General features: G+C 39.7%; 2 protein-coding genes, 1 non-coding gene and 1 pseudogene across 12 annotated transcripts; 2 read left to right on the forward strand and 2 right to left on the reverse strand.

The window, feature by feature from the left end:
- Positions 1-66023: 66023 nt before the first annotated feature.
- Positions 66024-218869, reverse strand: HUWE1 (HECT, UBA and WWE domain containing E3 ubiquitin protein ligase 1). Of its 10 annotated transcripts, XM_061137921.1 has the most exons (86): positions 218792-218862; positions 218495-218595; positions 212168-212304; positions 181572-181639; positions 175089-175187; positions 174083-174289; positions 172562-172714; positions 155571-155633; positions 153708-153785; positions 152648-152695; positions 152499-152567; positions 151974-152073; positions 150915-151015; positions 150590-150740; positions 150324-150451; positions 149644-149784; positions 149336-149441; positions 147318-147443; positions 146699-146800; positions 146165-146245; positions 141637-141743; positions 140941-141118; positions 140015-140106; positions 138999-139210; positions 132582-132639; positions 131408-131584; positions 127750-127995; positions 126535-126668; positions 125455-125549; positions 122936-123127; positions 120014-120230; positions 119484-119606; positions 118448-118685; positions 117834-118064; positions 116476-116598; positions 115938-116033; positions 115087-115356; positions 113926-114078; positions 112133-112260; positions 111827-111908; positions 110963-111139; positions 110091-110250; positions 109439-109797; positions 106844-107039; positions 105482-105649; positions 103834-103979; positions 103363-103429; positions 101206-101420; positions 97823-98034; positions 97186-97368; positions 94586-94758; positions 94084-94232; positions 93254-93329; positions 92326-92424; positions 91622-91755; positions 91267-91435; positions 89740-89968; positions 88681-88859; positions 88327-88416; positions 88008-88162; positions 86879-86924; positions 85097-85384; positions 83683-83938; positions 83355-83485; positions 82637-82851; positions 82272-82560; positions 82029-82131; positions 80647-81193; positions 79380-79980; positions 78360-78484; positions 78064-78220; positions 76724-76856; positions 76254-76456; positions 75533-75660; positions 74281-74377; positions 72410-72565; positions 71774-72019; positions 71390-71507; positions 70436-70576; positions 70034-70111; positions 69167-69454; positions 68944-69049; positions 68201-68318; positions 67722-67903; positions 67251-67441; positions 66024-66651 (listed from the first exon to the last, which is right to left on the reverse strand). In XM_061137921.1, the coding sequence occupies exons 4-86, from the start codon at positions 181614-181616 to the stop codon at positions 66549-66551; spliced, it is 13332 nt and encodes a 4443-aa protein (XP_060993904.1). In that variant the 5' UTR covers positions 181617-181639; positions 212168-212304; positions 218495-218595; positions 218792-218862; the 3' UTR covers positions 66024-66548. The 10 variants fall into 10 exon arrangements, with proteins under 10 accessions (XP_060993904.1, XP_060993906.1, XP_060993908.1 ...); XM_061137923.1 differs by lacking the exon at positions 218495-218595 and having other exon boundaries at positions 218792-218869; XM_061137925.1 differs by lacking the exons at positions 218495-218595; positions 218792-218862 and adding an exon at positions 216144-216306 and having other exon boundaries at positions 83683-83923.
- On the reverse strand, positions 137587-137679 carry LOC133053365 (U2 spliceosomal RNA; annotated as a pseudogene).
- Positions 218870-239154: 20285 nt separating the features above from the next.
- Positions 239155-239769, forward strand: LOC133052786 (high mobility group protein B3-like). Its single transcript, XM_061137635.1, has one exon. The coding sequence runs from the start codon at positions 239155-239157 to the stop codon at positions 239767-239769; it is 615 nt and encodes a 204-aa protein (XP_060993618.1).
- A 38750-nt stretch (positions 239770-278519) lies between these two features.
- LOC133053179 (U6 spliceosomal RNA) lies at positions 278520-278626 on the forward strand. Its single transcript, XR_009692114.1, has one exon. It is a non-coding gene; the product is annotated as a U6 spliceosomal RNA (small nuclear RNA).
- Positions 278627-288358: the final 9732 nt, after the last annotated feature.

Consider the following 288358-nt stretch of genomic DNA (forward strand, 5'->3'; position numbering starts at 1 on the left):
TGACTGAGTAATATTACATTGTATACATTTACTACATCTTTGTCCATTCATCTGTCGATGGACATTTAGGTTGCTTTCATGTCTTGGCTATTGTAAATAGTGCTGCTATTTCTCTGAATATATGTCTGGGAGTGGAACTACTGGATCATATAACAACTCTTTTTAGTTTTTTGACTGAAAGCAGATTTATTCAGGGAGATACATACTCTATTGACAGAGTAGGCCATTTGAGAAGGTGAGAAACCTTTTTAGTTTTTTAAGAAAACTCCGTACTATTTTCCATAGTGGCTGCACAAATTTACATTCCTACCAACAGTGTAGGAGAGTTCCCTTTTCTCCACACCCTTTCCAGAATTTGTTATTTGTAGACTTTTTAATGGTGGCCATTCTGACTGGTGTCATAAAATGGCTTCTCTTACGTCAAAAAGCTGTATCTGGTTCTTTTCTTCTGGGGACGCCCCCTACCCTATTGGCTTACAATTAGGCCAGCTGTGTCTGTTAGCTGGCAATTATTAAAGTTAGGATTATTCTATCCTCTCATAGTTACTGGGAAGGAAACGGAGACCCTATCCTTCCTTGATGATTATATTTCAAAGGACTGGCTCTCAGGACCTTGAGAAAGATGTTTCTGAGTCCTAGGAGATATATATATGTGTGTGTGTGTGTGTGTGTGTGTGTGTGTGTGTGTGTATGTATATATATGGGCTTCAGTGGTAAAGAACCTGCCTGCCAATGCAGGAGACATAAGAGACTCAGGTTCGATCCCTGGGTCAGGAAGATTCCCCTGGAGGCGGGCATGGCAACACACTCCAGTATTCTTGTCTGGAGAATCCCATGGACAGAGGAACTTGGCAGGCTATAGTCCATAGGGTCCCAAAGAGTACATCTCAAAGAGACAGAGGAATTCACAATTGTAAGCCCTTTTTAGTAAATGCTGTAAGAAAGAGAGATCAGCGGCCTGTCATCAGGTGTTGGCTAGAACAAATGGTAGCTTGTTTTGACAACCCTGAGCTTTTTCAGACAGGAACTTGAAAGGAGGCTCTGTCATCCAGGCACCTAGCCTTAGGCTGTTAGAAGTCAGGCTAAAATTTGGGCAAGTCCCTTAGTACAGGGTTTGGGTGGGAGGGGTGGTGATGTTTGAATGGACTGTTCCCTGCGGAGAGATTTCACAGTTCTCTAGGGAGGTGGAATCAACAATAAACTTGTAAATAAGACTTTCAGAGGGTAGTGAGGGTACTGAAGGCCTGGGAGACTTGGAGAAAGGATTGGCTGTATTGGTGAACTGAAAACCCTGATCTGCAAAGGTTTGGGAAGTAAAGAAAAGTGGGAGGGGCAAGGCAGGGAGAGCAAGTGAAAAGCCCTGAGGCAGGACCAGGCTCCTCTCAGCCAGGGCCAGAGTAAAGGCCAGTGTCTTGGGAATGCAGATAACATGCAGTGAAAGCAGTGCATGAAAGCAGGGGAGGGTGGGACAATTGAAGTCTGAGATCTTGGGGATAGTCAAGGGCCAAATCACAAGTACTTATTTTATGTGTCAGCAGTACTGCCCTATAAAGTCATGCAAGTTTTCCCTGTACAGAGGACATCTTGTGCTGAGGGGGTGAGGATGGAGGATCATTTTTTTTAACTGTCTCATTTTATTTATTTTAAAATTTTATTGAAGTGTAGTTGATTTACAATATTGTATTTAGTTCCTGCTGTACAGCAAAGTGACTCAGTTATATATATATATATATATATATATATATATATATAGTCTTTTCATACTCTTCCATTATGGTTTATCATAGTATATTAAATATCATTCTATATAGTAGGACCTTGTTTTTTATCCATCCTATGTATAATAGTTTGCATCTGCCAATCCCAAACTCCCATTCCTTCCTTCCCCTACCCACCTTCCCCTTGGCAACCACAAATCTGCTTTCTATATCTGTGAATCTGTTTTTGTTTCATAAATATATTGATTTATATCATATTTTAGATTCCACATATAAATGATATCATATAGTATTTGTCTTTCTCTTTCTGACTTACTTTGCTTCGTATGATAATCTCTAGGTCCATCCATGTTGCTGCAAATGGCATGATTTCATTCTTTTTTATGGCTGAGTAATATTCCAGTGTGTGTGTGTGTGTGTGTGTGTGTGTGTACTGTATTCCATTGTGGCTGCACCAGTTTACATTCCTACCAACAGTGTAAGAGGGCTGCCTTCTCACTACACCCTCTCCAGCATTTGTTATTTGTAGACATTTTAATAATGGCCATTCTAGCTGGCATGAGATGGTACCTCATTGTAGTTTTGATTTGCATTTCTCTAATAATTAGTGATATTGAACATCTTTTCATGTGCCTAAAAAGCAGAGACATTACCGACAAAGGTCCATATAGTCAAAGCTATGGTTTTTCCAGTAGTCATGTATGCATGTGAGAGTTGGACTGTAAAGAAAGCTGAGCAACCGAAAAATTGATGCTTTTGAATTGAGTGTTGGAGAAGACTCTTGAGAGCCCCTTGGACAGCAAGGAGATCAAATCAGTCAATCCTAAAGGAAATTAGTCCTGAATATTCATTGGAATGACTGATGCTGAAGCTGAAGCTCCAATACTTTGGCCACCTGACGTGAAGAACTGACTCATTGAAAAAGATCCTGATGGTGGGAAAAATTGAAGGCAGGAGAAGGGGACGATAGAGGATGAGATGGTTGGTTCAATGGACATGAATTTGAGCAGGCCCCAGGAGTTGGTGATAGTGAAACCTGGTGTGCTGCAGTCCATGGAGTCGCAAAGAGTCGGACACAACTGAGTGGCTTAACTGAACTGAATTGGCCATATGTGTGTCTTCTTTGGAGAAATGTCTATTTAGGTCTTCTGCCCATTTTTCGACTGGGTTATTTGTTTTTGTGTGTGTGTTATTGAATTGTAGGGGCTCTTTGTGTATTTTGGAAATTAAGCCCTTGTCAGTCGCATCATTTGCAAATATTTTCTCCAAGTTCGTAGAATGTCTTTTTGTTTTGTTTATGACTTTCTTTGCTGTGCAAAAGCTTATAAGTTTGATTAGGTCTCATTTGTTTGTTTTTGCTTTTATTTCTATTGCCTTGGGAGACTGACCTAAGGAAACCTTGGTATAATTTATGTCAGAGACTGTTTTGCCTATATTCTCTTCTAGGAGTTTTGTGGTGTCTTGTCTTATATTTAAGTCTTTAAGCCATTTTGAGTTTATTTTTGTGTATAATGTAAGGGTGTATTCCAGCTTCATTGATTTACATGCCCAACTTCCCAACACCACTTGCTGAAGAGATGGTCTTCTCAGGATGAGGGATCTTAAAGTCAACTGTTTCTATGTTCACCTAGCTGTGCTGTGGATCTTTGTGCAAGGCTGTGCCAGCCAGGAGAGAGGGGAGCTTTTTCTTTGCTTTTTGCCTTGCAGAATGTGGGATCTTAATTCCCCCACCAGAGATTGAACCCTAGCCCCCTGCACTGGAAGCATGGAGTCTTAACCATCAGAGACCACCAGGGAAGTTCCAGGGCCTTTTTCTAAAATCCACAGGCTAGCCACACTGAACCCAAAGGAGCTGCCTCTGCCCAGGAGGGCGCCCGTGTCTGAATCGAATGAAAGTGCTACACAGGCGAACTGTAGCTTGTTTGCCAGGCCTGTATTTTCCAAGTAGCCAATCAGTTCTGAGGTTGTTGAAAAAGCTGAGCAACTGTCTTGAAAAGCATTATAGGGACTTTCTTGGTGGTCCAGTGGCACTCCCATTGCAAGGGGCCTGGATTCCATCCCTGGTCAGGGAACTAGATCCCACATGCCACAACTAAGAGCTCACATGCCACAACTATAGATCCTGCATTAAAAAAATAACGAGGATCTATGTGCTACAACTAAGACCTGGCACAGTCAAATAAATAAATACATAATTAAACAAAAAGAGCACCATGAACTGTGACTTTGTTACCTTATTACAGAGCCCCTAGTGGTTGCACAGTGGAATTGTTCAACCCCTCTACAAGAAACTGCAGCGGCAACTGAACAAGGGAGAGGATGTTAGTTGGGTACCCACTGACACCTGAGAATGACTTCATCCAAGTGAAGGAACCCCTATTCCCTCTCCCCCTTCAGGCTCTTCCTGGGTCTCTCCCATTCCTTTTGTTTTCTTCAAGGGAACACACTGAGCATTCATTACTTGGTGGAGTACATGCAGAAATGTCCTCAACAACATATCCAAAATCAGGTAGAGGAAACAGACAAGTTAAAAAAAAAATTGTTATTGATTTATACATCTGTATCTTACAAAAAGGATTTGAAGCAGCTGTCAATTCCAAGATATATCATTTCCTGACACTATACCAGGGCGGACAATAAAATTAAGCTAGGACAAGATGATGATAAAAATCCCTTTGATTTATTTTGCTTTAAAAGTGTTTGTATCTTGGAACTTCCCTGGTGGTCCAGTGGTTAAGAATCTCTCTTGCAGTGCAGGGAACACAGATTCTATCCCTTGGTTCGAGAACCAAGATCACACATGGTGTGGGACAACTAAGCCCATGTGCCACAAGTACTGAGCCTGCACTCTACAGCCTAAGAGCTGCTACTACTGAAGCCCATGTACCTAGAGCCTGTACTCTGCAACAAGAGAAGCTATTGCAATGAGAAGCCCACAACTAGAGAAAGCCCCCGCTCTCTGTAACTAGAGAAAGCCCATGCACAGCAACAAAGAGCCCATGCACTGCAAGGAGGACTTAGTGCAGCCAAAAAAAGTCTGTCTTTCTCTTGTATAGTTATTTTATCATCTTCTTTTCAAGTGTACAGAAAAGTAGAGAATAATATAAAACACCACTAGTTTTATCAAACCTTTACATTTTGTCATAGTGCTGACAAAATGCTTCACATTTTGTCAAACCTTCAAATTTGGCTTTTAATTTATTTTATTATTTTGGCCACACTGTGCAGCTTGTGCGATCTGTTTCTCGACCAGGAGTTGAATCCAGACCATGGCAGTGAAAGCACGAATCCTAAACCCTGAACCACCAGGAATCTCCCCAGGTTGTGTGTGTGTGTGTGTGTGTGTGTGTGTGTGTGTGTGTGTGTGTGTGTATTTGGCTCCACTGGGTCTTCATTGCGGTGCTCCGGCTCTTCATTGTGGTAGGAGGGCTTTCCCTAGTTGTGGTACGTGGGCTTAGTTACCTTGTGGCATGTGGGATCTTAGTTCCCTGACTAGGGATTGAACCCATGCCCCCCTGCAGTGAAAACACAGAGTCCTAACCACTGGATTGCCAGGGAATTCCTGATATGGTCTTGTATTGCATGAGTGGTATTAACACTGTATGGCCCTTATGCTGGTTGTGCAGCTCTAGATACTCCCTCGGAGAAGGCAGTAGTACCCTACTCCAGTACTCTTGCCTGGAAAATACCATGGATGGAGGAGCCTGGTAGACTGTAGTCCATAGGGTCACTAAGAGTCGGACATGACTGAGCGACTTCACTTTCACTTTTCACTTTCATGCATTGGAGAAGGAAATGGCAACCCACTCCAGTGTTCTTGCCTGGAGAATCCCAGGGACAGGGGAGCCTGGTGGGCTGCCGTCTATGGGGTCGCACAGAGTCAGACACGACTGAAGTGACTTAGCAGCAGCAGCAGATACTACCTACATCTCCACAGTGCTCTCCAGCACCCAAAGAACTTTAGGGTCTGTTATTTCCTGTGTTCCTCACACAAGCCTCTTAAGAAGGCAGAACAAGTAGCATGATCTCCCATTCAACTCAAGGGGAAACAAACATCCAGAATGAAGGGCTAAGACCACAAAGGGGCAGAGACCCAGGCTCAATGCAGGCTTTCCCAGCTCAGTGCTGTTTCCACTACTCAGTTTCCATTCAGGTCATATCAAGGCAATAAATGTGAATGACTGGAGAACAAGCCAGTGGGAGTGAGAGAAGAGGAGCATGGAGACAGGGTATGAAGAAAGGGTAGAGTCGGGAGGAAAAAATAAGAGCAGAGCCAGTGGCAGGATTTGTATGGTTTCAAATCTACCAGTGACTGTCAAGCTTGACAGCTGTTTGGGATCACCTGGGTAACTTCAAGAAGCACTGATGCCTGAGGCCCACCCCCAGAGATTCTAAAGTAACTGACCTGCCGGGGCTCCTGAGCAGCAGGATGTTGAAAAGCTCCCCAGCTGATTTTTGAATATATAGCCTAGGTGAGGACCATTGACTAAGCAGAGCTATTTGTTAGGCAGTGAATTGGTTGAGGGGGCGGTACTCAAAGGCTGGCTTGTTAACCTTAATAAGATCTTAGACCTCAAAGCCTGGCTTGTAAATAAGGTATTGAGATCTTAGCCCTAGATCTAAGGGCTATGGACAAAAGTGGGCTAAAATGAAAGGTGATAATCCAGTTTCCTCAGTGCTGTTCATACTAACCTTAAACTATTTTGTTCAGTTATCAGGGCTTTAACTTGAAGGGGAGACTAGCAATTTTCAGAATGAATACCAGTAAACCCCAACAGAGCAATAGAATTTGTCATACATTCTCTAAGTACTTCCTTTGTGCAGGTTCTGTGCTATAGGGAAGTTAGATGGAAAAAATCACAATCCTTGCCCTCCAGAAGCTCAGACTAACTGGCAACCCAGACAAATAGGCCGGAGCCTGCCGGCAAACGAACTGGTCGAGAACGCAATTACCAGAGTACCTAGGAAAAATAAGACTCAGAAAGATGGGGTTGAGAGGGATGGAGTCCGCTTGCGTCTGACTCCGCCAACTTTATTGAAGAATACCACGCCTATATATACGCTAACAGGAGTTACTAAGAATAGATCGAGGGTTTGCATACGTGCAGAGCTACAGATGTTTTAAATTCCCACACTCAAGATCAGTAAAGCATTAATTACCCTAGCGCCCAACATGATTAAGATCAATAGAACATTAGATAGAAAACAGGCTTCATCAATAGAACATTATCTAGATAGAAAACAGGTTTCGAGCATGATGAGTTTATCAGCACCAGAAAAACAGGCAAAAGGTCACTGGGGTGTTTTTTCCCTGAAGGAGACAAATGCCAGTCTATACTTTAACAAGAAGGGGTGGCAGGACAAAGAGAGACCCTTTGTTCTCTCTTAGGGCCGTAAGGGGCCTGTACATTCAGGCCAGCTCCCTGCACAAATATATGACAACACCATGTGCTAAGTGTTAGAAATAAGTCCAGAGTGCGAGGGAATAGAGGGCAGAGAATACCTAACTCTACCTCAGGAGGACTAGCAGAGGGGCTCAGAGTAGGCGTCATAGGAGTGCTATATGAGCTGGGCCTTGAAGGATGAGTAGTAGTTGGTTAAGGGTATGGTTGAGGCTGGGGGTTTGGAAGAGCATGTGCAGTGGCTCAGGCATAAGTGTGGCTGCAGAAGAACAAGTAGTTTGGAATGATACAAGGACAGGGACTAAATATGTGGTGGAGAAGAACTTTACCCTGTAGGCAGCAGGGAATCATCAAAGAGAGGAGTGTGTGAAAAACAGCAAGGTCCTTATGGAGGACAGGGCATCTAAACTAGGTCTTGGAAGATGAGTAGAAATTCAACAAGCATGGATGTGGGATGGAGAAGGCTTCCCAAATCAGAGTGGGAGTGGGAGGGGAAATAATGTGGGCAAAAGTGCAGAGGCAGGAGTGAGCCTGACATGTGTCAGGTGCATTGAGGGAATCAATAATCTGGTAGGCATGATCAAAATCATCTGGGGTGCTGTTTAAAAATGTCAGTGCCTGGGCTGCACTAACCCACTTCCCTAGAGACTCTGATTTATATGGTCTCAGGAGTGGGGTCAGGCCTCAATATTAAAAAAAAAAATTAGGTGATTAGATCTCCAAGGTGATCCTAATTTATAGCTGGGCTTGAAAGCCACAGCTGTAAGGAAGTTGTTGAGGACCTGGACGAGAAGGTAGGCTAGAGCCAGGTAAATTATGATGATAATTGAGCTAAGATTTATTGAATGTTAACTATGTGCCAGACACTCCATTAATCCATTTAATCCTCATAACCCTATGAGGATAGGTACTGTTATCTTGTGTTGAGGTGAAGAAACAGTAATTTGACCAAAGTCTTATACCAAAGTGTCAGGAAATCTGGGTTCAAAGCATTTCCTAGAAGAACTGTATTCCAGGTCAAAGAACTTGGGTTTTCTTCAGTAACCATCTTTGTTAGTTTACTGTGTATCTGTCCAGAATATTTTTATACATGTACAAGCAATTATGACTAGATATCACCCCCCTTTCTTATACAAAATGTAGCATACTAACTAGATACACTGTTTTGCATCTTGCTTTATTAACGATATATCCTGGAAATCTTTACAAGTCAATACATAGAGAACTTCCTCATTTTTTTTATACTTCCTGAGCTTTCGTTTGTGTGTATGTATCATAGTGTATTTATTCTTGGGTTGTCTTCAGTTTCTAATTATGAAAATACTGTAATGAATAATCATATATGCATTGTTTTGCACATTCCCAGAAATGTAATTACTGGGTCAAGAGGTATATGTGCATTTGTAATTTCATGAATACTGCCAAATTGTTCTCCATAGGTCTTATATTATTTTGCATTCCTACCCGCAGTACATGACAGTATGTAGGTGCATTTTTTTCATGAAGTTTTACTAATCATTTCAAAGGTCAGTAGAATTGAAAATTTTCTAGCAGGACTGATCAAGAGGGAAAAAAGTGAATATTCAAATTACTAACACCAGGAATAAAAATTAGGACATCACTACATATTCTACAGATATCTGAAGGATAATAAGTAAATATAATAAACAAGTTGAACAATTTGATATCTTAGATAAAATGGGCAAGTTCTCTGAAAATAAAATGACTAAGAATGACATTAGAAGAAATAGATACTCTTAATTGTTCCGTAACTGTTAAAGAAATTGGATTCAACAACATTCCCCTACAAAAAACTCCAGGCCCAGATGACTTCACCAGTGAATGCTATCTAACCTCTAAGGAGGAAATATCAGTTCCACATGCTTATTTACAGAAAATAGAGAGTGAGTGGATATTTATCTCATTTAATTCAGCTTACCGTGATCAAAACTTGACTGTCTATATCTTCTCGTGTTCATTTGGAGAGCTTTGTTTCTCAAGGAATTTGCATATTTTCATCTAAATTGGGAAATTTATTTGCATAAAAGTGTTCATAGCTCTGTTTTTTGTTCTTTAAATTTTTTAATTGGTGGAAAATTGCTTTACAATGTTGTGTTGGATTCTGCTATACAACACCACAAATCAGTCATAATTATATACAAATCCCTTCCCTCTTGATCCTCCTCCCCTCCCCCAATCCCACCCCTCTAAGTCATCACAGAGTGCCAGGACAGGCTCCCTGTGTTACATAGCAACTTCCTACTCACTGTTTTACACATGACAGTGCATATATGTCAATGCTACTTTCTCAATTTGTCCCACCCTCACCTTCCCCCACTGTGTCCACTAGTTCGTTCTCTACTAGGTTCATTAGTACCATTTTTCTATATATCAGTGCCATTTTCCACATATATCATTAATATACAATACTTTTATTTCTCTTTCTGACTTACTTCACTCTGTATAAGAGACTCTAGGTTCATCCACTTCACTAGAACTGACATAAATTCATTCTTTTTTTATGGCTGAGTTATATTTTGCTGTATATATATACCACCTTTCTTTATCCATTCATCTGTTGATGGACATCTAGGTTGCTTCCATGTCCTGGCTATTGTAAATATTGCTGCAATGAACATTGGGGTACATGTGTCTTTTAGAATTGTGGTTTTCTCAGGGTGTGTGCCCAGTAGTGGGATTGCTGGGTCATATGGTAGATTTATTCCTGGTTTTTTAAGGAATCTCCATACTGTTTTCCATAATGGTATCGGTTTACATTCCCACCAACAGTGCAGGAGGGCATTGTTGTTCAGTCCTCAGTCATGTCTGACTGTTGTGACCCCACGGACTGTAGCATGCTAGGCTTCCCTGTCCTTCACAATCTCCCAGAGCTTGTTAAACTCATGTCTATTGAGTCAGTGATGCCATCCAACCATCTCATCTTCTGTCACCCCCTTCTTCTCCCGTCCTCAGTCTTTCCCAGCACCAAAGTCTTTTTCAGTGAGTCAGCTCTTCGCATCAGGTGGCCAAAATACTGGATTTTCAGCTTCAGTGTCAGTCCTGCCAGTGAATATTCAGGGTTGATTTCCTTTAGAATTGACTGGTTTGTTCTCTTTGCAGTCCAAGGGACTCTCAAGAGTCTTCTCCAGCACCACAGTTCAAAAGCATCAATTCTTTGGCACTCAACTTTCTTTATGGTCCAACTCTCACATCCATACATGACTACTGGCAAAACCATAGCTTTGACTGTACAGACCTTTGTTAGCAAAGTGATGTCTTTGCTTTTGAATATGCTGTATAGGTTTGTCATAGTTTTTCTTCCAAGGAGCAAGCATCTTTTAATTTCATGGCTGCAGTCACCGTCCCCATTGATTTTGGAGCCCAAGAAAATAAAGTCTATCACCATTTCCATTTTTCCCCCATCTATTTGCCATGAAGTGATGGGACCAGATGCCATGATCTTAGTTTGCTGAATGCTGAGTTTTAAGCCAACTTTTTCACTCTCCTCTTTCACTTTCATCAAGAGGCTCTTTAGTTCCTCTTCACTTTCTGCCATAAGGGTGGTGTCATCTGAATATCTGAGGTTATTGATATTTCTCCTGGCAATCTTGATTCCCACGTGTGCTTCATCCAGCCCAGTATTTCTCATGATGTATTCTGCATAGAAATTAAATAAGCAGGTTGATAATATACAGCTTTGATGTACTCCTTTCCCAATTTGGACCTTTCTGTTGTTCAACAACCAGTCTGTTGTTCCATGTCCAGTTCTAATTGTTGCTTCCTGACCTGCATACAGGTTTCTCAGGAGGCAAATAAGGTGGTCTGGTATTCCCATCTCTTTAAGAATTTTCTGCAGTTTGTTGTAATCTGTATAATCACATAGTCAAAGGCTTTAGCATAGTCAGTGAAGTAGAAGTAGATGTTTTTCTGGAATTCCCTTGCTTTTTCTATAAGCCAACAGATGTTGGCAGTTCCCCTGTTTTAATACTTGCAATGTCTATAAGACCTGTAGTGATATCCTTGTTTAAAAAAATTTATTTGGGACTTCCTTGGTGGTTCAGTGGTTAAGACTTTGCCTTCCAATGCAGGGGGTGTGGGTTCAATCCATGGTTGGAGAGCTAAGATCCTATGTGCTTTGCAGCCAAAAGACCAAATCATAAAAAGCAGAAACAATATTGAAATACATCAATAAAGACTTTAAAAATGGTTCATATAAAAAAAATATATATCTTAGGACTTCCCTGGTGGTCCAGTGGTTAAGAATCTGCCTTCCAATGTAGGGAACATGGGTTTGATCCGTGGTCCATTAAGATTTCACATGCCAAGGAGCAACTAAGCCCATGCACCACAACCACTGAGCCCATGTGCCAGAACTACTGAAGCTCATGCACCTAGAGCCTGTGCTCCACAAGAGAAGCCACCATGATAAGAAGCCCACGCACTGCAATGAAGAGTAGCTTCCACTCGCCACAACTAGAGAAAGTTTGAGGGCAGCAACGAAGACCCAGCATAGCCAAAATTAAAAATATATGAATAAATAAATAAATAAAAATTTAAAAAAATCCAAAGCAATAGCAAAAAGGAAAAAAAAGGAAGTACAGAAAGCAATACATAGGAAACAAATATATAAAAAATATTTATTAATAACCAAGAGTTGGTTGTTAGAAAACTTATTTAAAAATTGATAAACACCTAGAAAAACTAATCAAGAATGAAGAGAGAATATACTAATAACAAATATCAGGAATAAAAAGGACATCACTACACGGGACTGCCCTGGCAGTCCAACAGTTAAGATTACATGCTTCTAGTGCAGGGGCATGAGTTTGATCCCTAGGTAGGGAACTGAGATCCTACATACCTTGTGGTATGGCCAAAAATAATAATAATAGATAGACAATTTAAGATTTAATTTTTTAAATGTTTTTAAAATTTTTTATTTATTTATTTTTGGCTGCACTGGGTCTTCATTGCTGTGTGTGGACTTTCTCTAGCTGTGGCAAGCAGGGGCTATTGACCAGGGATCAAACCCATGTCCCCGGCATTGGCAGGCTGATTCTTATTCGTTGCGCCACCAGGGAAGTCCTGCCTTGGGTTTTATTTATTCCTCATTTTCTAGTTCCTTAAGATGAAATCTGAGGTTATTTAACTTCAAGCTTTTTTTTTTCCCTACATATGCACCCAGGCTTATAAAAGTACAGCTTTGGCTGTGTCTCCTGGTTTTATGTAGGTCTTCCCTGGTGGCCTGGAGGTTAAAGTCTTTGCCTGCAATGTGGGAGACCTGGGTTTGATCCCTGGGTCAGGAAGATCCTCTGGAGAAGGAAATGGCAACCCACTCCAGTATTCTTGCCTGGAGAATCCCATGGACGGAGGAGCCTGGTGGGAGTCCATGGGGTCATGGGGAGTCCATGGGGTCGCAAAGGGTAGGACAGGACTGAGCGACTTCACTTTCACTTTTCATTTTCATGCTCATTATCATTCAGTTTTCTAATTTCTAACTTGATTTCTACATTGACCCATCTGTTATTTAGTGATGTACTACTTAATTTCCCAGAAGTTCTAGATGTTTGTCATCATATTGTTAGTTATGATATCATGTATTTCTTTTTTTATATGTATTTCATTTAAAAAATAATTTTATTTATTTATTTTTGGACGTGGTGGGTTTTTGTTGCTGTGCTGGCTTTTCTCTAGTTGCAGTGAGCAGGGGCTACCCTCTACTTGTGGTGCACAGGCTTCTCATTGTGGTGGCTTCTCTTGCTGAGCACAGGCTCTAGGGTGTATGGGCTCAGTAGTTGCTGCTCCCGGGCTCTAGAGCACAGGCTCAATTGATCCGTGGCATGTGGGATCTTCCTGGATCAGGAATCGAACCCATGTCTCCTGCATTGGCAGGCAGATTCTTTACCACTGAGTCACCAGGGAAGTCCCTATTTGTTTCTTTATTTGGCTGGGCCATGTCTTCATTGTGGCATGTGGGGTCTTTTAGTTGTGGCTTGTGAACTCTTTTTTTAAAATTGTTAACATGCACAAAGTTTATTTTGTATACATTTCTTATTTCCTCTGGCCTTGTCTTAAGGTTCCATGGCATGCGAACTCTTAATTGTGGCAGGTGGGATCTTTAGTTGCTGCATGTGAGATCTAGTTCCCTGACCAGGGGTCAAACCTGGGCCCTCTGGATTGGGAGCACAGAGTCATAACCACTGGACCACTAGGGAAGTCCTGATGCCACATATTTCTACTATTATGGGAGGATATGCTCTGAGATATTTCAGCACTTTGAAATTTATTAAGCTTACTCTAAAACTCTGGATGTGGTTAATTTTGATAAATGTTCTATATGAATTTCAAAAAGTTTATTCTGCTGTTATTGGCTGTAATGTCCTGTATATGTCAGTTATTAATAATTGTTCAGATCTTTTATATCCTTCCAGACTCATGTGGTAGAACTGGAGATGTTTGGGTCTAAGTTCTTATTTTTTATATTAAAGTATATTTGATGCACAATATTATTTATATAAGTTTCAGATGTACAACATAGTTATTCAAAAATTTTAAAGATTTATTCCATTTATAGTTATAATAAAAAATTGTCTATTTTCTCTGTGCTGTACAATGTGTCCTTGTAGCTTATTTATTTTATACATAGCAGTTTGTACCTCTTAATCCCCTACCCCTCTCTTGTTGCCCCCTCTCTCTCCCCACTGGTAACCACTAGTTTGTTCTCTATATCTGTGAACCTGTTTCTTTTTTGCTATAATCACTAGTTGTTTTATTTTTTAGATTCCACATATAAATGATCTCATACAGTATTTGTCTTTCTCTGTCTGATTTTATTTCACTTAGTATAATACCCTCCAAGTCCATTCTTGTTGTTGCAAATGGCAGAATTTCATTCTTTCTTATGATCAGGTAGTATATATATGCATCACATCTTTATCCATTCATCTTTGATGGACACTTAGATTGCTTCCATATCTTGGCTATTGTAAATAATGCCGCCATGAGCATTGGGGTGCATGTATCTTTTCTAATTAGTGTTTTCTTTTTCTTTTTCAGTTAAATACTCAGGAGTGGAGTTGCTGGGTCATGTGATAGTTTTTTTTTTTTTGGGCTGTGCTGGGTCTTCGTTGCTGCACTCGAGCTTTCTCTAGCTGTGGCGAATAGGGGCTGCTCTCTAAGTTTCAGAGCGAGGGCTTCTTACTGTGGTGGTTTCTCGTGTTACGTAGATTAGGAATCTGGAATTCAGTAGTTGCAGCTCATGAGTTCTAGAGTGCGGTCTCAATAGTTGTGGCACAGGGGCTTAGTTGCTCCACAGCATGTGGAATCTTCCTGGACCAGGGCTCAAACAGGTGTCCCCTGCATTGCAAGGTGAATTTGTAACCATTGGACCACCAGGGAAGCCTATTTTTGTTTTTTTGAGACACCTCCATACTGTTTTCCCTAGTGGCTGCACCAGTTTATATTCCCAAGAACAGTATACAAGGTTTCCTTTTTCTCTACATCCTAAGCAAAATTTGTTATTTATAGACTTTTTCAGTGATAGCCATTCTGACAGGTGAGGTGAAATCTTATTGTGATTTTGATTTGCATTTCTCTGATTAACGATGTTGAGAATCTTTTCGTGTTTTGGAATACACTCTTACTTCCAGAGTACCTGATACTATTGATTTCAGAGTCATTTGGGGATTCCACTTTTAATATCATGCTGATTTTTATCCTCCCAACTGCTAGTATATAATTTTGATTTCTCTGTTCTGCTATTACCACTCATCCACATGCCTCCTACACCAAAATACATTCCAGAATTTTCTTCTCCAATTCCTGTCCTCATGGGTTGATGTCTTTTATTTTGGAGGCACAATTTGAAGAATTACTTAAATTTGGAATAGGTGATATGCATTTACTTAAAAAATGAAGATTAACAGATGTGCAGTGAAAAGCTTCCTGCCATCACTGTCCATCTACTCAGTATCCACCCTCCTCCACATTGTTGTTGTTCAGTCACTAAGTTGTGTCTGACTCTTTGCAACCCCATGGACTGCTAACATTATTCTTTTTTTTTTTTTTTTTTTTTGGTCACGAGGCTTATGGAATCTTAATTCTTTCACCAGGAATTGAACCCTGGGCCATCAGCAATGAGAGTTTGAGTTCTAACCACTGGACTGCCAGAGAATCCCCTAAAATTATTCTTTATTAATAATATTCTAGTGTTTTCATTCTCTTCCCCCAATTCAACTCTTGGTATCTCATAGAGATTTTTAAAAACTTATTAATAGAACTTGTCATCCATACACAAAAATAAAGAATAATTCTGAAAGGAGGAACAGTTTGAGTCTTATGAACTGTCAAAACAACCACACTGGAAATACTGGGAACAGAATCCAATGTGAGCAGGAAGAACATAGAGTTAAAGGAAAAAGAAGGTCCAGATAAAAGTGAGAGTAGGATAGAAACCCCAAGATCTCAGAGACCAAGTTCCCACAGTTTTGAGCACTTTACAAAAACAGAAGAGGGAGCTATAAAGCCATGAAGTTAAAAAAGCAATCCTGAACCATGCTTCCTTTCTAAACATTCAAGAAAATTGATTTTATATAAAAGAAGGAAAGTCAAATCTCATATAACATTATTACAAGAAAAAAGAGGATAAGGAGCAGAATAACATTCCTATGGATAATAAGAAAATGTCAGAAAGACAAAAAAAAACACAATGAAACTTCTATCCTAGTATTTCCAAATGAACTAAGAGATTAATAAATGATATAAGATATGAAAGAGCAGCTTAATATGTTGTTGGATTCTGTTTGCTAGAATTTTGTTAAGGATTTTTGCATCTATGTTCATCAGTGACATTGGCCTGTAGTTTTCTTTTTTTGTGGCATCTTTGTCTGGTTTTGGAATTAGGGTGATGGTGGCCTCATAGAATGAGTTTGGAAGTTTACCTTCTTCTGCAATTTTCTGGAAGAGTTTGAGTAAGATAGGTGTTAGCTCTTCTCTAAATTTTTGGTAGAATTCAGCTGTGAAGCCATCTGGTCTTGGGCTTTTGTTTCCTGGAAGATTTCTGATTACAGTTTCGATTTCCTTGCTTGTGATGGGTCTGTTAAGATCTTCTGTTTCTTTCTGGTTCAGTTTTGGAAAGTTATACTTTTCTAAGAATTTGTCCATTTCATCCAAGTTGTCCATTTTATTGGCATAGAGCTGCTGGTAGTAGTCTCTTATGATCCTTTGTATTTCAGTGTTGTCTGTTGTGATCTCTCCATTTTCATTTCTAATTTTGTTAATTTGGTTCTTCTCCCTTTGTTTCTTAATGAGTCTTGCTAATGGTTTGTCAATTTTGTTTATTTTTTCAAATCCAAAAGTCTACAAGCAATAAATGCTGGAGAGGGTGTGGAGAAAGGTGAATCCTCTTACACTGTTGGTGGGAATGCAAACTAGTACAGCCGCTATGGAGAACAGGGTGGAGATTTCTTAAAAAACTGGAATTAAAACTGCCATATGACCCAGCAATCCCACTTCTGGGCATACACACTGAGGAAACCAGATCTGAAAGAGACACGTGCACCCCAGTGTTCATTGCAGCACTGTTTATAATATCCAGGACATGGAAGCAGCCTAGATGCCCATCAGCAGACAAATGGATAAGGAAGCTGTGTACATATACACCAGTGAATATTATTCAGCCATTACAAAGAATTCATTTGAATCAGTTCTAATGAGATGGATGAAACTGGAGCCCATTATACAGAGTGAAGTAAGCCAGAAAGATAAAGATCAATACAGTATACTCACGCATATATATGGAATTTAGAAAGATGGTAACGATAACCCTATATGTAAAACAGAAAAAGAGACACAGATGTACAGAACAGACTTTGGGACTCTGTGGTAGAAGGCGAGGATGGGATGTTTTGAGAGAACAGCATCAAAACATGTATATTATCTAGGGTGAAACAGATCACCAGCCCAGGTGGGATGCATGAGACAAGTGCTCGGGCCTGGTGCACTGGGAAGACCCAGAGGAATCGGGTGGAGAGGGAGGTGGGAGGGGGGATCGGGATGGGGCATACATGTAAATCCATGGCTGATTCATGTCAATGTATGACAAAAACCACTACAATATTGTAAAGTAATTAGCCTCCAACTAATAAAAATAAATGAAAAAAAAAGAAAGAGCAGCTTAAATCAGAATGAGAAAAATCCAAAAATGAAGTAATAGAATTAAAGAATTAGAAATGACTAAAACTCATTTCAGAAATCAAGAGTGAGCATAGAAGGACTGAGCAAAGAAGGAGCATAATAAACACAACAGATAATGGCTTAAGAAAAAGGGATGAAAAGGAGGAAAGCTTTTAAGATAAAAAATAAATGAAAAGAGGGGCTTCCCTAGTGGCTCAGTGGTAAGGTATCTACCTAGACAGGAGACACAGGTTCAATCCCTGATCCTGAAAGATCCCACACGCTGTGAAGCAACTAACCCGGTGCATCACAGCTATTGAGCCTGTACTCTAGAGCCCAGGAGCCACAACTACTGAGCCCACGTGCTGTTACTACTGAAGCCCTCATGCCCTAGAGCCTGTACTCTGCAACAAAAGAAGCCACCCAATGAGAAGCCTGCACACTGCAACTAGAGAGTAGGACCCGCTCTCTCCAACTAGAGAAAGCCCACACAGCAGTGAAGACCCAGCACAGCCAAAAATAAATAAATAAAATAGTTTAAGAGAGAGAGAGAGAGAGAGAAAACGTTCTTAAAAAGAAATGAAAAGACTTCTGGTTTCAACTTGGACACGTAAGGAACTGAAGAAAAGTAACTCCTATCCTTACAACAAGAAAGAAGTTGGACAGAGAGCAAATTAACAATAGCATGAACTCATCAGAGAACTGAGATCACAGGACAGATGGTCATCCTGAAATCTGGGGAAAAAAAACTAGTGCCTGCAGGGAGCGCTGGACCAGAGCATTTGCTCACCTGGGGCAGAAGCCACCGGATGCTATATGAGCTGAGAGGAACATTGACTAGAAATTTTGACAGATTGCTGGAGGCTGAGTGCAGGCTAGAGAGAGAGAGAGCGAAGCTTCTGGGGGCTGCAGGGCAGGTTTTTACTCCAGGAACCCCACCAAGCTCTCACAGTAAGGATACGGGTGAATCTGGAGAAAGTTCCCTCTCTGGCCCCGTGGCGGGAGGGGGGAGACAGCAGCCACAACACCAGACTACCTACACTGTCACCTTTTCTGCAGGGGGCAGAGTAATGCTGCTAGGCTGGCTGAGGGACAGTGTCCCAGGTGTGAGATATCTTAGTTCTTTGGGGATCTGTATCCTAGGGTGCAGAGTCCATGAACTATTTGGGACTCTGCTTCCCAGTATGTGAAGACTTTGAGTACTTTGGTCTATGTTTCCAGGGTGTGCACAGGCTCAGTCACTGAGTCATGTCTAACTCTGCGACCCCATGGACTGTAGCCCACCAGGCTCCTCTGTCCATGGAGATTCTCCAGGCCAGAATACTAGAGTGGGTTGCCATTCCCTTCTCCAGGGGACCTTCCTGACCCAGAGATAGAACCCAGGTCTCCTGCATTGCAGGTAGATTCTTTACCACTGAGCCACCAGGGGAGCCCATTTGGGGGTTTCTGACCCACAGTCTGAGGTTCTAAGATGTTTGGGAGTCTGTGTCACATGGATGTGAGGTCACTGAGATAACTGTGTTTCTTTGTCTCAGGCTGTGACTTCCTTTGGCTGTTTGGGGGTCCATATGTCAGAATGTGTGGTCTCTAAGCTGTATCTCGGGCTGTGAGGCTTCTGAATCCTTTGGGGTTCTACTTCTCAACATGTACCTCTCACACTTCTGAGCATGTGCAAGTCTGTGAGCTGATTTGTATTTGACCATGGCATGAGTTCTCTGAAATCTTTGTGGGTTCATTACCATGGTTGTGAGGTGTTTGATATTTTGAGGGTTGGCATCCCTGACTATTAACATCTCTGAATTTTTGAGGTTTTCTCCTTAAATTTGAGGCCACATTGCTGTTCCAAGGTATGTTTAGCCATGTGCCAGGTATCTGAGGTGATTTAGCAGTTGTCTGAAATGTGAGATCAATAAGCTTTCTTAAAAAAGATTTTTTTTTTAATGTAACACTTTTCTTTCCTTTTTTTTTGGCTGTGCTGGGTCTTGGTTGCGGCACTCGGGATCTTTAGCTGCAGCATGTGGGATGTAGCTCCCTGACCAGTGATTGGACCCAGGCCCCCTGCACTGGGAGCACGGAGTGTTAGCTACTGGACAACCATGGAAATCCCATCAGTAAACTTTTTAATGTCTCTTTGCAGTATGTTAAATGTGCAAGTAATTTAGGGAATCTTGTCTTCCAAGTTGTGTAATCTCAAAGGCTGATGGGGACATTTTATCATATGGTGATACTAGGTGCTTAGGGGTTCTGTGTCCCAGGGTGTGAGGTGTCTGAGCTGCTTGAGAGTCTTTGTTTATGTCATGATATCTTTATAGTTTAGTATGTTGAGTCTCCATCCATGGTGTGGGGTATCTGAGTTACTTGGGTCTTTGTTCCACAGAATGAAATCTCTTAGCTCTTCTGGGTCCCATGGTGTGAGGTCTCTGGGCTTTTGGGAGACCTATGTCTGAAGTATGAGGTTTCTAAGCTGTCTTGTGTCCTATTTTCTATTTTTTTTCTTGGCCATGCTGTGTGGCACATGAGATCTTAGTTCCATGACAAAGGATCAAACCCATACCCCTGTGGTAGAAGTATGCGATCTTAACCCCTCTTCCACCAGGTGTCCTGTTTTCTAGGTTGTGAATTCTTTTAAGCTGATTTGCCCACTTTCTACCTGAGTTTGAGGCCTCTGAGCCCTTTGTGGTTTTGCTGTCCAGGGTGTGGGGACTGTCAACCTCTGTGAGACTTTTCCCTGATGGTGAGGTTTTGATATTTTGTGGGTCTGTATCCCTGAGTATGGAGGCTTTGGCATTTTAAGGTTTGCATTGCTGGTTCCTGTTTAGATGTATGTTTCAGGGCTCTGAGCTGAGGTAATTTAGTTTCCGTGTCCATAATGTGAGGTTACTCAGCTGTCTGGGTTTCTGTTCAAGATAATAGCAACCAAGCAATTTGTGGGTAGATATCCTTGGATGTGTAGCATCTACAGTTGTTTGGGGGATTTTTTTTGTAGAATGAGCTGTCTCTCCTCTGGGATCTGTTTGTAGGATGTGCTGTCTCTGAACTCTTTCTATGGCTGTGTGTCTGGGTGTTAAGTTCTCTATGATGCTTTTGTGGATATGGACCATGTATTGAGGATCTTTGAGCTGATTTAAGTTTTCTGTCTTAGGATCTGATGTTTGCATTCTTTCAGGGTTTCTGTGTCCCAAGGTATAAGGTTATAAATCTTTTTGGGATTCTGTGTCCATGGTATGAGATGTGTAGCCTTCTGGGGGTCTGTGCCTGCCACATGTGGCCTATGAGCTTTTGGAGGATTTGTGATTAAAGATGTATAGTTTCTAAGGTGTTTGGGATCTGGTGTGGAATACCTCTGAGTTCTTTGAGGGTTTGTGTCTGATGTGTGAGGTGTCAGACATAATTGGGGTCTCTGAGGTTTGAGCAGGTCTGTGTCAGGGTTGGAGGTCTCAGAACTTTTGGCGGGTATGTGTCTAATGTATGAGGTATCTAAGTTGTTTGCTGGTCTGTTCCGGAGGATGAGGTCTGTGTTATTGGTGGGCTGTGCCTCAGGTTGTAAAATTTCTATACTCTTGGAGGGTCTTTATCCCAGGGTGTGAGGTACCTGGGGGATTGCAGGGTTATGAATTTGGGGGTTCTGTCCATGTGGGAGATAGCTGAGATTTTCATGGATCTTTGGCAGGATTTGAAGTCATAATGATTTGGGGGGGGATGTTTTCATGGTGACTTGTCTCTGATATGCCTTTGTGTCTATATTCATGGGTGCAAAGTCTTTAAGATGTTTCAGTGTCTGTTTTTAGGGTATGATGATTGCTGACAGAAGTCTGTATAGTCAAAGCTATGGTTTTTCCAGTAGTCATGTATGGATATGAGAGTTGGACCATAAAGAAAGCAGAGCACCAAAGAATTGATGCTTTTGAACTGTGATGTTGGAAAAGACTCTTGAGAGTCCCATTGGACTGCAAAGAGGTCAAACCAGTCAATCCTAAATGATATCAGTCCTGAATATTCATTGAAAGGACTGATGCTGAAGATCCAATGCTTTGGCCACATGATGCGAAGAGCCGACTCATTAGAAAAGACCCAGCTGCTGGGAAAGATTGAAGACAGGAGGGGAAGGGGACAACAGAGGATGAGATGGTTGAATGGCTTCACTGACTCAATGGACATGAATTTGAGCCAGATCTGGGTGATGTTCTGAAGGACAGGGAAACCTGGCATGCTGCAGTCCATGGGGTCACAAAGTCGGACACAACTGAATGATTGAACAACAACAACAAACGATTGGTTGGGGTACTAGAGAGAATGAGCTGAAGCAATGGGAAGAAATTCTCTGAGAGTGGGGTACATGAACTTAATATTGTACATATTCCACTTTGGGTGATGATGTTAAGGTTATTTCTGTGGGAGTGAGTGAGGAACTGGGTAGATCACTGGAGGAGTGGAGGTCAAGGAAGGGAGGGCAGGTCTCTGTGCAGAGGTGGAAGGGGTCATTTAAACAGAAATCAAATCAGCAAGGTTCAAAGGAGGGTTGGTATTGGAGACAGGGATAGCAATCTAGGAACTAAAGTTCTAGAGAAATGAAAGTTGGTAGATGACTTCAACCAAATTGGGACTCTTATAACATGAGCATTAAAACTGAAGGGTTTTAAGGGGGAGCTATGATATCATGTATCTGAAACTTTTGAAAATAGACAGAGGGCCTGAGGAACTATGGATGGAGGTTCGTGACATTGTACAGGAGGCGGTAACCAAGGCCATACCAAAGAAAAAGAAATGAAAAAAGGCAAAATGGCTCTCTGAGGAGGCCTTACAAATAGCTGAGAAAAGAAAAGAAGTGAAAGGCAAAGGAGAAAAGGAAAGATATACCCATCTGAATGCAGAGTTCCAAAGAATAGCAAGGAGAGATAAGAAAGCCTTCCTCAGTGATCAATGCAAAGAAATAGAGGAAAACAATTGAATGAGAAAGATAGAGATCTCCTTAAGAAAATTACAGATTCATGCAAAGATGGGCACAATAAAGGACAGAAATGGTATGCACCTAACGGAAGCAGAAGATATTAAGAAGAGGTGGCAAGAATACACAGAAGAACTATACAAAAAAAAATCTTAATGACCCAGATAACCACGATGGTGTGATCACTCACCTAGAGCCAGACATCCTGGAGTGTGAAGTCAAGTGGGCCTTAGGAAGCATCACTATGAACAAAGCTAGTGGAGGTGATGGAATTCCAGCTGAGCTATTTCAAGTCCTAAAAGATAATGCTGTGAAGGTGCTGCAGTCAATATACCAGCAAATTTGGAAAACTCAGCAGTGGCCCCGGGACTGGAAAAAGTCAGTTTTCATTCCAATCCCAAAGAAAGGCAATGCCAAAGAATGTTCAAACTACCACATAATTGCACTCATCTCACAGACTAGCAAAGTAATGCTCAAAACTCTCCAGGCCAGGCTTCAACAGTACGTGAACCGTGAACTTCAAGGTGTTCAAGCTGGATTTAGAAAAGGTAGAGGAACCAGAGATCAAATTGCCAACATCCATTGGATCATAGAAAAAGCAAGAGAATTCCAGAGAAACATCTACTTCTGCTTCATTGACTACGCCAAAATCTTTGACTGTGTGAATCACAACAAACTGTGGAAAATTCTTAAAGAGATGGGAATACCAGACTACCTTGCCTTCTCCCGAGAAATGTGTATGCAGGTCAAGAAGCAACAGTTAGAAATGGAGTGGGACAACAGACTGGTTCCAAACTGAGAAAGGAGTACGTCAAGGCTGCATATTGACACCCTGCTTATTTAACTTACATGCAGAGTACAGCATGCAAAATGCCAGGCTGGATGAAGCACAAGATGGAATCAAGATTGCTGGGAGAAATATAAAAAAACATAGATATGCAGATTATACCACCATTATGGCAGAAAGCTAAGAGGAACTAAAGAGCCTCTTGATGAAAGTGAAAGAGGAGAGTGAAAAAGATGGCTTAAAACTGAGCATTCAGAAAACAAAGATCATGGCATCTGGTCCCATCACTTCATGGCAAATAGATTGGGAAACAGTGGAAACAGTGAGAGACTATTTTTTTTGGCCTCCAAAATCACTGCAGATGAAATTAAAAGATGTTTGGCTCTTAGAAGGAAAGCTATGACAAACCTAGACAGCATATTAAAAAGCAGAGACATTACTTGGCCGACAAAGGTCCATCTAGTCAAAGCTGTGTTTTTTTTTTCCAGTAGTCATGTATGGATGTGAGAGTTGGACCATAAAAGAAGCTGAATGCTGAAGAATTGATGCTTTTGAGATGTGGTTTTGGAGAAGACTCTTGAGAGCCCCTTGGACTGCAAGATCAAACCAGTCAATCCTAAAGGAAATCAATCCTGAATATTCATTGGAAGGACTGAGGCTGAAGCTGAAGCTCCAATACTTTGGCCACCTTATGCAAAGAACTGACTCATTGGAAAAGACCCTGATGCTGGGAAAGGTTGAAGGTGGGAGGATAAGGGGATGTCAGAGGATGAGATGATTGGATGGCATCACTGACTCGATGGACATGAATTTGAGCAGATTCTGGGAGTTGGTGATGGACAGGGAAGCCTGTCATGCTGCAGTCTAGGGGGTTGCAAAGAGTCAGACACAATTGACCGACTGAACTGAACTGATAGACTTTAAGGAATTATTCAATAATGTTTTTAACCTGAGGGACTTTAGGATAAGGGAGGGAGAATTGTTTGAAAGTAATCTCTGTGTAACAAGAATTTTAAAAATAGTTCATATTGAACAAGGAATGATGGACTCTCATCACTTGCATACCCCTAAATGAAATAGTGGACCCAGGCAGTGGCTATCTAGGGCCACAAAGTCACGAGACCCAGATGTACATGCTTTCTGATGGAAGATCTCACAGCACCACGTAGGAAGGATTCTTGCCCCCAAACTGAATGTGTAGCAGGTCAACTTATGGATCCAACTACCAGTTTATAGATATCCAGGCATCAGAGGAACATGTCAAACAGGACCGTGGGAAGCAATCAGCCTAATAATCCAGGCTTCCTTCAGGTCTCTGATTGAATGTCACTTCCTCAGTGAGGTCTGCCCTGACCATCTCATACAAAATAGCAAGACCTCCTTGTCTCAGTCACCCAACACTCCCTCTCCCATTGCTCTGATTTGCACTCAGTATCATCATCTGAGTTTCTTATTTTTATTCAGTTCAGTTCAGTTGCTCACTCGTGTCCGACTCTTTGCGACCCCATAGACTGCAGCGTGCCAGGCTTCCCTATCCATCACCAGCTCCCAGAGCTTGCTCAAACTCATGTCCATCGAGTCGGCGATGCCATCCAACCATCTCATCCTCTGTCGTCCCCTTCTCCTGCCTTCAGTCTTTCCCAGCATCAGGGTCTTTGCCAATGAGTCAGTTCTTCACATCAGGTGGCCAAACTCTTCACATGAGTTTCAGCTTTAGCATCAGTCCTTCCAATGAATATTCAGGACTGATTTCCTTTAGGATGGACAGGTTTGATCTCCTTGCAGTCCAAGGGACTCTTAAGAGTCTTCTCCAACACCACAGTTCAAAAGTATCAATTCTTTGGGGCTCAGCTTTCTTTATGGTCCAACTCTCACATCCATACATGACTACTGGAAAAACCATAGCTTTGACTACATGGACCTTTGTTGACATAGTAAGGTTTCTGCTTTTGAATATGCTGTCTAGGTTTGTCATAGCTTTTCTTTCAAAGAGCAAGGGTCTTTTAATTTCATGGCTGCAGTCACCATCTGCAGTGATTTTGGAGCCCAAGAAAATAGTCTCTCACTGTTTCCATTGTTTCCCCGTCCATTTTCCATGAAGTGATGGGACTGGATCTTTGTTTTTTGAATGTTCAGTTTTAAGCCATCTTTTTCACTCTCCTCTTTTACTTTCATCACGAGACTCTTTAGTTTCTCTTCACTTTTTGCCATAAGGGTGGTATCATCTGCATATCTGTGGTTTTTCATATTTCTCCCAGCAATCTTGATTCCACCTTGTGCTTCATCCAGCCCATCATTTCACATCATGTACTCTGCATATAAGTTAAATAAGCAGGGTGACAATATACAGGCTTGACATATTCCTTTCTCAGTTTGGAACCAGTCCGTTGTTCCATGTCCTGACTGTTGCTTCTTGACCTGCATACAGATTTCTCAGGAGCAGGTAAGGTGGTCTCGTATCCCCATCTCTTTAAGAATTTTCCAGTTTGTTGTAATCCACACAGTCAAAGGCTTTGGCATAGTCAATGAAACAGAAGTAGATGTTTTCTGGAATTCTCTTGCTTTTTCTTATTTTTTAAAAAATTAATTATTTTAATTGGATGCTAATTTCTTTACAATATTGTAGTGGTTTTTGCCATACATTGACATGAATCAGTCATGGATATACATGTGTGCTCCATCCTGAACCCTCCTCCAACCTCCCTCCCTATCCCATCCCTCAGGGTTGTCCCAGTGCACCAGCTTTGAGTGCCCTGTTTCATGCATTGAACTTGGACTGGAGATCTATTTCACATATGGTAATATACATGTTTCAACGCTGTTCTCTCAAATCATTCCACCCTTGCCTTCTCCCACAGAGTCCAACAGTCTGTTCTTTACATCTGTGTCTCTTTTGTTGTCTCACATATAGGGTCGTTGTTACCATCTTTCTAAATTCCATATATATGCATTAGTATATTGTATTGGTGTTTTTCTCTCTGACTTACTTCACTTTGTATAATAGGCTCAAGTTTCATCCACCTCATTAGAACTGATTCAAATGTGTTCTTTTCAATGGCTGATTAATATTCCATTGTGTATATATACTACAGCTTTCTTATCCATTCATCTGCCAGTGGACATCTAGGTTGCTTCCACATCCTAGCTATTGTAAACTGCGCTGTGATGAACATTGGGGTACATGTGTCTCTTTCAATTCTGGTTTTCTTGGTGTGCATGCCCAGCAGTGGGATTGCTGGGTCGTATGGCAGTTTTTTAAGGAATCTCCACCCTGTTCTCCATAGTGGCTGTACTAGTTTGCATTCCCACCAACAGTGTAAGAGGGTACCCTTTTCTCCACACCCTCTCCAGCGTTTATTGTTTGTAGACTTTTTTTTTTTCATTTATTTTTATTAGTTGGAGGCTAATTACTTCACAGCATTGCAGTGGGTTTTGTCATACATTGACATGAATCAGCCATGGAGTTACATGTATTCCCCATCCAGATCCCCCCTCCCACCTCCCTCTCTACCCAATTCCTCTGGGTCTTCCCAGTGCACCAGGCCCGAGCACTTGTCTCCTGCATCCCACCTGGGCTGGTGATCTGTTTCACTATAGATAATATACATGCTGTTCTCTCGAAACATCCCACCCTCGCCTTCTCCCACAGAGTCCAAAAGTCTGTTCTGTACATCTGTGTCTCTTTTTCTGTTTTGCATATAGGGTTATCATTACCATCTTTGTAAATTCCATATATATGTGTTAGTATGCTGTAATGTTCTTTATCTTTCTGGCTTACTTCACTCTGTATAATGGGCTCCAGTTTCATCGATCTCATTAGAACTGATTCAAATGAATTCTTTGTAATGGCTGAATAATATTCCATGGTGTATATGTACCACAGCTTCCTTACCCATTCATCTGCTGATGGGCATCTAGGTTGCTTCCATGTCCTGGCTATTATAAACAGTGCTGTGATGAACATTGGGGTGCACGTGTCTCTTTCAGATCTGGTTTCCCTGGTGTGTATGCCCAGCAGTGGGATTGCTGGGTCATATGGCAGTTCTATTTCCAGTTTTTAAAGAAATCTCCACCCTGTTCTCCATAGTGGCTGTACTAGTTTGCATTCCCACCAACAATATAAGAGGGTTCCCTTTTCTCCACACCCTCTCCAGCATTTATTGCTTGTAGACTTTTGGATAGCAGCCATCCTGACTGGCGTGTAATGGTACCTCATTGTGGTTTTGATTTGCATTTCTCTGATAATGAATGATGTTGAGCATCCTTTCGTGTGTTTGTTAGCCATCTGTATGTCTTCTTTGGAGAAATGTCTGTTTAGTTCTTTGGCCCATTTTTTGATTGGGCCATTTATTTTTCTGTAATTGAGTGCATGAGCTGCTTGTATATTTTTGAGATTAATTCTTTGTCAGTTGCTTCATTTACTATTATTTTCTCCCATTCTGAAGGCTGTCTTTTCACTTTGCTTATAGTTTCCTTCATTGTGCAAAAGCTTTTAAGTTTAATTAGGTCCCATTTGTTTATTTTTGCTTTTATTTCCATTACTCTGTGAGGTGGGTCATAGAGGATCCTGCTGTGATTTATTTCAGAGAGTGTTTTGCCTATGTTTTCCTCTAGGCAGTTTTATAGTTTCTGGTCTTATATTTAGATCTTTAATCCATTTTGAGTTTATTTTTGTGTATGGTGTTAGAAAGTGTTCCAGTTTCATTCTTTTACAGGTGGTTGAACAGTTTTCCCAGCACCACTTGTTAAAGAGGTTGTCTTTTCTCCATTGTATATTCTTGCCTCCTTTGTCAAAGATAAGGTGTCCATAGGTGTGTGGATTTATCTCTGGGCTTTCTGTTTTGTTCCATTGATCTATATTTTTGTCTTTGTGGCAGTACCATACTGTCTTGATGACTGTAGCTTTGTAGTATAGACTGAAGTCAGGCAGGTTGATTCCTCCAGTTCCATTCTTCTTTCTCAGGATTGCTTTGGCTATTCGAGATTTTTTTTATTTCCATAAAAATTGTGAAATTATTTGTTCTAGTTCTCTGAAAAAATACCGTTGGTAGCTTGATAGGGATTGCATTGAATCTATAGATTGCTTTGGGTATTATACTCATTTTCACTATATTGATTTTTCTGATCCATAAACACGATGTATTTCTCCATCTATTTGTGTCTTCTTTGATTTCTTTCATGAGTGTTTATAGATTTCTGGCCCAAGATGTGATCTATTCTGGAGAATGTTCCATGTGCACTTGTGGAATTCTCTTACTTTTTCTATGATCCAATGGATGTTGGCAATTTGATCTGGTTCCTCTGCCTTTTCTAAATCCAGATTGAACATCTGGGAGTTCACAGTTCATGTACTGTTGAAGCCTAGCTTGGAGAAATTTGAGCATTACTTTGCTAGTGTGTGAGATGAGTGCAATTGTGTGGTGGTTTGAACATTCTTTGATATTGCCTTTCTTTGGGATTGGAATGAAAACTGACTTTTTCCAGTCCCGGGGCCACTGCTGAGTTTTCCAAATTTGCTGGTATATTGACTGCAGCACTTTCACAGCATCATCTTTTAGGACTTGAAATAGCTCAGCTTGAATTCCATCAGTTTCACTAACTTTGTTTGTAGTGATGCTTCTTAAGGCCCACTTGACTTCACACTCCAGGATGTCTGGCTCTAGGTGAGTGATCACACCATCATGGTTATCTGGGTCATGAAGATCTTTTTTGTATAGTTCTTCTGTGTATTTTTGCCACCTCATCTTAATATCTTTTGTTTCTGTTAGGTCCATAACCGTTTCTGCCCTTTATTGTGCCCATCTTTGCATGAAATGTTTCCTTGGTATCTCCAATTTTCTTGAAGAGATCTCTAGTCTTTCCCATTCAGTTGTTTTCCTCTATTTCTTTGCATTGATCACTGAGGAAGGCTTTCTTATCTCTCCTTGCTATTCTTTGGAACTCTGCATTCAGATGGGTATATCTTTCCTTTTCTCCTTTGCCTTTCACTTCTTTTCTTTTCTCAGCTATTTGTAAGCCCTCCTCAAAGAATCATTTTGCCATTTTGCATTTCTTTTTCTTGGGGATGGTCTTGATCACTGCCTCCTGTACAGTGGCATGAACCTCTGTCCATAGTTTTTCAGGCAGTCTGTTTATCAGATCTAATCCCTTGAATCTATTTGTCACTTCCAGTTTATAATTGTAAGGGATTTGATTTAGGTCATACCTGAATGGTCTAGTGGTTTTCCCTACATTCTTCAATTTAAGCCTGAATTTTATAATAAGGAGTTCATGATCTGCGCCACAGTTAACACCTGGTTTTTTTTTTCCCGTGACTCTGTAGACTTTCTCCATCTTTGGCTGCAAAGAATGTAATCAGTCTGATTTCAGTATTGACCATCTGGAGATGTCCACGTGTAGTCTTCTCTTATGTTATTGGAAGAGGGTGTTTGCTATGACCAGTGCATTCTCTTGGCAAAACTCTACGAGCCTTTTCCCTTCTTTATTTTGTACTCCAAGGCTAAACATGCCTGTTACTCCAGGTATCTCTTGCTTCCTACTTTTGCATTCCAGTCCCCTATGATGAAAAGGACATCTCTTTTTGGTGTTAGTTCTAGAAGGTCTTGTAGGTCATCATAGAACTGTTCAGCTTCTTCGGTGTTAGTGGTTGGGGCATGTACTTGGATTACTGTGATACTGAATGGTTTGCCTTGGAAACGAACAGAGATCATTCTGTCATTTTTGAGATTGCACCCAGGTACTGCATTTCAGACTCTTTTGTTGACTGTGAGGGTCACTCCATTTTTTCTAAGGGATTCTTGCCTACAGTAGTAGATACAACGGTTCCTGGAATTAAATTTGCCCATTCCAATCCATTTTAGTTCACTGATTGCTAAAATGTTATGTTCCCTCTTGCCATCTCCTGTTTGACCATTTCTTATTTACTTTGATTCATGGACCCAACATTTCAGGTTCCTACACAGTATTGTTCTTTACAGCATCAGACTTTACTTCCAGCACTAGTCACATCCACAGCTGGGCATTGTTTTCACTTTGGTTCTGTCTGCTCATTCTTTTTGGAGTTATTTTTCCACTCTTCTCCAGTGACATACTTGGTACCTACTGACGTATCTTTCAGTGTCATGTCTTTTTGCATTTTCATTCTGTTCATGGGGTTCTCAAGGCAAGAATACGGTAGTGTTTTGCCACTCCCTTCTCCTTGGACCACGTTTTGTCAGAACTCTCCACCATGACCTATCCACCTTGGGTCACCCTACATGGCATGGCTCATAGTTCATTGAGTTAGACAAGGCTGTGGTATATGTGATCAGTTTTTATTCACATAGCATAATGTTTTCAAAATTCATCAACACTGTAATATATATCATATAGCATGACTTCATAACTTTTTATGACAGAATAATAGTCTGTAGTAGGTATATACTGCATTTTGTTTATCCATTCATCTGCTGATGATTATATGGGCTATTTCCATATTTTGACTACTGTGAATAATAATGTTGTTAACACACATGCATATGTATTTGTTGAGTATCAGTTTTCAGTTCTTTTGGGTGTTTACCTAGGAGTGGAATTGCTGAATTAGGTGGTAATTCTTGTTTTTTGAGGTGGGAGGGGCTGTGCTATGTGGCATGTGGGATCTTAGTTCCCCAGTGAGGGGTCAAACCTGTGTTCTCTGCCTTGGGAGCATGGAATCTTAATCACTGGCCTTCCAGGGAAGTCCCTGGATCAGATGATAATTCTATGTTTAGCATTTTATTTGTTTAGGTTTTTGAGGAACTGCCAAACTGTTTCCACTGTGCTGAACCATTTTATAGTTCTGCTAGCTGTGTATGTGAAAGTCTCTCAGTTGTGTCCAACCTCGTTGCGACCACATGGAGTCAATTGCAATCCCATACAGTTCATGGACTTCTCTGGGCCAGAATACTGGAGTGGGTAGCCATTCCCTTCTCCAGGGGATCTTCCCAACCCGGGTTTGAACCCAGGCCTCCCATGTTACAGGCGGATTCTTTACCAACTGAGCCACCAGGGAAGCCTAGCAGTGTATGAGGGTTCCAGTTTCTCCACATCCTCACCAACACTTACTTTCTGTTGTTTGTTTGTTAAATATAGCATTTAATTATAGCATAATTCCCATTGGGAATGGTACTTCATTGTGGGTTTGATTTGCATTTTCCTAATTATGAATGATGTTGAGCATCATTTCATGTGCTTTCTAGCCATTTGAATATCTTCTTCAGAGAAATGTCTGTTCAAGTCTTTTACCCATTTTAAAAATCATATTTTTTTGTTTTTGTTGAGTTGTAAGACTTTTTAAAAATATATTCTGGATGCTAGACCCTTATCAGACACATGATTTGCAATCACTTTCTCCTATTCCAAAGGTTGTCTTTTTGCTTTCCTGATAATGTTCTTTGGTGCATAAAATTTTTTGTTATCAACGAAGTCCAATTCATCTATTTTTTCTTTTGTTGTGTGTGCTTTTGGTGTCATACCTAAGAATCCATTTTCTGTTTTTAAAAGTTTATTTTATTGAAGTATAGTTAATTTACAGTGTGATAACTTCTGCTGTATAACAAAATGATTCAGATATACATATACATATATTTGTTTGTTTGTTTTTTGTTTTGGCCACACAACATGGCCATACATTGCAGTATCTTCCTCAACCAGGGACTGAACCTGAGCCATGGCAGCAAAAGTCATGTCTGATGGTTTACAACCTCATGAACTGTAGCCCATGAGACTCCTCTGTCCATGGGATTTTCCCAGCAAGAATACTGTAAGTGGGTTGCCATTTCCCCCTCCAGGGGATCTTCCTGACCCAGGGATCGAACCCATGTTGCCTGCACTGCAGGCAGATTCTTTACTGTCAAGCCACCAGGGAAGCCCTAGGCCACTAGGGAGCTCTCTATGCATTCTTTTCATATTCTTTTCCATTATAATTTATCACAGGATATTGGATAGTAGGATCTTGTTTTTTATCCATTCTCTATATAACAGTTTGTATATAGAGTTTGTTGCTAATCCCAAACTTCCAACCCATCCCTCCCCCATCCCCTCTCCCCAAAACCCCTCTCCCCCTTGGCAACCACAAGTCTGTTCTCTGTGAGTCTGTTTCTGTTTCGTGTATATGTTGATTAGTATCATATTTTAGATTCCACATAAGTGATATCATATGGTACTTGTCTTTCTCTTTATGACTTGCTTCACTTACTGTGGTAATCTCTAGGTCCATCCAGGTTGCAAATGGCATTATATCATTCTTTTTTGTGCCCAAGTAGTATTCCACTGTATATATGGACTTCATTTTCTAAGAATCCATTTTTTAAAAATTTAAATTAATTTCTTTAGGTTGTGCTGGGTTTTTGTTGCTGCACTGACTTTTCTCTAGTTGCAGCAAGTAGGAGCTACTCTCTATAGCAGTGTACGGGCTTCTCATTTTGGTGGTTTCTCTTGTAGCAGAGCATGGACCCTAGGGCACGTGGACTCAATAGTTGTGGTTCGAGGGCTTCAGAGTGCAGGCTCAATAGTTGTGGAGCATGGGCTTAGTTGGGCTTCCTTGGTGGCTCAGATGGGAAAGAATCTGCCCACAGCGCAGGAGACCAGGGTTTGATCCCTGGGTCGGGAAGATCCCCTGGAGGAGGAAATGACTACCCACTCCAGTGTTCTTGCCTGGGAAATCCCATGGACAGAGTAGCCTGACGAGTTACAGTCCATGGGGCCACAAAGAGTCAGACACAACTGAGTGACTAACACACACACGTGCACACGCCACACACGCGCACACACACACACGTGTGTGCATGCGCACACACACACACATTGGCTTAGTTGCTCCATGACATGTGGGATCTTCTCAGACCAGGGATTGAACCTGTGCCTCCTGCATTGGCAGGCAGTTTCTTTACTACTGAGCCACCAGGGAAGCCCTAAGAATCCATTTTTAAATCTAAGGTCATGAAGATTTACTAGAGCCTCTTGGGGTGGGGCTCATCTCATGGCTCTTGGTATGTTGATATCTACTCCTCGTGGTCACTTTCTAACCCAACTCTACCCCCTATCCTGGGTCTCAGTGGAAGAGGCTACTTTGCCACCCAGGATCCTCCCCTTGATGATCAATTGCTAATGACCAAGGTAACCCATGCCTAGGGATTCCCCCCTCAAGATTTTGCTTCATTATCATTCATACTGCTGCCTCTGGCTTTAGAACAACTGCAGTGAATTGACCTAGACTTGATTGAAGGTGCTTTTCTGATACCACCCAGAACTAGTGTGTGTTTGCTAAGTTGCTGCTAAATGCAAATTATTTCCAAATTATCAAGAATTCAACACGTTGATTTTTCAGCAAATTAGCCTTCATCAGTTGAGTTTTAGGAGATTTGATGGTTTGGTGAGTTGGCCAGCTAGTCTATTGGTTTGTGTGTGTGTGTATAAAGACATTTCTTTTGTAAGGAACTGGGTCATGCCATTATGGATGCTGGGCTTCTGAGAACTCTGAAAGCCTCTGAGTTTCTGCCACTTTCAGGGCCCAGGGGTGGTGGGAGAGGCAGAGGAACCCTCCCTGGAGGGACTGGGCCTGACTGGGCAGGCAGAGGCTCCTCTTAGCTCAGCAGCGCCTCCCTGCTGCTGATCAGTGCAGGCACTCTTAGGACCACAACCCTATCCAGCTCCTGGGTGTAAGGTCCCTAGGAGCCAAGGGTGGTTGCAGGGAGTATGCCCAGTGTGGGAACTGTTGAGTGTAGGGCTAGCTCAACACCCCTGACCTGACAGGTACTGTGACTTCACCTTTGACCCAGTCCGCCCTGCCCTCCTTCAGGGCCGTGAGCAGTGAGGCTAACAGCCAAGGGTGGGGGAATCTGACATCTCACACTGAGAGACCTTTTAATTCAACCAATCAATTCCTTACTGAGCATCTGCACTATCCTAGGTGCTGGGGACATTGTGGTGAACAGAACAGATAGAAACCCCTGCTCCCCAGGATGCTGTCATTCTGGCAGGGACAGCAAACAGTGAACAAAGGAATCAGTACATGATGTCAGAGGGATTAATGCCCTAAAGAAAGTAAAGCAGGGAGGTGAAGTAGAGAGGCCTGAGGTAGTGATCACTTACCAGTGGTGATCAGAGAAGGCCTCTCTGAGGTGAAACATGAACTGAAACCAGAACAGTGATCTGAAGGAGCTCGCTATGCATTGGTCTGGGGGATGGGTGTTCGAGGCAGAGGACAGCAGAAAGGTCCTGAGTTGGGAATAAGCTTGGCTAGTGACAAGGATGCAATAAGGGCAGAGATACTTCTGGCTTGGGTTTTTCCAGGTACACACTCCATCTTGGCTCAATGTGGTAACACAGGGGAGAAGGAGGAAGGGGACAGGAGGGAGGAGAGAGGCTCTCTTGGAGTGGGGCTGGTGAAGGTGGTAGTGGGAAGATAAGCACAGGAGGTAGGTGTGGATATCTGGCATTTGGGTGACTCCGCTGGGAGTGGGGCCAGCATAGAGTTTATCCTTGAGGACTCAGTAAGTCAGGATTAGAATGGGGAGGGTGGAGGGGGATAGGAAGTATGGGGCACTTCTGGACTGTTTGGAGGGCCCCAGGGAGCCACCTTACCTCCCTCCCTCCTTCATTCATTCTCTCCCTTCCTGGGGGAAGCTCTACATCTGGGGAGAGCCCTGGATACAGGTGGCAGGTTCTTCCCAACCAGTGGATCACCTAACTCTTGCAGTTCATTGCCTGAGCTGTAAGATGGTGGGCTTGACCTGTAGGATTGAAGATTCTAGATCAGAGTCATCTTGCTGTCTCTCTCTTTTAGTCAGAGGTACAGACACAGCCCCCTAAGTGACCCAGAGACACCCATGTACAGTGACCATGGATTATTCACACAGCCACAGCACGCAAACCCAGACATAGGCACACAGACTCTGACATACGCAATAGCAAACTATGCAATAGCAAACAGAGACACCCAGTATTGTGACCATCAGTCACTCACAAAGGAACATAAATCCCGTAGATACCCGCATGCCATGTGGAGACACACAGCTCATGAGCACAGGTATGAGCAGAGCCTATGTAGGCTAACACACAACAATGCCTAACCAGAGCTATACAGACACAACCACACAGGTACATACACAAGAAAAGGTGCTGAGAAGCAAAGGGGCATGCAGACTGGGGTCACACACACCTAGAAGCAGCCATAGAAATTCTCCTGAAACACACTGTCAGACATAGGCACATGGAAGGAAATATGTTTGTCACATCTGGTGATGGTGATATCCAGTATGGTCTTTTTGGGATGTGGCAATCATTAGTGATCACTGCCTGGATCTATATTTTCCTTAGGAGGTAGGCTGTAGTGAAAAAAATAAGAAGTAAAAAAGGCACAATCAAACATAATTATGGACCATAGCTTTTAAGCTGGGTAAGGAGGGAAGTGAGGACATGAGAGAAGTCTGAAACAGTGAAAATGTAGTAGGGTCAGTAAATTCTGGGTCCTAATAGGGTTGAAGGATGTGATGGTTAATTTTATGTGTCAACTTGACTGGGCTGTGGGGTGCTTCCTATTCCTATGACCATGTGCTCTGCTGGCCTAGAGGCCTTAGTTCTAAAAGGAGGAATGCTTCCATCAGGAGATGCAACAATAATTCCACTGAAATGAAAGTTAAGACCTACTGCCCTACTGCTTTGATCTTTTTGTGCCTCTGAATCAATGGTAAAGAAGGGAGTTACTAGGGTGACTGATTCTGACTACCAAGGAGAAATTGGACCACTACTCCACAATGGAAGTGAGGAAAACATCTGGAATACAGGTGATCTCTTAGTAATACGAGTAATATAGGTAATCATCTGATGATTAAGGACAAAATGGAAAAATTACAACAACCCAATTCAGGCAGGGCTATTAATGGCCCAGATCCTTCAAGAATAAAGGTAAAAACCACAACCAGCTGATGTTCTTGCTGAAAGCAAAGGGAATATGGAAGGGGTTGTGGAGGAAGGTGGTTATGAATACCAACTACAAGCACGTGACCAGTTATAGAAACGATTGTAATTGTGAATACTTCCTCCTTATTTTGTACCATACTGAATTTTTGTGCCCCTCAGAATTCATATGTTGCAACCCTAATCCCCAATGTGTTGGACTTTGGTGGGTTTTTTTTAAACTTTTATTTTCTTTATTAAAAAAATTTTATTTTAGGCGAGAGCCATGGGTCAGGCGGCCAAGGTGACTGGGTCCGGGGAGGGGTTGAATGCGATGCCAGCGGGGAGGGTAAGAGAGCGGCCTTGCGAACATAGTCTGGAGTTCCGCGAAGGATGTGGCCTTTACACCTGAGAAGCCTGTAACCAACCCTGGAGGGCAGTCTATGGTTTGTGCAGGTGCGGAGGAGGAAGGGCGGTACAGGTGGTCCTGCTTCATTTACCAAATACAGACGGTTTATCCGTGATGCACGCCGGTGAATTGGGTACTGCCCCCATTCCATTCCAGACCTTCTTATAGAAAATGTGCCATATAGTGATGCACCAACTCAGAAGCAATGACTTTTACTAAAAAAATAAAACTATAAGTCTTTGTCAAAAAATTTTTTTTATTTTATATTGGAGTATATAGCTGATTAACAATGTTGCATTAGTTGTTGGAAGAAGACGTGGTGGTCAAAGAGGGAGAACCTTGAAATTGAGGTTGTAGAGAGGTTGCAGTTAATGTTATTGATACAGGTTAGGGTATAATGATGGGAGTGGGTGGCTAAAGGAGGATGAGCACAATATTAATGGAGAAGAAATGCTCATGGAATGGAGAGACTAGAGGTTTGGAATGTGTATTTTGTGTTTTTTAAAAATTTAAATACTTATTTATCTATTTTGGCTGCACTGGGTCTTAGTTGCAGCACATGGGCTCTTTGTTGAGGCATGTGGGCTCTCTACTTGTGGCATGTGGGCTCCAGAGCCCACAGGCTCAGTAGTTGGGGTGTGTGAGCTTAGTTTCTCCATGGCATGTGAAGTCTTGCCATGGATTGAACCCACATCCTCCACATTGCAAAGCAGATTGTTAACCACTGGACCCCCAGAGAAGTGCCTGGAATGTGTATTTTGAATCCACTGTCATGCAGATTTTGAAATCACCAAGGTTCTAAACAAGAGAGGAATTGGAGAGGGTGACAGTGAGCCAGGGAAAATAATCCTCAAAACCTAAAGAGGAATGATGAGGGGTGTGGCAGATGACTGTAACAAAGATGCAGAGAAGTCCATGTAGACTGATCCTTGTGCCTCAAAGGAGCTGGAGGGCTTCCTGAGTAGGGAGAGAGCATGATCTGGGGGCTGCACATGAAGTGCAAGGACATCTATGCCTCCTATATCACTGGTCTGAGAGCTGTGGGAGTAAATTCACTTCTCAAGAGCGCTTCATTACTGTCCAGGAAGATTCGTGTTTCCACTGGAGCAAGAAGGCAAATTCAACCTTCAGGGAAGAGGCTGAGGGTGGAGGGATTCTGCTGATGACTTAAGTGTGAGTTCTAGAAGGCAACTTCTCACAAGATGGGTCAGAAAAGAGAGTTTGGGGACTTCTGTCTCCAGCCATGATATACTCCATCCAGGGACTAGAATTACCTTCTTGCCTTAACTAAAAAACCAGATAAAATACATGGAACAATGGTTTATAGATATTAGACAACAGGAAACGTGAGAACATGTTTCCTCAGAGAAAGCAAACAAATGAATGAACCATATAATTACCTGGAGAGAATTTCCATGTTCAGTGCAAGGATGTGTGTGCGGGGGTTGGGGGGGCAGGGGGAGGACTCAAAAATAGCCAGGTGGTCTCCCTGAATTTAGAAGACACAGTTAAGAGTTTGTGGCAGTCACAGCAGCTAGAGTTCTCAGAACAGGCAGAGTGCTATGGAGGAAAGAGCTGCGCACAGAGAAAAAGCTGTGGAGATCTACAGAAGGTTCCCTTCAAGTCTTCAACCAAGTACCAATCAGCGTACATATATGTGATGAAACTGCCTGAGGCCAGAGAAAGGCCACTGAAAAGGATCAGGAGGAGCAATTATCAGAGACAGGAATAGTTCATCTCCAGACCAGCTTAAGGGAAGAACCTCCTAGTATGTGAGGCATTGAATAGAGAACTCAGGAAGGTATTGCCTCGGTACTAAAGTGGTAGTGGTGGTTTAGTTGATAAGTGGTGTCCAACTCTTGTGACCCCATGGACTATAGCCTGCCAGGCTCCTCTGTCCATGGGATTCTCCAGGCAAGAATACTGAAGTGGGTTGCCATTTCCTTCGCCAAGGAATCTTCCCAACACAGGAATCAAACCTGGGTCTCCTGCATTGCAGGCAGATTCTTTACCGACTGAGCTACGAGGGAAGTAGCTATCAATCAAATTAGCCCTGGACTAAAGGCTATTCAGGTCCTGCCTAAAAAAAACTTAAAAGCAAGCCTTAAAAGGATCAAACTGATTAACCGTATCCTAGAACAAAGCCCAATCCCGCCCCCCAATTTTTTAAGTACGAAAGAAAAAAAGCACTCACATTTTACTCATAAAATTTACAATGTCTGGCATCCAATAAAGCAGAGAAGCAGGAAAGTACAACCCATAATAAAGGGGAACAGAATCCATAGAAAATGACCCAGGTGATAGAACCAATAGACAAAGAACATTAAAACAGCTATTACAATCATAATCCATACGTTCAAGAAGGTAGAGGAGAGCATAAGCAGGGCTGAAATAGAGCACCCAAGGAAGACCCTACCCCACCCCCTGCTCCCCTCAAACTCAGAGCTGAGATCCAGTCCCTATTGGAGAGAATATGGTTGTGGTTCTCTGAGTGGTGGGACTTGCTAGAAATCTGCTTTCTGGAACTTGGCAGAAATCTACCCTCTAGGGTGCCCAAGAAGGCTGTTCATGGGGAAAGTGTGTCATTCCAGGCACTCTGCTACAAAGCTACCTGAGGGAGGGTGCGGGGTGGGAGGCGGTGCGGGGAGTTGCTGGCCACTGGGCACTGCTGGTTGTCAAGTGTGTTTGTTGCAAGAACTAGAGATGCTGTGTGAGTGCTTCACAAGCAGAAGCAAACTGCTACAAGACTGGCTGATGGGGGATTCCAGGGAGGATCAGCTGGCCTCTGTGCTGGTGGCCACCACGCACGGCAGGAGCCAGGCACTGGAGGGTGTGTGGGTGCTTCATGCCCCTAGTGCTGGAGAAAGGTGTGTATGCTGCAGGACCCTGCGGAGTGGACACCCCAGAGCCAGTAAGCAGAAACCATTTTTTTCCTTGTAGTGTCTCTCTAGCTCTACTGGCCAAAATTCAGGGCTGGCTGGCAAAGGAAAAAAATATTTAAATGGACCAGATCCATTTGTGCAGAGCAGGCAAGTATAGAGAGTGGATTTGAAGCCAAGAGGAAAGAAATAGTACGTGGCACAGTCCACACCTTTGACTACTCAGCTTCTGTGTGCACCCTTTTGAATCCTTGAATTCTTGCACAGCAAAACAGGAGCCTGGTGGGCTGCCATCTATGGGGTCGCACAGAGTCGGACACAACTGAAGCGACTTAGCAGCAACAAGATATAGCTGTCTAGTAAGAGAGGAAGTTATGACTCTGTCCCCCAGGTGAGGAGACACACAGGCCCAAAGCCATTGTATCCATTGGCTGTTGTATCCATTGTATCCATGTACATTGTATCCATGGCTGTTAACTATTCCTCAAATTTAATCATAGTCCCATTGATACTCCATTATCTAAAGACTCAATTAGAAAATTAACTTCTAACAACTGTTTGTACATAAAATAAAAATCAGGAGAAAGAAAAAGAAAATGGCTAGCATATACAAATAAACAAATAAAACAAGCAAAAAGAAAATAGGCAAAGCTACAGTAATACTTATTTCTGTGTTTGATCATGAGGCTGAAGTCACCGTCAATGACTTCTTCCACTACCCGTTCTGTATTTCCCCTGCCTTCTTCCAGAACCTCAGATGCTTTTTCACCTGATGGAGTGGCTCAAACTTTCATTCCCGAGTCTTCAATCATCCTGCCAGTTTTTGGTTGCTGTAGTTCTCTATTATTTTTTACTATTGGGCATATAAGTACTAAGAGGCACCCCAGATAATCCTCTGGGTTGCAGACATAGTCCTTATTGCCTTTGTTGTATAGCAGCAACCTGATTTCCCCTTGGTAATGAAGATCAACCATTCCAGCCAGTGAATTAACTCTATGTCTCCCCCCTCCCACACTTTTATTTTGGCCTATAGTTTCATCGCCATAGAGCCTAAAATGTCTCACTTTCCCATGCAGTGGACCCACTGATGTACCCCTTGGTAGGGGCATCTTCCACTGGCAGAGAAGACTCATCAGAATTTAGAGCATCCCCAGGTTCAATAGAGTCTTCCCATATGTACCCATTCCATCCTAGAGGATCCTATTCCTTCCTCATCAATGCCCTTAGTTTCATAGTAGACACCCTGTGAGGCTAGGAGTTCAACTTGCATTGTAATTCAGCCAATCACAGGATGAGATTCTGTGTCTGATTTTTCAGCAGGAGATGACTGATGTTCCAGCTCAAAGATAGTCAATCAGGCAGTGAGGAATTAATTGTCCATCACTCAGCCTTTTTGTTCTATTCTAGATTTCAGTTGATTGGATGAGGCCCAATCACATTGGGCTTTACTCAGTCTACCAATTCAAATGTTAATCTCATCCAGAAACATTCTCAAAGGCATACCCAGACTAATATTTAACCAAATATCTGGGCACTCCATGGCTCTGTCAAGTTGACACATAAACATCAGAGGGACTTAGATATCCAAACAAGCAGAACTCAGAGTTGCCAAGATGGGAAACAAAAATTCTGCAAGTGAGTTATTAGGTGTAATAATTAGGGGGACCACTCCTAATTCTACCCCTTGATTTCAGGACCAATTTATACTGGCTGGTGGGAGACAGCACCGTATAATGATCTCTGATTCAGAGTATTACTGCATCCTATGAAACAGAATCCCATCCTTTTAAGGTGTTATTTCACACCTAGCATCATAATTGAGTCTTCAAAACCATTTTATCTCTCAATTAGGCCAGCTGCTTCTAGATGATATGGTAATACCAGTCAGTTTCATAGGCATGAACATTTTGCTACATATTCTTTGCTGTGAGATGAATTTCTGGACCAGATGCAAGGCTGTGCAGACGAGTCCATAGATGGTGGTGCTGGCACAAACCTTATGGGTGGGGAAGTGAAAACTATATCTAGACAATGAGTCTAGTGCTGTGAAGATGAATCTCTGTCCCCCTCCATGATGAAAGAAGTCCAAGATAATTAACCTGCCACCAGGTGGCTGGCTGGTCCCCACACAGAATAGCATCATACTGGGGACTCAAACTTTGGTCTCCATTGATGGCAGATTAGTCACTCTGCAGTAGCATTAACCACACCACCCTCAGTAATGCAAAGACCATATTGTTGAGCCTGGGCAGTTCTATCACTGCCACTTCATTCATGGGCTTCTATGGACTGAATTGTATTCCTCAAAATTCACATTGAGGACTTACCTGGTGGTCCAGTGGTTAAACATCCACCTGCCAATGTAGGAGAGACATAAGAGGTCAGAGTTTGATCCTTGAGTTGGGAAGATCCCCTGGAAGAGGGCATGGGAACCCACTCTAGTATTCTTGTCTGGAGAATCTTAAGAATAGAGGAGCCTGGTGGGCTACAGTCCATAGGGTCGAAAAAAGCTGGACATGACTGAAGCAACTTAGCATGCACCCACAGGGCCATTAATCTGTGCATTCCCCCAGGGATGAGTTATCACTTCTGGTTTACTAATTTTGAAGGGAATGGAGATTCACTTCCATTTAGCCCTTCTTACAGTAATGCTTTCATGATTATCAACAAGTTGATGTGGGGATTATGCCAGTTTCTAAGTATGTATATCCCAGGGATAAGCTCCAAAGTCTCATCTAAATATCATCTAGTTCAGATATGGATGAGACTCAAGGTACAGTTCATCTTGAGGAAAATTGCTCTCCAGCTATGAACCCAACAAGTTATGTGCTTCCAAAATATGGTGTTAGAACAGGCAGAGGGTAGACATTCCCATTCCAAAATGGAGAAATAAGAGAGAAGAAAAGAGTGACAAGGGCCTGAGCAAATCCAAACTCCAAGGGGCCAGTTTCATTAGACCTTAAGGCTTGAGAATAATGCTCTTTGGCCAGATGCTCTGCTCTCCAGGCCCACTGGGGTGGAGGTCCATCTTCTAGATACAGTGGGGTGAAGCACAATGGTGTGGCTTTGCTGGGTTGGGCCCTCAAGTCTTTGGGCAGCCAGCTCCCAGGCCTTTCTCCACCAGGCCCCCATGGCTCTTGCATCTGGAGTCCTGAGCCTGCAGGTCTGCCAGGAGGCCCAATCCTTTGAAATCTAGGTGGAGGTACCATATTTTCTTTGTTCTTGTGGATGTAGCCCATACTACCGCAGGGTGCTGGAGCTGCACCTGGGAGAGACCAATGCCGAGTGAGGTAGCAGAACCCACCACCATATGAGGTAGTGCCCATCAATGTGCTAGTGGCTCCTCCTTTGAAATTACTCTGCCCCCAGGGCCTTTGTGCTCTGGGCCTATGATCAGAGGGGCAGTCCTGATGATCTCTGGATTGCCTTCAGGGTTATTTTTCCCTTACAGTCATTCCTGGCCCACAGAAGAGAGCAACCACAGAGCTTTCCAAGGGTGCAGGTACACATCTCACTAAAGGGTTTCTCAATGTCTTGGTGAAGTTAGTGTATTCTGAGTCTTGTCATGGAACATAGTTGGGGATTGCATGCGAGTCTTACATGATAAATCCTGTCCAACATTCCTATTGCTCTAAGCCTTCGGATTCTCGCCTCCGTATCATGCCAGGACACCTCTAACATCTCAGCCTCATTAACGGTAAGCCACAATTGAGTCTCAGTTTCAGTCAACCAACCAAGAAAGCACTTAGAGCATGTGCTGACACATTAAATCCAGAGTCTCAAGTAAGTGTACCCATATCAATGAATTCTGCCTAATCTAGAGTTATATTTTGCCCTCCTTCATCTAACACCCATAGAATCCTCTTCTGCACATATTTCCCCAGGTTTCTGCCACTATATATTAGCAAACTCTTGCAATTATTTTGGTGTATAAGTGATTTCCAACTTGGTCATAGTGTGCACTTGTTCCCCATGCTTAGATTTGACCTCAGTTATGGGTCTGTCAGTGTAGGGGGTGGTTGTGGTGGGTCTTGAGAATGAGCATCTCTTTTCAAGGCACCTGGACCAGTTGAGTTTATCACAGCATTTTCAAAGAGAGAAAGGTTAGTTTCGGACACTGAAAGGCAAGCTACTTCCATTAGTAAGGAAGGCTCAGAATGACTTGGTAGTTCAAGACTGTGAATTTTATCTGGGGCCAAACAGATGTTCCCATTCCAAGTTTCAGGATCCCATTCTTTACCAGTCAATACCATAACTTTCACATGAGAAATTTGTCAAGACTGTGAATTCAACTGACATTGTAATTCAACAATTTATACAATTAAACATGTGTTAGATGTTTAACAATATTAGCCCTGTTGCTAGCATCAGGAAAGCTCTTCTGGTTCTTAGGTTGTGACTTGAACTGAGAAATGAATGGACCCAAGCTTGTTATTTTTCTCTTTGTAAGTGCTCAAGTGCATTCAAAATAATCACGATATTCATAGTCATGGTCACGACTATAACAGTCAAGTGCAGCAGCCATTTTGGCTTCCAGGACATGTGCTTCATTTGGCACTTCATCACAGTCAACCATAGGTTGATTAATTGTGATGCCTCTGTTACTAGCACCCATCTCTCACTGGCAAGGAGTTCAGCACCGTGAGTAAGGCTAAAGGAATGAACAAACCAATCATATTGTCCCATCTCTGCAAATCTATTTCCTGGCACCACTCCCGGTAACAATTCTGTATCAGCCTGAGCTCTTATCTGGAGAGAGGGACAACACAGGAATTTGAATAGGGAAAGTTAATATAAGGAATTACCTATAGCAGGAGATTGGAATAATGAGGGATTGGTTAGTAAGATGTGAAGGGGACTCTAAAGAATATAGAAATGGCAGATATAAGAAGTAGTCACAGGGGAATTCCCTACTGGTCCAGTGGTTAGGACTCAGTGCTTTCACTGCCAAGGGCCAGGTTCAATCCCTGGTCAGGGAACTAAGATCCCAAAAGCCACACACCTCTGCAAAAGAAGTAGTCACTATCCCTAGGCTGACACAGAATGCCCCTGGGGTTGAGATCCAGATCTTATTGGAGAGGCGTGATGGTAGTTTCGCTTCAGGGCAAAGTCATTGTGATGCCATACTGGTGGAACTTGCCAGAAATCTGCCTGTTGGGAGGCGGAAGAAAGCTGTTCACTGAGTGCTGCTGGCCTCTGTGCACCGCGGGAACCAAGCCCTGGGGAAGCTGTCAATGTGGTAAGATCCAGAAGCATTCTGCTTGCTTGCAAACTGCCTGAGGGTGAGTTCTGGAAAAAGGGGAAGGCTGCTGGTCACTGGGTACTACTGGTCACTATGCACTGTAGAAGTCAGGCCCTGGAAGAGTTGTGAGTGTTGCAGGAGTCTGATGCTAGAAAAAGCCATGCAGAAAGAGTCTGTCAAGCGAGCATGCAGGAATCAGGAAGGAAACCTCTTTTCCTCTTGCAATATCTCTCCAGCACCCTCTACTGAGAAAGCTTCAGTGCCAGCTGGCAAAGGGAAAATAGTTAAAATTGTTTCTTTATCACAGAACAGGCAGAAAGGGTGAATTTGAAGTTGAGTGGCAATAAGTTGATAGCCAGCACACCATGGGTCAAAGACGAAATCCTAAGAAAAATTAAAAAGTTGAATGAAATTAAAATGAAAATATAATATATCAAAATGTATGGAATGTAGCAAAAGCAGTGCTTAGAAAATTATAGCATTAAATGCTTATACTAGAAAAGAATAGTCTCAAACCAATGACCTCAGCTTCTTCTTAAGAAATTATGAAAAAAGGAAATCAAACCTAAAGCAGAAAGTGAAAGTCGCTCAGTCATGTCCGACTCTTTGCGACCCCATGGACTATACAGTCCATGGAATTCTCCAGGTCAGAATACTGGAGTGGTTAGCCTTTCCCTTCTCCAGGAGATCTTCCCAACCCAGGAATCAACCCGAATCTCCTGCATTGAAGGTGGATTCTTTACTAGCTGAGCCACAAGGGAAGCCCAAAGTAAGCAGAAGAAAGAAAATAATAAAGAGCAGAAATCATTGAAGTAGAAAACAGAAAACAATAGAGAAAAGAAGAGAAACCAATAGCTGGCTGTTTGGGAAGATCATTAAAACTGATAAACTTCTAGCCAGATTGATGAAGGAAAAAGGAAAGAAGATCCAAATGACTCATAATAGGAATGAATTTTTTTGGCTGTACCACATGACATTCATGAACTTTACTTCACTGAGCAGGGATTGAAACCATGCCTCATGCAGTAGAAGTGTAGAGTCAACCATTGGACCACCAGGGGAGTTCATATCCTACAGAAATTAAGATAATGATAAAGAGATGCTACGTATTTTTATTTTTTAACTTTATTAAAAGTATAGATGATTTGCAGTGTGTTAATTTCTTCTGTATGGCAAAATGACTCAGTTTAACATATATATATATGGCTTCCCGACAGCTCAGTGGTAAAGGATCTGCCTGCCATGCAGGGGACATGGGTTCGATCCCTGGGTTGGGAAGATCCCTTGGAGGAGGAAATGGCAAACTACTCTAGTATTCTTGCCTGGGAAATCCCATGGACAGCGGAGCCTGGCGGGGTGCAGTCCATGGGATTGCAAAGAGTCAGACACAACGACTAAACCATCACTATATGTATATGTATATATACACACACACACATATACATACACACTTTTCCATTATGGTTTGTCACAGAATATTGAACATAGTTCCCCTGTGCTATACAGAATTACCTTGTTATTTGTGTGTGTGTGTGTGTACTAAGTCGCTTCAGTCGTGTCCAACTCTTGCAACCCTATGGACTGATCCAGCCAAGCTTCTCTGTCCATGGGATTCTCCAGGCAAGGATACTGGAGTGGGTTGCCCTCCTCCAGGGGATCTTCCCAACCCAGGGATCGAACCCACATCTCCTGCAGCTCCTGCATTGCAGGTGGATTTTTTACCACTGAGCCACCAGGGAAGCCCTACCTTGTTGCTTATTCATCCTATATATAATAGTTTGCTTCTGCTGATCCCAAACTCCCATTCCTTCTCTCCCCTACCCATCTTCCCCTTCGCAGCCACAAATCTGTTCTCTATATCTGTGAGTCTGTCTGTGTTTCATAGATATGTTGATTTGTATTGTATCTTAGATTCCACATATAAGTGATATCATATAGTATTTGTCTTTCTCTTTTTGACTTCACTTAGTATGGTAATCTCTAGGTCCATCCATGTTGCTGTAAATGGCATCATTTCATTCTTCTGATGGCTTAATAGTGTTCCACTGTGTGTGTGTATGTGTGTGTGTTTATGTTGTTGTTGCTCACTTGCTAAATCATTTCTGACTCTTTGCGACTCCATGGATTGTAGCATGCTAGTCTCCTCTGCCTCCACTATCTCCCAGAGTTTGTTTGAATTCATGTCCATTGAGTTGACGATGCTATCCAACCATCTCATTCTCTGCTGCCCCCTTCTCTTTTGCCTTCAGTCTTTCCCAGCATCAGGGTCTTTTCCAGTAAATTGGCTCTTTGCATCAGGTGGCCAAAGTATTGGAGCTTCAACTTCAGCATCAATCCTTCCAATGAATATTCAGGACTGATTTCCTTTAGGATTTATTGGTTTGATCTTCTTGCAGTCCAAGGGACTCTCAAGAGTCTTCTCCAACACCACAGTTCAAAAGCATCAATTCTTCAGTGCTCAGCCTTCTTTATGGTCTAACTCTCACATCCATACTTGACTACTGGAAAAACCATAGCTTTGACTAGACAGACCTTTGTTGGCAAAGTGATGTCTCTGCTTCTTAATATGCTGTCTAGGTTTGTCATAGCTTTTCTTCCAAGGAGCAAGTGTCTTTTAATTTCATGGCTGCAGTCACCATCGGCAGTGATTTTGGAGCCCAAGAAAATAAAGTCTCTCACTGTTTTCACTTTTTCCATGTCTATTTGCCATGAAGTGAAGGGACCGGACGCCATGATCTTAGTTTTTTGAATGTTGAGTTTTAAGCCATCTTTTTCACTCTCCTCTTCCACCTTCATCAAGAGGCTCTTTAGTTTCTCTTCAATTTCTGCCATTAGAGTGGTGTCATCTGCATATCTGAGGTTATTGATATTTCTCCTGGCAATCTTGATTCTAGCTTGTGCTTCATCCAGCCTGACATTTCATATGATGTATTCTGCATATAAGTTAAATAAGCAGGGTGACAATATACAGCCTTAACGTACTCCTTTCCCAATTTGGAACCAGTTCGTTGTTTCATATCTGGTTCTAACTGTTGCTTTTTGACCTGCATACAGGTTTCTCAGAAGGCAGGTAAGGTGGTATGGTATTCCCATCTCTTGAAGAATTTTCCACAGTTTGTTGTGATCCACACAGTCAAAGGCTTTAACTTAAGTCAATGAAGCAGAAGTAGATGTTTTTCTGGAATTCTCTTGCTTTTTCTAGTAACTAGATTCATGTTTAATTAAATAACTGAGAGAAAGTATATGTACATCAGGGGCTGGGAATCTTGGAGGCTGTATTAGAATTCTGCCTACCACAAGGAGGGCATATTTCCTGACATATTCTATGAGTTCAGTATTTACCCTGAATTAAAAAAAAAAGTGAAAATGTTAGTCAGTCTGTTGTGTCCGAGTCTTTGTGACCCTTTGGACTGTAGCCCACCAGGCTCTTCCGTTCATGGGAGTTCCCAGGCAAGAATACTGGAGTGGGTTGCCATGCCCTCCTCCAGGGGATCTTCCCATCCCGGGGATCAAACCCAGATCTCCCTCATTGCAGGCAGATTCTTTACCATCTGAACTGGTATTACTCTAATCTTATATCAAAACCAGACAAAGAAATCCCTGGAAGTTTTTTTATGGATATCAACAAACAGATTCTAAAATGTAAAAGGGAGAGGCAAAAGATCTAGTATAGCCCAGTCAGTATTGATAGAGAAGAACAGATTTGGAGTACTGATATTACCTGATTTTAAGACTTACTATGAAACTTAGTATTTAAGACAGTGTGGTACTGGCAAAAGAATAGACAAATAGATCAGTGGAACAGAGGGGAGAGCCTAGAAATAGACCCACATATATGTGGTCAAATGATCTTTGACAATGGAGCAAAGGTAATAACAGTGGGACAGAGACAGTCTTTTCAACAGGCTGTTGACACCTGTTAGGATGGCTATTTTCAAAAACAACAAGGACAACAAAAGTGTTGGTGAGAATAGGGAGAAATTATAACCCTTGCACACTGTTGGTGGGGATGCAAAATAGTATAACTACTATGGAAAAACAGTATGGCAGGTTCTCAAAAATTAAAAATAGAACTATCATAGGATCCAAAAATCCCACTTCTGGTTATTTATCCAAAAGAATTGAAAACAGTATCTCAAAGAGATATGAACATTCCTATGTTGATTGTAGCACTATTCACAGTAACCAAGATGTCTAAACAACCTAAATGTCCATTGACAGGTGAATGGATGAAGAAACATGGTATATACATACAGTGGAATACTGTTCAGCCTATAAAAATAAGAAAATTGCACTATGCAACAACAGGGATGAACTCTGAGGACATTATGCTAAGTGAAATATGCCAGTCACAGTAGGAAAAATACTGCATGAATCTACTCATATGAGGTATCTTAAGTAGTCAAATTCATAGAGTCAAAGAATGGAATGGTGGTTGTCAAGGGCTGGGGCGAGAGGGAAATGGGGAGTTACTAATCAATGGGCGTAAAGTCTCAGTCAAGCAAGATGAATAATCTTTAGAGAGCTACTGTGCAACATTGTATCTATATAGTCAGCAATAATAATAATTTGTACACTTAAAAATTTGTTAACAGAGTAGATTTAAGTTCAAGAGTTCTTATCACAAGTCTGTTCTGTACAATAAAATAAATTGTACTGAAACAACTGGACATCCACATGCCAAAAAAAGCAATCTAGACACAGAACTTATACCCTTCACAAAAATTAACTCAGATGCAATGAAAATGCAAAATTATAGAACTCCTAGTGTTGCAGAATCCAGTAATCGAGAAACCAAGCATCACACTTGGAGAGTTGGAGAACTCAGGTTTATTACGCCGGCAGGCCCAGAAAAGTTAACACTCCAAGTCTGAGCCCCGAACAAAGGGGTTACAGAGTTTTTATAGACAGACTATAGTGGGCAACATTAGCTGTTAATAGGCTGGTTTAAACTAAGGGGTTTCACGTGAGTGTGGGAACAGCAGTCAAGATAGAGAGGGGGATGCCTGACCTTTACACGGACAGGCATGATTAAGCAGGTTTGCAGGGGCTGGGCAGTTCCAAAAAGCAGGACAAGGGTGAGTGAGATAAGCTCCAGTTCCTAGTATTGTAAGTCCCCACTTTCTGAGACGACCTTTGTGATCCAGACTTTGCAAGGAGCAAGCTGAGTTACAGAGGCAGAAGGAGCAGGAGGTTATGTAAAATTTTAACTTTTTCTCTTCACTAGAAGATACTATAGGAGAAAAATCTAGACGACCTTGTGTTTGGCGATGACTTTTTAACTACAACGCCAAATACATGATCAATGTAAGAAAGAATTGATAAGCTGAACTTCTTTGAAATTAAAAAGTTCTGCTCTGTGAAAGACAGTGAGGAGAATGAAAAGACCAGTAACAAACTGGGAGAAAATATTTGAAAAAGAGATATTTGGTAAAGGAATATTATCCAAAATATGCAAAAAATTTATGTCTTTGTATACAAAATGTGTATGTCTTTGTATACAAAGACAACTTATGTCCATACAAAAACCTGCATGTGGATGTCTATAACTGCCTTTTTCATAATTACCAAAACTTGGAAGCAACCAATATGTCCTTCAGTGGGTGAAGGGATCTATAAACTGTGGTACATCCAGACAGTGAAATACTATTAAGTGCTAAATAGAAATGAGCTATCAAGCCATGAAAAAACAGGGAGGAACCTTAAGTGTATATACTAAGTTAAAGAAGTTGATCTGAATAGGTATGATTTCAAATACATTACATTCTGGAAAAGGCAAAACTCTGGAGACAGTAAAAAGATAGTGGTTGCCAGGGCCTAGGGGGAAGGGGTGAGGGATAAATAGAGCACAGAGAATTTTTAGAGAAGCAAAAATACTTTGTATGATATTGTAATGGATGCATATTATGGAGTGTACAATACCAAGAGTGAACTCTAATGTAAACTATGGACTGAGTGATTATGATGTGCTAATGTAGGTTCATCAGTGGTGCAGGATGTTGTTAATGGGGGAGGCTATGCACGTGTGGGGGCAGGGGATATATGGAAAATCTCTGTACTTTTCTCTCAGTTTTGCTATAAATCTAAAATTGCTCTAAAAATAGTCTATTAAAAAAGAAAACTACAGATCAAATATCCCTCATAAACATAGATACACAAATGAATGAATAAAAAGATGCTTTCTCTCTCTCTCTCTATATATATATATATACATATATATATGTACACACACACACAATAAAATACTACTCAGCCTTAAAAAAGAATAAAATCTTGCCATTTGCGACAGCATGAATGAGGGCATTAAGCTAAGTGAAATAAGTCAGATGGAGAAAGACATTTGTATGATTTCATGTGTGGAAATATGAAATCATATTCACTCATATGTGGAATATTTTAAAAAACAAACAAGCAAAACAAAAACAAAGTAGGTATAGAGTACAGATTGGTAGTTACCAGAGGGGAACAGGTATGGGGATAGGGAGAAATGGGTAATGGGCATCAATGCTATGGTGCTGGAGAGAAACTAGACTTTTGGTGGTGAGCATGCTCTAGGGAACAGAAGTCTAATTATAATGTTGTGCACATGAAAATTATATAATGTTGCAAATCAATGTTATTTCAAAAAAAGAGGAGTAGACAGTTATGGGGATCCTTTCACGATGTATATAGATATAAAATCATGTTGTAAGACTTTAAATACATGACAATTTTGTCAATTATACCTCAATAAAGCTGGGAAAAAACCCACATATAGATGAATTTTTAACAAAATTCTACCAAATCAAATCCAACACAATATATGAAAAGAATGATACATAATGACCAAGTGGGTTTTAATCCCAGGAATGTAAGGTTGGTTTAGCACTTGAAAACCAATCAGTGTAATTCATCATATTAATGAATTAATAAAGGAAAACCATGTGATCAGCTCAACTGATGCCAGTGAAGTGTTTGATAAAATCCAACATCCATTTCTGATAAAAAAAGAAAAGAGACAAAAAGGAATCTCTTAGAAATTTAGGAATTTGGGGGCTTCTTTAACCTGATAAAGGGCACCTACATAAAAACTACAACTAATTGCATTTCTTTTTTTTGGCTATGCCATGTGGCTTGCAGGATCTTAGTTCCCAGACCAAGGATTGAACCTGGAGCTATGCTGAATCCTAAATGCTGGACCACCAGGGAACCCCCTCATCCTTTCTTTTTAAATTGAAATATACTTGATTTACAATGTTGTGTTAATTTCTGCTTATAGCAAAGTGATTCAGTTATATATATATATATATTTATATATATTCTTTTAAAATATGATTTTCCATTATGGTTTATCACAGAATATTGAATATACTTCCCTGTGCTATGTAGTAGGTAGGACCTTGTTGTTTGTCCACTCTGTATATACTGGTTTTCATCTGCTAACCCCAAACTCCAACTCCATCCCTCCCTGATCCCCTCTTCCCCTTGACAATCACAAGTCTGTTCTCTATGTGTGTTGGTCTATTTCTGTTTTGTAGATATGTTCATTTGTGTCATATTTTAGTTTCCACATATAAGTGATATCATATGGAAGGGATGCTTTCAATGTTTCCCTCCTTCCTTCCCTTCTTCCCTCCTTCCCTCCCTGATGTCTGCTTACCTGGGGCTGTGTCTCTGGTTGAGTTCATGGGGCCAGGCCCTCAGGCTGCTCTCCCACCAGATGCTAGGCTGTTTATTTTATTTTAATTTTATACTGTATTGGAGTACATAGTTGATTAACAGTGTTATGTTAGTTTCAGGTGTACAGCAAAGTGAATCAGTTACTTTTACACCTGTATATGTTCTTTTTCAAGTTCTTTTCCCATTTAGGTTATTACAGAATATTGAACAGAGTTCCCTGTGCTCTGCAGTAGGTCCTTGTTGGTTCACTGGGGGATCTTAATTCCCTGACCAAGGACTGAACCCCAGCCCCTGGCAGTGAGAGCACCAAGTCGTAACCACTGGACCACCAGGGAATTCCCTAGGCTGTTTATTTTTAATTGTAAAAATACATGCTCACAATAAAAAACAGTGAAAATGCTGCCACTGCCCCACCGTACCACCACTACCACCACATTAATAAAGATACAGATAGGGAATTTCCTGGCGGTCCATTGGTTAGGACCCCCAGTTTTCACTGCAAGGACCCAGGTTCAATCCCTGGTCAAGAACTAAGATCCCACAAGCTGCAAGCTGCACAGCCAAAAAAAAAAAAAATTAGTTACAGTATAGATAAAAACTTCAAGCATCAATGTGACACTCTGGCTCCCCCTCAGGCCCCCAGTCTGCTGTCCCCTCCCTTAACAACGCCTTATATCTTGCCCCCATGCATACATAAGCCTATTAAGAACTCTTTCCAGTGTCCTACCTGGAAGAAGGCAGCAGCAGCCTTTTGGGGCTTTCCTGGCCTCCACGCTGGCCCTTCCCACCCACTCTCCAAGGAGCCACTGAAGAGGTCTCACATCACATCTTCTCTGCACAGTACCCTTTGGTAGTTCCAACTTTACTCAGAGTAAAAGATCCAGATCTGGCCCCTGTCTGCCTTTCTGATCTCAATTCCTACCGTGCTTGCCATCAGTCATCTCCCTAGAGTCACACTGACATTCCCTCAGCCTGGAATACTTCCTTTTCCTTTTTTATTAAATTATATTGACATACAATATTAGTTTCAGGCATAAAACATGATGCAATATTTTTATACATTACAAGATGACCACCACATTAAGTCTAGTTACTGTCTGTCACTGTACAGTATTATTGAGTATATTTCCCATGTTGTACATTAGTTCCCTGTGACTTATTTTATAACTTGAAATTTGTACCTCTTAATCACCTTCAGCTATTTTGCCTAAGCCCCCCATCCTACTTCCCTCTGGCAACCACCAGTTTGCTCTCTGTATCTGTTTTTTTTTTTTGGTTGTTGTTGTTTTTTGGCTGTATCACATGGCATACGGGATCTTAGTTGCCCCACCAGGGGAACCTGTGCCCCCTGAAGTGGAAGTGTGGTGTCTTAACCCCTGGACTGCTAGGGAAGTCTCTGTTTCTGTTTTTTGTTTGCTTGTCTGTTTTGTTTTTGAGATTCTACGTATAAGTGAAATCACATGATGTTTGCCTTTCTCTCTCATTTATTTCACTTAGCATAATACCCTCTAGGTCCATCCATGTTGCTGAAAATGGCACTATTTTGTTCTTTTTTATGACTGAGTAACATTCCATTGTATATATGTACCATATCTTCTTTATTCATTGATCTGTTGTGGATACTTAGGTTGTTGCCATGTCCTGGCTATTGTAAATAGTGCTTCTATGAACATTGTGACATATGTATCTTTTTTTTTTTAAAGATTATTTATTTGACTTTGGTGGGTCATTGTTGCTGTGCATGGGCTTTCTCTGGTTGTGGTGAGTAGGGGATAACTCTTCATTGTGGTGCATGGCTTCTTATTGTGGTGGCTTTTCTTGTTGAGGAGCACAGGCTCTAGGCACGCACGCTTCACTAGTTGTGGCACAAGGGCTTAGTTGCTGTGTGGCATGTGGGATCTTCCTGGACCAGGGATTGAACCAGTGTCCTTTGCATTGCAAGGATGATTCTTAACCACTGGACCACTGGGGAATGTATCTTTTTGAATTAGTGTTTCCATTTTCTTTGGATGAATACTCAGAAGTAGAGTTGCTGAATCATATGGTAGTTCTATTTTTAGTTTTTCTGAGGAACTTCCGTACAATTGGGAATACTCTTCCTTGAGTTCCCCTAATGGCTTATACCTTTGCTTCTTCCAAGCAGATCTTTCAAGGTCAAATATCACCACTTCAGAGAGGCCTTCCTCTGACCACCCTGGCTAAATTATGTGACCTTTCAACTCTACTCTTTTGTTTTGGTTTATTTTTCTTTGTTGTTCAGTCACTAAGTCCTGTCTGACTCTTTGCAACCCCATGGATTGCAGCATGCCAGGCTTCCCTGTCCTTCACTATCGTCTGGAGTTTGGTCAAACTCATGTCCATTGAGTCAATGATACCATCCAACCATCTCATCCTCTGTCCCCACCTTCTCCTCCTGCCCTCAATCTTTCCCAGGATCAGGGTCTTTTCCAATGAGTCAGCTCTTCGCATCAGGTGGCCAAAGGACTGGAGCTTCAGCTTCAGCATCAGTCCTTCCAATGAATATTCAGGGGTTGATTTCCTTTAGGATGGACTGATTTGATCTCCTTGCTGTCCAAGGGACTCTCAAGAGTCTTCTCCAATACTATAATTCGAAACCATCTATTCTTTGGTGCTCAGCCTTCTTTATGGTCCAACTCTCATGTCCATACATGACTACTGGGAAAACCATGGCTTTGACTATACAGACATTTGTCAGCAAAGTGATGTCTCTGCTTTTTAATATGCTGTCTAGGTTAGTCATAGCTTTTCTTCTAAGGAGCAAGTGTCTTTTAATTTCATGGCTGCAGTCACCATCCACAGTGATTTTGGAGCCCAAGAAAATAAAATCTGTCACTGTTTCCACTTTTTCTCCATCTATTTGCCATGAAGTGAAGGGACCGGATGCCATGATCTTAGTTTTTTGAACGTTGAGTTTTAAGCCAGCTTTTTCACTCTCTTCTTTCACCTTCATCACGAGGCTCTTTAGTACCTCTTTGCTTTCTGCCATTAGAGTGGTATCATCTTCATATCTGTTATTGATATTTTTCCTGGCAATCTTGATTCCAGCTTGTGATTCATCCAGCCTGGCATTTTGTATGATGTTCTCTGCATATAAGTTAAATAAGCAGGGTCTCAAAAATGACAAAATTATCTCAGTTTGTTTCCAAGGCAAACCATTCACTATCACTGTAATCCAAGAGTATGCCCCAACCACTAATGCTGAAGAAGCTGAAGTCAAATGGTTCTATGAAGACCTACAAGACCTTCTAGAACTAACACCAAAAAAGATGTCCTTTTCATCATAGGGGATTGGAATGCAAAAGTAGTAAGTCAAGAGATACCTGGATTGCATTGAATCTATAGCATACTAACACATATATATGGAATTTAGAAAGATGGTAATGATAACCCTATATGCAAAACAGAAAAAGAGACACAGATGTACAGAACAGATTTTTGGACTCTGTGGGAGAAGGTGAGGGTGGGATGCTTCGAGAGAACAGCATCGAAACATGTATATTATCTATGGTGAAACAGATCACCAGCCCAGGTTGGATGCATGAGACAAGTGCTCGGGCTTGGTGCACTGGGAAGACCCAGAGGGATCGGGTAGAGAGGGAGGTGGGAGGGGGGATTGGGATGGGGAATCCATGTAAATCCATGGCTGATTCACGTTAATGTATGACAAAAACCACTACAATATTGTAAAGTAATTAGCCTCCAACTAATAAAAATAAATGGAAAAAAAAAAAAAGAGATACCTGGAGTAACAGGCAAGTTTGGCCTTGGAGTACAAAATGAAGCAGGGCAAAGGCTAACAGAGTTTTGCCAAGAGAACACACTGGTCATAGCAAACATCCTCTTCCAATAATACAAGAGAAGACTCTACACATGGACATCATCAGATGGTCAATGCCAAAATCAGGCTGATTATATTCTTTGCAGCCAAAGATGGAGAAGATCTATTCAGCCAGCAAAAATGAGACCTGGAGCTGACTGGCTCAGATCATGAGCTCCTTATTGCTTAAGGAGCACAATTCAGGCTTAAATTGAAGAAAGTAGGGAAAACTACTTGGCCATTCAGGTATGACCTAAATCAAATCCCTTACGATTATACAGTGGAAATGACAAATAGATTCAAGGGATTAGATCTGATAGACAGAGTGCCTGAAGATCTATGGACAGAGGTTCGTAACATTGTACAGGAGGTGGTGACCAAAACTATCCCCGAGAAAAAGAAGTGCAAGAAGGCAAAGTGGCTATCTAAGGAGACTTTACAAAAAGCTGAGAAAAGAAGAGAAGCAAAAGGCAAAGGAGAAAAGGAAAGATATACCCATCTGAATGCAGAGTTTCAAAGAATAACAAGGAGAGATAAGAAAGCCTTCTTAACAATGCAAAGAAATAGAGGAAAACAACAGAATGGGAAAGACTAGAGATCTCTTCAAGAAAATTAGAGATACCAAGGGAACATTTCATGCAAAGATGGGCACAATAAAGGACAGAAACAGTAAGTACCTAGCAGAAGCAGAAGATAGTAAGAGGTGGCAAGAATACACAGAAGAACTGTACAAAAATGGTCTTAATGACCTGGATAACCACAGTGGTGTGGTAAGTCACTTAGAGTCAGATATCCTGGAGTGTGAAGTCAAATGGACCTTAGGAAGCATTACTATGAACAAAACTAATAGAGGTGATGGAATTCCAACTGAGCTATTTAAAATCCTAAAAGATGATGCTGTTTAAGTGCTGCATGCATGTGTCAGCAAATTTAGAAAGCTCAGCAGTGGCCACAGGACTGGAAAAGGTCAGTTTTCATTCTAATCCCAAAGAAGGGCATTGCCAAAGAATGGTGAAACTACCACACAATTGTGCTCATTTCACATACTAGCAATGCTCAAAATCCTTCAAGCTAGGCTTCAACAGTATATGAACTGAGAACTTCCAGATGTACATGCTGGAAAAGGCAGAGGAACCAGAGATCAAATTGCCAACAGCTGTTGGATCACAGAAAAAGCAAGAGAATTCCAGAAAAACATCTATTTCTGCTTCATTGACTACTTGAAAGCCTTTGTGTGGCTCACAACAAACTGAAAAAAAATTTTTTTACAAATAAATAATACAAATATATATTAGAGAATTATCTAGCTACTTTCAATATACTAACATTAAAAGAAAAGAGAAATAGAGGAGAGACTACATCACCAAGTTGGTTTTTGACCAACATCCAGACTTAAACAGTGCTGGGAATTCCTGAGTCACAGCACATCTGGAGTCCCAGTTGGGAAAGGGTCCCAGGCAGTATGTCCGCTCAGTGGGTGAGACTTCCCAAGTTGAAAAATTCTTAAAGAGATGGGAATACCAGACCACCTTACCTGCCTCCTGAGAAATCTGTATGCAGGTCAAGAAGCAACAGTTAGATCCAGACATGGAACAATGGACTGGTCCCAAATTGGGAAAGGAGTACATCAAGGCTATATATTGTCACTCTACTTATTTAACTTATTTTTCTTTAGAGGGAAAAATATGTTACTTACTCTCTGGCATATTTGTTTATTGTCTTCCTTCTTCATTAGAATATCAGCTTCTTGATGGCAGGGCTTTATGTCTGATATATTCACTGCTGCATCCCCAAACTCGCACACAGTAGGTATTCAATAAATGTTTTTTTGAATGAGTGAACAAAGTAGGAGGATATAAGGAGTAGTGGTTCTCGTGGGACCTGAAGAAGCTATGTCCACCCCAAGTCATTCACATTAGCACATACACACATGCATGCTTGCAGACATGCACCATATTGTGTCTGCAATTCAAAAAGTTTGGGCTGCCAGTTTCCATCTTGTGAATATTAAAACAATTGAAGTATAGGATAGATACTGTTTCAAGATTCTTCATAGTGTCAGCACCTCTGTAGCCAAAGTCCATGGGCACAGACTTGTCCTGAGTCAAGCAAGTTGGTAGTGAGGAGAATGCCCAGCATGGGAGCCTGTGAGTTCTCTCAGTAAAAGAAAAGATGTATCATAGAATTTGGGCTTGTGTTAGGTGGTTTGGGAACAGTTTAAGGAAGTGATGTTTTACTCTAGATTCAATATTATCCAGAAGTGGGGGGTAAGTGTATAATTGGGTATGCTAATACATCTCACATCTCTATAGAGAGGGCAGACTAGAAAGAGACTGAAACTGTAATCAGTTAAAAAAAAAGCAGCCACTCATATTAATCAGGATAGGGGATGTTTGGTTAACTTTTGTGGTTTATATTTTGTCTGTGTTCAGATATGATTAAGGAGTGGTCTCAATTTTGTCTTAATCTATTATAGTCACAGAGTGGCCTCATCTGATATTGATGTTCTGTGTTTATGTTCAACAGAACACCAAGTCTTGACTGTGAACACCAGGCCAGCTCTCAGAAGTCAGGGGCTGTTTTTTTCTCTTTCTCAGTAGATATTATAATATCACACATCAGAAAGGTGGCGCCAGTTTCTCAGCAGTATATAACAGCACCTGTTTCTTCACATTCTCTCTCACTCATGTTAATACATACACAAACACATGCACATGTATATATTTCAGTTATACATATACACATATAATTTTTCAGATTATTTTCCATTATAAGTTATTACAATATACTGACTATAGTTCTCCATGCTATACAGTAAACTTTTGTTGCTTGTTGGATATCTATTGTTTTTTTAACAAATTAGAAATCTAGCATTCTGTTCCTAATCGGGAAAGGAGTATGTCAAGGCTGTGTATTGTCACCCTGCTTATTTAACTTATATACAGAGTACATCATGAGAAATGCTGGACTGGATGAAGCACAAGCTGGAATCAAGATTGCCAGGAGAAATTTCAATAACCTCAGATATGCAAATGACACCACCCTTATGGCAGAAAGCAAAGAAGAACTAAAGAGCCTCTTGATGAAAGTGAAAGAGGAGAGTGAAAAAGTTGGCTTAAAACTCAACATTCAGAAAGCTAAGATCATGGCATCTGGTCCCATCACTTCATGGCAAATAGATGGGGAAACATTAGAAACAGTGAGAGACTTCATTTTTTCGGGCTCCAAAATCACTGCAGATGGTGACTGCAGCCATGAAATGAAAAGAAGCTTGCTCCTTGGAAGAAAAGTTAATGACCAACTTAGACAGCATATTAAAAAGCAGAGACATTACTTTGGCAACAAAGGTCCATCTAGTCAAAGCTATGGTTTTTCCAGTAGTCATGTATGGATGTGAGAGTTGGACTATAAAGAAAGCTGAGTGCCAAAGAATTGATACTTTTGAACTGTGGTGTTGGAGAAGACACTTGAGAATCCCTTGGACAGCAAGGAGATCCAACCAATCCATCCTAAAGGAAATCAGTTCTGAATATTCATTGGAAGGACTGATGCTGAAGCTGAAACTCTAATTCTTTGGCAATCTGATGTGAAGAACTGACTCATTTGAAAAGACCCTGATGCTGGGAAACATTGAAGGCAGGAGGAGAAGGGGACAACAGAGGATGAAATGGTTGGATGGCATCACCGACTCAATGGACATGAGTTTGAGTAAGCTCCAGGAGTTGGTAATGAACAGTGAAGCCTGGTGTGGTCACAAAGAGTCAGATATGACTGAGCGACTGAACTAACCTGAACTGATTCATACTAATTTGAACAAATGGAATCAAAATATCATAAATTTTTTAGCTAGGAGCCCCAAATTCATAAATTTTCTAAAATACATATATATATATATATATGTGTGTGTGTGTGTGTGTATTTTCTACTACACTTGATAAAGGCTTGAGAAAAAACATTTAAAAAAGAGATGGAGAAATTGGAAAACATAAACTAAATGGGAACAATGAATATGAAATAGAAAAAGTAAAACAAACCAGATAAAAGTAAATGATCATCATATAGTCCAGTTGTTTTTAAACATGGCTGGTCATGAGAAACACATCTGGAGCTTTGAAGAAAGAAGCATACCTGGGCATTTGTATTGTTTAAAAAATTTCGAGATAATTCTGATATACATCTGGATTTTAAAAAGTGATTACAGGTTTTTTTTTAAAAAATTAAACGGTAGTTTTGGTGATATAGAATCCTATTATTTCCTGTTGCCCAATCATGATACAATGGTATTGTGAATAATAATTATATAATCATCATAGTAAAAGATGTTGTTTTTTAGTTTTCACAATCAATAGCCAGACAAAAAATAAAAGATAATTACAGTTGCAAGCCACAATGAAAACATGACTAACCTAACAATATAAAATAATCACATACAATTTGGGGGGTTAAGTACAGTGATGTGGTAAGTGGAAGTGCATACATGCACATGTTTTCATCCACCCAGCCAATCTGGGTGCATTTAATCCATTTATATTTAAGGTAATATTGATATATATTATCCTATAACCATTTTCTTAATTGTCTTGGGTTTATTCTGTGTAGGTCTTTCCCTTCTCTTGTGTTTCCTGCCTAGAGAAGTTCCTTTAGCATTTGTTGTAAAGCTGGTTTGGTGTTACTGAATTATGCTAACTTTTGCATGTCTGGAAAGCTTTTGATTTCTCCATCAAACTGAAGGAGAGTCTTGCTTTTGAACTGTGGTGTTGGAGAAGACTCTTGAGAGTCCGTCCCTTGGACTGCAAGGAGATCCAACCAGTCCATCCTAAAGGAGATCAGTCCTGGGTGTTCATTGGTAGGACTGATATTGAAGCTGAAACTCCAACACTTGGCCACCTGATGCAAAGAGCTGACTCATTGGAAAAGACCCTGATGCTGGGAAAGGTTGAGGGCAGGCAGGAGGAGAAGGGGACGACAGAAGATGAGATGGTTGCATGGCATCACCGACTCAATGGACATGGGTTTGGGTGGACTCTGGGAGTTGGTGATGGACAGGGGGGCCTGGTGTGCTGCGGTTCATGAGGTCGCAAAGAGTTGGAAACGACTGAGCGACTGAACTGAACTTGCTGGGTAGTTCTTGGTTGTAGGTTCTTCCCTTTTATCACTTTATATATGTCATGCCATTACCTTCTGGTTTGTAGAGTTTCTATTGAAAAGTCAGCTGATAACCTTTTGGAAATTACCTTGTATCTTATTTGTCATTTTTCCCTTGTTGCTTTTAATATTTTATCCTTCTTGGATTTATCCTGACTGGGACTCTGTGCTTCCTGGACTTGGTTGACTATGTCCTTTCCCATGTTAAGGAAGTTTTCAGCTATTATCTCTTCAAATATTTTTCTCAGGTCCTTTCTGTTTGTCTTCTCCTTCTGGGACCCCTGTGATGCAAGTATTGGTGCATTTATTGTTGTCCCAGAGGTCTCAGGCTGTTTTCATTTTTTTTCTATATTCTGTTCTGTGGCAGTGATTTCCACCATTCTCTCCTCCAGGTCATGTGTCCGTTCTTCTGCCTCAGTTATTCTACTATTGATTCCTTCTAGTGTATTGTTCATCTCTGTTTTTTCTTTAGTTCTTCTAGGTCTTTGGTAAACATTTCTTGCATCTTCTCCATTTGGTTTCTGAGGTCCTGGATCATCTTCACTATCATTGTTCTGAATTCTTTTTCTGGGAGGTTGTCTATCTCCACTTCATTTAGTTGTTTTTCTGGGGTTTTATCTTGTCCTTTCATCTGGGACATAACTCTTTGCTTTTTCATCCTGATTAACTTTCTGTATTGTGGTTTTTGTTCTAGCTGCTGTGGGACTGTGGTTCTTCTTGCTTCTTCTGTCTGCCCTCTGGTGGAGGAGCCTAAGAGGCTTGAGTAAGCCTCCTGATGGGAGGGGCTGGGTGGGAAAAACTGGGTCTTGCTCTAGTAGGAAGGGCCTTGCTCAGTAAAGCTTTAATCTAATCCAGTATTTGCTGTTTGGTGGGGTTGTGCTCCCTCCCTGTTAGTTGTTTGGCCTGAGGTGACCCAGCCCTGGGGTCTGCTGGGCTCTATGGTAGGGTTAATGGCAGCCTCCGAAAGAACTTATGCCAAGGGATATCTTCCAGGACTGCTGCTTCCAGTGCCCCCGTCCCTATGGTGAACCCCCGCCAAACCACACCTCCACAGGAGACCTTCCAACACTAGCAGATAGGTCTGGTTCAGTCTCCTGTGGGATCATGGCCCCTTCCCCCTGGGTCTTTGTGGGTGCAAGACTTTGTGCCCTCCAAGAGCAGAGTCTGTGGAAGTCCTATAACCAAATCCTGCTGGTCTTCAAGGTCAGATTCCCTGGGGATTCCCAGTCCCTTTGTTGGATCTCTAGGCTAGGAAGCCTGACATGAGGCTCAGAACCTTCTCAACAGTTGGAGAACTTCTTTGGTATTATTGTTCTCGTTTGTGGGTTGCTCACCTGGCAGGTATGGGATTTGATTTTATTGTGATTACATCTCTCCTACTATCTTGTTGTGGCTTCTTGTCTTTGGACATGGGGTATCTTATTTTTGGTGGGTTCTAGTTTCCTTGTGTCAATGGTTATTGAACATCTAGTTGCAATTTTGGTGCTCTCACAGGAGGAGATGAGCACATGTCCTGCTCCGTCATCTTGAACTGGAAGCCTAAATTCTGGTGTCTGATCTTAGATTCTTTGTGTCTCAGCACAAAGAATTCAGCGAGAGACAAATAGGTAAGAAATAGAATTATTTAGAGAAACACATTCCACAGACAGTGTGGGCCTTTTATTGGTGTCTTTGTTGCAGAGATAATAATTATCATAGAAACAAAAATAATATATGCTGAGTGCTCATTTGTATTTCTTCTTTTGTGAACTGCCTTTTCATATCCTTGGATGTTTTTCTGTTTGGTATGTTTGGTAGCTTGTCTCTTAGTGATTTGTAAATTTTATATATATATATATATATATATATGTATATATATATATAGTCATAGATGGTTAGGGATGTATTTTTTCCTAGATTGCCATTGCTTTTTAATTGTTTATGGTGTTGCCAACATTTTAGTAGTCAAATATGTCAGTCTTTTCCATTAGTAATGTCTTTTTTAGTTTTTTTGTGTTAGATTTTCTATATTCCAGATTAGTTGTTATTTTCCCCCCAAAAATAAGTTCACGTTTTTCACGCTTGAATTTTCCATTTGGAATTTTAGTGTGACACGCAGAGCAAACTTTCTGTTTCTCCCCTTTCCAATACTTAGGCAAGTTTCCCAAATTTAACACTGACAACACTATTTCTTCCCCAACTGGCTCTTGGTGCTTCATTTTGTCTTTATAGTAGACCACAGCACACAATATTCATGGCTTGAAGCCATTATCTGTCAAATCTGCTCATTTCAACTCCCACCTTGCTTAGCATGTCAGCAAAGTCTTAAGGCCAGCTAGGAGATCCAACCAGTCCATCCTAAAGGAGATCAGTCCTGAATATTTATTGGAAGGACTGATGCTGAAGCTGGAAGTCCAATACTTTGGCCACCTGATGTGAAGAATTGACTCATTTGAAAAGACCCTGATGCTGGGAAAGACTGAAGGTGGGAGAGGGGGACGACAGAGGATGAGATGGTTGGATGGCATCATCGACTCAATAAACATGAGTTTGAGTAAGCTCTAGGAGTTGGTGGACAGAGAAGTTGGTGGCCATCAGAGTTGCTGATGGACAGAGAAGCCTGGCATGTTGCAGTCTATGGGGTCGCAGTTGGACACGACTGAGCAACTGAACTGAACTGACTGAAGGAGTACCTATGTACCTAGCACCACCAAGCTAAGAAATGAAAACACTTAGTTTAAGCCCTCTGGGTGCTGCCTTTTGTCCCCCACAGCTTATCCTGAACATTGTGCAGTATTGTCATACTTATGCATGGGCTTCCATACATGTGGATATGGCTTTTCATGTTCTTGGTACACATGCATGTAGTATTGTTTTTAAACAGGCAGGTCTCATACTTTTTTGCTTATCTTTGAGATTGTGTGCATTGATATATGTGGATACATTTTTACTATTGCATAGAAATTTACCATATTATTTATATTTGTTGGACAACAAGGGCTTCCCTCGTGGCTCAGTCAATAATCAGCCTGCAATGCAGGAGACCGCCTGCAATGCCGGAGACCCATATTGGATCCCTGGGTTGGGAAGATCCCTGGACAGAGGAGCCTGGCAAGCTACAGCCCATAGACTCACAAGAGTCAGACACAAATGCTTACACGAACTGTTTTGTTCATTATAACCAGGCCTCTTGCTGGACTCACTTAAGCTCTAATAACTTTGATTCTCTTGGTTTAGCAAAATAGTTTCTCTTCAACAGCTGTACCTTGTTTCCTGCCTTATGGAATGGTTAGAACTTGCAGAACCGTGTTGGTGATAACTGACCACTTTATGCTTGCAGTGTGATGCTGGCTGTTAGTCTGAGGCTACCTTATCAAGGTAGTATCTTTACCTTTAAAAGTTACCATCATGTAAATCCATGGCTGATTCATGTCAATGTGTGACAAAAACCACTACAATATTGTAAAGTAATTAGCCTCCAACTAATAAAAATAAATGGGGAAAAAAAGTTACCATTTACTGTCAAAAGTTTATTTCTCTTTTGACATTGAGATGATGAATATCACACCGTAAGCATATCCAAACGACAAATCATACTCAGTCACATTAGGTTCTGTGGTATGTCATTGAGTTAGATTCATTTATTTCCTTCAGGATTATTCCGTCTATACTCCCAACTTCCACACCCAACTCCCAACCCTTGCATCCCTTTCAAATTTAAATAGTCAGAGTTTTACTTTTTTACTTTTGATTTTTTTTTTTAACTGGTTCCTAAGTATATTGATCAATTCTACTGTATTTCTGCTCATCCACTCATTTTAAAGCCCTGCTGGACTCCCAGCCTCATCTCAGGCCACTATTCTTCACTCAAGCCTTGTCCTAGCAACTGAACTCCTGCTGTGTTGACCCTGATTACCCTCTCCTCCTTAATCTTCACTCTCACACAGCCTTATGATTCAACCCAAGTGCCAATGACAACAGAAAGCCTTTCCTGATCTCCCAGGCTAGACCAGACACTTCTGCTCTGCGTACCCAGAGATTCCCCCTTCCAACATCTGGATGCAGAACTGATCTGTCTCCTCCTCTTGACTAGAAGCTTAATAGGAGGGTAGAGGGTTGATTCATCTGTCCTCTCAGTAGTCAGAAGGGCCAGGAACAGGCAAGTGTGAATGCTTGAAGGAAAAAAAAAAGACTAGTAGCTATTTGCATCAAGACCAAGGGATCAGGTTAAGAACACACACACTACTGCTTTCCTAGATCCACACTCTGGGACATGGTCAAGGGAAAAATTTTTAAGTAGAGCTTTAGAGACTGAGAAAAACCACACAAAGCCAGTACCACTGAGTTTACTAAACTTTTATTACTTTTCTCTTTGAAGGCTGGAGCCATCAAAGCTCTTAGTGCTTTAAGTGCTGGATGGAGTGAAAAAACCCACAAGGGACTATTGGTCGATCTGTGAACAGATCTGACAAGAAAATGCAAAACAGAACCAAAAAGGATGCAAAGACTGTTCTGGGGAGCCAGTCAAATTATTTATTAAAATTTGTTAGAAGTAAACTAAAACATTAATAACTGAAATCAAAATTTTAAACTGAGCTCCAGACTTGAAACTCTTACAAAGGCTCAGGATATAGAACCTTCGGTTGGGTTGAGAGAATTCTCTTAACAACCTGCTGGTTTGTTCTCCTAGAGCAAGGCGGTGCTTTGTCCTTAGCTACAATCTCTAACACCATCACCACTCCCAAGTGTAGATGCCATTCTGAAAAAGATCCCCTCAGTTCCTGATGACCGTGAAGGAGGAGGATGCACCAGTGTGGTAACAGAAATAGCTTTCTGGAGATTCCATTTGGATTTTTTCTCCAGTCATCTAGCATGTGTTCAAGAGGTGCTTGTTTTTTTTAAACTTGAAAAAAACTCCATTGTGAAAAGTGAGTTATGAAGAGTGCTCTTTATTTGAAACCTCCACAACACAGACGCCAATCTTGTCTCGCATTGAATCATTAGCTGTGCACATCAACACATTCCAAGCACAAATTAAGAATTGCAAACAGAACAAAAAAATATATATATATATAATTTTTTCCCCTATCCAAAGGTTTCAAGTCTCAATGCAGCAAATCCTTCTGAACACAGAATCTGAGGAGCACACTGTTCAAACAGTTGGGACAAACGGGTCCCTGTAAAGGCTACTGCCTTTTTAACACATGGGGTGGGGGATCATGGACGGCATGGAATGGGGAGAGGAGGTGAGGAAAAGGGAGCCGGTAGAGAGGATGAGCAGGAAAGGGGGAACGGGTATGCGCTGGGGCAGCTGGGACACACACATGGTGAGTTGGTGGATTTCATTTATTGGTTTTTGACATTTCTTTCTGGTTCTTTTTTGTTTTCATTTCCCCCTTTCCCAGGTCCAACAATGATTAAAAAAAAACCCCTACAGTAGTGGGTGTGGCCCTTTTAGGCCAGCCCAAAGCCTTCAGAGCACTCCTGGATGGCCAATAGTAGCATGTGGCGGAGCTTCTCAAAGCTCTCATAGGCAGGCAGGTCCAGCTGATTAAAACTAGGGAAAGAAGACACATCAATTCGTGACAAAAGATGATAACCAAATCCCTGTGTTCTCATGGTGCCCACCTGATTTCTGCCTGTACACTCCCAATCTTGTCCTAGCCTTGTCTGCCCTTCTCAGATCTGGCCCCACTACTGGCTACCAGGCACCTAAAATATAACCTGACCCTATCACTCCTCCTTAAATACCATGGCCTACCCATGGTATAAATACTACCTCCCTAATACCATACCCCTTGGAGCCCGAGCCTCCAAGGAGGCATTCAGGGTCACTGGTCACCTCTGCTGAGTTCTTTAGCATTCTGCTCCCTGCAACTTCTTGCTCTGATCATGCTGAGCCCTGGAATACACCTTGTTCTCACAGGGCAGTTTTCACCTGCAATATTTCCCCAGCCCCACTGTGAATCTGGGTCAGCTTCTCATCTCAAACACCATCATCTCCACAAAAACCAGCAAACTGTGAGCTACCCGTAGGTTCAGGGTAGCTGGGGCTTGATCTGGCTTCTTGACTACTCCTGACCATGGTAGGGGTACAGAAGTGGCAAATATGCAAGTTCAATCCAAATGCTGAAAAGAACAAACCCTTTCTCTTACCATGTGTGAGCTGAAGGCAGGCGGTCTGTGGACCTGTCATCTCGATGGATTTGAAACTTCTGAATGCCATTCATGCCTTCAAGGGCAGCAAAACCTTGCAGGGGCACCTTGGAAGTACCTGTGACAAACTGGAGGAACTTGGCACGGTCAGCTTGATCGAAAGAACGCAATGCTCTCCAGAACCACTGGATCTACGGGAATGAACACAAGAAGACAGCATTAGGTAGAGAGCTCCTGGAAGAAAGGGGGATGGGATATGGAATGTTAGGCAACTCCCTTCTGTGGGACAGGTTTCAGTTCTTCCATTCACATGATGACATCACCTGAAAACTGAAAACTCCAGGAAAGTGAAGTTAGGTTCAGGTAAGCTATCACTCAAAACCCCCCTCCCCTAAGAGTACCGGTTTATTTTGTTGTCATACAAACTAACACTGCTTAAGGATACAGGGAGGGATGCCAGCATCAGCTTACCTGAATAGAGTTGGACTGGTACTTGTGATATTCAGTGTTAGATTTCAAATCGTCAATGTCGATTGTGGGCAGTCCTGATATAAGTAGCTCTAACTCTTGCTCAGTGAAGATGGAAATGAGGCGCTTTGGAATGATCTCATAGAAACCTTCTAAGAAAGCCGCCAGCTGTTTGCGAATGGCTCCTGGGGAAAGAACCAACAAGCCACGTGGCATCTGAACTTGTACAACTGTCAGAGGTCAGAGATACCTAATCCAGGAGGATGCTGACTGATCTTCCTACCTCACCCATCACTGCTTCTAGGCCCCTATATGAGGGTGGACGAAGGGAAATATTTTTTGGTCAGTTTTTTGGACTCCTTTTTTGCAAGGCATTTGTGGCTGGCATAGGGGAAAAGAAGAAACAATGTCTGTGTAATGAGTGAGGGCTGACCTTGGTCCCATTTTGAACAGTTAGGGGGTCTGAGAGACATTTCCCCTACCTGTCATTCTCATCTGGCACACCAGGTGTACATATTCCTTCTTATTTTCCTCTGTTACCAAGATGTTGGCCCCATTGGGTTTGAGGTCACGAACTTCACAGACTCCAAACTCTTGGACCTAGAATACCCAAAATACCAATAATATGAATCAGGCTTGGTCTAGGATGGGACTTACATAGATACCTAGAAACATACCCTAAACTCTCTGCTGTATCCTGGGCAAAGAAATAAAGCAAGGTCATAAAAAACAAACAAAACACAATGACTTTTCTCATGAGCTCATGAATCCCTAAATGGAAAAGGCGAAGGGTTTAGTCCTAAAACCATATGGAAAATGTCAATAGTAAAAGGGAAAAGGTCATGGATAATATAATGTAATACAAAAAAAATCTTTGTGTAAAGCAATTTTGGGGAAGCATAACCTTGAGATTTTTTTGTTTTTCATCTATCTCTATTTGCACAATTTTTCTACAATGAAATACACCTTTGGGAATGATGAATAGTGTACTAGAGTTTTTTTTCCCCCCAAAATATAGGGGAAACTAGTATTGTTTTACAAATTCTGGTTTTTCTGTTTGTGCTGTCTCATGCAAATACTCACTGCTCTCTGACAGACAGGGAACGGGGCATAAAATTTTAAGACTGATGTATTAAGAGGTTATCCAATGTCAGTTCAAGAGCAATCCCGTAATGGGTTTCCTAAATTAGTTGGGGTGTGCCACAGTCAGGATCTCCTGACCTACCTCAGTGCTGAAGGTGAGATCATAGCCTAGTGTGGAGACATCATTTTCCAGCAGATAAACCAGGCCCTGGTAGAAGTGGTAGTCTTCACTCTCCATATCTGTATATCTAGATAAACACAAACAGGGTCTTGGATTGGGGTGGCAGAGAGGCAGCTTAGGGATGGGGCACAAGGACCAGATTTCCAGGACTGTGGACAGTCCCAGGGTTGTGCCACATCCTTACCTGACAGACTTGCCCAAAATGTGTTTGTAGAAGGACCGAGTAAAGTAGCACTCCAGGAGGCGGTTGTCATAAACAGCTTTGGCCACGATGCGTCCAACAAACTTGAAGTAGCTGAGGTGGTTGGGGTTGCAGTGAGAAGATGGATTGATGGTGTATGTGACCCGATCACCAGGTGAGGTACGGAACAAGGCATACATAGGGTTAAACATCTCCCGAGAGATGATCATATACCACTCCCGCAGGAGCCCTCCAGCATCCTGCCCTTCTTCTCCTTCAAATACTATATACCTGTTTAAGAGAGCAGAAACAGGGATATGCAGAAAGCCCAGGACAAATCCAATCTTCTGCACAGCATGTCCTGAGTGAGTGACTGAGTGAAGCAGTAGCTGGGGAGTGCAGAGTCAGAGGACAGTGGTAAATGCAGAGTGCCAGGAGAGCCCAGAAGAGAGATGGGAACCTGGGACAGAAAAGGGCATCACTGATGGAAGAGATGTTCTGAAGTGTCAGTAAAGGCTCACTGATATCCCAGAAAACACTAATAGGAAAGATATAAAGGCCTAATAAGGCCTTTAAACAGGAAGGAGTCATCAAGTGGTATCAAAGAGAGCTGAGCTGAGTTTGATGTCTATTATGATTTAGTGGTGGAAGAGTAGGATTCAGTCTGTGTTGGAAGATTCTCTGAACTCCTGTGTGACGACATGGATAGTGAGTCCATGCCACAAGGGGAGGGAGGAATCAAGTTCCTGAGTTCAAGAGCATCATCAAACGACTTCAATAGGTCTATCATCTCACTGGCTCCCATGACACATGATACTGCAAACTGCCAATCTCCTCTAGGTGGCGTCAGAATCACCAGGGAGTGATTACCAATTTGGTGGGGAGTCACTCTTGCAAGTGTGGTCTCCCTCAACCCAGGGTACCATTTGCTCAGCAGGCTTCCCGTTCCTAGTGTAACAATGGAGAAAAGCTCTTTGTGAAGCCATCAAGTGTACTTTTGTAAATTCCACAGACTCTCCTATCTGTATAGGAATTGTTGGGCAGTTCAGCCCAAGGGCCAGCTAGCCAACAGAAGACCAGTCTCATAAGACTGGGCAGAGAATATGGACGACAGCTCAGTGAGAGCTAGATTCCTCTTAGGAATTCCTACCAGGGAGGGCAAGCACCTCTCTAAGTTCCCCTGAACATTTGGGCCCCAAGTAAGCCTTCACTACCCAGTAGGAAGGGCCAGAACCACCCCATCCTGTTTTACTCTCTGCTCTGGGTTCTTACAATCGATTCTTCATTTCTTCAGGGGATTTCCGGTGCAGCTCACGATAGGAGTCTTCAAAGACATGGTCACGACGAACGTGCACAGCCATGTCTTCTTTCCGGAGTCCCTCATCTAAACGTTCCAGCTCTTGGCGGAAATATCTTGGGAAGTAGGAAAGAAGGGAAAATAAGATTGGGGTGGCAGAGCAAATTTCTGTTTGCCTGATTAGGATGAAGACCCACAGTGATGTTCCCCTCATCCTCCAGACACTTTGACCTCTGCTCGCCAACTTTTCTATTTTTTTCCTGCGGAAATGCCCAGTATCCTCTGGAGAAGAGAATGGCAACCCAGTCCAGTATTCTTGTCTGCAGAATCCCATGGACAGAGGAGGCTGGTGGGCTATAGTCCATGGGATCACAAAGAGTTAGACACGACTGAGTGACTAACACTACTACTACTACTTGGGAAAGGTAGGTCATTCACTACCAACCCTAAATTTTCCCGATGTCCATCAAATAGGGGCCCACAGACATTATGGCATGGAATTTCTGCAATAAGCAGGTAAGCATGTGTAGGTGTACAGAAAGGAAGAGAAGAGTAAAAAATGACAGAAGTGCTGTGGAGGCCTTCTCGACCCTTCCAAGCCCTGCTGTTAATATACTATGGCTACCTGCATCTCCTGTATTACCCCAAAGGATAGAGAGGGATTTTAGAATTCATGTGGTTAAACAAAGGCTTGCACTTCTCTGATGAAGAACAGAGACTAGGTTGGAGAGCACCAAGGAATATTTAGGTACAGTGGCACTTGGTGGCAAAGATGAGTCTCTTCCCCCTGTTTAGCACCATTCCAATCCAGGAGCTGCCATCGAGGAAAACTTTCTCTGGAAACATCACCCCTGGAGGATGTTTGGCTCCTTTTTGGGAGGGGAGATACTATTTAGAAAGCGCCCCCCCCCAACATCCAGGGCACATACTTGCGCTTAACATCAAAGTCAAGGACACGAATGTAGTCTACCAGGACAGCAAAAGGCCCATCAGCGAGGTGGGTGGTGGACTGCCGTAGGATCTGGTTTAACACAGTGCGATGAGTCTCTGAGGGGAGAAAGGACAGCAGGAATCAGCACATCATGGGTCATGGAAGAAGGGACCTCAGTCAGTCAGTCAGCAACTCTTCCTTGTTTTAGGGAAAAAAAGTGTGGCATAAAAAGACTCCCAGACCCAGTCCCTAACTTATTAGTCTCACTTTCCAACATACACACACACACTCACCCTGCAAATCAGCTGACAACAAAATATATGAAATGACCCTGTAGAAAAATGAAGCCTTCTACATTTGGGGGCCTAAGAGTTCCCTGTACCTGCAAAGCGAAGAAACTTCTGTGTGTCAGGGGGCAGGCTTGAGGAGATGTGCATAGACGAGGGCTCCCGGGAGAAGAACGGGTCAAGGGAGGAAGGAGTGGCTGGGGTTAAAGGGGCAGGGGACAGTGGAGGCGGCTCGTCCTTGATGTGTGCCAGCTGGCTCTCACGGGTGTCCCGGATAGGAGGCTTGCTCTCCCGCTCTGTTGCATGGACCAGAAAGAAGGCCTCGACAGCAGGTTGTAGCACTGGGGGTAGGAATGATATAGGACAGTGACATTTTACTTGATAAACTTCAACATATAAACCTCTTCTCCCTCAGAATCAAATTTCAAAACTACTAGATGGAAACTTGCAGGAGATACATAATGGTGCCACAGAGGAAGTCAGAGCTTCTAAAGAAAAATGGGATAGACAACCAGTTATAAAGATTCCCTTAGTCTAAAGAGTAGAAGATAACAGCTACCAAAAGAGAAAGCAAATCTTTTTTTCTGATAATGAAGTCAGAGAAAAAACCCTCTCCTTTGAACTCTCATGGAAACCTGAGGGAGAGGAGTAATCTGGAAGGAAGAAAATTAAGCTGGCAGAAAGGGCCCCAGAACAGATCAGCGGGCCTGGGCCATCAGGCCACAACTTACCTAGCACCGCATGCTGGTCATGGGATTCCTCCAGTTCCTTTAGACACTCTCCCAGCATGTCCCACAGCTCATCCAAGTTCAGCTGCTCACTGAGCAGGGGTAACTCAGGTGGCCTCTCCTCCTTCTCCTTCTCCCCCTGTGGAGTTCCATCTGAGCCTAGACAGCACACAGAGGAGAGATTCAGGAAGCTTTTTCTTCATTCAGACCAAATGCATAGGCCATTAGAGAGGCTAAATAGACTGGTCCACTGGCCACTGAGTAACATCTGAAAGCAAGCTCTAGCCCTACACTGAATGGCATTTAAGCAGAATAAAATACAAGAAAAAGTTTGTCTAGTTGCACTAGACACTTTTCAAGCGCTCCATAGCTACATGGAGCTAATGGCTACTGCAGAAAAATTCTACCACACAGTGTTGGTCTTCTCATTGCCTTAACAGCTCCCAGAACACCTATGGATTATTAAATGATCTTCTTGTTGTTGTTCAGGCATGTCCGACTCTTTGCAACCCCATGGAATGCAGCACACCAGGCATCCCTATCCTTCACTATCTCCTGGCGTTTGCTCACTCATGTCCATTGAGTCGATGATAAGCCAATCATCTCATCCTCTGTTGCTCACTTCTCCTCCCACCCTCAGTTTTTCCCCAGCATCAGGGTCTTTTCCAATTAAATGATATAATATTTTTTTAAAAACAGATGTCCTATGATGACACTATCCCACAGGAATCTGTAAAAGGGTGCCCAAAAGCATTCTATATGAAATTAACCTTGAGAAATGCTGCTAATAATAGCATCCACTGTGTTCTAGGACTGCTTTAAGTGTTATACATACACGTTAACTCAATCCTACCTAGGAACATCCCTACTTTAAATGAAGAAACTGAAAGAGGTCCCAGAGATTGTAAATGGGGAGACAAACACATGCTTTCTCCACACAGTATTGTCACAGTATCTTTAAAAAAGTATTTATTTTTGGCCATGGTGGGTCTTCATTGCTGTGTGGGCTTTTCTCTAGTTGTGGTGGCTTCTCTTGTTGCAGAGCACTGGCTCTAGAGTGTGAGGGCTTCAGTAGTTGCAGCACCTGGGCTCTAGAGCACAGGCTCAATAATTGTGGTGCGTGGGCTTAGTTGCTCTGTGGCATATGGGATCTTCCTGGATCAGGGATCGGACCCATGTCTCCTGCAATGGCAGGAAGATTCTTTACCGCTAAGCCACCAGGGAGGCACCTATTGGTTTATTTGGCTGGCCCATGTCTTCATTGTGGCATGTGGTGTCTTTTAGTTGTGGCATGAGAACTCTCAGTTGTGGCATATGGGATCTAGTTCCCTGATCAGGGATTGAAAGTCTTAGCCATTGAACTACTAGGGAAGTCTCGATATCACATATTTCTACTACTATCAGAGGATACGCTCTGAGATATTTTAGCACTTTGAAATTTATTAAGCTAAAGCTCTGGATATGGTTAATTTTGGTACATGTTCTATATGCATTTCAAAAAGTTTATTCTGTTGTTATTGGCTGTGGTGTTCTGTATATGTCAAAATTATTAATAGTTTTTCAGATCTTTTATATCCTTAGTAGGTTAGTCACCCAGAGCATGTGGGATCTTCCTGGATCAGGGATTGAAGCTGTGTCCCCGGCATTGGCAGGTGGATTCTTTACCATGGAAGCATCAGGGAAGCCCCATAGTTTCTTTATTACAGAAATTGCAGTGTGTGCTAGGATTCTCCAATGAGGACCAGGTGGTGATGGTTAGTGACTTTAGTTGACTGGTACGGGTCTAACAATATATAGAAACCAGGGATGAGACACCCATTCCATGAAGATTGGCTCTCCCTTTTGTTGGGCTGGAAATAGGAAGCAGTACTGACCAATGGACTGAGTATCTTGAGCACTGGGAGATGGCTGGTCCACATCCATGGGTGACTCCTCCCTTCGGACAGATGCCTCTGACTGGCTTGACTCCGACTGGATAAAAGGGAGACAAAGTCACATAAAGGGTGCAACTAACTCTGTTTTCCTCAGGGATAGGCTAGAGGCGGTCCTACAATCTCTTACATATCATTAAGCTTGGAAAGCAGCCTCCCATATGGAAAGAAGTTTCCTTAGCTCTCCAGTACAAAAGAATGGCCTTCCCACCTCCTCTGCTGTCTTCCACCCTGAGCTAGCATGCTTTTCCAAAGAGCTCCCTGGATGCCTGCCATTTGCCTCGATTCTATTCCAGGTCTGAGTCCAGTCAGGCACCAGCCTCCTGGACTTCAAGACTTCTAGGAACAGTTTATATGTGTGCGTGTGTGTGTATACAGCGCAGATGGGCAAAAGGTAGGTTTGCTCTTTGTTTATACGTTTGTGTTTGTGTGTGTGTGTATAAAACTCAGATGGGCAAAAGGTAGGTTTGCTCTTTGGAGGAAATAACAGGGGAATGAATTAATGCAATCTCTGATGGGTGGGATTGGCTTTTTAAACCAACAGGCCTCAAGATATCCTTATTTCTTGGATCTTGGGAAGGTAACTTGCATGTTGTATAAGGACAAGCAAACAATGAATGCCATAGTGTATATACATGATGCTAGGCTTTTCCTACAGTCACTCTATGCTGAGATCGTAACAATGAACTGGCTACCTAGGAACCTGAAGGCTTCCTCCTAAAAGAGCCTGAGTGCCTGGGTGCCAAGGGAGTATGAAGAATAGAGGCAGAGACCAGGGTGGAGGGACCAGCCATTGCCGGAAGAGGCTATGTGGGAAGTGTACCAAGCTTGGGAGACTTTCAAGGGCAGGATTCCTGATATGTCTCTGATGCACTTGCATTGTTCCATGAGACTGAAAAATCTTTATCCCGTATCCCCTCAGGACCTAGACACTTAGCGTTATGCAGTTTGCAAAAGCGCCACTATTGACTGGATAGCTGGGAGTGGGGTATGATGGCCAAGCTTTAAACCAAATCAAACCAATGAACAGTCAAGAAAGCACCAAGAGAAATTAACTCTGTTGTCCAGAAGCATTCATATAGCCAACTTAATGCAAAAGCATACAAGGTAAGGGCAATGAAATCCCACTGATGATATATATGGTGGGAGAGGGAGGAGAGACAAATGAATGAGGGGCCACAGGCATCATGCTAACCGTTGCTGCTTGTTGCTGTCTCCGCGCCCTCTGACCCTCACGTACCATTTGTATAATGGCATCAGCCTCAGCCTCCAGCTGCCGAACAGCTGCCTGGATGCTGCTAGCTGAGCCTAAACCGGAGGAACCTGGGAGAAAGAAAAAAGAAGGTAAGATGTAACCTGTGGAAAGAGGGAATGCTCAATTTTCTGTGTCCCATCTCCTGAGCCACCACAAGCATCTTGCTGAGGTCTTTGAGCTTTACGCTCAGTTAGTCTCAGAGTGCTCACTGTCAGGCACTAAGAGCTACCATTACAGGTAAGGGCAGGGGACATGGGGTTAGGCAGATGGATGGTGGCAGGTGAGAGTTCTGTAGGACAGAGGGGAAGGATTTGGCAGGCCATAGCTGAGGTAACATGGCTACAATATTTTAGCCAGGAGTAATCAAGGAAGCAGAGAGGAGACAAAGACAGTGAGTTAAATCTTGTTCACCAAAAGATCTGTCCCCAATTTTCTCGTCAGATTTCCAGTCCCTTTAATTCCCACTTGCCCTAGTGAAATTTCCTATGTAGACGGCTTGAGTCAGATACAGAATACAGCCACCAACATTTTAAGAAAGGATCATCACTTCCTTTAGAAAAGGTCAAACAGGAAGGAGACACGACATTAAGTCCTGCCCTCCTGGGTCTCTTGTTTTTCCACCACCAAACTTGCCCCTCAACTGGACACCCCAGTTCCATACCTAGCCTGCCTGTCTGCTTGGCCTTCTTGTTAGCACGGCGCGTGTCATCCCGGAGCTGGATGATGACCTGCAGTACCCTCAAGAAGAACTTCTGGGTAGATGTCTTGGATGTCAACATGGACATAGAAGGCAGTTGGAGCTCCCGGCCACCCAGAGGCCGCTTCTGAGATGCCACGATTACCACATTCTCAGCCACGTCAAACCTGGATAGTGTAGAGGTGGCTCGCATATATTGAGAGCATCAAAGCAGAAACACCCAGAACAAGCAGGGCTTTCTTGTGTCAACCAGAGGGTATGGAATTTCAGAAGGAAATCACACATGTAGGAAAAACAGGGCCATGTGCATATAGGAAAGAAACAAAATTGGCTCAGAGAGGAGGGAAAAAATAACAACTAGAAAATCAGGAAGAACCACTTTTCATAATGTCCCAGACCCCAACTCCACAGCCAGATGGGCAGCTGCCACCTACCTGCTCTGCATTTTGCCTTTCAGCTTGGTGGTCTGTGGCTGTTCCTCAGGGAGGCCATCAGGGGAGAGGGTTTCACACTGGGCTCGCCGCTGCTGTTCCAGATTGTATTCCCGTAGCTCAGCCAGAAGGGTTCCTGGGCAGGCAGAGAAGCCAGAAGTGTTGAGACTTCCCTGAAGTCTCTAAAGCAGCTAAAAGCCCAAAACTTTTCAAGAAACCTTCCCAGGCCGTCCTCTTTGCTCAGCTGTACTGAACTTGGCAGTGTACAAGAATTTTGCTCCATTCATTTTACTGTGTACTCATGGATCAGCTGCTCAAGGGCCAATGGTTTACCTGGCCTCAAGGATTTGCTGAATCTACATGAAATGCACCTCAGTGCAGAGGGGAAAAAGTATCTCTTTTGAAGCCTGTATACCTCTCAAACTTCTGAGGTTTTTGTGGTAGTTTCAGCAAATTACTTAACCTCTTTCCCAATTTGCTTACCCATTTTTAATAATGGGGGCTAATATTGCTTAACCTCACAAGGCTGCTTTGAGAATTAGGAGATAACTGTCTAGAATAGTGCCTAGGACATTGCCTGGCCTAAGGGTGCTGAATAAACTGGTGACAGTCAAGAGGTCTCATCCAGAAGAACTTTGTAATTCTCATGCAGCAAAGAATATCCTCGGTCATATAGTCTAATTGACTCCCATATCACCTCAGCTCCAGCAACATTTGTGAGGAGATAACTACACAAGTAGCTGAGATCTAGGGAGACCCATGAGTGGGATGGAGGTGGGAGAGAACAAAGAGAGTCTCTATGCTGAAAGCAAATCTGACTCTACTCCTTGATTCATAATCACTACACCATCCCGGGTTTTAGTTTTCTTCTTGGTAAAATGGGAAAAAGACTGAACTAGATGATTTTCTTAGAATTTTTGTACCCTCAAAATTGCACAAAGGCAGAGGGTATTATTCTCTCAACTCCTAAGCCTGAAGGCAGTGTAGGTGCATCTCTCAGGTGGTGAACTGCCTCAGCAGGTTCATCATAGGGCTCTTATGAGAGCCCAGATTGGGAAAGCAATGCCAGTGTTATGGATGCTCATTTTCCTTCACTAAGCGACTGCTGTGTGCCAGGGAATATAGAGAGAAGGCTAGCTTTGCTCTCAGAGAACAACTGAACAGAGGAAAACAGATTCTGACAACCTAGTGATATCAGTGCTGTGATAAAAGCATGCATGGAAGCTGTGCTACAGATGTAGAGTGGATATGATTCAGCCTGGGGGTTCAGGAAGGCTTCCATAAAGAGGTGACACCTATGTGGAAGGTTTCAGAAAGACAGGGTACTTTATTCTTATTATTACCTATCTGTTTACAAAGGGTATAACCCAGATGGCGGGCTCCATTCAGTAGCAACTTCAAAACAGTGTCCCGGGTCCCAGGGTCCCCCCGAGAGAGCTGCAGTAACACATTGGCTGCATCCTCTAGGCCTTCTTCAGAACAAGAATGGGATGTCAACACCTGGGGGAAAAAGAAGGGAGATTGGGCAAGCCCCAACTTGAGAACTAAAACATTATTCACCCCAGTCAATCCTAATATTATCCACCCCCATTGACTCTTTCTCCCCCAACCTTGGGAGGTCAGAAAAGCTTGGACTTACTTCCACAGAGAGCTGGAGCTGATTTTCAGTGAGGCCAGAGGATACCATCTTAAAGTCTGTGCTGCTGCTGCCACCGATATCACCAACTTTAGCTGGAGATTTGCTGGCCTTAGTAGTAGTAGTAGCTTTGAGAAACAGAACACTGTAAGCCTCTGAAACTCACTTGCTACAGACTTAAAGTGGCAGAGTCAAGGAATCACTGCACCGCCCAGGGTTTCAAAATGGAAAAGTAGTGAAAATGACGATCCACCCCCTCCCCATGGCCAAATCCAAATGACCTGGAATGCCAAGTACTCTTATGGTACCTTCTAAAATGACAAAGAATCCCAGATATTTATCTCAACTGTTACTCTCCCTAAGAGGGCCCTCTGAAAGCCCCCTCCTTCAAAATCTGTTTCTTCAAATGATTCTTATTAGTCTGCTGCAAAGCTCATTCTCTTTACTTCCTGGGATGGCCTGGATACTTGATTCTACCATGATTCACATTGCAGCCTGCTTGTTTTTTTTAAATCCACACTCTATTTATTTGGCTGTGCTGGGTCTTAGTTGCAACATGTGGGACCTTTAGTTGTGGCATGTGGGATCTAGTTCTGACCAGAGATTGAACCCGGGTCCCTGCATTGTGAGCTCCAAGTCTTAGCCACTGGGCCACCAGGGAAGTCCATATCCTGCCTGCTCTTGAGCTGTTTCCTCTGAGAACTGGCTCCCTCAACCAGGCTAGAAAGATTGGGGTTTCTTTAAAGACAGAGACTTTCTTCCCCTCTTCTTTTTTGTGCTTAGCCTAGGGGAACCCATATTCAGTGGTCTTCACAGGAGAGAGAGAGAGAGGGAGGGAGGGAAGGAAAGAAGGGGGGAAGATAGAGAGAACTCTGACCAATGAGGGTGAGAATTAACATACTTGGCTATCATAAACACAAACCAAGCTGATTGCTGTCATTCAGGGAGGAATACCTGGATGGAGGAGTTGAGAGTGAGGTGGATGTACACACCCCACAGCTCCCAGCCTACATCCACACTTACTTGAAACAGTAGTGGTAGCAGTTGTGGGGGTAGTCACTGTGGTTGAAGCGGCTATGGCAATGGTGGATATAGCCGTGGCAGCAACCAGGGCTGGAACAGAAGTGACAGGGGTGGTTGCAGCAGGCGGAGTGGACGTGCTGGAGGTGGCAGTGATAGTGGTGGTAGATGTGGTTGAGGTGGCAACAGTGGTGGAGGAAGCACTGCTGCCAGAATTAGCCTGTGCTTCTGACACTTTGTTTTCTGGGAGAGCAATTGAGATGAGAGAAAGGAGTCTGAGGAGCTTCTCAGTTAAGAGAGAGCTCCGGCGGATGACTGGGTGTGACAACATGTTCATGAGTTGCCCCAGTGGAGAGGCTTCAAGGCTGTATGGGGAGGTTTCCCCCTCACCACCAGCGCTCACTGGCACTGACTTCACGGAGTTCTTGCCTTTCCGGCTGACATTCATGTTGTCCAGTTTTACCAATAAGTCCCAGAAGTCTGTGCAAATGCCACTGCTGGTGGACTGTGAAGAGCATGGGCTGCAGGCCTTACTGCCCCTCTCCCGATCACTCTCACAGTTTGTTTCTTTGGTCCGCTGCTGTGTGAAGTGACTGGGAAACACCTGCCAGGAAAAGAAAGACAGGTTTGGTCTAGGAGGTCTACACAGAAACTATCTTCCTGACAAGGAAAGACACTGGCTCCTAGTCTTTCCACTCCTTAGGACAGCTTTGGTAACACAAGAGTTTCATCCAACTGAAGCAGCCTAGAGAAATGAACAAAAGCTTTGTAGGGAGACAAAGGATTAGTAAACTTTTCTGAGCATTGATCTCTGTACTTAAAAATGGTGGTGGGGGGAATACCTGTACCATCATGCAAAATTGTTGAGATTAGAGGTAATGTATTTTGCATAGTGCCTGGTACAAGGCAGGCCCTCAAAAAATGGCAGCAAAGCTTATTAAAAAGAGAACTGTATTAAGTTCCAGGTCCAGTCATCTCCATCACTAGCCACATGACAAAGCCACTAAAGATTTCGGCATCCCAATTTCTTCATCTGTAAAATCGGGACCATACAGACCACTGAAGGTTGATGAATGAATGAGACAATGCATAAAAATTGTAAAGAGAAAAAAGCCCCCACAAAATGATTTATTGGACAATTCCCAGAAACAACAGACATCTCAACACCAAGAGTAAGGACCTGTGAGCTCCCTCAGAGTTCAGATTTCACTAGGCTATGGATGACACCCCTCTTTCATCCCCGGGAGTTGGGTTCCTCTAAGCTCCTCACCTTGGCCAATTGAATGAGTGTATCCAGAACATGTCTGCAGACAACAGGAGCAGCCTGGGGGTGGATATGGACAGTGGAGCCACTACTCGCATGTTTCTCAGTATGTTTGCGACCCCCTGAACGCTGGATCTGGAATATATTAGTCCTGCAGCCTAGGGCTGCATCCATGGATACTGAGAGCCAGGAAAGCTGGTTGGAACTCTTAGACTCCATCTTGTGTAGCAGGTCCAGGGGCCGGTTCTCATGGCTGCTTGACCCACAGCTCTTGCTGGACTTTTTGCCCTTTTCCTCACTTGAGGAGAGCTTGGGTGTTTCAATGCAAAGCTCACTCTCACTGCTGCGCTGCAAGATGGAAAGCAGGCTACGGATAACCCAGTGGCGGGTCTGGGCATGGTAGCAGAGATTTCTCAGTACTCGGTGAAGACGGCTGGTATTGAGTTTTGGCTCATCCACAAAAAGTAGGACCAGGAGACAAGACAGGGCTTCGTGATCCAGGAGGAGCCGTCCTCGGAGACGTAGGAGGGTGTCCACATTACTGCCAGAAGGCCTGGAACAGAGCATGGTTTCTGAGTAACACTTCGGCTAGAGCTCTGGGATCAGGTGTAGCCCTAGGGGAGGGGGATGAGCTGATACATCCTAGAAGGCTTGAGAAGAGAGTGTGTCCAGTCCAAGAACTGTAAGGGCTCTTTATATAGTACTAAGAGCTGTCTCAAGTGCCTACTATGTACCATATACTCTATAATATCTGTAACAACTTCCTCACAGGGCCGCTGTAAAGATCAGAGAGCCATCCAGTTTTGAGATGATGAGCAAGAGGCTCAGACAGATTAAGTAACTTGCCCTTCATCACACGACGACTGAGAAGAGAGCAGAGAATGCAGCACAGGTCTGTATTATCAACTGGTAAAATTGGACTGCCCCTAGTGCTAGAAAACAATGCTTACTTTGGCCTTCTATAGACTACCAGGATGTTGCCTGCTGAATAGGGACTGATCACTCCCTTCATGTTTTTGCATGTTAGGTCTATTCTGCTTTGGCCTGATTAAAAATGAAATCTTCTACAGTCTAGCTGCTGTAGTCTCAAGACAAGTGGCTCTTGCTATTTTCATATCTGTGTGGGAGACAGGTGGCTTCCTTTGCTGTAATCACAGCTACAACCTGGTGCCTGCCTGCCTTACTTTGTGCTTATGGTCTACGGTAGCTACACTAACCCAAAATTGTGGCTTTTTTGAAGGAGAGTTCAAAAATCTGGCTTCCCCATTCATTCAAGTAAATACCCTAGAGAGGTCATCCAGTCTCTCCACCTAGAAAAAAAGGGAGCTGGACAACTAGTAGACATGAAAGGTGGTATGGCAAGGAGAGAAAAGACAGGCAAAAGGTACCTATTATGGCTGCTGCTACCCCCCATCTGGAAGGTGCCACCTCTTTGCACAGCAAGGCGAGTGTATTGGACCCCACGGTTGCCACTCAGGCGACTGGTGAAGGCTGGAAGGAAAGATAAAGGAACCTGAAATTGGGGAGGGGACATGTGCTGAACTGGGCCCAGGTAATACAAAGGGGAACAAAGAGTTTCATGTGGCCAAAGCTAGACATTACAGAGCCCTCCCACTTGCCTCCCTCTGTACCTGGGCTTCGGAGAATGGCAGAGAGTGCAGAGGTGCTGCTGTGCCCAAAAAGTCGCTCATGCATGAGCTGCCTCTGCCGGGCTTCCTGCTCTCGCCTCAGGGCTTGAGCTTCAGCTGCAATGTCAGGTGGCATCACGGCCAACACACTGTCCTCCATGTCCTCTAGGACACTACGGCGCAGGTCTGAGGGCAGAGTCTGTATGAAGGTCACAGGGTCCATGGGGGTGTCTGAGCTGGCATTTTGTGCTAGTTCCCGTCGCTGTTGCTCAGCTCTCTGCTGTGCCAGTACCTACAGAGCAGAAGTCGTCAATGGGGCATACCATGGCCAGGTAGCCTGGCCCACCAGCCCTACCCGCCTCACATACTTCCTCCTGGATGGCTGGAGGCAGGGCAGCCAGGAACTCCGGGCTCACTTCAGTGACACCAGGATTCCCCACCACTGCAGGAGCTGAGTTATTTGTTGAGGGGGCAGTTCGTGTTGGTGGACGAATGCCCAGCTGGTTCTGTAGGACTTCTCGGCGAATGTCATCAGGCAGGGCGGCCAGAAAAGAGGGGTCCACACCTTCGGGGAGACTAATACCTGAGGGGAGACACAAGATGTGAAGGGACTCTCACTTATACTGATCAAAGGAAATCCATGGCCTTGCATGAGCTTTCTGTCCTCATTTTATAAAGGACACAGGACATACAGAGAAGGACAACCCACCCTTCCTTAGGCTCAGAACAGTTTCTTGTTATGTGCCAAGTTCTGTGTGTGTGCTCTCAATTAACCTTCATCAAGACCCCACCATGTAGCTATCATCACCCTTTCAGTATCAATGAGGATCAGGGAAGTTAAGCAATGGCTCCAGGTCCTATAAGTAGGAGGTGGCAGAGAGGGGATTTAAGCTAAGATCAGTTTGACTCCAAAGGCCTGGGCTCATTCCATTGTGTAGCATCAGCATTGCCTTACTGCAGGTCCTCCTCCTATACATATGCCGCCCTTTATCTGGATGGAACCATTTGACTGGTGGGCATTTCCACACCAAGGGCTAGTAGAAGCCTCAACAATCCCAAGATGGCCTGAGCACACATGGAGCTCACCTGCAAGAGGATCTTCTTCTTCACTGCTTGTTGAAGGCAGTGGCTCTTCCAGGATTCCCCGGGAATCTGCTCCAGAAATGGCCACCGCGGAATCTCTGGTGGAAGAACTCTCAGAGGATGCAGGGGGAGAGCTGAAGGAAATCATTTTCAGGTTGTTCTCTGAACCATATTTTCCAACTTATAAAATACTCCTACAGTACCCCCTTTCTCATACAAGTCAAGTTGATTTCCCCAGTATACAAAGCATGGACATTAGTTACTAAATATGAATGTGGCTTGAAATACCTGCTAACACATCCTTCCCTTCTCTCACTCACACAGTGCTTACCTGTCCTCAGGGGGCTGGGTAGGTTCCCCTGACCCATCACCCCTGCCTTGTACTTCTGTCACAACTGGTGGGGCATCCCCAGGAGTGGAGCTGCCTGCTGTCGGCTGCTCAGAACTGCCAGTTGCTGGGGCGTCACCCACAGCCTCCTCCAGGGTACAGGAAGCCAGGCTGCTAGTATCCATGGGAGAGCCTTCCAGTTGACTGCTGACAGCTGTCAGAGCATCAGAATCTTCAGCTCTCTCTGGGGAAAGAGAGGCTAGGAGGAAGTCACATGGAGAGGTTAGATCTCTGCTTCAGGGGGCGGGGGGGGGGGGTGTTGTGTGCACTGAATTAAGAAGCAGCCAGATCAAACTTCTTACTTCTTTAACTTCACTTCAGACACTGGCCTGATGCTCCCCTCTCAATCTCATTTGCTTTAAAGAACTTAGCTCAAACCCTTTCTATCATTTGTTGAACATTTATGGTGTTCCAAGCATGCCTGTGAAGCATCTTCTCTAGGCATCCCAGATAAGGGATCTTGTCACTTTCAGATTCCCTACAGACATCATTTGCACAAGCACTTTGGTTCTGCTTATCTAAACAAGCAAGGGTCCTTAAAGGCAAAAACCCCTACACCCAAAGGTTTCTCCAGAGTAAGTCATATGCAGTACGGTAAAGAGCATGGATGGCAACAGGTTTGTTTACCCTGTTGGAACACTGCTGAGAAGAATTCTGAGGGCCCATTTCAAACCAGTGGGAAATAGTGCCATGAAATAAATGGTGTTGGCCAGGATGGGAGAGCTGTTTGTTATATGTGTGGTCACGTGCTTGCCAGTCCTAGAAACGCTGAAGAAAAGCAAGCTTTAGAGTTACACAGATCTGGATTTTAATCACAGCTCAACCACTTACTGAGTGACTTGGGCTAACTGTTTCTCTCTGAGTTTCAGTTTATTTATGGAGATAACAACCCTCTACTTTTTAAAGAAGCCTTACATGATAACCAGGAATAGAGTGATCACCTTAAACTGTTGGTATCAATAAGGCATTCAGATATATATATATATATATATATATATATATATATTCACTTGAGGACACAGAGAAGAAACCTGAACTCTAGCTAAAAAGGTAATGTACAATTTGTTGTTGTTCAGTCTCTAAGTAGTATCCAACTCTTTGAGACCCCATGGACTGTAGCGTGCCAGGCTCCTCTGTCCTTCACTATCTCTCAGAGTTTGCTCAAACTCATGTCCATTGAGTTGGTGACACTATCCAACCATCCCATCGTCTGCCGCCCCGTTATGAGACCTAATTATGAGGACTTGAGCTTCCATTTTAGAAATTCTCTAAAGTAAGAGAGTAAAGAGAAACTACAAAGATGTCCATTCTTCCCTCCTGTTTTACCCCTACCCTCAAACCCTGAAATTCTACTTACTTATAGTGGGAGCTGGGGATAGCTCCATCTGAGTTGTTTCTGCTTCTCCACTTGGCCTTGTGGGACCCAATTCCTCTGGCTCTACAGGCATCAATAGCTGTGTAGAGCTCCCACCTTCTCCAATTGGGGACTGCAGCTCTTGAGGAATCTCTCCCAAGGCTGGTGGGGTTGGGAGTGTTGGTTGCTGTTGGGAGGGCTGCAGAGTGACAAGGGTCTCCCTGGGCTCAGATGTAGCTACATCAGTTGAAGATGGGGTTGCTGGGTAGCTGTCAGGCATAGGAGTCCCATCTTTCTCGGAAAGAATGACAATAAGGTTGTTAAAGGGCAATCAGTCAAGGACAGGGGGAGCCACTCAATCAGTACATGTGGCATGACAAGTATTCCATTCAGTGATGCAGCATTCCTCTCAACCACCAATTGCTCCCAGGAACAGCACCTGGCTGGTCTGGTATCTCAGGATGAGGGCTAAGGCACAGTGCCATTAGTGCCAAGAACCAAAGATCTGACTCTTTGTAGACCCTAAGAATTAAATCCTTTCTGTGCCCCGGGTGGAGGGGGAGAGTTCAAGTCACTTTATAATATTTGGCTCACACTACATATCACCTATCCCCTTCCATCTCCTTTTTCTTGCAGTCCTAATTATCCAAGCAGCATCTACAACTCTGATGGAAGCAACAGTGTTAAGACTAAATGTGAATGTGCTACACACCAGGGAAAGTAGTAAGTTGTATAGTTATCTTCTAATTGGGGCCTAAAATCCCTACCCCACAACAATACAACTTACTACCTCACCCCAGCATGAGCAGAGTCCTCTAGCAACAGCAGCAGGCAAAGGGCCATTTTACCTGATGACAGACCCTTTCAATGACCTTCTGCCAGATTCAGGGCACCAGGACACCTACCCTCTTTCACTGCTTTAAAAAATATTGTGTAGGCTTTAGTACAATCATTTCCCAACTCAAGTGCCGAAGGAGACAGAAGGTATAGGGTAGCAGAAGGAAGTTCTGAGGAAATAGGGGTAGGGGAGACATATAATACCACACAGACCAGTTATTAGAATCACAGTCACAAAATGGCTACATTAGGCACATTAGAAGGAGGAATCAAAAGTATTTAGTAGTAATACCATTTAGCCCACAGAGCTACCCTCCCCAAAGCAAACTGCACAAGGCAACATTGCTAGATTTTTAGATTCCACAGACCCATGAAATCTATATAGAAAGAAAAAATAAAAAGAGACTAACACAGGGTCACCAACTTTTAATTTAACCACGTAAGAAAAAAATCCATTAATATCATTTAATAAAAATATTCTGATACAAAAGAAGTAGGAAATATATAATTTCTGTAATTTATAACAGTCCTTTAAATTGAACAAGTTCAGCTTTCTGAAAAAGTCATTAAACCTCCCTTATTCTGTTAACTTCCACTGAAGACTAGCATTTAGGAACCACTGTCAGGTGTTCTCATGAAACACCATACCACAATGGTCACTAAAAGGGACAGGACACATAGCCTCACTACACATGCTAGAACGCAGTACAGCATAATCAGAATGAGAACCTAAACAGAGTACGTTGAAGGGGAAGTGCACCACCGTGGGAAAGACAGTAGACTGTATAGTTATCTCCAAGATGGGGTATGACCCTAAAACTATACAATCTACTACCTCATCCCACAGGGCACCAGTGTTCATCTTCAGTCTACTTGGGCCAGCTACTTGGGTTAGGAAAAAGAATCAACCAATAATTAGCAAGAAGGAAAAATGGGAAGGAGAGTTACCTGAGAGGTTCTGTTCAGTGGAGTCATTTGTCTTAGATGCAGTACACTGCAAAGAAAATGGACAGACCAATGTGGGACTTTGCAAGCACATGAGATAGAGGTCAACTCTAATAGTTGCCATCTCCCACATATGACACATATGACCTGGATGGAAGATAAGCACTTTAGCATGAAAACAGACCTCCAATTTCTCTAATATAAACTCATGTTTGAGATGGCTTGGAGATAAGGGGGAAGCTGTCAGGGAGCTGACTAAACAATGAGAGGAAAGGATAATAAAAACCACATTGGAGCTGGGCATAGGCACAGGACATGATCTGAACACACATTGTTGAGACCAGCAAGAATTCATCTATCTATATTTCCCTTCTTTGGGCTTTACACTCCAGGTTTTTCAGTCATTCACCACACTTGCTTATTTCCCAACCCTTTTAATGTGTTTGAAACAATGCTACTGTTTATTAAAAGGTCAAAGTTCTCTACAAAGATGTCAGTTAAATCAAGCTTGTTACCATAATTGAACATTTCAATATCCTTTTAAGTTTGATATTCTGACTGTTGAGTGAGGTATAATAAAATCTTTCACTCAAGTTTTTCAATTTTCTTGCATTTCTATCAGCATTTACTTTATATATTCGAAAGTTTTACTATTCAAGGTTCCAAAATTTTCAGAAAAACCAAATATATTGAGCCCTAGAAAATGCCATGTGGTGAAGGGGTTCAAGATAAAACGTTTTCTCTGATTTGAAGCCTAAGCCCAACTTTTTCAAATGTTGGAATGGAATCCTATCAGTAAGGTTTCCCTGACACTTGGGAAGGCAATCCACTGAAATGGAATTGAAACATTAAAAGCATGGGCTTAGTCAAGGTCATTCTTCTTGTCTAACTATAAGTCACTGAAAGTAGAGACTATACAGTATAACTGCTAAGTTAGGAGCTCTGGCTTTGGTTGGTTTTTCCCCTAAAAGCCATATGCATGTACAGTGAATTTGGAGTGGATCAGTTCTCAGGTTCAATGTGAATGTCTTATCTTTAATGACTCTCAGGATCAGCCACGTGTATGCTAAAGCCGCGGGAAAGTTAAAGCAGACATAGCTAAAGATGAATCCTCCCAGCTCATGGGACTCACCTGTGCACTCTGATCCCTGTTCTCCTTATCTTCTTTGCCTTTGTCAGTTATCTTCGTTTCTTCCTCAGCTAGTTGTTTCCTCCTTTTCTCCCTCCTCTCTTCCAGCTCCTCATCCCTCAGGAATTCCAGATGATTGACAATGGGCACTTTAACAACTGGACCAAAGAAGCAAAAGATCAGACAGAGGTTGCTCAGGGGAGGTAGGGAGAAAGCCAAAAGGCAGAGCTTGTGGTCACAGGAAATGAGGGAAACAATTTTCCATGCACTGTCTCAGCCCTTGAAAATTCACTACTGCCCTGATAACCAAGCTGCTACACACCTGAAACACAGTCATGCATGCTCTCAGCATCAAGAACTTTGCATTCCTCTGTCCAGCGAGTCAGGGCTGTGGGGATACTGGATAGGGTCCCTGTAGAGAAACCAAGGAGAGTGAGACTCTTAGCTTTGTCATGCATCAACTGATCCAAAAATTGCAGCATTTCCCTAACAGGACCCAATGTCTATCATAAGGTTTGGCACATCACAGGTACTAACGTCTTTGGCTAAATCACCGAGTGGTTCTGGTTCCTGTAAAATGGGGTTTCTTCAAGCAGGGTGGATACTATTCTGCTTTTCCTCAGCACGGAAAAAGAACCAGACAAACGTTACCCTCTTTTTCACCATATAAACTTGCCTGCTTGGCTGGTAGCTGTGCTCTGATCATGGAAAAAGTCATCCAGTAGTTCATCATCAGACCGGGCGATGATGTGGACGTCATCGTTGCCCACTAGGAGGCGGGCTCGGCCTCGGCTTTGTAGGGGAAGGCTGCTGCTCAGCTGAAGGATGTCAGCAGCAGCAGAGGGACCAAGCAACCTGTAGGGTGATGGTGGGGTGCCATGGTCACCGTATATTCATAGGGGCCCTGCAACCTGTTATTGTGAGATCCTTTCTGTATCCTCTAGGAAATGCATAACATTATTATGGACCTGATCATGTTGCATATAAGTCTTACTTTTCTAACTACTCCATCAGTCTGCCAACTTTTTTTCGGTTGAAATTGCATATTACTCCATAGTTCCTGCAACAGAGTGAGCATCACTGATATCAGGCACTGTGTTAGGGTAGGGGCTCCCCAGGTGGCGCTAGTAGTAAAGAACCTGTCTGCCAATGCAGGAGACTTAAGAGATGTGGGTTCAATCCCTGGGTCAGGAAAATCCCCTGGAGGAGGGCATGGCAACCCACTCCAGTTTTCTTGCCTGGAGAATCCCATGGACAGAGGAGCCTGGTGGGCTACAGTCCATAGGGTTGCACAGAGTCAGACACGACCGAAGCGACTTAGCACGGTATGGCACAGCATGGATTAGGGTATATCTCTCTTGTACACCCACTACTATATGTACATTGACCATTATGACATCTATACTTCTTCCTTTCACCTCTAAAAATTGTTTCTCCCTAGTGCGAGAAACTAAAAGCCCAAGGGCAGGGATCCTCTCCTGACTGTATCTTAAGCTCTACATATAGCATAAGCTTAAGCTTATCATATGAGATACCTAATGATTGCTGAATCTATGCACAGGACACTTAAGCAAAAGAACATGGTATACAATTTGGTATTTCCCCAAAGGCTGCACATATAATCCACAGAGAAACAGGGCAAATACATTATTTGTGTGTGTCACAAGAACATTATCCCGTCAAATCAAAACAATGCTAAAGCTCAGTGAGCCCAATAATCTTCCTTGTAACTCACCTCTGGAGTATAAGAGGAGGATTGGGCTGGCGATTCCCAGGGTAGTGAACGTGAATGGTATGGCCTGTGTTGGCTGTCAGCTGTCTCAGGGTCCTCTGACTGCGCCCAATGCCCTGGGTGAGACGTGTTGTAGAGGAGCCACTGCCCAGTGTCAGGGAACTGTGATCTGCATGGCGTACCATCAGTGGGTGGGTGGTAGGGATATTTCCTGGGGATGGGGGGATGTCTGCTGCAAGGATAATATGCAAAGGGATCAGTGCCAAAAAGAAATTTCTCCATGGTTGTTCAGGCAGAACCATGTCTCCTGGGCCTTACTTCCTCACACGGAAACCTGAGCTTTGTCCTTTCTCCCTCATTCCCACACCTCTTCTAGGATCACTGATACTACCATGGCTTATGCCACCATCTCTCACCTAGATACTGCAACAGTCTCCTAAGTAGTACCTTATCCCAGTCCATTCTTGACACTAAGCCACAGTGATGCTTGTTGGCACCTCAGAAACATGCTGTTCTCGCCGCCTTGACAACACCTCTCCCCACTTTTCACCTGTTTTGTTGTTCTTGGCCTAGAAATTACTTCTGCTTCTACAGATGGGCCTAATAACCCTTTACTCTCTGCTTTCTTACCATACTACAATGTAATGCCTGCTTACTCATAATTCTTAATAGACCATAATCTCCTATGAGGGAAAAGGACTGTTTTCTTTTTTACTGCTATATCCCTAGTACCTAGAATACAGTAGGCACTCCTCAAATATTTGTTCAATTTGCTGAATGAACAGAGGCTCAACTTATAAGAAAGACTGACGGAAATCACAAAAATGCAAAGAAAACCACAGAATAGAAAGTATCTTGAAAATTATGTAATCCACCCCATTTTTTCCACATTTTTCATTTACAGGTGACAAACTGAGGCTCAAAGAGGTAAGAGACTACTTGGCCAAGACAACAGACCAGAACAGTTCAGTTTTTCTGCTGTATCATGCTTGTGATTTGGGAGTAAAGACCTGCCTTCTCAGGACAGTTTGATTTTAAGAACTTGATGCGAAAACGGAACTTTGATGTTGATGGTGGAGGAGGGAGGGAAGAGATTCACTCTCTCCTCTGAAAAGATGCATCCTTGATGAACAGAGTCAATGTGTTCAAAATCTACTCCCCAATGCCAAGCTCAAAGGTGTCCATCCAAACTCTCAAGATCCAGTGTTACAGACAAAAGGATTAGTTATTGCCCTATGTGCACATGAGTGCCTGATGCAGTCGGCCTTGGTCTCTCTTTTTTTGTTAATTCAAGCAAATCATCAAGTTGTTCAGGCTCTAAACTGGCTGCCTATTTACTGAGGTGGAGAGAACAAAAGCAGCCTCTCATAATTTCTTCTTCTAGGTATACACTTATTCAGAGAGATGGATTCAGATATCCCTTGCCCCAGGAAATCAGCTAAGAAGTGCTTTCTGTATCAGATTGAGAGCTGCTCTGGTTCAGGGTATAAGAATCAAGAGATAAAACCCAGCTGAGCCCCTGTATCTTACTAGCACTGGAGAACATGTTGTCAAACTCAATGATGAGATCATCCTCCCGGTCAAAGCGCTCAAATCGGACCAAGGGAGAAGCGTTCATATCAGGGTAATCCTCATCCAATTCCATTTCAGAGCCATCGTCGTCATCGTCTTCATCTCCCTCTTCACCTTCATCATCCTCCTTAAGGGGAAAATAGGAGATGGAGAATTGCTGGAGGTAAGGATTTCTGAAGTCTGGTGTCATGGCCACATTTGCACATGAGGGAGGGAGGTGCTGAGGCTAGCAACCCGGACTGTTGGTTTTCTCCAGTTCTGTGTTCCCATGGAAGAGGTTGTCTGAACCAACCCAAACACAGTCCCCCCTCACCTGATCATCTTCCTCATCTTCCTCCTCCTCCTCCTCTTCATCCTGACTATCATCCTCATCCTCGTTACTGCCACTGCTGTCCTCTTCCTGAGTGTGCTCCTCCTCATCCTCAGGGTCCAGGATATTCATGGAATCTAAAACAAAGGGAGCACATTGGAGGACTATACTGAGTAGCTAGAAAACAGGCTACTGTGCAGGCCAGCAGATTGAGTGGGAAGGTGATGGGGTATTTGACTCTAGGAGAGGAAGAACCAGATCTAGGGTGATGTACAGACTTAGTGAGCCAGCCCTGATTTCCTAAGAGTGCCAATCAGTGCATCAATATGCTGAGCCACGTGGCTTAATGTGGTGCTTGAGAAGCCATGGTCTAGGACTTGGCCAAGTCTATTCATGCCCTCTTGCCTTTCCAGCCCTACTTTGCTACTGACTGCATCCTATTGGTAAAAGGGAATCTGGAGCGATGATAGCAGGTGGGTGAGAAGAAAGTGAACCAAGTAAGAAGTGACAGACTTTTGGGCAAGCAGTAGTAACATGTTACTCGAAAAACTGGATGAGGATAAAAGTGGATGGTGTAGGTCAGCGCATGCAGACAGACGCTTCCTTATTTTGCACATGTGGGCAGCTGCCTCCAGGAAAACCCTAGTGTAGTGTCTGTCAGACGTGCAGGGCAAGAAGGGAGGCCTTGCTGGCCTCAGCACTCTCACCTTCTCGGTTGGCCTGCAAGGTGGAAGCTTGGCTGAGGTTGGAAGGAGCTTCATCCATCAGCACGTCCTCTTGTGATTCATCCTCTCCACTTCTGCTCACTGAAGGTTACAGAGCAGAGCCTTCACTGAACAACAGAGGACTTCCCTTTCCAGATTGGGTGCACTTAATGTAGCTATGTACACCCAGCAGATATCCATTCTTTTTTTTTTTTTTTTTTGGATGAGGGCGAAGACCTGGATTCGCTGCTGTTGACTAGCTAGGTGAGCTTGGCCAGTCACTTTACCGTCTGAGTCTCAGTTTCCTCATCTGTAAAATGGGATGATCACATCTGCCCTGCCAATCCCACTAACTGTGAAACCACAGAGGATAATGGGTGTGAAAAAGCCTTGCCAAATTTAAGAATACATGTCGACTTCAGTTTATCATTTGATTTCCTTCATCAATAAAATAAAAACAAGTAACATATACCATTGGAGCATGGTGACAGTAGAGTACCTTTGTCATTTTCCCTCTGAGTTGTAAAAAGGGCTATCCTTAGGGAATGCTCACTCTTTTTACACTACTGAGACTGAGAGGCAGAAAGCCCCTGGATTCACTGAAGAACTGAAAGGAAACCACTTTCTCATCCTACAGCCTCTATAGCCTCCTCTAAGCCTCCATGAATAAACACTCTTGATGTGCCTGATGTATTATCTATACTGACGGCCACCCCCTCCACCTCCCCTACACAGGCAACACTTCAGACCAGCCACAGGTCTGTAGATGGCTTGTGAATTTCTCATCTGTAAGACTGTCAACATCGAGACAAGCAGCTAGGCTGGCTATGAGCCCTTAGGCAGAGCTGAGCAAGCAGATGATGAGAAAAAGGGTCCTCCCAAGAGAGACTGAGGCAAAGGAAGAGGCTATACTCAGTTCTGGGGCTCTCACCTATAATTGTACTGTTCCCAGATCCGCCATCCCTCTCAAGCAACTCATCTATCAGGTCCTCCAGCTCATTCTCAACCTGGAGAGAAATAGAACATATATATGGATGCACACAAGTCTATCATTGTGCTAGTGCTAAAACCCTAAAAAAAGCCAGCAAGGGAGCATATATTTCTAGGGTAATATGTGACAGAGGATGTTACATAAGCACCACACACTTGGTGCTAAGAGCACAGAAACTACCATGTGCTGCCAATCTACACTCAAGACTGTCTTTCAAATGGGTACATCCCAGTTATATGAGACCAGATTAAGTCTTTATACTCTTTAGGAATGCAGGTATACATGCAGATCTCCTTAGAGCTAGCAGCTCAGGACTGTAGGCCTCATTTCTTACCACTGCTACCAGCTCCAGAAATTACAATGCTTTCCATAGGGTCTTTAGAAGACTGCCATTTGAATGCTCCAGTGAGAGCTGGTGCTATAGGAACAACAGTGCTATTAAAGAGCATCCATTAATGACCAGAGCCAGGTAAATCAAGACCCTGGGCCCAAAGGGCTCAGATCAGCTTTCTGTGTCAACATTTCATCTGTGCCTGTTTCCTTACTGGGATCAATTCCATTTCATAATATGGCATCCTGGCCCTGTACCCACCCCTCATTTAATACAATTCAAACACATTTACTGAGCATCTACTAAGCATATTATCTGTGTTCCTCTGCAAAACAAGACAGCTAATGGCAAGGATCTAAAGTACTCACCCACCCACACCAGTTGGGGGTTTGGTTCAGCGCCACAATAGGGGTATACGCTGGGTGATCTGCCTCCCTACCTGCATCTCTTGTGAACTGAGCACCTCAGGCTGCCCAGCAATCACCACTGAGTCGGTTTCAGCCTCCCCATCCATGATATCCCCATCTGCCACCTCTGTCTGAGTGACATCATGATCCTCCTCCTGCACTTCTGTTTCCCCAGGCTCGCCTGAAACAATCAACCAACCAGCAAAATAATCAAAAGAGTGCCTATGTGCAGGGCACCATGAGGAAAGCATGAAAACAATGAAGTCCCTTCCCTGGGCAAATTTACGAGTTCTCAGAGAATAAATGAATGGGTGACAAAGGAAAAGACAAGGCTACGTGTGAGGATAGCCAAATAAGGCTGCAATTTTAAGGAATTCTTTGTGGGGCAGATTCCCACACTACTATGACAGATCTGTGGAAGGCCAGCAAGTTCCCAGGGAAACAATACCAAGCCAGAACAGCTGTGATGTCATGCCCATAAAATAACTATGACCACCCGGCCAGCTCTCCAGTCCATTGGCTCTGATTCCCTACCTGGGTCCTGTTGGTTGCTATTAGAGTCCTGAGCAGCTCCTTGGGCATCCTGCTCAGACTTGCTCTTGCTAGAAGCACTCTTACTGCCAAAAAGGCTACTGGGCTGGTTCACAATCCGGGAAAGTGTTTCCAAAGGCTTCAGAGCAGCATTGACTGTGTTGGCCATGTTGGGACTGAGATAAAGGAAGATACAGAGATGAACTGAGCACAGAAATCCACACTAAAAAGGAATGGAGGCTCATCAGAGTAACAACTGATTCCAGGAATGGAGCATGGAAGGTACAAGGTGAGCCTGAGACAACTTGTTGTGCCAAATGGCCTTCAAAATCAAGTAGGCTTCAAAAAATTAATGGGGTCATTACCACAGGCCAAATCTGAGTATCAAACAAAAATAAAGATGGTAATGGATTATACACTATAAGAATGCTAGCTAATAAACAGGAACAAGAAAATCAGAAAACTGTCACTTTGCAACCAACAATGTTAAGTGATCTAGGCAAAGATCACTAATGAATGCTAAAATTACTGAGTTAAAAAAATCTTCAGGGCACAGGATATTCACATGAACTCAAAGCCATCACCTCACGGATGACCTGTTAATACAAAGTATGTTAGTCGCTCGGTTGTGTCCAACTCTTTGAGACCCCATGGACTTTATATAGCCCACTAGGCTTCTCGGTCCATGGAATTCTCCAGACAAGAACTGGAATGGATAGCCATTCCCTTTTCTAGGGGATCTTCCTGACCTAGGGATTGAAACCAGGTCTCCTACATTGCAGGCAGATTCTTTACCATCTGAGCCACTAAGGAAGCCTTGTTAATACAAAGGGGAACTCTAACCATTAACTATGTGATAAAACTTAGCATCATCCAATAATGGGACAAATTGGCATTGTGTGTCTCCTGATGTGAAGCACTGAGAAACGCAAACACCACCTATGTGGTATTCTTGCCAAAAAAGTTTACCCTGAATCTAACCATGAAGAAACAATTAGGCAAATCCAGATTATGGGATGTTCTATAAGACATCTGACATTCTGGACTCTTAAAAACAGTCAAATGTCATAAAAAATAAGAGATACATGACAATCAAATGCAATGAGTGATGCTCACTGGATCCTCGATCAACACACTCTCCCCCAGGCTATAAAGAGAAAGACATTCTTGAAATAATTGGGTATATATTAGTATGAAGTATATAGTATCATTATATATATGTATATATATAAATTTCTTAGAGGTAATGATGGTATTTTAGATATGTAAGGGAATCTTTGCTCCTAGGAGACACATGCTCAAGTATTCAGAGATTAAGTGTCATGTTTACAAAAACCTTTAAACGATTTAGCTCATGAAGAGGAGGGGAGGGAAGAATAAAGCAGACAGTTCGGAATGCTAACCACTGGTTAATGTAGATGAGGCATACTCATTATACTACTCTGAGTTCATAGTTTTAAATATTTTAAAAAGTTGATGAGGTTTTATCAAAAGGACAGAGAAGTCAGCTTGAAGGGGTCCCACAAGCTCAAAGGTGTAATGAAAAAGAGCATGAAGGATGAGCATGCAAAGGATAACTGTAGTGATCTAAATAATTCAATCAGATTTTAAAAATCAAGGAAAATTCATGAGTCCATACTACTACTTAGAAAATAGAAAGCCAGAGCTTGTATTTGAGGTGGAGTTTGGCCCATTTTTGGTTATTACATTTTGACTTACTCTGAAGATTGGTGACTGAAGGGAAAAAAAGTTTTTAATCTTCCCTTTTTAGTAGGAACTGTATTATAGGGTAACCAACTTTCCCTCTTGAACTGGAGCTATAATCACAGAAATATAGCAGCTAATAACAGAAGGAATGATGGAAATTAGAAAGATATCACTGATAACCCTCTAAGAAATTAAAAGATGCAGGCAAGGATTATCAACTGGTGTTAAGACCATTCACTAGGAACATGGTTAATAGGGAACCAGACATTTGTACAGTGCCAAAGTAACAACACAGTTTTCTACTAAGGAGAAAAATATAATAGTACAATGATGATTATCACTCTACCCTAGTAGTCAATCTTACCATGACTAAATGGAAGTTCAGAGAGATGCATCCCCCCCGATACAATATGAGATGTACACCATCTATGATACAACCTAGTCAATAGTGTTTAAATTGCTTCACTAAGTCTCCACCTCCAAATGTATAGCAAACAGGAATAAAGGGAACAAGTTAAACTATAATGCATATAACCAAGTGAACCAAACCTAGGAAAAATATTCTGCAGGTCAAGTCACTTCAACAAATTAATTCATGAACAACAACAATAAAATGAAAATTAAAAAAAAAATTTATTGATCCAGTCCAACTCTTGAGTTTTCAGCAGATGAGAAAATGAAGGCCCCACCCACCCCACCCCAGGAAAGTGCCTTGCTTAAAATTAAAAGCAACAATACCGAGAACTCAGGTTTCCACCTACATCCAAACTTTCCCTATCATACTGGCTAACTACTTATCTGACAAGGATACGTAAAACACTAGGCAAATGGAGAAATATGCAGCATGATTAAAGGGAGAGCAAAAGTCTGGGGCTGGAGCTCAGGAATAATTTTACCTGGACAGGTCCAGGCTGTGAGGCACTCTGGCCAGGTCATTAACCAGTCCCTTCTTCAGGAAGAGTCGAATGATGTTGTTCATGCCGTTGTGTTGGGTCTTGGCTGTTGCACTGCTGTAGAAGCTGGAGGTGGAGGGGCAGGACTCCATGATAGTACTGATGATACACATCACTGCCTGAAGTCTGGGAGAGAAGTTTGACATCTCTTTCATGTGAACACAGCCCATTTTTAGGCCATGTCTTCACTAACTTGACTCAGTTAACCCTCTTCCCTTTGTGTTTCCGTCTGGAAGTAACATCTAATCAGGTAAGAACTCTCTCCCTGGGTGGAGGCATTGTTCATTTTCTTCAAACATAATTTAAAAAAGTAAAGTTGAATAACCTCCTCCACCTTTTGCTTGAAGACCCTAGTAATATAATGAAAACATACATTTTTTTCCTCTAAGTCATTTACCTACTTCCTCCAAGTGTCATTAGTCCTTTGGGTATTTTGCAGCACTAGAACTATCTGAGAACCAGAGAATGTACAGTGCCAATATGACCAGAACTCTTGTTCAAATGCAAGGAATTCCATGGGCCAAGAATGGAGTTAGGGGATGCTATTGGTTATCAGCACTAAGTCAGGCATAGATTTTACCTGGCATGTTTCTCTGTACTCTCAGCCATAGCCAGTGCCCTTCCCAGGGCTGCTTTTACTTCATTCACAAGGGCCACCTGGGCATCTGTGCCACTCCCTGAGGCAGCCAGGCTTGCGAGGAACAGGCGGGCCAGCGCAGGTGTGTCCTTGTCTTCTGCATTCTGGGTATGCGGGAGAAGGTGGTCCAAGACAAAAGCTAGCACACTGCAGTCCTGAAAAGTCATTAATCATGACATTTATTCACAAGCATGATTATGCCATACTGTGTGCACATCAAGCATGATTATGCCATACTGTTTGCACATCAACAAGGTGCATGCACACAGAACTGATCCTCACTCAGTTAATGATTATCAGGCCCACTTTATAGATGAAAAAAACAAAGCTTAAAGGTGCAAGCTAAGTGAGTAACAAATATAAGTTTTTTTTTTTTTTTACTCCTCTCTTTTTCTTTTTTCCATTTACTTTTATTAGTTGGAGGCTAATTACTTTACAATATTGGAGGGGGGATCGGGATGGGGAATACAAATATAGGTTTTATGCTTCCAAATTCCATTCATTTCTCACAAGTTTACATATCTTCATCAATCTGAGGCCCAAAGAAACATGGCTTGCACAAAGAACTTAAGTCAGTGGTGATGATTTAAGCCTTGATTCCTAATTCAATGCTACAATTACTACACAGTTTCTAATAAATTGTAGTACTGAAACCTACAATGTGCCCAGGATCCTGAGCTAGAAATTGGCACGTGATGAGAAACACACAGCACAATCACAGATATGGATATGCAGAAATATTTAATACAGGGTTACCTAAAATAGCAAAAAAGGTCCAATAATAGGGGAGAAAATTAAGTCAGACTCCCCAACCTCTAAAAATGATTTCTGACCTGATAATTCTGTATCTTAGAAACTTAGCTTTGTTGTCATTCATGTAGATTTTGGATCAAAACACACTGGCAATTTTGGAACTAGATACAAATGATGGTTGCACAACACCGAATGCACTAAATCCCAACAACTGTATACTTTAAAATGCTTAGTTTTATGTGCATTTTACCTCAATTTAAAAAATGCATTGAAGAATTCTAGGCGCTGTGAAATTAGATAGGGTGACTCTGGTTAAGACAGAACTACTAGAGATAAAAAAAATTCCCAGTAGTGAATAAAACACAAAGTTAAAACAATTTTCTGAATAAAAGTGTGACATTATCAGTAAAAACTGGAATAAAAGCCTTGCAATTTGGGCGACAATTCCTGAGTGGAATCATGTATTCATGACTGAGTGGAAGGAATATGGATTTGAAACCAGAGATCTGGGCTCTAATCCTAGTCCTGCTACTCTGCAGTGTGGCCTTGAGCAAGTTATTAATCCCTCTGAGCCTTCTCTTTTTTCTCTTAAGGAGAGCAATACTAACAACCTTGCAGTGCTGAGGTGAGGATTATCAATAGTATCTGTAAAGCACCTATGAGTATCCAGCACCAGTAAGTAGGTCCCTTGACACATATTAAATTGCACACATTTGCAATTAAATGTCTTATTCCACAAGTATGCTATTATAATAACAACAACTGGCATAAGCTTTGAAATAGATGTCTAATGTATATTTAATACACATACTCCATAAAGGACTTATATCCAGAATATATAAAGAATTCAGAAGAAAGTAAGAATAAGACTTGGACACTTCACAAAAGAGAATATAGCCAAGAAAGACAGGAAATTTTAACCACAATACAATACCAGTATGAACCTATTAGAATAGTTAACATGAAAAACAGGAATACCAAGTACTGGCAAGGAGGTGAAATAATCCAAACACCCATAGGCTGTGCTGGTGATTATATAAATTGACATGACTGCTCTGGAAAACTTGACACCTGTTGCTAAAGCTTAACAGACCACCAGCAATTCTACTCCTACGCATATACCATCCAACAGAAAATATATGAATTCATGTATTAGTTTATAACACATACACAAAAATCAATGAACTTACGTTCACCAAGACATGTATAGGAGTTGATTATAGCAGTACTACTTTTTAATACTTCTAAAAGGAAAACTAGCCAAATGTCTATAAGCACTAAAATGGATAAGAAGATTGTGTTACATTCATATAATGAAATTCTATACAGCAATGAAAATAAACTACAACTACACATAAAGATGAATCTTGCAAACATGTTAAGCAACAGAAGCCAGATATAGGAGGACATACTATAAGATTCCACTTATATAAAGTACAAAATCAATTTATGAACGTAAAATAATGGTGACTTTATGGAAGTTTAAAGGGGAAGGGGAGATGTGCAAAGATGTGCATGGGGTAGCTTTTGTGGGGTTTCTAATGTTTTATTTGAGTGGTACTCATCCAAGAAAAATTAATTGGTGAATTACTTAGGAGTTGTGTATTTTTGTATGAATTTTAAAGCTTGGATTAAGATAAAAATAGCTTAAAAATGGAAGCTGCTTTCAGATTCTTTGTCTGCAACATGATTGCCTTTGTTCTACTCACACCCTTTACTGCTTACTAACCATAAAATAACTATATAACTGCCAAAAGAAGGTCTCCTTTGTGAAAAACCCTCCTTGGGCACCCCTCTTACATATATGGGAACATGACATGGTTTCTTAAAGTGCCCTTTCACTTGAAAAATACAACCTGAAGATAATTCTGTATCAGGACATATAAAATATGACTTCATTCTTTCCCATGCTCTACTGATGAACATTTAGGCTTTTATATTCTATTTATTACCAATACTGTTACCACATCAGGTGTCTTTGCTCAGGTGTGAATACATCTGGAAGATAAACACCAATATTGTGTATTTCATTTATTCTCCTGTCTCCTAGATACCTTTACGTAGGTGACCCACAGATACCTCTCATATTCCACATTTTCTCTTTGAACCATTTCCTCTTCTAATGAAAGATAAAAAAAAACATAAAACAAGAAACATCTCTTGAGTTCTTGATTTCACCTTTACCCTCCAAATCCAATCTCATCCATTTCTACTGTTAAAATCTCTTTTAAACTCATTCATTTCCCCCTCTAACTTCATCAAGATCCTATATTACCCTAGATTACTATATTAGCAGTCCTGACTGGTCTGACTACAACCTTGCCTTTTGCAGTCTAATGCAGACCAAGTGATTTTTTACAAAACAAAGTAATAAATTGTATCAGCTCATTCCTTGGCAAGTGAGCCTGATGGCTCCACATCATGGAAAAAAAGGCGAGCTCATTAACATGCCTTAAGAGGCCTCTGCCTCTCACCACTGGGCTAGCATGCATGGATTCCTAGCAAAGTATCCAACACATAGCAGGCATCCAAATGATCCAAGTATAAAATTCAGCAAAAATTAGAAATATTACCTCTTTGATCAGCTCAGACTGGCCCACAGTGTAGCTGTAGTTGGCAATCAGGGTAGCAATACCAACATAGGATCTCACCAACTCTGCCAGAAGCCGAAGAATAGTGGAGGTGGGCATTAAAGGTTTGCTGCCCTTGCCTTTCTGCTTGCCTTCCTCAGAGGCCCGGTCCCCTTCTTTATCTTTCTTCCCATCCCGAGATTCCTCTGGAGTTGACACTGTTGAAAAAGAGCCAAACACTGGTTCAATTCCACACAGGAATATTGGCAAAATCAAGTCGTCAGTGGAAAGGATATCACTTCAGGCCACTAGTGCAAATTGAATGTCCTCCTCCTACTGCAGTAGAAGGACAGATAACTAAGATGTTCAGGTTTCAGATGTAATCTGTGGATACAGTATGTTCACACATCTTCTGCTATTTCCCTCCTCTTATAATGTTCCAGAAATACACCAGTGCATGTTACCCTCACTAGACAAAAAGTGCAGGGAACCAATCTGATTCATTTTGGTGTCTCCTATAGTCCAACACGGCTTCCCTGGTGGCTCAGTGGTAAGGAATCCACCTGCTGATGCAGGAAGCATGGGTTTGATCCCCCGGTCAGGAAGATCCCCTGGAGAAGGAAATGGCAACCCACTCTAGTATTCTTGCCTGGAGAATCCCATGGGCAGAGAAGCCTGGTGGGCAATAATCCACGGGGTTGCAAGGAGAGTCAGACATGACTGAGTGACTAAACAAAAACACAGTCTGTCACACAGTAGGCAATCATGTTTCCCTTGAATGATACTACCATCATCCATACTATATACTACATATGAGCAGTAAGTCCAACAAAATGAACTAACCAATATATTAATTACTAGCCTTTTAAACTTATCTCCATGGACTAGTCTGGTATTAAGGACAACATCTTAACTTGGGATTTCAAAGCTCTTTCCTGTCAAGAAGCAGCAGCTCTTGAACTGTCTCATACACAGGACATTTCTCTAATTCTTGGCAAGTAGCCAATGGGCTCTGTTGAAACTGCTAGAAAGTAAGAATCCACCATGCAAATGTTATAGCTAGAAGAGTGTCACTGGCACGAAGGTTCTATAATAAGTCTTAGTGGAAACTACCAAAAGAAATATATGCAGAGGTTTCAAGAAGAGAACCAAAGGATGTTACCATAGCAACCACTACTGGGTTGTTAAGTTACAATTCCATTGGCTTTATTTATTCATTGTATTTCCTTTTGAATTTCAGTGCCACACAAAATTATATCAGTTACAGGTGTATAATACAGTGATTCACAATTTTTAATGGCTATACCTCATTTGTAGTTATTAATATCCTTGTAGTTTAGTTTATACCTAATAGTTTGAATTTCTTAATCCCCTACCCCTATACTGTCCTTGCCTAATTCTCCCCACTGGTAATCACTAGCCTGTTCCCTGTATGTTAATATGCTTCTTTTGTTATATTCACTGGTTTTACTTTTTAGATTCCATGTAAAAGTGATGTCATACAATATTTGTATTTGTATCTATCTTATTTCACTTAGCATAAGCCCTCCAAGTCCATCCATGTTGCTGCAAATGGCAAAATTTCATTCTTTTTTATGGTCAGTTCCATTAATTTTAGCATATAATGAGGGGTGGGTACAGGGCCACGGTGCCATACTATGAAATGGAATACAGCTCAATTAGAAAACAGGCATGGGTGAAACGTTGATACGGAGAGCTGGCCTGAGCCCTTTGGGTCCAGGGTTTCTGATTTACCTGGCTCTGGTCATTAATGGATGCTCCTTAATAACACTGTTGTGCTGCACCAGCTCTCACTGGGGCATTCAAATGGCAGTCTTCTAAAGACCCTATAGAAAGCATTGTAATTTCTGGAGCTGGTAGCAATGGTAAGAAATGAGGCCTACAGTCCTGAGCTGCTAGCTCTCAGGAGATCTGCATGTATTTCTGCATTCCTGAAGAGTATAAATACTTAATCTGGTCTCAGATAACTGGGGTGGACCTTTTGTTTACAGAATGCTGAGCTCACCCCCAACAAAGTTCACTTAGGCAAGTAAACATGACAATTATGCCTGTATTCCTCTACTGCCTGTCCAGGACACCCAGTTTCTTCAAGTTGTCCTCTCAATGAATAAGAACAAAAGAGAAAAGTGAACCCATTACCTTCTCCTTGGGATGCCCCAGATGTGGAAGTCTCAGTGGAGGCACCATCTGCAGCAAAGACCTGACTCTATGGAAGAAGAAAACTCCTGAGCCATTATTAATTTTAAAGACAATTGTCCCCAAGTAGCAGGACTCCTTTTCAGGGTACTGGTTGTAAATGTTATTGACTATCTTTTAACCACCTTTCCCATCTATATACTATAACTTGTGGGAAGGTATCATTATAAACAGCCACTAGAAGACTGGCAGAAAAGAGAACAGAGGAAGATGAGAATGAAAAATGAATTAAAGAAACATTTCTAATCCAAGGAGAAAAAAAGAAAATCCCAGGGACAACCCAATCTTCACTTTTAGGAAATAGATAATTTATAGATACATCAAAATTAACACCTTTGAAATATTCTTGGCATAACCCTTTATCCCATAATAGGTACCAAAAGGAAAGAAAATCAAAGGTTGGAACTGACTTACATTAATGGAAAATCCTGACTGTGTATCAAAGTCACTGCTCTGACGGGTAAGTGACCGGTACTGCTGGTATACATCATCACCCATGTCTTGCAGGAGCTGGCCAACCTCTTGAGTCATACCCCCTGGTTTAGGATCAGATTTGTCTGCTAGAAAAACAAAAACAAAACAAAACTTTTCAGACTGTGCAATGTTAATGCCCATCTGGTAGCTTGGTCAATTTTGCTTCGAGTTGCTACAACTGTTTACATAGTAATATTGCTAGGCTTTAAGAATGAGAAATGTAGAGAGAGCAAGATTGAAAGCCTCATTCTATCAACAGTTTTGTGATCATAGGCAATTTAGTCTCCTCACTGTCCTTAGCTGTCACTAAGCTTAAATGAACATACCTGACACTTTGCCTAGTACAGTGGGAAGTCAATAAATGGCTACTATAAATAGCTAGATTATTATTTTTTAGGGGGGAGGAGAGTTCAGGAGGTGGGTAAAGGTTTTCCAATTGTGGGAAAAGCAAGAAGCTTTATAAGGATCAGAGTGCTGTATAAATGAAAAGCACTCAAGTAAAGACTCAGATTTTCTTGACTTGCTAAATGCACTATTCACTAATTTTTGGCAATTCTGTGGGACCTATCAAATAAATATGTCCTGAATAAAATCCAGAAGTATCTGACTGGAATAGAACCTTGGGTTCCAAGCAATTCATTTATCACTTTCCCAATATTTAAAAGCAGCACCTTAACTAAGGACAAAAAATAGGGATGGTGGTTTCAAAGGTCAGGAAGCCTAGCTACACCTTGTAATATTGGGCAACAAAGATGTTTTGTTTATGAGAACATTAGAGATAACTTGGTATTTTATTTTCAACCTGCTCATAAGATGCTATTATCTCCTTTTTAATCTTTGTTCACTCTTGCCTGTATGGGATGTGGTCTTATATAAAAGAGTCGGGCAATCTCCTTATCCTTATCATTCATTTTTGTTCTTGTTCAATCGCCAGTCGTGCCCAACTCTGCAACCCCATGGTCTGCAGCACGTCAGGTTTCCCTGTCCTTCACTATCTTCCAGTTTGCTCAAACTCATGTCCAGTAAGTTGATGATATCATCCAACCATCTCATCTTCATCCTCTGTCACCCCCTTTTCCTCCTGCCCTCAATCTTTCCCAGCATCAGGGTCTTTTTCAATGAGTCGGCTCTTCACATCAGATTTTGCCGAAGTATTGGAGCTTCAGCTTCAGCATCAGTCCTGCCAATGAATATTCAGGGTTGATTTCCTTTAGGATTGACTGATTTTATCTTCTTGCTGTCCAAGTGGCTTTCAAGTCTTCTACAACACCCAGTTCAAAAGCATTGATTCTTCGGTGCTCAGCCTTCTTTATGGTCCAACTCTCACATCAACACATGACTACTGGAAATGCCATAGTTTTGACTATATGGACCTTTGTCAGCATTTTATCATTCCTTGGTCATATCCTTTGTCAGACTGTTATCATTCATACTGTATAACTATTAACTTCTTTAGAGAAGGGGGCTATGTATCTTATTCTCCTTGATTCCTAGAGCATGGGGAAATAGTTGAGTGCTCACTAAGCCATGGGTTGGTTAAAGTAACCTAACCAAAGTGCCAGCCTCCTCAGGTGGGCTAGTTACATACCTTCCTCTGGAGCATGGTATGCAGCCAGGGCATTTAGCATGTCATAGATTACTTCCTTGATAGTATCAGGAATGACAGGCAGAGGTGAGGGCTTCAAAGGGGTTGTTTTCACCAGCTGTACAGCATTCGGGCCTTTAATTCTGAGATTCTCAAACTCATCATCTGAAGCTAAGTCAAAGTGAGACAGAGAAAAATCAATCAATAATGAACAGGTACCTACATCTGGTAACTGATAAAGACTAAGAAGTGGAGGGTCACTTCTAAACAATGTTTAAGGAGTCTACTTAGAAAAGCTGGCTTTTACCTTCCCTAAATCCCATAGGATTTAACACAGCAATATCAAATAGTAAAAAAAAGAATACAGGATTTGGATTTGGGGACATTTGGTTTTAAAATCAAGTTCTGTGACAGGATCTTGGCCAAATTATTTCAATAAACCTCAATTTTCTCATTCTTGAAAATTTAGGGATTAAAAGAGACCACGTATGAGAAATGCCGAGCACAGGCAGGGCCAGGCTGGGGCTCCCAAAATAATCAGTCCCTTTTCTAACTTTTAATTTAAAAAACAAACCAAAAATTCCTCAAACCCCACAGAAAAGTTGAAAGGTTAGTACAAAAATATCCATATATATACTTTTCATCTAGAATCACCATTTTCCATTCCTAAATATGTCTACCTGAATCTAAGGATCAAGGATATTCTCCTACACAGCCAGAATACAATAATACTCAAGAAATTTAACACAGATACAATTATATTATCTTTTACACAGTAAATATTCTAATTTCTCCAAATCTCCTTTATCTAGAGTCAGCATCCCATTAAGGTTGCTGGTTTCTCTCATTTCTTTTTATCTAGGAGATCCTTGCATTTTTCCCCCTTTTTGACATTAATATTTTGGACAAGAGTCTAGGCCATTTGTTTTATGGAATGTCTCAAATTTGTACCTATCTAATTTTTCCCTCATAATTATAGTTCAAATATTTTTGGCAAGAATATACTGATGATATCGCGTACTTCCTACTGCATAAGTCACATGTCCACTACTTATCCCTCAATTATCACTCTACCTGTAAACCATTCACTCCATTTGTAATCCCTGTTGTCACATCAAGCTAAATTCTTTGAAGGCAAGGACTAGACTGAATGAGTTCTTGGCATCTCTGGCAGGAATCACTACAGGGCAAAGACCAGAGAAGCTACTGAATTACCTCTGAGTTGACCCATTTGATCAACAAGCCAATGTTCCAATGCCTGCCTACGGAAGTTTTCCAAGCTACAGGCTTCCTCACAGAAAATTTTTTGAGTTATACTAAGCCACAGACCTCAATGTCTCAAAGGCCAGAGAAGGGTAAACTTACCAGTTCCTGAGCCGCGAGGGGCTGGAAGGGCAATGCGGATACAGCAGTTGGCCACTTCTGTGAAAATGTCTGGGTTGCGGCATGCAGCTGGTCCAAGGACACGAAGGATGTAGTTGATCTCCCGAGAGCCGAGGCTGCCAGATACAACACCAGAGGTAGTGCTACCAGCTCCACTTGTAGCTGCTGAGCGAACAACCTAGTAAAGAGGAGGACACTCCTGATTAAAGACCACTTTCTAAAACAAAACTGCAGTCCAGGAAGTTACCAAGGATTAAAATACCAACCAAGCTCTCCCTCAAGACAGTGGATCAAAGTCTTTTGATCTTTGGGAGGAAGAGACACACTTGGGTCTTTTGAATTTTAGTCCTTCACAATTCAAAAAAATGTGGCTTATAAAAAAGTTACAACATTCAGCATACCCCCCAAATCATCAACTATTAGACTAGATGATATGCAATCCTTATACAAACTGGGAAACATATCTAGATCACTGATCATTCCTCCAAATTAAAGCTCCCAAATTTAAGTGCCAGTTCTGAGTCTTCCCACATGCTGTCCCAATTTTAAATCAGAATAGTTCAAACTCTAAAAATATGTAATACTGACACCCACTTTGTATAAGAACAAAACTAAAGTTTCAAAGTCAATCATCAGTCTTGGATAATGACAGCCAGGAGTATAGGTTTCTTGAACTAAAACTTGTTAGTAAGGGACTAGGACACCTCCCACCAAGTTCATGTTTTAAAGATCATTCCCTGTAGGATTACTTCACCCAAGAGCCTATTTTCCAAACACCATGTTTTCGGGTTGTAAAAGTACAGTTGACCCTTGAATAACAGGTCTGAACTGGATAGGTCCACTTATACACAGATTTTTTTCCAATAGTAAACATTACAGCCATACCCTTCAGTTTAGCATAATAACCTCCATTATCTTGCCTGTCAGGCTCCAAATCGTAAAATAACTCTGATTCTTTAAATAAAGAAAAGTACAATTCCACTATGTGCCATTGTTTATTTATTTTGTCCTTTGTAGGGCATTGGATGTCTAGTCTTGGTATTACAAGCAGTTCTACAGTGAACATTCTTGTATATGTACCTTGGCATACTTGACTTTAGTTATCAGATAAATTCTTGGCCACAGAATTTCTAGGTCAAAGAGTATCTTAAACTGACAATACCAAATTACCCTCCAATGTGGTTGTATCAATTTCCACTCCTGCAAAAAGTAAGAGTATGCCTAGTTCTCCACTCCTGTACCTGCAGTGGATATTACCAAGTATTTACATTTTGCCACTCGATACATTAAAATTGCCACTGATATTCCTTTGTTCCCTATTCCCCAAATAAAATTTCCTTTAAGTTTAGAAAGTTTTCTGTTATCCAACAAGAACCTGTATTTTTTTCCCTAGCATTTAAAAAGTTGTTTAAGCTTTAAACATTTTAAAAGTGTTTTTAAGTCAGAATACTGTCTGTGTATATAGTTGTTTCTTCTCTGCTGGGCTGTCTCCTAACACTGGATCAATGTACATGCTGTCTTTAACAGCCCTCCTTCTTTTGGCTTTGCTCCTATCAGGTGAAATCAAATAAGCTGGCTGAGGAAGAATTATCTGAAGAATGTGAGATATATACTCATATACACAAAGAAGTATGAAGTGGCACCAAAATAATTTATAACTTTTGATCAAATTTCTAGGCATTTATAAGAAAAATAATCGTAAATATAACAAAGTTATGCACAAAAATGTGAATAGCAACACTACATATAAATGTGGGAAACAATGTTCCAAGAGAGGAAATTGGTAGAGAAGTTCAGTAACATTTACCTGATGACTGCTGACAAAGAACTAGCAGAGGAAAGAAGAGTCTGTAAAAGTATGGTGGAGAAAAAGCCTTACTAGTAAGATGGTAGCCCCTAATCCTTCTGTTGTAGTCTTAAGTTGATGTCATAAAGGTTTTTATTTTTGTAAATACTTTCTTCTATTGCTTTATGTGTTTCCTAAAATTAACATATAAACCTCAGTTTTTATGTGCACAGTGTGTATCTGTAAAAAGCTTTTCCTAGTCAACGCTTGAATATTGTGGGGGTTAGGGGCAGCAGCCCTCCATGCTGTTGAAAATCCATGTATAACTTATAGCTGGCTCTCCATATCGGAGGTTCTGCATCTGCGAATTCAACCAACTGATTGTGGTAGTACTTTAGTGTTTACTATTGGAAAAAAATCTTTATGTAAGTGGACCCGTGCAGTTCAAACTTGTTATTCAAGGATAAACTTTATTTTTACAATTCCCAAAACACAATGGTTGGAAAATAGGCTCTTAGGTGAAGAGGATTTTCTGGATAAGAGCTATCACTATAGTAATTTAGGGGTAAAAAATCCTATTTTCTAGTACTTTTTAAATGTCACTCAATGGGATTATCTACCATATCTAAGCAAGCACCTGAGGACACACAGCTGGGAAATTTTGCTGGGTAGAGCATATCTATAACACATAGCTATATACCTGAAGAAGAACCAGAAGTCAATCTGTTCTGAGACCAAAGAGAACAAAGTATGATATAAAGCTAAACCAGCATCGGATACCAAAGTCTCACCTTTTCCATGGTATGGCGCAGGGTGCAGGGGTCCTCAATGATGTGTCTTAAGAGAAGGGTGACCAGGGGAGTAAACCCATTGAAGCCTGAACTCTGGGTCAAATTTAAGATCATGCGAGTACTCTTCAGCTCTGCAAACATCATGGCATATTTGTGGTCTCGGGTGAGCCTCAGGCATAGGCGAAGGGTGGCATGCAAAGTGTCTGGATCCACAGGGACGCCTAGCATGCTCACACAGGCCCGGATTAAAACAGTCACCATATCCTCTGTCAGGCCCTGGATCAAGATCTCGCCAATTTTTGTTTCTTCCAGGCTTGTCTCCTTTTCAGTATTTGTACTGTCTAGGGCCAAGGGGGTATCTACAAATGGGAAAAGTAAGTGTTCAGACAGTTAACTTGACATTTCCTTCCATCCTCTCTCCCTCTGAAAGTAACCAAACACTTGGGTCCTCTTAAAACAAATATACCAAACACCAATTCAAAGACCAGATGAAAAAGCATATAAAAAGGAGAACTATGTGTCTTTAAGTAACCAAGCAATCTGAAGGGTTAAGAAATCACTCATCATGAAACTGGTCAGAATTTAAGCCATAAAGGCACATTAGCTTTATTGTAAGACCCTCCTTGAAAGATTCAAAACTGAAAGTCCATACCACTGGTTTTATTTTCTTTACGTTTGATATCCATTTCTTTGCTTTCTTCCAGTGTCTTCTCTAGTTCTTGTCCATTGTTGTTTTTAGAATTTTTATTCAATCGTGGTACCCTCAGGAGTGTCAGCATCACAGGACGCCGGTTCCCTGTTTCCTCATTAACCTAGGAATTCAAGCAGACAAAAATATCTCTACAGAAAAAAGAATTGTAAGGGGAAATGGGGGAATTGGTACTCAGTGGCAAAATGCTGTAACAGGAAGGAATTTTGGCAATTTATCCCATCCCTGTTATTTACAGAAAGAAAGTCTGAAGGTCCTAAGAAAGAAAATGGCATACACCAGGCCCTACAGCAAGTTATGAAACTTTCCAGTAGAGCAGACCCCATATCCCAACAACTCCCTAATCCTTGACTGAACACTTAAATTGATTTCCAGGTGGGACAGTATCAAATTGCCAAGACTCCTGGCCTAAAATATAGCTTTAGAAAGACTCAGTTCTCTGAAAACTATACCCCATTTAGTAATGGTGAAAGTGTAAGAAAGTGAAGTCGCTCAGTCGTGTCCAACTCTTTGTGACCCTATGGACTGTGGCCTACCAGGCTCCTCAGTCCGTGGGATTTTCCAGGCAAGAATACTGGAGTGGGTTGCCATTTCCTTCTCCAGGGGATCTTACTGACCCAGGGATCAAACCAAGGTCTCCCGCATTTTAGGCAGACACTTTACCGTCTGAGCTACCAGGGAAGCCCATTACCATTAGTAATGGTAATACTGTCCTCATATGTCAGGACTGCTGGTTCTGGAAGAAGCAAATGGAAAGGCATACTTAACACATTTCTCTCCTTCAATCAAGTTTACAGCATCGAGTGAGCATGTACCTGTACCATTGTAGTGAACTGGACAGTGTATCTTCTTCGGCCTGCAGTGAAACGCACACTCGTCTCTCCAGATTTCCAGGCAGAATCAATAGTGCTGTTGTTGCTTGCACTGTAACTACACCAACGTCCAGAGCGGTCATCAAACCAGCGCCAGTTGTTGTTGTTAGATTGTAGGTACTAAATACAAGAGCACAAAGTTTTACTGTATTTCCTTATAATGTTGACTATTAGAAGAAACAGTAATTTCATCAGTGTTCATTGCTAAAGCTAACCCAGGAAAAGGAAATCTACTGGACATTTATTATACTTTGCAAACCAAGAGAGAAGTTTTCATATACCGTATCCCTCACATCCCTGAGCCTCTCCATAGGCACAAAACACTCTCTACTCTTATCCTATGATCCTTTCCTTTTGTTTCCAACTATTTTCCACAAAAGGTAAACATTATTTTAGATGTACTGGAACAAAAGTTCTGTTTCTGAGAAGGTACTGAGATGATGTAGCATATATAATTTTTATATAAGGAGCACTTGCTTCTGGAGGAACTGTTGCACAATCAGTCCTTCACATAACAGAAAAGCCACTCCTCGTCTGGAGACAGCACACTTCTTTAACATTCACTTCCAGGGTAAATTCTTGGACCTTTTGGCAAGCAGCTCCATAAAAAAACTAAATTCTAACTTCCAATTCAGAAGAGAAATCTAATTATCAAGATCCCTCAAGAGATTTATGCCTTGATCAGAGAGCTTTATATTTTTTTTAATACCACTATCCCATATTCTCTTCTGGCCTTCTGGTCTCAAGAAGCTCAGCTGTTCGGCTCACCATATACACGGTATATAAAACATATACCGTTTTATGTACCTTAGTCATTTGGGCTCTCCTCTTTGAGGAAATGGCTGTTTTTTCATAGAAATCAATCAAGAGCAACACTGGAGTGATCCACCTAAAAGAGAAGAAATGATTTACTCTGGGCAAACCAGAAACCTCTGCAACATGGGAAAATTTATCTTGATTTTATCAGGTACCGCACAATTTTCAAACCATAAAAGGTTTCCAAGATTCATCCCATACATGTCCCAGGAAACTGCATGATTCAAGTCCTAAACTTGAGGGCCCAAAGGCCCAGAGAAATAGAAATGAAACCAGGAGAGATACAGGGTCACTCACTTTGGGGTCTGGACCTCCTTTTGTTCCTTGGCGGCCTGTAGGCAGGGCTGAACCACTTCCAAGAGTTTGATTAGGACATTAAGGATGCCACTAGATTCAACCACCCAAGCACAAGGTAGCTTCAATTCCTGATTGATTAATCAAAGAGAAAACAAATACCAACTTCTACTCAGTTTCAAGGATTAGTATGGTATAAAACAAAAGAGTGAACACTAATGGAATTGGTTGAATTCAAATTCCACTTCCATCACTTACCAGTGTGATAATGAGATATATTATTATTTAAATTCTCTAGGCCTTAGTTTCCTCTTGGGTCAAAGGGAATAATAATATTTATATATCCAGGTTAATTGCAATATACAGTGCCAACACAGTGTACATTAGTATATGCTTACTGTGGAAACTATTACTAGTATGATTAATATCATTAAGAACTGTCATCTAGGCTAGCTTAAAAGCTTCTGATTTACAGAGAACCTTTATAATCATCCAGGGAAGATGGAATAATTAAACACAGCAACAAAGTTAATTGTTCCTCTTACAGGGGCTACATAAAGCATTATTGATGTAATAGGAAATCACTAGGAATAATTTAAAAAAATGGCCAACAATAGGTGATACTTAATCTAGGGGACATTGAAAAGATGGAATAATATATACATGACATGGTAAATACTCATAATATAATACTTGAAGGAACACAAAACTTTCTAAACATTCTGATCCTGACTGTTTAAACATATAAGAAAAAAGACTAGAAGAGACTGTCATTTGTGATTTTTTCAAAAAAAGGGGGGGCTCATGAGTAATTTCTCTTTATATTATAATGTTATTGGCGACCCCCAGCATTCAGAACTTTGCAATCTTTCCCACAAGTATCTATTCACAAGCATTATATAATAAGAATCACCACTTCCATTATAAAGGAAAGCCCCAAGACTGTAGACATAAAGTATGACACATATTGGACTTAACTCCAATATGCTATAAAGGGTTTACTCCATTAAATCCAGGTTTTACCATTAAACATGATAAGCTAAAAATGAAGAGTCACTTGTTCAAGGTTAATTGCCTCCTAATTCCTATGTTGGTTGGAACAAGAACATCTTTACCTCAAATAATCTGCTGATTGACCAGGTCAGAAAGACAAGTCAGATTCTATCTGACACCTACCCCACTGCTAGTTAAGATTTCCTCAGAGAAGCCAAAAGAAATCCACAACTTATAGTCATTCTAAGTACCTTCTTCTAATTACACCCCACCTTCTAGTCCTCTAAGACCCAATTCAATTAATTAACATTTGTTCTGAGAAGCACTTCTCTTATTATCCAGAAGTGATGTATACTGACCTCCCTGAACTCAAGATTATTACCATTCATGTAGCACAGAATACTGTATTTTATACTTAATTATGTGCATTAGTGGGGTTCCCAGGTGATGCTGGTGGTAAAGAACCTGCCTCCCAATACAAGAAACATAAGAGACGCGGGTTTGATCCCTGGGTCGGGAAGAGTCCTGGGAGGAGGGCATGGCAACCCACTAAAGTATTCTTGCCTGGAGAATCTCTTGGACAGAGGAGCCTCACAGGCTACAGTTCATAGGGTTGCAAAGAGTTGGACATGACTGAGTGACAGCACACACGCACATGTGCATTACAGCCTATTAGAAACTGTAGGCTCATGAAATGCAGACATGTCCTACACTTCTCTATACCTTCTTCAATGTCTCAAATGGTAGGTGTTTGATGATTCTTTGATGAATGAATAACAGGGACCAAAAGGTCTAAATCTTACCTCAAAAAGCAGTGTTAAAAGCAAGATTCTAGTGGCCAAATTAGAGGCCTGGGGTAGAGTGGCCATCTGACTAATCCACTCTGATACAGTTTTTGTGTCACTCGTTGTCAGGGGAAGAGCAGCTTTGATCAATACATCAGCAGCTTCCCACACCTAGAAAAGCAGGAAAGGAGCCAAGTCAAATAACTGTAGAGTATGATGAGGTTTGTCAAAACATCCTCAACCTTGTAAAATACTCCCTCCACCTCTAACACATTTGCTGAAGGAGACTGGGTAAATATTAACATATTTACTATAGGCATTTCGTGTCTCTATCAAAAGAAGATGTATGTTATTAAAGAAACACCTCTAAAAATTATTTTCTTAAGACTAACTATATTACAAGAAGTCTAAATTCTAAGTTTAAAATATGAGTATTTTAAAAATTTCTGGTGCACATATATAGTCAACTCTACAAAGGTTCTACCCACTTTAAATCTTTCATTATACCCGCTTCAGAATTATCATGAAAAACAGGAAAAACCAAAACAAAACAAAACCTCAGCATGTTAGAAACATTGGTCATGCTTTAGTATGCATGTTGAAAATCTCTTGTAATGAATTTTATATAATTGCTCCTTTCGATTAAGGTTTGTTTTCTTAAAATCACTTCTAATAAGCTCTTGATATAAAGATAACTAAAGATTGGTCATACCGTGTGGGGAAGAAAAAGCTTTATCCAGTTTGCCTTTTACTCTTGTGATGTTTCCATACACTAAAATTATGTTTAAATATATCAGTTTTTAATTTCTTCCTGTCTCTCAACTTACATAAATCATAAAAAGAGTAAAGGAAATATACCAAAATGTTAACTGGCTATGTGGGTTTATTTCTTATTCTATTTCAACAACTAGCATACATTAATTTCATAATGAGAAAAACACTGCTTAAAAAAGACAAACAACAGGTCACAACTACTGATCAGAATGGGGACTCATCTGTCAAAAGATTATTACCATAGGAGGAGAGGGAAAAACATTTAGTTAGTTAGTTCAGGGGGCCTAATATGGCTCAAGATTGAGAGACATTTTTGACATTTTAGATGAATCTAAGAAGTGATACATACAAAAAGAGAGCTTTGTTTTTTCCTTTCAAAGAGTTTCTGGCCCCTGGAGAACTTACCTGATTGACTACTTGCTTCAGAATCATGTCTCGATAGTCTGCTCCATTTCGTTTGATTGCTGTCATGATCAGATCACACACTCGGTATACAGTGTCTGGCAACTCATCAAGAAGGTGAAAGCAGCCTGGCAACATTGTATCTGTGAAAGTGTGGAGCTCATCTTGCTCCAATGGATCAGCATCCTGGAACTTCTCTAGACATTTAGCCTCTTCCTCTTCCTGCTTTTCTCGAGCTTTCCGTTCCTCCTCTTCTTTTCGGCAAGCAACTTCCTAGAGGCAGGGAAGGAAGAGTGAGAGGATATGGGACAGTTGAAGGAAGAAAGTGAAGAGACTCTAATAATGTATCTGCCCTACCACATAAATATTCTATACCTTCTCCTCAATCAGGTGGTACATTCATTAGGGTGTGGCAATGAGTATAAAGGCAGCTATACAGGCTAAGGTAAGATAGCAGGACACCTTCAATCCTCAAAGTGCTGGAAACTTATTTGTATCATTTGACATCACCTCCCACAGAAATCATTTGTAGGCAACTGTCCTGCATTCTCTGCAGGTAGTAATTATTACCTAGATTCCAAGGTAATAAAGACAGCCAAGTTTGGCCTAATGAGCACTACCAAATACATTTTGGGCCTCTTATTTAACAATAATATTAATGCTTCATCTGTTTCATATAAAGCTTCAGGTCAACGTAATGTAGACTAGTGATGGCAAGGTTGGGATGAATGAGTAGTCCCATGTCTTTGTTTAGACTTTATTTCCACCAATTACCCAACAGTAATAGCAGAATGTTCATTGAAACACTAAGATTACTGTGTCAGACCCTCTTGGAAGCCCCATTTCCTAGTTACCTCAGGTGACTCTGCCCTTTGATCCATTGGGATATCCTGTCCCAGAGACATGGCAATCGCTCTCATCATCTGGTCCTCTTCAGACATACTCAGATCCTAAAGAGCAACAAAAGAAAATCCAGCAACTACACATACCCCACCTCATAAGGAATCAGACATCCTGGGCTCAAACTTTAGAGAACAGAGAGGGCTCTGAATGCTGCTCTGTAGAATCAAATTCAATTAGGCTTACCTGGTCACCACGAGAACAAGAGGGAAAAACCACAACAAAATTAAATAGGAAAGGATCTTCAATGTGACTACCTATTTGGCATTTCAGAAAAGAGAGCCTCTCCTATTACTTTCTGCCTATGGATAATTTAAGAGTTCTTCTGCAAAGTCCAGTAAAATTTGCCTGACTAAGAGATAGAAAGCTTCTGCTCCTTATATTCTAGAGCTGTAAGAGTTAGCATGTAAAGAAAATATTGGCATGGAGAAGTAAAGCACATTAGCAGCCATACCAACACCCTGAGAGATCAGAGCCCCTGAGCCAACTCACCCGAACAACTCCTCCCATGATCGGGGGAGGGTGGGTTAGAAGGTACTCTGTGGCCTGCTCCATGGTGCTGGTGTTCAACAGGGCCTCCATGGCATGTTCCCTTGTGAAGCCCATGTCCATGAGCTACAAAAAGAATGCAGGATCTCAAAGAACCATGGTAAGAGAGAAATCCAAACACATTGTAAAAAAAAAAAAAAAAAAAAAAAGAGGAATCCTTTTAAGATGGAAACAAGTTTTTCTAACTTCATATGAACTGAGAATATTTATAAAGCTAAGTCAGTTAGATAACATGAATGATCCTTTCTGCAAGGTGCTTCCATACCATTTAAACAGAGCTACGTAATGAGACGAGGAGTCAAAGTGATTCCCAATTCCATCCTTCAAGAAAATTCAGCTAGATGGTTATTTTCCTTAGCAAGATTGTTCTAAGACTGAGACTCACACACAGAAGCAAAACTTGGTCCCACTTTTCTTGAAGACAGACTGGCAACAGAACAAGAGCCTGAAAAACTGACCCAGGAAACCTACAACTAGGAAGTAATTATGAGATGCATAGAAAGATTTGTAGAGAATGAAGCTATACACCACAGCTTTACAACACCAAATAATAAGAAAATCAACATACCCAGCAATAAAAGAATGAGTAAGAAGTAAAAAAGACCTATTTTCTTAAAGACAGCAGTATAAGTCTACGTTCTGTATGATACTGCTAGGTAAAAATTAGGCACAGAATTAAGTGATGAAAAAAAGGATACAGATATGTGTGCAACATTATGAATACCTTTAGAAAGTATTTTGGTATATTTCTAAGTTTTCTTAAAGTGAACACTTAACTACTATAATAAAAATGTGGCATGTACATACAGAAGACGTTTGAACAGGACTCTAGATATAATGCTGTTTGAGACTGAAATGTCAGGTTCATAAGGTGCACCCCTCCCCCACTTCTAGCCTCCAACTATTTTAAATTTAAAAAATGAAAACAGTTTTGTAGGTGAGTAAGGTTTCCAAAAGCTCTTATTGGAAAATAAATTTGGGTCACAATGTCCCTTCTCTTTACAGATCCATCAGAAAGTAGCTGAGGATGGTTTGCCTCCAAAGAACATGGCAGCCACAGTCTACTGAGAATACATAAAAGAATTCCAATACTAAACAACATGCTTGGGAGGACACAGATCTTTTACCTATTAGGAGTACTGAAACAACACTTCAGCTTTCTCGGGAGAAAAAGAGTAAGAAAGAAAGCAAATTTAAACCTATCTCCTAACAGGACTGGGCATTTAGAAACTTAGAAATCCCATAGACTGTACATCTCAGGTGCAAAGTCTGGGCCCTGGAGTGTGAGGTCAGAATCCCACCTGTTGTAGTTGTTGCTGGTTGACTTGAGGTTCGCGGCGAGAGCCACCTTCTTCTTGTCCTGTATCCTCTTCCCCTCGAGATCCCTCCTTTTCTTTGCTCAGTCTCTCTCGAATCACAGGTTCTCCTCGGAGGATGTGGCACAGGATGGCTAGCATGGACTCAGCCATTCGCCCACCATATACTTTCAAGGGTTTCCGGTTCCACAGGTTCTTGATGCAAGTAAAGGCTGCCTGTAAGTCATTTGAAAAGCTATGTGAAGACCATTTTGTCTCAATTCAAAACCTCAGGAAAAATAAGTCAAAGATCTGTGAGACAGTCCTTCCACAATCAATGCCAACAACAAAATTTCAGGCAGTACTGAGGGGGTCCAAGGAAGCACAGAGAGGGGGCATTAAACCCAACCTGGAAGTTGCCATCTGGAGTTTACAGTTCAAAGGTTTACACCACAGAAAATTATCAAGTGGTCTGCAATCCATTCTGCAAGGAAGCCTTATCTGGGAGTAGGATCCAGTGGTTCTCCAGCAAACTATTTCACTAAGGAGGACAAAAGAGAGTGGGAGCTACCTAGCTGGCATGAGAAATTACTCCTGGTTTTAGAATGCTGAATACTCACCTTCTGAGTTACCACAAGGAAGCGGAGGGCACTGAACTGTGGAAAGTTCTGAACACCTCCAGGCAATTTGGCAGGCAGTGAATGTGGAGATTCAAGCACCGTGGTGGGATTTACCATCTTCTCCACCAGCATTAGCCAGGCATCTAGGAATTCTCCTGTGCCATCAGGTAAGTCTGAATGTTCTAATCCCTCAGCAACAGGAACTTTTCCTCCCATAGACAGAGCCCAATTGAATGTTCTAAATTCAAATAAGAGAAAATGTGAAGATGGAATATTAGTATTTTAGATTGGGGGTGGGGGTAGAAAAACAGGGACACATTCAAAAGCTTCCCAGTTCCTCTTCTTGGAGATACTGCTTCTAGTCTGTCCAACATTTATTAGCTTTACCCTTTTCAAAAAATTGTAGTATAGTTGAGTTACAATGTTGTGTTTCTGGTATACAGCAACATGATTCAGTTATACATGTATTCTTTTTCATATTCTTTTCCACTATCAATTATTACAAGACACTGAATATAGTGCTTTATCTTTTATTTGTGTTTTTTTCCATCCTTATTGATATATTATTGACATATAACATATGTAAGTTTAAGGTGGACAAAGTGATAATTTGTTACACATATTTAGGGTGAAATTAATACCATTTCCAGCTTTATTTTTAAAGCTACAACAAATAAAAAAAAAAACCAAAGTGAAACTTAGAATCTTCTGACCAAAAGCAGCAGAAAAATTATCATATTCAAAGAAATAGTAGGAAAGGACAAGTCTATTAGAAAAATATGTACAAGACATTGCAATCCAAATGAAGAAAAACAGAGACTGTTACAAAACAGCCCAAGGACAGGCTGAATCCTACCCTCCAGGAAGATGGAGATAATACAACGAGTTCCTAAACCATGAAAAGGTACAACCAATGGCTCTCTCTATGTATCCCATCATCACAGGACAGGTGGCTTAGAAAGTCGTGGGCTGCTGAGGCAAACAGAAAAGACCAAACTCCAAACAATGCTTCTCTGAAAAGCAACATGATCCTTACTCAAAAAGGGCATTGTGGCCTCCAGAGCAGAGAAATTTCTGCAGCATGAGGTGGTAGGGATACTTCCTTTCATCAAACAGCATTGGGGATGTAAAACCAACTGAACAGATGAAGAAGGTCAGCCTGGAAGAGGGAAAAAGCAAAAATTTAACCTTCTCTAGGACAGCCAGAGAAACAATGGGAAATTCAAGTAGAAGCCAAGAGTAAAATTTAACACTGCACTGAAGTGACTGATTGACTAGAATGCAGGTGGGTGACTAGTTTGGATATTAAAATTTCTAAGGCAAAAAAGGGTGACAGTTTCCACCTACTACTAAACACAAGGTTACTGAAATGCAGTCTGATTATAAATACTTTTAAAAACCTCTGTATTTTAGAGCAGGTAGAACCAAGACAAGTACCTTAAACTGTATCTGGGGTACACATTTAGGGTAAAACAAGGGACCTCCAAGTCCTCTAATTCAGCGATTCACTCTGCATTCAAGTAGAGAAGGAACCAATTAGATTCTGCATCTCAAGCAGAACCTCACCTGAAGCGCGGAGTAGGCGTATATGGTGGAGGCTGCCATGATAAGCCTTTTGTGAGGAGCTTAGTGAGGGCTGAGGCCGTTGATCGAGCAGCAGGTGTTGGTGCTGTGGTGGTGCTGGCAGCATGATGGCTTCTTCTCTGGCGGACAGGAGACCCCACACAAAGTTTAACAAGGAGTCCAAACAGCTCAGCCAGTGCTCTGCCTAATCTAGAGGAAGCTGGAACCCAAAAGTCAGAATAAGGCTGTACAGTGTTTCCAGAATGGTTTCATTATAACAGACACATTACTGTTAACACATTTTAATGACTGACTACTTCCTCCCACATAATATTCTATGAAACACCTGGACTTGTCTCTACATGTGATATCTGAAAAGAAGTTCCACAGGGAATAAATGCCTCTTTTGAAGGCAGGAGATGGAGAAGTATATTGGTATTCAATACATAGCAAATATGAAAGACAAACAAGTACTCACACTGTTAGTGGAGATATAAACTGAAACCACCTTTGCAGAAAGCAATACACAATATGAACTAGTTAAGTAAATGGTATATCTATAATATGTACTGAACTATGGAGTCACTTAAAATGCCTGAGAACTTTAAAACTGGCAAAAATGCTAACAACCTAGACCAGAAAAGAGTATCATATGTATACCAACATTAAATGTATGGTCCCCCAAAGAAAAAAGATTGTTTGGAAAAGCATAAAAATGTAAAAAGTGGCCTTCTTATAAAAATTGAATAAGGTATTACATAGATTACAAGTATTTCAAATTTTCATCTTTGTAGGATGCTTTTTGGAATATATTGCTGAACCAAAAAGATAGAATCCAAATAAAACATGTAAAAGGAGATGTATAGAAAAAGAGAAAGAAAATATATCTAAACATGGGTATTTTCCTGTTTTTCCTAAAACATTTCTCTGTACCTTTTCTACAGTGAATATTTATTACTCTTAAAATCACAAATGAAAATGCTGTCACAGTATTTCTGAAATAAACATTTCATCACAATCCAGAGATAAGACTAGGTCTGAATCAGAGCACATCTCTTAATTACATACATATACACATGAACCCAGGCTTCTCTGGTGGTTCAGTACTATAGAATCTGCCTGCTAAGGCAGGAGAGGTGGGTTCGATTTCTGGGTTGGGAAGATCTCCTGGAGAAGGAAATGGCAACCCACTCCAGTACTATTGCCTGGGAAATCCCATGGACAAAGGAGGCTGGATGGGGTCACAGAAGAGTTGAACACAACTTAGCAACTAAACAACACCACATGAACCCAGTGTGAAAAAATAGGCTCTACTTGAACTGGTGCCACATACCATACCCTCCCCCCCAAACTCAGTTAAGTTCTGAGATATACAGCTTAAGAAAGGAACAAGTCTTTCTTCCTAATCGAAACATATTAGGATCTCCCAATTATAATGAGGGAATAGACTATAGATACTTGCACTACCTGACTGGAGGTTGGGTGTGCCCAGAATTTGAAAGCCTAATGCATGTAAACATTAAATTTTTACTTTTCTACCACTGCTTTCAAGTGAATAGACAGCAAAGTGGCTCAAAAGTAGTCAGCAAGGATAAAAGAGAAAAACAAAAGGCCAGTAAACACAGAGAAATAGACATCAAAGGCATGGGCTGGGCCCACACAGAAACCCTAGAATGTTCAAAGGTTTCAGAGGTATAACAAAGAAAGGAGAGGTAAACATCAGCATCTTCTTGGATGGTCAATTTTCCTTCAATATGGGGAAAGTGAAAGTAGACTTTCAAATTAAAACAAAGGAGTAGTATATTATCTATGGTGAAACACATCACCAGCCCAGGTGGGATGCATGAGACAAGTGCTCGGGCCTGGTGCACTGGGAAGACCCAGAGGAATCGGGTGGAGAGGGAGGTGGGAGGGGGGATCGGGATGAGGAATATATGTAAATCTATGGCTGATTCATATCAATGTATGACAAAACCCACTGGAAAAATAAATAAATAAATAAAGGGGGAAAAAAAAAGGAGTAGAATTAAGCAAATTAGAATGGAATGTAAAATCCAACAGGGTTTAAAATAACAAATGGAAGCACCAAAGGCCATGTTTTGCTTTCCTTTGCGCAGAGCTCCCAATTCTCAAGAGTTGTCCTCATTTTCCTTCACAGTAAGGGGTCAGAAAGTAGGAAACATACAAAATTGGTGTAGGCATACAAAATAGGTTCCCCAAAAATTAAGGGGTGAAAGATGGCGAAGACATGCCAATGTATTTTTTTTTTTGGCTGCACTGCACAGCATGCAGAATCCTAGTTCCTTGACCAGGGATCAAACCTGCACCCTCCACAGTGGAAGCACAGTCTCTACCACTGGACTGTCAGGGAGGTCCCCAGTGCACATCTTTAATATGGTCTTGTATCATGTTATTGTAGTTTCCACAGAGGTGGCAAGGTAACTATTAAAACACAAATCAACTGTGTTACTTGCCAGCTACACTTGAACGACAGAGAAAGGAAGAGGAGACTTGAGTACAGTAAGTAGCCAGATAGGTAACAGGTAAGCAGGTGGGCTTAATATCACAAAGCCAAGAAAAGAGTATTTTGAGAAAGGTGGTAGGTCAACCATTGTGCTGCAGAAAAGTGAGGAGACTAAAGAGTATCCAGTGGACTTAGCAACAAGCTTAGATACCTTGGTGAGACATTTTAGGGAAATGGTAGGATCAGAGGTCATGTGTAGTAGCAGAAGAGTAGAAAGAAAAGGAGGGGTGGATTTGGCTTTCAGAAAGCCACTCTCTCATCTCTGTCTCCCTAACAGTTAGTACAGAGCCTGTCAAATAGCAGATACCTGAAAATAAGCCACCAAGTTTAAAATTTCCTTAAAAGGAAACAATACAGCCATAACGGGCTCCAAAAGATATAGAAGGAAGAGAATCACTCACCTGACAACAATGGCTTGATTTGCTTGATTCTGGCAGCCATGGCAGGTGTGATTTTAGATTTGCCCTTAGAGTCTGAAGCAGTAGGTTCATCTGTCTCCATAGGAGCCAGTGTGTCACCATCAAGCCCAATGCCTTCCAACAAGCCCTGGGTAGAAGCATCCATACTTCCGGTGGTTCCATCCTGTTCCCCATCTGTAGCCATAAGAGGGGAGCAATAAGACCATGGTAAGCCAAGACTTAACTGGTTCCCTGCTCTGAAGAGCTCCGAGAGAGAGCTACCTATAGTGCTTGTTACTCTTTAAATGGCCACAACTTCCTAAATCTGAAAAGAAAAAAAAACCCACAAAACTGTACTGATAAGCTTCTTTCTTTGGAGTCCTTCTAACTAGGTAACACTGACATCCATCTTCCAATGGGAGCGTGTTAAAAAGTCTTTATGCAGGGCTACCCTGGAAGACTGTAAGCATACTGCAGGACTCAGAAACTTCGTATAGATACAATGTGCATGGTGACCCACACTCTCAAGGCACACACCCTGCTATAATTTTGTAGCTCATTAATAAACTCAAATTAGACATCATAGATCACTACTGGAGAAATATATTTCCTAGAATTTAAGATTTTTGCATATGAATGTGAGATGTGTCTTTTTCTGGGGGGGTCACGTGTGCTCTTAGATCTAAGAATCAACATTAGGCAAACTATAAAACATATCACCAAGTTTTCTTTGTAATATTCTGGAAAAACTATATGTGTAAATTGAGTTATCCTTGTTAAATTTGTGAAAAAAACTGCTGGGGCAAAATATATCTAAATTGTTATGCAAGGCAATTCTTTGACCAAAGTCTAATTTTGTTCCTGATTCTTAGTAAATTACTTTTTTGAGTTAAAGTTGGTACACTTTGGCAAAACTTGATATTCTAACTTCTGGTTTCATACATTCTCTACAAAATTAACCTTGCCAGAAGTTTGTGTATATCTTATTAATTCTGTCCCATTCTCCCACAATACAATAACTAGCTGTCATGTGTCATTACTTATTTCAGAACTTATGTCTGCTTTATTAGTTCCTTAACATTTTCTCTATTTTTAGTAATCTCAATACAATTTTTAAGCATAGTTAATAGGCTTTTATATATAGAACTGTCTTCATTGTTTTCTTTAAATAGTTCATCAAATTTATTTTTCCCCTGATGCAGAGTATAGGAGAAAAAAACTTCCTAGAAAATCTGCTTTTATTAATTTTAGGTTTGCTCCATTAGGGTCAGAAGATTGTATGATTTCTTCTTCTTCTAATTTTATTTATTTATTTTCCACTTGCTGGGTCTCTGTTGCAAGCTTTTCTTCAGTTGTGAACAGGCTTCTCACTGCAGTGGCTTCTCTTGCTGCCGTGCACCAGCTCTAGGGCATGTGGACTTCAGTAGTTGTGGCACATGGGCTCAGTAGCTGTAGCGTATGGGCTTAGTTGCTCAATGGCATGTGGAGTCTTCCCAAATCAGGGATTGAATCCATGTCTCCTGCATTGGCAGGTGGATTCTTTACCACTGAGCCACCGGGGAAGTCTAAATTGTATAATTTCTGCTTATTGCAATTTGGAACTTCTATTTTAATATAATGTAAAATCTATTTTCTAAAATGACATTGTGCAATAGAAATATAATGTGAACCACATAGATAATTAAAAATTTCTACTAACCACTTAAAAAGTTAAAAAAAAAGCTATAATTTTTTAAAACTCAATATAATAAAAATTGTTATTTAACATATAATCAAATATAAAAATTAATGAGATTATACATTTTTATACTATTTTTAAAAGGTAGCTATTTTACACTTACAGTACATCTTAATACAGATATTCAACTTTCCTTAATTGATTTATATTTCATACAATTTACTGGGGGATAAAAACCAATTCACACACCTAAGTTTTCCCAACAAACTTTAACGTCTTTTAACAACTGAACAGAATAATAGTTTGTTACATTTAAATTAATAAAAATTAAAAATTCAGTTTTTTCCATTCAACCTATAGTAATTTCTAAGAATCAATCTCAACGTTTGCAAAAAACTACAAAGATGTTCAGTTTTCAAAACATTACATTAGAAACTTAATAGGGAATGGTTAATTCATGGTACCTTTACATAGCACTTAATATTAACATTAAGTGAAGAGAGATCTATAAAATATGTCTAAGACAATCACAACTATGTTAATAAAACATATCCTCAGGGAAAAAGATTAGGCAGACACTTTCAAAATATTTTCTGTGGTATAAATATGGGTTTTTCTTCTTTCTACTATGTTTTCTAATTTTTATCATTGTGGATATGTATTTTTTCTTATAGAGGAAGTAACTGAAAATAATTCAAAATATATAACTAAAAATTAATGAATGGAAAAATGCCTGAAGACTACAGATGATAGAGCTAACTAAATTTTCACAATAAACCTATGAAGACACCGAGACAGAACTTAAAAGAATTAATGGCTGGGACTTTAAGTTTCTTGGAGTTACCTGATCTTTTTCCGCCCTGGGTCGTACCTGTCTTCTCATCCTTTGGAACCAGTTTCTGCATGTCTGCCTGGCCAAATTCACACCCAGATGGCAAGCTGCAAGAAGAGAAACAGTGAGCAATAAAACTTCTGATAACTCATTTTTTTATATGTTGTGCTTGGTCTCTGACCTGCTTAACTGATACCATTCCCTTCCTACAGCAGGTAAGTTAACCTAATAAAATATCTGCAATGATGGAATTCCTGACGTTTGGTTTATAACTCAACTCTTTAGACCTGTCTAACTACAGGACCATTTTGTAAACACCCACCATGCTGACACAGCATAACTGGGATATCACATCAAAGATGCACAACACATCTGTAAGCAAGCCCTTTGGCTGGTAAGTGGGAAGGACAATGCTACTGGTTAAATGCTTGTGTCTCCTCAAAATTCAAATGTTAAAATCCTAATGCTCCACAAGATGATGGTATTAGTAGTAAGGTCTCTGTGCATATTAGTCACTCAGTTGTGTCCGACTCTTTGTGACCCCATGAAATGTAGTAGCCTACCAGGCTCCTTTGTCCATGGAATTCTCTAGGCAAGAATACTGGAATGGGTAACCATTCCTTTCTCTAGGGGATCTTCCTGACCCACGAATCAAACCTGGGTCTCCTGAACTGCAGGCAGATTCTTTACCATCTGAGCCATCAGAGAAGCCCAAGCCTTTGACAGGTGCTTCAGAATAGAACCCTCATGAATGGGAAAAGGCCCTTATAAAAGAGGCTCCAGAGGGATTCATAGTCCTTTCCACCATGTGAGGATACAATGAATGAGAAGTCTACAATGTGGAAGAAAGCCCTCACCTAATCATGCAGACTTCTAGCCGCCAAAACTCTGAGCAATAAATTTCTATTGTTTCTAAGAACCTGATTTGTGGATTTTGTTATAGCAGCCTGAATGAACTACCAGAGACAAGAAAGCCTCTGAACTCTTTACCTTTCTATCCTTAACCAAAGCAATCCTCGAGGCTCACTAAGTTTAATTTCTGTTAGGAAAGACAACAGAGATAATAAAAGAGATGACCATTCATTCCCTTACCTGTTTGGGGTACAGAGGGAGAGGAGGACAGTGCTTTCCCATACGAGGGAACAGTATAACTGGCTCAGCTTGCTCAGAACACTCAGACCCAACTGAGAGCCCCACTGGTTTACGGAGATAGAACGAATTTCACTCTGTAACCAAAGTGAAAAAGAAGGTGATCTTTGGGATGCCCTCTGAACGATCAAAATGAACTTTCAGCTATTTAAGAAGGATAAGGGATTCTATTTTTCCTTCCTCATTATTCTCAGAGCTATCAACTTCATCAAAATTTCCAAACTGAAGATCACAGGTATTCTCTTTTAATATTTACAATCTATCTTTAAGATCTCATTGTTTTTTGGTAAGATGAAAAACAGGAGTCATAGGCAACTCCGTTTTTCTAAATCAAAGAAACAGTTTTACAGATTCACAGACAGCTTCCAAATTTTTTAGATGGAGAAGGGACTTGTTATTTCACATTTCTTTATTTCAATAAATAAACACATAAAGTTTTGTTGTATAACTTAATTATTTTTTAGATAATTTATAATTGTGCTTTCCAATTACATTTTTTCAAAGAACACACTCAACAGCATAAAACAGGCCTGCTAAAAACACACTATTAGTCTTCAGATTGACAACTAAAGGTAGCAAAACTGTGAACACTCAAAAAATAACCTCTCACAAGCTCAACTTTCTGGAAGCACAAGAGGAGCCTCACACATGGGAGTGCAAACATAGGGGGTGATATTTAGGAAATCTTTAGTAATCTGTTAATTACCATTGACTTAAAAAGTTCTGTGGTCAAATTTCCTTCTTGCCACCTTATTATCAAGTCTACATGCATTTGTAGAAAGATTAGGAAGTAATAAGGCTAGATGAGCACCCAACTGAGGCTTGCTTGCTAAGAGGGGTAATTATACATCCCCAAGGCCTATATGAATGCTATAGATCTATTAACACCTGTATTTATCTCAGTCTCTTTTACTCTCAAGAAGGTCCAGTTCATGAAACAAGTTATATTGTCACCTTACTTCCAATTAAAAATATACTAACGGAAAGTGAAACTAGACAGCAACTTGAAGCATAAACCTTAAATCACCCATCCAACCCAAAAGAACTCACCAGTCAGCCTCGGTAGAACTGCTTCTAAGTACACTAAGATGCCAGGTATATGCCCTAGGTATTTTACTGACTTTAAACCAACATGTTCACCCTTAAGATAATTCTTACCTGTCCAACCCTGCAAGTATGAACAAACATCATGATGTAAGCGTGGGCAGCAGTGAGTGCATGTAGTAGAGGTGTGGCTTGAGCTGAGAGGGTAGCATCAGCAACATTGCCAGCACAAGCCAGTTCTCGCAATAACACTGAGCCCCCGGGGGATTCTATTGGGCGGTGTAAGGGCTCCAAGGAGGAAAGAATAGAGTCCAACTGAAGGAGACCTTCCTGGAGGACTTTGGGTTCATGTGACAGTGTCTGAAATAACAATAATTAAAGCATTAATGTACAATAAACTTCATATGCATATGTCTTAAAAGTCACAATGAAAGAAGTGGAAGACTCGACTCACAAATTTTAGACCTGGCCATGGTCTCTCACCTGGTAAATGGTGGAACCAAAAATGAATGCAGGTATGACATACCTAAACACCTCCTTTTAGAGCAGCACATCACTTCTCTTAAATGAGAGGCTGAGGTAAGTCAGTGGTTAAGTGGTAAGTCAGTCAAATTTAAATGATTGTGATGGCCAAACTGGAATACTGTTATAGCAAGGACTCCATGCTGTAAAATTAATTCCAAATTTTGCACAACAGGGAGCAATATTAGGTAAGGTTCTAAAGCATGGAAATGAACCACTGTTACAAATTTTTTTTTCTTACCACAATAAGAGAGACAAGTCTAGGACAGGCATTAGCTAGGCATTTTCTTATTTTGGAGATAACTCAAGGATTATATGGCCCTTGTAAATTTTTTTTGAGTCTGAAGAAAAATCTTGACAGTGAACACTACCACTTGCCATTCAAATAGGAGAACTTATGTCCCTTTCCTATGGTTTTAAATAAATCTATCCACCCTCACAGTATCTTAAGGGTACAATAAACCTGGAGCAGCCTCCCTTCCCCCTATCTCTTATGAATAGCACTTAATTAAATATTTGCAAAGAGAAAAGCAAAAAAAAAAATTAAATGCAAATGTCACAATTATGGATCTTTCCAAGTCCTCAAGAAATTCGATTCTGATTTTTAGCAGAAATTACTTATTGCACAACTCAGCTAACAAAGAAATGTCAAAGATATAATCCAATTCCTATAAAAATCCCAATGACTTTTGTTTTCAGAAACAAAAAAATCTCTCTCTTGAAATTCATACAGAATTTCTAGGGATCCCGAATAGATATAACTATCTTACACTGCAGTACTTGCATAAAGACAGACAGACATCAACACCAATGATTACAGAGTTCTAAAATAAACCCTTGGATACATGGTCAAATGATTTTTGACAAGGTTACCAAGACAAGGGTGTAATAGGGAAAGGACAATCTTTTCAACAAATAGTGTTGGGAAAACTGGATACCCACATGAAAAAGAATGAAGTTGACTGTTACCTTACACCATATAAAAAATCAACTCAAAAGTAGATCAAAGACCTAAATATAAGAGCTAAAAACTATAAAACACCTAGAAAAAGCCATAGGACAAAAGCTGCATGACACTGAATTTAACAGTGATTTCTTAGGTATAACACCAAAAGCACGTGCAATGAAAGTAGAGCAAAAACAACAAAAAAACCCCCATAAAAACCAAACTGGGACTTCATAAAAATTAAAACATTTTTTCACATCAAATGACACTATCAACACAGTGAAAAGCAACTCATGGAATGGGAGAAAATAATCTACAAATCATTTATGATAAGGAATTAATATCCAGAATATATTAAGAACTCCTGTAACTCAACAAAAAACAAACCCAATGAAAGAAATGGGCTCTGCCTTATCCTTAGAAACTCCAGGCTTATGAGAGAAAGAAACCATCAGGCAACCAGGGGGGTGGAAAAGTGCTAGGCTATGTAGAGAAAATATGAAGAGTTGCTCCAGGCCAATGAGAAGAATTAGACAAGAAATACAGATGTGCCAGCCTGCTGAGAAACACCAGCCAGCAACACCTTACTTCTTTGAGACTGGGGAATGGCTTCATCTCTACTCTTTTACCTCAAAGGGAAATCTATGCCAAAAATAATTCGATAAATGGAGGACACACAGTTACTTGTGAACTGAAGTGAAACGCACAATCTCTTTGAGCCTTGGTTATTTTGAAGATTGAAAAATCTTGTTCCGTATGGGTGACCACCAAAAAACAATCTAAAGCCATCTACATATGTCACAACTGAGACAAACTGTTAAGTCTGTTGTCAAATAAAATGTACTGTTCTTGGGGAAAAAACGTACTGTTTTGGGAAAAGGACCCGAACAGACATTTTTCTAAAGAAGACATGTGGCCAACAGGCACACGAAAGATGCTCAACATTGCTAAACAACAGACAAATGCAAATCAAAACCATGAGATTTCATTCCATACTCATTAGGTTGGCTAGTATCAAAAAACTATAAAATAACAAGAGTTGGTAAGGATGCAGAGAATCTGTTGATTGGAATGTGGAATGGTGTAGTTGCTGTGGATAATAAAATAGTTTCTCAAAAAATTAAAAACAGAACTACCAAATGATCTAGCAAATCCTACATCTGGGTAGATAACCAAAAAACTGAAAGCAGTGTCTCAGGTATGATCTCATTTTAAAGTCAAACTCAGAACCAGAGAGTAGAATGGTGATTGTCAGGGGCTGGGGGATGTTGTGGAGATGCTGGTCGAAGGGTACAAACTTTCAGTTATAAGATGAATAAATTCTGGGGATCTAATGTATACTGTGGTAACTATAATTAGCTAATTATATATACTATGTTATATATCAGAAATTTATTAAGAGAGTAGATCTTAAGTGTTTTCAATATACACAAACGCAGAGTCTGGAGGACACATCCACGTTTGTAGCAGCACCATTCATAAAGGTAAGCAACTAAAACTGTCTATCAATAACAAAATGCAGTTTATATATACACTGGACTATTATTCACCCTTAAAAGCAGAAGAAAATTATGACATACGCTACAACATGGATGAATCTTGAGAACATTATGCTAAGCAAATTAAATCAGTTATACAAAGAAAAATACCTTATGAATTCAAATTACATGACATACCTAAGGAGTCAAAATTCAAGACAGAAAGTAGAATGGCGGTTACCAGGGTCTGATAGGGAGACGGGAATTGAAAGCTGTTTAAAGTGCAGAGTTTCAGTTTTGCAAGATGAAGAGAGTTCTAGAGATGCTTTTCACAACAATGTGGTGTACTAAACACTATTAAACTATACACTGAGAAATGGCTAAAGTGGTAATTATCATGTTATGTCTATTTTACCACTATTTAAAGCAACTTCATTTTTTGGGCAAAATTTGAGCAATGAACTACAGGTCAACCATGCTTAAAATACACAACTATCAAGCCTGACAAAGGAAAAAAAAATACATGGTGAAACAGTACCAGATTGTGTTAAAACCCACCTCCAAAGCTTTCTTGGAGCTACATTTTCCCTTCCAAAAAACTTGTATGTTAGAACTACATACCAAACTCAGGGAAAAAGAACACTTGACTTTTCAATGAGAAATAACATGGCACACTATTAGTCACAAAATCCACTTGTAGTACATAACCACAAATTTCTTCATTATGTTTTAGTTGAAGGGGAGACCATGGTAAAAACATGTATATAGAAGTACTGCAAAATTGATTTCTAAAAGAAATGAAAATATTTGGTCAGATGCTTCTTACCAATATGGATTTGCAGACACCTGCAACAGCCTGACAGGCTGCAGATGTGGGAAAGTCAATGGGCAGATTGGGAAGACCCAAAATGGTAACCAAAGGCAAGAGTCCTTTCTGATTCACAAATTCCTGGCAGTGGTCATCAGTTGTATTGTTGCTCAGAATAGATTCCACAAATTTCATCTGGGTAATGAAAATTTTAAATAAAGTTAGAGCCTGACACTTGGAACTAAAATGCTAGCTTGGAATAAGGATAGGGGTGACCTTATAGTCATGAAATCAGTATTTCCTAGGATAATCAGGTAAATAGGGATAGGCACATTATATGAAACCTAAACATTCAGAAAATAAGGAGTAATTACAACTTCTTCCCAATCTATCTTTTCAGCTACACCTCAAGTCCCATAATTTGAGAGCACAGAGAGGCTAAATGACTTGCACATGGCCACACCATGAATTAGTGACAGAATCAGGTTTAATCTCTTAATTTGCTTGTTTAGTCTTTCTTGCATGAGAATATGTTGCCTCTCCCTGGAAGTAAACAACATAGATACTTTCCTTCAAATGTGCTCATAATGCAAATGAAACTTAGAATCCTGGAACACGGATTTAGACCAAACAAAGTATTCTGTAAGGGTAAGAAAGTAAAATATGGCCAACAAACACACAGCCAAAAGACAAACCATCTCTGGACGTCTTGTCTGGAAGTGCTTATTGGGCTAGAACAAATGCTAAGTGGGCTTCCCCTTACAGATAATTCTGGGAAAATTCAAACTCTTTTTCCTGTGAGACACACAGCAAGTTAAAAGAAAACACCACATTAAATTTTTCTTTTTTTCGTAAAAGAGAAAGAAGTTAATGAGAAAAATGGCAAGTAATGGGAAAAAAACATGTTGGGACACATTCAAAGAACATAATACTAGATTGGCCTAACAAAGCCCATTGTCCTTCTGTTTGATTTCCCAAGGGAAATGAATAGAAAATTGGGACTCTTCAAAAAAGGGACTGCTAGCTAAGTTTTGGCAAATCAATCTCACAGAACAAGTTTTGTATATCTTTACCCACTGCTCTGAAGTTTAAGGGCCCCAGTAAAATTAAAGTCATCAAATTATTTGGTAACCCCACACATTTTCCAGAAAAACACACATCTTTACTCAGTTTGCCCTACCATTAATCTTACCACATTAAGGATGTAATCCATGAGGGGAATAGGAATACGCTCTTCTGTACCAACAACCCTGTTAAGGGAGAAAAGAGTGAGTTACACAGAAATTCACAATACCAGTGTAAGAGAGCAAAGAGAAGAAAAGGAAATAATGAAATTCTAGGCTTTTCTCTCAGTTAAGACATATCCTCTAGTATACAGCACAGAAAAAAGGGAAAAGAGGTGAAATCAATTCTGAAGGTAGGTCTCCTAGCCTGAGTAGGGTGACAGCACAAAAGGAAAAACCAAACTTTCACAAACACAGCATTTGTATGTATCTCAAAAGAAACTTCTAAATGAGGCAAACTACTCTAAGAGGAATTCATCAATATGAAAATATAAAAAATAAGCAAGGTCAATTAAGAGACTATTTAAATTTGTTTGAAGAAAGGAGCTAGAAAGAAAGAAACAACATCTTAACATGTTCTTACATCAGATTTAAAGTTATAAAGAACAGGAAATGGAATTTAATTTTAGTCAAGATTCCATGCTTAGATTTATCAATTATTCAGAACAGATGAAGTTAATCCAAGATGGAGGCTATACCCAAGGCTGCCTTTTCTAACAAGCTTTTCCTGAACTATCTATAGATTGTGATAATGTCCTTTTGCTTCATATGCTTCAATGATGCATTGAAGATAAGAAGGCTGCAATAATGCCACAGCTGCAGAAAATGCAGTCTTTAGCCCATCTTGGCTTTTGTAAGAAGTAAACAGAGGGAAAAAACCCCCAAAACTAAAACAAAATATAACTAAAAGATAAACCCTAGGAAAGGACAAAACTTGAGGCAAATAAGGAAAATTTTGGACATAGGCCTTTGGGAGAAAAGGGCAGAAATGGAAGAAGGGAAAGGTAGGGGGAGAAGGCAGAAAAATTGACAAGAAACTAGTAATTTTCACCTCTGAGCAAGATAAAATGTGAACAAAGATTTGCCAGGCATAAGGATATTTGGCAGCAAAATGGAGACTAGGCAAAGAGAGTGGAGAGGCAAGATGAATGGCTTTAGAGCTAAAACATCCAGAGCGAGAGCTTGGGTAGGATGCTGTGAACACGCTCAATGAAGAATCTGGGGAAGAACTTTCTACAAAGGGAGGACCTATATATATGCCAGGAATGAAAGGATTCCCTGGGAAGACTGCAAACCTTTCCCTGACTATAAACCTCCTCAGAACCACTGCTACTTACACCAATTATACACCACCCCAGCCTAAGTGCACCTTCTTGGGAGAGAATCTCTACAACTAAGAATTATAGGTGTGGCTCTAGCCCAGGGAGATACCTGCCCCTTTGCAGAAGCCAAATAAAAGGGCAAAGAGCCAAAGTAACTATCATGAAATGGGACTTAGGTACTTTCTTCACTTGCTAGATGGAAATTGGGGAGAACAAGAGAGAAAACACCAACAGTGGTTCTTAAACTCCAAGAACAAACTTGTTCAGTAACTACTTTGCCCCCTCTATCGTCAACTTTTTGCCTTCCAGGCTCAGGACATCATATAGGAATAGTAAAAATGATCAACTCAGAAATCCCCCTACTAACTGGTTTTAAGGAAATCCTAACCTCATATGAAACTTTGACCCATAGCATCTTTGAAACAATGAAAGATTGCATTCCTATAATGAACCAAATAATTTACCTTAACTGTCAAATTAAAAACTTCTGCTTCTCCCCATTCTCCAAAACAAACATTCCCAAATTTAATTTTACATGTGTATTTAGGATGCTGGAGCCTGTAATCAGATGTAGAGGAGGATTCCAATTGAGTGTCATAGTACATGGGTATAGGACAGGAGATGTCATGTTTTGGCTTTTTGTAGGGAGGGGAGTGGATGGGTGGGTAGGAAAATCAGGTCTTTCTTCCCACTTCTGAGGAGACACAGTTGCCTTTGGCAAAAAGAGCCCTTTCAGTGGGCCACACGGAGAAGGCAATGGCAACCCATTCCAATACTCTTGCCTGGAAAATCCCGTGAACGGAGGAGCCTGGTAGGTTGCAGTCCATGGGGTCGCTGAATCAGACATGACTGAGTGATTTCACTTTCACTTTTTACTTTCCTGCACTGGAGAAGGAAATGGCAACCCACTCCAGTGTTCTCGCCTGGAGAATCCCAGGGACGGCGGAGCCTGGTAGGCTGCCGTGTACAGGGTTGCACAGAGTTGGACACAACTGACGCAATTTAGCAGCAGCAGCAGCAGTGGGACACAATTCAGGGAACTGCTTCTCTGCATTTGATGCCTTTAAACTCAAACAGTTTTCATTCAAGTTTCAAAGGGCACATGGATTTATGTCACCCATTTCTTTCAAGTTGGTAGGTGGTTAGGCAAAATAAATGAAATCAATCACAAAAATAAACCATGGTGCCCAACTGAAAAGCTTGGTTACTTACTGGCAAGTATATTCACCCCCAGCAATGTCAGTTTCGCTGAGCTCAAACAATTTAGAAGGCAGAAGAAAGAGGCCAACAAATAAGTATTTAGTACTACTTGTGGTGAATATCTTTGAATGTAGAACAGAGCTCCATGTATTTGGGGTAGATTGTAGTGCCTAACTTTCCTTATTCCAGATTTCTAGGACAAATCACGTGTCTCAAGATCAAATACAATCACTTTTTTCAAATACTGCTGATTTCAGTGGGAAAAAAACAACAAGGAAAAAGAACACTGTCTTAGTCTGGAAAAAAACTGAAAACTTGAAAGTTTATCAACAGGCAAATGGATAAATGCTGTAGTATATTCATGCAATGCAATACTACTCAGCAACAAAAACAACATACTGATAGACAACACAGATGAATCTCAAAACCACACTATGCAACAAAAGTCAAAAATAAGAAAGTATATACATTACGTATGATATACATGTAAGACTCCATTTATTCTATTTATATGTTCTATAACAGGCTGACTTGCTCTTTGAATGACAGAAATAAGATAGGCAGCTGCCTCATTTTAAGGCAGGGAAATAGGAAATGTAAAATTAATTAATGGAAAAAATTACCTATCATTTAAGGCATCAGAAAAGAGATGGAGGCATGGGAGACAAGAATTTATCTGGGGTTTCATTGAAGAATTCTGCATAGGGTGGGGGAGGGATACAAACATACTTTTGAGGAGGGGGTGGCACTCACTGCAAATTTTTCTACCATGACAACTATCTGGGATAGGGAGATAAAAGAATTTGCCTTTACGAAAATAAACAAATGGGTCCTAATTAAACTTTAGAGCTTTTGCACAACGAAGGAAACTATAAGCAAGGTGAAAAGACAGCCTTCAGAATGGGAGAAAATAACAGCAAACGAAGCAATGGACAAAGAATTAATCTCAAAAATATACAAGCAGCTCCTGCAGCTCAATTCCAGAAAAATAAACAACCCAATCAAAAAATGGGCCAAAGAACTAAACAGACATTTCTCCAAAGAAGACATACAGATGGCTAACAAACACATGAAAAGATGCTCAACATCACTCATTATCAGAGAAATGCAAATCAAAACCACAATGAGATACCATCTCATACTGGTCAGAATGGCTGCTATCAAAAAGTTTACAAACAACAAATGCTGAAGAGAGTACACAGAAAAGGGAACCTTCTTACACTGTTGGTGTGAATGCAAACTAGTACAGCCACTATGGAGAACATTGTGGAAATTCTTTAAAAAATTGGAAATAGAACTGCCATAGCCCATCAATCCCACTGCTGGGGATACACACCGAGGAAACCAGAATTGAGAGACACGTGTACCCCAATGTTCATCGCGGCACTGTTTACAATAGCCAGGACATGGACGCAACCTAGATGTCCATCAGCAGATGAATGGATAAGAAAGCTGTGGTACAAATACACAATGGAATATGACTCAGCTATTAAATGAATGCATTTGAATCAGTTCTAATGAGGTGAATGAAACTGGAGCCTATTATACAGAGTGAAGTAAGTCAGAAAGAAAAACACTAATACAGTATATTAATGCATATAGATGGAATTTAGAAAGATGGTAACAATGACCCTATATGTGAGACAGCAAAAGAGACACAGATATAAAGAACAGACTTTTGGACTCCATGGGAGAAGGCGAGGGTGGGATGATTTGAGAGAATGGCACTGAAACATGTATATTATCATATGTGAAATAGATCACCAGTTCAGTTCGATGCATCAGACAGGGTGCTCAGGGCTGGTGCACTGGGATGACCCTGAGGGATGGGATTGGGAAGGAGGTGGGAGGGGGTTTCGGGATGGGGAACACATGTACACCCATGGCTGATTCATGTCAATGTATGGCAAAAACCACTACAATACTGTAAAGTAATTAGCCTCCAATTAAAATAAATAAATTTTTTTAAAAAAAGAATTTGCTTTTAATAGATAGTGGTTTTCAAAATGTAAGTTGAGTTTAGGTAGTCTTTTGCATTCTCTCTCAGCCCTAATAATCCTCATATGACCCAAATGAAGCTTGTGAAGGTGGCAGAAGTAGAAAAGTATACATGTATCAATATTTGTGAGATTACATGTATCAATATTTGTGAGATTCTTAGATTAGCAAGAGCCTGGGCATTAGGGTGCATGGGCTTAGGTAGTTGTGACTCCTAGGGTCTAGAACACAGGCTCAACAGTTGTGGCAAATGGGCTTAGTTGCTCCATGGCATGTGGGATCTTCCTGTATCAGGGATCAAACCTGTGTCTCACACTGGTAGGCAGATTCTTTACCACAGAGCCACCAGGGAAGCCCCCTAATCTGATACTCTTGATTCATTCTATCAACCACTAAGTAAACAGTTATTGACTGATTATCTACTATATACAAAGTGATTGGGATATACTGTTGGATGAGACATTGTCCTTGCCTTTGGAGAAGTATACAGGTTAGTGGGGGAAACCACTAGAGAATATATAAATAATTTTTAACAAAACTGTTGGGAGAAAATTTCCTGTAAGAGTAAGGTATTTGAGTTGAACTTGCAGGAATTTGGCAGATAGAAAAGGAGAGAAGGTAATTTGGGGATGGGGATAAATATGAAGATAATATACAGTGACACATGATACTACACTTGATCTTAGCCAAAAGGCCGAGAAGCGATACAGTGACACATGATATTCCAAGAAGAGTGTGCAGAGTGAAGACATTTGAAGATTTGAAAAAAAATGTCAATTTATCAAGGCAGCTTAAAATCTGGGCATGTTAGACAAAAGATATAAGGAGTCTAGGTAGAAAAGTTATATGCAGATGAATGTGCATAGTTTGACTCAAAACCACCACATATACTAACATTCAAGAAATCATTCCCTCGTTTGTTGTCAGGAAAGAGAATTCTATGCCAGCAGGATGGCTGACAATCCAGGATGTGGGAATGAAGCATTAAGATTCCAACTCCTTTGCAAGTGAAGTCCTGCAATCTTTTAGTGTATCCTCCTTTCTCCTTTTCCAGAAAGAGAACATTTCAATCAAAACAGAAGAAGATGGCATTAGATGAAGGTAGGGTTGCCTTCTCAGATAAGGAAACTATATCTGACCAAGAAAGCAACATACTTCATTACTTTCTAGAGTTTCAAGAGGGGATACTTGTTTTGGATTCTAGACCTTCACTCCTGGTGTCTATTCCACCATAATCTTAAGTCCCAAGTCACCCTTCAAGATCAGCACAAACCCATTCATATCCACGCCTAAAATGATCATGCTTTTCTCAAAATGACTTCTATATATACATCAAAAGAGCACTTATTAAATAAGTGAATGCATGACTGTCCGGAGGGATCACACCTACTTCTAGCATGAAAGTAATTAAGAGTTATAGCAACAGCTATTGCTTTTCATCCCTTGCATGCAAACATGGTAAGTTCAAAGAACCAGGTCCACTGGTAGTCTTTATCATTTCTATCCCCATCTTACCATCCAGGAAATCAATTTTTATGTAGAATAAACCTCAAATAAATAGAAGAAGGAAAATCTACTGTGTCTGACTACAATCATATAGTACATTCCAAAACCTTCTGATTTATCTGGAATGAACAGATCAAATAAACAAAGACCAATCAGCAAATCCCTGTAACTCCTAAAAATTTCTTAGGAGATACATGCTCTCTTATGGAAACAGTCAAGCAGTAAATGATGTGGAATACAAAATCAACAAAGGGAAATCCTCTGAGGAAGGTCATTTAATTTGATATATTGAATTCTGACTGAATTTCATGAACAGCATTTAAGAAAGCAAGCTTGCTAAGGCCACCAAAACAAACACCAAAGCACAAACGACACACAAGAATCAAAGAAAGAAAAATTATAAGACATTTGGGGCTGGAAGAACCTTACAACCAGATCTAATTCAACTCTCATTTTTAACAGGTGAAAACAACATGCTCAAGATCACAAGGCTAGAGAACTTGTCTTGTGAACACTTACTGCTGATTAGGCTCAGTTTCATTCTGCTGGGTAGAATTAAAGCTCTGCATGGCCTGTACTTCCTCTTCCTCCTCATCCTCACTAGAGGCCTCTTCTGCAGCATGGTTAGATCTTGGGGGAGGAGCAGCGGCAGTGCCATCTGCCTTCTGGATTGATGGCTTCTGACAGATGTATTTAGGGTCTCTTCCAAGATTACAGATTTCTTCAAGTAACTGAAAGGGAAAGGAAGCAAGATTATTTATTAGTAATTAAGGAATGGGGAGATGACTAACATTTTTGGAGCACTTTCTATGTGCTATATACAGAAGTGCCCAAACACTTTTGTTGTTTGTTCAGTTGCCCAGTCATGTCCGACTTTTTGCGACCCCATGAACTGCAGCACGCTAGGCCTCCCTGTCTCTCACCATCTCTTTTACTTTCCACAAATTCATGTCCATTGCATTGGTGATGCCATCCAGCCATCTCATCCTGACGCCCTCTTCTCCTTCTAAAACACTTGAACTAAATGTTATATACACTATTTCTGGCATGTAGCCATTAATTTCATTTTACAAGAAGGAAATTGGAAGTCCTACGAATTTAAATAACTTCTTCAGGATCACATGGCTGTTAAGTGATTGACTGACTGACCTGACTCCATGTTCTAACTCACCAACCACCAGTAACTCATATACCAGTTTCAATAATCCTAAGAGACAACTAGTAAATGTGAAATAAAAAAAACCCAAACAAAAACCCAAGCAAGAAAGATTAGAAAGGGTAATATGCTTTTACAAACAGAAGCTAAGCCTTAACAACTTCTTAATATCCTATACAAGAATGCAATACTTAAGTGACTTTTTTGGGGGGGAGGGACAAAGGACCAACCGAAGGACTTGGAGGAAATGAGGCAGACATAATCCTCTTATAGGCACAGTCTAAGAATCCAAATGACCTCCAATATACCATGCCTTTTCCTAAAAACTCCCACTCCACTGCTTTCTCATGCCCATGATCATGGCCGTATCACTTCCCACCTTGATGATCGCAGTTGTTGCATCTGTTTTGAGGGTAGGCTGATGTCTCATGAGTTCATCTACAGCACTTCCTAGGTTGGAGGCAGTATCCCCTTAAAGCCAAAAATGAAACTGTTAGGCTGTAGAAAACAGAGCTTGAACTATTTTTTTTTTTTTTTTTGGTGTCAATTTAAGGAGGAAAGGAGAAATTGAGTTGGTGGTTGTTGATTTTCTAATGTCATGCTTTCTCGAGTGAAATCATACCAACTTCTACAACCAAATCACTGGACAGCAGTCTAGTAAACACATTTAAAAGTAACCATGTGTGCTACATTATACTCTAGTACTCTCAGTCAAGGTCTGAGTTAGTACTGAAGAGTGAAGAGAGCGTGAGAAAAGAAAGGAGCATAAACCGTTAACCCTGACTGCCCTGATAAAGAATGATAATGGCTAAAATGCTACAGTGGTGACAAAGCACATTTTTGAAAACTGGGTTCCTTCTGAAACTCTACCTTATTGCTATGCCTCAGTGATCTGGTCTCAAATACACTGAGAAGGAAATCTATTCATTTGTGACTATCTTAGGGACTTCGATATTAGAAAAGAAAATTACCAGGATCTCCTGTTGGTGAAGACTAGATGGTAGACCTGAAAATCTACTGCTGGTTTTCTAATATCTATTCCTCAACAGCACTGTAACAGTACATATAACAGTGAACTGCTGAGAAGTAAGGAAATATTATGAACACAGGTAAAGGATGAAATATTCTTTTCTACCTCCAATAGAATGTATGGCGATAATTCCCAATAAACACACACCTAGCCAGAGACATGAAGTGAGATCAAGGAAGAAACAATTTCCTTGCCAATTGGTGGCTTGGAAATCACCTCAATCTTGGCACAACAGCAAACCAATTATTTACTGTAAGTAAATTCTCATGAATTACCTAGAGGATCAGAACTCCTCCTCCTCCGCATGGCTGGGAGGTAATCTGGAGACAGGAGAACTTTGAAGAGACGTTCAAAAGGCTGACACTGTACAAATGACTGCAGACCTCGGGCATTCAAGCAGAGTGCACTGAATACATTTGGGAGGGAGCCAAGGACTTCACGGGTAGCAGGAACCTAGAGAGAAGATAAAGTGAGCTTGAAGACATTTAGAAGAGTCCAGGCAGACTTGGGAAAACATTGGCCAGGGGTACTGCACAGAGAGATAAAAAGAATCTTGATAACCAGACCCCAATAGTTTCTTTTCTTTTTAAAATACTTTTTATTTTATATTGGAGTATAGTTGATTAACAATGTTGTGAGTTTCAGGTGCACAGCAAAGTGATTCAGTTATACATACACATGTATCTATTCTTTATCAGATTTCTTTTCCCATTTAGGTTGTTCCATAATATTGAGCAGATTTCCCTGTTATATAGTAGATCCTTATTCGTTATCCATTTAAACTACAGCAAGTGTGTACATGTCATTCCCATACTCCCTAACTATCCCTTCCCCTCATCCTCCAATAGTTTCAATACTACGTATAGAAGAGAGAATTTTCATGCCATAAGACTGCTTTTGGTGTGTGTGTGTATTTTATAGAAAGGGGTTATGCACTGAGAATTCTTTACAGAGCAGCAGGAAAGACTCACGTCTTTGATAAGCAGTGCATGTAGCATGACATCTGTCAATCCATTGTCCTGGAGTGAGGAAAGCAATGATGGTTCTTGAAATACAAACACAGTCACCACTTCAGTAGCTAAAAAGAGACGAGAAATATAAGAAACTGAGAGATTCTTCACAAGTATTAAAAGCAAAATTTCAAAGGTTCAAACCAAAGTAACAGCAGCATACATAAAAAAATCCCAGAACTCAATGTACAACATTTAAATGTATACAATTAGTATGAAGTAAAAGTTCTTGATACTGCTCATCAGAGACTGATCACTATTAGGAATTTAGTGATTAATCTTTTAAGATTTGTATGGAGCAATGTATAGGTATGACAATTATATATAGTTAATAATATTGTATTGAGTAGTATAAATATGCTAAGAGAGCAGATTTCAGATTCTCTCATCACACAAAAAAAGGAAACTATGTGAGGAGATAATGCTTAACTGTAGAAATTATTTCACTATATATATCAAATTGTGTTGTACACCTTAAATATACAACATTTAAGAAAAAATATATGACTAAAAACTGAAATTTTAATTTTTAAAAGAATGAGGTTAACTTCATTTTTCAATTGTAATACACATGATATAATCTCCTTTATCTTTCCCATTTCACTACAACTCATTCAATTTGAATGGCTGTATACCATTCCACTATATACATGTACCACCCTGTATACAAACCAGTCCATAGTGGGAAAAATTGATAAATTTAAAAATAAACTCTTTTTTGTATGTTTATGCAGGAAACAAATGTATGATGCGGTTGTGAGTTTGCTGGGTTAAAATGAATGTAAATTTACAGATGAAAATGGACAAAATATCTTCTAAAAAGCCCTTTCGGCAATTTAAAAATACCAGGAATGTTAAGAGTCCTTGGGTATTAATCGGACCAATTTTTGACAATATTGAGAAATGTGCCCTAAGACTTCTATTAATGATTCTAGAATTTGGCAAAAAGTCTATGCAAGAGGAAACAGTATAGCATTATTGCATTCATTAAAAAGTAGCCAAAAGAGAAGCTAGAAAAAATACTTAGTAACAAAAAAAGCAGAATTTAGTGAAACTACAAGCAAAAAGCACAAATAATTAAAACCAATAACCAGTCTTCAGGAAGGACTGAAAAAAGTTTACAAACTTAAGGAAAATCTAATAAAGAGTAATATATATCAGCAATGAAAAAAGACATAACTGGATTCAGAACAAATAACATTTTATAAACTATGTGAAGTGCATGATGAAGTGCAGTGCTTTTATAAGATGTCATAAAAATCAACTCTCAAGAAATGACAGATTAGACTATTACAAGAATTTTTAAAATAAAAAATACTACCAGGTAACAGAAAGGAATCAAGCCAATCAAGCCGATTCTAGACATGTTATTAAATCTTTAGGAACAATTAAAACAAGGCTTTCTAACACATGAGATTTTTTTTAAAAGTTTGCTTTTAAAACTTAACAAGGAAGGTACATGCATATACAATATCCATAAGCCATGTATAAAACAAACTCATAATTGCTGATACCTAAGATCTAAAAGAAAGCAGAGGATTTTCAGTTCAAGACAGTGAACAGAACTCCTCTCATCAAATACTAATGAAATGGCAGATACATGACAATTACTGGGACCAAGAGTTATGAATGGCCTTTGCTATTTCTGATGAGCTATATAAACTTATGGAAATAAGTCCTTTTTTGGGTTTCTATTGGTATATGAAAGCCTCTTCAATAGACATTCATTTGTACAAATTCCTTAGAATTCAGATTCTAAGGAGCTATTAAAACTGAGTATTCATAAACTAAAATTAGTGTCCTATCATCAAGTCTGTTATCTTGAGGAGGTCTAACTGTAATGCTGCATCACAATGCTACTGTGCAAGGGGGACAGTTTAAATACTCCTTTAAAATTAATAGATGATTAAGAATTAGAATGAACACAGAAAAACCAATCAGCTTCAGATGGAACTAAGCAACTAACTCTTAAAAGAATTTAGATAACTCTTTAAAAGCAAATTCTAGAATCCACAAGCCCATAAAATAGCAACAATCCAAGACAAATGGTCTCTTAAAAATAAGGTAATAGCTGGCTATCAAAAACACCTGTTAAAAAAAACTAAAGATTTGATAATACAACAGGCATCTTAAAAGAGCATACAGAGAAATTCTCTCAGAAAGTTGTGACATGAGATCTTATGGTAGGCTAAGAACAGGGCATATGCAGACTTGAACAGATTAAACTGTGGCAAAGCTAAAACAGGAGATGAGAGAGAAGAAAGGGCAGTTGAGGAAGTTAAAGGGGACATAGTTGGGCATAAAAGAGTGCCAGAAAAGCCAGAGGTAGAATTTGGGAGGAGGCAGTCTTTACTTAGTGGGTTTCAGCATGGACAGCAGCAGGACATTACAACCTCACCAACTGCTTCCTCACTTACTTCCCCTTCAGGTTCTTCCTAGTATTCCACCAACTGGCTACAGAAGGGAGACATCAAATACCAGTGGGACATCTTTTTACCTTTTATACTGGGCCTCATCACCATCTTTGGTGTTACAGACAGAAGTTTAGGCGTCTTCATTCTGTGACAGATTCATCTTCTAGAGGCTACACAGGTAACTGCCCAACTCCTGGCCAACTACATAAACCGAACAGCTCAGGTCTTAGAAGCCCTTAATGAGGGACAAAGCAATCTACTTGCTATGATAACAGGTAAGCATTAAACTACCTATTGGTATTTCAAAGTGCAGCTTGTACCTTAAAAGGGGACTCCTGCTGCATGCGGGTTAATAGAATAGGAAAGATAGTTCAACAAATACAACAAACCAAAACAGCTAATGATATTACTAAAATACTCCAAGAGATTCTCAGTCGCCCATTAACTTCTTTCCCTGGCCATCTCCTGCCTGGGGTGAAAGGCTCTACACTATCATTTATGGAGTTAATAATTGTTGAACTAATTATTTTGGGTTGGATTTGCAAATTTCATCCCTCTCAAGTACAAGTTTATTTACAGGGAACCTGTCAGGTTGTTATGCTAATTTAAATGCCAGGGACGAATTAAGACTTTAAAGAAGGAATTCTGTTTTTATGCTTCCTGCATTATCCTGAGAGGGCTCACCTGCTCCGCACTCCTGACCACAAGAACAAGTATCTTCTTGCCGCTTCTTTTAAACTTCCCCTTTATAAATAAAGGCTTGTGCATTTGCTTTTCTGTTTGGGGGATTTCTCCCAAAGAGAGAGCCATCCTTCCCTGCCCCGTTACCTGGGACTTCTCCAACTGAGTAACAAATCTTTCTTTGATCATACCAAACTACTGTCAGAAGTTTTTCCATCTGAAACTAACCTTGGGAGGAGTCTCTCCACGTCAAAATGGAGTTGCTGTAACACAAGGGAACACTCCCTCAATCTGATTAAGAGGAGCAAAACATTCAACACAAAATCTTCTGCTGACCTCAAACTTTGTTTTAAAGCAAACCTCAAACTTAATGGTGAAATACTGACTGAATGCTTTCCCCTGAGGTCAGGAACAAAAAGTAAAATAAAGCATAAAGATTATAAACATAAAATCATTTGTAGATGATGACTTTATAGAATATCTTAAGAGATCAACAATTATGAACTACTAATTTAGCAAAGTAACAGGATACAAAGTTAATATACAAAACCCCTATATTGCTTTGGTGAGGGAATTAAGTATCTGAGCCCGTAGTAGCTAGAACTACTCCCTCCAGACACTCTGGAGTATTAAAATATGCATGCTACTGGTACCAGGAAGCATTCTCTATTTCTACACCTCCCACTAAATCCCTTTACAGTTTTAAGGGGAATTCTAGAAGCATATATATCTCGTTTATTGTCCTGAATATGTAAGAAACAATTTTCTTTACTACAGCTTACAGGTTTGACATTCAATTCTGAGAATGGAAAACATTCTGATTGGGCTTTTTAGACCAAGGTTAGGGGCTAAAAACCAGGGGCTTCCCTGGTGGCTCAGCGGCAAAGAATCTGCTTGCAGTGCAGGAGACACAGGTTTGATCCCTGTGTCTGGAATATCCCATAAAGGAGGGCATGGCAACCACTCCAGTACTCTTGCCTGGAGAATCCCATGGACAGAGAAGCCTGGCAGGCTACAGTCCATAGAGTTGCCAAGAGTCAGACATGACTGAAGTGACTGAGCCTGCAAGGGTTAACCACTGAATAAAGACATGTTTCTTATTATACCTGCAGTGTTTAAGTGTAGCACAAAAAGCTAAGTGTACAATAGTATTACTGATTGCAATACACTGAAGAAAAGGTTTCTGTAGTGTAATGGTTATCATGTTTGCCTGACACAATACATTGCAAATGGATAATTATTTGATAAGGAACTCTGATCTTTCTCTATTTCATCACCAACTAGAAAGATACAAAATCATACAGTGGACAAATATTCTGCAAGGATATAAAACATATACAAAGAACACTGCCAGGTTATTCCAGCTTGGTCTAAACAAGTTCAACTCCAGTTACCTAGGAGAAAGAGTGATGGGCCATAGTATTCTGCATTGCTGATGATGTGTTTCAGGGAGGTAGGCAGAGAACCATCCATCACTAAGAGAAAAGAAAATATCAAGAAGAACATGATCAGTCCAGTAGTAGTTTGATGGGTGGAGATGATGGATCAATACATTACATATACCACACAGTAGTAAACAAAGTCTATTTTGATTCCTTAATGGTATCCACTTGTCTCCTCCTAATATTTTATTATTTATTCTTTGTCTATGCAATAACCTTTTAACAGTAGATCAAAGAATAAAAGAATACAGAGACGGAGAGACAGAGTGGGGTAGCAGACTGGAAGTGAACACATCTAAAAGCTGGAAAAGGAAAAAAATAGATGAATCACTATTAAAATAGTTGAACAATCCTTAGGTCCAGGAAAAGTAACACTAAAGAACTAAAAGCTATTCAAAATGGCATGTCCTTTTCCTACAAAGTATGAAAAGGACCAATCCTTGAGAGAGTCAAACATCCTTCTAGAAATTATCTAGCATCCAATACCATGTCGTATGCCATCTGAGAAAGCAGGATCTTGAATGGCCTTCTTGAGGAAATTCAACATGGATTTGAGAAGTGCGGCTCGTTGTGGAATACACTGGACTCCTGGCAAGGGAGAAAGAGGATTATACTGGTTCACCATTATGTACAATCAGCAGGTACATAAAACAAATTTTTAGGAGATCTATATACACTATACCAATACTAGCAGACATTCGAAGTGAAATCTCTGGATGCTGGGAAGAACATTTACCTAAGCTTTAAAATGAGAAAAAATAAATCACCAAGGACCACACAAAATTATACTAGAAGTCTAAAGTATTAAGGAGAAAAATCACAAAGTAAAAAGATTAACTCTAATACTTGTTTCCCATTTTGAATATTATCTGCCCTCAAACATGGATGTGTTGATAAAATAATCAATACGTGAAGAGTTGAAAAAATATAATACTATGAAGTAAGTATTAATTACGAGAAAATGAACACCAGAATGCAAAGTAACAGTCATAGTCATAAGAAGCAAACCTCCAAATGTACTGCTTAAGCTCCCCCAAAGGACCATGCTTCACTAGCTTAGTATTTTAATCACTGTGATTGGTTGTGTCTCTATATGTCTACACACCAGGACGAGGGCCAGGGCCAGAGGAGATGCCAGTGCTGCTAGAACTTGATGCCCTTAATTCAACATCCAGCCGGTGCTCCATAGAGATGGATGAGCTGGGACTACTTTCCATAGTCACATCTGTAACTGAAGTAAAAGTTATGATAAAGAAATTAAAAAAAAAAGAGAAATTAGAATAAAACAGACCACCAAAGAAAAGTTATTTGAGAACATTTTTTTCTTTACAGCGAGATGAATCAAAATGGAGAAGGATTAAAATACTGAAACTGAAATGAAAACACAATTGACCCTTAAACTTCACGAAGGTTAGGGGCCCTGACCCTTCAAATAGTCAAAAATCTGCATATAACTTTACAGTCAGTCCAACATACCTGAGGTTCCAAATCCATGGAGTCAATCAATTAATTGTGTACAGTATCTGTATATAGTGTCTGTAGTACTATACAGATAATATATTCACTGAAAAAATCCACTTATAAGGGGACCCATGAAGTTCAAACCTGTGCTGTTCAAGGGTCAACTGTACCTGTCCACAAAGACTAGAAAGGTATTTAATATCACTAGTTAGTCAAGATATGCAAATTAAAAATAGCCCTACAAAAGAAGTCCTTCAATATTTCTCACCCATCAAATTTGGAAGGGAACAAGGTGGTAAATATGTAATTTCTTTACCACTGGTGGGTAGTAGGTACAGTTTTTTTGGAGGGTGACTTAAATATAAGAAGCATAAAGACTGATATGGAAGGATGACTATGATGCATTGAATGAACACTGCTATGTTAATGTTCTCATCTTCTTGTTTTATAAAACTATATACTTATCAACATATATTTGAATATGGATAAAAGACTGAAAAGAACTACACTAAAATAGCTATGGTGGCTGGGAAGTGAGTTATCATTTCTACTTTTACACTTGAATAATTTTAATCAATCAAGTACAAGATACAAAATTACTTCTTACAGCATATAAAATACAATAAAAAGCTCCATTAGTGATAAACCACTGCTTACATTTTGAAATATTTTCTTCCAATCTTTTAAATACATATACAGACATACAGGACATAAACTCACGGTTCTGTAATCTGATTTTCAGTGAATTTTCTCTATAGGTACATCGTAACACCAGAATTAGTTGTTAAAAATGTAGATTTCCTAGTCTTCACTTTTAAACTTACTAAATTAAGCATTACACTAAATCTCTAGCAAGCACTTTAATTTATTCCTATTCTTATGGTTTCTTATGTTTGGCAACCACTGATTTATTGTGAACAGAGTCTTTAAATCATCTTCTATACCACAACATTTTGGAGATGTCACATTTTAATCAACACATGACCACACCCATTACCTTAAATGCCAAGTTCCCCATTGCAGACTAGAGATAGAAATTGGGTAAAGGGCCCTCTAGGGACAACATGCACATAGTTAATTGTGTTTGGGGGGAAAAAAAGGAATGAAAACTTATGGATATTTAGTGTCAAGAATGAAAACCATTATAAAAAATTTAATATCATTATTATTAGCATTGTTACAGACATATGTAATGACATCCTGGGTCATGAAGACAAGATTAAATACTAAGAAAGCTGGTAGGATAGCTGTGAAACAATTTTTTTTTTTTGGTGAAACAATTTTTTATTTTGGGTACTATGACTAAGAACTATGCACCAGGGGAAGTTTTTAAAAAGGACATAATCTGATTTACACTAAGATTAAGAATACTTGGTCTTCTTTCAGATTTTATGATTTAAAAGTTGTTCCCTACCCAACAACTTTTCCACCTCCCCCTTCTCAGAACAGCCAGATAATTTCACAGGGTCCCATTTTAGTGTCTATATTCTCCTTATCTTTTCATAATAAATATTTAAACACCTATGATATACATATCAGGCACTATTGAAGATTATACCAGTGAACAAAACAGTATCGTGATCTCATGGAGCTTACACTTTAGTGGGAATAAGAAGATACTGAATCAATAATGAACCAATACTAATAGTAATTATTAATTACCATCCATATCAGTTTCCATTTCTTCTCCTTCTTGTGCAGTACTGGGTCTCTGGATCTTTGGCTTGATCACAAAAGGGCATTCTTTTCGGCACAAATCAACTTCATGCTATGATCAAGGGGGAAATAGTAAGATAATCCTACATATATAATAGAGATTAAAAAATTATAACAAAAGAGTGTCACAGGCAGATTACAGAAATGGTTTCTAAAAACAAAAAAGGGATAACATGGCTCTTTAGGGTTATTACATTAGTTTCTAGGCATAGCAATCACTACATCTAAGTATATGCAAAGTACTCCTCATATACCTCAAGTCTATAAATGAAGATAGAAAGTCCACTATGGGATTGAAAAGCTGCCATGTCCAGGTTGGTGATAAGGTCAACCACTCTGACAGCTCTGGTGACAAATGTTATCTGGTCCTGTTCATCACCAAGAAACTTTATGACCTATCAGGGAAAGAAAAAAGTAAAACCAATCAAATGAAAGCTGTAATAATGTATTCTTTTGGAAACATGCAGTCTAGGGTCTCAGGGAGGCACCAAGGTACAGCAGGAAAAAATATATGTTTGATTTTTGGTGCTTGCCAAATGACAGCTCTATCACTTCTGAGACTCAACTGCCTGAGGTAATAGGGACATAAATTACCTTTCAGGATTAAATAAAATATTCAGGGAGAAAAGAGCTGGTGCCTGGGGCCTAGCACATGGCAAAACCTATCATGCTTAAGGTCAGGAGGGGATGTGGCAATATCTTAATTAGTACCCAGGGCCTCCTATTATACCATGCTGGACTATGATCAATTCTTAATAATGGAAATAGCTGATCTTAAAAGTTGTTAATGAGAAAACTAGAAGGCCAAACTTGAGCATCAAGCAAAACATTTTCTGGGTAAGCTTTCTTATGCTAACTATCCTCACTGTAAACCACTTCAAACTTAGTTAATTTCCTCCCAAATGTACTTATTTAAAAAAAGTAAGTAGAGCACCTTCAATAAGGCTTCCATCATTCCACAGGAGACCAAGGCTTCGCCACCAGCATCATAGCTGGCCAGATGGTATAAAAAAGAGAAGAGAGCAGTGGCAAACTGGTGAGGGTATGGATCCATGGAAGGGTCTACAAGGGAAGTTGAGAGAGGAAGAGAAAGAGCAAGTTCAGAATTTGGTGTTAAGTTGGCAGGATGTTAAACAAAGGCAGACAAAGCAGGGGGTAGGGTTCCTTTAGGTGCCCAGGATAATAACCACAAAAACTTACCAATCATGGCCTGGATACAGTTTCGCACAAGTACAGGCAAAAATCCATGGTAGGAGGCAGTTCCAGTACAGTCAATAATACTGCTGAGTTTGGGAGTTCTCTCCAAGTGGACAATTGATGTTAACGTTCGTAAAGAAGCAGCTTTAATCTCCTATGAAAACAGAAAGTAAAGTAGCTCAGTTGGTAAAGAACCCACCTGCAATGCAGGAGACCTTGGTTTGATTTCTGGGTCGAAGATCCACTGGAGAAGGGATAGGTTACCCACTCCAGTATTCTTGGGATTTCCCTGGTGGCTCAGCTTGTAAAGAATCTAATAGATACTTACCATAAGCTGCTTATCTGTTATCTGAAGGACATCTACCAACTCCTCTATCAACCCATTATACAAGATACTGTTTGCTGACTCCTGCAAGGCATTGGAATACACTGCAAAAGGAGAAATAAACACTTTAGGCAAGAAGGCAGTGGTCAAGCCACTGCCCAATGACAGACCTTCTGGTATCTACTGGTTCTGGGGAAGGACTCCCTTCCTACCAGCACTGGAGGACAAAATCATTGAATTCTAGAAGATTGGATCAAATATAGTTATAAGTCCCAAACACCCACCAAACTGATTCTCCTATTAATGGTATCAATTGTCTTGAGCAAGGATTTTCAGAAATTTAAGAATAAAAAGAGAAGAATTAATTCTTTATAATATCACTACTTGATAACTCATATGTTTCTGTTTTACACTGGAAACTTACACAAACTATAAAGAACAGAATTTATGGACTACTGCAGACCAAATCAGAAACTTGTATGACACTGCAGTAAAACTTGAAGAGTACTTTATCGGTTTTTTCATTTAATGCTCAGATCAGCTTATAAAATACATACTGTTCCAACATTAAATCAGGAAAGTGAGGCCAAAAGGATAAACAGGTGTCTAATAATCTACAAAGTCAGGGTGAAAGCCCAGGACTGACTCTAAAACCAGTGCGATTTCCACTATACCACTCTACAAGAAAAAGTAAAATGCACAGTATTATTTAATCAATTTCAAAATTCATTTCAAAACTCCCAAAAAGAGAAAGATGAACTGCCAAGAGGAAAAATAGGGTCTAAGGGAAGATGACTATCTGAACACTTATAAAAAAACAAAACAAAAAACACCCACTAAACCTATGTGATGTGTGAATCATACATATCCTCTTTCTGATCCAACATTAAGGAGCCCAAGAATGATGAATACAGTGAACACTAGAAATGCTGGCAATTTGACTACAATTTAACTTGCCACCTAGGTAACTACCATAAGCCCATAGCAACAAAGACAGATGAAGTTCAAAGGAAATCAAGTCTAAACTGTCTAACCAGGACCTATAACGTGTTATTCTCTTACCTAATATAGATATTGCATGTAGCCTGGCCTGAACAGCTTGCAATCGCTTCCTGTGATTAGAAAAGCCATGGGCTAGCCGTATGTGTGTAAATAACAGCATCTGTAGAGACATAAGACCTAAATTAGGAAACCAATGGAAAAGGTGACTATACTTTCCGAGGGAGGGCTAAGTCTTACTCATTTGGCAAGAGTTCTGATTATTAATCAAGTTAAATATCTGATCACCATTACAATGAGCAGAAAAAATATAACACAACTAAATGTTTTCTCCTTTGGTAGCCAAGTGTTAAGCTACCACCTCTTAGATATTCATGGTGAATAAAGCTGCTTCTGTTTTCCTCAAACTTCATCAGGACCTAGGAAGCCAATAAGTGTTGCCCTCATAAAAGATGAGGAAACTAAGGCACACAGAGGCTAATTTGAACATGGTCTGATTCCATTCTTTCTGCTATGCTAGCTCCCTACTCCAGCACAATAGTCTGATCTATATGGATATTATTTAGATATTTATAAGACATATCATACCTGCTTATCCTTAGGAATGCTGTACATTTTGGTAAGAGACTCCATTATTTCAGAAGGGCTTTCTGAAATCTACATTAGGAAAAAAGATAGTTAGGAACAAAAAGTGAACTAAATGTTAGAACTAACCAATAGTCAAATATTCCTCTTACCTTGTCAAGTTGCTCTATGTGAATATAATGTAGTGTGTTACTAGATGTCTGAAATTAGAAAGATAAGAGAGTTGTTAGGAGTCACTGTATACCTTAGCTTCCCCATGCCATAGGACTGCCAAGAGCTATCTGAAAAACAAGATGTCACCCTACATAGAAGACTCAACTGTAAGCTCTCAAAAATCAAAGTTCTTTAGAACTTTGTTCTTTAGAATCCCCCAAATGCTCATGTTATACATTCTCCACAAACCTTCTTTGAAACCAGATTAAAAATAATGTACATAGCCAGATACATTTCATATTCTTCTTTATCCCTTTTAAACTTTATTTAATACACACAGCCTTCGTATTCACAGCAAAGACTGAATCCATGAAAACGGGTTCTCTCTAAATATGCATGGAGAAGGCAGTGGCAACCCACTCCAGTACTCTTGCCTGGAAAATCCCATGGACAGAGAAGCCTGGTAGGCTGCAGTCCATGGGGTCACTAAGAGTCAGACACAACTGAGCGACTGAGCATATATTTTAAATAGAAGGAAGAAAAGATCTTATTTATTAGACCACTTCTAAACCAAAGTGAATTTTGCTATCTCCTCAAAGAATATATGAAATGACCAGATAATTGAAGCAGGGCCCTGTAAGCAATACACAGACTTCATGCAGGCTGGCTTGAGCAGAGAAAGTTGAACCAATCACTGTCAAGACTATCATATTGGGTTGGGCAAAAATTTTGTCTCGGTTTTTCCGAAAACCAGAAGAACTTTTTGGCCAACCCAATACTAAATGGTGGAATTCTCAACTGAGACAAGAAAAATATACCAGTCCTAACACTGCCTTATAAACAGAGTCCTGTCTTTTGACAGTTCCACCGTAAGTAAGATTCAAACCTATCAGCTGGGCAAACAATGAACACTTACTCCTGAGAAGCGGCTGGATATTTTTATCTTGGGAGGGTGCAATGTATCTCAACATCATTCTCTAATTTTACTGAGGAGTCCTAGAAAGTCAACCACAGATACAGATCATTGACTCTATTAGAAAAAGTGTGAATGAGACTCACCCTTTTCTCGATTTTGACCTCAGCCCCAGGGTCTGCATAGAATTCAAAGTGTAGTGTGGTGGCACTGGGTGGGTATTTCTGTGTAAAAAGCACAGGAAAGAATCAGATACCATCTTCTCCCAAATCTTCCCTCAGTCTTAGCTACTTGTCCAACTCGGTGTGACAGCAGAATCAGCAGTGTCATCAGCAGCTACAGTGCCTGCATTCCTTGTTTTAACAAAGCTCAGATGTCTTGTAACACAAAATCAGGACAGTGGAGCCCACAGCTCCAAAAGCTTTCATATTCCTTACTGATTTTCTTTCTTTCAAGAGATCAATTTTGACTGCAGCTATTCTCAAGACGGAAGAGAGAGGCAAGCCTGTCCCAATAATGAATAAGAATTCAAGGGTGAAGGACAAACACAAGGGTCAAGGTACTATTTGAGAATGGAAAAGAACATTCTTATGGAAATCTTAGTTAATATCATCACCTTTTGAAATATTTTATTCAAACTCTGCCTCATGGGCATATCTTTGTAATTCTTTAAATGCATTTTTCCATACCATCCTGTATAATTTCTCATGATATCCAATTGCTTTTCTGCACAGGCAGATACCAAGTCAATATAAACCAGACCCTGACAACAAATGTTACTTAACTCTAGAAAAGCCACATGACAAATAAGACTGCAACACCACGCCCATTAAAGTGTGTCTTTGAAAGAAACCAGTAGCAGTGGTTGCTTCTGGGGGTAGAGAATTATTATATACCCCTTTGTATTCTTAGAAGTTTTAAAACATGTACTACTTTCTTTTAAAGTACACAAAATTTTCAAAGTCCCATGACATGCCAAATATCAATAAATAAAAGGGTGGATGATTTCTTAATATAAGTCAAGATGAACATGGTAACAGACACCATACAAACCTAGTAGTGTATCATACTGTTTTGCTCAAGTGGCCAAGAACAAGCTTGATATACACAAGGAGCCTCAGAATTAATCAACTAAACTTTAAGATGAAAAATAGTTTTCTTAGAATTCCAAACTGAATACCCTTTAAAATTTACACAGCTTTAATTATTAAAACAGATAACACTCATCTCCCATATTACCTAATATTCACTAATATAAAGAAAGCATACCAGCTAACGTGGAAAAGTAATTTGTTCTATTTATAGTTTTCTGTGACCAGAAAAAGAACCATTCTCCTGGGGGGAAAAGGCTTGCTAAGATAATTACACTAAATTTCATTGCATCCGTTTGTCCTATACATGACAAGCTAACAAAAGAAGCAGTATATGTGTTGGAAAATATAGCTGCTTCTTGGTGTGGAATCGTATTATAGTAATTCAATTGTGCTTTGTGGTTCTATAGCAACGTATCAAAGCAGAGGGCAGGATGGCTTGAGTTCATAATCTAAACATAGCTTAAAGTATGAGCAGGACAGGCATGAGGGGTAAACATGGAAAGCACACAAAACATTGCAAGTTCTCAATAACCAAAATGGGAGACCTGTTTCCCAAGCAGTCATTATTACAATCATGCCAGAGTACCCAGAGTTCTGTAGTTCCAGTGAGAAAATGCAAGGAAGTGTAATTTCTGGGATTTTTCATCACTTTCAAGATGACTCAACAAAAGCAGTTTCTTATTCAAGAGATCATAGGATCATATACTGTGTTTCTGAGATTCTTCAGCTACCACCAGCCCATTAAGGACTCAAGCACTTCTAGAAAAGGTATGCTATGTCTCAACTGATCTCAGGTTCCTCAAAATCCTGATGTGAAGTGACAACTTTAAATGCCATATATATACTGCAAAGTAAGGCTCAAAAAGAGATCACACAAGTTCTGTCAAAAGATACTCAAATCTCAGAGTTACTTACCATCATATGCAAGTCTCTGCAACATTCTGCTAGTCCAAAGCCATTTTCCTTACCACCCCAGCTCTTGGAAAAGGAAAAAAGACAGTATTAAAACAGTGCTTAAGGTAGCTTTGTGTATAAAGTATTTAAGAGTATGTTGCTGCTTGGAACACAGTGTTGAAAAGACATCCAACATTAAAATCAAGCAAAAAGAGGGAGCAAATAGAAGCAAGAGCTTAAGACTCAAGGCAAAATGGTCTGCCTAAAGGTGATTTCTCCAATGAGACCAATTTCATTGTTCTGTGAGGATGGTACTGGGAAGAATATAAGAAGCTCTCGCAAGTAAATGCATTTGATATGCCTGCAGTCATGCTTGCTGAAAGGTCAGTCTTGACCAATTGGATCTTCAGTACTGTACCAGCCTTTCCAGGCTCAGCCTGATCACCTCTCTCATAGGGTGAATGAAATCACATGCTCTTCAGTTTCTTACTTTTTGACATGAGCCAAAGTGCAAAGTAGAAGATCCTGCATTGCTTAATATTATCGTACTCTGCCATGACAACGTCTAAAAAATTCATCAACAAGTACTAGCCCCTAAGTAATGGGGGAGAATGGCTCAACTGTACAATATTATTGAGTTCCAAATAGAAAAAAAAAAAAACTCAGCCATACAATTTTGCTTAAAAATTAGCCTACATTTTCAACAGCATTTGAGGTAATCTATCATTTTCGCCTAATTCAAAATTCTCCCAGTGGTGGGGATGGGCATTTGTTGATAACATTGAAGACTAAGTACATACAGTTGGGATAATTAATAGACAAACAGAAAAGCTTGGAAAGAAAGGCTGAGGAGTGTGATATTTGGGGGGAATAAGGGCTTTGAAAACTTCCACACACTCCTGGAAATCTAGAAGGCCATGTATGCCCAAGGTTGGGCACATTCTCAGAAAAACCTGAAAAAGCACTAAGTTCCTCCATCTCTAGCTGACATGAGGCTCTATGCAAGGGAAGGCTAAGCCAGAATTGTAAACTTTCTGGTTCAGTTCAGTTCGGTTGCTCAGTTGTGTCTGACTCTGTGACCCGATGGACTGCAGCACGCCAGGCTTCCCTGTTCATCATCAGCTCCCGGAGTTCACTCAAACTCATGTCCAGTGAGTCAGTGATGCCATTCAACCATCTCATCCTCTATCGTCCCCTTCTCCTCCTGCCTTCAATCTTTCCCAGCATCGGGGTCTTTTCCAATGAGGCAGTTCTTTGCATCAGGTGGCCAAAGTATTAGAGTTTCAGTTTCAGCATTAGTCCTTCCAATGAACAGTCAGGATTGATTTCCTCTAGGTTTGACTGGTTTGATCTCCTTGCAGTCCAAGGGACTCTCAAGAATCTTCTCCAACACAACAGTTCAAAAGCATCAATTCTTCAGCGTTCAGCTTTTTTTATGGTCCAACTCTCACATCCATACACGACTACTGGAAACACCATAGCTTTGACTAGACAGACCTTGTTGGCAAAGTTATGTCTTTGCTTTTTAATATGCTGTCTAGATTGGTCATAGCTTTTCTTCCAAGGAGCAAGCATCTTTTCATTTCATGGCTGCAGTCACCATCTGCAGTGATTTTGGAGCACAAGAAAATAAAGTCTCTCACTGTTTCCCCATCTATTTGCCATGAAGTGATGGGACTGGATGCCATGACCTTAGAAGTCTGAATGCTGAGTTTCAAGCCAGCATTTTCACTCTCCTCTTTCACTTTCATCAAGTGGCTCTTTAGTTCTTCTTCACTTGCTGCCATAAAGGTGGTATCATCTGCATATCTAAGGTTATTGATATTTCTCCCAGCAATCTTGATTCCAGCTTGTGCTTCATCCAGCCCAGCGTTTCTCATGATGTACTCTGCATGTAAGTTAAATAAGCAGGGTGACAATATACAGCCTTGATATACTCCCTTCCTGATTTGGAACCAGTCTGTTGTTCCATGTCTGGTTCTAACTGTTGCTTTTTGACCTGCATACAGATTTCTTAGGAGGCAGGTCAGGAGGTCTGGTATTCCCATCTCTTGAAGAATTATCCACAGTTTCTTGTGATCCATATAGTCAAAGGATTTAGCATAGTCAATAAAGCAGAAATAGATGTTTTTCTGGAACTCTCTTGCTTTTTCAATGATCCAATGGATGTTGGCAATTTGATCTCTGGTTTCTCTGCCTTTTCTAAATCCAGCTTGAACATGTGGAAGTTCACAGTTCATGTACTGTTAAAGCCTGGCTTGGAGAATTTTGAGCATTACTTTGCAAGCATGTGAGATGAGTGCAATTGTGTGGTAGTTTGAACATTCGTTGGGATTGGAATGAAAACTGACCTTTTCCAGTCCTGTGGCCACTGCTGAGTTTTCCAAATTTGCTGGAATATTGAGTGTAGCACTGTAACACAGCATCTCTTTTTAGGATTTGAAAGAGCTCAATTGGAATTCCATCACCTCCACTAGCTTTGGTTGTAACGATGCTTCCTAAGGCCCACTTGACTTTGCCTTCCAGGATGTCTGGCTCTAGTGATCACACCATCGTGGTTACCTGTGTCATTAAGATCTTTTTTATATAATTCTTCTGTGTATTCTTGCCCCTCTTCTTAATACCTTCTGCTTCAATTAGGTCCATACCATTTCTGTCCTTTATTGTCACCATCTTTGCATGAAATGTTCCCTCGGTATCTCTAATTTTCTTGAAGAGATCTCTAGTCTTTCCCATTCTGTTGTTTTCCTCTATTTCTTCGCATTGATCACTGAGGAAGGCTTTCTTATCTCTCCTTGCTATCCTTTGGAACACTGCATTCAAATGGGTATATCTTTCCTTTTCTCCTTCGCCTTTAGCTTCTCTTCTCAGCTATCTGTAAGGCCTCCTCAGACAACCATTTTGCCTTTCTGCATTTCTTTTTCTTGGGGATGGTCTTGATCACTGCCTCCTGTACAATATCACAAAACTCCATACACAGTTCTTCAGGCACTCTATCAGATCTAATCCCTTGTCTGTTTGTCACTTCCACTGTATAATTGTCAGGGATTTGATTTAGGTCATACCTGAATGGTCTATAGGTTTTCCCTACTTTCTTCAATTTAAGTCTGAATTTGGCAATAAGGAGTTCATGATTTGACCCACAGTCAGCTCCGGGTCTTGCTGACTGTAGAGAGCTTCTCCATCTTTGGCTGTGAAGAATATAATCAATCTGATTTCAGTATGGACCATCTGGTGATATCCATGTGTACAGTCTTCTCTTGTGTTGTTGGAAGAGGGTGCTTGCTATGACCAGTGTGTTCTCTTGGCAAAACTGTTAAGTCTTTGCCCTGCTTCATTTTGTACTCTTTTTTTTTTTTCCTTTTGATGAGAACTCTTTTTAAATTTTTTATTTTGTTTATTTATTTTTCTTATTAGTTGGAGGCTAATTACTTCACATTTTGTACTCTTAAGACCAAATTTGCCTGTTACTCTAGGGATCTCCTGACTTCCTACTTTTGCATTCCAGTCCCCTATAATGAAAACGACATCTTTTTTGGGTGTTAGTTCTAGAAGGTCTTGTAGATCTTCATAGAACCGTTCAACTGCAGCTTCTTCAGCATTACTGGTTGGGGTATAAACTTGGATTACTGTGATATTGAATGGTTTGCCTTGGAAGCGAGCAGAGATCATTCTGTCATTTTTGAGACTGCATCCAAGTGCTGCATTTTGTACTCTTTTGTTGACTATGTGGGCTACTCCATTTTTTCTAAGGAATTCTTGCCCACAGCGACTCTCAACTTTCTGGTTAAGTATTGAAGATAGTGAGCATTGACATCAAAGATACCAATATGCACACAGAACTCACCAGCAAAGACAGAGAGAATTTGGTTCCAGGAATAAGGCAAATCACTAGCTGACCACTACGCTAACAGAGACTTCAATGACCACATAAAACAAAGAATTCAGAAACCAGTTCAGAAAAGTCTAAATAAAAAACAACAAATCTTAACAACAAACCCTAGGAAAGGGTGAGAGTCTGATTTCCAGAGTTGCCATGTTGTAATATTCAAAATGTCCACTGTAGCAACGTAAGGAGTGGCCTTAGCAAGGTAGTGCAATAAGATGGCTTTCACTGTGCTCCATCCCTCGCCCCCACAATAACTTGGCACCCATTCATAGAGAAAAGTACCTTTATGGAAGCTGTGGAATCCAACCCTACATGCAAAGGGACCTGGGAGAAGTCTCACCCACCAGTTTGTTGGATAACAGGACCCAAGCTGTGGATCCTGCAGTGGTCTGTGAATTGGTTGCAGCCACTCTCAGCAGCTGTTTGAGAACCCCAGGAAAATACTATCTTAAACAATCACCCATGAATGATAAAAGTTAATGGACAAAAGTTTCTTAAAAAATATAATAAAAAAATTTTTTTAAATTCTAAAATACGTTGTTAATGAATACAGAGTATAAAAAGAGGCAAACTGTGACATCAAATCATAAAATCAAAGGGGATTAAAAGCCTTAAGTTTTTCATATGCAATCAAAGTTAAGTTGCTATTATATCTATGTTTTATGTAAGATTCATGGTAACCACAAAGCAAAACTTAGGTTAGATAAAAGAGGAATAGAAGGGAACTGAAGTACATGAAAACCATTATTCACAAAGAAAGACAGCAAAAGAAGAAAGGAGCAAGGGAAACACAAAACAATCAAAAAAGAATTAATAAGATGGCATAACTAAGTCCCTACCTATTATTAATAATAATTACTCCAAATGTAGATGAATTCACTTTCCCAATCAAAAGGCATAAAGTAGCTGGATGGAAAAAAAAAAACAAGACCTAACTACATGCTACCTACAAGAGACTCACTTCAGCTTTAAAGACACACATGAGTTCAAAGTGCAGGGAAAGAAAAAGTCGTTTTACAGAAGTGGAAACCAAAAGAGCAAGGATAGCTACCCATATCCGACAAACTAAGCTTTGACTCAAAACCTGTAATGGGAGACAATTAAGGTCACTATAAAATGATAAAGGGGTCAATTCAAAGAGGATATAACAACTGTAAATTATATGGACATAACACTGGAACATATTAAATGTATAAGTAAATGCTAATAGATAAGAGGGCTTCCTAGGTGGCTCAGCGGGTAAAGAATCCACCTGTTACGCAGGAGATGCAGCTTTGATCCCTGGGTTGGGAAGGTCCCCTGTATCAGTTAGAACCCACTCCAATATTCTTGTAAAATCCCACAGGCAGAGGAGCCTGGCAGGCTACAGTCCACAGAGTCACAAAGAGTTGGGCATGACTAAATTGACTGAGCACACATACAGTAGATATGAAGGGAGATATGAGATGGTTAGACAGCATCACTGATTCAATGGACATGAATTTGAGCAAACTCCAGGAGATAGTGAAGGACAGGGTAGCCTGGCATGGTGTAGCCCATGGGTTGTAGAGTCAGACATGACTTAGTGACTGAACAACAAATGAAGGGAGAAAGAGAGAATATAATAATAGGAGGAGATGTCAGCATCTCACTTTCAACAACGGATAGACTGTAATGAGAGAAAAATCAAGAAGGAAACATTGGATTTGAACTATACTTTAGACCAATGGCCCTTGTAGGCATATGTATAACATTTATTCAACAGCAGAATACACTCTTCTCAAATCCACATGGAACATTCTCCTAGAGAGATTATATGATAGGTCACAAAACAAGTCTTAGCAAATTTAAGACTGAAATCATACCAAATATTTTTCTGGACCCTAATAGTATGAAATTGGAAATCAGTTACAGAAAGAAAACTGGAAAGATTCACAAAAATCTGGAAATTAAGCAATACACTCCTGAACAACCAAAGGGTCAAAGGAAGAAATCAAAAGGGAAATTAAAAATATCTTGAGGCAAATAGAAACACAAAATATCACAATGAATAGGATGCACCAAAAGTACTTCAAGAGGGAAGTTTATAGGAAATAAATGCCTAGATTAAAAAATAAGAAATATCTCAAACAACCTAATTTTATACCTCAACTTGAAAAAGAATGAACTAAGTCCAGAGTTAGTAGAAGAAAGGAACAAAAATCAGAGCAGAAATAAATGAAATAGAGACTAGAAAAACCACAGAAAAGATTAATGAAAGTAAGAACTTTTAAAAAACTACTCAATAAAATAGTTTCAAAACTTTAGCTAGACTGAAAAAAAAAGGCTTAAGACCCAAATAAATAAAATCAGAAACAAAAGAAGAGACATTACAACTGATACCACAGATACAAAGGATCACTAAGAGACTACTAGGAACAAAATGCCAACAAATTGGATAACCCCGAAGAATTGGATAAATTCTTAGAAATATATAACCAAAACAGAATCATGGAGAACAGAAAGTATGAAGAGACCAATAATGAATAAACAGATTGAGTCAGTAATCAGAAAGACCCCCCAAGAGAAAATTCCAGGACCAAATGGTTTCCCTGGTGAAACATTTAAAGAATAACCAATCTTTCTCAAATTTTTACCAAATGATTGAAGGAGGAACACTTTTCAACTGGTAATTGGAAAATCACCATTGTTTGGCCAAAGTTACCCTCATACCAAAGCCAGATAAGGACAATACACGAACAGAAAACTAGAGGCCAATACCCCTGATGTACAAACTTGCAAAAGTCCTCAGTAAACTACCAGGAACTCAAATTTAACAGCACATTAAAAGGAACATAGATCACAATTTAAGTGAGATTTATCCCTGGGGTGCAAAGATGTTTCAACACATGCAAATCAATAAATGTGATATCACATTAAGAAAATGAAAGACAAAAATCACATGAGCTAATCACATAAGCTCAGAAGTTGAAGAAAAAAGTAATGACAAAGTTCAATATCCTTTCATAATAAAAACCCAAAAACGGGGTATAGTGAGAACATACCTAAACACGATAAAGGGCACATATGACAAGCCCACAGTTAACAGCATACTCAATGATGAAAGGCTGAAACCTTTCCTTCTAAGATCAGGAACAAGACAAGGTGTTCATTCTAACCACTCACAATAGTGGAACACAGCACTGGAAATTCAGCACAATACTGGAAATTCTAGCCACAGCAATTCAGCAAGAAAAAAAAAAAGACATACAATTCAGAAGGAAAGAAGTCAAGTCCTGTTTTCACTTGCAAATGATACACAGAAAATCCCCAAGGAGCCACCCAAAAACTTAGAATAAATTCAGTAAAGTTGCAGGATACAAAATTAACATACAGATATCAGTTATATTTCCATACACTAACTATCTGAAAAAGAAGTAGAACAATCCCATTTACAATACCATAAAAAAAGTAAAATACTTAGAAATAAATTTTACCAAGGAGGTAAAATCTGTACACTGCAAACTACAAAACACTGATGAAAGGAATTAAAGAAGAGACAAATATCCAATGTTCATGGACTGGAAAAATTAGTATTGTCAAAATGTCCATAGTACTGAGAGTAATCTATAAATTTTAATTACTTTCAAAAATCCAATGACAGTTTCCCTATAAACAGGAAAAACAATCCTCAAATTTATATGGAATACAGAAGACCCCAAATAACTAAAGCAATCCTGAGACAGAACAAAGCTACAGATATTGTACTTCCTGATTTCAAATACCATTACAAAGCTATAGTAATCAACAGTATGGTATTAGCATAAAAAACACACATAGCCCAACGGAACATAATCAAGAACAGAGAAATAAATCCTCACACACACAGTCAAATAATATTTCAAAGGGAGCCAATAATCAATGGGGAAAGTACAGTCTCTTCAATAAATGGTGCTGAGAAAACTAACATACAGGGGAAAAAAATGAAGTTGGACCCTTATCTTATACCACTAAAAAAATTAACCTGAAATGAATGAAAGACTTTAATATAAGACCTGAAACCATAAAGCTCCTAAAAGTAAACATGAGTAAAAGCACACTGACACTGGTTTTGGTGACAATTTTTTGGACATGATACCAAAAGCAACAAAGGCAAAAATAAAGGAGACTGAATCAAACTAAAACATTTTAGCATAGCAAAAGAAACAATCAAAATGGACAGATAATCTGCACAACAGGAGAAAATATTTGCAAACCATTATATCTGAAAAGAAATTATTATCCAAAATATAAAGAACTCATACAGCTGAGTAACAGTAACAAAAACCAACCATCTGATCTTAAAATGGGCAGAGGTGCCTGTCTTCACATGGACTTGTTTGTCTGTGTTTCCTTCTCTTTTGTCTCTTATAAGGATGCTTGTTATTGGATTTAAGCTCACTCAGATAATCCAGGATGATCTTAAGATTCTTAATTACATCTGCAAAGACTCTTCTTTCATAGTCAGAGGTTCTGGGGTTTAGGGCATGGGCATATCCTTTTGGGGACTACCATTCAATCCCCTACACTCCCCCACTTCCTTCCCTGAACTCAGATCCTGGGTCTTGACAAAGACTCTCTTTGACCCAAATTTGCTCAGGCTCCTGTGAGCAATTTTCTCAGCGAGTCCTCAAATTTGGGCTTTTCTGGGTCCTTCCCTGTAGAATCTAGTTTCAGCAAGAAACCAGTTAAGTCAGGGGAACCAGAATCTCCCCTACCCCTGATACTTCCTCTTATTAACTCCACCCACTGTGCCCACCCCAATCCTGCTCCTTGGCTGCAAATGCCCATCCTGCATTCAGAATTAAGCCCACTTCTATACTGCAGTCTCTTTTCCTCTATTGTAATAGTTGTTTTAAAAAATAAAATTTATCTTCATCTCTTTAAAAAATAAATAAATAAAATGGACACAGGAATTAAACAGACATCTTTTCAAAGACAATACACAAATGGCCAGTAGTTACATGAAATGCTGCTAAATATCACTAATCATCAGGGAGATGCTAATCATAACCACAGTGATATATCACCTCACACCTGAGAGACTGGCTATTTTCAAGAAGACAAGAGATAACAAGTACTGGCAAGTATTTGGAGAAAAGAGGATGCTTGTGCACTGTTGGTGGGAATAAAAATTGGTATAGCCTCTATCTATCTATCTATCTAGCAGTCCATGTGGTCACAAAGACTGGACACGACTCAGTCACTGAACAACAACAACAAATAGCCTCTACAGAAAACAGTACAGCAGTTCCTCAAAAAATTAAAAACAGAACTATTATGATTCAGCAATTCCAGTTCTGGCTATCTATCCAAAGGAAAGGAAATCAGGAAAAAGAGATACCTTCACTCCGATTTTTATTGCAAAATTGTTCACAGTAGCTAAGGTATGGAAACTATATACGTACCCATCTATGGATGAATGGATAAAGATGTGGCATATATGTGTGTAAAAAAAATACGTGTGTGTAAAATACATATAAACACACACACACACACACACACACACACACACACACAATGAGAACACCTCATTTCTCAGCCATGAGAAACCAGGAAATCTCACCTTTTGAGACAAACATGGATGGACCTTGAGGGCATTCTAATAAGTGAAGTAAATCAGAGACAGACAACTACTGTATAGTATCACTTATACATGGAATCTACAAAAGCTGACCACAAAGAAAGAGCTTAGAATGGTGGTTGCTAGGGACTGGGGGAAAAGGGGAGATGTTGGTCAAATTGCACCAACTTCCAATTATATAATGAAAAACATCAGGGGATCTAACTTATAGCATAGTGATTATAGGTAACAATACTGTACTATATACTTTAAAGTTGCTAAAAGAATAAATCTTAAATGTTCTCACTACAAAAAAGGAAATGGCAGTTATGTGAGCTGATGGAGATGTTAATTAATCCTACTGTGGTGATCACTTTTCAATATACAAGTGTAACAAATCATCATGTTGTATGCCTTAAAGTCACACAATGCTTTATTTCAATCACTGGGTTAGCCAAAAAGTTCATTTGGGTTTATATATCCCTACAAAACTGGAAAAAAATTAGTTGAATTAATTCCTGAAGAAGTTCAGTCATTGGATTTAGGCAAAGACTTTAAATAGTCTATTTTGAATATGCTTAAAGAGCTAAACCAAATCTTATACAAAGAACTAAAGGAAACCATGAGAATGATGTCTCATCAAATAAAGACTGCCAATTAGAAGTTATTTTAAAAAAAGGAAGTAAATAGAAATTCTGTAGCTAAAGCACAGTAACAGAAATGAAAATTTCACTAAGTGGTTCAACAGCAGATTTAAGCACGGAGAATGAATAAATGAATTTAAAAAATATATAATGTTAGATGGTAATATGTGCTACAGAGAAAAATGAAGCAAAGTGTAATAGGGAATATGGAAAGTGTTCTGATTTTAAAATAGGATGGTAGGGAGATGTCACTGAGATGGTGGTTTTTGAGACTTAAAAGAAGATGAGGGAGCAAGTCATAGAGACAACTGGGGACATAGCTGCACGGAGGCCTTGGAGCAAGAGTGTGCCTGGCACCATCTAGGAAAGCAAGGGTGCCAGGTATCTGAAATGGATTGAGTATTGGGGAAAGACATGTGAGAGGTGGTCATGTTTGATTTTGTACACATTACAATTAATATCCAGTAGAGATGTTTAGAAGGCAGTAAATATACAAGTTTGAGGTTCAAAGAAATCACATAATTTTGGGAGTCAATGGCCCTTAAAACCATGAAACTGGGCAAGATCACATAGGCAGAATATAAATGGATAAGAGACAGAATCTGGGGTGAAGCACTAAGCCACTCCAACACTTGGAGGCAGCAAAAGAGAAGGCACCAGTCAAGGGCACCAATGGAGGACCAGGAGGGTGGCTTGGAAACTAAGACTATTGTCCAATCTTTAAAAATCTTAACACTGTGGGAAAATACTCACCATAGGTTACATGATGGGAAAAGCAGCATATGAAACACAATGTTATTTTATCTACATGGTGAGAGCTGAGGATTACTGTTATTTTCATTAAAATTTTCTTTTGTGTTCTTAATTTTCAACACTGAACATGTATTATTAGTTTGATGCAAATGTAATCGCGGTTTTCACATTGCTAAAATCTGCTGTTTGATATCAGAATACATTCTAAAATAAATGTCGTTATGTTATACACCATTTTAACGTGCTTTTCTCACTTTATATTTTTTTGCTAATGATTATTTTCTTGCTGTTTATTTTATATTTATTTTGGACTATGGAAATAATTTTAGACAAAAAGCATATTTGAGTGATTTTCTTATTTGAGTTCAAAATGGGTTGTAAAGCAGCAGAAACAACTCAACACTGACAATGCATTTGGCCCAGGAACTGCTAGGGAACGTACAGTGTAGCGGTGGTTCAAGAAGTTCTGCAAAGAGGATGAGAGTGTTGAAGATGAGGATCGCAGTAGACAGCCATTGGAAGTTGACAACAACCGATTGAGAGCAATCACTGAAATTGATCCTCTTACAACTACAAGAGAAGCTGCCAAAGAAAACATTAACCATTTGACAGTCACTCAGCATTTGAAGCAAACTGGAAAGGTGACAAAACTCCCTAAGTGGGTGCCTCATGAGCTGACCAAAAATTTAAAAAAAAACACATTGTTTTGAAGTGTCTTCTCTTATTCTATGCAACAACAACAAACCATTTCTCAGACTGTAACAAGTGACAAAAACTACAGTTTAAAAAACAACTGGAGATGGATCAGCTCAGTGGTTGAATTGAGAAGAAGCTCCAAACCCCATCCTAAAGCCAAACTTACACCAAAAAAGGTCATGGTCACTGTCTGGTGGTCCACTACAGCATTCTGAATCCCACTGAAACCATTACATCTGAGCATTACATCATGCTCAGCAAATCAACGAGATGCACCCAAAACTGCAAAGTCTGTAGCCTGCAGTGGTCAACAGAAAGGGTCCAATTCTTCTCCATGACAATGCCAAACCGCATGTCACACAACCAAAAGTTGAACGAATTGGGCTAGAAAATTTTGCCTCATCCACCATATTCACCTGGCTTTCTTCAGCATCTTGACAACTTTTTGCAGTGAAAACGCTTCCACAACCAGCAGGATGCAGAAAATGCTTTCCAAGAGTTCTTTGAATCCTGAAGCATGAATGTTTATGCTACAGGAATAAACAAACTTATTTCTTGTTGGCAAAAATATGTTGATTGTAACGGTTCCCATTTTGATGAACAAAGATGTGTTTGAGACTAGTTATAATGATTTAAAATTCACGGTCTCAAACCACAATTACTTTTGCACCAATCTAATACTTTTGTAAAAATTCTGACAAATTTATTTGAAAATAAATATTGGAAGGTGAAAAAAAATCAATGAGCCTGAAGATAGGTCAATTCAGATTATCCAGTCTGAGGAGCAGACAGAGAAAAGTAAATGTAGGTTAAGAGTTCTGTGGGACTTCATCAAGTATACCAACATATACAAAATGGGAGTCCAAGGAGAAGAGAGAAAGGCAAAGAGATTACTTAAAGAAATAATAGCCAAAACATCTCAAATTTGACAAGAGACATGAATCTACAAACCCAAGAAGCTCAATGAATTTCAATAGGATAAAAATACAGATTCATAAATAGACATAATCAAAATTTCAAAGACCAAGACAGAATAATCTTGAAGGCAGCAAGCAAGATGTGATTTGTTATATACAAGGGATCCTCACAGCTGATTTCTCATCAGAAACCATAGGTGCCAGAATGAAGTGGGAAAACACATTCAAAGTACTGAAAGAAAGTAACTGCTAATTAGAATTCTATAACTTGCACAATTATCCTTCATAAATGTAGGAGAAATTTTTCTCAGATAAAAGCTGACAGTTTGTTGCTAGTAGACCTGCCTATAAGAAATGCTAAGAGAGCAGATATCAAAGGATATGCCATAGTAACCTGACTCCATATGAAGAAATTAAGAACACCAGTAAATTAATTACACAGGTAAGTATAAAATGCATAATTATTTTTGGTTTGTAATTCCTTTTTGTTCTGTGTGTTTTATAACTATAAAATAGTTGATAGACACACAATATATAAAGGTGTAATTTGTAACAACAACATAAAGTGAGAGGAAAGTGCTACATAGGAGGAAACTTTTTGTCTACTCTTAAAACTAAGTTGGTACTAACGCATATATATGGAATTTAGAAAGATGGTAACGATAACCCTATATGCAAGACAGAAAAAGAGACACAGATGTACAGAACAGACTTTTGGACTCTGTGGAAGAAGGCGAGGGTGGGATGTTTCGAGAGAACAGCATCAAAACATGTATATTATCTAGGGTGAAACAGATCACCAGCCCAGGCTGGATGCATCAGACAAGTGCTCCGGCCTGGTGCACTGGGAAGACCCAGAGGAATTGGGTGGAGAGGGAGGTGGGAGGGGTGATCGGGATGGGGAATACATATAAATCCATGGCTGAGTCATGTCAATGTATGACAAAAACCACTACAATATTGTAAAGTAATTAGCCTCCAACTAATAAAAATAAATGGAAAAAAAAACTAAGTTGGTATTAAGTTGAACAGTTCATTAATGAAGATGTTAGTTGTAATACACAGGGAACACATAAATAACTAGACAAAAGATAAAACAAAGAAATATAGGACTTGAACATTAAATCAACTAGACCTAACAGATATAAGGATATATATAAGATATATATAAGATATATATAAGGAACAATCTACCTAACAAACAGCAGAATATACATTCTTCTAAAGTACAAATAATTAGCAGTCTCTCACACAGACCACAGGTTAAGCCACAATACAAACTAAGAAATTTTAAAAAAATAAATAAAATCGTACAAAGTATCATATCTAGCGACAATGGAAAGAAATTAGAAATATGTAGCAGAAGGAAATCTGGAAAATTCACAAACACATGGAAACTAAACAATACACTCTTAACAAACAATGGGTAAAAGAAGAAATCAAAAGGGAAATTAGAATATTCCTTGAGATGAATGAAAATGAAAACATTTCATATCAAAACTCATGGACTATACCTTATGTGATAAAACAGTATACAGAGGGAAATTTACAGTTGTTCATTGCCACTATTTATTGGTAAGAAAGAAAAATTTCAAATCAGTACCCTAACAGTGCAGCAAACTAAACCCAAAGCAAACAGAAAGAAGGAAATAGTAAAACTGGAGTAGAGATAAATGAAACAAAATAGAAAAACAGAATCAATTAAAGCAAATTTGGACTTTGTTCTTGCTCTCATGCTTATTCTTCATTTTTCCAACATTTGCTCACTTCATGTCTGTGTGTGTCATTTGGTAATTATTGCAATATTTCAAACTTTTTCATCATTACATTTGTTATGATGATCTGTGATCAGTGATAGTTGCTATTACAACTGTCATTGTTTTGGGGTGCCATGAATCACACCCCTACAAGATGGCAAATTTAATGGAAAAAAAAATGTGTGTTCTGATTGGCATCTCTCTCCCTCTCCTCAGGCTTCTCTATTCCATGAGACACAACAATATTGTAATTAGGCCAATTAGAAAACCTACAATGGCCTCTAAGTATTCAAGTAAAAGGAACAGTTCCAAGTCTCACTTTATATCAAAAGCTAGAAATGATGGTTAAGCTTAGTAATTCTTACATGTTACATCTATATCTGCAAACTTTCCACTATTATTACTACACAAGTTTAACTTCTTTTAGCTTTATAAAAAAAGACTAACAATAGGAAAAGTACTTCCTCATTCCATTTTCAATTATTTCTTCATTATTCCCCAGACTTCCATTGAAGAAATAAGAAATTTGCTGAAAACTGTGAGGATAAGGGATATATAGACACCTGATGGTACTTAGGGGTGACAGGTAAGTCAAACCAATGATCTGAATTTGCAAGACAGAATAAGCTTGAAAGGCTATACATCTTCACAATTACTTTCCTTCTGTTTCTTCTGTTGTCACAACTACCTGTTTTAGAATACTTCTACTAATACTGTCACCCACAAATTTTTCTATCTTTTGTGATCTAATAAGACTCAAGCACCAACAACAAGAAAGTTGTAGTAAGCTGGGATCCTTAAAAGACCATGTCAAGCCAAACCTGATTCATTAAAGTCTGCGATGTTGTGACATATCTGAGATGTTACCATTATCAAATACAAAGAAACATTTCTTACAAAATTATGTAAAGTTAATATGGGAAAACACTGGATGCTAGTACATTAAGTAAATAAAGCAGGATATAAAGTTACATACATGCATTCAGATATGTAAAGAAATATGCCTGAAGACTAAGAAAATGTACCAAAATGATGAGCAGATACATATATCATTATAAATTTTCTTCTGTATATTTCCAAAATGTTAAAATACTGAGCATATATTTGCCACCAAGATAAATCTATGGAATGTTTAAGATTCCAGGGTACATATTAGTTAGTACTACTCAGAATAACTAGTTCTTTGTCCTTTTAATTATGCATATATATCACTTTCTCCACTACCACGTGAGGTTTTTTTAAAAAAAGAACATGTTTTACACTAGATCCAGCACAGGATTAGTCATATACTTCTTGAATGTTATCAAGTGGAAGATGTGGATTCAAGGAGCTGGGTTTCAGGCTGACACCCATGTTTGGGATAAAAACCATAATCAACACTAGAAAGAGCAGATATCACATCTCACACTTCATCAGAGGCTAAAAGTTCATAGGCTTTTCCTAAAAGTAATGTAACTTCTGAATCTCACTGTCCTCACCTACCAGAGTCACCATGTGATCCTGGCAATTAAGAACACATAGCATATTTGATACTACCTCACTAAATGGGATTTGCTAGAGAATGGGGAAAAAACAGACATCAGGGGAAAAGGTCTTGATGCCTTTGGAATGCAACTATAAGAATCTGGTTAAGATTCTGTAACTTTACCCAATAGGATAGACTATACCAATGTTTTGGACCAGTAGTCTCACCTGAAAACTTGTTAGCAATGCACATTACCAGGCCCTAGCCTATGCTTTAATAAATCAATTCTTTCTCATGCATGGCCAAGTCTGAGAATCAGTGTCCCAGACCCTCACAAAAACCAAACCAACTGGCTTTTAACAGATTCAAGACTTCTTGGAGTACCTCTGCTACATTTTTAGTTCAGTAATATCTGTGCATATTAACAACTGGCTCACATCATTGAGTTAACTGAGTCACTAAAAAACTTCAATGAGAAATGGTTAAAAAAATCTCATCTTTGCAAATCCAAGAAAATATGCTCAAATTTTAAGGGAGGCTACATCTAGATGAATAACTGGTGATTATTCTTTTTATAGTTTCCTATACATCCTAGAATTTTTGTGTTATATTTATAACCATGCAGAAATGATTTTTAAGTAACCACACACCTAAAATTAACCTGAAAACTCGAGTTTTATGACTTGTGAGGTAACTTTATATTCTGCTTTTATTAATAAAAAGTTAGCCCTATCAATTTTCTTCCAAGAAACCTTTCTAGCAATGGTTATCTCTCAAATCTTAGTTATGTATTATCAATTTGTCTCTAGGAATAGTAGACAACAGTTTGACTAAGCTGAACTTTTAACATGGGTGTTTTTTGCCTTCAATAACAATTACTACCACCACATCATAGCACTAAGAACCTTACATTTTATTTTATTCTGAAAATACTCTTAAGGTAGATATAACTAAATTCTCAGATGAAAAAACTGCTATCAGAACTAATAAGGTAGGTAGGCCAGGACTCAAAATCCAGATTTTTGCAGCCAGTATTTCCTTCCAAGTAGAATCTGATTCTAAACTTTCTTTCCAGAAGAGAAGTGGCATTTTTGAACAATCTTTTTGAACAAAGATCTATGAAATTTCTCAAAATTACTTCATAAAATTGCGAATACTTCCTAGGATTTTGGGGGGGAACTTAGCTTCTAAATGGTCCCTGATAGTTCTCAATTAGGCCAGTAAAGTTAACTTAGGGCTTCCTATTCATTTTGACACTGCAAGAAACACCTGTGAAAGGGAATAATAGGGTCCAAATTTTGTGCTCTTTTGACTCTTCACCCACAACTCACCTCTGCCAAATGCTGCAGCCGGGTTAGCAGTGGGGTTCTCTTGTCAGATCCAAGGCGTGTGATATAATTTGATCTTTTGCTAAACACATACAGAAGGTTGAGGACTGCCAGCACCACTTGCATATCAGAAGAAGCCAATAAAGTTGTCAAATGCTACAGGGGACAAAAAGGTGGGGGGAGGGTGGGGGGTTCATGGTATCAGGCATACAAGACTTTGAAAACTTGAAATGCCAACAGAGTAATAGATTTATCAACAATTACAAAGCTATCAAGAAGTTTAACAATGTAAAAAGATTTGTAAATATTTGAGCACCTCAACATGCAATCTTATGCTCAAGAAGCTTACAATCTGGCAGAATGAAAGTCCAATTTAAGTTAAAAAAAAATGTAAACAGAAGTTCAAAATTACATAGGCATCTCCACAGCAAGAAACCAATGACAAGAGACAAATGTGGTATTTTAATACAGCAGAGCTCAAAACATTAAGTCTCCAACTAGACTAAAAGTAGAGGAAGATAATTTTTGCTCCTTCTGTATCCTTTACAACAAATATAAAATTGGAATTAGATAAAATACAGGGTTCTTTATATAGAAACTAAAAATAACAGTTGGTGGCACTTACAACTGTTACAGTGTATTTAACAATAACCCAAGAGTAACTATTTTTGCTTTTCAATACAATAAAAATTCACCAATATACTGAGACATTTGGTTAGTGTTAAAATCAGTATGTAATTTAGCTGGAAATGAACCAAAGTATTTCTGACTGCTGATTATCCAGAAAGCTATGGATTTCCTTTTGCAACTTATCTATTTCATCTTCAACAGACTGCTCAGGTGCTATCTTTAGTTCAGTTATTCCATTTCTCTTCTGAAGTTACTTACTTTCTACCTGTTTGTTCTGATTCTGGTTCTTTAATGAAGACAGGAAAAGTAACACAACAATCAACAGGGCACTAAATCAACAGCCATAAAAACTCTAAAGTTAGGCTAAAGGAAGAGTACTGCTTCTTATACTGATTCCTGACGAATTCAAAAGTTCACTAATTCCCATGCCCACTACACTCTTTTAAGAATACATAGCATGCTATTAATATACATTTTCGGGAGAGGGGAGAAGAGGCTGAAAAGCAGCACACTAAAACTTAAAAGAGCACCAACTCCAGTGATGTGTCAAGGTAATCAAATTATGTTGTATTAAAGTAATCTGGGGCTGCTCTGATAACTTGGGACAAAAATCAATTCCTGAAGATTCCCAAGAATACTTCAATACGTGTATTACATTCTCATTTATTTCTTTAATCTTAAAAGACGAGGTGAATTTGACAGTAAAAACCTTCTCATCAACCCTGTGAAGGGTTTCTTTAGCCAAGAAACATCTTACCATTGTCTTTGATGCTGAAAACCCCAGAACTTCGTAATGAAAAGGAAAGAATCATCAGAAAGAAATAACAATTTCACTATTCTAGACATGAACAATTCTAGTAAAGAACAGACTGTATAGGCTTAAACCTCTCCTACCTCTATGGAACTATACAGATGCCGGGAAAAGCTGTACTCAATGAGTAAGGCTGTGAAGTTCAACACAGCCAAGAGAAGCATTTTCAGTTGTTCTTTTTCTGGCCTATCACACACGAGCATCCATGACATATTCTCCACCGTCTGTCCAGCATCTGCCAGAATCCCATCGAAGCGGTCCAAAAGATCCACCCAGTGATATAACTCGCACTGGAGAAGGGAAGAGAAAGAGGAATATATAAGAATAAGGTAAAAGTACTGTGTGGGTACTTAGCAGCTGAGGTTTGCTACAATAGATTGCTGAGCATGATACGTAGACAAGTTCACCTCTCACCTTTGCTTTTCTTCAATCCCCCACTAATACAGAAACCAATGAGAAAAATCATATTCTGAGCCACATGAACCTGAGTTCATTGTTTGTTTTTTCTTTTCCTCTGGCACGTGGGATCTTCCTGGGTAAGGGATCGAACTTGAGTGTCTTGCATTGTCAGGCAGACTCTTCACCACTGAGCCACCAGAGAAGCCCCCTGAGTCCATTGTTTTATCCATCAAAACATACATGTTCTAACCAGGAGACACCACAAAATCTCTGTAGCAGGTCTTCAGAGAGAGAATTCTGGCTATACTCTGAGGTCTAAAAACACAAGGACTTTCTTTGCTAAAATCCATTTTATCTGAAATGCTTCTTTTTAGAGTTATCGAAAGAAGAGTCTTTTAAACTACAAGTAAAAATCCTGAGACTATCTCAAACTCATATTGTCAGTTAAACTAAAGGAATTTTGTGGTTGAGATTATTTATCATCACCTGCATAAGCAATCTTCACCCTCAGTGAGCAAATTTTTCCCTTTACATTTCTTTCAAAATTTCCTTGGTAACCATTCACAGGCTAAAATTACCAGTCTAGAGATGTGCAAAACACATACACACACACACTAGATGCTTATTAAGCAATTGCTGAATGAGGTCATCTCATTATGGTTTCTCTTTTGGGAGCATGGGTTTACATACCTTTCCAATGTTCCATGTTTTGATCTGCTGCAGTTCCAAAAGAAGTTGCTCATCATTACAAACTTTGAGTTTGTCTATTAAGGCTCTGCAGTCTGCAGGCTGAGAAAAACAAACAGATATTCACAAAAGGGTGTTTGGGGGTATGAGGGAGACACACTGACAAAGAACAGGGGGAAAAAAACACCCTTATGTCAACACACACAACAATTAAACTTTTGATAGAATGCACTTAAGAAAAATGGAAAATTTCCAGACAATCATTTGAGATTAATATGGAAACCTTAGAATGATACAAGCCATTGGTGTTATTTTTTTAAACCTGGATGAACTTGTAGACAAACTACTTGGAAGGGTACAAACAAAAGAAATAAAGGAAACAAGCTAAATATCAATAAAAACAAAATGAAGGAATCTGTATCATGGTCTGAAAGTTAACCAAAATGACTAGAAATGTACAAATAGAGAAACACTGAGGAGTCATAGTGAATTCACAAAGGTGAAGATTAGCATTGACTATATTTTTCACAATATTAAGCCATCCAATTATAGGAAGCAAAGACCTTCTGAACTGAATAAAACTAGGACTCCATTCTTATTTGTGGTTCCCATTTCCATATATTCCTGCTCTCTTTTTACTGATAAAAGGGCCTGTCAGGTACCTCGTCAGGTAACAAGGTGTGGATTCAGAGTTCATAGTAAGTTTTCAAAAGCTGGATGGTGGGGGATGGGGGTGGGGGGTGGGGGCGGGACAGGGAAGGGACAGAGAAGCTTCTATTAACGGAAGGTAGCTGGAAGTGATCATGCTTGCTATTTAACTCTGTAAAACAGTATGGTATGTTGTGAATGGGCCTAGATTTGGAACCAAACAAATCTGGGTTCAGTTTTTAGCTCAATCTTTACTAAGTTGTTTGATCATAGGCAAATCCAACCTCTTAGCCACAATTTTCTCATCAGGAAGAAAGTCCTTTTAAGAACTACCTTGGAAATGTGACGCTCAAGTGTTTGCACATACATAAAGCACTTATCTCACATAATAGGAGCGTAAATATTGAGAGACAGCATACTGTTACAAAGAACATCAGGCAGTTCAGTCGCTCTGTCGTGTCCAATTCTTTGCGACCCCATGGACTGCAGCACACCAGGCTTCCCTGTCCTTCAACAACTCCAGGAGCTTGATCAAACTCATGTCCATCGAGTCAGTGATGCCATCCAACCATCTCATCTTCTGTTGTCTCCTCCTCCCGCCTTTAATCTTTCCCAGCATCAGGTGGCCAAAGTGTTGGAGTTGCAGCTTCAGCATCAATCGTTTCAATGAATATTCAGGACTGATTTCCTTTAGGATTGACTGGCTTGATCTCCTTGCAGTTTAAGGGACTTTCAAGAGTCTTCTGCAACACCACAGTTCAAAAGCATCAATTCTTCGGCGTTCAGCTTTCTTTATAGATCTCCTGACTTCTCAACTTTTGCATTCCAATCCCCTATAATGAAAAGGACATCTTTTTTGGGTGTTAGTTCCAGAAGGTCTTATAGGTCTTCATATAACTTCAGCTTCTTCAAAATTCCTGGTTGGGGCACAGACTTGGATTACTGTGATACTGAATGGTTTGCCTTGGAAACAAACAGAGATCACTCTGTCATCTTTCAGACTCCACCCAAGTATTGCATTTCAGACTCTCTTTGTTGACTTTGAGGGCTACTCCATTTCTTCTAAGGGATTCTTGCCCACAGTAGCAGATATAAAGATCATCTGAATTAAATTCACCCAATCCAGTCCATTTTAGTTCACTGATTCCTACAATATCGATATTCCCTCTTGCCATCTCCTGTTTGACCACTTCCAATTTACCTTGATTCATGGACCTAACACTCCAGATTCCTATGCTATACGGTTCTTTATAGCATTGGACTTTACTTCCATCACCGGTCACACCAACAATTGGGCGTTGTTTTTGCTTTGGCACTGTCTCTTCATTCTTTCTGGAGTTATTTCTCCACTTTTCTCCAGTAGCATATTGGGCACCTACCAACTCGGGGAGTTCATCTTTCAGTGTCATTTCTTTTTGCCTTTTCATACTGTTGACGGGGTTCTCACAGCAAGAATACTCAAGTGGTTTGCCATTTCCTTTTCCAGTGGACCATGTTTTGTCAGAACTCTCCACCATGACCTGTCCATCTTGGGTGGCCGTGGGCTTTAGAATTAAGGTAGTTGGTAAGCTACATCTTTGACTCTCCATATCCTCTTTCACAAAATAAACTAACACAACCTATTTATCTAGCAATGTTGTGAGATTTAAACTAGGGGCATTTTCAGCAGCCAAAACTGAACGTGGAACAATAGGAGCTCAAGGGCAAATTTTTTTTAAAGCTAAGTCTGATATCTTTCCTCTCTCTAAAGTAAGCATTAAGAACTATCTCAAATTTCTGCGAAAATTAAAGGCATTAAAAATTCTTGGCACAAAATTCTTCCACAAACCAGACGTGCACCTTTTCTTTCTTTCCTTTAAGTCATACACGTTGAGGGATAGGTATGAAGCAGCAGAAACAGGTAACATAGGAGTGTGAACTAACTGCTCATGCAGTTAACTTGTGCCTTTTGGATCTACTTGAGCCTACTATCAATACCACTTCAATTTCTAATGGCCAAACTCTACCTCCTAGGTCTTAAGCTGTTATTCTCCTATTGGGGCTTGCCAGAGGTATCACATAGTGCCTTCTGCTGACACTAAGGTAGACACCTGGATCTACCAGACCATAATGTCCATGGAGTAGGGCAGTTTACATCATAGCTTGAAACTTTTGCAGTCTTTTCTAGATCCAAACATTACTGTCACCCTAGAAGTTATCCAGTATATGGATCAAAACAGCATGTGTAAACATGACATATGCTGCCTCCAAAATCTAAAGAGTCATTGCATACACTGTTCCTCTACCTTCATGGTGTGTGGTACAAGGTGTGGAAATATGTCTCACTTGAGAAGGAAATTTTTACATTTCCCAGATTTCTGGCAGGCACTCAACCTTCAAAGGGCATTCTCTGGCACATGTATGTCTAGGGCATCTTAAGTACTTGTGTTTTCTGTTCACAAGCCCCAGTTAGCATCAGTTCAGTTCAGTCCCTCAGGCGTGTTCGACTCTCTGCAACCTCATGGACTGCAGCATGCCAGGCTTCCCTGTCCATTACCAACTTCTGGAGCTTGCTCAAACTCATAGTCATAGAGTCAGTGTTGCCATCCAACCATATCATCCTCTGTCATCCCCTTCTCCCCCTGCCTTCAATCTTTCCCAGCATCAGAATCTTTAATGAGTCAGCCCTTCACATCAGGTGGCCAAAGTATTGGAGCTTCAGCTTTAGCATCAGTCCTTCCAATGAATAATCAGGAATGATTTCCTTTAGGATTGACTGGATTGATCTCCTTGCAGTCCAAGGGACTCTCAAGAGCCTTCTCCAACACCACAGTTCAAAAGTATCAATTCTTCAGCACTCATTTTCCTTATGGTCCAACTCTCACATCCATATACAACTACTGGAAAAACCATAGCTTTAACTAGATGGACCTTTGTCTGCAAAGTAATGTTTCTGCTTTTTAATATGCTAAGTTTGTCGTAGTTTTTTTCCAAGGAGTAAGCGTCTTTTAACTTCATGGCTGCAGTCACCATCTGCAGTGATTTTAGAGCCCAAGAAAATAAAGTCTGTCACTGTTTCCATTGTTTCCCCATCTATTTGCAATGAAGTGATGGGACTGGATGACATGATCTTCATTTTTTGAATGTTGAGTTTTAAGCCAGCTTTTTCACTCTCCTCTTTCACCTTCATCAAAAGACTCTTTAGCTCCTCCTCACTTTCTGCCATAAGGGTGGTGTCATTTGCATATCTGAGGTTATTGATATTTCTCCCGGCAATCTTGATTCCAAGCTTGTGTTTCCAAGCCTGGAATTTCGCATGATGTACTCTGCATATAAGTTAAATAAGCAGGATGACAATATACAGCCTTGATACAGTCCTTTCCTGATCTGGAACCAGTCTGTTGTTCCACGTCTGTTTCTAACTGGTGCTTCTTAACCTGCATACAGATTTCTCAGGAGGCAGGTAAGGTGGTCTGGTATTCCTATCTCTTTAAGAATTTTCCAGTTTGTTGTGATCCACACAGTCAAAGGCTCTGGCATAGTCAATAAAGCAGATGTCTTTCTGGAATTCATTGCTTTTTCTATGATCCAATGGATATTGGCAATTTGATCTCTGGTTCCTCTGCCTTCTCTAAATCCAGCTTGAACATCTGGACATTCTTGATTCATATATTGTTGAAGCCTAGCTTGGAGAATTTTGAGTACTACTTTGCTAGTATATGAAATGAGTGCAATTGTGCAGGTAGTTTGAACATTGCTTGGCATTGCCTTTCTTTGGGATTGGAATGAAAACTGACCTTTTCCAGTCCTATGGCCACTGCTGAGTTTTCCAAACTTGCTGGCATATTGAGTGTAGCACTTTAACAGCATCATCTTTTATGATTTGAATTTATTATGCTAGTTAGCATAATAGCATCAATTTAACATACCAGAACAATGTTGTTTCATTGGGAGTATCAAGGTCCCTATGGACCTTAGAGTTTACTAAATGCACCAGGGAAAAAAGTATATCTTTACCATATTGTCCCTGCTACACAAATGCAAACAGACTGAGATTTTCCTTACTCATGGTAAAGCAAAAGAAAGCACGTCAGTTCAATGGCTGCATATCAACTGCCACAGTATATACTGAGTCACTCCAATAAAGATGTCAAATCTAGGGGAAAAAATCCTTCACACAGCTACTAATACATCAAGTGATCAATAAGTGTGCAGCCACTGTAGAGAACAGTATGAAGGTTTCTCAAAAAATTAAAAACAGAACTACCATATGATCCAGCAATTCCACTTCTGGGTATTCATCTAGAGAGTGAAAACATTAACTTGAAAGGATATATGAACCCCCATGTTTACTGCAACATGAACAGCCTAGATATGGAAACACCCTAAGTGTCCGTTGATAGAAGAATGGATAAAGAAGATGTGGTACCTATATACAATGAAATACTATTCAGCCATATAAAGAAAGAAATCTTATCGTTTGTAACAATATGCATGAACCTGGAGGGCACTGAAATACATCAGAGAAAGACAAAATACCATATGAGCTTACTTATATATATGGAATTTAAAAAACAAAAAGCAAACAGCAAAAGAAACCCAAGCTCACAGATATAGAAAATAGACTGGTGGAAGAAATGCATAGAGGGCCAAATAAATAATGGCAAATAAACACATGTTTCCCTTAAAAATAATACCTAGTATTGATCACAGTATGGGAAATTGGGCTTGCTCCCTGAGGAAAATAGGCATCTTCAGGCCTTAAAAATGTACATAGTCAATGATCTAAAAATTCCATTTCCAGTTTATCCTAAGTAACTTACTAACAGCTGTCAAATAACATGAGTCAGGAATTTGCACATAAGCATGACTCCAAGATCAAATCCATAACAAACTACTAGGTAAAAGATAAAGAAACAATTTGAATTTCTGATTATCTATAAGGTTGAATTATCATGGAAGTTTAAGGACATCTTGCAAGTTTTCTCTTTGTTCTTCAGTTTTGAAAAAATTTGAGTATATAATTGTCAAAAATTCTTGATGTCAAAACATATCAGAAACCAAATGAAAAGGAAATAAATGGGTATGTAAAATATATACTCAGTATATATGGCATTCAGTAAGAAACTGACACTTCAGTGTCAAATACAAAATAAAACAGCACGAGCAGATAACTGGCATAAGGCCAATAAATGTGAAAATATATGTATTAAGGCATGCAATTAGAACAGTGAAATACTTTTTATCCACCTATTAACAAAAATTTAAAAGATAACCTGCAATGCTGGAGATGTGGGAAGACAACACTTCTCAAACTCATTAGTGCAAAACTGAAGGAAGGGCAGTTCTGCCCATGTAATAATCTTTCAAGGACTGGAACAAATGTCAGTAGCGATACCCATGGGTGATACCTGCTAGGTAGTTCCAGTTTTTAAAAAACCAAGTGGCCTGTATTTAGAAAATGAACTGATTAATTATGTGCCCAATACTTTGTTGAAAACCTGCTTCACATCAAGGAGTGAGGAATTATCAACCTATTTAATTTATTTATTTATAGGAATTAGCAACCCTATTTTATAGCTGTGGAAACCAGGCAAGTTAATAAACTCTCAGACACAAAAATCTAGTAAAGTTCAAACCCATGTCTAAATTCCAAAGCTTGTTTTCCTTGAACTAGAGCATAAGAAGTCTACATGAATGTCAACAATGTTTCAAGACAAGTTGCTGTTTTACTACATTGTATCTATATAAGTGATGATATGCTTGGAAGATCAGTACCAGTGAACTGACTGCAATGAACTGACTGCAAAGAATTTTTTCTGAAATGAAAAAAAAACCAGGCAAACTTGGGATACTTACAGCCTCAGTAGGAGTCTTTTTCAGTTTAGTCCTGTCTACTTTCATGTTTCCAATTTTTGTTTTATGATCTGAAAAGAAAATTTCCCCAAAAGTGAGAACTTAAAAGTTGCAAACTTGAGCTTTACATGCATGGACACAGAAAATACAGAATAAATAAGCATGCAAAATTCTTCAAGTAAAACCAGAATCATGATGCAAACCAACTCAGAGGTGTAGATATGAGGTACGGAGGGATAAAGAATCTCTCCAGATAGAGCTGGCCCACCAGCTTGTAATCACTTTAAGGTAAAATTAAAATGCCCCCACCCCTCACTCTCAAACTCATACTTGAAAATAAGAGTAAAAAGTTTTCTTAAACACACCTCAGGATGGAAAAAATTCACCATATCCTGCAATTTTCTGGAAAACTTAGTAATCCCACTTTTGGGAACTTACCCAAAGAAAATCATAAAAGTGTATGTAACTATTTAATCACAAGAATCCATACTGCATGACCATGTCTAACAGTGAATTGGAAAGAAGCAAATATCCAGAATAGTGTTGGTTTAAAACAGAGCATTACACAGCTGTTAAAAACACTGCACAATTCTATAACAGTAAACATGTTCACAGTGAAATAAGGCTACAAAACAGAATAAACAGTATAAACCCATGTCTAAAGAAAACAGCTTAGAAGTATGCATCAAAATGTTACCTTAATCTAACCAAATGGATTATGTATGTTTCTTTTACTTGTGTTTTTCTGTATCTTTTACTGTTTTACAGTACAGTAAAATAAAGCAAGAAAATCAAAGAATATTTTTTTATCAACAAATGGTACCAGATCAAGTAGATAGCTATAGACAAAAAGATGAACTCTGACCTCAGTCTCATATTTTAATATATAAAAATTAACTCAAAATGGATCATGAGACAAGGATGTGTAGCAAAGCGAATTCCTGTGCACTACTGGTGGGAATGTAACTGGTGCAGCCACTGTGGAAAACAGTATGGAGGTTCCTCAAAAAATTAAAAATATGATCCAGCAATTCCACTTTTGGATATTTATCCAAAGGCAATGAAAAAACTTGAAAAGATACTCTGGTATTATTGTTCAGTTGCTCAGTCGTGTCTGACTCTTTGCAACCCCATGGACTGCAGCACTCCAGGTCTCCCTGTCCCTTACCATCTCCTTAAGTTTGCCCAAGTTTATGTTCATTGCACGGGTGATGCCATCCAGCCAGCTCATCCTCTTACACCCTCTTCTCCTTCTGCCCTCAATCTTTCCCAGCATCATGGACTTTTCCAGTGAGTCTGCTGTTTGCATCAGGTGATCAAAATACTGGAGCTTCAACTTGGGCTTCCCTGGTGGCTCAGTCAGTAAAGAATTTAACTGCAGTGTGGCAGACCTGGGTTCGATCTTTGGGTTGGGAAGATCCCCTGGAGAGGGGAATGGCTACCCACTCCAATATTCTGGCCTGTAGAATTCCATGGATAGAGGATCCTGCAAGGCTACAGTCCATGGGGTTGCAAAGAGTTGGACACGACTGAGCGACTTTAACTTTTTAGCTTTAGCATCAGTCCTTCCAATGAGTATTCAGGGTTGATTTCTCTTAAGATGGACCAGTCTGACCTCCTTGCTGTCCAGGAATCTTCTCCAGTACCAGGAGTCTTTGACCTCAGGAGTTTTCTCCAGCACCACAGTTCAAAGGCATCAATTCTTTGGCACTCTGCCTTCTTTACAGTTCAGCTCTCATAACCATACATGATCACTGGGAAGACCATAGCCTTAACTATATGGACCTATGTTGGCAGAATAATGTCTCTGCTTTTCAACACACTGTCTAGGTTTGTCATAGCTTTCCTGCCAAGAAGTGACTGCCTTCTGATTTCATGACTGCAGTCACCACCCACAGTGATATTTGAGCCCAAGAAGAGGAAATCTATTACTACTTCCACCTTTTCCCCTTCTATTTGCCATGAAGTAATGGGGATGGATGCCATGATCTTTGTTTTTTTTTTTTTAGTATTTAGTTTTAAGCCAGCTCTCTCTTCCTTCACCCTCATCAAGAGGCTCTTCCCTGTCATTAGAGTGGCATCATTCGCATATCTGAGGTTGTTGATGTTTCTCCCATCTATCTTGATCCAGCTTGTAGCTCATCCAGCCCGGCATTTTTTAGGATGTGCTCAGTGTATAGGTTAAATAAACAGGGTGACAGCAGATAGCCTGTCATACTCCTTTCTCCCATCCAAGTACTAACCAGGCCCGACCCTGCTTAGCTTCCGAGATCGGGCGCGTTCAGGGTGGTATGGCTATAGACGTCATACTCCTTTCTCAATCCTGAACCAGTTGTTCCATATGGGGTTCTAACTGTTGCTTCTTGACCCGCATACAGGTTTCTCAGGAGACAAGTAAGATAATCTGGTATCCCCATCTCTTTAAGAGCTTCCCACAGTTTGTTATGATCCACACAGTCAAAGGCTTTAGTGCAGCTGATGAAACATAGGTAGATGTTTTTCTGGTATTCCCCTGCTTTATGATCCAGCAGATGGATGCTGGATGAGAGATATATGCACCCCTATATTTACTGCAGCATTACTTTCCAATAGCTAAGACATGGGAGCAACCTAAGTGTCCACTGATGTATGAACAGTCTTACAAAAAAGAAAGAAACCTTGTCATCTGTGATAACATGAATGAACCTTGAGGGCATTATGCTAAGTGAAATAAGCCAGACAGAGAAAAGATAAATTCCGTATGATTTCATTTATTTGTGGAATCTCAAACAAAACCACAAAACCCAAAATACAAAATTTACAGATACAGGAAATAGATTGGTGTTTGCCAGAGGCAGGGGTTTGGGGCTGGGTGAAATAGGTGAAGATAGTCAAAAGGCACAAACTTCCAGTTATAAAACAAGCCATGCAGATGTAATGTGCAGCATGATGACTACAGTTAATATTGTACTGTATATTTGAAAGTTGCTAGGAGTATATCTTAAGGGTTCTCATCACAAGAAAAAAATTGTAACTATGCTGATTGATGCTAACTAGACTTGTGATCATTTCACAATATATACAAATATGGAATCATTATATTGAACATCTGAAACTAATATAATGTCAAACATCAATTACATCTCAAAAAATAGAAGATCATGGACTTAAATGTAGAACTTTAAAAAACTATATTTGTAAACCACATATACTATCTAGAATATATAAGGAATTCTCAAACCCAACAATAAAAAAACCCACCACAGTCCTCCAAAACAAGAGCACTGATTAAAACTTATGCAAATAAACAACTTACAATGATTTAACAGTTTTAAAAAATGTAGATGAAGTCACTGGCAAATCTTCACACAATCTCACTTCAACTAAAGCTATTTTGACTTATTCTGTCAAGGGTCTGGGTGGAAAACAATGGACTCTGGTGAACTAAAGTGAAAATATAATTTACTGGAAGGATAACTGATAGCTCATGCAACCGACAGGAAAGTTTAGAGATCCACATCAGAAAACAAGGAGCCGAGGAAGCCAGGCATCCTGGAACTACAGCCAAGGACCTCCCACAGACACAGCTTAGTTGGAAGTACCTATGCTGGAAGCCCAGAAGCAACTGCTGGCAGCAGTATGATTTCTAAATGGTCTTAGGTTATTTGCATCAGTGGCTCTAGATGCAAAGTCCCAAGAATGACCATCTAATTGGTGAAGCTGAGGTCTCATGCCTATGCTCTAACTGTCAAGGTTCTGGGAGAGCAAGTGCATTCAGTTTTTCAGTTTCCACATTGTTCAGGTTCCAAACTTTTCATAAACAGATTCAGATGATAGGCACCAAAGTAAAAAAAAGTAAACAAAACAAGCCAAAACAACTTATCAAGCACATGTCATCCTAGATGCAATGTTAACCTGGCTTTTATAATTTCTTTTTGCAAGAAATACCAATAGTCTAAAAATAAAATATCACTGCCTGTGAGACATCAATTAAGAAAATTCAAAAGTTTTTTGTTGTTCCTAGTTATTCTATTTCTAAGCTGGTTTCACAGTGAGAAGGGAGAATACTTTTTGAGGGCTTACTACAAGCCAGACAATACTTAGGCTGGTATTTCCCAAAACATTTTTTAGAGCATCTTGTTCCACAAAGACTAGGTTCTTGGGAAACCTGAAGCCTGGCGTGCTGCAGTCCATGGGGTTGCAAAGAGTTGGACATGACTTAGCGACTGAACAACAACAAATTTCTCTTCCTTTAGGACAGTCACATGGCTGACTGACATTATTATCGGTTACAAGAAATCCTGGGTAATGGAAACTTATTAGGGCACAGAGCCATCCCCTGCTCCCCTCCCCCAGTTGGCATCTACTGGAAGTCTAATTTAAGAATGTCAAAGAATATACCTTGAGACATGCTGCACAGGGGATTCATAAAATAGTCTTTAACACAACCCTCACCATTCAAGCCAAGTTCTATCCCCATTTATAGATAGAAAACTGAGGCTCAGAGAAATTAAGTACCTTGCCTGTTTAGTGAATGTTGGCTCCAAGATCTAAATCCAGGTCTTTCTGATTCCCAAGTCCATGCTTCAATAACATGCTATTCAAATATGTGCTAGTTTCATTACAACAATAAATACCTGCACATGAAAATACCAATTTGTGACAAATTCCCCTACATTGTTGGATCCTACTCAAAAAAACATTGTAAGACAGGAAGCTGGGTCACAAGGTGAAAAGCTATTATCATTCTCACTAATGATCGAACAATAACTGGAGAATGAGTTCTACCTAATGTTTAGAAATGAAAATCTCATTACATAAAAAAACCTCTAACAGAAAGAAGCTAATTCTAAATAAATTCCTGGAAATGACCTATTACTTTTGTCAGTCAGACAAGAACTCTGTATACCAAGCAATCTCTACACATAAAAAATATTTCTTTCTAAACTTAGGTTAGAAAGATCAACTTTCAGAAAACTAATGAATTATTATGAACCATCACCATGGTAATGGTAGCAATTACCATTAAACTTAAATACTTCTATTTAATTAACCATTTTTTCACTTCTTCACCCCCCCCCCCCCAGTTTCACTTATCTTTGAAGTTTGAATCTTGGTTTTGTAGGTTTTATATAAGACAACAGTGCACAATTAAAATATACCAAGCGAAGTCATTCTTTAAAGGATAACTCACTCTATAGTAATCACCTCCAGTGGATCAATTTTAGGAAGACTTTCAATATTCAAATCAGCTTAAGGGCAGAGGACACTTGTAGTTCCAAACCTGGGTCGACAGCAATTGAGTGTATTGGTAGACTGGCCTTATTATTCAAAGTATGGTTGAAGGATCAGCGGCACTGAGATCACTTGGGAGTTATTAAAAATGCAAAATTTTAGGCCCCACCTAGACCTGAAGAATCTATCTATATTTTAAGAATATCTTCCAGTGATTCATATATTGAAGTTGAGAAGCACCAGATCATAACATAGGCTCCAAATCAGGAAATTCAGAGTAGAATCCCTGCTATATTATGTAATGTATGAGCATACGGACAAATCGTGTGATGTGCACTTCTGTTTCCTCACCTGTGAAATATGGATAACCAATCTCCCTACTTCCATACTCACTTTTGTCCAATCCATTCTCCAGAGAACAGCAAAAGTAACCTTCTCGAAACATAAATCAGCTCAAGTTACCTTCCTTGTTTAAAACCTTACAACAGTTTCCCTAGAATTATTTCCAAATTCTAACCATGACCCAAAGAGCCCTGGGCATGATTTGGCTCCTGGAACTCTCTCCAATCTCCTCTCTACACATATCAGTCTTTCTGTTTAGTTTCTGGACTATTCTGAATTCTTTCTGGCCTCTAGACCTTTACAGGTGTGCTATTGAGACTGCAATGCTTCTGCTCCACACTCATTCTTCCCACAGCTACCTCTACTTCAGGATCTGACTTTAAACTAAGACCTAAAATGGCTTCCCAAGGCAATCCACCTAAAGCTGGTCTAACTGCTACTTTTTAATAATAGTGCCCTGCTTATTTCTCTCATAGAAAATATCAATTAATAACTGGTTTGAGTGCTCGCTTCGGCAGCACATATACTAATAAGTGGTTTGATTTTCTACAATGTTAATTTCTCAGCATCTCATACAGCATTCTTCATGTGGTAGATGCAAATATTTGTAGAATTGAGTTCAGGAAAGAAGTATGCACTGAGAATAAAATCTGTAATTGCAAGCACATAGACAGAACTTGAAGCCAAGTGTCTGGAGATGATCACTTACAGAGAAAGAAGGAAAGAGACACAGAACTGAGTTCTTATTTGCTCTAACATTTAAAGGCAAGGCAAAGCAGAGATAAATCCACGCACCTATGGACACCTTATCTTTGACAAAGGAGGCAAGAATATACAATGGAGAAAAGACAATCTCTTTAACAAATGGTGCTGGGAAAACTGGTCAACCACTTGTAAAAGAATGAAACTAGAACACTTTCTAACATACACAAAAATAAACTCAAAATGGATTGAAGATCTAAATGTAAGACCAGAAACTATAAAACTCCTAGAGGAAAACATAGGCAGAACATTCTCTGACATAAATCACAGCAAGTTCCTCTATGACCCACCTCCCAGAGTAGTGGAAATAAAAGCAAAAATTAACAAATGGGACCTAATAAAACTTAAAAAGCTTTTGCACAATGAAGGAAACTATAAGCAAAGTGAAAAGACAGCCTTCAGAATGGGAGAAAATAATAGCAAACGAAGCAACGGACAAAGAATTAATCTCAAAAATATACAAGCAGCTCCTGCAGCTCAATTCCAGAAAAATAAACGACCCAATCAAAAAATGGGCCAAGGAACTAAACAGACATTTCTCCAAAGAAGACATACAGATGGCTAACAAACACATGAAAGATGTTCAACATCACTCATTATCAGAGAAATGCAAATCAAAACCACAGTGAGGTACCATCTCATGCCCATCAGAATGGCTGCTATCAAAAAGTCTACAAACAATAAATGCTGGAGAGGGTGTAGAGAAAAGGGAACCCTCTTACATTGTTGGTGGGAATACAAACTAGTACAACCACTATGGAGAACAGTGTGGAGATTCCTTAAAAAACTGGAAATAGAACTGCCATACAACCCAGCAATCCCACTGCTGGGCATACACACCAAGGAAACCAGAATTGAAAGAGACACATGTATCCCTATCGCAGCACTGTTTACAGTAGCCAGGACATGGACTCAACCTAGTTGTCCATTGGCAGATGAATGGATAAGAAAGCTGTGGTACAAATACACAATGGAATATGACTCATCTATTAAAATGAATGCATTTGAATCACTTCTAATGAGGTGGATGAAACCAGAGCCTATTATACAGAGTGAACTAAGTCAGAAAGAAAAACACCAATACAGTATATTAACATATATAGACAGAATTTAGAAAGATGGTAACGATGACCCTATATGTGAGACAGTAAAAGAGACACATATGTAAAGAACAGTCTTTTGGATGCTGTGGGAGAAGGCGAGGGTGGGATGATCTGAGAGAATAGCACTGAAACATGTATATGATCATATGTGAAATAGGTCACCAGTCCAGTTTGATGCATGAGACAGGGTGCTCAGGACTGGTGCACTGGGATGACCCTGAGGATGGGATGGGGAGGGAGGTGGGGGGTGGTTCAGGATGGGGAACACATGTACACCCGTGGCTGATTCATGTCAATATATGGCAAAAACCACTACAATACTGTAAAGTAATTAGCCTCCAATTAAAATAAATAAATTAATTTAAAACAAAAAATACATAAATAAAGGGAAGGCAAAGGAGGAGAATCCAGCAAAGGAGAGGCTGATGAGGTAGAAGCAAAACTAGTTCATCACAGTATCATGAAAGGCAAAAGATGATTACTGGATCTAATGTCAAAATGAGGCATGTCCAGAAAAATTTTGTTGAAAATGGGAGTAGAGATAACCTGTCAAGCACTAGTTTCAGTAGGGTGGCTGAAAAGAAAGCCAGACTGGAATGAATCAATGAATCACTAGGAAGTGAGGCAATATAGATTACATATGTAGAATACTTTTTTGAAAAGACTGTCTGTAAATGAAAGCAGAGAATTATGGGGTCTCACTCAAAGAGTTTAGGGGAGAGGGGAAGGAAATAATGGAAGGAAAATTCATAAGAAAGTTGAGGGTAGAGGGACTATTTAGCCTCTATTTCATCTTATAGAGTGAACATTTATTTGGGTTTTGAACAGCAGAAACAGTATTAACCAGAACCAGGACAATCCTCTTCTTAATCTCTTAAAACTTGACTGAGTGTCCCTCCTATGTACTCACACTGTACCCTGTACCTATCACTTCCTGACATTAATGTGAAAATATCTGTCACAGAGTGAGGAGGAAAACCAACCAACCAACTCTGGGAAAAGAATATACAACATTATGAGTGGCTCCCTGTAGGTGGCAGGATAATACAGCTTTATTTACACTTTTCAGAGCCTCCAAATTGTCTATAATTATGCATCCATTTGTAATAAGAATTTTTCTTGTGTACAATTTTTCTTAAAGGAGAAAACAGTGGCCCCTGAGCCGAAGGGCTGCATCAAATTAAGAAAAATATTATCTAAACAAATGCCTTGGATTGGCTGCTATCTGCTCTTGGAACTTCTTTCCTATACTTCTTGTTGTTTAATCCTGGTACACAGCAAGCACTCGATATTAATTTGGTTTATTATTGGTAGGTTAAGAAATGCTGCACACATGTATGGGAGTGTGGATTAATCAAAGTCAGCCTACCCATGGGGATGTAAGCTCCATGAAGCTGTGAGCATATTTCCTATTTGACTGTTTTGTTCACTGCTGTACACTTAGCTCCTATAGGAAATAATAAATATTGGTTAATTAAATGAAAAACAGGAAGACAAAACAGAAGTCAGCCTAAAATTTCCACTGAAATCATGGAAAAGTACTATGGCGGTTTTTAAGCAATGCTTTAGAGAATACTAAACTGTGATGTCCTACAAAGCAAAATACTTGATTATATATTTGCGTTTTGCCTCTCTATAGTCTCTGAAAGTAAATTCGGGAGAGAAATGCCCAGATCATCCATCGTGTCAGGAAATAGCAAGCTGAATCCTGAAACCCAGCCTGCTATTCACCATTTGATTAGAGGCAGAGACATAACATTACCTAATTTGTAAAAGGGAATACCACCTGATTACCAGGCTTTTTCATCCAGTTTAGTTTTGGATTATTTGCATTAATACCCACTAAACAAATATTCTGAGAACTCATTTATCACCCATAGTAACAGATAATACTGACCCCCTATTATCTGTTATCTCTAATCCTTATAACAACTTGGAGAAGAGGATCATTCCTGGTTTACTGAGGTCAAGAGTAGCAATATACCCAATAAGTAGAACCCAGATTCAAACCAGATTTGCCCTAAAACCCTACAGTGCACAAAATGTCAATATACACACTCCACTCCCCTACACTCCTCCTCCTATAGACAGCAATACTCCTATTATTGGCCACATTAAACATGACCCTGAGGACTGTTGACCTATATTTTATTGGACATTGATAGTAAGATGTAATAATAAAGCAACTGAGGTGTAGCCTTTGCTCACTCAAGACAAAACTTGAAATTATCTGCAGAAATATTTCGACAGGGTCTCTCCCTCAAACTCTGAAAACCCTATACATACCTCAGATACGCTTTCATGCTTGCTCTCGGTGCTTTTCTACAGAAAAATATCTATTTCTGCTTCACTGACTATGTTAAAGCCTTTGACTGTGTGGATCACAGCAAACTGTGAAAAATTCTTCAAGACATGGGAATACCAGATCACTTTACCTACCTCCTGAGAAACCTGTATGCAGGTTAAGAAGCAACAGTTAGAACCACACATTGAACAGCGGACTGGTTCCAAACTGGGAAATGAGTACATCAAGGCTGTATATTGTCACCTTGCTTATTTAACTTCTATGGATAGTACATTACGCAAAATGCTGCACTGGATAAAGCACAAGCTGGAATCAAGATTACCAGAAGAAATATTAATAACCTCAGATTTGCAGATGACACCACCCTTATGGCAGAAAGTGAAGAGGAACTAAAGAGCCTCTTGAAGAAGGTGAAAGAGAAGAGTGAAAAAGCTGGCTTAAAACCTAACATTCAAAAAATGAAAATCATGGCATCCGGTCCCATCACTTCATGGCAAATAGATGGGGAAACAATGGAAACAGTGACAGACTACATTTTGGGGGGCTCCAAAATCACTGCAAATGGTGACTGCAGCCAAGAAATTAAAAGACGCTTGCTCTGTAGAAGAAAAGCTATGACCAACCAATAGACAGCATATTAAAAAAGTAGAGACATAACTCTGCCGACAAAGGTCCGTCTAGTCAAAGCTACGGTTTTTCCAGTAGTCATGTATGGATATGAGAGTTGGACCATAAAGAAAGCTGAGCGCCAAAGAATTGATGCTTTTGAACTGGTGTTGGAGAAGACTGTTGAGAGTCCCATTGGACTGCAAGGTGATCAAACCAGTCAATCCTAAAGGAAATCAATCCTTAATATTTATTGGAAGGACTGATGTTGAAGCTGAAGCTCCAATACTTTGACCACCTGATGCGAAGGGCTGACTCATCAGAATAAAGATTCTGATGCTGGGAAAGACTGAAGGCACGAGAAGGGGATGACAAGGGATGGGACAGTTGGGTGGCATCACTGACTTGATGGACATGAGTTTGAGCAAGCTCTGGGAATTGGTGATGGAGAGGGAAGCCTGGCATGCTGCAGTCCGTGGGGTTGCAAAGAAGTTGGACACGACTGAGCAACTGAACTGATTCTCAAGATAAGGACAGGGATACCAAGAAGGAGGAATCTGACACCTCCAACACTGACGTTGGGGGTGAGAATAATGTCTGAGAAGGCATCCCCTAAACATCCTCTACCTTAACAGTCCTGGGAAGCTACAAATCCAGGAGTTATCCTTCTGGTCATTACTCCTAATTACTCAGGAAAAGATAAACTGGCATCAAAAGAATTTAGGCAACAAAATAAGGCCTGCCAAAGTTGTAAATCAGTTTTGCCAGTAGAGAGGAAATGGCAGCATGCCAAGGAGCCCTCCCTTCCTAGCATTCCTAGAGGGAAAAAAAGAACAAAACAGCACTGCCTGAATAAAAGTTATGCTTATTAAGGAGGAAAGGAAGAGACTCAGTCTCCCATTCCCTTCCTTACTTGTGTACAAAAGATCAATTGTAACAATGACTGATTATCCCCTATCTCATCACATTCAATTTCAAAGATGGAAGTACTTTTTCAGCTGGCCTACCTTTAATAGAAAATTAAGACAGCCTTTAAACTAATACTCTCTACTGAATTGTTAACAACTTAAAACACTCAAAAGCTTGCCACTAATAGATGAACTTCACCCAGAAGAACCACAGGCAGCATTCAGTGAGTTCAGGAAAACACATCCATCAGAAGTCAAAGCTAATTAAAAAATATCTTAAAAATAAAATCTGTAGTTCTCAACCCTAGCTGCACAATATCTACTGACACTTATTTAGTAAAACTAAAAATGTCTGCCTATACAAATAATCTGACTCAACCGATATAATGTAGGAACTTTGTTTTTCAAGCTGGGTATGCAATCTGACCACATAGCCAGATTTGAGAGCCCTTTATTAATTTTGTTATATATTATTAATTATGGTTTGCCAATCTGTAATTCACTTAGGAATTTGCTTTTAAAATAATGAGGGAGTGGGATACAAATAAGTACAGTCATGTGTTGACAACTGTTGAAGCTGGGTAACAGGTACATGGGGATTTAATACTATTTTCAAACTTTTGTATATGTTTGAAAATCTCGTAAATTAGAAATATTTTAAATTAAGACTTTATCCTGATAGATCCTCCCATTCCATCCTCCACACTGCTCCCAGAGCAATCTTCTTAAAACTCAAAATCTACCTACATCATTAAGTGTAAACTCCTTACCTGACCAGTACCCAAGACCTCTAGGACCCAGTTCCTGCTTACCTCTCTTACCAGGGCCATGACATCATATATTCCTCTTGGCTCCCCACATGCTTTAACCATGTCAAGTTTTTACAGTCTGGCCACTATTCAAGACTTGATACCTTGACTCAAATTGTTCTCTCTGCTAAAATGGCTGCTCCCTGCATATACTCCTAGAGCTTAGCTTAAATGTCATCTCCTTTGTCAAGCCTTTTCAGATATCCGCTTCCCTAGAATAAAACTAATTACTCGCCTTTGTGTCCCCATTGTATCCTGCACATACCCTCAATCAACACACCTCTATTTACATGCCAGTTTCCCCACTAGGGTTGGGCTTCCCTGGTGGCTGTGTTCAATCCCTAGGTCGGAAGATCTCCTGGATAAAGAAATGGCAACCCACTCCAGTATTCATGCCTGGAAAATCCCATAGATAGAGAATCCCTACTGTCCATGGAGTCACAAAAGAGTCGGACACGACTTAACTAATCAACAGCAAATTATGGAACAGACTTCCCCACTAGAGTGAGTTTTCCATCAGTGGGACTTTGTGTGTTCATTTTTGCATTCCTGTCGCCAGCATAGGACCTGTCACTTAGTAGATTAATAAATGAATGAATGACTACTCAGTAAATGCTAAATGAAGCTAAAAAATTCAAATCACTTTAAACTTTTTGTGACATTTGCAACTAAGAAAACCAATTTATACTACTCAATCAACCTGCATCTTTCATCCAACAAATAGTTATGAATATACTATATGCAGGGCATTGTGAAAGGTGCTATGAGAAGGCCAACTATAAATCAGAGAAAAAAAGATCGGAAGCAATGGTAATATAAAAGCAACAGAAATCTGTACACAGAACACACAGTTAAATTACAGCTTCCCAGTGGTCAAAGCAAAACTGGAAACACAATCAATTACAAGATCAACACAACACCAACCATAACTCTCCTGATTTTTAAAAAATTTGGATTTTTAGAGATTAAAGTTGCATAAAGTGGAGTATACCTTTTAGCAAAAGTGAAACAATTATCCCAACTTTCACCTTTTGGAATACTACTTTGGTCTAGAAAAAACTATATATACTAGGAAATATAAACACAAACAGCAGTAATTTGGACATCCTCTTAATGACATGTTGGAGAAACTTTTAGATTTCTTCATGCCCTATACTGAGGGATCATCACAAAAATTTTATGAAAAAATTTCACGTATATGGGTATTTTTCTGAGAAGATAGTTGACAGCTTTCATTGCCTTCCTAAAGAGATGTGACTTGAAAAACTTAGGAACTAACACCCTCCAGAAATATCTCCAAGACACTGTCTGCTTAGCCACTACAATATTTTCACTTTCATTTATGAAATACAGGCATATGGTTATTGCCCCTAAAGCCACATGACAGGCCACTGTCAAATACAATAAACACAGTACAGGAAATCAAAGAAACAGAATTTCAACTCTTCTGCATTATTCAGCTCCAATTCTCTCATGTCTGTAGGTTTATTATAAAGAAATACGCAGCATCTTTAAAGTTAAATCTCCTCTATGTATGGGGGAATTCTGTATTCCTGGATAAAATCCTCTAGTTCTGTATCCTGAAGAAAAGTAGAGAAGGCACAGTACTTTTATCAAAAGGCTAGATTAAGCATTGTTGTTCAGTGGCTAAGACCTGTCCAGCTCTTTCTGACCCCATGAACTGCAGCACACCAGGCTTCCCTGTCCTTCACCATCTCCTGGAGTTTGCTCAAACTCATTTCCATTGAGTCAATGATGCTATCTAACAATGTCATCCTCTGCTGCCTCATTCTCCTTTTGCCTTCAATCTTTCCCAGCACCAGGGTCTTTTATAATGAGTCAGCTCTTCACATCAGGTGGCAAAGTATTGAAGCTTTGGCTCCAGCATCAGTCCTTCCAATGAAAATTCAGGGTTGATTCTCTTTAGAATTGACTGGTTTGATCTCCTTGCTGTCCAAAGGGCTCTCAAGAGTCATCTCCAGCACCACAATTCAGAAGCATTAATTCTTCAGTGCTCAGCCTTCTTAATGGTCCAATTCTCATATTGTACGTGACTACTGGAAGAACCATAGCTTTGACTAGACAGATCTTTGTCAGCAAAGTGATGTCTCTGCTTTTTAATACACTGTCTAGGTTTGTCATAGTTATTCTTCCAGGGAGCATGCGTCTTTTTAAAATTTCGTGGCTGCAGTCAAGGTTCACAGTGATTTCGGAGCCCAAGAAAACAAAATCTGTCACTGTTTCCACTTTTCCCCCCATCTATTTGCCATGACGTAATAAGACGAGATGTCATGATCTTCATTTTTTTAATGTTGAGTTTTAAGCCAGCTTTTTCACTCTTCTCTTTCACCTTTATCAAGAGGCTCTTTAGTTCCTCTTCTCATTCTGCCATGAGAGTATCAGCTGCATATTTAAGGTTGATATTTCTCCCGGCAATCTTGATTCCAGCTTGTGATTCATCCAGCCCGGCATTTTGCATGATGTACTCTGCATAGAAGTTAAATAAGCAGGGTAATAATATACAGCCTTGATGTACTCCTTTCCCAATTCTGAACCAATCTGTTGTTCCATGTCTGGTTCTAACATGCTTCTTGACCTGAATACAGGTTTCTCAGGAGGCAGGTAAGGTGGTCTGGAATTTCCAACTCTTTAAGAATTTTCCACAGTTGGTTGTGATCCACATAGTCAAAAGCTTTAGCATAGTCAATGAAACAGATATTTTTCTGGGATTTCCTTGCTTTTGCTATGACCCAATGGATGACAATTTGACCTCTGGTTCCTCTGCCTTTTCTAAATCCAGCTGGTACATCTGGAAGTTCTCAGTTCACGTCCTGCTCAGTCTAGCTTGAAGGATTTTGAGCATTACTTTGCTAGCATGTGACATGAGTGTAATTGTACAGTAGTTTGAACATTCTTTGGCATTACCTTTCTTTGGGATTGGAATGAAAACTGACCTTTTCCAGTCCTGTAGCCACTGCTGAATTTTCCCAATTTGGTGGCATATTGTGTGCAGCACGTTAAGAGCATCATCTTTTAGGATTTTAAATAGCTCAGTTGGAACTCCATCACCTCCACTAGCTTTGTTCATAGGAATGCTTCCTAAGGCCCACTTGACTTCACACTCCAGGATGTCTGGCTCTAAGGGAGTGATCACACCACTGTGGTTATCCTGGTCATTAATACCTTTTTTGTACAGCTCTTCTGTGTATTCTTGCCACCTCTTCTTAGTCTCTTCAGTTTCTGTCAGGTCCTTACCGTTTCTGTCCTTTGCTGTACCCATCTTTCCATGAAATGTTCCATTGGTATCTCTAACTTTCTTGAAGAGAGCTCTAGTCTTTCCCATTCTATTGTTTTCTTCTATTTCTTTGCATTGTTCATTTAAGAAGGCCTTCTTATCTCTCCTTGCTATTCTCTGAAACTCTGCATTCAGGTGCGTATATCTTTCCCTTTCTCCTTTGCTTTTCACTTCTTGCCTCAGATATTTCTAAGGCCTTCTCAGACAACCACTTTGCCCTGTTGCCTTTCTTTTTCTTGGGGATGGTTTTGGTGACAGCCTCCTTACAACGTTATGAACCTCGATCCACAGTTTTTCACACGCTCTGTCTACCAGATCTAATCCATTGAAATCTATTTGTCATAACCATAAGGGATTTGATTTAGGTCATACCTGAATGGTGTAGTGATTTACCCTACTTTCTTCAATTTAAGCCTGAATTTTGCTCCTTAAGCAATAAGGAGCTCATGATCTGAGCCATAGTTAGTTCCAGGTCTTGTTTTTGCTGACTACAGTGACACCTCAAGAGACTGATCCAGACCTGCCTATGAGTGTTTGACAGTTTTCCCTGGAGGCGTGGATTGAAAGTGTCCTTCCACAGGGACAGGGCCCCTGGCAGTAGCAGTCCTGGGAATCCTGGGTTGGCTTCAGTCTTTTTTGGAGGTCGGCAGTAGCTCTAACATTGAGCCTATAGACTTTCCAAGACTGGGTCAACTCAGGCCAAACAACTAACAGCAAGGGAGCACAGTCCCACCCATCAGCAGAATATTGGATTAAAGATTTACTGAGGATGCCCCTGTCCACCAGAGCAAGATTGAGCATATTTCTTTTGCTTAATAAAAATAAAAGCTAGGTTTTAAGGCTTTAAAATATTCTGAAAAAAAGATGTTTATATAAGGGGGAGAGAACTTAGTAATGTATCTATCTGTTACTGTATGCTGTGTGATCACTCATCTAGAGCCAGACATGCTGGAATTCGAGGTCAAGTGGGCCATAAGACTAGAAAAGGTCAGTTTTCATTCCAATCACAAAGAACGGCAATGCCAAAGAATGCTCAAACTACCGCACAATTGCACTAGCAAAGTAATGCTCAAAATTCTCCAAGCCAGGCTTCAACAGTACGTGAACCAAGAACTTCCAGATGTTCAAGCTGGATTTAGAAAAGGCAGAGGATCCAGAGATCAAATTGCCAACATCCGTTAGATCACTGAAAAAGCAAGAGAATTCCAGAAAAACATCTACTTCTGCTTTATGGAGAAGAAAATGGCAACCCACTCTAGTATTCTTGCCTGGAAAATTCTATGGACTGAGGAGCCTGGTAGGCTACAGTCCATGGGGTCGCAAAGAGTCAGACACGACTGAGCGACTTTTTTTTTTTCTTCTGCTTTATTGACTATGCCAGAACCTTTGACTGTGTGGATCACAACAAACTGTGGAAAATTCTTCAAGAGATAGGAATATCAGACCACCTTACCTGCCTCCTGAGAAATCTGTGCAGGTCAATAAGCAACAGTTAGAACCAGACATTGAACAATGGATTGGTTCTAAATCAGGAAAGGAGTGCATCAAGGCTGTATATTGTCACCCTGCTTCTTTAACTTATATGCAGAGTACATCATGCGAAATTCCAGGCTGAATGAAACACAAGCTTGGAATCAAGACTGCCAGGAGAAATATCAATAACCTCAGATATGCAGATGACATCATCCTTATGGCAGAAAAGTGAAGAGGAACTGAAGAGCCTCTTGATGAAGGTGAAAGAGGAGAGTGAAAAAGCTGGCTTAAAACTTAACATTCAAAAAATGAAAATCATGACATCCGGTCCCATCACTTCATGGCAAATAGATGGGGAAACAATGGAAACAGTGACAGACTTTATTTTCTTGGGCTCTAAAATCACTGCAGATGGTGACTACAGCCATGAAATTAAAAGATGCTTACTCCCTGGGAAAAAAAATACTATGACAAACCTAGACAGCATATTAAAAAGCAAAAACATTCCTTTGCCGACAAAGGTCCGTCTAATCAAAGCTATGGTTTTTCCAGTAGTCATGTATGAGAGTTGGACCATAAAGAAAGCTGAGCGCCAAAGAATTCATACTTTTGAACTGTGGAAGTTTTGAACTGTGAACCTTGGAGAAGGCTCTTGAGAGTCCCTTGAACTGCAAGGAGATCAAAGCAATCAATCTTAAAGGAAATCAGTCCTGAATATTCTTTGGAAAGACTGATGCTGAAGCCAAAGCTCCAACACTTTGGCTACCTGATGCAACGAGCCGACTCATTGGAAAAGACCCTGATGCTGGGAAACATTGAGGGTGGGAGAAGGGGGAGACAGAGGATGATGGTCGGGTGGCATCAACAACTCAATGGACTTGAGTTTGAGCAAACTCCAGGAGATTGTGAAGGACAGGGAAGCCTGGCGTGCTGCAGTCCGGCGTGCTGCAACCTTTTGCAGGGTCGCAAAGGGTTGGACATGACTGAGCGACTTGACAACAACAATACAATTATGATTTTTTACTGGAAGAAAGTAATAGAGGACAACACAGAATGGAAAGGCCTGGGAATCAGGCTGGGTTTAAATTCCATTTACTAGCTATATAATCTCAGAGAAGTCACTAACTCTTTAAGTCAGTAACCTCTGTAAAATAAACAACACAGTCTATCTTATAGGATAGTGCCTGGCAAAAAGTACACTGTATTATTTTATCTTCTTTTTCTTTTAGCTCCAGATTAATCTAAGGACAGCGATCTTATGCTGGATATCACACACACAGAGGATCAAGAGCCAAAAAAAGGTGTTTTTTCCTTAGCCTTTGTACATGTTATCTGTATATGAAGAACATAAATTATTTATTAATCTCCATATTGTTAGCCTTAAATACAGACATAAACTCAACTTTGATGACAAGATTAAGAAGCTCCAGGTCTCATTCTCAAGTTAGTTTTCCAAAGATTAAATAGTCTACTAATGTTGGAGCCATGCCACTTAAGAATCAGCAATTTTAAGTGTATCTCAACTATTCTGAGTTACTTTAAATGAATTTAGAAGGAACAAAGATTCTTTTATATGCTTAAAAGAACAAATTATTTATAGCAATTATCAGCATGGCAGCAAACTGCTTTCAGTACCATGAAAACAATTCCAACTTCCCAGGCTTGTCATGAGGATCAAACTAGTTCATTAACAAGAAAGCTTTAAAACAAAGCCTTTAGAAAAAAGATTACGTCCCAACACATACACAAAACTGGTTGTTTGAGTAAAGTTAGCACCACTACATACAGCCGGGTGCATAGTCATTTCCAACGTTCTTTAAATAAACCATACAATGTGAACAAATCTGCTGCTTTAAAACACTTATAATCGAAAGGTGTTTGCTGAAAATGAATGAACAGTATACAAAAGGCACTCAACTTCCCTGCCACAAACTGACTTTGTGATGTTAGGACAATCTGGGCCTCAAACACATGTAAAATGGAACTATAATATCCCTTAAAACACTATGACACAATGTTATATACATAGTGCTTATAACACTATGCCTTAAGTTCAAGACAAATGTTAAAAGTATTAAAGATGAGCAACCTGAATTATTCTCAAAACCTAAAAAGCAAAGAGTAACTAACTCAGTTTTCTACTTGGTCAAATTGTCAAATTAAAAAGTATTAGATAATGCAGGGAAATATTCCTGTAATCCTGGCAAAGAAACGATCTCCCAAGAAAGAGGTGCAACCTAGAAACCATAAAGAAAAGAATTTGACTACATAAAAATTCTAAACCAAAAAAAAAAAAAATTCTAAACCATAAACATATTTTCTGCAACAGGAAAAGGGTTAATACTTCTAACATACAAAGAACTCTCAGAATTCACTAAGACAAATAATCTGATTGAAAACCAAGCAAAAGGGAACTTGCAATTTGCAGAGATTACAACCATTTGCTTATCCTTATTGGTAACTACAATAATGCTAATCAAAGGAAGGACATGCAATTTCTCACTTAAAAACTGGTTAAAATTTAAAAAATCAATAATATCTTGTTTTGGCAAATGTAGGTGGAGAAAAGGACACTCACAAACACTTCAGTGGAAATGGCAATTCAATACAGCCTTTCTGGAGGTCATTTTGGCAGTACCTATCAAAAAAATTAAATGAGTACCACCCTTTAACCCAGAATGAATCTATTTTCAAGTCTCAACAACAGGAAATGATGAAATTATAGCAGAATAATGTTGTGGGATGCAATGCAACCATGCAAAAGAAATGGAGTCCAGCCATATGTTCTAACATAAAAATATGCATAGTACGTAAATGGACAAACAGTATGTAAATGTTAAAAGGTATAAAATAATATATACATATATATTGTAACAGATATAAAGGAGACTCATTTGTGGGGGGTACTAATTTTTAACTGAAATGTTTATTCTGTTTGAATCTTTTTTAAACAGCAAACAAATTAATTTTCTAATTTAAAACTGCTGAAATGGAAGGAAAAAGATGAGAGTAGAAAACCACTTTAATTTGAAAGTTTTACAAGCAGAAAGTTTAGTCACACTATAGATTTACAGCATGCATAAATATGCATGAAAACATGCAACCAAATCGAATTGATTCATGAAAAAGCTCCAAATTGACCTCATGTTGAAAAGTGACAACCATAGGAAAAGGGCAAAAGAAACAGAACTTTCTTTGGACTTCTGACTTCCTCATTTACTTTTCTACTCCCTTAAATTTCCCCCAATTTGGGGGTTAACTTTCTTATAGGAATGGGGCCATTATTTTGTACTTCTATGGATGACACCTGCTGGTGTATTTAGAAACAGAGATAAATTCAGTTTTAAGGAAAGATATAGCACAGTGGAAACATATCAGACCAGGTAACTTGGGTTCAATGGCCAACTCTACCAGTAAGCAGCCATATTACCTTGGGCAAGTCTTCTCCCCAAAATCTGTGGCTATAAAATAAGGAGTTTGATATGGATAATATCAAATATTAGGGTCTTATCCAACTCTTCAGTTGGACATGGAAAAGACTACCATTTTAAAAGCCACTGGTAATTTGTTCTGCTAGAGGTAGATATCTGAGTTCACCCATGCAGACAGCATAGCTCTACTTTTAAAAAGCAAAAATCTAAAATGCTTTGTAATAGGGCTGTATTCAAGTGACATCTGTACTTCTCCAGATTATATTTCCTTTTAAGGTTGCCCTCATGGAGACAGGTAACGAAATTTAAGAGGCAGGGAATTGGAACCCCAGATTAGGTCAACAGACTGCAAGGCACTCTAAGCTGGAGTAGTCAAACTAGCCTCTGCAAAATATAGCAGCAGTTATATAGGTATAAGGGGGGGCTTCTCTGATAGTTCAGACAATAAAGAATGTGCCTGCAATGTGAGGCCTGAGTTTGATCCCTGGATTAGGAAGATCCCCTGGAGAAGGAAATGGCTAACCACTGCAGTATTCTTGCCTGGAGAATTTCATGGACAGAGGAACCTGGTGGGCTACAGTCCATGGGGTCGCAAAGAGTTGGACACGACTCAGTGACTAACACACACACATAGGTATAGTGAGAGAGGCATCTATAGCAAAGATCCTGGATATATCCAGGTTTATGTTCTTCTCTTAGACTAATGTATCAAGGCTTACCCTGAGGTGTTGTAATATTGTAAATCAACATGTATTATATGCTAAACATACCACAGTGAATAAAGCAGGATAGTATTTCTAAAGGGCAACATGGCAACAAGTATCAAAAGTCTTGTTACACTTCTGCATTCCAGTTTTAGAAATTTCTTGAGAAATAAACATGTATGTCACAAAGATTTCTCTTTAGGATGCTCCTATGCTTCCTTCCTTCCTTCAATACTTATTTACCAAATGCCTACTGTGTGCCAGAAAGCACTGATATTGTGAAAAACTAGGACTTAAAGGTTTGAACATAGGGAATTGGTTATAAAATTAGAAATCGTGCATACAATAGCATATAATGTAGCCATTAAACACATTACAGAAGAGATTTCCCTGGTGGTCCAGGCTAAGACTCCACACTCCTAATGCAGGGGGCCTAGGTTCCATCCCTTGTTAGGGCACTAGATCCCACATAGCACAACTAAAACCCAGTATAGTCACATAAATAAATAAATATTTTTAAAAATTATAGTAGTATAAAATGACAGGGAAAAGAGATCAACTTATTGGGTGGAAATCAAAATTTAAAATACCATGTCTATACTGATTTGGAGAAACTGCCAAAAATTTTTGGGAACTGAGGAAATTTGAATATGGACTGAATATTAGATAACATTACAAAAAGAACAAATTCCCTAGGTGTGATAACAGTTATGTGGTCTGTAGGTACTTATTCTTAAGACATGCATGCTGAAGGACTTAAGGAAAAGGTGTCATTCTTACTTTATGTGCTTCAGAAAAATTAAAACATGTTTAGGTACATATGAATCAAATATGGCAAATTCTTAACTACTGTTGGATATAGCTGGTGATACACAAATGCTCATTGTGCTCTTCTTTCAGCATTTTTATGCTTGAAACCCATAATGAAAAGTTGGAAGGAAGGTAATAATTTCTTAAAAGACTGGTTTTGAAAAAAAAATATGGGCATGTTACACAGGCATAAAGAAAAGCTTCGGAAAAATGAACTGTGTACAACACGTTAATAGTATTTCTCTCTGAATGGTAGGATTTGGGGAGATTTCTGTACTTATCCATACTTTCCAACAATAAGCCATGTATACTTCTATAATCATGAAGAACATTACTCAAAATTAACTAAAGTTCCATTCCCAAAGAATTCTTAGTAAATCATTTTGCAACTCTAAAGCAGTATGCTAATTATGATACAAGCAATAACAGGTTGTTGGGTGGACACCACGTAGTTTTTGAAACTTCCACTTACATCAGTAATTTATACCACTCTCACAGTATTAAAAACATCAAGCAATTCATGGTAATAACTGCAAGGAGAAGCAGAATGCTGGGTTAAATAAAGTATTATTACCACCCACCCCCAAAGACTTGAAGCAAAAATAAATGTTAAAAGTGATCAATTTGGGAGGGAGAGGGTAGAAAAAAGTTTTTGCCAAATTATTCTTGATACTGCTCAGGATATTTACAATTTCTTACAAACAGGAATGTGAACATTACAAAAAAAAGAAAAAGCTGAAGTTCCTTGATCATTTCTCCCAAATAAACTTATCAACTTACTTTAGTTTAAAATATATATAAACAGCATCACACAGTATATGAAGTGACGTGAAGTGTTAGTTGCTCAGTTGTGTCCGACTCTTTGTGACTCCATGAACTATGTATATATATAGCCCACCAGGTTCCTCTACCCATGGAATTCTTTAGGCAAAAATAATAAGAGTGGGTAGTCATTCTTTTCTTGACCCGGGGATTGAACCCGGGTCTCTCACATTGCAGGTGGATTCTTTACCATCTGAGCCACCAAGGAAGCCCTCACATAGTATATATACGATCATGCAACTTGCCCAAATTATCTCCAAAATAGCTGTAGTGATTTGGATCACTTGTGGACAGTATTTAAGACCAGATTCGTCCCTATGTTTTTGTCATGATTTGATGTTACCAAATTATTTTTTTTGCCAATCTAATGGTTTAAAGAAGATACCATTTTACTTTGCATTTCTGACATTTCGTTTGAATAGCCTTTCTTGTTACTAGACATTTTTAGCTCCTACTCTAGGAAAAGCCTGTAACTAAGCTATGGTTTTTCCAGTAGTCATATATGGAAGTTGAGAGTTAGATCATAAAGAAGGGGGAGTGGCAAAATATTGATGATTTCCAACTGTGGTGCTGAAGAAGACTCCTGAGAGTCAGCTGGACTTCAAGGAGATCAAACCAATCAATCCTAAAGGAAATCAACCCTGAATATTCATTGGAAGGACTGATGCTGAAACTGAAGGTCCAATACTTTGGCCACCTGATGCAAAGAGCCAACTAAATGGAAAAGATCCTGATGCTGGGAAAGACTGAAGGCAGGAGAAGGGGGCAGCAAAGAATGAGATGGTTAGATAGCATCACAGATTCAATGGACATGGATTTGAGCAAACTCCAGGAGATAATGAAGGATAGAGGTGTGTCTGATGTGCTGCAGGCCATGGGCTAAGTCAGACATGACTTAGTGAGCAAACAACAACAGTTTTCTACTGGATTTATTTTTAAAATGTTATTCTATTATTAAGATGGGAACAAACTAACCAAAATGTTAAGGTAACTGAGTATCACTGTGGGAATAGGAATCTTTTCCCAAAACAGGAACACATTTTCCAGTTTTTCCTAAATTAATTTAGCAATATAAAATGATAAAGAGGGTAAGAAAAAATTCTTTTAGATGAAAGTATTACTTTCAGGGTACTCTACTATAGGAGTATATAACATCCTGGAAGAGCTCATAAACGGGCTTCCCTGGTGCTCCAGTGGCTAAGACTCCAAGCTCCCAATGCAGGGGGCCCGGGTTCCATCTCTGGTTAGGGAAAGCTAGATCCCACATGCCACCAACTAAGACTCGGCACAACCAAATAAATAAATAAATTATAAAAGAGCACATAAAATCTAGCTCAAAAAAATAAATACATCTAAAGTACAAGTTATGAGAAAATGAAATAATGGTTGAGGGTATTGGTTCATTTGGAATACATTTAACTAATTTCATTTGTATAGCATTTTTGAGTTGATATACTTTTCATGTATCTTGTTTAACACTAACAAAATTCTGTGGGATATTTTCTGATGCCTTCCTATAAACTGTTATAGCACATTCTGCTCACTCATGTTATTATACTGATTCCTTTGGGTATGATTTATAAGTCTCCTTCCCCTATAGACCATGCTGCCCTCCATTCTCCAGTTACTCATCTCTGTATTCCTAGTACCTGGCACTACTGAGTATGTTCTCAAATATTTGTTGAGTGAATGTAAAGGATGTAAAGGGTGAAGAAACTAGCTCAGTGATGATGTAATTTGCCCTAAGTAACATAGGTATTAAGTATTTACATAAATTATAATGGCCTTACCTTTGTAGGGTACTCTATATAAAACATTTTAAAATACATCATCTCACTTTAGTGCTCTATGAGGCAGGCTTTATGAATACCATTTTATAGATGAGAATGAAAATTTAGTGATAAACCCTAGGTCCACTCAAAACCTAATTTATATGAAGTAGTTTATATGAAGCTGTCTGTTTACATACTTGATAGATCACTAACTGTGTATAGGAGCCTCTTTCTTTATGTAGCAAACATCTTGGGGGTGGTACAGGGAAGGGAAGCAGAAGGGAGAAGGCAAAATGAAGATAGTTAAAGCAATAGGACAGATGCTGGTGTAGGTTCATCTAAAGACCATAAACTGATATCGTAGTATCAAACACATATGTCACTTTTGAAATCTAATCTTGGCCCAAAGGTTTTCTTGATATTAGCCTGTATTCACAGAATACAATTGTAGGCTTTCTTACCTATCAGCAGTTTCAAAGGCTGGGAAGGGATACAGAGGTAAGGAGGGTTTTGAAAAACAATAGACATTCACAGATAAAGCAAAGAAAGAAATGATAACACAAAGGAAAACCCTAAAAACTTTAAACATGATTTCACATACAGTCCTAAACTGGACTGTAAGTTTCTCAAGGGCAGAGATTAACTCTCATTCATCTTATGTTCCCAGCTCCTTGTACTTTGAAACACTCAGTGAATGTTTGTTGAACTGAAGAGAGGTAAGATGTGTGAGAGAAAAAGAAGGTATAATATTAACAACAATAACAACAAAGAAATCAACAATGGTTTCTAGTTTATTGAGCACTTACTATGTGCCATATGCTATATTCTATATAATATACGAAACGGTAAAAGTGCTACTCAACTATGTTAACAGTGGTTAACAGTGATGACCATCAGGAAGACTCATGAGTTACTAAGGTTACAGCAGAACCTTGAACAAACTAAAACAGTAGGGGGCTGTGTAGCTGGAGGGTGGGCGATCAAGGCAATCAATGTACTGTACATCACCACAGAACTGGGCAAGACCCTCCAGAGGGTACAAATGTGACTCCAAAGGCTTGGCAATGTGAAAAACTACTCTGGTGGAAAATTCAGTTATCACTGACCAGAGATTTAGCCTCCAAATGATCAAGGAACAAATACCATTCCTCCTTAACCACAGACCTGAAGGATCCAGATAGGCTTTGCTTACTGACCATGAGTTCACCACCATGACTGCCCATCTTTGAGCTGTTAGAGGAATTAAGTGAAATAGTATGTTAAATAAATTACCATATAACCACCTACAGAATACACCTACACCTTGCATTTTCACATTTAAAACCCACAAATAAAGTATTTTCCCCAGATGGAGCAACTGATAGGTTATTAAGTTAACCTGTCCAAAGGGACAGAACTAGTTAAATTGCCAGAAAAACATTTAAAAACTGAGCATTTAATTTGCCTTTCTTATATAAATTATCCCAGCCAACATATGAAAACAAAATGAGAGAGTTAAAACACCATTTTGCAACTCCCAATGAATTAACAAAGAATCTAAGCTTTGGGCAGCAGTGGCTGTTAACATGAAATACAGAGGACAGAACATGCTGAACTATACTAAGTATGCAGTCAACAAATTTGTCTGTGGGAAATTCTACAAGTCAAATGGTCTGAGTTCTTCAATAGAAAGCATAAAGAAAAAGGAGAAAGAGAAGATATAGATACTTCTTGACAAGACAAACTTGAGTTTTAAAAAATGGACAAAGTAAATCACACTGTTCAGGGACACACACCTGTATGATTAAAACTATAAAAGAATGCAAAGACGTGACTACTATGAAGTCAGAATAGCAGTTATTTTCCAGACTGAGGCAGGATGCTGTGATGGGGATGGGCACATGGAGGGGTTTCTATGGGTGAAAGGCAAAATTTTATTTCTTGACTTGGGTGGTAGTAACAAAAGCACTTTAAGATAATTTATTAAACCATAAATTTGTTTTGAGGCAGTTTTCCATGTTTGTTTTCTATTTTTCACAATAAAGGGAAAAGACTTTAATCACAGTAAAGCTTCTTACATATGCTAAGATTCCATTTTGTATGAGTGCCCAGAATAGGCAAATCTAGAGACATAAAATAGATTAGTGGTTGCTAAGGAAGGGGAGCCTGGTGGGCTACTGTCCATGGTGTTGCAAAGAGTCAGACATGACTTAGTGACTAAACAACAACATACTTTAAATGGATGAATTAATGGTATGTGAATTATACCTCAATAAAGCTATTAATAAAATTCTAAGACACCTCAATTAAGTCAAAACACACTTTTAAAACAAAACTGGTCTGGAGCCTGAGAGTCTGCATTTCTGACAAGTTCCCAGATGGTGATGTTGATCTGGGGACCATATTTTGAGAACCTCTGCAATGAAGGATTCCAAATCTGCTCAAAGCTGAAGGCAATACTAATCAGCACTGAAGAGTCAAGTGTTTTACTCAGGGACTGGGAAAGCAGTTCAGAAGAAAAAGTTAACACCTGTTGCCAAGCACTGTTCTATTCCATTTGTTCACTGACCATCAATATCACCATCTTTTTAGGAACTTGTCTGAAATGCAAAACATCGCCCCCCATCCCCAGACCTACAGAATCAAAAACTCCGGGGGTGGGGCCCAGCAATCCGCGTTTTAGCAAGCCCTTCAGGTGATTCTGAACCACTGTTCTATGAACTTTATATGCAGGAACTCAGCTAAACTTCAGCTAGTAAGAAATGGAGTCAGAACTTCAATCTGGGAGTCTGGGTTCCTAATCACCGTGCTGAAAGACCTTTCCACCTATTAGAACTCAATCAGCAGAATGCAGTAATAAAGAATTAGTAGTGGAAGTTTAAAAAAAAAAAAAGGCAAAGACCAGAAGATGGGAATTTCCCGGTGGTTCGGTGGTTATGACTCCATGCTTTCACTACCAAGGGCCCAGGTTCCCTGGCTAGGGAACTAAAATCCTGTAAGCCTTGTGGTATGGCCAGAAAAAAAAAGACCAGGAGAAATACACCTCTATCAAGACAGGAAAACAAGAAAACAATTGTAGCAAATAAGGTAATCATTAAGGCAATCTTCCAAATGTGTTCCAAAATACAAGCAGACACGAACTATAATATACCCAAGTATTTCCAGAGCAATAATCTCTGGTACCTAATTACAAGGACTTAAAATCTGTGATATGCTACAGATTGTACATAAATTCATGGCACTATGTTCACACTTACCAATCTTTAAAATCTAAATTATACTAAAAAGTCATTCCAGAATAATTTGCATCTCTACTCCTAGTCTTTTAGTCACTACTTGAAGATTAATGAAAAGGAGAACCTGCTTCCTTTCATCATCTAAGATGATACAATCAGAATCTTAGAGCTGAAAAACAATTTTCATATTCACCTAGTCCAGTTAGCAATCCAAACTAAATCAATCTACAATATCAATCTCCATTTAAAGAGACATTAATAAGAAGCTGAAAGAAATTCCAATTTTCTGTAAAATCACATTCTAGAACCAACCCATGTCACCACTGCCAACTTTTTGGGAGAACTAAAGTTGAAAATACTCAGGTTAACAGCCCAAAGAAAACCTACAGTTGTTTTTTACTCAGAGAGAACCACTCCTTCACTAACTAAAAGTGTTTCTATAACCAAGCTGGTCAACAAGTACATCAAGTTTTAGCAACTCAACCTCTATGACACACCAAATGAGAGGGCTTCCAAAGAATCTTCTCAGCTGAGTTATCCCAGACATTAACATAGAAACATTTGGCAACCAGTCATTGAGGAAAGGAGTCAGAGAACAATATAGCAAAAGACCCAATTGCTTGTGACTATCAACTTTACCGATAGTAAGATCGTTGTAAAGTAGCCAAATATTGTTACAGCTACACATCAGATTTTAACAATTTAAACAAACTGCAAGAGAGGTTACATGTAATGTGAAGGGCAAATGTTTTCAAAGCAACCAATTTTAGCATTTCAGAAATACTTTGAATCCATGGTTGAAAACACACAACAAAAAGAAGTAAAAGAAACAGAATTTCTATTGTAAACTTGTAACTCTGGAAACAATTCAAATATCTAAATGCCTAGGGTGTGCAAAGCTCTGTCCACAAAATCTAGTTATCCTAGTTTCACAAACTCAGGATTAGAAGGTTTAAGGGATATTGTTCAAACTTCCTAGCTACAGAAAACTCAGAACAAGGGTAAATATTTAATCACTATATACAATGTGCTCAAATTATTTTGTTGAACAAATGGATTTCACTGTAATTCCCCAAAAATCACTTCTTTAATACTTAGTCAATTTACAACTAAGGATCTGATTTCTCCATTAATGAACAAAGAACCAAAAAGCCTGAACTCATGAACCACAGCACTGGTGATTCACAATTATATTTCATCTCATTATCTCAGAAAACCTTTTCTGTCCCTTCAACTTGTAACCGCACTCATTTTAAAGGTAAGCACAAGTGGCCTTGCTCTTCCCCGACATGTGCTTAAGTCAAAGGCTGGCTGGAGCATTCTAGCTTCCATTCCATTCCAAGTTCCATTCTCAGGTTTTGACCATGGAAGGGACATTTGGTAGATTTTATGATGGCCAATGCTGAACAAGGAAAGACATGAACAATTTAAAGGCCTCTATGCTGGGGGAACAGCATTTCCAGAAGGAATAAAATGAAAAAAATAACAGGAAAACTACAGCTGTGTATAATTGCTGAAAAATCAGGATGTTAGTGGAAGCTCTCAAAAATCATTTAGTATTGCCACTTCAAAAACTATTACAGCCAGAGGAACTCATTACTAAGTCTTAATAGCTTAGAAGTTATGGGTCAGAGCAGCTGAGATACTAACATCAAAGTAATAAGAAGCAACATTATAAGATCGTATACAGATAACTAAACCACCTAAGGAAATTTGAAACCATGATGAAAAACCCTAAAGGCACAATCAGGTCATTATCTAGGAAACATTAGCTTCTTCCACAAGGAGGCCTACTTTTCACATGGAGCAGAAAGCAGGGCCAAGACATGGAACTGAAGTCAGATATCAATTAAATCAGACTCTGTCACAGAAAAAGGAATCCATGACTAGTTATTTTGGGAGAGTGCCTAGGCCAGCAGTATCAACTCCAACTGGGATACAGGAGATTACTGCCATTGTTCCATTATAATGGGGTCCTCCAGGGTCTTTAACCTACTAAGAATGGGTCAGATACCACCGAGAATGTAATCACCAAACGTGGTGGGGAACTCTACAGGATGATTTCTTCAACAAATAAATGGGAAGAAAAAGAAAAGGGAGAGAACATGCAGACTAAAATAGATTTAAGAGATGTATCTATCATCCTTTGTGACAAAAAGACTTTCTTTGGATCCTGATTCAAACAAACTAAAATTTGAACACTAGCTTCATATTTGACATTTTAGAAAATCAGGTAACTTTTTGAGTTGTGGTAATACTTTTGAAGTTAGGTTTAAAAGAGCCTTTTATGTTTTAAATACAGTCCATGGAAGTCTCTAGGCCAGAATACTGGAATGGGTGGTCTTTCCCTTCTCCAGGGGAATCTTCCCAACCCAGGGATTGAACCCAGGTCTCCCACATTGCAGGCAAGTTCTGTACCAGCTGAGTCACAAGGGGCCCGATCCCTTCTGTAGTGATCCCTTCTGTAGCGGATCTTCCCAACCCAGGAATCGAACGGGGGGTGGGGGTGGGGGTGGGGTGGTCGTTACCAACTGAGCAATTGGTGAAGCCCTCAAATACAAATATTTTGCAAATAAAAAAAACAACAGCAGGGGTTTATTTCAAAGTAATCTAGGGGACAGGCATTAAGGGGCTGCAGTGGGTCGAAGTATAGATGAAAAAGAATGGCTGCAAGTTGGTAACTATTAAAGCCAGTAATGGGGTACAGAGGGGGATCATTAGATTATCCAGTTTTTCTATGTTCGAAAAATTCCAAAAAGAATTGGTTAGATGTAATAACCTGCGACTTTATTTTTGAATGATGCTTAGGGTGATTAAAAAGACCATTTACAGATAGAACTCATTTAAACTTTAATTTAGTAATGAGCTCCACTTAAACACAAGAAACAACCAGTAGTACCACATCAGATCCAGACAATGGAAGAAACCAAAGTAGCCCAATTACGGAATGGAAACACATACACCCCAACCATCTCCATTCCAGGAAATAAAACACAAACACTACCCACAAAGATCCACAAAAACTAACCTAAAATCACAGCCAATCATACTCATCCTGGTGGGAAATCCCAACACTGCTCCAACAGCTTCCTGAACCTTCCTGACCAAGTTGGTCTGCTGGTTCCTCTGGAGTGCTAACCCACTCAGGTCAGACTACAGAAGGACCTACAAAAAAAAGAGGGGGAGAGACACACAACATTTATTAGGGTGTGGGGGAGCTAACCATTATATCAATGTTCAAACACAATCACAGTTATTACCTCTTAAGCAACAGCTCTCACACATCAAGTTGCATTTTTTAGGAACTGCTTTGTTCCTAACAGCTTTGAGGAGCAACAACTCAAAACCAAAGTTAAAGCAATTATTCTAATATGGCATTTAGACAGCACCCCTGAAAACTCTGCTCTCAATCCAAATGAAAGCACAGGGGATACTGATTATTTTACAGACAATTTTCTATCTTTGCTGAGAACTGACATTAAGACAATTTTAAACTTTTTGTGAAAAACATTGCACACATAAATTATTTTTCACCTTCACACATGCTTTTTGGCCATACTGGGAGACAAATGGTAAACACCCTGGAAACTCAGGTTGAACTTTGTCACTGAATGTTAAACAAAGTTTTTAACTGGTATTGCCACTCCTTCCTCTCTTCTCAGAGATCAACCTAGAATAAATTAAACCTTTTAGGTCACACCTAGATTATCATTCCCATATTTATTCTAGTTCTGAATGACAAAAGTAAAATTGAGGTTTAATTTCTGAGCACTGCTAGACCCACTGTGTGTGAAAGTCGCTCAGTTGTATCCAACTCTTTGCGACCCCATGAACTATACATACAGCCCATGGAATTCTCCAGGCCAGAGTACTGGAGTGGGTAGCTTTTCCCTTCTCCAGGGGATCTTCCCAAGCCAGGGATCGAACCCAGGTCTCCCATATTGCAGGCAGGTTCTTTACCAGCTGAGCCACAAGGGAAACCCAAGAATACTGGAGTGGGTAGCCGATCCCTTCTCCAGTGGATCTTCCTGATCCAGGAATCGAACGGGGGTCTCCTACATGGCAGGTGGATTCTATACCAACTGAGCTATCAGGGAAGCCCCAGAACGAATGTGAAGAACAATGGTTCTTCACATTCTTGTCCTCCAATGAAAAGGGGGGAAAATGATATGACTTCCAAAGCACTTCAAACTAAATAAAGCACACACTAAAGCACAAAACCAGTGTCTGTGTATAGTTAATTACCAGATGGTTACCTATGGTAAAATTTTAATACTATGTAAACTTTTCACCATCATATTTCAAACCCCATTATCCATCCAAGGTAATTAGTAAAAAGCACTCATTTTAATACTGGCCTAATTAAAATACTAACAGTAAGGAAAACTACATCCAAATTGAATATAGTCACTTCTATTTAGTGTTGAAAAATATAATACAGCAAACACACAACAGGAAGTAGTGTATTAAAGAAATGTCAGCAATTCACTTTGGAAAAGAAGCTTGGTACCCCAAACTTTTCTAAACCCTCTCAGATAGGAATTATCCTGCTCAGGTAAGGTCAAATAACAGATCCCTACTCTGATAAGGGAATGGCAACCCACTCCAGCATCCTTGCCTGGAGAATCCCATGGACAGGAGCTTGCAGGCTATAGTCCATGGGGTCACAAGAGTAGGACACGACTTAATGATTAAACCACCACCACCACTCTGATCTGAGGGACCAAAGAAAGGAGGTAGGGGGAAAGCATTTGAACACTTAAAAACTAACCAGCAGAAGTTCTGCTACTGTGAAAAGTACAGCATCAAATTTCATTACTTTTATAGGGTGAATGACGGGACAGACTACCTTTGAAGGAGTGCAAGAAGGGAGTAGGCAAGGGATGAAACATCCCTTCCAAAAGGTAGAACACTTGGGTGTGGTTCTTGACAGGAACATTATGGCTGGTGGTCACTCCAGGATGGTGATTCTGCACTAAAATTCCTAGACTAGAAGGTCAACATAAGTGGGAATCACATTCATACATAATAAACCACTGGAGATAAAAAGCTTGGCCTACAAGGAAGGAAAAATACACAAAAATGATAGGACTGGCCTAGCAATATACCAAAAATTAACAGTTCTAGAAATATACTAAATTAACAGTTCTTTAACTGTTTCTTTAAACAAAAGCCTCTTCTTTCCCAGGTCATAAAACTACCATATGACACAGATGCATCTGCCAACGTATTCTTACACCAAGAAAAAGTAACCACAGTTTACCGTATATCTATCATAATCCAAGCACTTTATAAGTTGTTTAATTCTAGCAACTATTAAGAGCTACTATCCCCATTATACACATGAAAAACTGAGAATCTGAAAAGTAATTTCCCCAAGGTCACAAAGTTTGATGTGAACCCAAAGCATTACAGTGTTTCCACCATACCAGGCTGCTTCCCTTGAGTGGGGAATGTTGCTATCTCCTCAATACAGGCAACACTGGGGCTAAAAGAAAACAATGTTGAACATGTAATCTAAAAAGGAAACAAATGATAGGGAATTGTCTACAGTAACTGTGGAATGGGATGGGAGTAGAATGGGGCAATGATTGTCAAGAGATAATCTATCAAAGCTATTTTATTTTCTAGCACATGGAGGTGGGTAAATGCTATGGAGCCTAGCAAGAGGCTTTCTCTCTAGGGGATTCAGCTCCCAGGAAAACAGCATGGGGTGGGGTGTGGAAATAGAAGGATTAAGAAATCCTTAATGATTACATGAGAAACATGTAAGAGGTGGTTAGCAGCAAAGAGATGTCCAGATCAAAAGGCCACAGGAACTCAAGAGCAAGGCAGGGAAAAGAGGTGGTCCCCAAGTTTGCAAAGGGGAGGACGGGTGAGGAAGAAGGACAAAAAGTTGGTTTACTGGGGGGTTATTCTCTACAGTCTCTTTAAAAGTTTTCTTTTCCCTTTTTTGAGGCGAGTGAGGGTTATGACAAGGGAGGGGGGCGTCTAACGGCCCCTAAAACTAAGAGATCACGAAGACAGCAATGATCCAACCACCAACCCAATTCATTGCTCACCCAAGAATGGTTGAGCAGCAGAGTTGGCAGAAATGAGTGCCCTGTCCTCCGATCAGGGTTATACAAACGTAAAAGCTACTATGACTCTATCCACAAAGATGGAATAAATACAGGGAACAAGAAAGGGTCTCTGGTCAACGTCTGTGTCAAGGGGACCGATGAACGGGGGAGGACGGGACAGGTTAGGGGACTTGGGCTAAGCCCTGCCTTAGCAGACCGGGGAGGGGGTGACAGGGAAAAGCTTTGACTTTCCCACCTAAATACGAGCCTCAAATATTCATGTAGAAGAGAAAAATTCAATGGGATGGTGGAATTAGGGGGGAGCATCAAAGCTTGACCTCCTATACCTTAGTTCAAAGGCCATGGGGGTTGAGGAAGTAGAGCCTACCTCAAGTAAAACTAGAGGATTCACGTGTCCCCCTTCTTCCGAAGGAGCGGAAAATCGGGCCCACAAAAAGGTAGTGGGAGGAAATCAACAGTCGTTGGATGGTCCCCTCTCCCCCACTGCCCAATCTAACTCCCAACCTTACTCCCCAACGAACTCTAGGACTCCTGCCCCCCATCATTCCCAACCCGCCCACTACGGCGGCGACAACGGAGACGTTGACCGATTGGTGGGGTAAAGGCGGGCCCACACGCGGCTGAGGCCCGGGAAATGGTGACGCCTCAACCTACTAGAGAAGGGGTGGTCTTCGCCTCAGGTTCGGCTTATTGGCACCTCGGCTTTTCGCCAATCGTCACCTGCTTAACGTCGGGTATCTGAGAAGCGTCATAAACGCCGAGAGCCAACTCCTCACTCCCGGGTCCTGGCCGGACAGACATCAGCTTCCGCCGCCATCTTAACAGCAGGCAGACCGACCCTAGTCACTGCCCCCCCCGAGCCACCTCCGCCACCGCCAACAGATCCCACGAGGACGTAACCCCGCTCCCGCGAGAACTCACCGGCTAGGTACAGCACGATCCGAAGACGCTGCCGCCGCCTCCGCGGCTACTGCAGTCTGTAGCCGAACCACGGCCGCCTCCGCGCGATCCCGCGATAACCTCGACCCGACGGGAACAGCCTGAGCCCAGCCCTTCCCAGACCCCCTCCTCCCACCAAAGCCGAAATCGCTACGGCTCCGCTCTCACCCTACGCGAAGCGAAAAGCAAATGACGCACAACCTCACGAAGAACCGAGGGGCGGAGCCAACCTGCCGCCACCGTCTCCCGCATGCGTCTTAAGAACTATCGCGATAGTACGTTTCTGTCTCTGCGAGACCTTCGAATTCACCGCAGGATGCTGCCCGCGCCTCGCCTTTAGGAAACACGAGATCTCGCGAGACTTAGGGAACTCTCCTAAAAAGGAGAGAGGCGGAGCTCCATGAAAATGACTGAGAGTTTTCAGGGGAAGGGAGGAACCTCCCGTCCTGCAGGGATCTCGCCTACCACGAGGTTTCCGACCCACTGCGGAGCTGGCTGCCAAACCTCGCGATGACACAGCTCAGCGCCAAATCTCGGCCATGTCCTGAAAACTGCCTCCGCCCCCGATCTAAGGTGTCTAGAGCCTAGTGCTTGAGGAAAATATAAAAAGTCAACCTGTTTATTCTCACGCTTCTGAGCAGAGCTGTACCAATTACCAACTCCATTCTGGAAGAGGAGCAATAGATCTATTGTTACCTGCCTCCACGAATCACATATTATTTTGGACTAACATAAAAGACGTTCAATCTCACAATAAGCACGCAAATGCAAATGCAAACAATGACATAACATTTTTTTGCCCATTAGATAAGAAAAAAAAATTTTAAGACAGATAATATTCAGGCTCTTTCGCTCGCCGCACTGCAGGCTACTGAATCCATCTTAATCTAACTAAAGGCTCATATCGTTAGTTCTAGCTCCAAAGCCACAAATTTTAACTCCAAAGGCTTTACCTTGGCATAGCCAAAAGATCCAATAAAGTGCTTTTCTCCAAACAAAGAGGTCTGCCCTCTTTGGAAAATTCAAGCTTCCAAGGGGGAGTTGGCGGGGAGTTGGGGGGGGGGGAGTGCGTGCTTGAAGCTTTTAATATGGCAGTTTTTCCACGTCTAGCCAACAATGTTTCTCCAATAAATCTTGGAATCCAATTTGGCTCGATTTGTGGGCTTTCCTATTGTAATATATTATTCTGTCTATTCTAACTTATACATTGTTTCTTTAGAATACATTTTAACAGCTGGTAATACCCCATCCTTATCTTTAAAATATTTTCTCGGTTATTCTTAGCCATCTTTTTTTCCGGATGAACTTTAGAATCATATTAAATTCCAAACACTTCGTATATTTATTGAAATTGCATGAATCATATAAATCAACACAGGAAAAAAGGACATCACTACAAAACTGAGCCTTCTTATCCAGAAGCATGGTATCCCCTTTTCCATGTATGCAAATGTTCTTTTATTACATTCCTCAATAAAGTTTTGTAGTTTACTCCTAGGTATTTTTATTCGTTTTTCTTGCTATTGCGAATGGGCCGTATTAAATTTCCAAAATGCTTACTGCTTATAGACTATTGATATTTAGTTTTGTAATCGGATAAATAAAAATATGTTCAACTTCACTAATAATCAAGGAAATGCAAATAAAAACAATGACATAACATTTTTTGCCCTTTAAATTAACCAAAATTACAAAGATTGATTATAATTCGTGTTGGCACAACTGTGGAAAAATGGGCACTCTCGCATAACATTGAACAGTGTAAATTAGTATAGCCTTTTGGAAAGAGACAATTTGGACGAATCTATTAAAATTCAAAACGCATATACATTTTGACCCAGCGATTACTCTTCTAAGAATTTCTCCTACAAAAATACTCATACATGAAATATATGTACACACACACACACACACACACACACACAAGCCCATTCATTATAGCATTGCTTGTAATAGCCCCTTCCCTCCCCCAAAAGGGAAACAAGCCAATGTACATCAATCGGGAAATGGTTAAATAAACTGTAGTACAATCATACAATGCAGCTGTTTATAAATGAGGTAAATTTAAATTCCCTGATATAGGAAGATCTACAAGACACATTGTTAAGTTTTTAAGAAGCAATTAGCTGAAATGAATATGTGTGTGTGTGTAGTGCCATTTAGATACCAAAACCTACATGTACGACGCCTAGTAGTTACCCGCGAAGCCTGCCTGCCAGCCCCTCACCTTCCCCCTCCTCTGAGGCCGCCTTCCACGAACCCCTGAGAGAAATGCCGAAGACCCGGTCTTTACTCCCTCTCTAGGGCCATTTGGCCACGACTAAAGCCGGTACCTCGCATCCCCACTGTCGGCCACTCTCTCGCCGCACTGCCGGCCGCTGCCGGGCTGCCCCCGAGGATGCGGCGAGCTCTCACCACTGGCGCCGGCCGAGGCCTGGGGGAGGGGAGAGAAGGCGGGGTTGAGGGAGGGCTGAGGCAGGCCGCCGGGCCCCTTCACCAGCCTCTCCCTGGCTCCCCCAGGCCGCCACCTCCGCTCTTCGGCGCAGGGTCCCGTGGAAACAACCCCAGCGAGAAGCCGAGGACTGCCGCGAGAGCAGAGCCCGCCCCCCAACCCGGAGGAAGATGCTCACCTCCGCGGCACTAGCTCCGCGGGGCCCGCAGGAGCGTGCCGAGTCCGCGGCCCTGTTTCAGACCTGCTCCCCTCGCTTACCCTCCGCGGAAAACCTCCCCCTCCGCCTCTCCTCACACTCGGTCTAAGGCTCCTCCCCCAGCTCGAGAAACCCCGCCTCTGCCCCTTGGGAGGGCGCTCCCTCAGCGGTGAAACCGGGTGCCTTGGTGGCGATCGCGCCTGAGCTATTCCAGGCGCTACAAACCCAACCATAAAGACTAGTAGGGTCGCTAAGGAATTTGGATTTGATTCGAGGTACGGTGGAAACCGCTGAAGGGTGACGTGATTTGATTTGACTAATGTTTAAAAATTAATCTCTCTCCAGCTGCCTAGCGAAGAACGGGGGGCGAGAGGGTAAGAGGGGACCCAGTGTGGAGGGCGCCTACCACAGCGAGCTTACACGGGTAAACCCTTAGAACACTTACTTCAGGAACGTAGTGAGTCCTCAAAAAAATTCTGTTTTTCTCCTTGGTGTTATTTGGGGTGAGTGCGATTGGCCAAGAGCTTATAGAGGATCTACATCTGTGAATGCATAGGAATAAAAAAGGATCAGGTAGGAGTTACCTCTATTAACCGTGCTTTTTCTGGGGTGCAGAATAAAATTGAAAAGAGAGAAGGGAGCTTTGACTCGAAACTCTAGATACTCCTGTAAGGTTTGAATTTTTAACTAAAAACATGTATTAACTCAGTACTTTAAAGTATAGAGACAAAAGCACTATCTGAGGTACTCTTTTTAAAATTTAAAAATTTCAAGTTATTTTTAATTGGAGTATAATTGCTTTACAATGTTGTGTTGGTTTCTGTTGTACAACACGAATTGGCCATAAGTAAACATATATCCCTTCCCTCTTGCCTCCCTCCCACCCCCCCTACAAGTATTCTTGAGATATAGAGGAAATAAAAACTGTAATTTTACCCTCTCGTTTCAATTCCAACCCTCCAGAGCAGTGGTTCATGCCCCAAATTGAGAATTTGATGAATGTATCCACTGCCTGTCAAATATATATATATTTAGACATAAACTTTTGTGTATAATCTCAGCATTATGGAGGCCCTTTTGAGATAGACTGACCTATTAAATACACTTAAAATGCTATTGTAATAGGCGGCTGTTATTCCATTGTAATGCTAATTATTTATTTAAGCAAGACTCAATGTTTGTGGCTTTTTTTAATTGTAAGAAATACAAACATGAAATTTGATGTAACTAAATATTTGCATATTTCTGAGACTTTTCTTAAGGAGAGATTTGTAGAAATGTAGTTAGGATCCCACCAGAAATATATGAGAATTCCAGTTTATTCAAATATTCCCATACTCTCACCAATATTACCATTATAGTTTTCAAAAAGCCTTTTAATAGGGACTTTATTTTTAAATTTTTATTTATTTATTTATTTTTGGCTGTGTTGGGTCTTATGCACTGGCTTTCTTTAGTTGAGACAAGCCAGAGCTACTCATTACAGTGCACAGGCTTCTTATTGTGGTGGCTTCTCTTGTTGTGGAGTACAGGCTCTAGGCACTCCAGGCTTCAGTAGTTTCGCCTCCAGGGCTCTAGAAGATGGGTTTAGTTGCTCATTGGCCTGTGGAATCTTCCCGGACCAGGGACTGAATCTGTGTCCCCTGCATTGGCAGGAAGATTCTTTTCCACTGACCCATCTTGCGTGCTCCTGCTCAGTCGCTCTCAGTCGGGTCCAACTCTGCGACCGCATGCACTATAGCCGGCTAAGCTCCTCTGTTCATGGAATTTTTCAGGCCAGGGACTTTGATTTTAATTCCAATCTCTCACAGCATCTACATTAATTCTGATAATCCATCATCTCTACTCTTAATTCTAACCCTTACATTTCTATTGTCAATTCCTAGGCCCCACAACATCTAGTTCCCCAACTCCTAATTCTAAAATCTCACATACCTAACAATTCTAGTTTTAATTTTAGTCTGGAGCCCCCTTTAGTTCTCTTGCCAACTCCACTCCTTTTACAGTCCTAATTTCAATTAACATCTACACACACACACACACACACACACACACACACACAGACACCAGTTGTTTCTATTTTTTAAATTGTAGACTATTCAGAAATTATATGAAAGCATAAAAAAGATCCAACCCAGAGACTGAACCCACATCTCCTACGTCTCTAGCATTGGCAGGCGGATTCTTTACCACTGAGCCACCTGGGAAGCCCCTATGCATTATATATATATATATTTTTTTTTCCTAATCAAAAATATCATAGCATGTTATTTGATAACCTAGTGAATATTTGTCATGTCATAAAATGTTTGTCAATAACATAATTTTAATGGCAACATGAAGCATTCCTTTCTTTAACATAATTTGAATGGCAACATGAAGCATTCCTTTCTTTAACATAATTTTAATGGCAACATGAAGCATTCCTTTCTTTAACATAATTTTAATGGCAACATGAAGCATTTCCTTTCTTTAATGTGTAATTAGCTTTTTGTTCTTTTTTCATTTTAAAAATGTTTGCCTGATTACACATAAATGAATACATTGTTGCAAAACACTCAAAATAGAAACATGTAAAGTTCCTCTTATATATACATATAGAAATTTTGTTTCATTTTTTACTTTTTAAAAATATGAATGATGTTCTATTTTATGTATCATTTTAATTGTTGTATTCGATTACTATGTCTCAAAATCTTTCCATGTCACTATGTATAAGTCTACCTCATTTTTTAACATACTGCACAGCAGTCCATTAAATGAATGTACTAGAGTTATTGGTAAGTCCCTGATGGCTCAGTCAGTAAAGAATCCCCTCGCAATGCAGGAGACAGCCTGCAATACAGTAGACCCGGGTTTATTTCCTGAGTGGGAAGATTCCCTGGAGAAAGAACTAGCAACTCAATCCAGTGTTTTTGCCTGGAGAATCCCATAGACAGAGGAGCCTGGCAGGCTACAGTCCATGGGTTGCAAAAGTTGGACACCACTTGGCAACTAAACCACCATCACCACATCTATTGATAGATATAAATTGTTTTCAATCTTATACTGTTACAGTACTTTTTTTTTTTATAGTGCTGCAATGAAGAATGTGTACATGCTTTTTTGTGCATATGCTAAAGTATTTCTATAAGATAAATATGAAGAAGTAAAATGGGTGGCTCAAACAGCACATTTTGGAATTTTAATAGGTAATGCCAAACTGCCATTCCAAAAGACCCAGTTTACACCTCCACCAGCAGTGAATAAGAATAACTATTTCCCTAAATTTTTATCCATGCCGGTATTATTTCAATGTTGTACCAAAGTGATGGTTGAAAAATGTCTCCTTATTTGCATTTCCCTGTTTATTATCGAAGTTAAGGAATGTTTTCATATATTTGTTGGCTATTTGCTTGTGTTATTTTGTGACTTTGCCTATTCATATAATTTATCTGTTTTCCAGTTCGATTGTTTGACTTATTATTAAATTATGTAGTCTGGATATGAGTATTTGTTACAAGTGTTGGAAGTTTTTTTTAATTAGAGGATAATTGCTTTTCAATGTTGTGTTGGTTTCTGCTGTACAACAATGTAAGTCAGCCATACATACTTCCCATCCCTCTTGAATCTCCCTCCTATCCAACCCCCACCCCCATTGTGCTGGAAATTTTTTTGCAGACTTTCCTTATTTTTAAACTTTGCTTTTGGGGTATTTTGGGGTATAGATGTTTTAAATGTTGGTGTGTTCAAATTTATCAATCGTTTCTTTTATGGCTTTTGCATTTTAAATCTTGCATAAGAATACTTTTCTACTCCAAGATTAGAAACATTGTTTCTGTATTTCCTTGTAATACTTTAGAATTTTATAGATTTAACTCTAATTTGGGGGGATTTTTTTGGTAAATATTTTTCAGTTATATGTTCGAACAATGGTATGCTTCATAGGTGGATATCATTCCATTGTAATACTAATTACCTATTAGTATTTTTTTTATAGGGCCCTAAGCATTGATTGAACAGATTCATTCTTTCCATCGATCAAAAACCAATTTCTAAGGAGATATATATAGTTTTGAATGTAAATTATCGGTTCAATAGTCCTAAAATCTATACCAGCATCAATACCATACTTTTTTTAAAAAAATATTTGAGCTTTAAATTATTATTTCACCTCTGCTAGGGCAAGCTCCCCTGTCTTTTTTCCCCACAGATTTCTTGGCTATTCTAGTGCATTTTCTTTTTCAGATAAATTTTTAAATTAACTGGTAAAGTTCTATAAGAATTCCTTTTGGGCTTTATATTGAAAAAATTTATTTCATCAAATGGGCGTAGGATATTATATTTGACAAACCAGTCTTTTATTGTCAGATACTCATGTTGTTTCTAAGTGTCCACTGTTAATAAGCAATTCTGTAAAGGACATTTAGAAAAATCTTTCCTTACCACTATAATTATTTAACTACAATAAATTTTAGCAAGGCACAGCATATCCACATTTTGGGAGAGGTTGATAGGCATTGCTCAGTGTACTTTGAGAAACATTTTACCAATTTATTAATACATTTCCATGAGGTGTATGGGGTGTCATCTCCCTATCCTGCTCAATGACTGGGCCATTAATAGATTTCGAACTTTTGAAAATTTTATAGAACCCAGGTTTGATTCCTGGGTTGGGAAGATCCCCTGGAGAAGGAAATGGCAACCCACTGCAGTATTCTTACCAGGAGAATCCCATGGACAGAGGAGCCTGGCAGGCTACAGTCCATGGGGTTGCAAGAGTCGGACACGACTTAGTGACTAAACCACCACCACCATACATCATTGTTTTGTTGATGTTAATGTATTTTGTATTTTTCTATTGTTGCATCATAAATTACTGCAAATTTAGCCATTTAAAATAACACCTTATTTAAAAAAAAATAACACCTTATTGTCTCACAGTTCTGTAGGTCAGACATCCTGATGGGCTTGGTTGAGTTCTTTGTTTAGGATCATACAATGCCAAAATCAAGGAGTCCCCAGAATTGGCTTTTATATGGAGTTATCTGGGGGAAGAATCCACTCCAAGTTCATTCAGGTTGTTGTCAGGATTTAGTTCCTTACCGTTGTAGGACTGAGATCCCATGCTCCCAGCTTCTAGAGACTGCTCACATTTTTCCTTATGTGTCCCCTTCCATCTTCAAACCAGCCCTGGCACACTGAATCCTTTTTTTGTTTGGAATCTCTCTGACTTTTCATTCTACCACTAGCTTGAGAAAACTCTGCTTTTAAAAGATTTATGTGATTTTTAAAAAATTATGTAATTAGATTAATGCTATTGGGGAATAATACAAAATAATCTCCCTATTTTAAGGGGACTATTACAACTGCAAAATCTGTTTTACCAGGTGATGTTAATATAATCACCTGCATGGTATCTCATCACATTCAAAGTCCAGAAATTAGGGTGGGAAATCTAGGGAAATTAAGGTGAGGCTTTCTAGGATTCTGCCTATTACTATAGATTTATTTTCCTAAAAAAACTACAGGAGTCACTCTGGTTGTAAAAGATTCAGCCATTATGGAAATACTGTACATGGAGCAAAACATGAAAAGCATGTTTCACCACCTTTCCCCTTCACTATTACCTCTATTTAGAAGTAGCCTTTTATATATTTTTTGTGCATAATGGGACATCTTTTTGTAACTGGCCATCCTACTTACCTTCCTTGTTGTTATAACTTACCTTCCTTATCAGTTCTAATGGTTTTGCTGTTCATTTTCTTTGGTTTTCCAGGTAGATAATGATTTTCCCTCCTTATCATATTTATAATTCCTATATGCATTTACTTGACATATTATGTTTTATTGAACTTCAACAAAAAATGGTCAAATAGTAGAGGCAACAGTGGACATCTTTGTCTTTCTCCTGGTTTAGTGAAACTTCTAGTACAGTGTTCTGGGTGATAATAGATTTTTAATCTATTTAATTATGAATATTTCAAACATAGAGCAAAGCTGAAGGAGTTTTACAGTGAACACTGGTAAATGCACAGCATAAATTTTATCATTAATATTTTGTTATATTTTATCACATAGCTATCATCTGTCTATCCATCAATTAAACCATATTTCTTGGATTTATTTTCCCATTCTACCACTTGCTATTCTCTACTTAATAAATTATTTTTAGCTTTTATATTTATTAATACATTACTCTAGTTCTAAGTTTGATTTGCTGTTTTCTTTGAAATGGCTTATGTTAAATATATGGCTTATATATTTTCAGTCTTCCTTACTTATTTCTAAAATAATTTAAGATTATACTTTTTTTCTACTTGCCTTTAATATATAATGCTTTCATTCTCATTAATTTCTAGTCTATAATTTTGGTTTTGATTTCTTCTTTGACCATTAGTTATTTATAAGTATTATTTGATTTTCAAAGTGACAGCTTTTGGGGATGCTGTTTTTGTGCTTAGAAGTTAGTTGTATTGCACTGTGATCCAATAGCATGACTTTCATGATTCCTACTATTGGAAATGTATTGTGCTCTTTTTTGTAACTTATTTCCTTTTGTGATTTCTTTATATATTTTAATGGAATGTTATTTGTATGTATGCTTATGACACTAAGATATTCTTGGTAGATAGTATCTTTTATCGGTATCTCTTTTACCCTATTTAAAACTTTTTGCCTTTAATACTAATATTTCTAACGTTAATACAGTTGCTGATGAACTATGGACGGAGGTTCGTGACACTATACAGGAGACAGGAATCAAGACCATCCCCAAGAAAAAGAAATGCAAAAAAGCAAAATTGCTGTCTGAGGAGGCCTTACAAATACCTGTGAAAAGAAGGGAAGCGAAAAGCAAAGGAGAAGAGGAAAGATATACCCATTTGAATACAAGAGTTCCAGAGAATAGCAAGGAGAGATAAGAAAGGTTCCCTCAGCGATCAATGCAAAGAAATAGAGGAAAACAATAGAATGGGAAAGACTAAAGATCTCTTCAAGAAAATTAGAGCTACCAAGGGAACATTTCATGCAAAGATGGGCTCAATAAAGGACAGAAATGGTAGGGACCTAACAGAAGCAGAAGATATTAAGAAGAGGTGGCAAGAATACACAGAAGAACTGTACAAAAGAAGATATTCATGATCCAGATAATCATGATGGTGTGATCACTCACCTAGAGCCAGACATCCTGCAATGTGAAGTCAAGCGGTCCTTAGGAAGCATCACTATGAACAAAGCTAGTAGAGGTGATGGAATCCCAGTTGAGCTATTTCAAATCCTAAAAGATGATGCTGTGAAAGTGCTGCACTCAATATGCCAGCAAATTTGGAAAACTCAGCAGTGGCCACAGGACTGGAAAAGGTCAGTTTTCATTCCAATCCCAAAGAAAGGCAATGCCACAGAATGCTCAAACTACCACACAATTGCATTCATCTCACATGCTAGTAAAGTGATGCTTAAAATTCTCCAAGCCAGGCTTCAGCAATACATGAACCGTGAACTTCCAGCTGTTCAAGCTGGTTTTAGAAAAGGCAGAGGAACCAGAGATCAAATTGCCAACATCCACTGGATCATTGAAAAAGCAAGAGAGTTCCAGAAAAACATCTATTTCTGCTTTATTGACTATGCCAAAGCCTTTGACTCTGTGGATTACAGTAAGCTGTGGAAAATTCTGAAAGAGATGTGAATACCAGACCACCTGACCTGCCTCTTGAGAAACCTGTATGCAGGTCAGGAAGCAACAGTTAGAACTGGACATGGAAAAACAGACTGGTTCCAAATAGGAAAAGGAGTATGTCAAGGCTGTATACTGTCACCCTGCTTATTTAACTTATATGCAGAGTACATCATGAGAAACATTGGGCTGGATGAAGCACAAGCTGGAATCAAGATTGCCGGGAGAAATATCAATAACCTCAGATATGCAGATGACACCACCCCTATGGCAGAAAGTGAAGAAGAACTTAAAAGCCTCTTGATGAAAGTGAAAGAGGAGAGTGAAAAAGTTGGAACTCAACATTCAGAAAACTAAGATCATGGCATCTGGTCCCGTCAATTCATGGCAAATAGATGGGGAAACAGTGGAAACAGTGGCTGACTTTATTTTTCTGGGCTCCAAAATCACTGCCATGAAATTAAAAGAAAGTTACTCCTTGGAAGGAAAGTTATGACCAACCTAGACAGCATATTAAAAGGCAGAGACACTTTTTAGCTCATTTGGTTGCCGGGGCTGTTGTGTTTCCAGTTGCCAGGTCGCGTATCATGACGTCCACCTTGGAGAACTACATCAACCGAACTGTTGCTGTCATTACTTCTGATGAGAGAATGAGTGTGGGAACACTGAAAGGTTTTGACCAGACCATTAATTTGATACTGGATGAAAGCCATGAACGAGTGTTCAGCTCTTCACAGGGAGTAGAACAAGTGGTACTAGTGTTATACATCATAAGAGGCAACAATGTTGCAGTCATTGGAGAAATTGATGAAGAGACAGATTCTGCACTTGATTTGGGGAATATTCGAGCAGAACCTTTGAACTGTAGCGCACTGAGGAAAAACTACATATATCGGACAGCTGTAAATCTTTGTACAGAAACTGATTATTCTGAGATTGATGGTCAGAATTTTTAGGAATGTGTAATTGTGGATTTTGACTCCATGTTGATTCATTGTAATATGACATGTAAATTAAAATATTTCTACATTTTATTGAAAAAAACTTTTTTTTCGGCCTAAATAAAAATAAAATAAAAAGCAGAGACATTACTTTGTCAACCAAGGTCCTCCTATTCAAGGCTATGGTTTTTTGAGTAGTCATGTATGGATGTGAGAGTTGGACTCTAAAGAAAGCTGAGTGCAGAAGAATTGATGCTTTTGAACTGTGGTGTTGGAGAAGACCCTTGAGAGCCCCTTGGACTGCAAGGAGATCCAACCAGTCCATCCTAATATTGGAAGGACTGATGTTGAAGCTGAAACTCCAGTACTTTGGCCACCTGATGTGAAGAACTGACTCATTTGAAAAGACCCTGATGCTGGGAAAGATTGAGGGCAGGAGGAGAAAGGGACGACAGAAGATGAGATGGTTGGATGGCATCACCGACTCAATGGACGTGGGTTTGGGTGGACTCTGGGAGTTGGTGATGGACAGGGAGGCCTGGCATGCTGCAGTTCATGGGGTTGCAAAGAGTCGGACACAACTGAGCAACTGAACTGAACTGATGGGTTACAAAGGTGTGCTCATTTAAGTAATTGTCACCCTTTAAGAATCTTCGAGAATCCTCAGAAATAAATGGATAAAGTAACAGTAGATTATAGGTTTTATAATATGTCAATTGGTGTCACTGGTGGCTCAGATAATAAAGAATCCGCCTGCAATGTGGGAGACCCAGGTTTGATCCCTGGGTTGGGATGATCCCCTGGAGAAGGGAATGGCAACCTACTCCATTATTCTTGCCTGGAGAATTCCATGGACAGAGTACCCTGGTAGGTTATAGTCCATGGGGTCAATACTTAAACTTTTACCTTTTAAAAACTTAGTTGCATAAGGTGAGTGCTCCTTTGGATTGTTAACTGACTTTTTATTTTTATAGAATGCTAAAATGGACATCCTTGTAAATAGCTTTGTACATGTATGCCCTCCTTAAAACAAATGCTGGAAATGGAATTGCACCAGTGAGTATGCACATTTTATAATTGGATAGCTATTGCCAACTTGCCCTCTAAAAGAAATTATACAAGTTTAGATTCGTTGGACCAGAGTATGAGAGTGATTTTCCCGCATACCCTTGCCAAAACTGTGCATTTTCATTCATGTTTTCTTTGCTAGTCTGTTATGTTTAAAGTGGTATGTCATTACTTTCATTATTTTTGATTTCTAGTAAAATTGAGCACCTTTTGTTTCTTAGCCATTTGTGTCCTTCCTTTTTCAAATGTGCAGCTTGTTTGTGTTGTTTGCCCATGTTTTCATTGAATTTAGTATTTCCTTGCCAGTTATGAATAGTTCTCTTTTTAAATTTTTTATTTAAAAAAATTTTTATTGAGGTGACATTGACTTATAACATTATGTTTCATGTATACCACATTATATTTCTACTTCTGAATGCACACCAGTATGCTCACCACCAAAATTTATTTCCCATTTATCTTTATACACTTGGCCCCCTTTCCCCAGTGTGCATTCCCCCCTGCCCCTTCTCCTTTGGTAACCACTACTCTGTCCCATATATACATGTTTGTTTTGTTTTGGTTTATTCATTTATCTTTTATTGTTTGTTTGTTTGTATTCCACCTATGAGTGGCATCATACAGTATTTGTCTATTTCACTTAGCGTAATACCCTTATTATCCACTCATGTTGTCATAAATGGCAAGACTTCATCTTTATTATGACTGGGTAGTATATATATATATATATACACACACACACACACCATCCTCTTTATCCATTCATCTTTTGTTGGGCAGTTAGGTTTTTTCCATATGTTGGCTACTGTAAATAATGCTGTGATGAACATAGGGGTACACATATCTTTTCAAATTGGTGTTTTTGTATTCTCTGGATAAATACCAAAAAGTGTAATAACTAGATCATATGGTAGTTCTTAATTTTTTGAGAAATCTCCATACTGTTTTCCATAGCAGCACAAAAAAATGGACAGATATTTTGTGCTCATGGATTGAAAGAATTAACATTGTTAACATGTCCATATTACCTAACACAGTCTACACAGATTCAATGAAATCCCTATCAAAACCTCAAGGAAATTTTTCACAGAAATAGAACATAAAATTTAAATGGAAGCACAAAGACCTCAAATAGCCAAAGCAATCCTTAGAAGAAAGAACAAACCTGGAGGTATCACGCTACCTGATTTCAAACTATGTTACAAAGCTATAGTAATCACAACAGCATGGTATTGGCAGAAAAATAAGATATCTAGATCAATGGAACATAGTTGAAAGCCCCAAAATAAACCCATACTTATAAGGAAGATTAATTTACAGCAAAGTAGCAAAGAATATACAATGGAGAAAGTTTAGTCTCTTCACTAAATGGTGTTATTAAAACTGGACAGCCACATACAAGAAAAAGAAAAGAAAAAAGAAATTAGACTATTATCTCATACCATACACAGAAATAAACTCAAAATGGATTGAAGGCTTGAATGTAAAGCCTGAAACCATAAAATTCCTAGAAGAATACAGAGGCAGTATGCTCACTGACACAGATCTTAGCAATATTTTTCTAGATATATTTCCTTAGGCAAGGGAAACCAAAGCAAAAATAAACAAATGGGACTACATCAACCTAAAAAGCTTTGCATAGCAAAAGAAATCATCAACAAAATGAAAAGACAACCTACTCAAGGGGAGAAGATATTTGCAAACCATATAGCCAATAAGGTGCTAATATCCAAAATATGTAAAGAATTCATACAACCCAACAACAACAAAACCCCAAGCAACCAGGTTTAAAAATGGAATAACTCTTTTTATAGTGTAGATAATAACCCTTTGTCTTCCTGTTTCCAATATTTTCCTGAGTTTGTTATTTGTCTTTAAACTTGTAAATTTTTTCTTGGAATATACAAATTTAAAATATTTTCTTTATTTTAATCAAATTGTTATTCATTTCATTTATAATAGCTGGTAAATGTACTATACTTTGAAAAGCTTTCCCTACCTCAAGATTATAAAATTCTTTCTCCATGTTTTTTCCTAGCACTTTTATGTTTCTAATTTTTCACTTTTGAATGCTTGTACCATATAGGTTTTATTTTGAGGTACAAAACAAATGTAGATTTCCAACTTTAATTCTTCCCAATGGCTACCCAATTGTTCCTACATAATAATGTCAAATTAAATTAAATAGTTGTCATTTTACTCATTCTTTTGAAATGCCCCTTTATTAAATGCTATATCTCCTAGGTATTTTAGAGTCCATTTCTAGAATCTAATGTTCTATTGTGTAATAGTAAAGTGTGTAAGTGCTGAAGCCAGACTACCTATCTGGGTTTGTACCCAGCTCTGCTACTTATGGTTTCTGAATCTGTAAAATGGGGAAAATAGTATCCATATCTTAGAGTTGTGATTACTAGATAAGGTTCATTTAGGTACAATTATTAGAGTGGTCCCTGGCACATAGGGAGTACTGATATTTTAAACTATTTATTATTAAAATTTGTATTATCATTTAATCATTTTTCATAGTACATGATAACATCATCTGCATATGATATTTCTATTATCTTGTAGAATGAATCCTGCGCATGCTCAGTTGCTTCAGTTGTTTCTGACTCTTTGCAACCTGATGGACCATAGCCTGACAGGCTCCTCTGTCCATGGGTTTTTCCTGGCAAGAAGACTGAAGTGGGTTGCCCTCCTCTAGGGGATCTTCCCATCCCAGATATCGAACCCATGTCTGCTGCGTCTCCTGTGTTGCAGGTGGATTCTTTACCTGCTGAGCCCTTGGTGAAGTCCAGACTGCTAGGCAGCTTGAATAATTTGCAGATGACCTGTGGCAACTCTACTTATCCTCCTCTCTTATATTTCATCCACATCAGGCATCTTAATTCTAAGCAGTTAGGGATGGGGAGAAGAGGAAAGAAGGGAGAGGAGCAAAACTGTCCCTATTCACAAATGATGTGATTGTCTACACAGACAATCACAAATAAACATGTGTGTGCATGCACACACACACTCATTCTCCTGGAACTAATAAATGAATTTAGCAAGGTTCAAAAATGCAAGATCAGCACACAGAAACCAATCACATTTCCATATACTAGCAATAAACAATACTACTTATAATAGCTCCAAAAAATGAAATAGGTAAAATATTACAAAACATGTACAGGATTTATATGCTAAAACTATAAAATGTTGATGAAAGAAATCTCCAAAGACCTAAATAACTGGAGAAATATACCATGTTTATGGACTGGATGAGTTGACTACAAAATTTATGTGGACAGGCAAAGGAAATAGAATAACCAAAATTATGTTGAATATATTAATAAAGGTGGAGGAATCACACCATCTGATTTTAAGGCTTAATGTACAGCTCAGTAATCAAGACAGTGTGGTATTAGAGAAGTCACAGACACGTAGAGCAATGCAACAGAATAGAGAATACAGAAATAGACCTACATAAATATGGTCAATTGATTTTTTGACAAGGTGCAAAGAACTCAATGGAGAAATGACAGTCTTTTCAACAAATGATATGTGTGATATTGGAATGATTGGATATCCATGTGTAAGAAATGAACCTTGACCAAAAACCTCATACCTTGTATAAAAATTAACTCAAAGTGGATCATAGATCTGAATGTCAATAATAAAACTATAAAATTTTTGGAGGAAAGCAGACAAACATCTGGAACTTTTATATTGCTGGCAAGCATGCAAAATAGTACAGCTACCCTGGAAAAGAATTAGGTAGTTTCATATAAAGTTAAATATACACTTAACATACATGTATGCTTCTGTGTGCTAAGTTGTTTCAGTCATGTCTGACTCTTTGCAACACCATGGACTGTAGCCTGCCAGACTCCTCTGTCCGTAGGATTTTCCAGGCAAGAATATTGGAGCAGATTGCCGGGCCCTCCTCCAGGGGATCTTCCAGACCCAGGATTGAACCTGCATCTCTTACGTCTCCTGCATTGGCAGGCAGATTCTTTACCACTAGCACCACCTGGGAAGTTAATGGTCCAATAATCCCAATCCTAGGTATTTACACTGGAGAAATAAAAACTTATGTTCACACAGATACTGTACACAAAAACTTAGAGTGTTCTGTTCATAATCACCAACATCTGGATAATAACAAATATCCTTTGTGGAATGAATGGATAAACAAACTGTGGTACGTTCATCCAGTGGAATATTACTCAATGATAAAAAGGAAAGAACATGCAACAACTTGAATCAATCTGAAAGGTATTGTGCTGAGTGAAAGAAGATGATCTCAAAACATTACATACTGTATACTTTCATTTATATGACAAGGATAAAAATATAGTGATGGAGAACAAATCAGTGGTTAGGAATGGGAGGAGGGTGTGACTTCAAAGCAATAGCACAAGTGAGTTTTCTGGGGCAGTGAAGCTGTTCTGTATCCTGTTTACAGTGGCAGTTACACAAATCTATGTGTGTGTTAAAATGGAACTGTATACACAAAAATCAAATTTCCCGTCTGTTAATTAAAAATAAAATACAAAAAAAGATGCTAGAATTAGAATGACACATGCTATGTCTTTTGGGTCAGTACACAACCGCAGCTTTGTTTAACTGTTTTAATTTTAACAATTTCTTCTGAAAATTCTAAGCTCACTATAAAATATCCTAAGTACAGCTAGGCCTCTGTACTCAAGCTAGTTAACCCTGTCATGTCCTGCAAGTGCATCAGTTAGAATTCTTTCAGTCGCAAGTAACAGCAAAGCCAACACAAAGTGAATCAACCAGTAAGGCCATTTGATTATCTCCCATATATACATGTGCTCAGTCACTTAGTTGTGTCTGACTTTTTGCAACCCCATGAACGGTAGCCCGCCAGGCTTCTCTGTCTATGTATTTTCCCAGGCAAGAATACTGGAATTTCCTACTCCAGTGGATCTTCCCAACACAGAGAACCAACCCATGTCTCTCTCATCTCCCACATTGGCAGGCAGATTCTTTACCACTGAGCCACCTGGGAAGCTCCACATATACATAGATGGAGGTATTCAAGAGTAGATGATTCAACAGCTCAGCAACATCATTAAGTACTGACTTACTTCCATCCTGTTCCACGATCCTCAGCCTATGGTCCTTCACCTTATGATCCTGAGATGGCCACAACTACTCAGTCATCATATAGTCTTATACCAACGTCAAGAGGCTAACTGCCATGTATCCCTTATTATGACTAAGAGAAACTTTCCCCATGAGCCCCCTGCCTTAGCTCAATGGCCAAAAATCATGTCTCATGCCCATGCTGAAGCCAACAATTTGGCAAGGTAAATAGAATTACCAAGATTAGTTGCCTTAGACAAGTGCAACTTGCATTATGGCCCCTGGACTGGTACTAGTCTGCAAACTGTTAGTTACCAACTAGGTTTAGAAATTGAGATTATACATTCAGGAACTTTTAAAAAATTGAAGTATAGTTGATTAACAATGTTGTGTTAGTTTCAGGTGTAGAGCAAAGTGATTCAGTTATATATATTTCAGTTATATATATTTTTATTCTTTTCCATTATAGGTAATTTTAAGATATTGAATATACTTCCCTGTGTTATACAGTAGGTCCTTGTTGGTTATTTATTTTATATAGAGCAGTGTGTATTTATTAATCCCAGACTATTGATTTATCCCTCCCACTTTCCCCCTTTGTTTTCTATGTCTGTTGTTTAAAAACTTTAATAACAAGTTGACTAAGTAGTTGTTATGTCTTTTGAATATAACAAAAATTGGGGGCTGGCATTTTGTAGGCAGGTCTTCACTTGAGAATCCCAGCTCCCAAGATGCACAGGATTACTCTAAATATTCACAAAAGTGGGGACTGTATTAGGAAGGAGAAAAGTGAAGGATGTCGTTTGGGTAGGGTACCAACAATGTGGGCCATGCAAAAAAATTTATGGGAATGATGTTACTCCTAGAAACCCTGGAAAATTCCAGACAAGAACAGATTTGGGGTCCAGTGCTGCAGAGCAGTCTCTTCTTTTGGCTTCACTTTTATATTTACCTGTGGTGCTACCAGTCTCAGGCGAGAGAGTCTTGAGCAGCCAGCTGGAGTTGTGCCTCTCCTAGGAAGCCACACCCCAAAACCTGTTTCCCAGCTGGCAACATTACCTGTGTTTTTTGTAATACCAGAAAGTCCTCCTTAGAAGGCTATAATTGGCCTACATCTGCCATTCTTACTCACAACAGCAAAAACAAAAGCAAAAGAGAAAAAAATCCACTAGACATGCCAAATTAGGCACATACAGTCAGCTGGCCACGGTGACTCACTCTGTAGCCTGTGACAGGGGCTCTCAAACTTTTCTGAGCTCAATTCACAGAGTAAGAAATATATTTGACATCACAACTCAGTACACATGTACCTGCACACACATGCACAAACACATACCTGAAATCAGCGTTTCATAAAACAGTATTTACCGTGTGTAATACAACTCTTTTTTAAAAAATGTACTTTTTTTTCTTTAAAAAATTATGATCTCCATCCCACTAAATCAATGTCACTACCCACCAATGTGTTACAACCTATAGTTTAGGGGAAAAATGCCCTTAAGTGGGGAGATGTAATGGTTTTCAATTACAGAGGCCTTTAGAGTGCTACCAGTGTCTCTGTGTGCAATGTTGTAGCTCCATCTGCATCTATGTCAACACTTGAGCCCTAACACGAAGACAGTGTTTCTACAGCCTCATCTTTCTACTCATAAGCTTCGCTGACCTCAGAGCTCTGGCTTCCTAAATCACCTGCCTTAGCAGTAAGAAGGCCAGAGGCTCTCCAGGCTGTTCATGGAGCCTGAGTTGCCCTAGCAACACTTGACTGTAATTGACTCCCGCTGTTACCTGCCTAGCCTGCTTCTCCACACTGCAGGCTATGGTCCCCTTTTCTTCTGCCTTTCATAACAATCCTTCCATCCTTGTTACATAGACAGATGTCTGCTTATCCTTCCCCCTCCTGATACATGGTCAGATTCTTGGCACACACCTCCTTGGTACCCTCCACATTGCCAAATACTTGCTCTGACATGATTAAATACTTTTGGATATAGATGATTTGCATGTCTTTCAAATCACAAACAATATCTTAATGCTGGGCAGTTTAAATCAGAGGTCACAAGCTCAAATGTAGGCAAGGGCTAGGTAGGTCACACAAAAGTCTACATGGACACTGTGCCTCTTCCTAAGAGGAGCAGTGCCTTTTCTGTCCAGCTGATTTTGCCATACAGAAATGCACATCCATATGGCTAGAATCTCCTGACTTTTCCAGAGAAGCCATAAAATCTGAGTTTTTACATGATTTCTACCAATTTTTATATACTGACAAGTAATTTAAAAATATTTTTAAAAATTCTTATGAGCCAAATCAAACACATCTGTAGACTGGATCTGTTCAGCAGGCTACCAGTTTGCAAGCTCTGTTCTAAGCTCTCCTCTATCCTCTATCTTGCATTTGGACTTGAAGTCTTCTGCCATCTAGGGCAAAAGAAGAAAAACCACCACCAATAACTGGGCTTAAATTGACTTTAAACCTCTTTCTCCCAGATGGCCACAGTAATCAGGCAAGACTCTTAAGAGGTGTTCATGGAGTGAAAGCAGTAGGTTCCACTGTTTTTACTGGGCACTAGAGCACCTATTTCTACATATCACTGTGTTCTTATTTGTTCCAGTCATGTAGTGAGAATGTAAGGCTGGCCACTGGAGAAAGCTTGATCTCTTGGGGAGGGAGCCCTTCTCTTGGTGCCTTTGCTTTGACCATATTTATTAATTACATAGTATTTCCCTTCCAAGTATTCCCATCTGTACCTGAAATAGAAGCTTCTGTCCTTTCAGAAGTATTGCGAAGAGAACTTAGCACCCACTGTCCTACTCCTGCCTTTACCCACCTCCTTCCCACAGTGACTGATGGATGAGATCCCAAAATATCTTTGCAGGCTTATTGCCCAGCCCCTGTAGAGTATTCTGCTCTCTATTTTTCAGAGATGCCTTGTTCATATCATGCTTGTGTCCTCCTCTCTCCCCCTCCATATGGTCAGCCCCACTTGGGTGAGCTCAGCAGGGTGAAGGTCTGCTGTACAAACCCACCTATTTCCTCGGTAAGTTGTAGTCTAGGCTTGGGATGAAAAAGTTGAAAACCTGATTCAGACTGCAGGCCACAGACCCATTCTCCAAGCCAGTCTTGTCAACAGTAACTTTCAATATTCATATATATATATATATATATCCATTAGTTTGAAATTCAAAGGGAGATAATGATGTGATTATAGGGCCTTTAGAGAGATCCCATGGGTCAAAAAACTCTGGGAATGGTTACAAGGACTGGCATTTGAGATCTAGAGTAACATTTGAGGGAGGCAGTTCTCCTTGTGGGAAAATGGTGGCTGGCATGCATAGGTGTTGCAACTGCTTTTTTCCCCATAAGAGTAGGCACCTTAGAAAGCACTGGCCATGCATATCATTGACTATGGGAATTTGCAGAAGTTTATATTATGATTGACATCTGCAGGCATACAACTGCTTCTAATAGATGGCAACTTTAGAAGGCATAGGCCTCATAGGTTTTTGACTTTATGACTGGGGCTGGTGTCTAAAAGCAGGTGGGCCCAAGTGGGTCCTAGTAAGAACAGACTGTGCATGCTTTTGTGGTGGAAACAGGGATTAGGGTATCAGGAAAAGAATATTTTGGTACTTGTTAAGGTTTACCTCAAAACAGCTTCAAAGCAGCATCAGAGGCCTGAAAAATTTTTACTCCCTTTTTCTTAATTCTTAGCCAGGACCATAGGCTGGGGTTTTTAACTACAAAAGTAACTTAAGTTCCAGGTGAATACTAAGAAGTCAGATTATATCTGTACATTCAGTAGGAGGAATTCGATCAGCACTGTTATCTTGATTTGAATTACATCCTATCCCAGAGGCAAGGGAAAACTCTGGAGGAGCTGCCTTTTTTAATTTTTGTGGCATATCCACAGACTCCTAGACCACCACACATACACCATCTCCACATGATCTCAGGCTGGCTCTGGATTAACTAAAAACATAAACCATGACCATGACTTTGGATTTCAAAGACCCAAACTATGGGCTTAACCTAGGAAAACAGATGATTTTTATCAAGGTACAGCTAGAGAAATGAGAGTCCTTACCATATATAGGCTACAGCATCTTCTTGTATTGAGGTGGAGAAACATGTCTTAAAATGATTAAAATTCCAAACACTAAGTAAAAATACTTTAAAGACCACCTTCTCAAAGAATATGGTTTACTCACAAAATCAAGGTACTGGGTTTCTTTCAGAATAATGTTTCACACTAATATATTTGTGAGTGATATGACATGATGTTTGAGATTAGCTTAATATTCCAGGCCACATTCTATAGTGGCTCAGACAGTAAAGAATCCACTTGCAATGCAGGAGACCTGAGTTTGATCCTTGGGTTAAGAAGAGCCTCTGGAGAAGGGAATGGCTACCCGCTCCAGTATTCTTGCCTGGAGAATCCCATGGACAGAGGAGCCTGGCAGGCTAAAGTCCATGGGGTCACAAAGAATCAGACATGACTGAACAACTAACATTTTCCCATGTTTTACACATGTATGAACCCCATTGTAACCACAAATCAAAGACCTATTAATACAATAGATACACAAAAATCAAAAAGAAAGAAGCAAAAACATACTACTAAATAAAGTCATCAAACCATATGTGGAAACAAAATGAAGAAAAAATGAACAGAGAATAATGACCAGAACCACTGTGAAACAGAACAAAAATGAAAATAAGTACATAATTATCAATAATTACTTTAAATGTCAACAGAATAAATGCTCTGATCAAAAAACTTAGGGTGGTTGATTGGATAAAAACAACACCCTTCAATATCCTGCCCACAAGAGATTCACTTCAGGGCTATTAGACACAGACTGAAAGAGGCAAGGATATGTCATTTGTTGGATCATAGAGAAAGCAAGGGAATACCAGAAAAGCATCTACTTCATTGACTGTGCTAAACCTCTGACTATGTGGATCACAACAAATTGTGGAAATTTTTTAAATAAAGAGATGGGAATACCAGACCATCTTACCTGTTTCCGGAGAAACCTGTATGCAGGTCAAGAAGCAACAGTAAGAACCAGACATGGAACAACAGACTGGTTCAAAATTGGGAAAGGACTACAACAAGGCTATATATTGTCACCTTACTTATTTAATTTATATGCAGAGTACATTGTGTGAAATGCCAGGTTGGATGAATCACAAACTGGAATCAAAATTGCCAGAAGAAATATCAACAACCTCAGATATGCAGATGATACCACCCTAATGGCAGAAAGTGAAGAGGAACTAAAGAGCCTCTTGATGAGGGTGAAAGAGGAGTGTGAAAAAGCTGACTTGAAACTCAACATTTAAAAAAAACTAAGATCACAACATCAGGTCCCATCACTTCATGGAAAATAGAAGGGGAAAAAGTGGATATAGTGACAGATTTAATTTTCCTGGGCTCCAAAATCAATGCAGACAGTGACTGCAGCCATGAAATTAAAAGATGCCTGCTCCTTGGAGGCAACTCTTGTGGATGCAGCTAGCACGAGGCTATGGAGTGCTGAGCCATGCGTCATGCCCTGGGCTGCCCAGACTAGTGAATAATACAGTCAAGATGGCTAAAGGTGATCCCGAGAAACCAAAGGGCAAGATGTCTGCTTTTGCCTTCTTTGTGCCGACGTGCAGAGAGGAACATAAGAAAAACCCCGAGGTCCCTGTCAATTTTGCTGAATTTTCCAAGAAATGCTCTGAGAGTTGGAAGACCATGTCTGGGAAAGAGAAGTCTACATTTGATGAAATGGCAAAGGCGGATAAAGTGCACTATAATCAGGAAATGAAGGATTATGGATCAGCTAAGGGAGGCAAGAAGAAGGACCCTAATGCCCCCAAGAGAACACTGTCTGGATTTTTCCTATTCTGCTCTGAATTCTGCCCCAAGATCAAGTCTACAAACCCTGGCATCTCTACTGGAGATGTGGCAAAGAAGCTGGGTGAGATGTGGAACAACTTAAGTGACAGTGAGAAGCAGCTATACATCAACAAGTTCGCAAAGCTAAAGGAGAAGTATGAGAAGGATGTTGCAGACTATAAAGGGGAGTTTGATGGCACCAAGGGTCCTGCTAAAGTTGCATGGAAAAAGGTGGAAGAGAAAGAGGATGAGGAGGAAGAGGAGGAGGAGGATGTATTAAAAAAACTGTTGATCTGTCTCCTTGTGAAAACCTTAGAGTAGCGAGCACCATGATTGACACACCTCTCACCCAAGACATGTCTGTTGCCCTCATTATGTTTAATTACCCAACTGGATCATGATCATATTGTAGTCTCTCAAAGTGCTCTAGCAATTAGCAGTGGTTTACATGAAGTGGCCATGGGTGTCTGGAGCACCTGGAAACTGTATCAAAGTTATACATATTTCCAAACATTTCTAAAATGAAAAGGCTCTCATTTTCTCCTCACTCTGTGCACTTTGCTGTTGGTGTGACAAGGCGTTTAGGATGCATGAGACAAGTGCTCGAGGCTGGTGCACTGGGAAGATCCAGAGGGATGGGATGGGGAGGTAGGTGGGAAGGGGGTTCAGGATGGAGAACACATGTAAATCCATGGCTGATTCATGTCAATGTATGGCAAAACCCACTACAATACTGTAAAGTAATTAGCCTCCAACTAATAAAAATATTTATGGCATTTTTTTTTTAAATTTGTAAGGTGGTGTGTTAACTCTATGGTCATTGGCTAGAATTCCCAGGTTCTCAAGTGATTACATATCTATAGTTTGTAAAAAAAAAAAAAAAAGACAAAGCAACTGAGATACACTCTTGATGCTCCTTGCTTGGTGTGGAGGCTGTGGGGGTGATGCCTTCTGGAGGGGCCATAGCTCAGGGCGTGCACTGTGAGGCTGGACCTGTGAACACTAGAGTGGGCCTTTAAGAAGATATACTATTTAAGGTGGAAAAAGAAGGATTTTCTTAGGAAAATGTGATCTTGAGAAGAAACTACACAGAGATGAAAGGGAAATAGAAGATACACTTAAGAATCTAAAACTTCTTAAAGATGTAACTAGAAAAACAAGGATATTTTAATTGTTACTAAGTCAGAGAGGTTGTTTGGGTCCCAAAGAAACCAAGAAGAGATAGGGAGAGAAGAAAAAAAATGCATTGGAATTACTCTAACCACAAGAGTCCATATCTAGAATGCTATGAACAGTTATTCCCATAGAAAACTGTTCTCCAAAAGCTGACCCTAGACAGTCTATATTTAGAACAACTGGGGGAAAACCCACATAATATAGGCAAAATGTGCCCTCCCCAAAGATGTTCACACTCTAATTCCTAGAACCTGTGAATATATTACACGGCAAAAGGGACTTTGCAGATGTAAATAAGGGTACAGATTTTAAGATGGGAAGATTATTCAGGTTTTTCTGGGTGGTCCAATTTAATAACAGGAGCCCTTTAAAAGCAGCAAACCTATCCTGGCTGTCAGCAAGAGAGATACTGCAGAAGTCAGAGGGATTCCAAGGGTAAGATGTAGGGGTCCATGTGCAAGAACTGGAAAGAGCACTTTAGGAGCTAAGGGCTACCTTAGCCTGTCAGATGAGAGCTGACAAGGAATCACAGTCCTCAAGTCTACCAGAGTACGGAACTAGATTTTAACAACAACCTGAATGAGCTTGGAAACAGATTCCAGAGCCTCTGATAAGAGCCCAGCTGGCCAATACCTTGATTACGGCCTTGCGAAACTCAGAGCAGAGAAACCAGTTGAGCCAATCCAGACTGCTGACCTACAGAACAGTGAGATAACAAATTTGTATCACTAAATCTTAAAATCTGTGATAATTTGTTACAACAGCAATAGAAAAATATTATATGCCATAATATTAAGTGGATATAAAACAGTTAAACAGATTTATGAAAGGGAGACAAGAATATCATAAAGTACTTCAAGCGTTTTATTTATTTTTTGGAAGCAATATAAAATATTTATTCAAATTTTATACATTTATAGAGATCTTTACTTCAAGCATTTTAGATGAGTTTCAAGGCAACGAAGTTATGTGTGAACATGTTCTCCTGGGCAGAAGTTCAGAACATGCATGGACTTAGGACACCAAGAGAAAGAAGCAGGGAAGATGAGACACATAACAAGAGAATGGGGCCAGACAGTAATAGATTGAGTTAAGCCTAGAGTAGACATTGATTTTAGTGGTGGAATTATCCAATTCTGGGAAGTGAAAGTAGATAAGAATCATTGAACTGTGGATTATTGATCTGCTTTTTCAGATCCAAAATTTTTTTTTCCCCCTGCCTAGTTTTATTGATGCATAATTGACATAACACTTTTATCACACCTTAGGAAATGAACAATAATATTCTTACAATAAAATTTTAATATCTTCTAATAATATCATCCAAGCCATATTAAGATTTCCCTAGTTGTCCCCCAAATGTCTTTTTTTCATTTTTAAAACCAGGAGCCAGTCAATTTCCTGTAATGTATTTTGTGGTCTCTTTAGTTTGTTTGAATTTGAAACATTTGTTCCACATTTTTATAAAATAGTTTTGAAGTTAAAGAAAATGGACAGCTGAGCTTGAAAACTGACAACAAAACAAGGAGCTCCCCAGGGATCAGCAACAGAGGGAGCCCAGTCTAATCACAATCGCATGAGTCTTTAAGCAAATGAAAATGAAAACACAGCAACCCAAAAACTATGGGATTCAGGAAAAGCAGTGCTAAGAGGAAGGTTCATAGTAATACAAGCTTACCTCAAGAAACAAGAGAAACATCAAATAAATAACCTAACTTTATAGCTAAAGCAACTAGAAAAAGAAGAAATGAAGAATCCCAAAGTTAGGAGAAAGAAAGCAAACATAAAAATCAGGGGAGAAAAACTGAAAAAGAAAAAAAAAAAGACTATAGCAAAAAATCAACAAAAGTAAGAGCTGGTTTTTTGAGAAGATAAATAAAATAGACAAACCATTAGCCAGACTCATCAAGAAAAAAAGAGAGAAGAATCAAATCAGCAAAATTAGAAGTGAAAATGGAGAAATCACAACAAACAACACAGAAATACAAAGAAAGGATCATAAGAGACTACTATGAGTAACTGTATGCCAATAAAATGGACAACTTGGAAGAAATGGACAAATTCTTAGAAAAGTATAACCTTCCAAAACTGAACCATGAAGACATAGAAAATCTGAACAGACCCATCACAAGCACAGACATCGAAACTATAATAAAAAATCTTCCAACAAACAAAAGCCCAGGACCAGATGGTTTCACAGGTGGATTCTACCAAAAATTTAGAGAAGAGCTAACACCTATCCTACTCAAACTCTTCCAGAAAATTGCAGAGGAAGGTAAACTGCCAAACTCATTTTATGAGGCCACCATCACCCTAATACCAAAACCAGACAAAGATGTCACCAAAAAAAAAAAACAAACAAAACTACAGACTAATAGCACTGAAGAACATAGATGCAAAAATGCTCAATAAAATTCTAGCAAACAGAGTCCAACAACATATTAAAAAGATCATACAACATGACCAAGTGGGCTTTATCCCAGGGGCACAAGGATTCTTCAGTATTTGTAAATCAATCAATGTGATATATCACAATAACAAATTTAAAGATTAAAAACCATATGATTATCTCAATAGATTCAGAGAGAGCCTTTGATAAAATTCAACACCCATTTATGATAAAAACTCTCCAGAAAGCAGGCATAGAAGGAACACACCTCAACATAATAAAAGCCATATATGATAAACCCACAGCAAACATTACTTTCAATGGCGAAAAATTGAAACCATTTCCTCTAAAGTCAGGAACAAGACAAAGGTGCCTACTCTTACCACTGCTATTCAACATAGTTTTGGAAGTTTTAGCCACAGCAATCAGAGAAGAAAAAGAAATAAAAGGAATTCAGATTGGAAAAGAAGAAACAAAACTCTCACTATTTGCAGATGACATGATCCTCTACATAGAAAACCCTAAAGATACCACCAGAAAGTTACTAGAGCTAATCAATGAATATGGTAAAGTTGCAGGATATAAAATCAACACATAGAAATCCCTTGCATTCCTATACACTAACAATGAGAAAACAGAAATTAAGGAAACAATCCCATTCACCATTGCAACGAAAAGAGTAAAATACTTAGGAATAAATTTACCTAAAGAAACAAAAGACCTGTATATAGAAAACTATAAAACACTGATGAAAGAAATCAAAGACGACACAAATAGATGGAGAAATAAATATATCATGTTCATGGATTGGAAGAAATAATATAGTGAAAATGAGTGTACTACCCAAAGCAATCTATAGAGTCAATGCACTTCGTATCAAGCTTCCAATGGTATTTTTCACAGAACTAGAACAAATAATTTCACAATTTGTATGGAAACACAAAAAACCTAGAATAGCCAAAGCAATCTTGAGAAAGAAGAATGGAACTGGAAGAATCAATCTGCCTGACTTCAGGCTATACTACAAAGCTACAGTCATCAAGACAGTATGGTACTGGCACAAAGACAGAAATATAGATCAATGGAACAAAATAGAAAGCCCAGAGATGAATCCACACACCTATGGACACCTTATCTTTGACAAAGGAGGCAAAACTATACAATGGAGAAAAGACAATTTCTTTAACAAGTGATGTTGGGAAAATGGTCAACCACCTGTAAAAGAATGAAACTAAAACACTTTCTAACACCATACACAAAAATAAACTCAAAATGGATTAAAGATCTAAATGTAAGACCAGAAACTATAAAACTCCTAGAGGAAAACATAGGCAAAACACTCTCTGACATAAATCACAGCAGGATCCTCTATTACCTACCTCCCAGAGTAGTGGAAATAGAAGCAAAAATAAACAAATGGGACCTACTTAATTAAACTTAAAAGCTTTTGCACAACGAAGGAAACTATAAGCAAGGTGAAAAGACAGCCTTCAGAATGGGAGAAAATAATAGCAAACGAAGCAACTGACAAAGAATTAATCTCAAAAATATACAAGCAGCTCGTGCAGCTCCATACCACAAAAATAAAATACCCAATCAAAAGTTGGGCCAAAGAACTGAGCAGATATTTCTCCAAAGAAGACATACGATTGGCTAACAAACACATGGAAAGATTCTCAACATCACTGATTATCAGAGAAATGCAAATCAAAAACACAATGAGGTACCATGTCACGCTGGTCAGAATAGCTGCTATCAAAAAGTCCACAAACAATAAATGCTGGAGAGGGTGTGGAGAATGCAAACTAGTACAAACTCTATGGAGAACAATGTGGAGATTCCTTAAAAAACTGGAAATAGAATTGCCATATGACCTAGCAATCCCACTTCTGGGCATACACACCAAGGAAACCAGAATTGAAGGAGACACATGTACCCCAATGTTCATTGCAGCACTGTTTACAATAGCTGTGACATGGAAGCAACCTAGATGTCCATCAGTGGATGAATGGATAAGAAAGCTGTGGTACACAGCTTTCCATATACACAATGGAATATTACTCAGCTATTAAAAAGAACACATTTGAGTCAGTTCTAATGAGGTGGATGAAACTGGAGCCTTTTATACAGAGTGAAGTAAGTCAGAAAGAAAAACACCAATAAAGTATTTAATGCCTATATATGGAATTAGAAAGATGGCAATGATGACCCTATATGCCAAACAGCAAAAGAGACACAGATATAAAGAACAGACTTTTGGACTCTGTGGGAGAAGGTGAGGGCAGGATGATTTGAGAGAAGAGCAGTGAAACATGTATATCACCATATATGAAATGGATGACCAGCCCAAGTTTGATGCATGAAACAGGGCACTCGAAGCCAGTGCACTGAGACAATCCAGAGGGATCGGATGGGGAGGGATGTGGGAGGGGAGTTCAGGATGGGGCGACACATGTACACCCGTGGCTGATTCATGTCAATATATGGCAAAAACCACTACAATATTGTAAAGCAATTAGCCTTCAATTAAAATTAATTAATTAATTAAATTAATTTTTTAAAGTGAATAAGAATAGGTCAGAGAAATATGTTGTGAGAAGGACCTGATCCATGTTGCTGACTTTGAAGGCAGAGGAGGGGCCATAAACCAAGGAATGTAGTTAGCTTCAGTTTATAGCCAGCAAGAAACTGGGGACCTCAGTGCAGCAATGACAAGGAATTGAATTCTGCCAACAGCTCATATGAGTACCAAACAGATTCTGCCCTGGAGCCAATAGACAGGAACAAGCCTGGTAACGCTTGATTTTTATCTGCTAGTAAGTCCTAAGTCACAACAAACTGTGGAAAATTCTTAAAGAGATAGGAATACCAGATTACCTTACCTACCTCCTGAGAAACCTGTATGCTGGTCAAGAAGCAACAGTAAGAACCAGACATGGAACAACAAACTTCTTCAAAATTGGGGAATGAATACATCAAGGCTGTATAATGTCACCCTGCTTATTTAACTTATATGCAGAGTACATCATGTGAAATGCCAGGCTGGATGAATCACAAGCTAGAATCAAGATTGCTGGGAGAAATATCAACAGCCTCAGATATGCAGATGATACCACCCTAATGGCAGAAAGTAAAGATGAACTAAAGAGCTTCTTGATGAGGGTGAAAGAGGAGCATCAAAAAACTGGCTTGAAACAAACTCAACATTAAAAAAATGAAGATCATGGCATCTAGTCCCATCACTTCATGGCAAATAGATGAGGAAAAACTGGAAACAGTGACAGGTTTTATTTTCTTGGTCTCCAAAATCACTACAGATGGTAACTGCAGCCATGAAATTCAGAGACGGTTGTTCCTTGGAAGGAAAGCTATGACAAACCTAGACAGCATATTAAAAAGCAGAGACATTACTTTACCAACAAAGGTTCATAGTCAAAGCTATGGTTTTTCCAGTAGTCATGTATGGATGTGAGAGTTGGACCATAAAGAAAGCTGAGCGCCAAAGAATTGATGTTTTCAAACTGTGGTGATAAAGAAGACTCTAGAGAGTCCCTTGGACAGAAAGGAGATCAAACCCATCAACCCTAAAGCAAATCATCCCTGAATATTCATTGGAAGGGCTGGTGCTGAAGCTCCAATACTTTGGCTACCTGGTGCGAAGAGCTGACTCATTGGAAAAGACCCTCATGCTGGTAAAGACTGAAGGCAAAAGGAGAAGGAGGTGTCAGAGGATGAGATGGTTGAATGGTATCACTGACCCAGTGGACATGAATTGAGCAAACTTTGAGAGATAGTGGAGGACAGGTAAGCCTGGTGTGCTGCAGTCCATGGAGTATTAAAGACACTACTGAGCAACCAAACAACAGCGAGACCTGTGTGGGACATCTCACCTCCAGAACTGTAAAAGAGCACACGTGTATTTTAATCTGCTAAGTTTGTGGTAATTTGTTTTGGCAGCAATAGGAAACTCCTTCAGCAAGATTTTGAACCAAGCTCAGAGCCATGCTTATTTTAGGAGGAGGTGGCTGTTCACAAGAGTGTGAAGGCTGGGTCATCACACCAAGTCCATCCTCATGGCAATGTTGGGATGCCAGAAGCATGGGCTTCAAAACATGGATATAAGTGGTTTCAAATAGAAATAAGGATGACCTGAGAACTAGGGGTGTCACCCCAGAAAATCTCTTAACTTTTCAAGATGACAGGTTTGTGCCAAATGCCACTCTCCAAGAGAGAAAACAGTAACCATGCATGGAATTCCACTCTCCCCTATACGGCAAACAGCAGCATTGTTAATCTCTTGATAAATCCCAGGATGTTTAAATTGAGGGGTTTTGGACCCTAGCTTAGACAACTAACAGACTCTAAGTTGCCTCCTGTTGAGGCTGAAAGCAATATGATTACCTCTTACTCTCACGTTTTCTATGGTTACCCTTCTTTCCTCCAGATATTACTGTCTTGGATATACGCTTTGCTTTCTGACAATAGTGTGGGTCTGGACACTGTTATGTACTAGGTTCTAGCCACATAATTTTGCTTGGGATAGCTACTTCAAGAACTGAGTTTTGTTTGTAGCTAAGAATTTTTCTTTTAAATAACTATTAATACAGATGAAGTGCAGATGGAGTTTAGAAAATTAGACAATATAGACAAACAAAAATATAATAAATAATTAAATAAGCAAAATTTCCACTACCCAGAAATCACCACCTAGGTAAGTAAGACCCTAGGCATAACCTGCAGGATCCATCCCCCACCCCACTCTGTGTGTGTGTGTGTGTCTAGACATGCTCTTATTTTATTACCAAACTGAGATCTTACTACACATATTGTTCTATAGCCCACTGTTTTTCAGTTGTCAACCTTTGTTTTGCTACTTTAGTAAATTTTAAACTTATCTAACATTTGGATCATATTTGTATTTCTCCAAATGTCCTAAAAATATACCTTATAGCTACTGCATCCAAAGCAGTACCGAATCCAGACCATGCACTGCATCTGGTCCTTATGTCCCTTAATCTCTCTTAATCTAGCACAGACACCATTTTAAAAAATTCATTCATTTATTTATTTTTAATTGAATGATAATTGCTTTACAGTCCTGTGTCGACTTCTGCCATACATCAACATGAATTAGTCATAGGTGTACATATGTCCCCTTCCTCTTTAACCTCCCTGCCACCTCCCACCCTTTCCCACCCCTCTAAATTGTTACAGAACTCCATTTTGAGTTCCCTGAATTATATAGCAAATTCCCATCGACTATCTATTTTACATAGGGTAGTATATATGCTTCCATGCTACTCTCGCCATTTATCTCGCCCTCTACTTTCTCCCCCATGCCCTTGTTCATAAGTCTGTCCTCTATGTATTTTAATGTTCTCTATGTATTTTAATGATACTGATTTGCTGATGATACCAATGGTTCTGCAGAATGTTCCATTTACTGGGTTTGTCTGATTACTTCCTTGCATTATTTTCTTCTGAAGTTTGTACATGTGGCATTAGTGCAGGGACAATCTTACCTGTCTGATTAACTTTTTGAACTCTTAGACATGTGAATCTTGGAGTTGGATTAATTCTTTTCGGAGGTCCTATGTGAACTTCACCTATTCCAGTGGACAACAGCCCACTTTGCAGTTGCCAATGGAACTTCCACTCTCCTCACACCTCAAGTGAGACCCTTCTAGCTGAAAGTGAGCAGAGACAGAAATTGGAGAGGAAATGATTTTGGAGTTAAATTTCTTTGTAATTTTTGAATTTCTTTTCTTTCCAAGAATTTCATTAGAGGAAAGAACTCACATTGTTCAAATCTAGGATATTTATATATTATTTGGGACATTTTAACGCTTTCACTTGGGCTGAATGTGTGACTTCTGGTAAACCATAGTGGACAATGTAGCTGGACTTAATTTAGGATAGGAAAATACAACAGGGATAGACTTTACAGCCTACTATGCTGTGGGGAACTTGGAGTTAATTTGATTAATGTCCTATTCTAATCCACTTCAGAGCCTTCTGGAGACAAAGCAGAAGTGCTCTACATTGGTCGTAGGAGGAGCAGAGGTTAGTACTGGGAGAATGGTCTCATGAAGGTGAAACCTGGACTGCCCTATTTAACTCTACTCTCCTACCCCTGATGATAGCAGCCACACTCCAAAAGGATCATCAGTTTGGCTATTAAACCCAAGAGATTAAGAAAACAAAAAGGTTGAGAAGTCTTACAGGAACCTCTCCTTTGTAAACGGCTAAATTATACCCCTCATCCATTTGTATGTTGAAGCCCTATATTTGGAAATAGGGCTTTTAAAGAGGAAATTCAATTAACATAAGGCTGTTAAGATGGGCCTTAATCCAATCTTACAGTGTTCTTATAAGTAGAAGAGATTAGGACACACAAAGATACCAGAAGCAAGTGAACAGAGAGGCAGAAAGAGCATGTTCATGTGTAAGCCAAAGAGAGGCCTCAGGAGAAATCAACCCTGCTGGAACCATGATCTTGGACTTCCAGCCTCCAGAACTGTGAGAAATAAAATTTGTTTAAATCACCTAGTCTATGGTACTTTGTTATGGCAGCCTAATCAGACTAATACATTCTTTTTCCTGTGTTTCTGTTAGTCCATGATATAGAAACTTGCCCCCTTTCAGAAGTACCTGAGGTGTTTTTAAAAAGTACTGCTATTTGGGCTCCAAAACACAGAGATTCTTATCCAATTAGTCTGGGTGGTATCCTGGGTATCAGGTAATTCTAAAATGTTGAGAGTTTGAGAACTGTTAGGATAGGAGGTCCACCAAGAGTTATGTGCATAGCAACTGAAAATAAATGAAAACCAAGGCTTTACCAACAAAGCAACAGAATGGTAGCAATCCAGCTACCCCATACACATTTTAGGGAAAGCTGGTCCTATTACTGGGAATTTGGACCATATTACTGGGAATTTGTTGTTCAGTACAAATTGCTTTCCCAGCATTCATAATTCTACTAGGCCTTTTATTATGCCCATAGATGTCAGTTTTTAGGGTTTAAGAATAAATAGTATTATAGAAATACTTAGGGGAATAGATTCAGCAGGAGCCTGAAAAAAAGTCATGCCCAGTACCCTCCTTACAAATTTGAATTCTTGGCCCTGAAAAGGGCAGTCACTCACAAGTCTCATAATTTCATGTGTGAGGTGGCTATTGGAGTATGAACTAATAGGCACATAGTACTTTCAGATTAGCTGGAGACACTGTCCTCCTCTGTGGTCATGTGCTTGCATGCTGCACCAATGCACAGCCATAATTCACACATGGAAATTAGGTATTAGAGCACTCATATTCTTTAAATTTTTAAAATTTATTTTTAATCTACACACAATAAAATTTACTCTTATAGTGTACAGTTCTGTGAGTTTAGACAAAGCTTTTAGAGTCATATAACCACAACCACAATCAAGGTATAGAACAGTTCTTTCACTTCTGAAATTCCCTCACCAGCACATATATACTTGGTATGCATTCCCCTAAGCCCCAGATGCTTAGAGCCTCTATGGACAATTTTGGCACAACATCCAGTTCAGTCCACTTCTGACTGTCCTAAAGTGAGCACATCAGGTGAAGATAAATAGGAAAGATGAGCCCTGATAATTATTAGAGGGGAGATGACCCCATAGCCTTCCCAGATAGATCCACATGACTGGAATTCAAAGTTTTAGCAAGGGGTGGCCCTATTTTGGTCCAGGTTTAGGGCAATATTAGTGCCTTATGATTTATGGCTAGATTCTGTACCAGAACTTAGAGAACCAATGGCTTACCACATTTCAAATGTATCAAGGTAAACTTTGAAAACCTTCCTGCCAGCACACACTGGAGCAGCAGACTCAATACCAGGCAGTTATTGCATCATCTCAAAGGAAACATTCTTATAATCAATTAAGCTCATTATATTTGAATATTTAGTTCCTGCCAAAACATATATTAAATCCCCTTTTCAAAATAATATGTTCACAGAGATCAGGTCTACTATATAAAGGATGTCATGAAACTATTTTAAGAAGCATTATAAAATTTTTTGCTGAGGCAAAGTATCTTTAAAAGGGGCTTTCCAACATTGCTCAGAACATATGTGCTCACTGATACTAAGCTAGATACTGTGGGACAGTGGTGGTAGATTTACTGCTTCTAATTTTAGCATTCATAAGAAAATGGGCAGCTACAAAGAATCCCCTTCAACTCTCCCTGGGGACAAAAAAAAGTCCTTGGGGACTTCTCAGAAGTAGGACAAGTTCCTGAAGGAGATATAGCTGTGTATCAGTCCAGATCTTTGATTATAAGCAACAGAATTTGACTCTGGATGATTTAAGCAGGAAAAGCACTCGTTAAAAGGATATTGGGCAGCTCCCAGAATCAGCAGGTGGGCTGAGGAAGTAGGTTTCAGACAGAACAAACACTTGAACCTTGCTGCAGAGCTGGTCTGGTGAGGAGCCCACTGCAGGACCTCTTAGCACTGAGTCTGCAGCTTTCACCACTGTTGCCCTGCAAGGAGCTCTCTCTCTCTGAATGCCAGTGCTGCCTGCGAGACTGCCGTCTCCCTGATTCTTTGTCTCTAACTCTTAGGACAAAATCTAAGGCAACTGGTCCATGTTATATGCCAACACCCTAGTTGTGAAAGAGAGTAAATGTGGCATTCTCAAGTTTGTAGGGGGAGGCAGGCTCTGCTTCCTTCCAAGAATCATAAGATGGGGAAGTCCCTAACCAGAGGAAGTGGGTTCAAATGCATACCCAAAAAGAGTAGCAAAAGATCCAGCCCAGGCCAACGGTTAGGGGCCGCTTGGTGTCACGTGGCACCAAGTTAGTTACTGCTACTTCATCTGGGGGCAGTGTAGAGGAAGATAGCACGGGCTGACCCTGAACTGAGGAAAGTGGTCAAAGAAAGAAACAAGGGCTCTATTTCCCTCAGGGCCTTACTAATTTCTTGCAAGTTTAGAGGGAATGAGAACTGCCTAATTGTTGGAGGTGGGGCTTTATCTGGAGCTTCAGTGCCCTGTACAAGGCAGAGAAAGCAATCAGTGTAATCCTCCTTGTCTAAAGACTGTGGCATGATGACGGGTGATCTGGGTGCAAGTGGGTGGTGGTGGTGGGTAGTGGGAGAGAATTTAGAGTACTTTTCTCAGCAAGTCGTTGCCTTTGATCCCTTGATGAGATGCACCTGAACATATCTGGGGATAAAATCAGGCACCCGCAATATATTTTCTGATTGTAGTCATTTGGTTCCAAAGCTAAGGGGTTTATGTGCAACAACTTTAGGAAGTTCCTGCTCTAAAATTCTGTGTATGAACTCGTCCCTAGATTTACATTTTCTGACAACAGTACTTCAATTAACTGGGGTGCAGAGGTTCAGGATGAGCCCCATTGTACCTGGGGAGACCCACAACTAGAGGGGCTTAACTAAATTTTAGTAAATATATTTGAGATGCTCAGGCTTGATCAGAAAATGCAGAGAAACCAATATGAGGCATTCTTGGCACACATCTGAAATGCCACCAGGAAGAATTAATGCATTAGGTTTTTCTGTTGCTTTTTGATGTTTGGAAAATACACTTGGCTGTACATGGATCTCTGATTTGGAATGGGTGAGGGAGGCAAGACTATAAGGAACTTCACTGATTGTTCAACTGCCCTTAGAATCGTTAGTAGTGGCTGGTAAGTCAGTCACTTGCTGCCTCTTATATTCAAAAGAGGGAAAGGCAAGCGAAACTACAGGATAGCGGGCCTGGATGCTGCTGTGAAACTTGGGGCTGCCCTGTGAGCAGCAACTTCCTAGCATGTGATAAGGAAACTTGAATCCCTTTACTATGTACAAAGTGTAGTCAGAAAGTGTGGCAAGTCCAGATAAAGTGAGCTACCAAAATAACTTATTGCTTATAAAGGAACTGATTAGGAAATCCCCCCCCCCCACACATACACCAGTGTAGACAGGTAACAATCTTTCCATACCCAGAACAGAAGGCAAGAACAATGCTTTGAGGATTCCAGCTTTGTACTAAATTAAAGGAAACAGCACCTTAACCATCAGAGAATGAGAAAGTTGGATGGTAAATTCAAGTGGGGATAAGGAGACAGCCACCTATCAAGTTGCCCACCCACCTACAGCCCTGGAGAATCCTGTGCAGTACTCTTTGAACCAAAACAGTCCATATTTTGGAAATCTGGACATAGGTGAGTAAAGCAGATAAGACCAGTCATTTGCCCATATCCATTTCTCCATATTCCTCCTTGTTGGCATGGTCCTGAAGTGGTCATGTGCCTAGGGATGGGTCATACATACCCTAGCACCATGTTTAGGTGGTGATGGAATCTTGAATAGTCAATGCCAATTACTGGTGGCCTGATTCTCCTTGCCAGTGATTGGTTTAGGTGTGGGAACGTGACCCAGTCCTAGAACCTGAGGGAAAGTCTGCTGGGGGACTTTTGGGAATGGTTTCTTCAGTAGTAAAAGGAAATGTATAGGAGGAAACTCCCCTCTTTTTAAACACAATATTGCTATGTCTGCATGCATTGCTGGAACTCCTACAGCCATCTTACGACCAGGAGGAAAGATCTGCTGTCAGTAGAGGAAGGCAGAGAAAAAAAGAATGAAAGCCCCTGTGTCTTTGATGATGCCATTTGATTACTAACTCTATCAACCCTGAAACTACCATGCAAGAATTTTTGAACCAGTTTTAGAAAATGACCCATTCCTTTTTCTCATAAAGAGGGATGTGGGATGTGGAGTAAATCTTCTTTGCAGAGGCATAAGGATTTTCCTTGAAAGCATGGTGTAGTAGGTTATGAGAGCTCAATGTGTGATTCACACATTGTGTCAAGAAGTCTTTGGGGGGGGGGTAGGCTGAGATCATGAAAAAATAAAAACATTTACCTGTCTTTTATGGAGACCAGCTACTGGGTATAGTTACATAACTGGTTAGTGCCCGAGAAGGACCAGGTCATTAGATGAGGCATATTGCCGTGAGAAACTTGGACCAGGGAACCAAACCCAGAACCATGGCCAAGGGCTAAAGTCTTAAGAGTATCCATCCCATGAATGGAAACATCACCTTATTTGTGCTTTGACATCTTGCCATCTGAGCATCTGCATAAACGAACAGTTGCCACACCTGTACCTCCATACCTCACCTTCTCACTGCCTTCTTATTACATGAATGGAAACAAGATACTGTCTGTGCCTCAAGACCTTGTGCCAAAATCATCCAGCCAATGTGTGAGGATCCTTAGCCATGGCACTTGAAGGGGTGCTTTCTGGACATCTGCAGGTGTCAGAGAGGAGCTCTCATACCTGCATTTTGAGACAAGAACTGGGGCATGTTAGTATATCACTAGCTATGGACAGAGGGTCATAGACATTGTTATACACCTGACAACTGAAATAGCATGTTTTAGTATCATCCTCAGTACCAGAAACAGTGGTTACATGGGTATTAAAATTATATGGTTGATAGGCAAAGATAAACTCAAAATGGATTAAAGACCTAAATGTAAGACCAGAAACTATAAAAGTCTTAGAGGAAAACATAGGCATGACAAGCAAAATCAAAGCAAGATCCTCTATGATCCACCTCCTAGAGTAATGGAAATAAAAACAAAAATAAGCAAGTGGGATCTATTTAAACTAAAAGCTTTTGCATAGCAAAGGAAACTACAAACAAGGTGAAAAGACAACCCTCAGAATGGGAGAAAATAATAGCAAAGGAAACAACTGACAAAGGATTAATTTCTAAAATATACAAGCAGCTCATATAACTCAATACCAATAAAACAAATAACCCAACCAAAAAGTGGGAAAAAGACCTAAACAGACATTTATCCAAAGAAGACATACAGATGGCTAACAAACACATGAAAAGATGCTCAACATCTCTCATTATCAGAGAAATGCAAATCAAAACTACAATGAGATATCACCTCACACTGGTCAGAATGGCCATTATCAAAAAGTCTACAAGCAATAAATACTAGAGAGGGTGTAGAGAAAAGGGAACTCTCTTGCATTGCTGGTAGGAATGCCAATTGATATAGCCACTGTGGAAAACAGTATGGGGATTCCTCAAAATAATGGGAATAAAATTACCATATGACGCAGCAATTCTACTACTGGGCATATACCCTGAGGAAACCAAAACTGAAAAAGACATATGTACCCCAATGTTTATTGCAGCACTATTTACAATAGCTAGAACATGGAAGCAACCTAGATGTCTGTAGATAGATGAATGGATAAAGAAACTGTGGTACGTGTATGCAATGGAATATTACTCAGCCATAAAAAAGAATGCATCTGAGTCAATTCTAATGAGGTGGACAAAGCTAGAACCTTTATATAGAGTGAAGTAAGTCAGAAAGAGAAAGAGAAATCTTATACAAATACATATATATGGAATCTAGAAAGATGGTACTGATGAATTTATTTGCAGGGCAGCAATGGAGAAACAGACAGAGAACAGACTTATGGACACGAGGCATGGGGAGGGGAGGAGTGAGAGGGTGAGATGTATGGAGAGAGTAACATGGAAACTTACATTACCATATGTAAAATAGATAGCCAGTGAGAATTTGCAGTATGTTTCAGGGAACTCAAACAGGGGCTCTGTGACAACCTGGAGGGGTGGGATGGGGAAAGAGATGGGAGGGAGGTTCAAGAGGGAGGAGACATATGTTTACCTATGGCTGATCCATGTTGATGTTTGACAGAAGACAACAAAATTCTGTAAAGCAATTATACTTCAATTAAAAAATAAATAAATTTAAAAAATTATGTAGTTGGACTTGACTATAAGACACTCATATAAATCTAGAATCATAATTGTTATTAGATTATTATAATAAGAAAGACAAAATTAAAATATTTTATGAAGAATTTGTAGACAACTGAGAATATATGTTTGGACTCTCTCACAGGCCATGGACCTTAGTTTGAGAAATATTAAATTCAGACAGTCTCAGAAGGAATTATCAATATGGGAAGAAATAATATTTAAGCTTAAAGTAGACTTTTCTTTGTATTACATGAGGGTGACAATTCAAGGCTTAATCCAATGTTCCTTAACTACAGTGGACCTAAGAATTACCTAGAATGCTTAGTGAAATGTAGATTCCTAGGCTCCCAGCAATTCTGATTCAGTAGTTCAGGGGTGAGACCCAGAAACCTGTATTTCAAACAGATGATTCTGATTCAGACACATTAAGGATCATACTTTTAGAAACACTGAATCTGTGAACCAGAAGTGGGCCACTGAAATGATACAGCCCCAAGAAGAGGAATTCGCCCCAATAACCATCTTCTATTGGGCCAAGGGAGACAATAGGTTGGAGAAATTTTCCTAAGACAGACCCAGAGGTGGGAGCATATTGGTTCATCAAGGGATGCAGTCTACTGTCAGAAGAAGAGAACATTTGCTATCCCAGTAGAGTATGTACTGTTTTCTTTTTTCTTTTCCAAATGCAAGTTTTAATTTCAGTTATCTGGTTTTCCTTCCACCATTGTGCAACTGGGTATATTAGAGGTTGCTTAAATGTATCATTTAGACATAATTTGTATATCAGGGCTTCCCTGACAGCTCAGCTGGTAAAGAATCCGCCTGCAATGCAGGATACGCCAGTTTGATTCCTGGGTCGGGAATATCCACTGGAGAAGGGATAGGCTAACTCCAGCATTCTTGGGCTCCCCTTGTGGCTCAGCTGGTGAAGAATCCACCTGCAATGCAGGAGACCTGGGTTGGGAAGATCCCCTGGAGAAAGGAAATGCTACCCACTTCAGTATTCTGGCCTGGAGAATTCCATGGACTGTATAGACCATGAGGTCTCAAAGAGTCGGACACGACTGAGCGACTTTCACTTTTACTTTGCATAACTATGATAATTGTATCAGTTAAAAATTTTAACAAATATCTGAATAATAACAGTTATAACTAATTGAAAAATACTTTAGTTAAAAATTATAGAAAACCTATGTAAACTTGTGTAAGCAGACAAAAATTTTTTATTTTAATATTTTTATTAAGATTTAATCAATATGTAATAAATTACACTTACAGTACATAATTAATTGTGATAAGTTTTGAAATATGTGTGTGTGTATATATATATATATATATATACATATATATATGGGAAACCATCACTAAAGTCAGTATAATGAATATATCCATCACCATCCCACATTTCCCTATGCCCCTTTGTAATTCCTTTTACCAACCTTTGCCTTCCTCCCAACCACTGAGGCAACCACTGCTCTGCTTTCTGTCACTATAGATTAACTGTAATTTCTAGATGTTTATATAAATGGAGTCATGCAGTATGTAGTCTTTTTTTCTGGCTTATTTTACTCAGCACACTTTGAGATTCGCCTGTGCTATTGTATTGTGCGTGTATTCTAAGTCACTTCAGTCACGTCCGACTCTTTGTGACCCTATGGACTGTAACCCACCAGGCTCCTTTGTCCATGGGATTCTCCAGGCAAGAATACTGGAGTGGGTTGCCATGGCCTCCTCCAGGGGATCTTCCCGACCCAGGTATTGAACCTGTGTCTCATGTTTCCTGCATTGGCAAGCGGGTTCTTTATCACTAGTGCCACCTGGGAAGCTGTTGTATTATAGTTCACTCATTTTTATTGCTGAGTAGAATTCCATTGTATGGATGTACCACAGTTTGTTTATTCAGTTCACCTTTTAATGGAGCTTTGGATTGTTTCCAGTTGGAGACTTAAAAATAAAGTGGCTATAAACACTCTTGTACAAGTATTTGTGTGAAAATATAATTTCATTTCCTTTGGATAAATTCCTAGGAGAATGGTTGAATCATATGGTAGATACATAGATAACTTTTTATTTTTTTAAATTTTTTTCATTTATTTTTATTAGTTGGAGGCTAATTACTTTACAATATTGTAGTGGTTTTTGCCATACATTGACATGAATCAGGCATGGATTGACATGTGTTCCCCATCCCGATCCCCCCTCCCACCTCCCTCCCCATCCCATCCCTCTGGGTCTTCCCAGTGCACCAGCCCTGAGCACTTGTCTCATGCATCCAACCTGGGCTGGTGATCTGTTTCACCCTTGATAATATACTTGTTTCAGTGCTATTCTCTCAGAACATCCCAGTCTCGCCTTCTCCCACAGAGTCCCAAAGTCTGTTCTGTACATCTGTGTCTCTTTTTCTGTTTTGCATATAGGGTTATCGTTACCATCTTTCTAAATTCCATATATATGCGTTAGTATACTGTATCGGTCTTTATCTTTCTGGCTTACTTCACTCTGTATGATGGGCTCCAGTTTCATCCATCTCATTAGAACTGATTCAAATGAAATTTTTTTAATGGCTGAGTAACACTCCTTAACTTTTTAAAGAACTGCTGAACTGTTCTCCACAGTGGCTGGATCATTTTACATTCTGCTAGCAGTGTATGAGAGTTCTAGTTCCTCCACATACTCCAACAGTTGGGTTGTTTTTTTTTTTTTTTTAAATTTTAGCCATTCTGTAAGGTAGTATTATCTCACTGGGGCTTTAGTTTTCCTTTCCCTAATGACTATTGAGTGTCTTTTAATGTGATTATCGCCATCCATATATCTTCTGTAGTAGGGTCTGGTCAAATATTTTGCCTGTTTTTAATTAAAAAATTTTTTACCTCGAATAGCCAAAGTAATCTTGAGAAAGAAGAATGGAACTGGAGGAATCAACCTGCCTGACTTCAGACTCTACTACAAAGCCACAGTCATCAAGACAGTATGGTACTGGCACAAAGACAGAAATATAGATCAATGGAACAGAATAGAAAGCCCAGAGATAAATCCACGAACCTATGGACACCTTATCTTCGACAAAGGAGGCAATGATATACAATGGAAAAAAGACAACCTGTTTAACAAGTGGTGCTGGGAAAACTGGTCAACCACTTGTAAAAGAATGAAACTAGAACACTTTCTAACACCATACACAAAAATAAACTCAAAATGGATTAAAGATCTAAATGTAAGACCAGAAACTATAAAACTCCTAGAGGAGAACATAGGCAAAACACTCTCCGACATAAATCAAAGCAGGATCCTCTATGACCCACCTCCCAGAATATTGGAAATAAAAGCAAAACTAAACAAATGGGACCTAATGAAACTTAAAACTTTGCACTACAAAGGAAACTATAAGTAAGGTGAAAAGACAGCCCTCGGATTGGGAGAAAATAATAGCAAATGAAGAAACAGACAAAGGATTAATCTCAAAAATATACAAGCAACTCCTGCAGCTCAATTCCAGAAAAATAAATGGCCCAATCAAAAAATGGGCCAAAGAACTAAACAGACATTTCTCCAAAGAAGACATACAGATGGCTAACAGACACATGAAAAGATGCTCAACATCACTCATTATTAGAGAAATGCAAATCAAAACCACAATGAGGTACCATTACACGCCAGTCAGGATGGCTGCTATCCAAAAGTCTACAAGCAATAAATGCTGGAGAGGGTGTGGAGAAAAGGGAACCCTCTTACACTGTTGGTGGGAATGCAAACTAGTATAGCCGCTATGGAGAACAGTGTGGAGATTTCTTAAAAAACTGGAAATAGAACTGCCATATGACCCAGCAATCCCACTTCTGGGCATACACACTGAGGAAACCAGATCTGAAAGAGACACGTGCACCCCAGTGTTCATCACAGCACTGTTTATAATAGCCAGGACATGGAAGCAACCTAGATGCCCATCAGCAGATGAATGGATAAGGAAGCGGTGGTACATATACACCATGGAATATTACTCAGCCGTTAAAAAGAATTCATTTGAATCAGTTCTAATGAGATGGATGAAACTGGAGCCCATTATACAGAGTGAAGTAAGCCAGAAAGATAAAGAACATTACAGCATACTAACACATATATATGGAATTTAGAAAGATGGTAACAATAACCTTATATGCAAAACAGAAAAAGAGACACAGAAGTACAGAACAGACTTTTGAACTCTGTGGGAGAAGGTGAGGGTGGGATGTTTTGAAAGAACAGCATGTATATTATCTATGGTGAAACAGATCACCAGCCCAGATTGGATGCATGAGACAAGTGCTCGGGCCTGGTGCACTGGGAAGACCCAGAGGAATCGGGTGGAGAGGGAGGTGGGAGGGGGGATCGGGATGGGGAATACGTGTAACTCTATGGCTGATTCATATCAATGTATGAAAAAACCCACTGAAATGTTGTGAAGTAATTAGCCTCCAACTAATAAAAAAAATTAAAATAAAATAAATTTAACTAATTTGAAAATGAAAATAATAAACCTATTATATAATAAACATTTTTTTTTTATTGAGAGCTTGTTTTAGCTTCCGGATTCAAGTCCTTTATCAGATACATGATTTACAAATATTTGCTCCCATTCTGTGACTGTGTATTCATTCTCTTAACAGTGTCATTCAATGAGCAGAATTTTTTATTTTGACAAGGTTAAAAATAAAGAATTTTTGATTCATTATTTTAGTTAGAATTCCTAACAGAGGGACTTCCCTGGTTGTCCAGTGGCTAAGACTCCAAACTTCCAATGCAGGGGGCCTGGGTTCATCCCTTGTCGGGGAACTAGATCCCACATGCTGCAATCAAAAGATCCCATGTGCTGCAACTAAGATCCTGCACAGCCAAAGGAATACATTTTTTTTAAAGTTACAGCATTCAAAATGCATGTTTTTTTTTTTAAAAAGAATTCCTAACAGCAAATGTAACTCAATAATAAAACAGTAAAGATAAGAACACTGTTTTACCTCATATAATTAGTTCTGAGCTAGGATGGCTCTGGTGTTTGCTAATTTAGCTACTCAACAATGTCATTAAGGATTATTTTCATCATTTTGCTCTGCCATCCTTAGTCTCCTGGCTTTATTCTTCAGGCTGGTCTCCTCATAGTTCTCAGGTGGCTGCTAAAGTTCTGTGTATCCCATACAAACAGGTAACATCAAAAGGAAGAATCTGGACTGTCTTTCCTATGTGTCCCTCAGAGTGAGAAAACTTTTCTGGGAAATCCCTCAACAGATCTTTCCTCATATCACATGACTGTCCATAAACTAGCATAAACCCCCTTAGATCAGGGATTGGCAAACTTCCACCAGTGGGTCAAATATGGTCTACTGCCTACTTTTCTATGGTCTGTGAGCTAATAATGGTTTTTAACTTTTTAAAGGGATGAAAAAGTGAAAGGAAGAATAATATTTTGTATCATGTGAAAATTATATGAAATTCAAATTTCAGTGTCCAACAAACTTAGTTTCAGCTTGGAAATGTAAAGAGCTGGAAAGATGTCACTCTTACCCTAATAAGAAAAAAAGTTGGACAGACTGCCAATTAATGGCTCTTCATGAACCCCTCAGAGAACTGAGGCAATAAGTAAAAATGGAGAGACATGGGTGCCTGCAGGAAGACACAGGACCCAAATGTTTTCTTCCCTGGGGCAGACATTACTTGATGTCATGTAAGCCAGTAAGAACATTGAACTAGAAATTTTGATGAATTGCTGGAGGCAATTGCTGGTGTGTGAGCTAGTGTGACAGTATGGATCTCTTAGGAGCTGTAGTGACAGCAGCATTCTCAACCTCTTGCTGCATTTTCCTCCAGGAATCCCTCCACCCTAGGTTCTCACAATAGAATGGAGAGAATCAGAAGTTCCCTTTCTCCTCTCTTTCCTTCTGTGATACTGGCTAGGGGAGTGGAACAGCAACCTCCGGTAAGTCCAAAAGCCACCCAGACTCTTGCCCACGTCTCCTTTACAGAACAAAGAGCTTAATCTGCAGTATGTAGAGATCCCATGGAAGGCCCTTTTAGGGGAATCATAACCAACATCTCTAGGGGTTTATAATCTGTGCCCCTTTCCTCAAGCACTGATCTTTTTTTCAGTAACATGTTTTGGTTTACTCTGGTGGAGACTGACTGCCTTGTCCCTAGGCATGCAATACCCCTAGGCATACAACTTAAGTTGTCTATCATGAATTTTTTTCTAATCTACTAAGTGATAGCACATGGCATTCCTACAAGTATTCCAAAATGAAAGCGAAGTGAATACAAGATTGCATACTAGCAGATCCTGGAGACACAAGTAAGTTACATGGTTGCAAGTTGCATAAATGCTGTTTTACATTTCTTGGATCCCACACCAATGAGATAAATAGGAATTATCTATGGCCAGATTATAGAAGAATAAAAAACTATTTGGCATAGTTTACAGATTGTTCCATGTGAAGTTTGCTGTTACTAGTTGGAAGTAGACTGCTACAGTGTTGCAGTTCCACTAAGGGATGGCCTTGAAAGACAGTGGTGAGGGAACAATTTATCAGTGGTTGTTTAATTGCCAGGAAGGAGAGATAAAGGTGTGAGATGTACACTAATCATAGACAATTTCAAATGGTTTGGTTGGAGGCTTTGGAACTTGAAAGGAACAAGATTAGAAGTATAATGGCATAAAGACCTGGGGAAGAAGCATGCCCACAAAACCCTTTAAATGGTCCCAGAATTTAGGACTGTATATATAACTTGATAATACCAAAGCCCCTAGCTACAGAAGAGGCTCTCAAAAATCATACCATATGACCCATCTTGTGAACATCAGTCAACCTCTCTTTTCAAAAACCCATGCCTGCTCAACGTACTTGTGATCAAAGGCCAACTTCTCCTCATAAACCTGGACTTGTCTTTGCTGAATTACTATTTTTTTGACCCTGATTGCTTTCCATGAGCTTCCAATGAGGAATTATGGCTAGTGAGGACAAACCAGCCACACAGTGGCATGTTGATTATACTAGACTCCTTACCTTACGAAGCAGGCAGTGATTTGTTGTCTCTGAAATGTCAACTTATTCTGGAAACGGATTTACTTTTCTTGCCCACAGTGCATCTGCAATTCTCACTATCCATGGGTGTACTGAATACTTCATTCACCGTTATGATATTATATAAAACATTGTTCTGGCCAAGGAATTAATCTTACAGCAGAAAAGCCAGGCAATGAACTGATGTTCACTGGTCTTAACCACATATCCCATCACCCCAAAGCAACTGGCCTTATAAAATGGGAAGGGAAGTTATGGTACTAGTTGGGAGGCAGCACCTTGTTAGGTTGGTGTGCCATTCTACAGTAACTGATAAATCTATGGTGCTTATTTCTTACAGCCAGAATACATGGATTCAGCAATCAAAGATTGAAGAGAGGGGTGATCTCTATCATTATTACACTTCATGAATTACTTATAAAATTTTTGCTTCCTATCTCTGTTACTCTGAACTTTTCCAGTTAATAGGTTTTAATACTGAGGAGAAGAATGCTTCCCCTGAGGTATATTTGACAATAGCCACCTTGTCATTTTCAAGCTTCTCATGTCATTTGGAAAGCAGGCCCCAAAAAAGAGAGGACGTTATTGATTAGGTTGGAATTATTGACACTGTCAAGGGGAAATAAGGTTGCTACTGATAAATGGGGCAAAGATGAGTATTGATGGCACCTGAAGGGGTTCTTCTGGAGCACTTCCTGCTACTACCATGTCCAGAAATACAAGCTAGTGGAAGACTAAAGCAACTCGATATAGGCAGGACCACCAAGGGCTAAGAATTTAGAATGGATATTTGGGAAGGGAAGTTATAAATACCAGCTACAAGCTCCTGACCAATTATAGAAGTGAATGTTTCCTTTTGAATATCTTTATAGGTTACACATATGTGTACATATTTATATACATTTTAAAATTATTTTTCTTTCACTCTCATCCATTGCTGTATGTAGATATCATGGATGTGATGGTGAGCTTCATTTAGTCCATAGGTTACAGACTATAAGATCAGGATGGAACTGGAGAAGGAAAGACATCACATAGAGATCCTGAACTTGGATCTGAATGTAATAACTGGGAAGACCTTTGTTGATTGTCTATGAGGAAAGAGTAAGTATAGTTTCAGTTGTACGTGGAATAGTTCCATTATGTAAGAGGTTGCATTATGCAAATTTTGAAATCATAGTTATAGGAAGTGGCTATTGGGCGAACAAAGTGTGGCCTGTGGTGGACAGCAATTGCTTTTGCCTGTGCAGCATCCTTCTTTTAGTAATAACTCCTCCTTTTTCCCATGGGAACTATCCCACTCCAATAATTACACACACTCTTATGGTATTTTTCTTTCTTTTTCTGACTTATTTTACTTAGTGTAACTTCTAGGTCCATTCATGTTGCTGTAAATGATGTTGTTTCATTCCTCTTTATGGTAATAAAGAGTAATATCCCATTGTATATGTATATCCCATTGTGTATATGTACCTACACACATTCTTGATGAAACTACCATTTAAGTCCTCTTATTTCCTATGGAAAAGGGGTGAGCAAGTGACTTAGTTTAGGCCAGTAAGACTCTCTCAGGAACTTGGACCTTTGTGCAATAATACAAAGATAGGAAAAAATATCATTCTAGTAGATCCATCTTGACAATGGCACCTTGTCATTTAGAACTGACTACCTAGATCCTAGGAGTTGTCCTGATTCTTTTCCCTCTTAAGATTCAGTTGTTGGGATTTTTCAATTAATTCTAGGAGTTATCTCATTCTTCTTTCAGTAAATTCCTTTGGTTCTTTTGTTAGAATAAATTAGCTTTGGTTGCTTGCAATCAAGGAACCTTAATTAATATTCCAGTATATATTGCTGAGTGAAAAAGGCAAGTCATAAAGTACTATGAAGGAGAGTAGATCAAGATGGAGGACTAAACACATACTCTAGTATCCTGCTTCTACTCTAAATAATTGGAAAGGACAGAAATGATATATTTTTAAAAGAAGTATTGTGCTTGAACCCTGGAAATGGGAATGGGTATCCCCTCCAGTATTCTCGCCTGGAGAATCCCATGAACAGAGGAGCCTGGCAGGCTACAGTCCATGGGTTTGTAAAGAGTCAGACATGACCGAGTGACTAACACACACATTGTGCTTGAAAACTGATAAGAGGTACTCCCAGTAGACCCAGAATTGTGAGGAATCTGTGGAAGATGGAAGGAAAATGTGATGGAAAAGATAAAGAAAACCAAACCCTTAAGTCACAAAAATAGGCAAAAATTGTTGCAAAAGGTGGAGGCATCTTGTAAGAGAAGATGTTATAAGCTTAGAGGTAATAGAAACGTGTAGCAAGAGAGTAAAGGGCATTTGCTTGAAGGATGAAACAAGGCAAGCTGTTTGAGGAGAAGCACTTAGGCTGCAGAGATAAGGTAGTATCCAGACAGCTGATGTCCCTTAGAAGGCAAGAAATTGTCCTACCTCCAGAAGGCTACCTAGGAGTGAACTCTGTCCTGCAGGACCCTGACCCTTTCCCCAACACTGAGTGCAGGCTCTGGTTAACACAATGTAGCACTCATGCAAGATTCAGAGAAAATTTGAAATCAGCGTATAATATGATTACATCTATTTGCTCATTGTTAAAAGGGAAAAAACTCATCAAACCTATTTATGGAGAGTGTTAAATATATATACTTTTTATATGCATAACAAAGGGTCTGGGGAATTCCATGATGATCCAGCAGTTAAGACTCAGTGCTACCAAAGCAGGAGGCACAGGTTCGATTCCTGGTTGGGAAACTAAGATTCCACATGCTGTGGGGTGCAGTCAAAAAAACAAAAACAAAACAAAGGATTTGGAAAAATATACAGGAGCCAATTGACAGTGGTTATTCCTTAGAGGTGATCAGGAAACTACTTATACTTTTTTACTTTGTGGAATTATTTATTATTTAGATTTTTTAAAAGGTATTTGTTTTTTTAAAGGTCTCTTTCATTATTTTTTCTCATAAAATGATCTTGTTGAGTTATTCACATATCAAAAATTCATTACTTTAAAGTGTACAATTTAATGATTTTTGATGTATTCACAAGGTTGTATAATAATCACTAGTATCTAATTCTAAGTATTGAATGTTCTAGAATATTTTCTTCATCCCATGAAGAAACTCTATGCTCCTTAGCAGTCATGCCCCATTTCTCCTTCCCCCAGGCAACCACTTCTACTCTCTATAGATTTGCCTTTTCTGGACATCTCATATAAAAGCAATTATACAACATGTGGCTTTTTATGTTAATTTCTTTTATTTAGCATGTTTTCAACAGTTTTCCACATTGTCACATGTATTAACCCTTCAATTCTTAAGGTTGAATAATATTAAATTGTATCAATATACCACATTTTGTCTGTCTATTCATCAATTGATAGATATTCGAGTTGTTTATACTTTGGGGCTATTACAAATAATATTCCTATGAATATTTTTGTACCAGCATTCATGTGGACATACATTCTCAATTCTTTTGAGTATATACCTAGAAGTGGAATTTCTGGGTGATATGGTAATTCTGTTTCACTATTTGAGGAACTGCCAAACAATTTTCCAAAGCAGCTGCACGATTTACATTCCCACCAGCAATGTATGAGTGTTCTGATTTCTCCACCCCTTACCAACATTTGTTATTGTTTAACGTATTCGTTTTTGTTATTAAAATAATCTGCAGAGGACAACTCCAAGAAAGACCACCCTAGATACACAGGTGTGGGCTTTCAGACACCAAGTTTATAAACATGACCCTGTTCTCTGGCCACAGAGGATTGGACTGGGAGTAGGCATCTGATCCAAACAAAATCAGTAAGCCCTTTCTGTAGGGCCCTTGGAATTGAGACTAAGAGGTCCCAGTCTCAGTTTGATAACTCTCTTAAATGGTGGAGGAGATGGAAACTCTGAAACTGTTGGTAATAATTTCCCTCCTTGTGGACCAGGAAGCAGTGAGAATCAGTTGGCAATAAGAAAGAGAAGAATGAAGCAAAAGAAAACCATCTTGCTTTGTTGGTTGAAATGCAAACTGATACAACCACTATGGAGTACAGTATGGAGATTGCTTAAGAAACTCAGAATAAAACTACCATATGGCCCAGAAATCCTACTCCTGGGCATATACCCTGAGAAAACCACAATTCAAAAAGACACATGTACCCCAGTGTTTATTGCAGCACTATTTACAATAGCCAGGGCATGGAAGTAACCTAAATATCCACCAACAGATGAATGTATAATGAAGTTGTGGTATGTATATACAATGGAATATTACTCAGCCATAAAAGGGAATGAAATTGGGTCATTTGTAATAATGTGGATGAACCTAGAGTCTGTCATGCAGAGTGAAGTAAGTCAGAAAAAGAAAAATAAATATCATATAGTAACACGTATATATGAAATCTAGAAAAATGGTACAAATGAACCTATTTTCAGGGCAGGAATACAGAAACAGATGTAGAGAACAGACTTGTGTACACAGAGTAGGTAAGGAGAGGGTAGGATGAATTGAGTAGCATTGACATGTATACACTATCATATGTAAAATAGATAGCTAATGGGAGGCCACTGTAAAGCACAGGGAGCTCAACTATCTCTGTGCTCTGTGACAATTTAGAAGGGTAAGATGGGGGGAGTGGGAGGGAGGCTCAAGGGGGATTCTGACTCCCATTGTGGTACAGCAGAAACCAATACACACTGTAAAGCAATTATACTCCAATTAAACAAAGAGAATGAAGCAAATATGTATTAACAGAGATTAGAGATGGAAAGAGAGGACTTCCTGGGTGTTTGAGACTTTGATTCCTTACTGAGGTCCAGTTTCTTTCTGTCTTTGGATTTCTCTAACCACTGTATATCTTTATAAGCTAAACTGAATTTGTTTCTGTTACTTACAACCAAAAGAACATTAACTACTACAGAAATAAAACATAAGATATTTTATAAAACAAAAACAAGAGCTAGCCTCTTTAATCAAGGACAGGAAAATAAATCATAGTTTCTCTTTCCTTTTTCTCTCTAAGTCCACTCCATTCTTTTTCCTTCTGCAAATCAGATTCTTCCTCCCTCTCAGATCCCCACTACTCCACCATAATTTCAACTTATTCAGTTGCTAAGTTGTGTCTGACTCTTTGCAACCCTATGGACTGCAGCATGCCAGGCTTCCCTGTCTTCACTATCTCCTGGAGTTTGCTCAAACTCATATCCATTGAGTTGGTGATGCCATTGAACCGTTTCATCCTCTGTCGCTCCCTTCTCCTCTTGCCCTCAGTCTTTCCCAGCATGAGTGTCTTTTCCCATAAGTTGGCTCTTCGCATCAGGTGACCAAAGTATTGGAGCTTCAACTCACAGGTTTACAATGCTGGTGACTCCCACCTTGACTTTAAATGACATTTTGATTCAAATGCCTAGAGTTATCTCTCTGACCTCAGGGTCCCATTTCCAGCTCTCAGAATAACCTGATTGGCTCAGTTTGGGGCATGTGTCCAGCACTGGTCCAAAGAGCTATGGCCAGGTGTTTGGGGCCACTTTCCATGATATGCACAGGGTAGTTTCTGACAAAGCAGGATTGGGCCTAGAGGAAGCGAATGTTTCCATTCTGAGTCCCTGCATATCTGGGAATGTCTCTTTCTCTGCTCTCATATGTGAGTTGATAACTTGGTGGGTTATAGAATTCTGGTGTCACAACTTTGGTTTCCCCTAAAATTCCATAGGTAATGCTCAATTGTCCTCTCATATTCTGTAATGTGAAAGAAAATCTGAGGGTGACCTGATTTTTCCCCCTTTGTGGTTTACTTGCTTTTTTCTTTCTGAATTCTTAAAGGATTTCTTTCCTTACTCATGAAATGCTTTCATACTGCTTTTCTTTTTACTCATTATTTTCATCCTCTCATTCTTTTAGGTTATAGAAGAATTTCTTTAGTCTTTACTCTCAATAACTGACTTGGTTTGCACCAAATTCAATGTACTGTTCATTATCTCCACTGTGTTTTCAAATTTGATGATTACTTTTTTTCATTTGAAAGTAAACTTGACTTGGTTATGAAATGTCCTCTCAAATCTCACTGAGATTATCTTTTGCAATTTTCTGAAGTTGTCACCTGTTTGTTACCTACTACCAAAGGTAAACAGTTCCTTAGAATGGTCGCCTCTCTTAAATTGTTAAATCTTTTTGTGAGCTCATTCCTTGTCTCTGACTGCTTATTCTGAAGAAAGGGCCTGTATTTGTCTATTACTGACATTACAGATAGATTCCCTAGACCAAGGGGAAAAGAGAAAATTTATATTTCTTGTAGTTTTATTTTGCTACATTGGGGGAATTCAAATGGGACACGAGCTACCAAAAGGTGATTATATACCAAGGAAGTAAGCTGTTTTGTAAAATGATCAGTTTTCTCCCCAACCATTCCATGTGCCAGCACAATGTCCTAATGTCTCTTATGACTTGAATTTTCTCCCTAGACTGACCTTTCTTTCCCCTCGCTTCAGGCTCCTGCTTTCTGAGATTTGGAACTTCTGTGACTGGTCATAAGTCTAATTGCCCATATAAAATAGGGAGCCTAAAGCACAACAAGGAACGTTCTTGGTGTACCAATGCTTATCATGATAGCCTGAAGCTAGTTGGGGCACAAGAACCCTTTTCTAACTGGTTCAACTACCTATTTTAGAATCTTGCTATGGTGATGCCTCCCATTTTGCTTGCCATCTGCAGCAAATGAAGGCTGGGGTCAGACTTCAATCTGTTAGTTCACATGTGGGATGCTGGAACAGCTACACCAGTCCTTTGTTTTTTTCTCCCTGGCACCTGTCCTACGGCCTGTCTCTGTTCCTAGTCCCTGCTGCTGACTTTGGACCTTTCCAAGGCTCTTTTGGGAATATCTCTCTTACTTCTTACTACTTTGCCTGGATTGAATTGTAGGTTACTCATTGAACTGTCATATAGCTGTTTTTACAAGTTTCTGATTTATTCACTGTTATTAATAATTCATAAAGACTTCTTATTTTTATAGTTCTTGGGTTGTTTCAATGGAATTATGAAAAAAGTCTTAAATACATGTGCTGAAATCATTATCTTTTATTAAGTACTTTGTGCTAAAGTATATTGATGTCTCTAACTTACTTTGAAGTACTTTGTGCTAAAGTATATTGATGTCTCTAACTTACTTTGAAGTGCATCAAAAAGTAATACAGGGAGAGAACAAGATGCCGGAGGAGTAGATGGATGAGGAGTACATCTCTGTCTATGGATACATCAGGAATACACCTTCAGACCCAGAAGTGCATGCAGAACACCAGCTGAGAGTGAACAGAAGTACCTGACCAGTGGAAAAGAATATATAGAGCCATGCAAAACTCAATAGGATGAAGGAACTAGGGGGGAAACAGGAATGTTAGTAGGACTGGATCTGCCCTCTGTGGGTGGGGGAACTGAAGCAGGGGTCCGATCCCAACATCGGAGCAATTGTCTGAGTCACAGGAGAAACATTTAAGGCTGAGAGTGAAACAGCTGATCTGTGGCAGCCTAAATGGAATGAGAATCAGACAATCCTTGCCACAGCCATACACATCCCGGACAGGGACACAGGTCCCCTGCAAGGTGCAGCAGCTAGGGGCTGGAATTTAGGGACTGTGGAGCAATCCCACGGTGAGGGCTGCTGTTGACTATGGAGAGATGGATCGAGGGCATGTGAGGGAGGAGACTGTGGTGGCAAATGCCTGTGGAGGAAAGCCGGGCAGCCATGGAAGCAAGGCGATACTGCTGAGTCACATGTAGGTGGTGGAGCCATCACCATAGCCTCATCTCTCCCTGCATGCCACCATCAGCAGCTGAACAATAGAGAGGCTGGCCCATCAAATGCCTGATGTACTGAACTACAGAGTGCCTGACACGCAGATCTACAGAGTAGGACCCCAGCAGGGGGGGCCCCCTATGTGCCTGATGTGCTGAACAACAGAGAAGGACCTCAGGCAAGGGAGCCCTCTAAGTGCCTGAACAGGTGGAGCTACAGAGAAAGACTGGCCAAAGAGGCCTTCTGATCGCCAGCTACAAGAGGTTCAAAAAAAGACTCTGATAGAGCCATAACTTCTGCGGCAGAGGCAGTCTGTGTCCTTGGACACTTGGCACTGCCAGGGTCCCCACAAGCCAAGAAGCTGCACCACCTTCATGCTCAACTCTCACTGGGGCAGAGCTGCCACAGGCAAAAAAAAAACTCTCGTATCAATATACACAGGGTTGGTTCAGTCATGTCCGACACTTTGCAACCCTGTAGACTGTGGCCTGCCAGGCTTCACTGTCAGGGGGGTTCTGCAGGCAAGAATACTGGAGCATATGGGCCAATACTGGTTGCCACACCCTTCTAGAGCACTATATTTCCTGTTGCCCTAGCTGCCAACTCCTCTGAGTACCTGGTGCTGCCAGAACCCCTGTGACCCAAGCAGCTGCACCACCTCCACACCTGGCCCTCACAGGGCAAACCCAAGTCCTCCAAGGCAGCCTCAGGAGCAAACCCCCATGGATGACCCACATGCAGAGATGGAAATAAAACCACAATTGAAACCCAGGGGCAGTGTGGCTAAGGAAGAAGACCCAAAACCTTCTCACCAGCTATACAAGCTGCAGATTAAATCCACAAACAACTAGGCAGACTCTGTGTCTATGGAATATATAAAAGGACATTGAGAGCACCCACAAAACAAAATGACTAGTTTTCATAGCTGTGGACATTGGAGGCAAGAACACACAGGTGTAGGACCAGATTAGAATCTGATCTGCCCCCACAGCAGGTCCAGAGACCAGCACAGTTTTGGAGGGCATCCTAGGGAGGTGCGGTGGACTGTGACTTCCAAAGAGGGAAAGGATTCTGACAGCAGTGAGTCAAGAAAAACATTTATTATTCTTATGTTTTGACTTGTTCTATAGATTCTTTTGGATTTTTTTTCCTCCCACCTCCCCGTTGTAGTTGTCCATCTTATTGGCACTATGAAATCTAATTAAGCTTTTGAGCTTTTTTTTCCCTCAGTCACATTTTTTATTGTTGTTACAAACCTCTAACTCTACATTGGGCTTTTGCAGTTCTATGGAATTTCCTTTTTTTTTCTTTTCTCTTTTTTAATTTTAATTTTTAAACCTATTATTATTTTTCCTACATTTATTCCTTTGTTTGCTTTTCCAACTATACTTTTCTCCTTGCAGTTAATCTTTAATATATGTAAATCTTCTTTATCTACCTCTATTTAACTTTGCATATCTATTCTTTCTTTTCTTTCTTTCCTTTCCTCTCAACATATTTGTTAGTCTTATTTTCATTGCTCTATTCCCCACTTGGCACCTTGCTTTAGTTTTGTTTTCCAGTTTGTGCTTTAGTTAGTTTTATTCTTAATTGGTAGATATAATGTTTGGTTTCCTTGGTTTGCTGGGTCAGTCTGTTGTACTTTATTTTCGTTGGAGTGTTTTGATTTTGCTGATGGGTGTATATGTATATGTGTATATTCAGTCACACTTTTTATCATTATAATCCTCTGCCTCTACATTTGGCTTTTGCAATTCTGTGGAATTTACCTTTTTTTCTTTTCTCTTTTTTAACCTTAAGTTTTAAAACCTATTAATATTTTTCTGCATTTATTCCTTTGTTTGCTTTTCCTACTGTTCTTTCCCCCTTGTGATTAGTCTTTTTTTAATTGAAGGAAAATTGCATTATAGAATTTTGCTGTCTTCTGTCAAATCACAACATGAATCAGCCACAGATATACATATATCCCCTCCATTTTCAACTTCCCTCCCATCTCCCTCCACATTCCACCCCTCTAGGTTGATACTAAGCCCCTGTTTGACTCATTAGGAAAGACCGTGATGCTGGGAAAGATTGACATCAGGAGGAGAAGGGGACGACAGAAGATAAGATGGTTGGATGGCATCACTGTCTTGATGGACATTAGTTTGAGCAAGCTCTGGGAGTTGGTGATGGACAGGGAAACCTGGCATGCTGCAGTCCTTGGGGTCGCAATGAGTTAGACATGACTGAGCAACTTAACTGGACTGATGTTATTCTGAATCATGGCACTCTATTTGTTTCCTTTATGGAATTTATCTCAGTTTTAAAGTATTTCTTCACTTATATATTCTAACCCTACTGCACAGTACTTTTAGGGGGCTTCATGAGGGCAGGAAACATATCTTTGTTTTCACTGTTTTATCTTCAACACATAGAACATTGCCTGTTAAGAATAAGAGCTCAAAATATCTTTTTTAAAATTTATTTATTTAGCTGTGTCAGGTCTTAGTTGTGGCACATGGGTTTCTCTCTAGTGTGGCGTGTATAGGATCTAGAGTGCACGGGCTCAGTAATTGCAGCTGGAAGGCTCAGTTGCCTCTCACCATGTGGGATCTTAGGTTTCCCCACCAGGGACCAAACCTGCATACCCTGCGTTGGAAGGTGGATTCTTAACCACTGGACCACCAGGCAAGTCTTGAGCTCAAAATAGCTTGTAGAACAAATGAGTGAAGTTGAACACATATTTATATTTCTTTCATGTGTGAAAAACAACTTGCTTAAGTATAAAATTCTTGGGTTACAAACACTTCCATTCAAAACTATAGATATATTAATAGATGTATTGTCTTTCAGCAATTAGTGTTACAGGGAAGGTCAACTTAACTTGTAAACAACCTGATTTGTTTATTAAAGAAACTCTTTTGAACTAAGTATAGATGAAATTAAAAGATGCTTGCTCCTTGGAAGGAAAGCTATGAGAAACCTAGATAGCGTATTAAAAAGCAGAGACATCAGTTTGCTGACAAAGGCACAACATATAGTCAAAGCTATGGTTTTTCCAATGTTCATGTATGGATGTGAGAGTTGGACCATAAAGAAGGCTGAGTGCTGAAGAATTGATGCTTTTGAATTGTGGTGCTGGAGAAGACCTAGAGAGTCCCTTGGATTGCAAAGAGATCAAAGAAATCAATCCTAAAGGATATCAACCTGAATATTCATTGAAAGGACTGATGCTGAAACTGAAGCTCCAATATTTTGGCCACCTGATGCTAAGAGTGGACTCATTGGAAAAGACCCTGATGCTGGGAAGGATAGGAAGCAAAAGGAGAAGGAGGTGGCAGAGGATGAGATGGTTGAATGACATCACTGATTCAATGGACATGAGTTTGAGCAAACTCCACGAGATAGTGAAGGACAGGGAAGCCTGGTGTGCTGCAGCCCATGGGGTTACAAAGAGTTGGACATGACTGAACAACTGAACAAAAACAATAACATAGATTTACAGAAAATTAAAAAGATAGTACAAAGAGGTCAAGTTTACTCTTCACCTACTTCCCCTAATGGGCTTTAGTATAAAGTACCTAGATATGTGTGGACTTCCCAGATGGCTCAGTGGTAAAGAACCCACCTGACAATTCAGGAGATGCAGGGGATGTGGATTTGATCCCTTGGTTGGGATGATCCCCTGCAGGAGGAAGTGGCAACCCACTCCAGTGTCATTGCCAGGAAAATTCCATGGAGAGATGAGCCTGGTGGGTTACAGAGTCACAAAGAGTGAGACACGACTGAATGACTGAGCACACACACACCTAGATAAGTGTAACCACCACTGCAGTCAACAGACAGTACTATTCTATAACCCCAATGATCGCCTGATGTCTTTTTTTTTTTTTCATTTTTATTATTATTTTTTTTAATTTTTTTAAATTATTATTATTTTTTTTTCCAGTGGGTTTTGTCATACATTGATATGAATCAGCCATGGATTTACATGTATTCCCAATCCCTGATGTCTTTACGTCCATCCCTTCTCCACCCTCTACTGTCTCTAACCCTTGGTAGCCTCTAGTCTCTTCTCCATCTCTATAATTTTGTCATTTGAAGAATGTGGTATAAAAGGAATCATATGGTGTTTGATATTTAGAGATTAGCTTTTTTTTTCATTCAATATAATGCCCTTGAGGTCTATCCAAATTTTTGCTTGTATCAATATTTCATTGCTTTTTTATTGTTTAGTATTATTCCATTACATGGATGTATCAGAGTTTGCTCAGTCATTCATTCACTGAAAGATGTTTTGGTTGTTGCCAATATATTGGCTATTAGGACTAAAGCTCTTAGGAACATTAGTGTACAGGTTTTTGTGTGAACATAAGTTTTCATTTTCCTCAGATAAATGTCCAAGAGTGCAATTCCTGAGTCATGTGATCATATTAATAGTATGTTTAGTTTTATTAGAAACTGTCAAACTATTTTCAAGAGTGGCTGTACCATTTGACATTCCCACCAGAATGCATAAGAGATCAAGTTTCTCCCCATCCTTCCCAGCACTGAGTTTGCCACTATTTTTTATTTTAGCTGTTTTATGAGGACTTCCCTCATAGCTCAGTTGGTAAAGAATTTGCCTACAATGCAGGAGACCCTGGATCTATTCCTGGGTTGGGACGATCCACTGGAGAAGGGATAGGCTACCCACTCCGGTAGTCTTGGGCTTCTCTTGTGGCTCAGCTGGTAAAGAATTTGCCTGCAATGTGGGAGACCTGGGTTCGATCCCTGGGATGGGAAGATCCCCTGGAAAAGGGGAATGGCTACCCACTCTGGTATTCTTGCCTGGAGAATTTCAAGAAGTCATGGGTTCTGGAGATTTTCTCCTATATTTTCCTCTAATATTATTATAATTTTATAATTTATATTTAAATATATGATCCATTTTTAGTTAATTTTTGTGTAAAGCAGACCTAAACAGACATTTCTCCAAAGAAGACATACAGATGGCCAATAACACATGAAAAAATGCTCAACATCACTAATTATTAGAGAAATGCAAATCAAAACTACAGTGAGGTATCACTTCACACTATCAGAATGGCCATTATCAAAAAATCTACAAACAATAAATGCTGGGGAGGGTGTGGAGAGAAGGGAACCCTGCTACACTGTTGGTGGAAATGTAAATTCTTACAGCTGCTATGGAGAACAGTATGGGGGTTCCTTAAAAAACTAAAAATGGGTCTACCATATGACCTAGCAATCCCACTCCTGGGCATATATCCAGAGAAAACCATAATTTGAAAGGATGCATACACCTCAATATTTGTTGTAGCACTGTTTGCTATAGCCAGGACATGGAAGCAACCTAAATGTCCAACAGAGGAATGGATGAAGAAGATGTGGAACATATATACAATGGAATATTACTCAGTCATAAAAGGAACAAAATCATGCCATTTGCAGAGACTGTAATATAGACAGAAGTAAGTCAGAAAGCAGAAGTTATTAAGATGAGGTGGCAAGAATACACAGAAGATCTATACAAAAAAGATCTTCATGACCCAGATAATCACGATGGTGTGATCACCAACCTAGAGCCAGACATCCTGGAATGTGAAGTCAAGTGGGCCTTAGGAAGTATCACAGTGAAAAAAGTTAGTGGAGGTGATGGAATTCTAGTTGAGCTATTTCAAATCTTAAAAGATGGGAGGGGGGATCGGGATGGGGAATACATATAACTCCATGGCTGATTCATGTCAATGTATGACAAAGCCCCCTACAATGTTGTGAAGTAATTAGCCTCCAACTAATAAAAATAAATGAAAAAAAAATCTTAAAAGATGATCCTGTGAAAGTGCTGCATTCAATATGCCAGCAAATTTGGAAAACTCAGCAGTGGCAATAGGACTGGAATTTTCATTCCAATCTCAAAGAAAGGCAATGCCAAAGAATGCTCAAACTACTACACAATTGCACTCATCTCACACACTAGTAAAGTAATGCTCAAAATTCTCCAAGCCAGGCCTCAATAGTATGTGAGTCGTGAACTTACAGATGTTCAAGCTGGAGTTTGAAAAGGCAGAGGAACCAAAGATCAAATTGCCAACATCCATTGGGTTATTGAAAGAACAAGAGAGTTCCAGAAAAAAAAAAATCTACTTCTGCCTTATTGACTATGCCAATGCCTTTGACTGTGCGGACCAAAACAAACTGTGGAAAATTCTTAAAGAGATGGGAATGCCAGACCACCTGACCTGCCTCTTGAGAAATCTGTATGCAGGTCAGGGAGCAACAGTTAGAAGTAGACATGGAACAACAGATGGGTTCCAAATTGGGAAGGAGCATATCAAGACTGCATATTGTCACCCTGCTTATTTAACTTATATGCAGAGTACATCATGAGAAACACTGGGCTGGATGAAGCACAAGCTGGAATCAAGATTGCTGGGAGAAATATTAATAACCTCAGATATGCAGATGACACCACCCCTATGGCAGAAAGGGAAGAAGAACTAAAGAGCCTCTTGATGAAAGTGAAAGAGGAAAGTGAAAAAGTTGGCTTGAAGCTCAACATTCAGAAAACTAAGATCATGGAATCTGGTCCCATCACTTCATGGCAAAGAGATGGAGAAACAGTGGAAACAGTGACAAACTTTATTTTTCTGGGCTCCAAAATCACTGCAGATGGTGATTGCAGCCATGAAATGAAAAGATGCTTGCTCCTTGGAAGAAGAGCTATGACCAACCTACACAGCATATTAAAAAGCAGAGACATTACTTTGCCAACAAAGGTTCGTCTAGTCAAAGCTATGGTTTTCCCAGTAGTCATGTATGGATGTGAGAGTTGGACTATAAAGAAAGTTGAGCACTGAAGAATTGATGCTTTTGAACTGTGGTGTTGGAGACGACTCTTGAGAGTCCCTTAGACTGCAAGGAGATCAAACCAGTCAATCCTAAAAGAAATCAGTCTTGAATATTCATTGGAAGGACTGATGTTGAAGCTGAAGCTTCAATACTTTGGCCACCTGCTGTGAAGAAGTGACTCATTGGAAAAAACCCTGATGCTGGGAAAGATTGAAAGCAGGAGGAGAAGAGGATGACAGAGGATGAGATGGTTGGATGGCATTACTGACTCAGTGGACATCAGTCTGAGTAAGCTCCAGGTGTTGGTGATGGACAGGGAGGCCTGGCATGCTGCAGTCCACGGGGTCGCAAAGAGTCAGACAGGACTGAGTGACTGAACTGACTGAAGTCAGAATGAGAAAGACAAATTATGTATGTTCTGTTCTGTTCAGTCGCTAAGTTGTGTTTGATTGTTTGTGACTCCACGGACTGTAGCACACCAGGCTTCCCTGAGAAACTCATGTCCATTGAGTTGGTGGCACTATTCAATCATCTCATCCTCTGTCACCCCCTTCTCTTCCTGCCCTCAATCTTTCCCTATAATATGGCTTATATGTGAAATCTAGAAAAATGGTACAGATGAACTTATTTGCAATGCAGAAATAGTCACAGATGTAGAAGACAAAATTATGGTTACCAAATGGGCATGGTGGGATGGGATAGGAATTAGGAGATTGAGATATATACACTACTGTAAATAAAATAGATAAGTAATGAGAGCCTACTGTTTAGCACAGGGAACTCTACTCAGTGCTCTGTGGTGACTTAAATGGGAAGGAAATCTAAAAAAGAGTGCATATATGTATATGTATAACTGGGTAAAGCTCAAGCTGGAATCAAGATTGCCAGGAGAAATATCAATAACCTCAAATATGCAGATGACACCATCCTAATGGCAATAAGTGAAGAGAAACTAAAGAGCCTCTTAATGAAGGTGAAAGAGAAGAGTGAAAAAGTGACTTTAAAACTCAACATTCAAAAAACTAAGATCATGTGCTCGCTTCGGCAGCACATATACTAAAATTGGAATGATACAGAGAAGATTAGCATGGCCCCTGCGCAAGGATGACACGCAAATTCGTGAAGCGTTCCATATTTTTTTTGAATTCTGTGGGAGAAGGTGAGGGTGGGATGTTGCGAAAGAACAGCATGTATATTATCTATGGTGAAACAGGTCACCAGCCCAGGTGGGATGCATGAGACAAGTGCTCGGGCCTGGTGCACTGGGAAGACCCAGAGGAATCGGGTGGAGAGGGAGGTGGGAGGGGGGATCGGGATGGGGAATACGTGTAAATCTATTGCTGATTCATGTCAATGTATGACAAAACCCACTGGGGGGAAAAAAAAAAGAAAAAAAAAAAACTAAGATCATGACATCTGGGCCCATCATTTCATGGCAAATAGATGGAGAAAAAGTCAGAACAGTAGCAGACTTTATTTTCTTGGGCTCCAAAATCACTGTAGATGGTGACTGCAGCCATGAAATTAAAAGATGCTTGCTCCTTGGAAGAAAAGTTATGACAACCCTAGACAGCATATTAAAAAGCAGAGAAATCATTTTGCCAACAAAGGTTTTTCCAATGATCATCTATGGATGTGAGAGCTGGACCATAAAGAAGGCTGAGCACCGAAGAATTGATGCTTTTGAACAGTGGTGCTGGAGAAGACTCTTGAGAGTCCCTTGAACAGCAAGTAGATCAAACCAGTCCATCCTAAAGGAAATCACCTTGAATATTCATTGGGAGGACTGAAGCTGAAGCTGAAGCTCCAATACTTTGGCCACCTGATGCAAACAACTGACACATTTGGAAAAGGCCCTGATGTTGGGAAAGATTGGAAGCAGGAGGAGAAGGGGAAGACAGAGGATGATTCAGTGGACTGATTCAGTGGACATGAGTTTGAGCAAACTCTGGGAGATTGTAAAGGACCTGGAAGCCTGGCAAAGCCTGGGGTTGCAAAGAGTTGGATACATTTGGGCTACTGATACAACATAACTGATTCAGTTTGCTGTACAGGAGAAATTAGCACAACATTGTAAAGCAACTATACTCTAGCAAAAATTAATTTTAAAAAAGCAAGACAAAACAAAATGTAGGCATTTATAACTATATTATAAGTTGTAATAAGCACTACTTTAGTAATATTTCATAAGTTTTGGTATGTTGTGTTTTTTTATTTTCATTCATTCCAAAGTATTTTCTAATTTACCTTATGATTTCCTCTGTGAGCCATTAGTTATGTAAGAGGATAATGTTTAATTTCCACACAGTTGTGAATTTCTCAATCTTCCTTCTGTTTTCGAGTTTTGATTTAATTCCATTATGTTCAGAGAACATACTTTGTGTGATTTCAACATTTTAAATTTACTGAGCCCAGTTTTATAGCCTAGAATGTGATCTATCATGGAGAATGTTCCATGTGTACCTTAGATGAATGTGTATTTTGTTGTTGTTAGTGGGATGTTCTATACATGTCTCTTATTTCTTGTGTTTGTATGTAGTTGTTCAAGTCTTCTATTTCCTTGTTGAACTTCTGCTTAGTTGTTTTATTTATTTTTGAAAGTGGTGAACTGAAGTCTCCACTTAGTATAATTAAATAGCTTATTTAATTATACTTAAATATTATTTAATTATATCCCCTTGAATCTTGACAACTTTTGCTTAATGTATTTTGAGGGCACTTTTATTAGGTGCATTTACATATTGTTATATACTCTTGAAAGATTGACACATTTTTATCATTATAAAATGTTCTTTCTTGTCTCTAGTAATGATTTTGTAGAGTCTATTGTGTCTGCTGCGTATAGCCACTGTAACTCTCTTTGGAGTACAGTTTCCATGGTATATATTTTTCTATCGTTATACTTTTAAACTATGTGTGTCTTTGAATTAATGTTTGTCTCATAAGCAGCAAATAGGAGTCATATTTTTTTCTTACACTTTGCAAATCTCTGCTTTTTTCATTGGAGTGTTCATCCATTTACCTTTAATGTAATTATTTATAAGGTAGGATTTATTATTTGTTTTCTGTCTTTTGTGTTCCTCCTCTACTACTGCCTTATTTTGTGTTAAACTGATGTTTTCTCATATACCATTTTTATTCTCTTATAGTTTCTTTTACTGTATTTTGAGGTATTTTCTTAGTGAATGCACCAAAGGTTACAATGAACACCTTTACTTTAAACACTTGCATTGGGATTAATCCTAGCCTGATTTCAATTATATAAAAAATGTGCACCAATATATTCCTGTTCCCCCCTCCCTTTTGCACCATTATTTTTGTACACATTACATTTTACCATATGTTAAATCAAGAACTGTAGATTCTACTGAATTTACTTTTAAGTCATATATGTTTTAATATGTTTTAACTAATGTATGTTTATGACTCTCTGCTTTACTACCTTTTTCCATTTACTGACTGACTACAGTTGTAATTGCACCTAATAAGGAGGCTTCTATTCTACCAAATTCCCTCTTTAGAAATCTTGTTTTAATATGTAAATTTTTCAATAATTTTGTTCCTATATACTTTATCTTCCTATAAACTTGACATTTTATGCAGTTGCTGCTCAGAGCCTTAGAATTCTGTACTCATAGAACACAAAAGAATATTAATGGTGTATTAGTCCTCTCACCATATCATTTTGAGCTTTGGGAGAACTGACATAACTTACAAATAGACAAGAATACTTGAGTATCATGTCCATGGGAACAGTGTGGTGATTATGCCTATCATCTCCTTTTCCTTTTGTTCTCTATACTTTTGGTTGTTGCTCAGTACAAATGTTCTAGAATTGACTCCGAACTTACCCTGTCAGCATCATTTGGGAAGAGCCTCCAATTTTGCTGTCTATGGTATATTTTATTTTATAATTTAAAAACACATAAAAGTACAAAGAATAATATAACAATCTCTGATATATCCAGGATCCTTCATTGCTAATATTTTATTACATCTACTTCAAACCTGTATTTTTGAAAGTGATAATGGCAATTACGGAGTAAAGTCGAAGTATCCTCTTTTCACTCGTCCTCCATCTTGTTCCCTTCTTTCCACCCAGATGCAAATGTTACTGAATTTGGTATTCATGCTGTAGTACTATTTACAAGCATTTATATTTCTATAAGCAATAAATACTGCATTGTGTGCTTTTTAATTTTACAGAGTTTCAGACTATACATACATATATAATATAATTACATAATGTTATATATTATTTTGCAGCTCTTTTTTCACCCATATGTCAATAATACATAAACCCAATTCATTTCGTTTAGTTGGTTTGTAATATTGATTGTAAGACTATATTATGTTTTGTTTATTCACTCACTTACTGAAGTACATTTATGCGTTGTCCAACTTTACACTATTAAAATGCTGCAGTGAATATCTAAGTACATTCTCCTTGTGCACACATTGAAGAATTTATCTAGGGAGAATAATTAGGAGTGAAATTACTGAATAATATGGTAAATACATGTTTTATATTACCAAATAGTGTCAAAATTCTCTCTAAAGTGATTGTCTCAATTTACACTTAGTACATGAGTGTTTCTATTGTTCCACGTATCCTGTATAGGAAGACTTAAAATGTTCGCCAATTGATGGATGTGAAATGTTTTTTTCATTGTTTTAATTTATATTTTATTGATATTTAATGAGGTTAAATATCTTTTCATTTGGTTTTCCTTTTCTCTAATAGCCTTTTCATGTACTTTGCTCCTTCCTCAGTTGAGTTTTGTTTGTCTTTTTCTTATTGTGCTGTGGGAATTCTTTACAACAGTGTTTTTTTTTTGGGGGGGGGGCTGTTATGTGTGTTGCAAGTATCTTTTCCCAAGCTATCACATATTATAAATTTCTTAATGGTGCTTTCATTTTATAGAAGCTTTAATTTTAATAAAATCAAGCTAATTCTTTTTGAAAAATTCGTATTGGAGTATAGTTGATTTATAATAATATTGTGTTAGTTTCAGGTGTACTGTAAAGTGAATCAGTTATACATTCAAATTAATTCTTTTCCTTTATGGTTTGGGCTTCTTGTAACTTATTTAAGAAAACCTTTCCTACTCCAAGTTCATATTGTATTTTCAAATATTTTCTTCTAAAAGATTTAAAAATTGGGTTTTCACATTTAGAGCTTTGGTCCATCTAGCACTGTTTTCTGTGTTAGATGCAAGATAGTGATCTAATTTTATTTTTTCCATGTAAAAATATATTGTTCTAGCACCATTTATTGGTGTTAATATTTGTTGAATATTTATTGAATATTCATTCCTTTCCCCATTGTTTGAACTGCCACTTCTATAACATTCTAAGTTTCACGGACCTGTTTCTGGGTTTTCTATTTCCCTGTGGTAATCCATTTGTCTATTCTTGAGCCAGACTCACACTGTTCTAATTACTAGAGCTTTAATACAAATCTTGATATCTGGTAAAACAAGTCACCTTCTCCCCCTATTCTTTTTCAGAATTGCAATACTTATTCTTGAACAAATGTATCTCATATGAATTTCAGGATCAGTTTGACAAATTTCATGAAAAATCCTGTTGAGAGTGGGAATTTAGTTTAGAGATTGATTGGGGAGAGTTAATAGCTTTGTTACACTGAGCCTTACCGTACAACTTTTTATAGCTTTTCCTTTATTTGGGTATGTTCTTTTTTGTTGTTGTTGTTATGTTCTTTTTGATAGCCAATAATGTTTCATATTTTTTCTCAAAGATATGTTCCATGTTTTTTGTTATATTTACTCTTAAATGAGTAGGCAGAATTCTAAGATGGTTCCTAAGATTTCTGCTGTCTGGTATGCATGCCCTGTATAATCACTTTCTCTTGAGTGTGGATATGAATATGATGGGATAGTTGCTCCTTTAGTTAGATTACACTATTGGCAAAGGTGATGGGATAGTCTCTCCTCTGATTATGTTATATTATGCAAGACTCCAACTTAGCAGACTGGGATGAGTTTCTTCTGCTGGCTTTGAAAACATCAGTTGCTGTGCTGTGAGAGGGCCTTGTAGCTGGAACCTGAGGATGGCTTTTAGGAGCTGAGATTGAGCCCCTGGCTGACAGTCAGCAAGAAAATCAGGCCCTCAGTACTACAATAGCAATTCTGCCAACAATGATGAGAGCTTAGAAGAGGAACCTGAGCCCGAGATGAGAGAACAGGACCAACTGACACCTTGATTGCAGTCTTAGATCCTAAACAGAGGATCTAGCTAACTTTTGACCAGACTCCTGAGCCACAGAAACTGTGAGGTAATAAATATGTGTTGGTTTAAGCCTCTAAGTTTATGATAATTAACTATGCATCAATACAAAACTAATACACCAAGTATCTCATTTTATCCCCCCTTATACTGTGAATGGGTTTGTTTCCTTCTTTCTGTGAATGCGTGTGTGCTCAGTTGCTCATCCTGCCCAACTCTTTGTGATCCCATGGACAGGGGAGCGGGATTTCCCAAGCAAGAATACTGGAGTGGGTTGCCATTTCCTTCTCCAGGGGATCTTCCCAACCCAGAGATAGAACCCGTGTCTCCTGTGTCTCCTGCTTTACAGGCGGATTCTTCACCTCTGAGCTATTGGGAGCACTCTCTTTCTGTGAATGGGTTCCTTTAAAAATTTCATTTAAAAGTGGTTATTAACTCCATGGCTAATTCATGTCAGTGTATGACAAAACCCACTGCAATGTTGTGAAGTAATTAGCCTCCAACTAATAAAAATAAATGAAAAAAAAGTGGTTATTATTGGTTACAATAGTGCTATTCTTATATGTTGATTCAGCAACCCTGATGAACGCTCTTAAACTCTTATTAGATCTAATAATTTGTCAATTTTTCTTGGATTTTTCCATGTGGACCATCATATTGAATGAATAATAACGATCATAATTGTGTCATTTGTATTCTGATTTTTATACCCCTTCATTCTTTCATTTTTAAACATTTTTGCATAGATAAAGCCCTTTAGTACAACACTGTAACAGAAGATAGAATAAGAACTCTTGCCCTATTCTTGACTTGAATTAAATGATTCCATTAATTCTCCATTAAGTATGATGTTTGCTGTACGTTTTTGTAGATACTGTTTATCAAGATAAGGGCTTTGTTTTTTTTGCTTGTTTGTTTTATCCAGTGTGATAATCTCTATCTCTTAACTGAAACATTTAAATCTATTTATCTCTGAAATGGTTACTGATATATTGGAGTTTAAATCTTCCAACTTATTTTGTGCATTCTCTTCAGACACCTGTTCTGATTCTTTTTTTTAAATTAATTTATTTATTTTAGTTGGAGGCTAATTACAATATTGTGGTAATTTTTGCCATTTCTCTCCCTTCTTGCTTTTTATTTTTTTAGATTGAATATTTTTATTATTCCATTTTTTCTCTCTACTAGCTTGAAAATTATATCCTTGGTTTCTATTTCACTTGGTTACCCTGTCTCTGATCAAATAGGTTCATCAGCCCTCATTCTAGACATTTCCCTGTAATTAGCCTCCAACTAATAAAAAAAATAGACATTTCCCTTTGTTCCCTCCCAATCTACATGTTATTGTCTGGTACTTCAATTATTTAATCCTTCTAGATATTATTACTGTATAATATGACCAATATTTACTCACATATTCCCACACATTTACCACTTTCTTTGTACTTTGGTCCTTCTTACACCTCAGGCCTTCCATTTGGGATCACTTTCTTTCTTCCAGAAGTACATCTTGTTGGATCTTCCTTAGTGGAAGTCTGATGATGCTAAACTCTCTGTTTGTAGTTTTTGAGAAGACATCTTCCTTTGTCCTTGTTCTTGAATGAAAAAGAGCTGAGCATATGATTATAGGTTGACAGGCTAATATGGCTTCCTTTATATACCCTGGGGTTGAAGAAAAGGATTTAGTTTTAGTTTGCCCTTATCCTGACAACTCAGATCTTTGGGGGTCTCAAGTTAATGTGGGGAGAGTTTCCTCTATTCCCCCCACCCAGAAGGAGGAACCAAGCCTTCACTTTCATCCCCTTCACCACTGAACAGAAGCCAAGTGTGACTGTGGACAAATACCCTCAAAGCAAAAGCTTCTCTGATGCCCTCATTGTTGTTGTTCAGTCGCTAAGTCATGTCTGACTCTTTGCAATCCCATGGACTGCAGCATGCCAGGCTTCCCTGTCCTTCACTATCTCCCCAAGTTTGCTCAAAGTCAAGTCCATTGAGTCGGTGATGCCATTCAACCATCTCATCTTCTGTCACCCACTTCTCCTGCCTTCAATCTTTTTTTTCTGTTCTGTTTTTAAAAAAATTTTTATTGAGGGATATTCCCATTTGAAAGAAGAGTTCCAAAGAATAGCAAGGAGAGGTAAGAAAGCCTTCCTCGGTGACCAATGCAAAGAAATAGAGGAAAACAACAGAATGGGAAAGACTAGAGATCTCTTCAAGAAAATTAGAGATACCAAGGGAACATTTCATGTAAAGATGGGTTCGATAAAGGACAGAAATGGTATGGACCTAACAGAAGCAGAAGATATTAAGAAGAGGTTGCAAGAATACACAGAAGAACTGTACAAAAAAGATCTTCACTACCCAGATAATCACGATGGTGTGATCACTCACCTAGAGCAAGACATCCTGGAATGTGAAGTCATGTGGGCCTTAGAAAGCATCACTACAAATAAAGCTAGTGAAGGTGATGGAATTCCAGCTGAGCTATTTCAAATCCTAAAAGATGATGCTGTGAAAGTGCTGCACTCAATATGCCAGCAAATCTGGAAAACTCAGCAGTGGCAACAGGATTAGAAAATGTCAATTTTCATTCCAATCTCAAAGAAAGGCAATGCCAAAGAATGCTCAAACTACTGCACAATTGCACTCATCTCACACGCTAGTAAAGTAATGCTCAAATTCTCCAAGCCAGGCTTCAGCAATACGTGAACTGTGAACTTTCAGATATTCAAGCTGGTTTTAGAAAAGGCAGAGGAACCAGAGATCAAATTGCCAACATCCTTTGGATCATCGAAAAAGCAAGAGAGTTCCAGAAAAACATCTATTTCTGCTTTATTGACTATGCCAAAGTTGGTGATGGATAGAGTTGGTGATGGACAGGGAGGCCTGGCTTACTGCGATTCATGGGGTCTCAAAGAGTCAGACAAGACTGTGTGACTGAACTGAACTGAACTGAATCTTTGGGAGCGACTGAACTGAACTGAACCGAACTGAATCTTTGTGAGATCATGCTCCATTTAATCTGCTTAAGGCCTAACTTGGAGAAAACTTTCTTCCCAAAACAAATGATCACTACAGTTGCTCTCTGCAAGGTTTGGCTCTGAGCTGGAGTCCGAGACTCAGATTCCCATTTCCTTGTTATTTCAGTAATCATTATCCATGCCAATGATTGCTAGAGGACTTGGGCTTCATGGAAATTCAACCCCTCCCTGGTTCCTGTCACTCTGGCTCTACAGATGTTGGACTTCTTGCCCTTGCCAAACTCTTTGCCTCTGAGGCTTTGTCCCCTAGTGGATGACTCTTGGATATTACCGTTATTTCAGAGAATTGCCACCAAGACCACACATTTCCTAATTGTGCCCCATGCATAGTTCATATTGCTTGGTTGTGGCAGTGTGGGAGTATTGCTGGAAACCTCCTTTACCTTTTGTTAGAGGCACAGTGTACCATATCTGGAGTGTAGTTTTTGCAGAGGGCCTCTCAGAGCTCCTACTTACTTATTATACTGCAAGTGTAGGCCCATTACTTCATTTTTAATTAAAAAATTAAATGTTCATTCTGAAATAATTTTTGATATGGGGAAAAGCTACAAATTTAGTACAAAGGATTTGTGAATACATTTTATCCAGCTTTCCTAAATGCTAATGTCTTAACGTAAATACAGTGCAACTCTGGAAAACAGGAAATTAGCATTGATACAATATCATTAACTAATCTGTAGACCTTATCCAAATTTTGTCAATTGTCCCACTAATGTGAGGTCCAAGATTCCATATTTTGTTAGTCTTGTCTTCTTAATGTCTTCTGGTTTTTTAACTTTTATTTTTAAAAAGTTTTTATTGGAATATTGTTGATTTACAATGTTGTGTTGCTTTCCGGTGTATAGCAAAGTGAGTCAGTTATATACACACACATATATATGTCCACTCCTTTTTAGATTCTTTTCCCATGTAAGCCATTACAGAGTATTGAGTAAAGTTCCTTGTGCTATACAGTAGGTCCTTATTAGTCATCTATTTTATTTATAGCAGTGTGTATATGTCAGTCCCAATCTCCCAGTTTATCCCTCCTCCAACTCACTCCCTGGTAAACATAAATTTCTTTTCTACATTTGTAACTGTATTTCTGTTTTATAGATAAGTTCATTTGTAACTCCGTTTTTTTTTTGTATTTCACATATAAGCAATATCATATATTTGTCTTTGTCTGACTTACTTCACTCAGTATGACAATCTCTATGTCCATCCATGTTGCTGCAAATGGCATGATTTTGTTCTTTTTATGACTGAGTAATATTATTAATACCTTTTGTATATATGTACCACATCTTCCTTATCCATTCCTCTGTTGAATCTACAAACAATAAATGTTGGAGAGTGTGTGGAGAAGAGGGAACTCTCCTACACTGTTGGTTGGAATGTAAATTGGCACAGCCACTATGGAGAACAGTATGGAGGTTCCTTAAAAAACTAAAAATAGAGCTACCATATGACCCAGCAATCCCACTCCTGGGCATATATCCAGAGAAAACCATTATTTGAAAAGATACATGCACTCCAGTGTTTATTGCAGCACTATTTACAATAGCTAGGACATGGAAGCAATCTAAATGTCCACGTCCT

This window comes from Dama dama, chromosome X (genome assembly GCF_033118175.1).
Source record: "Dama dama isolate Ldn47 chromosome X, ASM3311817v1, whole genome shotgun sequence".
Lineage (NCBI taxonomy): Eukaryota > Metazoa > Chordata > Mammalia > Artiodactyla > Cervidae > Dama > Dama dama.

Bases quoted from the DNA above. Each gene is read 5' to 3' on its own strand.
- HUWE1 (XM_061137923.1), bottom strand. From the start codon at position 181,616: ATGAAAGTAGACAGGACTAAACTGAAAAAGACTCCTACTGAGGCT. The intron at 123,128-125,454 runs GTAACTCCAAGA...TTATGGCTACAG, and splicing joins CCAGGGCGGAAAAAGATCAG to ATGGGGAACAGGATGGAACC. The intron at 120,231-122,935 runs GTGAGTGATTCT...TTTGGGTTCCAG, and splicing joins AATCAAGCCATTGTTGTCAG to CTTCCTCTAGATTAGGCAGA.
- LOC133052786 (XM_061137635.1), top strand. From the start codon at position 239,155: ATGGCTAAAGGTGATCCCGAGAAACCAAAGGGCAAGATGTCTGCTTTT.